General features: G+C 39.8%; 8 protein-coding genes across 12 annotated transcripts; 4 read left to right on the plus strand and 4 right to left on the minus strand.

Annotated features, from left to right (window-relative positions):
• Positions 1–2,219: 2,219 nt before the first annotated feature.
• Positions 2,220–71,167, minus strand: pde8a (phosphodiesterase 8A). Of its 4 annotated transcripts, XM_036564605.1 has the most exons (23): positions 69,352–71,167; positions 43,266–43,361; positions 33,663–33,719; positions 26,075–26,265; positions 21,444–21,500; positions 21,273–21,327; positions 20,786–20,874; positions 19,867–19,945; positions 18,196–18,336; positions 14,169–14,257; positions 14,034–14,085; positions 13,775–13,817; positions 13,515–13,592; positions 12,800–12,870; positions 12,501–12,665; positions 11,265–11,313; positions 10,192–10,327; positions 9,213–9,411; positions 8,775–8,992; positions 7,973–8,105; positions 6,519–6,683; positions 5,756–5,885; positions 2,220–5,192 (listed from the first exon to the last, which is right to left on the minus strand). In XM_036564605.1, the coding sequence occupies exons 1-23, from the start codon at positions 69,478–69,480 to the stop codon at positions 5,086–5,088; spliced, it is 2,529 nt and encodes an 842-aa protein (XP_036420498.1). In that variant the 5' UTR covers positions 69,481–71,167; the 3' UTR covers positions 2,220–5,085. The 4 variants fall into 4 exon arrangements, with proteins under 4 accessions (XP_036420498.1, XP_036420499.1, XP_036420500.1 ...); XM_036564606.1 differs by lacking the exon at positions 43,266–43,361 and having other exon boundaries at positions 33,663–33,737; XM_036564607.1 differs by lacking the exon at positions 43,266–43,361 and having other exon boundaries at positions 69,352–71,166.
• Positions 71,168–81,401: 10,234 nt separating this feature from the next.
• Positions 81,402–86,106, plus strand: LOC118803968. The gene is made up of 5 exons (XM_036564539.1): positions 81,402–81,409; positions 82,202–82,317; positions 82,435–82,605; positions 84,952–85,146; positions 85,283–86,106. Exons 1-5 carry the CDS (start codon positions 81,402–81,404, stop codon positions 85,756–85,758), a joined length of 966 nt encoding a protein of 321 aa, XP_036420432.1. The 3' UTR covers positions 85,759–86,106.
• A 588-nt stretch (positions 86,107–86,694) lies between these two features.
• On the minus strand, positions 86,695–93,626 carry gatm (glycine amidinotransferase (L-arginine:glycine amidinotransferase)). Its single transcript, XM_036564574.1, has 9 exons — positions 93,503–93,626; positions 92,313–92,507; positions 91,418–91,613; positions 90,622–90,812; positions 89,733–89,870; positions 89,164–89,328; positions 88,152–88,215; positions 87,928–88,044; positions 86,695–87,754 (listed from the first exon to the last, which is right to left on the minus strand). Exons 1-9 carry the CDS (start codon positions 93,569–93,571, stop codon positions 87,642–87,644), a joined length of 1,248 nt encoding a protein of 415 aa, XP_036420467.1. The 5' UTR covers positions 93,572–93,626; the 3' UTR covers positions 86,695–87,641.
• Positions 93,627–112,459: 18,833 nt separating this feature from the next.
• On the plus strand, positions 112,460–137,281 carry zgc:158482 (uncharacterized protein LOC100009650 homolog). Its single transcript, XM_036564552.1, has 10 exons — positions 112,460–113,075; positions 120,095–120,304; positions 121,111–121,269; positions 122,285–122,409; positions 127,994–128,188; positions 131,304–131,394; positions 133,438–133,636; positions 133,851–133,948; positions 134,092–134,222; positions 135,300–137,281. The coding sequence occupies exons 1-10, from the start codon at positions 112,598–112,600 to the stop codon at positions 135,474–135,476; spliced, it is 1,863 nt and encodes a 620-aa protein (XP_036420445.1). The 5' UTR covers positions 112,460–112,597; the 3' UTR covers positions 135,477–137,281.
• A 1,990-nt stretch (positions 137,282–139,271) lies between these two features.
• On the plus strand, positions 139,272–159,336 carry LOC118803979 (very long-chain acyl-CoA synthetase-like). Its single transcript, XM_036564555.1, has 10 exons — positions 139,272–139,854; positions 142,535–142,744; positions 142,905–143,063; positions 145,073–145,197; positions 145,977–146,171; positions 147,356–147,446; positions 147,944–148,142; positions 150,006–150,103; positions 157,442–157,572; positions 157,665–159,336. Exons 1-10 carry the CDS (start codon positions 139,398–139,400, stop codon positions 157,839–157,841), a joined length of 1,842 nt encoding a protein of 613 aa, XP_036420448.1. The 5' UTR covers positions 139,272–139,397; the 3' UTR covers positions 157,842–159,336.
• A 79-nt stretch (positions 159,337–159,415) lies between these two features.
• LOC118803978 (very long-chain acyl-CoA synthetase-like) lies at positions 159,416–183,345 on the plus strand. Of its 2 annotated transcripts, none has more exons than XM_036564553.1 (10): positions 159,416–160,892; positions 171,082–171,291; positions 172,470–172,628; positions 173,171–173,295; positions 173,436–173,630; positions 175,281–175,371; positions 177,411–177,609; positions 177,692–177,789; positions 179,570–179,700; positions 182,663–183,345. In XM_036564553.1, the coding sequence occupies exons 1-10, from the start codon at positions 160,418–160,420 to the stop codon at positions 182,837–182,839; spliced, it is 1,860 nt and encodes a 619-aa protein (XP_036420446.1). In that variant the 5' UTR covers positions 159,416–160,417; the 3' UTR covers positions 182,840–183,345. The 2 variants fall into 2 exon arrangements, with proteins under 2 accessions (XP_036420446.1, XP_036420447.1); XM_036564554.1 differs by lacking the exon at positions 182,663–183,345 and adding an exon at positions 179,953–180,153.
• A 6,122-nt stretch (positions 183,346–189,467) lies between these two features.
• Positions 189,468–202,898, minus strand: hdc (histidine decarboxylase). The gene is made up of 13 exons (XM_036564556.1): positions 202,828–202,898; positions 201,040–201,212; positions 200,467–200,580; positions 199,609–199,731; positions 198,409–198,570; positions 197,616–197,759; positions 196,824–196,890; positions 195,776–195,938; positions 195,386–195,473; positions 195,023–195,121; positions 194,107–194,208; positions 190,755–191,020; positions 189,468–190,706 (listed from the first exon to the last, which is right to left on the minus strand). Exons 1-13 carry the CDS (start codon positions 202,853–202,855, stop codon positions 190,382–190,384), a joined length of 1,854 nt encoding a protein of 617 aa, XP_036420449.1. The 5' UTR covers positions 202,856–202,898; the 3' UTR covers positions 189,468–190,381.
• A 6,606-nt stretch (positions 202,899–209,504) lies between these two features.
• gabpb1 (GA binding protein transcription factor subunit beta 1) lies at positions 209,505–231,306 on the minus strand. The gene is made up of 8 exons (XM_036564616.1): positions 231,195–231,306; positions 228,985–229,092; positions 227,640–227,807; positions 226,523–226,717; positions 224,997–225,144; positions 223,182–223,361; positions 221,768–221,901; positions 209,505–210,581 (listed from the first exon to the last, which is right to left on the minus strand). The coding sequence occupies exons 2-8, from the start codon at positions 229,090–229,092 to the stop codon at positions 210,432–210,434; spliced, it is 1,083 nt and encodes a 360-aa protein (XP_036420509.1). The 5' UTR covers positions 231,195–231,306; the 3' UTR covers positions 209,505–210,431.
• Between the last annotated feature and the right edge of the window lie 1,563 nt (positions 231,307–232,869).

Below are 232,869 nucleotides of genomic sequence, written 5' to 3' on the forward strand. Positions count from 1 at the left end.
CTGCAGGACTTTCTGGTGTTTTTAGTTCACATTTAAAAACGGGGACATTTCCGGGGACTGCTCCAGCCGGGGACAGGCTACGGTTAAAAACAGGGACGTCTGGTGACCCTATGTTAGACAGATCAGATTAGGGGTGCGGGAAGAAATCGATTCTTAGATGCATCGCGATGCGGACGTGAACGATTCTGAATCAATTCACAAATGTCAAAAATCGATTTTCTAAATATTTAATTTATAATGTGATGTTGACGGAACGCAAAAGGCGGAACTTGGAAGTGCGGAAGTGCAGCGCCCGGACAGTCTGTGGCGGCACATAACAAAAACACAACTGGATGAGCGAGAAATCCAACCGGCTCCCTCTGACATTTTGTCCTTTCAACAAAAATCAAAACACCTTGGGAGCCGCAACATTTAATGTCCAGTATGTCTCAGTATGTGATAATGTCCTAGTATAGGCTAAACAATATAAACGATATATAAATATCAACGTTCGACTGTTTTACGAGGCTGAAGTCGCTTCTTATTCTCCAGCTTCTTGTTCGAATTTACCGGTTCCACCTTAAATTCTGACTGAGGCGCCGAATGTAAATGCAGCACCATTTAAGGTGGAACGGGAGAATTCGAAAGAGAAACTGACTTTAGCTTCGCCACTTTTTAGTGTGTGACAGTCTCTCGTTGCAGATTTAACGTACCAATAAATGCGAATAACGCATCGTTGCTATGTGACCTGCAGTCCGCACGCCGGTTCTCAGTCGTTGCGAAACAGGGCTTTCGTGCTATGTTGCACACGTCCCGTCTCAAAGATACTTTACTGACAAAGCGATGAGCTCACACAGTGAGAAAATATCATACTAAGTTTAACTGTTAGACATGAATGGGTTAAATATGAAATAACCATAAGTAGACTGTATTAGTGAAACATAAAGTTATGAAGGAAAATAAAGCGTGAGATGGTAAATAGTGCTGATTCCACAAAGTCTTTGGCTCTGTGCAAATGAAGACTGTTAGCATCACCAATTAGCATGGTGCTAACTGCATACTTAAGCCATCACAGACTCTCCTCAAACTGTGTGGAGATGCTCAGTTTCATCATGTCTTGACAAAGTATGACTCACTGTTATCTATAAACAAGATGGCTTGTTTCAAGATGGCTGCTGATGCTTTTAGTTATGCTAACACATTTTTGTCAGTTTTTATAAATATCACTGGGTTAATCTGATTTGACTCTACTATTCCAGCGTAAACAACAACATATGACACAGATTCTGATTTCAGATCAGATCCTTGCACTGTTATACTACTTTTAAACAGTATTTTCACATTTAGAGCAGCGCTAACGGAGTAACGAAGTCTAAATAAATACAGTAATATTCTATATTGTTATAATATAGTAGGCACTCATTTTATCCAAAATAAAGATTTCATTTGTTTTTTTTTTAAATATAAAAATACAAAAATGTTGCTGAGTTGTTTCTACACTGTTAGAAATAAAGGTTCTGTGCAGGTACATTTTTCGTTCATCAAGGTACAAACAATGTAAGTGTTCCCTCAAAGGTATAACAGTGGTTTTAAGGTCCAATTATGAATCTTAAATAAGTTTTTCCAGGTGAAAGGTTCGTATTTGTACCTTTTCATAACAATGTTTTAAAACAGAACAGTAAAATAAAAAGCCTGGAGACGAGACGGGGTGTGTGGAGTCAGTACAGCTTAGAAAATATAATTTCAATGGATTATGGAACAGTTATGTTCCCTGACTAAAGGTACTGAGATGTACCCTTGAGGGTTCCACCCCAGTGACAGTGTATTGTTTATATTCCACTACTTTTTAAATAGTTCCTCCAACGATTTCGATCAATAAAAGATCCAAACTGAATTGAATTGTGGTAAAATGTGAGATTTTAGAATGCACTGAACTGTTTTCTAAAGAATCAGATTCAAATCAAATCAAAGTGAAATGAAAGATTTTGTCATACAGTAAATCGACTCCTGAAGAATCAGAATCAAAATGAAGTGAGCTGTGGTGGAATGTGACAATTCATGATACATTGAATTGATTCCTAAAGAATCAGAATCAAATTGAATCGTGGTGGAATGTAAGAATTCTTGATGTACCGAATTGATTCCTAAAGAATCAGAATCAGACTGAATCAATTACCCCCATATTGTCACAGTGATCAGATCCACAGACCATCAAAGTGCAGAACGCCACCACACACACATCGAAATACACATTGTCGTTATTTATTATCAATTTCAATATTATTCTCTCTAAGTATTTATTCTTTTCTCTGTGCTGTAGTATCGAATCAGAATAAAAAACGAACCCTGATTGAGAGAGTAAATCCTGGCGGGTGTTTAAGGACAGAATCGGCGGCGGGTTTGGGAAAGGTCTTCCTAACGTTCCAGAATGTCGCTCTGCAGCCAGGTGTGGACTCAGGAGTCCGCACAGGTGAGCGCAAACATGCACCGAACCCACACAGGTAACACGGGAGCGTCCCACCGGTTCAGAGCGCTGCTGTATACTCCGCAGAAAACACAGCGCTGCGCCCAACGCTTCAGTCCACAGACGGATCAGTTTCCTCTGCTCTCTGTGTTTGTTCCAGTGTAAAAGTCATCAGTCTATACAAAAATATGGAGATTTACTTTAAGGTGACTTTCTGACTGTGTTATTAAAAACTCCAGATGTCCTCTGCGGGTCGACAGTGGGTGAGCTGTATAAATATTGTAGAAAATAAGGCAGTCTGTCAGTAGGATAAACCAGATACAAAACACCTCCGGGAGGAAAAAATGTCCTTCAAGTCCAAAACTTAGTTTTTTTTCACAGATTTTTTCTCGTATTGAAAGCCATGCTGTGTAGAGTTCACACACACACACACACACACACACACACACGCGCACGCACACACACACACACACACAACCACTTAGCCCCGCCCACTTCCCATACATGCCACACTTCTCCTCTACAGTGCAACAGGAAGATTCTACAGAAGAACGTTCACACACGCAGAGCAGAAACACGAATGGCTTTATTATCCCTCAGCTGTTTCTGACTGCAGCATACCAAACATCTGATTAATATCACAAAATGATGACTTGCATTCTCAAAATTTTAACTTAAAATCTCAAAATAATGACTTATGTTCTCAAAATTTTGATTTAAAATTTCCAAATCACTCACATTCTCAAAAATGTGATTTAAAATCTCAAAATAATGACTTACAATCTCAAAATTTTGACCTAAATTCTCAAAATGATGACTTCTGTTCCAAAATTTTGTCAAAATAGTAATTTTTTTCAAGATACTAAGTCAACATTCTGAGATCCTTAGTCATTATTTTGAGTTTCTAAGTCAATAGTTTGAGAACATTAGTAATTTTTTAAAAACATTAAGTCAAATAAATTGAAATTCAATGAGTCCTTCTTTTAAGTTACTAAGGCTGCGTTTACACAGCAGGTAAAAGTGGCCCAAATCCGATCTTTTTCTTCATATGTGACGCAGATGTGTTATCTGTGTGGCAGTCTGAACAGCAAAAAAACGCACTGAATCTGACATTTTCAATTCCGATTTGAGACGCTTTCATATGTGGTACTGAAATCCGATACGTATCCGATCTGCGGCAATGCGACTCAGTCTGAACAGCCAGACCGGAAATCATGCGACTTTTACGTCAGTCCAAATCGACATTCGTCATAATTTCGTGCTGCTGAGACTCATAAACATTTAGGCTGATGTTTCTGTACTAAAAAAATTAGAAGAGACTTAGCGCAGCCGCTCCGTGCTCGAAGAGGTTTCGAACGAAACGGCCGAACGCGGCCGGAGGAGACCGAGGCTGCACCGTCAAAAAAATGTAAAGAATCGGAAGACACGAACCAAAGAACTGGCCGTGGCCGAATAACGTGCCTTTTTTACGGCGAACTCGAACACATTGTGGGTGATGAACCCAGCTGTCAACCACTGGAACTTTATAATCACTCCTGTGATGCTGGCGAAGACGAAACTGAAAGCTGCGGAAGCGACTGGTGTTCGCCAGCTGTCATGACTGTTTACCTCTGGTCGAGCCGCCACGTGAAGCACTGCTCTTTTGCGCATGCGGGCCGGTTTAGAAGCGTGATCTGTTCAGACTAATGTCGCATACAGGTCACATTTAAAAGATAATGTGAACAGCCAAACAAAAAAATCGGATTTGGTTATAAAATCAGATTTGGGCCACTTTTACCTGCTGTGTAAACATAGCCTAAGTCAACATTCTTAGAAGATTAGCCATTACTTCAAAATACTGAATCAAATTTAGAGAAATTAACTCAGTATTGTGAGATATTGAATCAATATTTTGAGAAAATAAGTAATTATTGTGAGTTCTTATTATTATATTCAGAAGTTTGACATACTGCTACCAGAATCAGAGAAAAAAGCAGCTGATCGTTTCTGCCTTTATCTGGCGTGACTGTGCTTCTGTACGATTCAGACTTCATTCAGTAAAAAATAAACATTTTACATTAATGCTTCTTCTTTTTTGTTTTAAACCTATGGATATTAAATACAGACAAGACTCAGGATTATAATTTATAAATGTTCATCAACTTTGGCTTTTCATTTTTCTCATCTTGCGTTCGTTTGTGTTCGTTAGCAAATCGTCCTCCTTTAGTTAAAAACACCTACAGTGAAATAAATAGCAGTGTGTGTAGAGTTTCGTGGATCTGCAGAACTTTAGAGTCCAGATCTGTCGCTCAGCCCTGCAGACAGCAAACCAACAAACAAATAAACAAATGAACGTGTGGATGGAGTGTGTTGTTGTTCTTAGTGTTTCTTTACGAGGAACCGGATCGAGGAACCGGACCACGGTGGATACTTTCTTCCTGTGGAAGTCTCTCTCTCTCCTCTCTCTCTCTGCCGGTCAGGCCAGACGCAGCCTGCCGTGCTCCCGGTGGATGGAGGCTTCCCTGAAGTTCTGCTCTTGGCCAGAAGGGGGAGCTGAAGCACAGCTGGGTTTCTGAGGCCTCTGTCAGTCACAGTGGTGCTGTGTGTGTGCATGTGTGTGTGTGTAGGCCATAGTGTTCACCAGCGCAGTGTGTGTGTGTGTGTTACTCCGGTGGAGGCCGTAGAGTGTGTAGTTTTCGCTCGTCGAGGCCTTTCCAATACTTAAAGTTGTTGTCCAGATGCTGCATAAGATTCGGCAGATCTGCAAACGCTGCAGAGAAAAATCAATCAATCAGTCAATCAATCAAGCAATCAATCATCCATGCCAGATGTTCACAAGTCACTTTATTTGAGTCTGCATCAATTTGTGAGTCAGTTAAGGATGAGTCTGTGATGTAAGTCAATTAAAGGCGAGTCATGAGTCAGTTAAAGGCAAGTCTGAGTCATAAGTCAGATAAGGGTGAGTCTGAGTCGAGTCGTGAGTCATTTAAGGGTGAGTCTGAATTGTGAGTCAGTTAAGGACAAGTCAGAGTTGTGAGTCAGTTAAGGATCAGTCTGAGATGTTAATCAGTTAAGTGCGAGTCTGAGACATAAGTCAGATAAGGGTGAGTCCGAGTCGAGTCTTGAGTCAGTTAGGGGCGAGTCTGAGTTGCGAGTCAGTTAAGGACAAGTCAGAGATGTGAGTCAGTTAAAGATGAGTCAGAGTTGCGAGTCAGTTTAGGAACAGTCTGAGATGTAAGTCAGTTAAGGGCAAGTCTGAGTCGTGGTTCAGTTCCGAGCGAGTCAGATTCACTAACTTGAGTCTGCCTCTGTGGTGTGTCTGTGTGTGTTTACCGTCCCAGGCGTCAAACATGTCTGTAATGAAGTAATCGATGAAGGAAATCTGGGATTTGGGAATGCTGCAGGTGTTCCGATCAAACACAGGCATCACCACAGGCAACCCCTGCCTCTTCTCCTCATCCGTCTAACACACACAGAATAAATAATATTCTTTAATTATCTATTTTTTGAAATTCTATCAATTTATCTGCCGTGAGATATGACCTACTAACTACTAACTTACTAACGTAACTACTAATTAAGTCTATTTTAACTTCATTAAACCTTCTACAGCTTTGTTCATCACTCTGGACATCTAACACTTAACATTTCTAACATCTAACAGTCCTTCATTTTTATTTACAGGCTTCTATTAATTATTTTAATCATAATATCAATATTTATAAGCATATAAACCTGTGAAGTTGGACAGGACAGGCATATCAGAATCATTTAATATATTTATCTGCCACCGTACTGCTTTAACATGTCTAAGGACACTGATTCCAAATTTCTGAGCAGTCATTCACGTCATATCATTAACTAATTCTAATAGAATTTACATAAGAACTTAAAAAAAAAAATCACATGGTAAACACAGTCTCCTTCACACATATAGCTGCTGCATATTTTGCACACAGTGTCAAAAAGAAAATAAATAAAATAAAATGAATAAATAAACACATTAATGAATAAATATGAATAACGGTCGTAATAGTAATAATAATGTTTGATTAAAGTAAGTCTGTCTTTTAGCTGCTCTATAAAGATACGTCACCTGTGCAAAGTACTCCTCCGAGATACGTCCAGCCCACTCGATGCAGAGCTCCAGTGGTCTGCAGGGGTTGGAGATATCCGCACACTTTATCAGCATCCGCTTCACCAGGATCCGATTCTCCGGCACCGTCAGAATCCCCTTCACCGCCTCGTCATCTCCGTTACCCTGCAGGGGGCACAACCGCATCACTCACTGCAGAAACACACTGGCTAACAAGCAGCCAACACTGCAGCTAAGACAGAAGATAACAAAGTGGTTCATACAGAACTTTTAGGGTAGGTTTGGTGGATGTTTGGGAATAGGTTTGGGTGGATGCTTGAGGGTAGGTTTGGTGGATGTTTGGGAGTAGGTTTGGCGGATTGCTGGGAGTATGTTTGGTCGATGCTTGGGAGTAGGTTTGGTGGATTGTTGGGAGTAGGTTTGGTGGATGTTTGAGAGTAGGTTTGGTGGATTGTTGGGAGTAGGTTTGGTGGATGTTTGGGAGTAGGTTTGGTGGATTGTTGGGAGTAGGTTTGGTGGATGTTTGGGAGTAGGTTTGGTGGATTGCTGGAAGTAGGTATGGGTGGATGTTTGGGAGTAGGTTTGAGTGGATTTTAGGGAATAGGTTTGGTGAATGCTTAAGGGGTAGGCTTGGTGGATGTAAGGGAGTAGGTTTGGTGGACGTTTAAAAGTAGGTTTGGTGGATGTTTGGGAGCAGGTTTGGTGGATTGTTGGGAATAGGTTTGGTGGATGTTTGGGAGCAGGTTTGGTGGATTGTTGGGAATAGGTTTGGTGGATGTCTGGGAGCAGGTTTGGTGGATTGTTGGGAATAGGTTTAGTGGATGTTTGGGAGCAGGTTTGGTTGATGTTTGGGAATAGGTATGGGTGGATGTTTGGGAGTAGGTTTGAGTGGATTTTTGGGAATAGGTTTGGTGGATGCTTAAGGGGTAGGCTTGGTGGATGTTAGGGAGTAGGTTTGGTGGACGTTTAAAAGTAGGTCTGGTAGATGTTTGAGAACAGATTTAGTGGATTGTTGGGAACAGGTTTGGTGGATGTTTGGGAGCAGGTTTGGTGGATGTTTGGGAGCAGGTTTGGTAGATTGTTGGGAATAGGTTTGGTGGATGTTTGGGAGCAGGTCTGGTGGATGTTTGGGAGCAGGTTTGGTGGATGTTTGGGTGGACATATGGGAATAAGGTTGGAGGTAAGGGTAAAGCAGTGCTGCATTCCATACCAGCATGAGAAACCTGATACCAGCATGCCACATTCCCTCACTGCACACACACATCCACACACACTTGATTCTGCTGGGCTTTTAATCAGAACAAAATAAGAATTTCAGAAATTTGACAGAACAAAATCAGCGTTTATCTATTTAACTGGCCACTTAACTCTATATATTCAGACACATCAATGAGTGTGTGTGTGTGTGTGTGTGTGTATGTGTGTGTGTGTAAGTGTGTGAGAGAGAGTCTCACCCCATTTTCCTCCAAGGCTGCGAGTGGTTTGTTGATGCTGTTCACAAATTTGTTGACATGTTCAAAGTGTTTGGTCATTTCAGTGGCCAGCACCATGTCTATGATAGCCTGCCGCAGCGAGCGGTACTCGTTCCTGTGGAGAGAAAGATACCATCATCATCATCGTCGTCACCATCATCATCATCACCATCATCACCACCATTACCATCACTCACATCACCACCATCATCGTACCACCACCATTATCATCATCATTACAATCATTACCATCACGTTCACATCACTCTCATCACCATCACACTACCACCATTAATATTATCATCATCATTGCTATGATCACTAGATTCATTTCCATCACCCTCTCATAATCATCCTCATCAGCACCTCCATCACCACATTAATCATTAACATCATTAAAAATCAATTTCATCTCCATCACCACTACCACTGTCATCATTATTATAATTAACATCATCACCATCATCACTCATCACCAGCATCATACCACCGCCATTATATCACTGTCATTAACATTTTAATTACAATCAGTTTCACCATCATACCACTACCATCATAGTCATCATTAACATCATCACCAAACTCAACATCACCACCACCATTACTATCAGCATTAGCAACATCATCAAGATCATCATCACATTCACCATCATATCACCATCACTACCATCATCACTACCATCATCATAGTCATCGTCATCATAATTACAATTATAGTCATTACCATCATCAATTATATATTCATCATCACCATTGTCAGGTGCGTGTGTGTGTGTGTGTGTACCTCTCCATGTTCTTGAAGATGTTACACTTCTCGTCTCGGGTGCTGAGCTGGAAGGCGAGGGCAGCGTGGTGGCTCTCCAAAACGGCCGTGTCGTTGTACAGGATGGCCAGCTCACTGCCAGCATTACACAGGAACGAGTTGGTCCGGCCCGGGTGATCAACGTCATGCACCGTTGCTGCAATCAGAGCCGCTACTTCATCTATGGGATCCAGACTTTGCTGAAATCATCATGAAAGAGATCTCCATCACTCTAGAGAACACAGCTCCTTGGCTTCACAGCCCAATGCTGGGGTGCTTTATACCCCTCTGGCCCACGCTGGGCATTGGACATGGAGACCTTAGGATCATTCTGATGTAAAAGCCTTTGCTTAAATGCCTTATTCATGTCTTTGGAAAGTTCAGACTGGTACTGGACATCATGTTCGTGTGTGTGTGTACCTTGACGCGCTCCTTGCAGAGGAAGTACGCAGTGGCATGCAGGACGTCTGCAGCATGTGTGGAGTTGTGGTAGGAGTTAGAGGAGTGGTAATTGGCCTCTATGACCTGCAGCCAGGAACGCAACGTTGCCTCCGGACAGCTCAGGAACTCGCAAACTCCAAACCGCGAGAAAATCTTTAGCCCCAAATACGTCAACGGCCTGTCAGAAATACAACAGGGCTGAGCTTCTTTATGTAAAACAGAGGCAGCAGAAACCTGCAGACTAACCAGAGCTTCTGCTCCATCAGCTAAACCTTCTGGACCTTTAAAATGACCCGAAGAACATTTATTAGGAAATGTGTTCTTTCATAACTACTGTTGTGAGGTTGGACAGGCTTTACCGAACACTGGAAAAAAATCAGTTTATAACACAATACCTACATTTAGAGTCAGTTATTCCTTCAACCTAATGAGAAACTGTAGAATAGACTCAGTTTATATCACAATACCTACATTTAGAGTCAGTTATTCCTTCAACCTAATGAGAAACTGTAGAACAGACTCAGTTTATATTACAATACCTATATTCAGAGTCGGTTACTCATTGGGTGTACTGTTGGACTGTAATAACACTGCTGGATTCTAATAACGCTGCTGGATTGTAATAATGCTGCTGAATTGTAATAATGCTGCAGGACCGTAATAATGCTGCTTGCTGGACTGTAATAATACTGCTGGACTAATAATGCTGCTGGACTGTAATAATGCTGCTTGCTGGACTGTAATAATACTGCTGGACTAATAATGCTGCTGGACTGTAATAACACTGCTGGATTATAATAATGCTTCTGGACTGTAATAACACTGCTGGATTATAATAACGCTGATGGACTGTAATAATGCTGTTGGATTTTAATAACACTGTTAGATTATAATAATGTTGCTGGACTGTAATAACACTGCTGGATTATAATAACGCTGCTGGACTGTAATGGCATACCTTTTCATGGTTGCTGCCTCCAGGCTGAAAATGTCAAAGTCCCACGAGTCCTCGTTCTCCATGGTCTGCGCCACACGGGGCGGGATGTCGTTCAGAGACAGAGGAGTGGTCAGGTGACTTGGCAGGTGATGCGGATCTACAGGAGAGTTCCATATGATATGCAGAGTAATTAATTATGTAGATACTGCAGTATGACAGCAAACAGCAGCTCTGCATGACATACATACACACTACGCTCCTCAGTCGTCTCAACTAAATACAGTTCTTATTTCTACTTTCTGCTCTAATATTGTGTCAGTGTTTATTTTGATACTGATATTGTATTGATTGACTTTTTTATTGAAGGTTACAGTTTGCCCCTCACCCTGCTACACTGCTCCATTTATGGCTAAACTGCTCATGAACAGTAAGTTTATGTGTTCGTTTGTAACAGAGATGTGTAAGTTGCTTAAATAAGAATGATGGTACAACCTTACAATAACAGCCCTATAAAGACTTTCTGATTGGTTTAAAATTATTATTATTAATACACCTTATTAATAAAGCTATAACACCTTAATAAAAATGGTGACAGTGAGCTGTTGTATGTGATGCAGCTGACAGGTTTAGTGGTGACTGATGGAGAAGACAAAGATCTGAGCAGATAACAGTGTAAAGGACTGTGGGCTCACTATTAGGCAAGCAACCGATCACTGTTTCCCTTTTTATTTGTGTTACAGTTGCTTATTAATTAATAACCATAATAAACTACACTGAACCATTTACAAAGCATTTATAAAAGTAGTCTTAATGAAAAGTGGTACCAAAATTATAAATCTTGCTCAAATTAGCATTTAACAAAATCCAAAATGCGTTGAGCACTCCTCTCTAGTAATGAGCTTTATACGTTAGGTCTGTTTGGCTGAAATAGTATTAAATTCCAGGCAGCAGTGCTAATGTTACAGAGATAAAGCTGCACCCACCTCTCAGGGGTGTTTCAGTTGTGTTAAAGCCAGGTGAGGTACAAGTGTGTGTATGGACTGTATGTGCTCAGTGGACTGAGGTCAGTACTGAGGTCAGAAGAGAACGCTTACGTTTAGTAGAGAAGATGTACTCATTCCCCGATAACCTGCGAAGCCCATCCTGAATAACACACACACACACACACACACACACACACACACACGAATCATTTGTGTTGATCATTCAGGCTGCTGGTGATTCTTATACAGAGCTCTAACCTGAACATTAAACACAGTTTTACTTTATCACTGATAGTTTTACATAGCTTTACTTCATCACTATTATCACTGAAAGTTGGAATGATGAATAGAATATGTGATACTGTGATCTGTGAGACAGTATTGATTATCAGTGTTTTTGTGACAACAATAATTCCAGTGCAGTATTTTTTTTATAATACAGGACAGTAAAACATTAGCACTTCTTTCCTCTTTGGCTAGCATTGTTTTTATTCGGTCCATGGTGAACAATTACCAGCATTACTGTACACATAGTCCAACTTTTTGTCTTGGGGGGCTAAAGTGTAATGTTTTTGGTGGGCCAAGAGTCAAAAAGACAAAACTGTACACAAATAAAGAAGGTAAGTGATCTTGCACACGTAAAATTACTCTGGATTAACAAGGCTAATTTTCCTTTGTTTTCTGAGCTTAGAAAATAATCCCATTACATATAAAGGGCTCAATAAATTCTGCAGTATTTGCGTACTATTTTTTCAATATGTTAAATAGATTAAGTTTTCACACACAATTAATGCACAAAAAATTTAACACACAATTTCGGTTTTAAAATGTTCTGGAAAAAAAAGAAAATCTAAACTGCAACAACTTTTGCACAAGCCATATTTTATGTTTTTCCTCAGTGTATTAAAATCAGTTGATAAACAGTAACTGTGTAATAAAGTGTACAGTAGTGTGCCTCTGTAGAGGATGTGTAACATTTACACTCACAAAATCAACAACGTGTGCAAACTTTTTCAAACAATTGTGTGTATATACTACATATATGTAGGTCTTTTACTTTTCTTATTTTATTATACATATTTATTAGTTTATTTTTTATTTATTTATTTATTTACTTACTTTTCCAGCTCCTCTGGTGTCTAAATTAACTCATTATAAATGAACCTCTAGTCACACAGTTAAATGTAAACGTAAAGAGTGTAAAACTCTTTTTATCTGTATTTTTAAGTGTGTGCGATGATGAAACTGCAGCTCTGCACACATTTAATGACATCACACACACAGCTCAGTGAGCTGTCAGGATGAATGTAGGGGAAACCCTGGTGTGTGTAAGTTTTTGTCCCCCACCGTCATGAGCCCCCCAACGAGGTCGTTGGTGTGGGGGTCCTCGTCCTTTGTGCCCAGCTGAGGAGAGTAAAGCTCCGTCGTCCTGAGAATTTCCAGCACTCGGTCCAGAGCCTCAGCCACCGGCATTGGACTGCTCTCCTGAGCGGCGTTAATGATGTTTATCACCTGCACACACACACACACACACAGATCAGTTCAGCTAAAAAAAAAAACACTTCTTCATGTAAGTATGACAGTCAATGGTCATATTAATCACACACACACCCACACAGATCAGCTGTAATGAGTGTGTTAGGTACCTTAGTAATGGGAGCCTCGATCGTCATGGAGTGGATTCTCGCCATGGATGAGTGTCTCCTCTGAGAGCTTCCTGTAAAAACCACACAGAACACACCAGTACAGTCACACCAAACACACCATTACAGTCACACCAGTACAGTCACCTCAAACACACCAGTACAGTCACACCAGTACAGTCACCTCAAACACACCAGTACAGTCACCCCAAACACACCAGTAGAGTCATACTAGTACAGCCACCCCAAACACACGTCACACCAGTACAGTTCTCCCAAATACACCAGTACAGTCACACCAGTACAGTCACACCAAACACACCAGTACAGTCACCCCAAACACACCAGTACAGTCACACCAAACACACCAGTACAGTCACCCCAGTACAGTCACACCAAACATACCAGTACAGTCGCCACAAACACACCAGTACAGTCATACCAGTACAGCCACCCCAAACACACGTCCCGCCAGTACAGTCTTCCCAAACATACCAGTACAGTCACACCAGTACAGTCACCCCAAACACACAAGTGCAGTCATACCAGTACAGTCATATCAAACACAGCAGTACAGTCACACCAGTACAGTCACACTAAACACACCAGTACAGTCACACCAAACATACCATTACAGTCACCCCAAACACACCAGTACAGTCACACCAGTAGAGTCACCCCAAACACACCAGCACAGCCCCCCTCCTCCCTCTCTTACCATCACTTCCGCGTGATGTTGTGGACCGAACGTCCAGAGATCCTTTCCTCCGGTCTTTATGCTTGCTGGACTGAATATCTGAAGAAGACACAGACACAGACACACACACACACACACACACACACACACACACACACAGCTGTCACATGAACACATTATGGTGGCTATAAGTCACTGTAAGCTGCAGTGACTCCACACTGCCACACAATTCAGTCACACAGAGACGATAGTGTGTAACTGAGTGATTCTGAGGTTCATACCTGTCTGTGATTCAGCCTGAACGCGCTCACTGGACCGCTCAGACTACAGAGAATACACACACACACACACACACACACACGCACCTGCTGTAACACACTGTGTACTGACTGAGGAGGACACACATAGATACAAATACACAATATTTCTTCATTAATTTAAACATTTTCACTATAACACATTCTCATCCACTACAGAGAAGATAACCCGCCTGGCCTGCATGTGTGTCTGTGTGTGCATCTGTGTGTTTGTGTTTCGTACCTTGTTATTGTCGTTTAAAGGCCTGTTTATGGACACATAGTGTCTGACTTTACTGCAGGAGAGAGGTCAGAGGTCAAACTGTTAGAATACAGAAGTGTACAGCAGATTTATGAAGGGAATCAGAAGGTCGCTCACCCTCCCTGTCCGATGACAGGCGTTATCTTCACATTCTGCTGGACGCTGTCTCCGTTCTTCTTTTTGGCGTAATAAAGACCCTGCCACTCCTGAAACACACCAACACACACATATGGCTTACACCAGCATGTAGAAAACTGTTCCACTATTTTCCCATCATCAACATTCCATATAAAACTCAGAAAACATGTCACTCTGTTTACATCTCACACACTGAATTACAAGGGAATTTTGCAACATTGGTGGAATTCCCCTTTACCAATCAGTGAAAAGCAAGTCATTAATTTTCAGTGAGATGAATGTAGCATATGAAACAGTCTCTGTACTGCACACTTTGTTTTCCAGCTCTTACACCTGCATTTTACCTGCCTGTTTGCCACTGCTGGTCCACCCTCAGACCACCTAAATTGTTGTCCTGCATACAAGGTCTAACTAGTTTTAAATCTCCCCAAACAGATTTAAAAATGCACAGAGACTTTTATTTTAGAAAACAAACTAAGATAAATATTACAAACAACTGAGAGAAATATAAATAATGACTAGGCCTGATATAAAAAGATTTCATAGAAAATGTGCTGGATTAAAATTATTTACTAAACTAATTTACAAAGTATAACTAAAGGAAGGAAGGAAAAATAAGTAAACTGAACTGAGAGTGGAAATGAGCAATGATAAGAGGAATTTTGTCTAATCCTAGAAAACACCAGTGGATCACCAGCTCTGCCATCAGCAGGCAGACAGTGGTCTACCATCCTCTTACTTTCAGTGTAGCTCTCCCACACTTCTCTCCTGTAACTACATTTTGAGCTTGCCTTTATATAGCACATTAAAGGTGTCTTTTTTTCAGCACATCATCTATATGACCTGACAGTTATTTTTTCACTCTGACATACTGTATCAACATACTGGACCCAAAAAACATAGGACACATAAAATCAGATTTGAAAAATATTCTATAATGACAAAAATGACAAAGATACTAAGGTAAATAATAAATCCAACTGTCTCATTCTGCATACTTTTACACACACATGTAAATATGACTTACTTGGTCTTTTCAGATTAAACAGAAACTAGCACAGCGTTTCAAGCCAGCACTGTCAGTGTAGGCTGGCGCCAATGCTCAACGGGACTTCAACCAGCCACACAATGCATAAAAAACTACTATTTATAATCATGTTTTAGTCATGTTTTTAATTTCTATTTTCCTACACTCTCAGAAATAAAGGTACTAAACTGTCACTGGGTCAGTACCCCTCTTGTCACCGGGGTGGAACCCTCAGGGAACATCTCAGTACCTTTAGCCAAGGAACATGACTGTACCATAATCCATTGAAATTATATGTTTTAAGTTGAATTAACCCCACCCCATCTCGTCTCCAGGCTTTTTATTGTTCTGTTTTAAAACATTAGCTTATGAAAAGGTACAAATACATACTTTTCACCTGGAAAAACTGGGTGAAAAGTATGTATTTGTAAAATTTAAGATTCACAATTGGACCTTAAAACCACTGTTGTACCTTTGAGAGGACATTTACATTGTTTGTACTGTGATGAACAAGAAATGTACCTGCACAGCACCTTTATCTCTAACAGTGTACATCTCTTTAAATTTGAATGTGAATTATCTTTGAATGACTGCAGTGTGTGAATCAATAAACTTTCCTTGCCCATAAACAGTGAAAATCAGAATGACATTATTTCTGGAAATGAAACATAAAGAGGTGTTCTGGTGTTGATGACGGTCAAATTGCTGATCCGTTCTGATCAATTACGGTGCTGACAGTGGCAGTGGTGGGGGGGGTGATGGTCATGCTGAAGCAAAGAGCCGCTGTGTCCACTCGGGGCTGTTTGATGTGCCCCCCCACCCTGCGGCTGCACAGACTGTTTAAAGTGCCTGTGTGACCTTTCTGCTGTGTGAAGTTCTCTCACACTGAGCCACTGATGTGGAACTCTCTTAGACCTCTGAACACAAGGGGGACGGGGGATTGTGGGGGGGGCGGCTGAGGGGGCTGCGGAACCTCCATGTTTCAGGGGTTTTCAACTGCTAAAAATAATTTTATAAAACGGATAGTTCCAGTCCTAAAATCTGATTGGCTGAGCTGTGTTTGAAGCCGTTGTAGAACAGTCAATATACACACATTGACAGCCTCACAGCAACTGAACTCTGTATCACTGCGCCACAAATAACCCTTGTGCTGTCAATGAATAATCTTTGACTCTAATGCCGCTCACATGGACTACCGAGTGTACTGATGAAGGAAGAACCCAGTTCCGTTTAAACTGAGGAGCTTTTCTTAACTAGAACTTGGCTGGTCAGCTAGCTAACAGGCTAAAGGATAGCTAACAGGCTAAACAGCTGCATCATTAATATCACAGGCTTGAATTAAAGAACTTACGATATGATTCACTCTAAAACTGCAAAATTAAGACTAAAGAATAACACTTTATTGTCTTATATGCTTCAAATGTCCATGTTTCAGTCAGAAGTCGCATCAAACACAGACTGAGTCTCAAATGGCTCTGTACTCCCTAAAGTGCGCTAGGGAAGTTTAGAAGTTCTAGCCTCTACAGCCAAGCAGTGACTACTTAGTGTGGATGTGTCCCAAATGACTATTTGTTAGCTATATTATGCTCTGTTGGGCTGCAGGATCCAGAATTTAAATTCCTACGTAGTGCAGCGTGAGAAGAGGGGCACCGCTGGATCGGTGCTTAACACAACTCGTGGTGGTAATTTGGTGAACAAAAAGTACGTAGAAAGCATAAGTTTTTGCATTAAACAGTGCTGTGTTATCATATGTTCATTTTTATACAACAAAAAGTTCATGAAACGATACTAAAACTCGAAAGATACTACATTTCTTGGTGAAATACTTGTTTATGACAATTTTTATTAATAATAACTTAAATTATTTTCTGGAAAAATGTGCATTTTATTATATTTTATGTTGTACACCATTTTATAATATAAAATAATATAATATAAAAAAAATATATGATATAATATAAGGGGCCACGCTTTACAGTGATTTTTGTCACTTGGCTAAGAACACATTTCCTAGTGATAAAATCACAGTAAAGCACGACTTACAAATTCTTTTCAAACAAACTCACAAAAGTCAGATTCATTTGTTTGTGGGGGTCCAAAGCACAGCCGATGTTACAAAATGCTCCACCGCACTGTGCTCGCAATTGCACATTTTCACCACAGAGGTCTCCAAATCCCCAAATCGAACATAGTGCTGCTGTAACTGCCAGATACAATTTCATTATGGTAACCAGCCGCTCATAGTGACCATAAACACTCAAAGAACTAAGAAGGGTTAGCTAGCACCAAAAAGGATTCTTCTCGTTACGATGTCAAGCGTGTTACAATAGAAGAACACATTTTGGTGCTATACATAACTATTTTAAAAATGTTCTATATAGAACTATCTAAAGCACATTCTCTATCAATCTGAAGAACCATTTCATGATGTAAAGAGCCATTTAAGCACGCAAAAGGTTCTTTGAGTGTTCATGGTTCTATACAGAACCATTTTCTTTACAGAAAGACCCTAGAAGAACCATCTCTTTTTTTACGTGTGTAGCACTAAAAAGTGTTCTGCTGTTGTTTTGATGTCATACTTGTAAAAACAGAAGAAACCTTTTGGTGCTATATAGAACCATTTTCTTTACTGAAGGACCCTTAAAGAACTATCTTTTTAAGTGTGTAGGCTCTGAGCATCATGTCTCATGTTCTGAATATCGCAGCTAAGTGGAGAGGAGAGAGAAAAAATGTCTTTACTTTTGATGTAAAAAAATTCCAGCAGTACTGGAGCGTTTCTATTCGTCGGTTCTTCATGAAGTTTTCACACAGTGTAAAGATCAGCTGTGGAGCTCAAATGACGTAGAAAAGAACAATCGAAAAGGAAGATGCATATTTTTCTTTGGACAGTGATGATTTGTCAGTTGTTTTCTGACCATCCGTGTCTCTGCTTGGCGTGCAGTCGAGTGTTGAACCTGAGTGTGCAGCTCCGCCCCTCACCTTTCCTTTGCGGATGCAGTTGTTGATGCTCTCCAGCAGGTCGGGTTTGTTTTTCTCACTTTTAGGCACTTCAACATTCTCCTTGGCCATCAGCTCCCCCTGCTGGTACCCCATCACACTCTCATACGCAGGGTTAACATACTGAGAGAGAGAGAGAGAGAGAGTGTATGTAATTGTTACTGTTATTATACCGCACTTTCCCCAGACGTACACTGACGTACAAAAGAACGTTCTTCAAGGGTTCTTTAGTTAAGACAATGGTTCTATATAGAACCACGAACACTCAAAGAACCAAGAAGGGTTAGCTAGCACCAAAAATGGATCTCTTATTGTTACAATGTCAAGTTTGTCCCAATAGGAGAACCCTTTTTGGTGCTTTATATAACCCTTTTCAAAAAGATTGTATATGGTTCTATATAGAAACTTTTTGAAAAGGGTTCTATACAGCACCAAAAAGGGTTCTTCTATTGTTACAAGCTTGACATCGTAACAATAGAAGAACCCTCTTTGAAAAGATTTCGGTGACTATTGACTTCTAGTGTTGATAGCAATGTTAGCTGAATTAAATAAGCAAAGTTTGGGCACCAAGAATGTGTTACCTAAAACGGTTCTTCATGGGTTCTTTAGTAAAGATAGCATTTCTATACAGAACAATGAACACTCAAAAACTATCTGCATGCTTAAATGGTTCTCTGCATGGTGATACGACACTAAAATTGCTAATAAACATTATTTCAATAGTCACTGTTATCTGATAACAGACAACAGATTTGGTGGCTGCAGTGACACTGACGTGGTGGTGGTGTGTTATTGTTTGTTACACTGGTGCGAGTGGATCAGACACAGCAGTGTCGCTGGAGTTTTTAAACACCTCAGTGTTGCTGCTGGACTGAGAACCAAAAACATCCAGCCAACAGCGGCCTGTGGGCAGCGTCCTATGAGCACTGATGAAGGACTAAATGATGACCAACACAAACTGTGCAGCAGCAGATGAGCTATCGTCTCTGACTTTACATCTACAAGGTGGACTGACAAGGTAGGTGTATCTAATAGTGGACAGTGAGTGGACACAGTGTTTAAAACTTCAGCAGCACTGCTGTGTCTGATTCATTCACACCAGCCCAACACACCCTAACACACCACCACCACGTCAGTGTCACTGCGGTGCTGAGAATGACCCACCACCCAAATAATACCTGCTCTGTGGGGGTTCTGACCATTGAAGAACAGGGTAACAAAGTATGCAGAGAAACAGATGGACTATAGTCTGTAAAGTTAAGAATGTTTTTACTTCTCCTGTAAAATTACTTATTTACACACGAGATTAGATTTTTTCAGATTCACTTTGATTCAATTTCAGTTCAGGGTGATAAACGATTCTCAAGTCTGTACTGCTGATTTCTGTAACCGGCACTGTGCTTTGTTTTCCTGTATCTGCCATTTCTCAGCACTGTTGACTGAATCAGAGTGTAGACGAAACTCTGCACAGTGTTTAGTTACAGGCCTGTTTCTCCCTCTGACAGCTTTAAGTCCTGTATCGTCCGCAGTGCAGCTGACAGTATTTGTTTATGATCAGCAGTGTTAATACTGGTGTGAAACTGGTGTGATTATAGAGCTTTAATCTGTGCTGTGCAAGAGTTACTAAGTTACTGCTCCGCCTCTGCAGCTCACCTGGATCAGCTGGTCTTCACTGCTGATCTCGATGGCATCCTGGCTCTGTTCCAGTGCCGTGAAGATAGCATTACAGGCTCTAACACACACGCACACACACACACACACACACACACACACACGCAGTTACTATGGTATTCCAGATGGTTGCTAGGATGTTGCTATGCTTCTGCTATCATATCCAATGATGGTTTCTAGGGTGTTGCTGTCCTTCTTTAAAAAAGATGAGCTATCTTTATTAAGAGTGTAGTTGCTAACGCAAGCCAGTAAACAAGCATGTGTTATTAATATTCAGAAATGTCTGATTATGGTAATGAGGGATGATTTTTATAAACTGGGTGTTGCTAGGTGGTTGCTATGGTATCCCAGGTGGTTGATAGGCTATTGGTAGGTGGGTGGTATGGAAAACCAGATGGTTGCTAGGGTGTTAACTAGTACTAACGAGTCTTAACAAATCTTAACAAGTGGGTAGAATTGGATATGGCTAAATTGGAGAGAAAACTGGAAAAATAAAAAAAAAAAAGATAATTTTGTGTTGCTGTCGATTTGCAGTCTTGAAATCACTGACATTATACTTTTCTCATCCTTAGGGAATAAACCCAGTGCTCTGATTGGTCAAACTCTTCTTCTTCTTTTGTTTTTCAGAAGGCAAGACGCTGCTGCCTCCTGCTGTTAGATGAGTGCTGCATGTGAACAACTGAATCACTGGTGTCACAGCTTTTTGCGTAAAGTGACAAACTGTATCAGCATACTTGGATGTCAAAATGTGTACCTGCTACACAAAACATGTAAAGGTTGGCAGGTCTGAGAATGCTTTCTAGGTGTGCCCCCCACCAACGTGTAACCAGCCCCACCTCAAAGGAAATTCTGCATACATCAGTACTGTGTGTGTGTGTGTGTGTGTGTGTGTGTGTGTTACCTGAGTTTGATCTGGGAGCGGATCTCTCCAAGGTGGAGCTGGATCAGCTCATTGTAGCAGGCCATCACATTAGAGTTTTCAACATAGCGCTACATACACACACACACACACACACACACACACACACACACACACAAAGTATTAAACTCACTCTCAGAACTCTACTTCACACAGACTGAGTCCACACTAACACACAGCATAAACACCTTCACACACTAATGTGATTCATTCAGATGTTCGGGTCTCTTGCAACAAAAAAACAGTATATTTTACATTTATTTCAAAAATCATATAATCATGGTGTGGCACTGTTTGATGTCCTGTATTTAAAATAAAGGGGGCACTAAAACATAACTAAGCATAAATTTAATGTAAAAGTTTGTTAGAAATAAAACAGAAAACACAGTTACTGATGATCCAGATCCAGAACTGAATGGGTAATATGTGGAGGGGCTCAGCTGCTCAGATGTGTCTCTGCGATACTCACCCTGTTAAATCCAGCTGACAGCAGAGGCATCACAGTGGCTTCTTCACGGTCTGGCCTGCAGCCACAACATCACACAGCACCTCTCAGATCAGGATGATTCAATAATCGATATAAAACAACAATAAAATCAATATAAACCCTCATTACTCTAATGTGTGTGTCAGTACTCACCTTTTCACAACAGCAACAATAACAGTGTTCTGAGAGGAGCTGAGCGCCCGGATAGAACTGAAAACAAACACACGGTTACACACTATTCACACACACAACACTAGATAATAAGACTGATCAGTTTATCACCTTATCCTCTATCTGTTAGAATTACAGTAGATCCCATTTACAGACATTCTGATTTGCCTGTTAAACAAGATTAAAGTGCCTGTAAACGGGATCTACAGTAATTCCAACAGATCAGAGTGTCTGTAAACAGGATATACTGTTATTCCTACAGATCACAGTGTCTGTTAATGGGATCTACTGTTATTCCAACAGATCAGAGTGTCCGTAAACAGGATCTACTGTTATTCCAACAAATCAGTGTCTGTTAGGGGTGGGAATCTCTAGGCACCTCACGATTCGATTCGATTACCATTCAGAGGGCTGCGATGCGATTATAAAACGATTATCAATGCATCTCGATGCATCTTTTTTTTCTATATAGCATTTATATTTTCTCACTGTGTGAGCTCAAGTTTTGAGTTCAAGTTTCAAGTTTATTGGTCATTTGCACAACATGTCAGGACATTTATGCATTGAAATGCTTGTGGTGAGGCTCAGCTAATCACTCTACAGAAAGTAAATAAGTAAAAATAAAAATACAAGAAAAACCAACTGAAATAATGTATACAGAATGTAGAGACAATATACATTTTAAAGTGACTAAGTAACTTGGTGTTATTGTTATTTAAAGTCACTTGGTACTTTTAAAGCAAAGTATTTGTAATGATCCATAATGAATTTACTTCCAATATCTTTTTTAATAAATCAAATGGGAGTGATGTGGCAAGTGAACTAGAAGGCTCTCATTCAGTGCTCTTGTTTGGAGCACGAGAAGCTGCTGCTACTCATCTGCGATAAAATGCGCAGTTACGGTGAAATAAGATCCAGTGACAGTGGATGTCCACAAATCACATTACAGCTATTCTGTAACGCTATCCCGTTTTCTTCAGTGATTTTATAACTCAGTCAGAATTTAAGGTGGAACAGGTAAATTCGAACAAGAAGCTGGGGAATAAGAAGCGACTTCAGCCTCGTAAAACAGTCGAACGTTGAGAGACATTTAACTGATCTACTTCTGAGGAAAAGTTTTCTGGCGGAGATGGGAGGAAAGCAGCTAAAGCTAAAGTTTAAAGCACAGCAAAGAAAATCTGCGTTTTCGTTTATATTGTTTAGCCTATACTAGGACATCAGCACATACTGAGACATACTGGACATTAAATGTTGCGGCTCGGTGGTTTGATTTTTGTTGAAAGGACAAAATGTTAACATTTGGGTTGTGACTGCTGACCTAACCTGGCTTTTAATGCAGAGGGAGCCGGTCGGATTTCTCGCTCATCCAGTTGCGTTTTTGTTATGTGCCGCCACAGACTGTCCGGGCGCTGCACTTCTGCACTTCCACACTTCCAAGTTCCGTCTTTTGCGTTCCGTCAACATCACGTTATAAATTCAATATTTAGAAAATCGATTTTTGACCTTTGTGAATCGATTCAGAATCGTTCACGTCTGCATCGCGATGCATCTAAGAATCGATTTTTTCCCGCACCCCTAGTGTCTGTAAACAGGATCTACTGTTATTCCAACAAATCAGAGCGTCTGTAAACGGGATATACTGTCATTCCAACAAACTAGAGCATCTGTAAATGGGATCTACTGTTATTCCAACAAATCAGAGTGTCTGTAAAGGGAATATACTGTTATACCCAAAAAATCAGAGCGTCTGTAAATGGGATCTGCTATTATTCCTACAAATTGGAGCACCTGAAAACAGGATCTACTGTTATTCCAACAATTAAGAGCGTATGTAAATGGGAACTACTGTTATTCCTACAAATCGGACCGCTTGTAAACATGAACCACTGTTATTCCAACACATAAAAGTATTTGTAGAAGGCTTCTACTGTTATTCCAAAGTGGAGAGAGAGAGAGAGAGAGAGAGAGAGAGAGAGAGAGATTTGGTTGAGTCTAAATCTAAAGATAGAACAGCAGACACAGTGCAGCTACTCACTAACACATGACCAAACTACATACCTCTCTCTCTCTCTCCTTGTATTCATCCTCCCTGATCTCTCTCTCTGTATCTATCTTTCTTTCTCTCTGTGTCCATCTCTCTCTCTCTCTCTAATCTTGTGAATGATTTCAGAGACTTCTTATTTTGCGTACGTTTTAGCGCTGCTAACTAGCTGAGCTTGCAAAGTCATTGCATATGTTTTATTATCATATGTATATCTGAGCTTGTATGTATGAGTGTTACAGTGACTCTTTCAGAAAAGAGTCCTGCATAGAGCTGCCACCACTGTTTTACATTCCTAACAACTAACAAGAACACTGCTTAGACTACGGCCCGTATGTACGGTCAGTGATGTATACAGAAGAACAATTCTACTAATGCCTCAGGGACACAGAGTAAAATATTAATGTGTGTGATACTAAACTTGAGTGTAAAATTAACATCCAGCAAAGCGTATATAAAAAATCTAAGATATAATTACTTGATAAAACACGGATTAAACCGCTGATTAGACCGATCTGTGAACTGTGTGGGCGTGGCCAGTGAGCAGCTTGATTGACAGTTCTTTGTCCAAAACTCCTAGCCTGCTCTGCCCCTCATATGTGGCTGGTATAGTGCAGTGGGTAACACCCTCTGCCTTTTAGGTAGGACAATGTTGATGTTGGCTAACGAGTGAACGGGTGACAGGCAGCTACAGACAGGAGGCCTAGCTCGCTAGCTTTTGATTATGCTGGATTAACTTTAGCTCGCTAAGTTTCTCTGACTCTGAAACTGTTCTGTGTGGGCAGGGTCAGAGAATACAAATGAACTAAATACTAATGATAGTCCTAAGGCCGAATCTCAAACAGCTCACTGCTCCCTATGTAGTGACTATGTGAATTATAAAATTTTGTGTTTTCTACCCAAATATTGGTCTTTATGTCCAGTATGAATTGTGCTCACATGGCTGAATCCAGAATGGCACCACGAAAAAAAAACCCTTGTGCTGTTAATGGAATAATCTTTGACTCTAATGCTGCTTGCACAGAGCACCGAGTGTACTGATTAAGTAAGATCCTGTTTTTGTTTAAACTGAGAAGCTGAAAACTTATTTTCTTTACTAGAACTAGGCTGGTCAGCTAGCTAACAGCCTAAAAAATAGCAAACATGCTAAACAACTCCAACATTAATATCACAGACTTGAATTAAAGTACTTACAATACGATTAACTGTAAAACGGCGGTATAAAAGTCTAAAGAATGTCACCTGAATGGCTTACAAACTTCAAATTTCTGTGTTTCAGCCAGAAGTCGCACCAAACCCAGGCTGAGTCTCAAATGGCTCCGTACTCCCTAAATAGTGCGCTGTGTAACATTAAGTTTAGATTCTTTAATTCTAGCTTCTGCTGTCAAATAGTGCACTGCTTGTCGACTTTGAATGTGGATGAAGCCCAAATGACTATTTCTAAGCTATATTATGCTCTGTTGGGCTGCAGAATCCAGTATTAAAATTCCTACGTAGATTCAGCCCCAACATGAGAAAAGTGGTGTTGTACTTACAAACTAAAAGTTTTTGCATTAACCCTTCTATGGTGTTCGGGTCTGTGGAACCCATTTTCAATGTTTACCAAAATAAAAAATGAAGCGATTTATTATTATTTCAACCTCAGATTCCTTGGCCTGTGCTCATTTTCTATAAAGAACATATAAAATAACACATTTTCAGTGACTTCACACTGTACACCCCCTACACATTTATATTACACATATGGTGTTGGGGTGAACCCGCAGGAATAAAAGTATGGAGGGGCTGTGTCTCTTCACTCTGTTCTCCTCCTACATGGCTTTCTGTTAGTTTGTCTGTGTCTGTATGTGTGTGTGTGTGTGTGTGTGTGTGGGGGGGGGTGTGTGTGGGTGTGTGTGGGTATGTGTGGGTATGTGTGTGGGTGTGTGTGTGAAGGTGGACAACATGGACAGGCTGCTGACTGGCTACAGCTGCTAAAGGAGAGCCCTACGCTAGCCACCTGTGATATTTTAAACATCTGGTATTTTTACATAAATTGTTATGATTATTATTTAAAAAACAATAATGCAGTGGGTCCACCAGACCACTGAGTAACAAAACATCAACACCACACAAGGGTTAAACTGTTAAAATGTTACATACATTCACTGTTATACGAAAAAGTTTTTAAAAAATCATGAAAATGTCTGCAGTATACAGTGATTGGCGACTGAACATTCTTTTCCTCATTCAGCGGTCAATGGTTGCTTAGCAACGATACCATACTTTAAAGGAACTACATTTCTTGGTGGAATACTTGCTTATATAGATTATTATTAATAATAACTTTCATAATTATTTAAAACATTGTGTATTTTAATATATTTATGTTGGCCATTGTTTTATTAAAGCAATAAGCCACTCAAGGCCGTGCATTACTGCGATTTTATCACAGGGAAGGGAGCTTTACTGCCAAAAAACACTCTTCCCCATGATAAAATTGTGGTAACCCACGGCCTTGAGTGGCTTATTGCTTTAATAAACTAAAGAAGTTTGTGTATGTGTAACGTAAGCAGGAGTTTGCGTGCATTACCGGCAGAGTGCTTCTGCGTCGAAGTTTCTGGAATGTCTGTGGTCGATGATGATGAGGTCATGGTGTTTCTCCAGAAAGCTGTGGAGCGCCGACTCGGGCGTGCGAGCCACGGTCACCCTGAAGTTCGCTCGCTCGCACGCCCAGCAGAACCCGCTGCTCTGGCTGTCCTCTTTGGCAAACACTAACAGTACCTGAAAGAAACCACACACAGAAGAGCCAATCACAGCTCAGCAACCGCAGCCAATCACAGCTCAGCGACTGCAGCCAATCACAGCTCAGCGACCGCACCCAATCACAGCTCAGTGACTGCAGCCAATCACAGCTCAGTGACTGCAGCCAATTAGCAGTAAATGGCACAGGAGGCCTTTCAGTAGGAGCACTACACTGTTTAGCGTAGCGCACTCCAACCTGATCAGCACTTAAGGCAAAAGTTCACCAAAGAACTCTCTCTCTCTCTTTATTTATTTTCTCTCTCTCTCACTCTCTCTCTTTATCCTCCCTACCTCTCTTTATCTGTCTCTCGCTCACTGCATTCCTTCTTTTTATTCCCTCTATCTCTCTTTATCTCTCTCTTTCACTTCTCTCTCTTCATGTGTAAGTGGGAACAGCTCAAAGCTATGAGTCACACACACACAGGCGTCATGTCGGAGCTGATCATGTGCTCATGCACAAACACACACACACAAAGTAGAGAACAGTAGAACAGACAGAACGTTCTATGTTCTGATGCTCTGAGTGAGCAGAACTCAGTCTGTGATTCTGCAGTGAATCACAGCAAAAGAATCACTGAATGCTGAAATCTAAGATTTCATGATTCACTGAACTGTTTTCTAAAGAATCACATCACAAACAAATCTAATCATGTTGAGATTTGCACTGCATTTCTGTAACATTGCTGTAATATTTCTTTAATATTTCTGCAATATCTCTAATGTTTCTGTAATATTTCTGTAATATCTCTGTAAGATCTCTTTAATATTTCAGCAATATTTCTGTATTATTTCTGTGATGTTTCTGTAACATTTCTTTAATATTTCTGTGATGTTTCTGTAACATTTCTTTAATATTTCTGTGATGCTTGTTATATTTATTTAATATTGCCATATTATTTCTTTGATGTTTCAGTAATATTAATTTAGTATTTCAGTAATGTCTCTGTGATATTTCAGTATTTTTTTATATTTCAGTCATATTTCTTTAATATTTCAGTGATCCTTCTGTGATGTTTCTGTAATATTTCTGTGATATCTCTAATATTTCTTGAATATTTCAGTGACATTTCTGTAACATTTTAGTAATATCTACAATACAATACTATACCACACAAATATAATATTTTATATACTATCCAAAACCACCAGTGAACCTACACGCATCATGGACAACAGTGGAAAATCTGAAATAATAAGTTTTCTTTGGGGACTATTTTTGCCTCACAGCGCCCTGCATGTATCCCTCCACCATGAATGGATTTTTAGTTCTCAAAACTATCATAAAACAGTGTCTCAGACATCAGGCAGTGTATTCATAACCTTTTCATGTAATAACTTTCTGTGAGGGAGCTTTTAGAGCTGTTCAATACTGTGAACAATTCTGACTCGGTAAGTTTCTCTAGAATGGAGCGTTTCACACCAAACCACTCTGAACAGGTCTGTTTACATCTTAACCGTCTAATTAAGCAGGAATTTGGGTGGAGTTCCCCTTTAAAGCATTAAAGCGCTTCTTCACTGTCTCTCTTAAACAACAGAGAGCTGATCAGAGCTAACGATCACTGTGATGATTAGTCTTTTGATATGTTTGTTCATCTGTTGTTCCTGGTGCAGACGGATCATTTTCATGCCGTTATTGATTAGCACGTGAGCGTGCAGGTCATTTCAGGGTGCAGGTTCATTTACAGCATCAGTTTTGAATGAATTTCTGCAGAAATTATTCAGATTCATATTCAGCTTCAAAACCAGATCAGTTCACACTCTGAACACTCCGTATGTGTGTGTGTGCGCGCGTAAGTGAGAGAGAGAGAGAGAGAGAGAGGGTGACAAAAACAGGAAAAGGAAATCACTCCGTTTCATTTTCCTACAGTAATTAAAGAACATCTCTGCACTCAGTAGAGTTTATAATAACTCCTAATAACCTCCACTCACACTGAACCAGCACTCAGCTCCACCTCACACCGCTTTAAACAGCCCGTACCCTGGAAAATGGGACCTTTCTTGATGTGTTAAAAAAAGTAAATGTAATGAAATGCTTTGATGTAGTTGGTAAACAATGCTAAAGTTTCAAAGTTCCAGTCTAAACTGCAAAAACAGCCTGTTTTGAAATCACTGTCTCTGTGATGTCACAAACATATTTACATATCTCTGCAGTCGGAATGGCTCAACCCACTTGGCCTAGACCAGTTTAGCTCTACCCATTCAGCTTACAGGGAGGCTCAATACAGCACAGCAAATCAGAACAGAGCTCATTAACATATACAGTAACAAAAACAACCTGCCTAACTGTAGGGGATTATTCTTTATAAGTGGGAAATAATACAAGAGGACGTTGGGATATGGGCTCTTTAACTCTGCTTAACCTTTGGCTTCTTTATCTTTACATCAAACTGAGCTCTGAACACTAAACTACAGTAACAAAATAATGAATGATCATATTGGCACAAGATTCTTGCTCTTTCTCATTTATTTATTTAAAATATTTGTTGTTTTAAGCTAATTTTCTGTAAATCACTTTCAGCTGCATTTGTATAAAAGAATTGAAAAAGGTTTATGTCTATACAAATTAAAAAAAAAAAATCATTATGTATTTAAAGGGGAACTCCACCACTTTTTTAAATTGTTTTTAAAAATTAAAATTGTTTTAAAAGTGTTTAAGATGTAAACAGAGTCATTCAGAGTGGTTTGGTGTGAAATGCTCCGTTCTAGAGAAACATACCGAGTCAGAATTGCTCAAAGTGGTGGTGATAGGAACCAGACGTCCACCTCTCAAAGCTCCCTCACAGAAAGTTACTACATGAAATGGTTATTAATACACTGTCTGATGTCTGAGACACTGTTTTATAATAGTTTTGAGAACTTAAACTCCACTCATGGTGGAGGGATGCATGCAGGATGCTGTGAGGCAAAACAGTCTGCAAAGAAAACCTTATTATTTCAGATTTTCCATTATTTTCTACTATTAGCATTCCATATAAAACTCAGAAGACATGTGTAGGTTCAGTGGAGGTTCTGAGTAGTAAATAAAATGTCTATATTTGTGATGTAGTCATGGCGACCCCTGGTTACTATCACCACCACTGTAAAGAAATCTGAACCATTTCACACCAAACCACTCTGAATCACTCTGTTTACATCTCACACACTCAGTTATGGGGGAATGAAAAAAATCACTTTTAAATATAATGCATTAAAGGTTCTGTATCAGTCAAGCTCTTTTAAGAAGCAGACAGATGTTCCTCGGCCAGCGCGGTGATGCTCAGGTGTGTAGTGTGATGTGAGCTGACGTTCAGACTCTGTCTGTTCAGTGAAGCTCTCCTTACTGCTGTGTCAGGGTCAGCAGGTATTTTAAGGTAGCTCTGGGTTTTTATAGCTGTGGCCTGATTTCTGAAGGTTAGTGACCTTTCATCTCCTTCCATCTGAACGTGCTCCAACTTTCTGCATGTTTACTGAACACTCAACGAGCTCAGCGTCCATGTGTGGTTGCTCATATTTACACAGCGAGCAGTTACAGACCAGCGCTTACATCACAGCTGATTATTAATAATTCAGTAATCCAGAGTTTCTCTACTGAACAGATCTGCCTCATTTAAAGCTTCACACAGTTTGAGTAGAACAGACTGTGAACTACGAACTACAGCAATCATGTTCACTGTCACTGATTTTGGATAACATTATTGTAATGATGTTAATGTTTTGGTTAATATTTAACACCAAGACAGCAAAATATGTAATAACTCTTTTGTATTTCCTTGTTTAAAGGGCCCATATCCTTCATTTTCTACACTTTATTACGCTTTATGTATGAAAACAAGACAGTTTTCTAACCTCTTTTTACTGCTTATAATCAAACAGGTTGTTTATGTTACTGTATCTTTAAGACCGATATATGTAAATAAGCTCTGTTCTGATTTGCTGCCCTGTATTGTGTCTCATTCAAAAAGCAATCCGGCTGAAACACTACTTAAAACTTCAGTGTTAATGGGTGGGGCTAAACTGCTGTAGGCTGAATGGGCGGGGCTAAACTGCTGTGGGTCAATGAGTGGGGCTAAACTGCTATAGGCTGAATGTGTGGGGCTAAACTGCTGTAGGCTGAATGGCTGGGGCTAAATTGCTGTAGGCTGAAAGGGTGGGGCTAAACTGCTGTAGGCTGAAAGGGCAGTTCTAAACTGCTGTGAGCTGAATGGGTGGGTACATGTTGCTTTTTGTGACATCACAAAAACAATGGATTCTTTTTTTGTGCAGTGAATAATTACAGTTCTGTAGTAACTGTGCTGGTCTTTTATTAAAGCTGCCTAATATCTTAAATAAAAAAAAGAACTGATTGGGTTCTTCTGTGCACTTGTACTGTAACTCTAGTACCACATTTATTTTTAATGGTACCACAATAATAAATCAGCGCTCAACAAAGCCTGCGGTTTATTACTCAGCAGCTGTAAACTCTCCACAGTCAACAGTGCAAACACACAACAGCACAACTGCAGCTGTGTTATGCAATCACACCCACGAGTCATTAATTATTAATTCTATTATCAACATTTCTACAAAACGTACACATCATAATCAGTACATTAGCAGCGGATCACTCGCCAACTGTCCCGAGTCCAAACCCAGAGGCAAGGTTTGGTCGGAGTTTATTCAGAACTGAAACATCTGGACCGAAAAAAGAGAATTAAGCCTGAGTGGCTACAAAGATAAACACATCTGATACACACATATATGATAACTAATCAAAGTTTATTAATAAGAAAGGACAGATATAATCACTCAGCCCCCTCACATAACAGGTATATACATAATTCTATAATCTGATACGGACACTGTGCAACAACTGATAGTACTCTGATGATGTCACAATCGCACTGTTGCCATTTTGGTAGCAACATCAAGTTCTCTCAGCAGCACTATGGCGGTTTGTAATGAGATAAAGCCATGACTGATCCAGCAAAGGCAGCAAAACATACTTTTAAACACTTTAAATATCATGTTTAAAGTGTAGTAACTGATATAATTGAGTTTACTGCCTTGACTTTGTGATTTGTTCCTGTACTGATAACAAATGAAAGCTGACATGTAAACGGCTCAAATTTCCCACTGCGTTACTAGCACCCCATTCCAAACCACATACTAGCTCACTAAATAGTGTGTAAAAATAGTGCATATACCATATAGAAGTGCACTCATTAGTGTAGTAGGTGAAGTACAGAAGTCTGTGGTTTGGGAAGTGTCGTTAGATCAGCCAGTGAGACGTGTTCAACAGCTGCTCTGTTGTGCTGCTCGTTAGCTGCTCATTAAACCCTCCAAGAGAAAGTTTGAGGGGTTTGTTAAGAACTTAAGAAGAAGAAATTAAGAAGCTTTTACAGAGGCAAATTAATTCAGTTATTGAGGTAAATTAATACATTTATTGAGGTAAATTAGTGCATTTATTGAGGTAAATCTATTTATTGAGGTAAATGAACACATTTATTGAGGTAAATTGATATATTTATTGAGGTAAATTAATACATTTACTGAGGTGAACGAAGGTATTTTTGAGATAAATTAATGTATTTATTAAGGTGAGCTGATGTTGCTTCATATTCTGCAACTTTCATAATTCGTCCTCCATTTAAGGCGCCTCAGTGTAACTGCAGTATTTAAGGTGGAACAGAAAATTCAAATGAGAAGCTGGTGAATAAGAAGACTTCAGTTTTATATCTGTGTATGAGTTTATTATTTAAGAGCTTTGGCAGTTTCGGTCACCACTTTTATTCGTTTTTATAAAATTCATCACACACTGGAATGTTCTGAACTCTAGAGATCAGCAGGTTATATCAATCCAAAATACATTCTTGGTAAGTGTAGATCTGACTGTACTGGACTTTTTTAGTTTCACATATTTAGTGTAGCAGCAGCACTCAGCACATTCTGCAGAGAATAAAGCTTCAGCAGGATATAATAAATACTCTGTGTGTATGTATGTATGTATGTGTGTGTGTGTGTGTGTGTGTGTGACAAAGAGTTATTCACTGTGCTGTACAGTGCAGACGTCACACAGCTCGTGACGACACTCACTCAGAGCCCAAAGCTCTGCGCTGTAAGACGTATTGTTCATTAAGGCACGTTCCCCGTTTCTGTTTGGATTGGTTGCTATAGCAACCGCAGGGAATTCAGCTGCTGCAGTTGACTGGGGGACTACAAACACACACACAAGCCAAGCTTTCCCACCCAGCACTAATACAGCAGACCAGCAATCCACAGCAGAGCTGTACCATCACACTGCTACACACAGCCTACACAAACACCAGCATTACCTTCACACAGCTACATACGGCCTACAACAAACACCAGCATTACCATCACACTGCTACACACAATCTACACAAACACCAGCATTACCATCACACCGCTACACACAATCTACACAAACACCAGCATTACCATCACACCGCAACACACAATCTACACAAACACCAGCATTACCATCACACCGCTACACACAACCTACACAAACACCAGCATTACCATCACACCGCTACACACGGCCTACACAGCATTACCATCACACCGCTGCACACGATCTACTCAAACACCAGCATTACCATCACACCGCTGCACACGGCCTACACAAACACCAGCATTAACATCACACCGCAACACACAATCTACACAAACACCAGCATTACCATCACACTGCTACACACGGCCTACACAAACACCAGAATAACCATTACACCACTACACACGGCCTACACAAACACCAGAATAACCATTACACTGCTACACATGGCCTACACTAACACCAGAATAACCATTACACCACTCCACACGGCCTACACAAACACCAGCATTACCATTACACTGCTACACACAACCTACACAAACACCAGCATTAGCATCACACCGCTACACACGGCCTACACAGCATTACCATCACACCGCTGCACACGGCCTACACAAACACCAGCATTAACATCACACCGCTACACACGGTCTACACAAACACCAGCATTAACATCACACCGCTACACACGGTCTACACAAACACCAGCATTACCATCACACCGCTACACACGGTCTACACAAACACCAGCATTACCATCACACTGCTGCACACGGCCTACTCAAACACCAGCATTACCATCACACCGCTACACACTGCCTACACAAACACCAGCAGAGAAAATAATGTCTCATTTGCAACAGGACACATCCACAATGTTGAAAACAATAAATGTAGCTCTGATCTTCATCATTAGAGCCCATATCATCAAACACAAGCATGTATAAATGATTTCAGCTCAGCAATGCTTGATAGTTTAGACGCATTTTTGCTTCAGATAACAGTAAATACTCTCTCTGAGTGTGAGTGTAAATGAGTGTGGAGGCAGGTGAGTTACCTGAAGCTGATCTTCACATAACTTCATTGGTCCAAACTGCACCTCGGTCAGAGAGCTCTGAGGAACAAGAGCAGACTAATCAAAGCATTCAAATTCACACAGGCAGGAAAGGAACAGCAACTACACAAAAATCAAAACTCAACACAGTATAATTATCAATACGGCAACAAATGAACAGTGCCTGAATATGTTGCTTGTGTTAAACTGTTAATATTAACATGTTTTTGTTTGCACCATGCAAACAGCACATACGCATGCACACTGGCAAGTTTAAGTTTCAATATGATTTTTTAAATTTCAGGCTTATTTAATTTTTTATATCAAAACTGCAAACTTTCAAATCACAAGAGCTGAAATTTCTACTACATCCTACATGATCTGTAATGATTTTAGTGTTACATGAGGAAATTTCACCTGATAACACAGAGCTTGTGAACCAGCTTTAGATTAATTAGACCAATCAGAAGCAAACAAACAGCCATATGCTGTGACATCACGACCACTGACTGGCTGTCTGGTTCACTGTGTTTAGAGTTCAGGCCTCAAACCAGAAAGTTGGCCAAAATTATGGACCTGGGCTTTAATTTATAGAAACTAAATCACATTTGAAATCACAGCTACAACATTGATCAGAAAAATCCCAATCACATATTTTCCCCACATGGTCCAGCGTGAGTTAAAGATGGCTGTGGTTCTACAGAGTTCTAACAGGTTGCTTTGTTTCAGATAATGATTTAATTTGGTTTCTTCACTGTTCCAGCTCCTACAGCGCCCAACCTCCCCCTACCCTCACCCCCTCCGTGCCTCGTTACTCTAAAGGCTGAACCAGATGCCTGGTTTTGACCACTGACAGCAGTTTCCCCAAAAGACCAGCGGAAAAGTGTGAGAAAAAGTTATGAAACACTGTGACGCTCAGGTTCATCCAGCCTTCCGCACAGGGGTCTGTTACCATGGAAACGGCCCCCCAGCGGGGCAGCATCCCAACAGGACCTCCACAGTAAACAGTACTCACACGAGAAACACACACACACACACATACACACACTCAGGTCGTGATGGCAATAAAGCCTAAACACACCACACTCTCATAACTACAGAACTAATACAGTACTTACAGTACATATTACATACTGAATAATTCATAATAGATACTGAATAATTCATTGTAGATATTGAATAATTCATAGTGGATACTGAATAATTTATAGTAGATGCTGAATAATTCATAGTGGGCAATGAATATTTCATAGTAGATACTGAATAATTCATAGTAGATGCTGAAAAATTCATAGTAGATGCTGAATAATTCATAGTGGATACTGAATAATTCAAAGTAGATGCTGAATAATTTCTAGTAGATACTAAATAATTCATAGTACATATAGAATAATTCATAGTGGATACTGAGTAATTTATAGTAGATACTGAATAATTCAAACTGGATACTGAATAATTCAAACTGGATACTGAATAATCCAAACTGGATACTGAATAATCCAAACTGGATACTGAATAATTCATAGTGGATACTGAATAATTCATAGTGGATACTGAATAATTCATAGTAAATACTGAACAATTCAATAAAAGTATGCACTATTTTTGGCCAAAATAAAACTCTCTGAATTATTTCAAATAAAAACACAAAACTAAATAAATAAACAAACAAACAGGCAAATATAAATCAACTATGTTGCTGTTTTCTGTTTTCCATCACTGTGTCAATCACTTATACAGTGTATTTAGTGTATTTTTAAAATGGATTTAAATTTAACCAAACTTGCTGAAACTATGCTGCACTGAACAGTTTCCTAAAGAATCAGAACTGAAGTGGATGGTTTTGAAATTGGATATTTACAAGCTGTCAGATCTGCAGCAGTGCAGCACTTATAAACACATCAGAATCCCCCAACTACACACAGAACACCTGAAATACACACAGAACACCTGAAATACACAAAGTACACTCAAACTACACACAGAACACCTGAAATACAGAGTACACTCAAACTACACACAGAACACCTGAAATACACAGAGCACACTCAAACTACACACAGAACACCTGAAATACACAGAGTACACTCAAACTACACACAGAACACCTAAAATACACAGAGTACACCCAAATTACACACAGAACAACTGAAATACACTCAGCACACCCAAACTACACACAGAACACCTGAAATACACTCAGCACACCCAAACTACACACAGAACACCGTTCAGATCAGATTCAGATCTCTATGGATGCAGTCAGACACGCCGCAACTATAACTACAGCAGAAAAACTCAACTGACCTTTAAGCTTTACATGGGCACAGTTATCACCAATTACAACAACATCACGATGTAGTTTTATTGAGACGAGTTGAGGAACTGTGAAAAGTGCATAACTTTAAATCTTTACCACATCAGTGTCAATAAATTTAGATTGTGTTTACAGAAATTACCCTTTACATTTTTGCTGTTTTTGTCATTTTTTGACAGAACAGCAAACAGAAGTAAGTGTAGCTCGAGCTGATCACACAGAAAGGAGATTAAAAGTCAAACTGTGATTGATTATGTGATTGACCTCATGTCTATATTTAGAGCTCAATCAGCCAGAGGTTCCAAATATTTGCTCTCTTCCTCAGACCATCAGGCTGCTGGACATCTGAACAACCCTCAGCAGCCTCATCTCTGTTTATATATTACCTACTTATGGTGACTTGCAGAATTAATACATTACTTATATACTTATATTACTTATAGACTGTTATATAGAGCTTCAGGAATCACACTTTAGTATTTAAATACTCAATTTAGGGGGCAATTCCACCAAAAATTCCCACATAATTGAGTATGTGAGAAGTAAACAGAGAGATTCAGAGCGGTTTGGTGTAAAATGGCTCAGATTTCTTTACAGTGGTGGTGATAGGAACCAGGGGTCACCATGACTACAACACAAATAAAGACATTTTATTTACTATCCAAAACCACCAATTAACCTACACATGTCTTCTGAGTTTTATATGGAATGTTGACGATGGAAAAAAGTGCAAAATCTGAAATAATTTTTAATTCGTTTTCTTTGGGGACTATTTTGCCTCACAGCGCCCTGCATGTATCCCTCCACCATGAATGGAGTTTAAGTTCTCAAACTATCATAAAACAATGTATCAGTCAACAGGCAGTGCATTCATAACCATTTCATGTAATAACTTTCTGTGAGGGAGCTTTTAGAGATAGACATCTGGTTTCTATCACCACCACTGTGAACAATTCTGACTCGGTAAGTTTCTCTAGAACAGAGCATTTCACAAACACAACTCTGAACAACTCTGTTTAACTACTAAATTGTGAACTTTAAGAAGTTTACTCATTTTTATACTGTTTATACTGGTGTAATCTGTGAAATGATGATAGATGTACAGTATATATAAATATATAAAAATCTTCCTAAAACAGTGACACCCACACTGACATACTGGGACTTTTATTTTGAAAAAAGGAAGAAAAAAATCATGGACATCATCACTGAACTCACAGCGAACAGATCCAAAAACTCAGCATGATAGTGGCTCTGTATTTCATGAATAATGGACACGTCAGAAATCACACAAACACGAATAACTGCATTCCAGGAAGAAGAGAAGCTGCTGAGGAGAGAGAGCAGCCAGACAGAGCATTACTGACACAAACCACCTGCACCTTCCATCAGCTTCTCAGACTTGCTCCTCAGACTCGCTCCTCAGACCAGCTTTTCAGACTCGCTCCCCAGACTAGCCCCTCAAACTATCTCCTCAACATGGCTCTTCAAACTAGCTCCTCAGACTCGCTCCTCAACCTCATTTCTGAAAACTTGCTCCTCAGACTCGCTCCTCAAATTAGCCCCTCAGACTCACTCCTCAAACTCACTCCTGAACATTGCTCCTCAGACTGGCTCCTCCAATTAGCCCCTAAAACTCACTCCTCAAACTCACTCCTCAGACTTGCTCCTGAACATCGCTCCTCAAACTCACTTCTAAAAACTTGCTCCTCAGACTCGCTCCTAAAATTAGCCCCTCAGACTCAGTCCTCAAACTCACTTCTGAACATCGTTCCTCAAACTAGCTTCGCAGACTCGCTCCTCAAACTCGCTCCTCCGATTCACTCCTCAACAATATTCCTCAGACTCACTCCTCAGACTCGCTCCTCTACATCATTCCTCAAACTCACTCCTCAAACTAGCTCCGCAGACTTGCTCCTCAGACTCATACTTCAGACTTGGTCTTCAGCCTCGCTCCTAAAAACTTGCTCCTCAGACTCGCTCCTCAAATTAGTCCCTCAGACTTGCTCCTGAACATCGCTCCTCAGACTGGCTCCTCCAATTAGCCCCTGAGACTCACTCCTCAAACTCACTCCTCAGACTTGCTCCTGAACATCGCTCCTCAGACATGCTTCTAAAATTAGCCCCTCAGACTCACTCCTCAAACTCACTCCTGAACATCGTTCCTCAAACTAGCTTCTCAGACTCGCTCCTCAAACTCACTCCTTAACATCATTTCTCAGGCTTGCTCCTCAGACTCGCTCCTTAACATCATTCCTCAGACTCGGTCTTCAGACTCAGTCCTAAAAACATGCTCCTCAGACTTGCTCCTCAAACTCACTTCTAAAAACATGCTCCTCAGACTAGCTCCACAAACTCACTTCTAAAAACTCGCTCCTCAGACTTGCTTCTAAAATTAGCCCCTCAGACTCACTCCTCAAACTCACTCCTGAACATCGTTCCTCAAACTAGCTTCGCAGACTCGCTCCTCAAACTCTCCCCTCAACATCATTTCTCAGGCTCACTCCTCAGACTCGCTCCTCAACATCATTCCTCAGACTCCTCAACATCACTTCTCAGGCTCGCTCCTCAGCATCATTCCTAAGACTCGCTCCTCAGACTCGCTCCTAAAAACATGCTCCTCAGACTCGGTCTTCAGACTCGGTCCTAAAAACATGCTCCTCAGACTTGGTCTTCAGACTCGGTCCTAAAAACATGCTCCTCAGACTCGCTCCACAAACTCACTCCTCAAACTCGCTCCGCAGACATGCTCCTCAAACTAGCTCCTTAGACTCATGCTTCAGACTTGGTCCTCAGACTCGCTCCTAAAAACTTGCTCCTCAGACTTGCTCCTCAAATTAGCCCCTCAGACTCACTCCTCAAACTCACTCCTGAACATCGCTCCTCAGACGTGCTCATGAACATTGCTCCTCAGACACGCTTCTAAAATTAGCCCCTCAGACTCACTCCTCAAACTCACTCCTGAACATCGTTCCTCAAACTAGCTTCTCAACATCATTCCTCAGGCTTGTTCCTCAGACTCACTCCTCAACATCATTCCTCATACTCACTCCTCAGACTCGGTCTTCAGACTCGGTCCTAAAAACATGCTCCTCAGACTCGCTCCACAAACTCACTTCTAAAAACTCGCTCCTCAGACTCGCTCCTAAAATTAGACCCTCAGACTCGCTCCTCAAATTCGCTCCTCCGATTCACTCAACATTATTCCTCAGACTTGCTCCTCAGACTCACTCCTCAGACTCACTCTTCAACATCATTCCTCAGACTCGCTCCTCAAACTCACTCCTCAAACTAGCTCCGCAGAACTGCTCCTGAAACTAGCTCCTCAGACTCATGCTTCAGACTTGGTCTTCAGACTCGCTCCTAAAAACTTGCTCCTCAGACTCGCTCCTCAAACTCACTCCTAAAAACTCGCTCCTCAGACTCGCTTCTTAGACTTGCGCCTCAAACTAGGTCCTCAGACTCGTGTACATTCTGCCTTTCTCCTTAAAAGAGAACACACTCAAACTAAACACCTCATAGCGCCAGTGCTAAAGCTAAAGAGGCAAAGAAGCAAATTTCACACACACGCCTCAGCCAAGTGAATAAGAGAGGGAGGGAGGGAAGGGCAATAAACTGGAGGCGTTTATTGGGATTTATTTTTTTACATAAATGTAGAATAATTGTAAAAGATGTATGTATTTGAATGGAATCATAGTGAAATTCCATTAATCATTTTCAAAAGAATCATAATCAAATTGATTCATCAGTCAGACTCAAACTCAGAATCAGACTCAGAATTGGGGTCAGAATAGAATTAGAATTTGTATCAGAATCAAAATCAGACTGAATAAAATTAAGAATCAGCCTCAAAATCAGAATCAGATTCAGAATCAGACACTGAAGTGAGCGGCTGCACTGCTCTACACCCTTACACTCTGCATCCTGTCTTTCTACTGCATCCGCTCCTATACATCCCTCACACTCTCTCACACACTCTCTCTCACACACACACACACACACACACACACACACACACACACACAGACACACAGAGTGTATGGTGGTATACGCTACAGCGGTGGCTTTCCACTGAAGTGAAAAACAGGAAATTGGATGACATTGTTGAGAGAGCAGACGTCAGTGGAGACAGATATAGAGGGTAAACAGCTTCCTAACAGCAGCACTGCTGGGACCACCACACACACACACACACACACACACACACACACACACACGTTCTCTCTCTCTCTGTCTCTGTCTCTCTGTCTCGCACCCAGTGAAACCAACTCTCAGCACAACTCAGCAGCTCAGCAGTTTGCAAAACATATTACTGTCCAGCCGAGTCACTGTTATTACATAATCACCTGATCACCATTTCAGCTCATCACAATTATTTCCACAGTTGTCAGCTTTCACAATCAGATCTTTACGGTGTAACACAACATGAACTGGGTGCATTTTTTCAGAAACGGAGAAAGCAGTCAGTACATTTACTGAAACATCATGGATTTCGCTAAACAACAAAAAGGTGCAATGATGCCTTTAGAGGGTGGCAGTGAGCGACGTTTGTTTATTTAACGTTTGTTAGTGACACCTTTAGAGGGCGGTGGTGAGTGATGTTTGTTCATTTGACGTTTATTAATTGCGCCTTTAGAGGGTGGCAATGAGCGACGTTTGTTTATTCGATGTTTGTTAATGATGGGGGCGGCGAGCAGCATTTGTTTATTTGACCTTTGTTAGTGACACCTTTAGAGGGCGGTGGTGAGCGACGTGTATTCCGTTGACCTTTGTTAGTGACACCTTTAGAGGGCAGTGGTGAGCAACGTTTGTTCATTTGACGTTTGTTAATTGCGCCTTTAGAGGGTGGCAATGAGCGACGTTTGTTTATTTGATGTTTGTTAATGACGGGGCGGCGAGTGGCGTTTGTTTATTCAATGTTTGTTAATGACGCCTTTAGAGGGTGGCGGCGAGCAACGTTTGTTTATTCGATGTTTGTTAATGACAGCTTTAGAGGGCAGCGGCGAGTGATGTTTGTTTATTCGATGTTCGTTAATGATGCCTTTAGAGGGCAGCGGCGAGTGACGTTTGTTTATTCGATGTTCCTTAATGATGCCTTTAGAGGGCGGCGGTGAGTGACGTTTGTTTATTCGATGTTTGTTAATGATGGGGCGGCGAGCGGCGTTTGTTTATTCAATGTTTGTTAATGATGCCTTTAGAGGGCGGCGAGCGACGTTTGTTTCTTCAATGTTTGTTAATGACGCCTTTAGAGGGCGGCAGCGAGCGGCGTTTGTTTATTCGATGTTTGTTAATGACACCTTTAGAGGGCGGCAGCGAGCGGCGTTTGTTTATTCGATGTTTGTTAATGACACCTTTAGAGGGCGGCGAGCGACGTTTGTTTATTCAATGTTTGTTAATGACGCCTTTAGAGGGCGGCAGTGAGTGGCGTTTGTTTATTCGATGTTTGTTAATGACACCTTTAGAGGGTAGCGGCGAGCGACGTTTGTTTATTTGATGTTCGTTAATGATGCCTTTAGAGGGCGGCGTGGGGAGATGTTTATTTGATGTTCGTTAATGATGTCTTTAGTGGGCAGTGGTGAGAGAAGTTTGTTTTCTGGTTATGGTTTTCTCGTGAAATGTTTAACTGTTTAATTGTTATGTGACTGACTTCAATGCTACTGCTTTATTAGTATGTTCGAACCCAATCAAACTATTATGTTGTGTTAATCTAGACTTTCAACTACAGAGTTTCCATTCAGATGAGGAAATAGTTATGTTATATGGCAGGCACTCTTACACCATTTATTACATCATTAAACAGTATTACCTACTATTTAAGATGTTTACAGTAATAAACACTTACAGTCCTCAAACAGACACACACAGCCTTTAATCTGCTTTACGTTTCTCATTATCACAGCCGTCACTCATCTCTAATGTGGAGACAGCCAGCAGAGCAGCCTCGTCACCAAGGCGATAAGGTGACGCCACAGGCTAACAGTGCTTAGACTACGACTGCTCTCTCCCCAAGCTGTAGAAAACGCAGTGTTTGAACTCCAGTTCAGTTCAGTTATGATTCTGTAGGATTCAGCATCACACATTTTCTAATTTCACCACCGTTCACTAATTACAGTGTTCACAACAGCAGCCCTGCGGTCAGAAACTGACCAGTGATTAATGTAGTAGAGCTGATAAACTGTACAGCAACAGACAGACTGCAGTTTGTAACTGAACACCCACACAAGGTGGGTGTTTCTAGTAAAGTGTCCAGTTAGTGGAAGCACAGGGTGCGTGTTTCTAATAAAGTGGTCAGTTAGTGGAAGCACAGGGTGGGTATTTCTAATAAAGTGGCCATTAAGCGAAAGCACAGGGTCAGTAATTCCCATAAAGTGGCCAGTTAGTGGAAGCACAAGGTGGGTGTTTCTAGTAAAGTGTCCAGTTAGTGGAAGCACAGGGTGGGTGTTTCTGATAAAGTGGTCAGTTAGTGGAAGCACAGGGTGGGTATTTCTAATAAAGTGGCCATTAAGCGAAAGCACAGGGTCAGTAATTCCCATAAAGTGGCCAGTTAGTGGAAGCACAAGGTGGGTGTTTCTAATAAAGTGGTCAACGAGTGGAAGCACAAGGTGGTTGTTTCTAATAAAATGGCCAGTGAGTGGAAGCACAAGGTGGTTGTTTATAATAAAGTGGCCAGTTAGTGGAAGCACAAGGTGGGTGTTTCTAATATATAACTAGCAATTTCAAATATTCATTTGTCAATTCACTCTTACAACATTGTACGAACTAGATCGTAAGCTGATTTACAGAGAAGTGTGTGTGTGTGTGTGTGTGTTAAAGAGGGCAGTAGGTCATGTGAGCTGTTAAACAATCTAAAGCACCAAAAGAAAGACTTTGTGAGAGATGTTGGCTAAATGAACAGCAAACACACATAATAAAACAACACAAATAAACAGACTGACTGAAATAAAACTGTACTTATCTGAATCTCTGCGCTGTAACACTGTTATATACAGCTATAATATACTGTAAATTAATATTGTGTAATAAACTGACAGACTTAACAAAGCAGTGTTGAATCCACACAAACTGTACAGCAGTGCGTCCTAAACTGCACAACACCAAACTGTGATAAATGCTGTAATGCACAGATCACCCAGCAAACATCTAAACACTAATCAAATGCAGGACCTAATAGAAAAAATGAAACAGCATTGATAACAGTAATAGTCTTGAAAAAATACAATTTAATAGAACTAATACGATGTGAAACACTATATGTGAGCAGCAGTAATAACTCTATTACAGCAGGTAACCTCACTGCAGTAGATGTGTCCTCCTCCTCCATTTCCTTCAGGTATTTTTGTCCTGATCCTGATTACGTCCCAATCCCAGATAAAGCCGATCCACACCTTCATTACACACACACACACACACACACACACACACACACACACACACACACACAGACTGAGCAGGCTTGATTCAGTCCTGCCTGCTCTGAAGCTTCCTGTACTTTAGTTTTAGTTTCAAACGTCAGAATTAAGATCATCAAAACAACAATTTGAACACTACTGAACTAAAACTAAACTGAACTAAAACTCACAAGAGGATGATTCTGAATACATGTCAATACTTTACGAAGTCGAATTTTGTTACAGTCGGGTTCAGACAGAATTTTGGGGGTACAGTCAGATTCAGACAAAATTTTGGGGGCTACAGTCGGATTCAGATAGAATTTTGTGGACTACAGTCGGGTTCAAACAGAATTTTGTGGGGCTACAGTTGGGTTTAGACCGAAATTTATGGGGCTACAGTCGGTTCAAACAGAATTTTGTTGGCTACAGTCAGTTGAGACAGAATTTTCTGGGCTACAGTCAGCTCAGACAGAATTTTGGGGGCTACAGTCGGTTTAGACAGAATTCTGTGGGGCTAGAGTAGGGTTAAGAAGGTATTTTGTGGGCTACTGTTGGGTTCAGACAGAATATTGAGGGCTACAGTCGGGTTCAGACAGAATTTTGTTGGCTACCATCGAGTTCAGACAGAATTTTGTGGGATACAGTTGGGTTCAGAAAGAATTTTGTTGGCTACCGTCGAGTTCAGACAGAATTTTGTCACCTACTGTCAAGTTCAAACAGAATTTTGTGGGCTACAGTCGGGTTTAGACAGAATTTTGCGGGGCTACACTCGAGCTTACACAGAATTTTGTGGGGCTACAGTCAGATTCAGACAGAATTTGCGGGGCTACAGTCGGGTTCAGATAGAATTTTGTGGGCTACAGTCAGTTCAGACAGAATTTTGTGGGCTACAGTCAGTTCAGACAGAATTTTGTGGGCAACAGTCAGTTCAGACAGAATTTTGTGGGCAACAGTCAGTTCAGACAGAATTTTGTGGGCTGCCGTCAGTTCAGACAGAATTTTGTGGGCTGCTGTCAGTTCAGACAGAATTTTGTGGGCTACAGTTGGGTTCAGGCAGGATTTTTCAGCTACAGTTCGGTTTAGAGAGAATGTTGTGGGGCTACAGTCGGGTTCTGACAGAACTTTGTGGGGCTACAGCCGGGTTCAGATGGAATTTTGTGGGTCTACAATTGGGTTCAGAAGGAATTTTGTGGGGCTGCCGTCAGATTCAACAAAATTTTGTGGGGCTACAGTTAGATTTAACAGAATTTTGTGGGGTTCCAGTCGGGTTTAGACAGACTTTTGTGAGCTTCAGTTGGGTGCAGAAAGAATTTTTTGGGCTACAGTTGGGTTGAGACAGAATCTTGTGGGCTACCATTGAGTTCAGGCAGAATTTTGTGGGCTACCATTGAGTTCAGGCAGAATTTTGTAGGGCTACAGTCGGGTTAAGAAGGTATTTTGTGGGCTACTGTCAGATTCAGACAGAATTTTGGGGGCTACAGTCAGGTTCAGATGGAATTTTTTGGGCTGGAGTCAGGTTCAGAAAGAATTTCGTGGGCTACAGTCGGGTTCAGGCAGAATTTTGTGGGCTACATTCGTGTTCAGACAGAATTTTGTGGGGCTACAATCGGGTTCAGACAGAATTTTGTGAGTTTCAGTTGGGTGCAGAAAGAATTTCATGGGCTACAGTCGGGTTGAGACAGAATCTTGTGGGCTACATTCGGGTTTAGACAGAATTTTGTGGGCTACCGTTGAGTTCAGGCAGAATTTTGTAGGGCTACAGTCGGGTTAAGAAGGTATTTTGTGGGCTACTGTCAGATTCAGACAGAATTTTGTTGGCTACAGTCAGGTTCAGATGGAATTTTTTGGGCTGGAGTCAGGTTCAGAAAGAATTTTGTGGGCTACAGTTGGGTTCAGGCAGAATTTTCTGGGCTACATTCGTGTTCAGACAGAATATTGTGGGGCTACAATCGGGTTCAGAAGGAATTTTGTGGGGCTGCAGTCAGATTCAACAAAATTTTGTGGGGCTACAGTCAGATTCAACAGAATTTTGTGGGGCTCCAGTTGGGTTTAGACAGAATTTTGTGAGCTACAGTCAGATTCAGACAGAGTTTTGTGGGCTACAGCCTGGTTCAGACAGAATTTTGGGGGCTACAGTCAGTTTCAGATGGAATTTTTTGGGCTACAGTCAGCTCAGACAGAATTTTGGGGGCTACAGTCGGTTTAGACAGAATTCTGTGGGGCTAGAGTAGGGTTAAGAAGGTATTTTGTGGGCTACTGTTGGGTTCAGACAGAATATTGAGGGCTACAGTCGGGTTCACAGAATTTTGTTGGCTACCATCGAGTTCAGACAGAATTTTGTGGGATACAGTTGGGTTCAGAAAGAATTTTGTTGGCTACCGTCGAGTTCAGACAGAATTTTGTCACCTACTGTCAAGTTCAAACAGAATTTTGTGGGCTACAGTCGGGTTTAGACAGAATTTTGCGGGGCTACACTCGAGCTTACACAGAATTTTGTGGGCTACAGTCAGATTCAGACAGAATTTGGTGGGCTACAGTCGGGTTCAGATAGAATTTTGTGGGCAACAGTCAGTTCAGACAGAATTTTGTGGGCAAAAGTCAGTTCAGACAGACTTTTCTGGGCTGCATTCGGGTTCAGACAGAATTTTGTGGGCTGCCGTCAGTTCAGACAGAATTTTGTGGGCTATAGTCAGGTTCAGACAGAATTTTGTGGGCTACAGTTGGGTTCAGGCAGGATTTTGTGGGCTACAGTTGGGTTCAGGCAGGATTTTTCAGCTACAGTTGGGTTTAGAGAGAATTTTGTGGGGCTACAGTCGGGTTTTGACAGAACTTTGTGGGCTACAGCCGGGTTCAGATGGAATTTTGTGGGGCTACAATTGGGTTCAGAAGGAATTTTGTGGGGCTGCCGTCAGATTCAACAAAATTTTGTGGGGCTACAGTTAGATTTAACAGAATTTTGTGGGGCTCCAGTCGGGTTTAGACAGAATTTTGTGAGCTTCAGTTGGGTGCAGAAAGAATTTCATGGGCTACAGTCGGGTTGAGACAGAATCTTGTGGGCTACATTCAGGTTTAGACAGAATTTTGTGGGCTACCATTGAGTTCAGGCAGAATTTTGTGGGCTACCGTTGAGTTCAGGCAGAATTTTGTAGGGCTACAGTCGGGTTAAGAAGGTATTTTGTGGGCTACTGTCAGTTCAGACAGAATTTTGGGGGCTACAGTCAGGTTCAGATGGAATTTTTTGGGCTGGAGTCAGGTTCAGAAAGAATTTCATGGGCTACAGTGGGGTTGAGACAGAATCTTGTGGGCTACATTCGGGTTCAGACAGAATTTTGTGGGCTACCGTTGAGTTCAGGCAGAATTTTGTAGGGCTACAGTCGGGTTAAGACAGAATTTTGTGGGCTACTGTCAGATTCAGACAGAATTTTGTGGGCTACATTCGTGTTCCGAAGGAATTTTGTGGGGCTGCAGTCAGATTCAATAAAATTTTGTGGGGCTACAGTCAGATTCAACAGAGTTTTGTGGGGCTCCAGTTGGGTTTAGACAGAATTTTGTGAGCTACAGTCAGATTCAGACAGAGTTTTGTGGGCTACAGCCTGGTTCAGACAGAATTTTGGGGGCTGCAGTCGGGTTCAGAAAGAATTTTGTGGGCTACAGTCAGATTCAGACAGAATTTTGTGGGCTACAGTTGAGTTCAGACAGAATTTTGTGGGCTACAGTCAGTTCAGACAGGATTTTTCAGCTACAGTTGGGTTTAGAGAGAATTTTGTGGGGCTACAGTCGGGTTTTGACAGAACTTTGTTGGCTACCGTCGAGTTCAGACAGAATTGTGTGGGCTACAGTCGGTTCAGACAGAATTTTGTTGGCTACAGTTAGATTCAGACAGAATTTTGTGAGCTACAGTCAGGTTCAGACAGAATTTTGGGGGCTACAGTTGGGTTTAGACAGAAATCTGTGGGGCTACAGTCTGGTGCAGACAGAATTGTGTGGGCTACATTTGGTTTCAGACAGAATTTTGGGGGCTACAGTCAGGTTCAGACAAAATTTTATGGGCTACAGTTGGGTTCAGACAAAATTTTGTGGGCTACAGTCTGGTTCAGACAGAATTTTGTGGGCTACCTTTGGTTTCTGACTGAATTTTGTGGGCTACAGTCGGATTCAGATAGAATTTTGGGGGCTACAGTCGGTTTCAGACGGAATTTTGTGGGCTACAGTTGGGTTCAGACAGAATTTTGTGGGCTACAGTTGGGTTCAGACAGAATTTTGTGGGGCTGCAGTCAGATTCAACAAAATTTTGTGGGGCTACAGTCAGATTCAACAGAATTTTGTGGGGCTCCAGTCAGGTTTAGACAGGATTTTGTGGGCTACTGTCGGGTTCAGACTGAATTTTGTGGGCTACAGTCTGGTTGAGACAGAATTTTGAGGGCTACATTCGGGTTCAGACAGAATTTTGTGGGGCTACAGTTAGGTTAAGACAAAATTTTGGGGGCTACTGCCAGGTTCAGACAGAATTTTGTGGGCTACAGTCGGGTTCAGAAAGAATTTTGTTGGCTACTGTCGAGTTCAGACAGAGTTTTGTGGGCTACAGTCGGGTTCAGAAAGAATTTTGTTGGCTACCGTCGAGTTCAAACAGAATTTTTTGGGCTACAGTCGGATTTAGACAGAATTTTGTGGGGCTACACTCAAGCTCACAGAATTTTGTGGGCTACAGTCAGATTCAAACAGAGTTTTGTGGGCTAGAGTCAGGTTCAGACAGAATTTTGTTGGCTACCATCGAGTTCACACAGAATTTTTTGGGCTACAGTCGGGTTCAGACAGAATTTTGTGGGGCTACAGTCGGTTCAGACAGAATTTCGTGGGCTACAGTCAGATTCAGACAGAATTTTGTGGGCTACAGTAAGTTCAGACAGAATTTTGTGGGCTACATTCAGGTTAGACAGAATTTTGTGGGCTACAGTTGGGTTCAGGCAGGATTTTTCAGCTACAGTTGGGTTTAGACAGAATTTGGTAGGCTACAATTGGGTTCAGAAGGAATTTGTGGGGCTGCAGTCAGATTCAACAAATTTTGTGGGGCTACAGTCAGATTCAACAGAATTTTGTGGGGCTCCAGTCAGGTTTAGACAGGATTTTGTGGGCTACTGTCGGGTTCAGACAGAATCTTGTAGGGCTACAGTTGGGTTAAGAAGATATTTTGTGGGCTGTTGTCGGGTTCAGACAGAATTTTGTGGGGTTACAGTCAGATTCAGAAAGAATTTTGTGGGGTCCAGTCGGGTTTAGACAGAATTTTGTGAGCTAAAGTCGAGTTCAGACAGAGTTTTGTTGGCTACCGTCGAGTTCAGGCAGAATTTTGTGGGGCTACAGTCAGTTCAGACAGAATTTTGTCACCTACTGTCAAGTTCAAACAGAATTTTTTGGGCTACAGTCGGATTTAGACAGAATTTTGTAGGGCTACACTCAAGCTCACAGAATCTTGTGGGCTACAGTCAGATTCAGATAGAATTTTGTGGGCTAGAGTCAGGTTCAGACAAAATTTTATGGGCTACAGTCGGGTTCAGACAGAATTTTGTGGGGCTACAGTCGGTTCAGACAGAATTTCGTGGGCTACAGTCAGATTCAGACAGAATTTTGTGGGGTCCAGTCGGGTTTAGACAGAATTTTGTGAGCTAAAGTCGAGTTCAGACAGAGTTTTGCGGGCTACAGTCGGGTTCAGACAGAATTTTGTGGGCTGCAGTCGGATTCAGAAAGAATTTCGTGGGGCTACAATCGGGTTCAGACAGAATTTTGTGGGGCTACAATTGGGTTAAGACAGAATTTTGTTGGCTACTGTCGAGTTCAGGCAGAATTTTGTGGGTCTACAGTCAGTTCAGACAGAATTTTTGTGGGCTACAGTTGGGTTCAGACAGAATGTTGTGGGCTACTGTCGGGTTCAGACGGAATTGTGTGGGCTACATTTGGTTTCTGACTGAACTTTGGGGGCTACAGTTGGGTTTAGAGAGAATTTTGATGGGTACCATCGAGTTCAGGCAGAATTTTGTGGGGCTACTGTCTGGTTCAGACAGAATTTTGTTGGCTACAGTCGGGTTCAGACAGAATTTTGATGGCTACCATCGAGTTCAGGCAGAATTTTGTGGGGCTACTGTCGGGTTCAGACAGAATTTTGTGGGCTACAGTCAGATTCAGACAGAGTTTTGTGGGCTACTGTCGGGTTCAGAAAGAATTTTGTGGGCTGCAGTTGGGTTTAGACAGAATTTTGTGGGCTGCAGTCGGGTTAAGAAGGTATTTTGTGGGCTACTGTCAGGTTCAGGCAGAATTTTGTTGGCTACTGTCGTGTTCAGACAGAATTTTTTGGACTACAGTCGGGTTTAGACACAATTTTGTGGGGCTACACTCGAGCTCACAGAATTTTGTGGGCTACAGTCAGCTCAGACAAAATTTTGCGGGCTACAGTTGGGTTCAGACAGAATTTTGTGGGCTACAGTTGGGTTCAGACAGAATTGTGTGGGCTACAGTCAGTTCAGACAGAATTTTGTGGGCTACCTTTGGTTTCTGACTGAATTTTGTGGGCTACAGTCAGATTTAGATAGAATTTTGTGGGCTACAGTCGGATTTAGATAGAATTTTGTTGGCTACAGTCAGGTTCAGACAGAATTTTGTGGGCTACAGTTGGGTTCAGGCAGGATTTTTCAGCTACAGTTGGGTTCAGAGAGAATTTTGTGGGCTACAGTCAGGTTTAGAGAGAATTTTGTGGGCTACAGTCAGATTCAGACAGAATTTTGTGGGCTACAGTAAGTTCAGACAGAATTTTGTGGGCTACAGTTGGGTTCAGAAAGAATTTTGCGGGCTACAGTTGGGTTCAGGCAGGATTTTTCAGCTACAGTTGGGTTTAGAGAGAATTTTATGGGGCCACAGTCGGGTTCAGACAAAATTTTGTGGGGCTACAGTCGGGTTAAGAAGGTATTTTGTGGGCTACTGTCGGGTTCAGACAGAATTTTGTTTGCTACCGTCAAGTTCAGGCAGAATTTTGTGGGGCTACAGTCAGGTCAAATAAAATTTTGTCACCTACTGTCAAGTTCCGACAGAATTTTGTGGGGCTACACTCAAGCTCACAGAATTTTTTGGGCTACAGTCAGATTCAGACAGAGTTTTGTGGGCTACAGTCGGGTTCAGATAGAATTTTGTGGCCTACAGGCGGATTCAGACTGAATTTTGTTTCAGGCCTGATTAAAGCTCTAAGGGTCCAACCTTATATGACCCTCATGATCATGCAGGTCCAACCAGCTCACCCCCTCTTACAGCTGCTCTAAACACTACTGTGCTTGACTCCAGATTTAGATCTCTCAGCTGATTGGTTATTATGCTTTAGAGGTCACAGGACCTGCAGGGAATTGTGGTCCAGCAATAGTAGAGCTCCAGAACGTTCTGTGTTTTTAAACTGATGGAGCTGAAACTCCAGAGGCTCCAGGGCCGAGCGTCACATGGAGTCGCATGATCATACGGGTGGACGCTGCAGGGAAGAACACACAGATACACAGTCTTCAACACACACACACACGCACACACACACACTCACACATACACACACCTTAGGCCAAATCCTTGACGATGAAAGCTGATAAGCACTGATGTGTGAAGTGGAGGCCATCTTCAATGATCAAACATGTGTCAAACAATCCTCATGATCTAGAACCCATAACACCTATTAACTATCCCACTTGCAGTGTTCCGGAGAGACGAATTGTATTAACATCACAGATGAAAACAAGTTCAATAGATTGCAGATCTAGTTGAACGTTAACAAAAAATGTCATAACTATTTTCTCAACATTAATTTATTCATTTTTGCTGTACAATAGTGGGTGTAACATGGTACACAGGAGTGTATTACAGTAATTACTTTTTCCTGTAATGTAGTTTGCTCTAACACATTACAGTTACTCACTTCATAAGAATTGTGTTACTTATACACCCCTAACAAACAATGTAGATTAAGCGCAATGCATTTCACTCATAAATATCCTCTATATAGATTGTGTAGCTGTGTAATTAGTGTGTGTGTCTGATTGTGAACGTCAGCAGTGCAGTAATGAGTAGTGAGTATCCTTATTGCAGTAAATAATCAGTAAAGTAATCCCATTACAACTTAAGAAAGTAATACGCTAATTTTCAAAGTAAATACCTTTCAAGTAAATTATTTTTAAGATAAAAATTAATTACTGCTCATCCAATGTGTTTTGTCATTGTATTGTTTTTATTGTATCCTTGTAATTGTAATTTGTATTGTGACACGTATCACAGTGTGATGGTTGTATTGTGACAATTGTAGTGTGATATGTATTGTATTGTGATTGTGTATTGTGATATGTATCACACTGTGACAGTGGTATTATGATACATTTCATTTTGTGACGGATTTATAGTGATATATACTGGACCGTGATGAATATTGTGATATCTGTTGTATTGTGATGGTTGTATACGATATATATCGTACTTTAAGTTTGCTGACGCTACTCAGCCCTATGGGGAGCCCTGCGTGAACGATGAGAATAAAAACATGTATGTGCGTGTATCTGTGTATAAGATGTAACGTGTGTGTTTTTTGCTGTTTGTGTTCGTTTATGTTCCTTAAACAGAAAGCCAGATCGCTGTGTTACAGTGCAGCGCTGAACTAACGGGCCAAGTGCTGGCAATGTGACAGCACAGAGCACAGACTGCCAGCCTGAAGGCTGAGTTATAAACATTGATGTCACTTCCTGTCAGGAAGAGCCTGCACTGCACATGCTCAGTTCAGCTTCTCCCTTCTGACGGCACTTCCTGTATCTGCTCCCTTTCTCTCTCTCTCTTTCGCACTATCATAAATCAGAGAACCAGAATCCTCACACACACACACACACGCATCTACAAATCACCGTTTTTTCCAAACACACAATGTGAGTGTGACGTGGTGATAATTCAGAGAGCGCTGCAGTTTATCGATCACTGAGAGTTCACAGGAAGAGGAAAACAGCAGCAGCACCGCTAACGCTAACGCTAACACACAGACACACAGCTTCTCTGAAACTGATCCAGACTGACGGCAACACATGAGTTCCCAACCTCATCTGCTCCGACGTTAAAGCCACAGTTCGGCCAAAAACTACATTAAAACAACAATACATGGATAACAGTTTGGGCTCTCAAATGATTAAAATAAAACTGAGCATGATTATTCACATTATTCTCTGGAGTTAATCATGATTAATCACATTATTATGTGCAGTTAATCGTAATTAATCGTATTCTACTAGGGGGCTGGAAACCATTTGCAATAATTAATTATGATTAATCAGTCAGTCAATTGTTTTGTGTAGTCAATCAAGATTAATCAGATTCTACTAGGGTTCTCAGCTGATTAAAACAATCACGATTAATCACATTTTTTGTGGCTAATCGCAAACATTCTACAAGGTGCTGTTTAACCAATTGGAATCATTAATTGTGATTCAACACGGTGTAGTTAATTGGGATTAATCTCATTCTTCTAGGACTGTCAACCGACTTAATCACATTATTTTGTTCATTTACTAGAGATTAATCACATTCCACCATGGCTGACGACTGATAGAATAACTATTCATGACTAATCACATTACATTATACAGTTAATCATGATTAATCATATTTGTCTATTAGTACAAACGTGACCATAAACAAAGATCTCTCCCATTTATAAAGCAGTGAGTGGTGTTATAGATTTTACTGCAAGAAATTTTAAAGGACTAATTGTCTATATTATATTATCACATACACAGTGAGCATATATGAGCATATATATCATACACAGTTAAAGAGTGTATATATCATGTACATCATATATATACAGTCAGTCAATGAGTGTATATGTCATATACAGTCAACAGTAGCTGAACCATTAGCAGAAATGTTAGCTGAAGTAACAGCTGAAGGATTAGCCAATATGTTAGCAGTAATGCTAGTGGAAATGTTGGCTAATACATTAGCAGAAATCTTAACAGAAATGTTAGCTAAAGCATTAGCAGAAACAGTAGCTGGAATGTTCGCAGAGATGCTAGCTAAAGGATTACCTTGAGTTTTAGCTGAAATGTTAGCTGTAATGTCTGCAGAATTTAGCTAAAGTATTAGCTGAAGTAGTAGCTGTAGGATTAGCCAAAATGTTATCCGAAATACTAGTGGAAATGTCAGCTAAAGTATTAGCAGAAATGTTAAGCAAAATGTTAGCTAAAGTATTCTAATCGAACATGCACTGTGGTGTTTAGATCTTTTTCGCCAATTAAGTTAACTAGGAGAGAAGAGCCGGCTAGCGTTAGATTAGCTAGGAGGCTCCAGCTTCAGATACTAGAGAAGAGGTTAATTTCAGCTTTCTGTCCCTCTAACATCAGCCACTTGGCTTTGCTTCCTCAGATATAAGTCATTATCATCTAAATTTGTGTCAATAAAGCTTTTGTTAGTCAGAATCAAATCTGTTCTGTGGTGAGCAGCGCTGGCAGCATGCTAGCTAAGCTAACACTAACCAGCTACTCAACAGCTACTTAGGCAGTGCTGTTTAACATTTAGAAATTGGTTTTAGATTGAAGCCTTGATGTTTATAGAATGATGGATTTAAAATCGTTTCATTTATTTGAGCAAACTGAATTTATTTGAATGCTTTAGGGTTTGAAACAGCACACACCAATATAAACATAAAAACCAATAAAACCAATCAGCAAACAGCTACATCGTTACATCATCCCACTGAACGGTTCTGTGGTCCCGAGTACGGTTAGATAACCATGCCAAAATGGGCTGAGCCCGGTATTTAAGCGTTTTGTGTCAAACCGTGTCCATGTGGAAGAGTCACTGTAACGATTACCCTCCATGCTCAAAAAGAGTGGAAAAGAGGCCAGAGTGTTACAGAGCAGTAGTTGCTGCTCCACTCTGTGTTGGTGACGGTGTGGCATGAACGCTGATCACACTCGGCCGGGCAGCAGGCCTGTGAGTTGTTCTTCAGCATTTTTTTCCTTCATGGATGATTTAGCGCCTTTCTGCTGGAGAGATTTTGGCAGGATGGCCGCTTTGGAGGAGGATTCACTACTGTCCCTAACTTCCTCCATTCGGAGGACAGAACTGAGGTTCAGTAAAACCTTTAACACTTTCCAGACCAGCAGGAAACAGTTTTTAAAGATGTCTACAGATATTTCTAGTTTAAAGCGATAGTCTGGCAGAAAAAAAACTGTAACACATATGTTACAATTTTTTTTTCTGCCAGACTAATACTAATTGGTGGGGTATAATTTTCTATTACTTGTTAGCTACATTAACCTAATAGCTCCAGTGCTAAAGCTAAGGAAGCAAACTTCAGACACCAAACATGTCTCAGCTGATCCATACTTGGGATTGGTGGGGGTTTGGATTCTTCACCAGTCTATTGCTTTAAGCTGATCTCTACATCAGAACTGATACAGTATCTTGACACTGTGTGGCCTGTAAAATGTGTACATGTTTCTTACACATACTGTATTTTATTTATTTCCCCCTGAGCTCCATTTATAACGTCTGTATGGTTTTATGTACCAAAAACAGTCAGAATTAATTTCCACATGATCGTTTTCCAGCTTCTCTTTATCCTTTACAGTTAAACAGGCTGTTTTTGTTACTGTGATTTTAAGACTGACATATGGAAATGAGCTCTGTTTTGATTGGCTTCCCTGTTTTCTGACTAATTCAAAGATCATTCCAGGCTGAAACACTTCTTATAACTACAAGAAAAATGTGCGGGGCTAAACTGGTAGGGTGAATGGGTGGGGCTAAACTGCTGTAGGCTTAATGGGTGGAGCTAAACTGCTGTGAAAACAGGCTGCAATTGCAGTTTAGTTTCCATATATGGACTGTCTGGTGTGGGATGTGAATGGTACGCTTTGATACCTTAACATGTTTATTGGGGGTGTAACGATTTACACAATTAATTATTCAACTTGATAAGCAGTGGTGTCTCATTTTAATACATTATTTGACACAGTAACAATAAGGAGAGGCTGAAAATGGGCCTTATGTTAACATGTTTATGTTGATATATTAAAGTTTCCTTTTTTAGTTTATTTGCACAACACCTGAAACAAAAGTTATGCTTTAACGTTGTGAACTAACGCTCTAGCCACAAGCTAATATAATAGCTCCAGGCTAACACACTAGTCACAAGCCAACACTCTAGCCAGAAGCTAGCCTATTAGCCACAAGCTAACACATTAGCCATAAGCTAACACAATAGCCACAAGCTATCATGTTGGTCATTATACAATGATGCGATACAGTTCCATACAGTATGTCGTATTATTATATTTGTTCAATACTGTAAATATTTCTGCCCTGACAAGACGCAGTGCATGTCGACATTTTGCTGGATGATAAACTCACACTTACATCTCTTATTAATAGTCTAGTCAGTTAGTGCAGACAGAGTCTCAGATTCCTGTATTGAAATGAACCCTGTTTGCCTGTGTGTGCCAGATGAAGAGTTGTGGAGTACTTTCAGTACTGGACTACAGTGATGTAGCCTATAGACACACATCCACCAGAACCCTCACACCACTGGACTCAGTCCATCACTCTGAGATTCATTACTGACCCTCACAGCGCTGACCACTGTAGACTGTCTGAAGAAGCTGATTGGTCACTAACAGCACGACGGGGAACACACTGGATTATTTTAATTTATAAATCTCTCTCTGGTCGTATGCCAGCTTATATCTCCTATATGATCTCTAAAGTAGCTCAGTGACTGGATCACCTGTAGAGTTTTTACTGAACTGGGAGAATCTGTGTTAATCTGGAGTCTCTGAACTTACTCAGTCGGTTTAGACTTTTACTCTCTCATCCTTCAGACAGACTGAAACTGTCTCATTTTAGTTTAACTTTTCCTTTCTCCTTTTTATATAATTTTGTTTTTCCTATTCAGTCATTTTATTTAATCTCAATTCTATTCATGTTTTTATTTATTATATTTTTATTACCTTTTATAATCATTTTACTTGACTGACATTTAGTTTAGCCTGTTTATCCTTCTATGTTGAAATCTTATGAATTTGTTGATTATGTTTTATTTTATTTTTCTTCTTCTTAATCTAATCATAATTGTTCTCTTAATTCATTTGCTGTTTTTTCTGCTAATCTGTTTATGTAGTTTCATTTTAGCTTAATTTGATTAAATTACATTTTAATTTCTTTTTCAATTCCTTTAATGTTGTAAATGCTCTGCTACATTGAGGTAATTGAGGCCCATTGATTGTATATATGACATATATGAAATATGACATACACAGTCATTGATTGTGTATATAATATATATGATATATACAGTCATTGACCTTATACATGATATAGACTCATTGACTAGAACATGCAGACACTGTTGCTCTTGCTGGACATTGCTGATGAAAAACTGATCACTGTTTTAGTGCTCACATCTACCTGGCTTTTGTCTACATCATTTGAGTGCAGCAGCTGCTCTTTACACTGTGTGAACATTTCATTATAAATGGACCAATAGAAATGCTCCAAATTTACTTTGAATTGTTTTTTATATTAACTTACATTAAAATAAAGTTTCCTTTAAAAGATTCAATTGTGTATTTTTTTTTGTACAGCAACACAATTCATTCTGATGGAGCTTATTGTTTAACGGAAACAAATCTTTATTTATGGGTCAAATTAGAACAAATAAGACAAACATGATTAATCATGACTAAATACACAAACGAATGCGATTAATCACAATTAGTTATTAGAATTGTTATATAGCCCAAATATTAATAATATTAACAGTCTCGCAGCTGGTCCATGTGGTTGGTAACGGGTGAACAAGTGAGAGAGAGTAAGAGAGAGAGAGAGAGTGAGAGAAAGAGATGTGTGGTGTCGGGGGGATGGAGCTGTGAACCAAGGCTAGATAAACCACGGCCTGTTCGGAAGAGGCCAAACATAGACATGTTTGTTTTTATACAATGTCAGGACCTACAGTTGTACATATGCAGCATATCATTATATAAATCATTACTGTCATAGGAAAATTCATATCACTGAAATTGAGGCTTTATAGAAAAAAAAAACATAAAAACTAATAAAAATAATTTAATGTAGGAATGTTTGACCATTATATGGACACTGCTGTACTGAAATGCGTGCACAGTAAACAGTGTTAGAAACAGGTTTAAAAAGATCAGTAAATAAAAAAAGGAAGAAAAATCGAGTTATATAGCAGAGAATGAACGATCTGCAGTAGGTTTCTCTGTGTACTGTGCTAGATGTGCATTTTGTTAGGTTATTTTTTTAAATGTATTCATTTTAATATAAGCTAAATTTCATCTGACCAGATGAAAATTAGCCCAACACTGAATCATTTATAAACAATTCAGTAAACAAAATTAATAACAACGTGTGGGTAAGTAGGTAGGTAATTTTCTAAGCCTAACCCTAAACCTGACCTTAACTCCAACCTCAGTGAAATAAACAAATTAACTTTTTTAAATCACATTCTTCACATATTTATTTGTTAAATAAGTAGCCAGAAGTATTTTGTTGGTATGGTATGTTACTCCTGGGGGGCGTTTCACAAAGCAGGATTTCTCAGTGTAGCCAGATAACTTAAGCTGAGGGGCCTATGATATGTGGTAGACTGAAAAATCCTGCTTGGTGAAACACCCCCTGTTTAACTTTCTTCAACAAAGTGAGGACATGGTTGTACTGGTCATGTACCAAAGCAAAAATGCGCACACACAGGCACACACACACACACACACACACAAAAAGGCAAAAGGGGGGAAATGTAATGCTAACAGTGACGCTCCATCTCTCACATTAACACTCTCCCGCTCTGGTTCTCTGCTCAGAGTCTCTCATAGAGCGAAATGTGAGATCGGAGAGAAAACCATCGTCAGACCTTGTACTTGAGCCTTATCACACACACGGCCGCCCAGATGGTGTCGCGCCCTTGACTCAACACTGTAAACACACACACACACACACACACACACACACACACACACACACACTTACACCCTCTACAGTCACAAAAAACACACCAACACTCACAAAAACTAAGTGATTTACACTCACACAGTTCTTACATAAACTATCACTCTATTAAGACCTGCTGAACCATGCAGTCACAATTTCGAGCACAAAATTAATTTCAGGAGAATTTGCCACAACGAGTGATTCTGCATTGCACACTTCCAGTGTGAATAAATTTCACAACAGTGTATAAAAATATTTGTGGGAAGATGGTCAGGTGGGGGAGTTTACTGCTGACCATTTAGCTGAGGTAAGTAGCTAATTCTCCCTTTGCACCAGCAACAGAGACTTGAGATTCCATTCACTCTAGAAACTCTGCCCATTTCACTACAACCAATTACTTTTCCTCTTTAACAAACTTGTTGTTGTAATCACGTCAGTGTCACTGCAGTGCTGAGAATGACCCACCACCCAAATACCTGCTCTGTGGGGGTCCTGAAGAACAGGGTAACAAAATATGCAGAGAAACAGATGGACTACAGTCTGTAACTATAGAGCTACAAAGTGAAACTATGTGGTCAGTGGAGCTGATGGAGTGGTCAGCGAGTGTAGACACAAGGAGGTGGACTTGATGAAGCAGCTAGTCGGTGTATACGCTCGACAGACTCTATAGCTAATTCACTGCAAACGCTGGCTGTATTTTATTTCAGACAAAGTCAAAAACAGTAAAAAACACCACCAGTGCAGACACATCTCCACCTGAAGGTGAACCAGGTCGGCTAACGTGAACTCCTCAGATTTCCTTTATAAGGTCAACTGTATCACTCTTCAGTTTTACCAGATGTGCTTTTTTACATCTTGGGTGTGGTCTATCAAAGTAAACTGGGTGGGACTTATGCTATAGACACACCCACACTAAAATGAATGTTAGTTTATAAATCAATTTTAAATTCTATGTTGTGATTTTTGGGGTTTATTTTGTTAGAAGGCAGCATGGCAGGAGCTAAATGGGTTCTGCTGGAGAACCTTTATTTTCCTGAGCCGAACCTCCTGCGCAAAACAGAATTAGAGCTCTACAGAACCGAGAACATTCTAACACAGAACATATCAGAAATGGAGGAAGGAGCTAGATTCATGACAGTAGAAATATGAATTTAAATGCAAAAATCTGAATTTGAATGTTCTGAATCTTTACTATACTGTCTGAAATTAAATTCTGAACATCGATTTTCTGTTGTATTTTGGTGTTCAACTGCTTTTGCCTGCAAGACACCCAAGAGTGAATCTGCACATGTGAATTTAAAGAAACAATGAATGCTTTTTAGAAATTTAATTTCAGGCTGTAAAATTCAGCTGCAGATTTTGTATCTTTTTCTAATAAACCTTAAGATTCAATTTCAGTTCAGAATTAAAGTTTAGACAGTGTGAAAGATTTACAATTGTAACCTTCAAACTTTAGGTATATATTTTTAATGGTGTGAATCTGAATCTATACATCACATTCCTGCTCACTGTTCCACTACAAAACTACAGCCAATCAGCAGCCAGATTACTCGGACGTTCCGTTGAACTGAAATTAGAGCAATCGGCTTTAAATACACACACAGAGTAACGGTAGGGTGTGTGAGAGTGTGTGACATTAATTTGGTTAGGTTAAGTGTGTGTGTGTGTGTGTGTGTGTGTGTGTGTGTGTGTGTGTGTGCGCTCACTCTGTGTCCTTCAGATAAAGGGTGTCCTTCTCTTCAAAATCGTTCAGTCTCATCTCACACAGTCTGAACGATGATAAAACTTCTCACATGCACTCACACCTCTCAATATACGCTCTCAAAAACCTCTGATATGGTTATATATCTGATATTAAACAACACTTAGCTCTGACGCCACAATCTGATTAGCTGAGAAGCAGTGAATTAGCTGTAGAGCTTGTAGCAGTGAGTTAGCTGTGGAGTTTGTAGCAGTGAGTTAGCTGTGGAGTTTGTAGCAGTGAGTTAGCTGTAATGTTTGTAGCAGTAAGTTAGCTGTAGAGTTTGTACCAGTGGGTTAGCTATAATGTTTGTAGCAGTGAGTTAGCTATAGAGTTTGTATTAGTGAATTAGCTGTAGAGTTTGTAGCAGTGAGTAAGCTCTGGAGTTTGTAGCAGTGAATTTGCTGTAGAGTTTGTAGCAGTGAGTTAGCTGTAGAGTTTGTAGCAGTAAGTTAGCTGTAATGTTTCTAGCAGAAAGTTAGCTGTGGAGTTTGTAGCAGTGAGTTAGCTGTAGAGTTTGTAGCAGTGAGTTAGCTGTGGAGTTTGTAGCAGTGAGTTAGCTGTAGAGTTTGTAGCAGTAAGTTAGCTGTAATGTTTCTAGCAGAAAGTTAGCTGTGGAGTTTGTAGCAGTGAGTTAGCTGTAGAGTTTGTAGCAGTGAGTTAGCTGTAATGTTTGTAGCAGTGATTTAGCTGTACATCACAGGCATGTTAGACGCTCAGTTAATATCTAAACAGCGCATAACATGAATGTTTGGGGTTTACTTCCCATATATTTAGCTAAAATAAGTCAAAATCACATCAGATCACTCATAGTAAAGAGAGCGACTTACTTTACCTAGGATTTGTAGTCAGCTTAAAGGAAGCCACTACAAGAGATTTGATGTGATTTTGCATTAGCTAAGCTAAATACATGGGAAATATGTTTTGCCCTGTTTAGAGGCTGCCTTACTGACTGACTGAAAGCTAGCTTTGATCATTTTATGGCTGTTTACTTAGTCAAACTAAAGTCAAATAAACTCGTAAATTGTCCAATATGAAGGCAGCTGCTGTTCGCAAAGCATTACTCCTTTTCTAGAACTGTTGTATTACATCACCATAACACATGGACCTCAGTGTTCTGCTGCTTAACTACACTTTATCAGTTAATACTTGTAATAACTGAATTCAGTTCTCTCTTTTGTCACTAACTTCACTTTTTTATTAGTGTATTATTGGCAACTTTTTATTTAAAAGATCATATATTGGGGCTTAGTTAAGGTCTCATTGATTGCTGAAAAAAGGCCAAATCAGACAAATTTAAATAGTTTGCTCTGCATCAAGCTTAATTTATTGATTTGTATTTGTACATAAGTGGAGGTCTGGTATATAAAATACCATACAATATCTAACAACTGTATTAATAGTTGTAAAAATTGAACTCTCAGCTAAGTTCACTTCTTATTAATGTATAATTGGCAACTTTTTATTCTGATACAGTATGTTCTAGGTACAAGAACACACAAGTTACTTCTGGAGTTTATTGCTTTAGAGTTAATAAGAGTTTAATAACCCATTAATACATCAAAATGTGCTCTGCCTTCTACAGTAGAGTTTTGGTCGTTACTGATTAGAGGCTAAAAAGCACTAAACAAGTTTTCAGTAAGTAGATCCGCATCCCATATTTTAAAGAAAAAAGTTCATTTCATGGCTTTTTGGTAGCCAAAATTATGCAAGCACAGAATATTTGTTAGTTTAAAACTATTTGAACAACTAAATGTGGAAAAACTGAACTCGTACAATCAAATTATCCTGAATAGGTTATGAATTTATGATGTAATCTGACTTATTCAAAACTTGTTTGGTTTTCATCATCCAATTAAAACAACTACCTGATACTACCTAGAATTTTGTGTATGCACTAGGTATGCACTAATAACATGTAGATATATAATAATAAATTATTTAGATAACTACTTCATGCAATTGTGTATTATTACACATGCAATTATTTGTATTTTTTATATAACGGACCTCCAGTTGCGTATTTATACAGGTTATAATGAATAAGGCTTAATGTACAGTGAATAAAGTTTTTAAAAGAGTCTCATTTGGGCTTCACTGAACAAACAGATCCCCAATATGTTTTCCTTTAAAATAAAGTGACTGTGCAAAAGAGACTGTGCAGAGTTTATTTAATTTCCAATCAAAACAATGATTTTTCAGGAGTTATGTCTGAAAAGACTAGATATAAAATGACTCACTTGGATAAGAAAGAGAAAGTCAAAGTGAAAAAAACTGATTAAAAGCTGCAGATAAAATGGGACTCCTAACAACCACCTTGAAGACCTGGTAGACACCAAAACGGTCCCTATCAGACAAACAGCACTTAAAGCTTTCAATATTGAGAGAGAGGAGAAAATCAAGCTGATAACATTTCTTTCAAGATATAAATTTAAACTTTACAATCGAAAATAATAAACCTCAACCACACTGCACATTTAAGTACGTGCTCCATTTACCACTATTTGTGTCCACATGATTGAGCTCCTAGCCAATGAGGATTAAGCTCATGTGTCATCAGGACAAAAAGACCAACCAGTACGCACAGTACCAAAGCCATGCGGCATTAGGGCTGTGCAGCGCTGCATCAAGTCGAACAAGCCTATTCATAGTATTGTATTGCATCATTAAGGAGAGCACGTCTCCATGTTGGCAGGTTAGCTGCAACTCTGACTGTGCTCTGATAGAGCTTGTCTCATCACCATTACTGCAGATACAGCCATGCAGGTGCATAAACACCAACAAAACAGACCAGAATGACCGCAGAAAACATGAAAAGATATGTGGACATTAGATGCGTCTCCAGAAAACACTACAAGGAGAAGATTAGCTAGATTGGAGCATCCATATAACCTGCACATCTCCAGAGTTCAGAAAAAATCTGTGAGAATTTACAAAAACTACTAAAATTGGCTACTAAAACTGTCAACGCTCTTAAATAATAAACTCATACACAGATAAAAAGCTGAAGCTTCTTATTCACCAGCTTCTCATCTGAATTTTCTGTTCCACTTTAAATGGAGCCGCAGTTGCACTGAGGCACCTTAAACATAGTACGAGTTTTGAAAGTTGATGAATATGAAGCAACATCAGCTCACTTCAATAAATTTATTAATTTACCTCAATAAATGTATTAATTTACTTCAATAAATGTATTAACTTACCTCAATAAACGCTCCTTAATCAACACCTCAAACTTTCTCTAGGAGGTGTTTAATGAGCAGCTAACGAACAGCACAACAGAGCAACTGTTGAACATGTCTCACTGGCTGATCTAACGACACTTCCCAAACCACACACTTCTATACCTTACCTACTGCACTAATGAGTGCACCTCTAATGGTATATGCACTATTTTTACACACTATATAGTGAGCTAGTATGCGGTTTGTGATGGGGCGCTAGTAACACAACGGGAAATCTCATTTCTTAACTCTACAGCAACAAATCAAATAAAATCAAGCCAACACACTCAAATATATCAGTTAACACGCTTTAAACATGATATTTAAAGTGTTTAAAAAACATGTTTTGCTGCCTTTGCTGGATCAGTTCATTATTTCATTACAAACAGCCACAGTACTCCTGAACGAACATGATGTCGCTACCAAAATGGTGGCAGCGCGATTATTACGTCATCAGAGTACTAACAGTTGTGTTTCAGTCTGAACTGCTTTTTGAAAGAGACACAATATGGAGCGGCCAATCAGAACAGAACTCATTGACATATATCAGTCTTAAAGGGACATTAACAAAGACAGTCTGCTTAATTGTGAGGGATAAAAAAAGCCTGAAAAATAAATTATGATCTACACCACAATTATGCTTTCGGTAATAAAACCTCATAAATGTTATAAGTGAAGCTGAGGGGGAAATAAACCATGAAAAATGTAGGATATGGGCTCTTTAAAACCTAATTAGGATTATCCAGAAGAAAACAATATCACACATGCATTATGGATGTTTCTGCTACTACGGACAGTTTCAGGTCCGGAACAGGGATTCATGGATATCAGTTCACATTTTTGCCATGAAGTAGGAAAAGGATATTATATTTAACATATGAAGTTGTTGTTAAATGAACAGAGCTGATGTTAATATTTATGAAGCACATTTTGGTATCTGACACCTTTAATTTCACTCTTTATACATAAAAAGAAGCTACTGAAATAAAAGTCACTTATGTCATTTTTTCCCCAATAAATTTGCCTTTACTGTTACTTAAAATACCCCCCAAAAAACAAAATAAAGTTTCTTAAAGCCAAACAAACCTCCACTCCATTAAAAATGTGTTAGTCAAACAGCAGCTCAACTAAAGAGTAAAAACTAATCTACGAGTCTGTGATTCACAGAAAAGATAAACATAATCTTTTCATGTTCAGCAATTTCTGCACATCCTTGTCACACAGATCATAACTGATGTATTCTGATTCATGTTATCATCATATTTGCGCTATTTTTCACATTTATTAGATGTTTCTGCTAATTTTCTACTATATTCAGTTTGTGAGGCTCATTATTTGTATTGCATACTCTAAAAATGATGGTTCTTCAGGGGTCCTTTAGTAAAGAAAATGGTTCTATGTAGAACCATGAACACTTACAGAACCCTTTGCATAATCAAAGGGTTCTTTGCATCAACAAATGGTTCCTCATATTGATGAAGAACGTGCTGTATATGGTTCTAAATAGAACCTTTCTGAAAAGGGCTCTATATAGCACCAAAAAGGGTTCTTCTATGGAATGTCAAGATTGTAACAATAGAAAAACCCTATAATCATGCAAATGGTTCTTTTAGCATTAATGGTTCTATATAGAACTATTTTCTTTACTAAAGAACCCCTGAAAAACCTTTTTAAAGAGTGCACTTTTGTTAAGGTCTACTATCTGAAGACCAAAGCTGCTCTTCAAATTGTTCACAGTGGTGGTGATTGGAACCAGACGTCCACCTCTAAAAGCTCCCTCACAGAAAGTTATTACATGAAATAGTCATTAATACACTGCCTGATGTCTGAGACACTGTTTTATGATAGTTTTGAGAATTTAAATTCCACTCATGGTGGAGGGATACATAATGTGCAGGGTGTTGTGAGACAAAATAGTCCCCAAATAAACCTTATAATTTCAGATTTTCCACGATTTTCCCATCATCAACATTCCATAGAAGACATGTGGCTTTGGATAGTAAATATAAATGTCTATATTTGTGTTGTAATCATGGCGACCCCTGGTTCCTATCAACACCACTGTAAAGAAATCTGAACCATTTCACACCAAAGGCCTCTGAATCACTCTGTTTACATCTCACACACTCAATTATGAATTTTAGAAAAATTGGTGGAATTCCCCTTTAAGAGTTGTGTTTATAGAGCTTTGTGTGTGGAAGCGTGCTGGACTAAAGCGGAATTACACATACATTTCCAGGCAGTGTGTGTTACTGCAACTCAGTGTATTTTTGGAACACACACACACATACACATACACACACACACACACACACACACACACACACACACACACACACACAAACACAAATATATAAACTATACACACCACAGAGCATCTACTGACCCTAAACTGACCCTAAACCCCCACCCCCAGTCAGTGTTTAGCTATACAGCTCAACTTGTGTGCTGATGAGCTAATAGTTCAGTTTAAAGAACCCATATTCTACATTTTTCTCTTACTATGATACCGTGACTTTAAGACTGATACATGTAAATGCATATGTAAATGAGCTCTCCTCTAGACCAAATGGGCAGAGCTAAACTGCTGTAGAATTAATGGGTGGAGCTAAAGTGTCGCAGGCTAAATAGGTAATATGTTCCACAAGAAATCTGTAAATGCGTTGGCTTGTGTGTAAAGGTGTTGGCTTGTGTGTGTGTGTGTGTTTTTTTTTACATATAACATCATAAAATCAAGGAAAAAGTGAGTTTTCTGTTGTATTGGCCCTTTAAGGCAGGCTGAGTGGAACAGAGTCACCGTTAGTTCAGCTCTGAACTTCCTTAAATTCAAATAAAGCACCTCAAAAACCAACACACCAAACGTCACACACACACACACACACACACACACACACACACACACACACACACACTTTGACCACTAGTACCTGCAGCTGATTATTTCTATAATCAATTAATCTGTCCATCTATGCAACGTATGGATCATATGAACATTACAGAGCACTCTTTAAATGAAACAATAGAAGCCATATCGCCCCCTACACTTCCTGTAGTGCATTACAGTCTGTCGAAATGACTGTGTGGATCATATGAACATTATAGAGCACTTTTTAAATGAAACAATAGAAGCCATATCGCCCCCTACACTTCCTATAGCGTATTACAGTCTGTCAGATTGAAGTATGGTGTGAACTGCATCGATCTGAAGGTGCTGACTGAAATGAATCAATTTTGGAATACATTATATTAGATAACAATAATATAAAACATGCACTTGTTTTTTTCTAATAATCTGCCTTTATTCCAACATATAAATTTAAAGCCTTGGTTTATTGATTTTACTTTCTATAATGCACTACTGTGTAAACAGTTCATAGGTATTGATTTCACTAAAGCTTCACTCTGGATATTAGTTATATTACAGCTGTAAATGCACAGCACTGCTAAGGACTGTACAATATATCATGAGACATCAGTATGGATATCTCAGTCAGCCACAATATGCAAATGAGCCCCCTAACCAATCACAGTGCTGTTTACTGTGTGCTGACCAATCACAGGTCTAGATGAGATTGACTCGCACTGTAATCACTGAACAGTAATACTGCACAGCAGGAACGTTAAAAATGATGGTTCTTCAAGGGTTCTTTGGTAAAGACAATGGTGCTATAGAGAACCATGAACACTCAAAGAACCAGCTGCATGCTTAAAATGGTTATTTGCATGATTAATCGCTTGAAAATGGTCCTATATAGCACCAAAGGGGTTCTGCTATGCCCTGCGATGGACTGGCGACCTGTCCAGGGTGTATCCTGCCTTCCGCCCAATGACAGCTGGGATAGGCTCCAGCGCCCCACCGCGACCCAGAAGGATAAGCGGTTTAGATGATGGATGGATGGATGGGTTCTGCTATTGTTACAAGCTTGACATCATAACAGCAGAACCCTTTTTGTTTCTATATAGGTTCATAAACAGCACATTCTCCATCAATCTGATTTAATCATGCAAAGAACCATATTAAGCACGCAGGAGGTTCTTTGAGTGTTCATGGTTCTATATAGTGCCACTGTCTTTACTAAAGAACCCCTTGAAGAACCATCTTTTTTTAAGAGTCTAGCCCCCCCACACACACACACCACACTCAGCAATAACATAATTTATACTATATAACTTCTTATGTTCTTATTTTAGTTTAAAATTGTATTTTTACAGTATTTTAGTAACACAGTACAGTGTAATATTATAAAATACATATTTATGATCTCAGTTTAGAGCCTGCCTTCTTTATTTGTGTATAGTTTTTTGTTTGTTGACACTCGCCCACCACAAACACTACACCTCAGCCCCCCGAGACTGAGCCCCCCTCCTGAAATACTGTCTGTATCACACAGCTCACCTACACACACCACACTTACACAGTCACTAGTACACACTAATCTGCAGATGAGCGTTAAATCACCGACAACTTCTGAATGCACATAAATATGATCATCATAAACGTAGTGCATCATTGTTTATTACAGAACCACAATGTGTGTGTGACGCTGACTCTGTGCCATCACTCTGTCTGAATTCATCCAGAGTAAAAACATTTACATACAGACTAACGTGAGCATGTTTCTGCCTGTGCAGTGTGTATGAAACACACACTAACGTACCTGCACTCAGGATTAATCACGTCTCTGTCGACCCAAGTGTACATTGTCTATACTGTGATATATTTAATAAAGTATTGATCAGATAAATCAGGTGTTAGATGGTAACAACAACTGGAGTTTGGAAAGAAAAGAAAACTTTGTATCTCCAAAACTGTAACTTTACATGAGACAGAAAACTTATAATGGAAGTTAATGCAAAAAGACTTTTTTAAAAAATAATTTTGATAATTTCTGTTGGTCCATGAAATGTTAACACAAAGGAAAGGGTAAGTGGAATTTCAAATTATGCAAAAAAGGTACAAAAAACAATCAAAATGGAGATACAACATCGCTAATTGCTATAATAATGTTATTTACGTCTATTCTAATATCAGTGTTTTGCATAGTATTGTGAATATATACACATATATATATATATATACACACACACATATGTTGGAAAAAAGTGACTTACAATAAAAGGAATGGTATGTTTTTTCTTTCTCCTGCAAAGTTACCATTTCGGAGATACAAGGTTTCGTTGTGTGTGTGTGTGTGTGTGTGTGTGTGTGTGTGTGTGTGTGTGTGTGTGTGTTAGCGATTGGTGATATAGCAAAAACCCAATATTACAATACTTTCACAACACACAATACATGGTATGAAGATCAGGAGAACACCATCAAGAACATGATCGCAGGGATTTGAGCATGTGAATCGAACAGGACACAGCTGACCGTGCTGATGATGATGTAGTTTACCTATTTATCTTATGTTAAAATCTTTTTAACTGGTTTATTATCTAGGTTTTATTTTATATTTATCCTTCTTAATCAAATCTTAACTGCTGACTTAATTATTTATTACTGTTGATTTGTTAATGTAGTTCTGTTCATTTTAGTTTAACCTGATTAAATTCCATTTTATTTCTTTTTCATTCCCTTTAATGCTGTAAATGCTCGGCTGTCAATGTATCTCTGAGTATTGATTGATTGATGACCACTATATCACCAGAGCAGTGACCTGATTCATCACGTTACCAATACTGATGGTATCGCCGACCCCTACACTATTACAAAAGATGGCTCTGTATAGAACCATGAACACTCAAAGAACCATTTGCATGATTAAATGTTTTTTTTGCATGGTTAAAGTGTTCTTCACATTGATGGAGAATGTGCTGTAGATGGTTTTTAAAAGCATTCTACTACTGTAATAAGCTTGATATCGTGACAACAGCAGAACCCTTTTTGGTGCTATATGGAACCATTTTCTTTGCTAAAGAACCCTTGAAGAACCATCTTTTTAAGTATGTACAGTGTGTTTATGCATATTCACATTCACAAGCCAGGGAGGTCTCGGACCCCCCGCTCTCTCTCTCTCACCTTGTTGGAGGGTTTGATGGGCAGCCCTGGGTGAGTGTTGCTCTGCGGCGGTGAGTGCGAGTCCTCAGCTTCTTTTCCGCTGTGATAGACCACCCTGTCCGAAATATGGATGCTTGAAGCACAGCCCATGCTTCAAACCCACTCCTTCAGACACCGTCCTTCTTCTTCTTCTTCTTCTTCTTCTCAGCGTCCGTCCGTCTGTGTGTGTCGGCCTCTAACTCTCAGCCTTCTGCGTCTCTTCACTGTAAACGTTCTGTCCCGTCCTTAATGTAGAGTAATCCCCCCCCCGGACCCCCAACGCCAGGAAACAGGCTTCCTTTCGGCCTCTTACATGAAGTAAAGTGGATGCATGAGTGTGTGCGATCCGTGTTTGAGCCCTCAGCCCCATCCACCACCTTCCTCTTCCTCTTCTTCTTCTTCTTCACCTCCTGAGCTCCCTCCTGTCCTCCACACCCCACATCACTATCCCCTCATTTTTCTTGACCTTCGACCCCTGTGTTTATGTCCAGATGTTTTTTTTGTTTTTTTTCAGGCGCTGCACTGATCCATGGCCTTACACACATACACACACACACACATACACATACACACACACTGCAGGACAGAATCCGGCTCTTCTTCTTCTTCGCTCCACTTTCATCAACAGGCTGAAATATCTGAAATATTCCTGAGGCATAGTGGCTTCTCGAGCCTGCAGGAGGGGGCTACACTCCCGAGCACGCGCTTAATCCCCATTTACACACCAAAAACACACACACCACTCACATCCAGCACATCCAGGATGGGAATGGGAGAATCCTCAAATCCTCAGTGAGGGAAAAAATATTATAATAACAAAAATGATAAGGATTGCAAACCAGCAGAGGGGTCTCAACCCCCCCCCCTCCTCTTTCAGAAGAAAAAAAAAATAATGAAAAGAAAAAAAAATCTCCCCAAAATGAGGAGCTGTGGAGCTGTCACAGATCTCTGGATACTGAAAATGGCAACCAAGAAAAAAGCCCACAAAAACAAACCGTATCTAACCTCACCGCCCCTTTAAGCCCTTTAAGTTTGTCGATCCGGGGAAGAAGAGCAGCGTCGCGTGCGTCGCTTCACGCGCCAAAGCGAGGCGTTTTCTCCGTGTACGTGTGCATATATAAAATAAAAGAAGCTCATAAATACAGTAAAGCTCTCTCTCTCTCACTCTCTCTCTCTCGCTCTCTCTCTCTGTCTGACAGCGGCGGATCCAATAAAAGCGGCGAGGATTTGACCTCCAGCCTCTGCTGACGTCAATGCAAATGAGCCGCGGGGGGGCGGGGCGAGCCAGGAGGAAACTGGGAAAGGTTCAGCACGACACACCCGTATTCCGACTTTGTAAAAACACACCCGTATTCTGTGTAAAAACCACCCATATAGCGTCAAAAGCGCACCCGATTTGTAGCTGAACGAAACTCACCCGTATTCAGTATTTTAAAACCACCTGTTTTTCGTCAAAACGCACTTGTATTGGTGCAAAAGAACAACACACCCGTATTCTGTCTTTTAAAACCACCCATATTGCGTCAAAACATACCCGTATTCTGTATCAAACCTCCCATATTGCATCAAAACGCACCTGAATAGTAGCTGAAAGAAAACACACCTGTATTCTTATTTTTTAAAACCACCCATATTGTGCAAAAGCACCTGTATTGAAGCAACAACATACACATATTCTGGATTAAACCAGCTGTATCTTAAAAAAAATTAACTGTGTGAGAACACCAACCATTTTCCAGGTAAGAAATTAAAAAAAGCAATAAAAAAACACCCGTATTCTGACACTCCCAGGCCCCACCGTCTAGCACTCCGATTGGCTACCACATACAGGTGCAGGCAGCCAGTGGCCAATGGATACACTGCACCAGCCAATCGCAGCACAGGAGGTAAATATGTAAACACGTGATTATGAACATTTTTTGGTTACAACACGTCTTTGTATTAAATGTTACAGAAGCTAAAATCACTTTAAGGATCAACCCTTAATTAGCAGACATGTTTAAATGTTCAATGTTTTTAATTATATAAAACCAACTTAATTGGTTTAAATTAAAGTTGAATTAAATTAAAGTCAAATTAAAGTTTTTTTTAAGATTGCTTATGCATGATTTTGAAAACAGGGCTCATTTTATCCAAACCCAATTTTGTCACTGTATAGCAAACACAAAGTTAACATGATCTGATTCTGTTTGAACCACTTACACACAGTTGTGTTCTGAAACACCTTAAACATTTCTGCTTTTCTAAACATGTAGTCTGAGTTTGATTTTATTCAGAGATCTTGTTAGAGTAAAATATATGAATCACCAAACACAACACACAAGACCAGTACTGCACAATGACAGTGTTCGGCAAAATACTTTAAAAAAGTAGTGATGGCTGAATGCTGAATACGCTGTCCTAAATGTATTCAGTAATGCAGTTCATTACAATATATAAAAAGATACTCAGAATACATTTAGAATACGTTTTCATAAAGCTCATGGGGAAAACTTCCTTTTACTCTTTTACTTAATTCACATTGTTCTTGCTTCCACTTGTTAGAAGTTTACTTTCTGTAATCTCCATGGAAAATTCACTTATCGTTTAAAAGAAAATTAGAAATTCTTAAATTTTTTCCTTTCTCACCGCCTGCTTTAGTCTACTGCTCCCACAATCCCCTGAGCAGGACTACAGAGGAGATTATTAGTTTGATCATCTCTCAAAAAAAATCTGTAACACTGGGATTAATAACTGATCACATTGATTTATCAGTCTGCTCAGGCTTCAGCAGAGCTCAGTAACACTGAGATTAATTACTGATCATATTGATTTATCAGTCTACTCAGGCTTTAGCAGAGCTCAGTAACACTGAGATTAATAACTGGTCACATTGATTTATCAGTCTGCTCAGGCTTTAGCAGAGCTCAGTGACACTGAGATTAATAACTGACTCTTCACATTGATTTATCAGTCTACTCAGGCTTTAGCAGAGCTCAGTAACACTGAGATTAATAACTGATCATACTGATTTATCAGTCTACTCAGGCTTTAGCAGAGCTCAGTAACACTGAGATTAATAACTGATCACATTGATTTATCAGTCTACTCAGGCTTTAGCAGAGCTCAGTAACAGTGAGATTAATAACTGACTCTTCACATTGATTTATCAGTCTACTCAGGCTTTAGCAGAGCTCAGTAACACTGAGATTAATAACTGATCACATTGATTTATCAGTCTGCTCAGGCTTTACCAGAGCTCAGTAACAGTGAGATTAATAACTGATCACATTGATTTATCAGTCTGCTCAGGCTTTAGCAGAGCTCAGTAACACTGAGATTAATAACTGATCACATTGATTTATCAGTCTGCTCAGGCTTTAGCAGAGCTCAGTAACACTGAGATTAATAACTGATCACATTGATTTATCAGTCTACTCAGGCTTTAGCAGAGCTCAGTAACACTGAGATTAATAACTGATCACAGTGATTTATCAGTCTGCTCAGGCTTTAGCAGAGCTCAGTAACACTGAGATTAATAACTGATCACATTGATTTATCAGTCTACTCAGGCTTTAGCAGAGCTCAGTAACACTGAGATTAATAACTGACTCTTCACATTGATTTATCAGTCTACTTAGGCTTTAGCAGAGCTCAGTAACAGTGAGAATAATAACTGATCACATTGCTTTATCAGTCTGCTCAGGCTTTAGCAGAGCTCAGTAACACTGAGATTAATAACTGATCACATTGATTTATCAGTCTACTTAGGCTTTAGCAGAGCTCAGTAACAGTGAGAATAATAACTGATCACATTGATTTATCAGTCTACTCAGGCTTTAGCAGAGCTCAGTAACACTGAGATTAATAACTGATCACATTGATTTATCAGTCTGCTCGGGCTTTAGCAGAGCTCAGTAACACTGAGATTAATAACTGATCACATTGATTTATCAGTCTGCTCAGGCTTTAGCAGAGCTCAGTAACAGTGAGATTAATAACTGATCACATTGATTTATCAGTCTACTCAGGCTTTAGCAGAGCTCAGTAACACTGAGATTAATAACTGATCACATTGATTTATCAGTCTACTCAGGCTTTAGCAGAGCTCAGTAACAGTTAGATTAATAACTGATCACATTGATTTATCAGTCTACTCAGGCTTTAGCAGAGCTCAGTGAAACTAAGATTAATAACTGACTCTTCACATTGATTTATCAGTCTACTCAGGCTTCAGCAGAGCTCAGTAACACTGAGATTAATAACTGATCACATTGATTTATCAGTCTACTCAGGCTTCAGCAGAGCTCAGTAACACTGAGATTAATAACTGACTCTTCACATTGATTTATCAGTCTACTTAGGCTTTAGCAGAGCTCAGTAACAGTGAGAATAATTACTGATCACATTGATTTATCAGTCTACTCAGGCTTTAGCAGAGCTCAGTAACACTGAGATTAATAACTGATCACATTGATTTATCAGTCTGCTCAGGCTTTAGCAGAGCTCAGTAACACTGAGATTAATAACTGATCACATTGATTTATCAGTCTGCTCAGGCTTTAGCAGAGCTCAGTAACACTGAGATTAATAACTGATCACATTGATTTATCAGTCTACTCAGGCTTTAGCAGAGCTCAGTAACACTGAGATTAATAACTGATCACATTGATTTATCAGTCTACTCAGGCTTTAGCAGAGCTCAGTAACACTGAGATTAATAACTGATCACATTGATTTATCAGTCTACTCAGGCTTTAGCAGAGCTCAGTGACACTGAGATTAATAACTGACTCTTCACATTGATTTATCAGTCTACTCAGGCTTTAGCAGAGCTCAGTGACACTAAGATTAATAACTGACTCTTCACATTGATTTATCAGTCTACTCAGGCTTTAGCAGAGCTCAGTAACACTGAGATTAATAACTGACTCTTCACATTGATTTATCAGTCTACTTAGGCTTTAGCAGAGCTCAGTGACACTGAGATTAATAACTGATCACATTGATTTATCAGTCTACTCAGGCTTTAGCAGAGCTCAGTGACACTAAGATTAATAACTGACTCTTCACATTGATTTATCAGTCTACTCAGGCTTTAGCAGAGCTCAGTAACACTGAGATTAATAACTGACTCTTCACATTGATTTATCAGTCTACTTAGGCTTTAGCAGAGCTCAGTAACAGTGAGAATAATAACTGATCACATTTATTTATCAGTCTACTCAGGCTTTAGCAGAGCTCAGTAACACTGAGATTAATTGCTAGGCGGTTGCTATGGTGTCCCAGGTGGTTGCCAAGGTGTTGCTAGGTGGTTGCTATGGCATTCCATGTGGTTGCTAAGGTGTTGTTAGAGGATTGCTAGGGTATTCCAGGTGGTTTCTCAGGGTGTGTGGAGGGTGCGTATGGAGTATGTGGTACGCAGAGTTTACATGTTGTGTAGAATGTGTTTGGAGTGTGTGTGGTGTGGATAGTGTGTAGTGTGTAGAGCTGGTGTGGTGTGTTGAGTGTGTGTAGTGTGTAGAGCGTGTGTGGTGTGTCGAGTATGTGTAGAGCAGGTGTGGTGTGTAGAGTGTGCATGTTAAGAGTGTGTAAAGTGTGTGGAGTGTGTGTGTGTGTTGTGTAGAGCGTATGTTGTATGTAGAGTGTATGTGTGGTGTGTAGCGTGAGTGAGTGTGTGTGTGGTGTGTAAAGTAATTGTGAGAGTCTGTGTGTACTGTGTATGAATGTCTTTGTGAGAGTTGTGCATTGTGGCATCACTTTGGTATGTGTGTGTTTGGTGTGTGGTGTGTTGTATAGTGTGTGTTATGTATGTGTTTGTGTGTGGTGAGTGTATGTATGTGTGTGGTGTGTTGAGTGTGTAGTATTGCTGTTGTCAGTGTTGATACTGTTTTATTTGTTATAACTGTTTTATTACTTTTTCTGTTATTACTGTTTTACTTTTGTTATTACTGTTTTGCTACTGTCTCAGAATTTTGTTACTGAGAGATGTGCATCACGTGTGGCAGTTAGACAGAATATTCTGAACATTCTGCCATTCATTTCCTCTGGGAAAAAATTAGTCTTTGAATGATCATTTTCTGATAACTGTAAAACAGATTTGTCCAAAAAGCACAAACGCACTATTCCCATATAAGACAAATGTTGTACAAAATATAGTGGTTGTACATAACAAAACTGTTGGTCAAGAAAAGTTTAGAAAATTTGACTGTAGACTAATAATAACAAGAAGATTACAAAAATGGTTAAAGCCAGTTAAAACGGTGGAGGCTGTTGGCAGTTGCTAAAGTGTTGCTTAGAATTTGCTAGGCAGTTGCTAAGTGGTTGTTTTGGTGTCTAAGGTGGTTCCAATGGTGGTGATACGCAGTTGCTATGGTACCCCAGATGATTGCTAAGTGTTGCTAGGTGCTTGCTATGCTATCTCAGGTAGTTTTAAAGGTTTAGCTAGGTGGTATTGTGTCTGAGGTGGTTGCTAAGGTGTTGCTAGGCAGTTGCTATGCTGTCTGAGCTGGACGCTAAGGTGTAGCTAGGTAGTTGCTGTGGTGTCTAGGGTGGTTGTGAAGGCGTTGCTAGGCAGTTGCCATGTTGTCCTTGTTGGTTGATAAGGTGTTGCTATGTGGTTGTTATGGTGTCTCAGCTTGTTGCTAAGGAGTTGCTAGGTGGTTGCTAAGATGTTGCTAGGTGGTTGCATTGGTATATCAGTGGTAGCTAAAGTGTTGATAGGTGGTTGCTATGGTGTCTGTGGTGATTGCTAAGATGTTGCTAGGCAGTTGTTATGCTGTCTAAGGTGGTTGCTAAGGTGTTGCTAAGTAGCTGCTATAGTATCTTGGGTGGTTGCTATGGTGTCTAAGGTGGTTGATATGGCATTCCATGTGGTTGCTAAGATGTTGCTAGGCAGTTGCTAGGGTATCCCAGGTGGTTGCTCAGGGTGTGTGTGTGTGGTGTGATGTGCAGTGTGTGTGGTGTGTAGAGTTTGTGTGGTGGGTAGAGTGCGTTTGGAGTGTGTGGTGTGTTGAGTGTGTATAGTGTGTAGTGTGTGGTGTGGTCTGTTTGTAGAGTGTATTTGTGTAGTATGTGGTGTGTTGAGTGTGTGTGGCATGTTGATCATGAGGTCACGGAGTGTTACTCTGTGTGTTGGATTAAAGTTAGAGGCATTAGTATCACATAAGCTGCATTCCAAAGTCTAGGCTACAGCCAAGGTAGGGTGGGTCCTCGGTAGGACTGTCCTATTAAGACTCCTCCTTAGTAGCCTATTGGTCACACAAATAGAACAGTCATAGCAAGGCTGCATGCCAGAGCGGCGTGAAACTCGTGAGGGAAGTCAGCTCTGGGGAAAGGGTGAGAGAAAGTTAAGCTCGTTGCATTGTGTTTGTTGCTTTTTCATCTCTTCACAAAAAATAGAGGAGATGTTCTTATGTAGTACAATAAACTACATATATACAAATACTTCTTAATATGAACGAATGCTTTAACTAATCAGTCATTTTACACTTTATAAGGTAACAAAGACAAATTCGAACAACACGAACAACTTACATTTTAAAACAAGCTCTGCTCCAACAGCTTTGTTTTCCACCATTTTTGGAAAATTTCACATTTGCAGCAAAATGAAAATTAAAACTAAATATATTAAAGTGCAGATAGAAAAAGTGAGTCAACTGAGTAATATTGGGCTCTTTTGCCTACATTTTATACTTTTCCTTCATTCAGATCAACTTGTACAAGTTTGCGTTTCAGTTTGCGACATGCACACTTTTGTCAAAATTGCTGCACAGCTATCAGAATCACAATTGTGTGCCCTGAAATCTATTCCTTAATTGTAAAGTCTGAATTGTAAATGTGTTACAGTTTGTGACCTTGAAAGTGAAAGGGCAGATTTAAGCTTTACTTATGATGTTTGTGATGCGTTCATTTAGATTAACTCACACAAGTTTGTGTCTCATTTCCTTACATGCAAACTTTTGACAGGGCTGAGCGCTCAGAATCGTAACGGTACAGCCCAGAAAAGTGTGTGATGGCGGCCGCGAGAGCCCACAGGCTCAGAGTGGGGACGAACCCCGACGAGAATGGCCCGGAGAGGAACACTGCGAGTGGGGGGGGGGTCCTGAGCCCCGCCTCCTGGGCGCCGCCTCCGGTCCCGCAGCGAGGCCACATTAATTGGCCTCATGTTCGATCCGGGCGGACGAGCTGCAGGCGGGGGCGGTGACGAGGAGGCGGAGCAACGAGCTCTCCTTCCCTCTAGGCTCAGGTGCTCACGCTGCCCCTTAATGAGAGCCAGCTGATGCTGATCTAGCTGGCAGCATGAGTGCCTTTTAAAAAAGAGCAGAGAGGGAACAGAGGGAGAGAGGGAGGTATGAGCAGCAGCAGAAGAGACTGAGTGAAGAGCTGAAAAGCTTGTGTGAAGAAAATGACTGAAAAGACACTGAAAAGCTTACAGCTTAGTGTAGGTTCTGTTTTTGTTTGCTTTGTTTATTAATGAATAAAAGTGAAATGACTGCTGCAAACGTTTTTCCTGCCTCCAGCATCCTCCTTGAGGCCCGGGTAGCGCATGCCATGCTACGGTTAGCATTACTGCTACTAAGTGCTGATTGGTTAGCATTGCTGCTACTGAGTGCTGATTAGTTAGTATTACTGCTAAGTGCTGATTGGTTAGCATTGCTGCTACTGAGTGCTGATTAGTTAGTATTACTGCTAAGTGCTGATTGGTTAGCATTACTGCTACTGAGTCCTGATTGGTTAGCATTACTGCTACTGAGGCCTACTGAGTGAATCTTCAGCATCTGAACACATAACATGCACAAACTAAATTAAATCATGAATGTACAGTAAAAAGAATATGGGTCCCAGAACACACCCCTGAGTACCCCACACCTTATAATTATGTAATCTTCTTTACATGATGCACCTGTGTAGGATTTGTTGGTTATGACCTAGTTTATGGTCAGCATACTGAAACACATGATCTTTAACTTGATCAACTGATAAAATTATTTGATCTACTGTGTCAAATGTTTGAAACATTGCCTCATTGCAAAATCTCCCTCCGTCCTCTTCTCTTCTAACAAGGTCTGACAACATGAGCTGAGCCAACAGAATGAAATTTACCCTAAAAAAAGAATTAATAACTGAATGTTAATGACTAAAACAGAACTGAAGAAAGAGTAGAACACTTTATTAATATATTAGAGCAGAATTTGAGTATCAGTGTTAGCATTTAAAAAGTACACTGAAAACCATACTTATGTACATCAGAACAAATTGCCTTTTTTATTGTCTGTCCGGAATTTTACATTTCAAGTTGCTCTTTACAATGTGTTATATTTTTATGATGAATGGACCAATAGAAATGCTCCAAAGTTACGCTGAAGTTGTGTGTCTTCTCTTATACACATTTAATAAAGATGTTTTTTTAGTAAAGGCAATGATTATTCTTAGAACCATGAGTTATATGTAGAACCATTCATACTTAAATGGTTCTTTGCATGGTGAAATGGTTCTTTACAATAATGGAGAATGTGTTGTATATGATTCTGTACAGAAACTTTTTTAAAATGGTCTGTATATCACCCATAAAGGGTTCTGCTATTGTTACAATGTGAATAGAATTACTATTTTGGTGCTACATAGAACCATTACTTAAAGAGCCCTTTGAAGAACCATCTATTTTAAATGTGTAAAGTTGCCATTTAGGAGACATCAGATATATGAAAACAAGCCAGCCTGAAAATAATCAATAACAGAAAAATGGAAATTACTCTCATTAAGCTGAATCACCTCTGACAGTCTGGAGTTGGAGTGTAATTAATTTCAGTTAATAAAGCTGGGTTCAGGCCTGTATTTCCACATTTGGCCACTAGGGGACAGCAGAGGCTGCTGTAAGTGTTGCCCCGTCCCCCCCCATCCCCCATTGAAGCCCACTTGAGAGTCTGAGTCTCCAGTGAATCCACTGCAGGCTGATTATTATGGTCATTAAACAGCTGTACTGTTTAATGTACTGTTTAACTCTCTAACGAGGCCGGAGTGCAGTGCCGCCCCTGAGACCGCAAAACAATCCAGCTGTAAACATGAGTGTAAATCCAGCTGTAATTTACGAGGCTGTAAATAAAGCTGCTGTCAGTGAGATCCTCAACACTGTGGGAGAAAACAGAACTGATCAGCGCTCGACAGTAAAGAGTACCTGCACACCTCGCACTCCCTTACATCATCATAATCATCATAATCATAATAATCAGAACATATGACAACCTTTTCTATTACACAGATATTTAATAGTATTTTATTTCCAGTTTTATTCAGTCTTTTCTGTCTGATTTCATGTTTGAGTCTATTTTCATCTTAAAAATCTGTCAAAAAATGAATTTCCTTTACAACCCCATTTCCAAAACAGTTGGGAGGCTGGGCAGAACGTAAGTAAAAATAGAATGCAATGATATGCAAATAATGTAAACCATATTTTTAAAGGAAAATACTACAAAGACAGCAAACTGAGAAATTTTTGAAACTGAGAAATTTTATTGTTTTTTTTTAAATGTATGCCCATTTTGAACGTGATGCCAGGACACTTCTCTGCTTTCCCTCAGTCCATTTTAAATGAGCTTGGGCCCAGAGAAGGTGGCAGCATTTCTGGATCCTGTTTATGTATGGTTTCTTCTTTGCGTTTTAGAGTTTTAACTTGCATTTGTGGATGCAGTCCCGAACTGTTTTCACAGACAGTGGTTTTCAGAAGTGATCCTGAGCCCATGCATTGGTTTCCACTACAGAATCATGTCTGTTTTTAATGCAGTGCCATCTGAGGGCCCAAAGATCATGGCCAGCAAATACTGTTTTTTTTGGCCTTGACCCTTGCATATAGAGATTTCTCCAGATTCTCTGAATCTTTTTTTCTGAATCTTTTAATATTATGTACGTACTGCAGATGATGAAAAGCAAAAGTTCTTTGCTATTTTATGTTTAGAAGCGTTGTTCTTGAATTGTTGCACTATTTGCTCATTCACAAAGTGGTGAACCCCTCCTCATCGTTACTTTTGAAAGATTCAGCCTCTCTAGGATATTTTTTTATACCCAGTCATGTTACTGATCTGTTGCCACTGAACCGCCTGGTGTTTTTTAGCATTACACAACTGTACCAGCCTTTTGTTGCCCCTGTCCCAACTTTTTTTGGAACGTGTTGTTGGCATCAAATTCAAAATGGGCATACATTTAAAAAAAAACAATAAAATTTCTAAGTTTCAACATTTGATATGTTGTCTTTGTATAATTTTCAATTAAATATAGGATTTAAACAATATGCACATCATTGCATTTTGTTTTTATTTACACTTCGCCCAGTATCCCAACTTTTTTGGAAATGAGGTGGTAAAAAACTGTGTTTTATTCCATTTTATCAAACATCCCTTTTGGAAAGTGTGCTTACATGCACTCAATAGATGCACTCAACTGATTTCTACAGTTATCTGATTATTCAAATGGTCATTTACACACCATACTCCGATCTAGAAATCTGATTAAGAAATCTGAAGACAGCTGAATTTTAGCTCAGTAATCAGATTTCTCAGTAATCTGATCTTAAATATTCTTCATCTTCTAGATCACCTATATACATGTTTTAGGTAAAGTGGCGTGATGTTTAAAAAAAAAGAATCGGCATGAAGTTTGAGACTTACGTTACGTTTATGTGTCACGCTTCCTGGTTCTCATTCGGACTCTCAGACCTCTAAGGACTCCACTTCCCAGAATCCTTCAGTCAGTCACGAGACTATTCCGGCCAATCACAAACCTCCCAACAGATCACAGTCACCTGAATACTAATCACCATCACCTGTTCTACTCTGTATATATACCGGTCTGTTTGAAACTCGTATTTGCGAAGTATTGCCCTTACTTAGTCTGTGCATACCAAGTCGTTTGTTTTTCTGATTGCTACTCCGCGTTTGACCTCGCTTGTTTTTTCGTTTTCGATTTCGATTCTCGTCTCTGTCTTGGCTTTGTTGTTTTGGTTTATGTGCTATTTCTGGTTACGACCCTCGCCTGTTTTTTCGACTTCGCTTTCGCCTATGCCCCTGTATTTTGTCTGCTTGTTCTGGTTATTGGCCTGGTCTGGTGTTAACCCTGTTTACTCCCGTCAGAATAAATCTTCCGGATTAACTTTTATCCGCGTGGTCTGATTTGCAAACCCTGCGTTACAGAATACTTCGCCAACATGCAGATATATAAGGAGCGGATATAAAGGAGATCATCTCGGCTGTGAGTAACCAGGGTGCTATTTTAAATCAGCGTAATCAGTTATTTGAGTCTCTTACTCACTCTGTCGGCTCCCACACATAACAGCAGAGTGAGCAACAACAGCAGTTAGCATCCATAGCGAATAGCCTAAAGGAGATCACCTCTCAGCTGCAGAGCATCAATGCTAGCGGATCTAGTGCAACTAATCCTAGCCCTGTTGTTTCTCTACCAACTCCAACTAGTGTTTTCCCTGTTAGTAAGCTCGAAAGGTTTGATGGTTCGCCAGACCAGTGTCGCGGATTTCTGCTACAGTGTTCGATAGTAACTCGGCTCCGAGTTCAGACACCTCTATTTCATTTTTGATTTCACGTCTTACTGGACGAGCCCTAGAATGGGTCACTGCAATCTGGCCACAGGCGCAATCAGACACATGATCAGTTCGTTAAGAAATTCAAATCCGTTCAAATCCCATCAGCTGAGATCCTAAAGAACTTCCTCACGTCCTTCAGCCGTGGCTCACCACCGAGGGAGTTCCGCTACCCATGCTTCACCTGCCAGTGTCTCCAGCGTTTCCAGCCAGGATCCAGTTCAGGCCGAACCCATGAGGTGTGATTCCACTCCTCTGTTACAGGAGGAGCGGCTTCGAAGATTACAGAGAGGCCTGTGCATGTATTGTGGCGTTGCTGGTCACGTTTTATGTGACTGTCGGGCGCGTCCGCATAGACCTCGGGCGCCGACCCCTGGAAAGCGCGTGGAGAATACTCCACGCGCTAATGTGGTGAGTGCTCCCACAAGGGGGTTGGTTACGAAGTCGTTTCAACTGCCTGTGACTTTGTGCTGCCTCAATTCTGTTTGTTTTTTCAGCCCTAATCGACTCTGGAGCAGAAGGAAACTTCATCCACCGATCCCTTGTAGAACAACTTCAGCTTCCTGTTGAGACCCTTCAAGCATCTCTACGATTATCAGCGGTGGATGGAGACCCAGTTGGAGAGGGTGTCATCGATACACTCACAAGACCTGTCACTATGTACACCAGTGCTCTCCACAGAGAGGAAATCAGCTTTTTTTTGTATTGAACACTTCAGCCTATTCAGTAATTTTAGGTTTGCCCTGGCTGCACAAACACAACCCAAACATTTCCTGGTCCGAACGAGAGATCCGTAGCTGGTCCCCCTTTTGTCACAAACAATGTCTAGAACTTCCCAGTCTGAATTTGAACTCCACATCCATTTAAAGTCCCATTTCTGACCAACCATTAATCATTCCCCCTGATTATGATGACCTGAAAGCAGTTTTTAGCAAGCACAAGTCCACTGAACTTCCTCCTCACCGTGCATATGACTGTGCTATCGAACTCATTGAGGGTGCTTTTCCCCTTAAATCTTGGGTCTACCCCCTAACTCAGGAGGAGGATAGAGCTATGGAGGAGTATATTTAGGAGGCCTTGTCTCAGGGGTTCATCCGTCCTTCCACTTCACCTGCAGCAGCGGGGTTTCTTTTTTTGTGAAGATGGACGGAGGACTAAGTCCTCGATAGTCTATGCACAATCTTAATCTTATTACCAAGTCTTACCCTTATCCGTTGCCACTTGTTCCTGTAGCCTTGGAACAGCTCGGAGGTGCCACTATTTTTTCCAAGCTAGATTTACGCAGTGCCTACAATCTTGTCAGAATCAAAGAGGGAGATGAATGGAAGACTGCATTTATCACCACCAGGGGGTACTACGAATACTTAGTTATGCCTTTTGGCCTTTCCAACACACCTTCCGTGTTCCAAGCCCTTATTAGTGATGTACTAAGAGACATGTTAAGCAAATTTGTCATCGCCTACATTGACAATATCTTCATTTACTCCCCAGATCTTTCCACACACATTGGTCATGTCCGTCAGGTCTTGGCCCGGTTACTAGCTAATCAATTGTTTGTAAAAGGGGAGAAATGTGAATTCCATTTGCAGTCCACATCCTTTCTAGGATACATAATCAGTTCCGAGGGAGTCACCATGGATGACTAAAGTAGACGCAGTACTGAACTGGCCTGTCCCCATTTCTATTAGGGGTTTACAGCGTTTTCTTGGCTTCGCCAACTTTTACCGCAGATTTATTTGAGGGTATAGTTCTATTGCAGCACCCTTAACAGCCCTTCTGAAGGGCAACGCCAAAAAGCTAGCCTGGAACCCCCAAGCTGAGAAAGCTTTTAACTTGTTAAAGTCTGCCTTCACGTCTGCTCCTGTTTTAAAACACCCTGATCCTACCCAGCCCTTTGTGGTTGAGGTTGATGCCTCTGATGTAGGGGTAGGAGCTGTTCTTTCTCAGCGTGTGGGCTCACCACCTAAGTTACACCCAGTGGCGTTGTACTCACATAAACTCACCCCAACTGAGCGCAACTATGGAATTGGTGATAGGGAACTTCTAGCTATGAAGCTTGCTTTTGAAGAATGGCGTCATTGGTTAGAGGGTGCTGAACATCCTTTTCTCGTGCTAACTGATCACAAAATTTAGAATACCTTCGGTCAGCTGAAAGACTCAACCCCCACCAGGCACGTTGGTCCCTCTTTTTCAATAGGTTCCAATTCTCTATCACATATAGACCCGGCACTCGTAATACCAAGGCAGATGCTTTGTCCAGGGCTTTTAATGAGGAGAATCAGATGAATGCTACCCTAGAAAATGTCTTGCCTCCTGAAATAATCATAGCCCCCCATCCATTGGGCGGTAGATGAGGAGATAGATCAGGCCTTAGCGACTGTTGATGTTCCTGAACAATGTCCTCCAAACAAGAAATATGTACCTGGCCAATTCCGAGCCCATTATTACCTGGGCTCATTCATCCCTTTCGTCAGGACACCCTGGGGTGACTCGCACTCAACAACTCATATCAAACCGGTATTGGTGGGAGAACATGTTAGCAATAGACTTTGTTACTGATTTATCCAGATCGGAGGAATACACTACTGTTCTTACTGTCGTAGACCGTTTTTCTAAAGGAGTCAGATTCATTCCATTCCCAGGTATTCCTAATGCTTTCCAAACAGCCGAGGCATTATGTCAATGTGTGTTTCATCTTTTTGGCATCCCTGAAGATATTGTGTCTGAGCGTGGTCCTCAGTTTACCTCCCATGTTTGGTCAGCTTTTTTTGAAAGACTGGGTGTATCTATCAGCTTAACATCAGGTTACCACCCACAATCGAATGGTCAATGCGAGAGAGTTAATCAGGAGTTGAGGAGAAGTTTCTGAGACTGTATAGTCACGACAACCAATCAGACTGGGCACGTTACTTACCTTGGGCAGAAATTGCGCAAAACTCTCATCAGTTCCTCTACAGGTCTCACCCCCTTTCAGTGCATCTACGGTTATCAGCCTCCTTTGTCACCCTGGTAAGCCCTTCCTTCTGATGTTCCCGCAGTCAACGATTGGATAGACCGTAGTGAACAAGTCTGGGAACAAACTCACCAGCATATTGAGAGAGCACTGCGCCATCAGAAACGTCAGGCCGATCGTCGCCGTGGGGAAACCCCAGTATATTCCCCGGGGGATCGAGTGTGGCTTTTGACCAGGGACTTCGGGTTCTCAGAGGGTAGTAAAAAAACTGTTTCTGAAATACATTGGTCCATTCAGAGTTATTAAACAAGTCAATGAGGTTACTTATCAGCTTGAGTTACCATGGCAATACCGAATATGTAATTCATTCCATGTTTCCCTTCTAAAGCCAGTGATCTCTGGTCCGCTGGATGAGGCTTCGCCCGACGTTCGGCCGCCCCCTCCAGTCGAGGTCGAGGGCTCTCCGGTCTACGCTGTGCGCAGGCTGCTGGATTCCCGGAGGAGAGGAGGTGTTCTCCAGTACCTGGTTGACTGGGAGGGCTACGGACCTGAGGAGAGGAGCTGGGTTCCTGCCAGGGATGTCTTGGACCCGGGGTTGGTGGAGGAGTTTCACCAGCGCCATCCGGACCGTCCGGCACCGCGTCCCAGAGGTCGCCCAGTCAGTTCCTCCTTGGGCCGTCAGACAGGACGTTCCGTGAGTGGAGCCTTGACCCAGCGCCGCGCCAGCTCCGGAGGTGTGGCCCGCTTCCTGGTTCTCATTCAGACTCTCAGACCTCTTAGGACTCCACTTCCCAGAATCCTTCAGTCAGTCACGAGACTATTCCGGCCAATCACAAACCAACCAGCAGATCAGTCACCTGAATACTAATCACCATCACCTGTTCTACTCTGTGTATATATATATTGGTCTGTTTGAAACTCGTATTTACGAAGTATTGCCCTTACTTAGTCTGTGCATACCAAGTCGTTTGTTTTTCTGATTACTACTCTGTGTTTCACCTCGCTTGTTTTTTTGTTTTCGTTTTCGATTCTCGTCTCTGTCTTGGCTTTGTTTTGGTTTGGTTTATGTGCTATTTCTGGTTATGACCCTCGCCTGTTTTTTCAACTTCGCTTTCGCCTATGCCCCTGTATTTTGTCTTCTTGTTCTGGTCATTGACCTGGTCTGGTGTTAACCCTGTTTACTCCCGTCAGAATAAATCTTCCGGATTAACTTTTATCCACGTGTCTCTGATTTGCAAACCCTGCGTTACATTATGTCACATCTTCTGTGAGTTTATTGGCTGGTTGTAAAGCAGAAATCTGATTACTGTCTGACTCATGTAGACCTGGAGTTTCCCTTATTATCTGATTATCCAGGAGCATGCAAACACACTGAACCAATTACTCACAATCTGATTTTCTGCAGTTATTGGACTGTTAAGTGCATGTAAACGCACTCATTTATAGATTTGACAAATGTAGAAATACAGCATAACACCTAATTTTTCAAAAAGAATATTGAAAACTAACTGAAAGATTTTTTAAATGAAAGATTTCACACTTGCATCTTCTGATAAACTGTCAATATTATTAACTATTAATATTAGTTAATATTTCAGTTTAGTCATTCTGTAAACAGTTAAACTCAGTATTTAAGATTTAAAACCTGATAGAGGAAATTAAAAAAAATACACAAACTATTTTTAGCATAAATTTGCATAAATACATGAGATTTTATTGCTTGATATATATATATATATTTTAAATAAAAAGGAAATAAGACTTGTCAGGCCAGGGGTGAGTAAACATCACTTTTTATTTTACAGTCAGTTTTTTTTTTTTTTTGTAATAGTTTCACATCATGCAAAGTTACATTTTGCTGTAATTGTGGTGTGTAATTCACTTGTTTTGACCCGGCATACGTTCACACACTTCTCTCGCTTCAGAAGTCAGTTTGACGCTCACCAGCAGGGCGGCGACACTGACGCAAGGCTCAAAGCAGCGGAAGTGTTCCCAGAATTGCGAATACGCCTCAAACGCGAAAGCAACGAAAGCGCTAAAAGCAGCGAAAGCAAAAGCAGCGACGGCAGCAGAGAGCCAGAATCCGCTATTGAGGATGACGACAGAGGCAAAGGTACAGAAACTCAAACCTCACCACAACTCTCCTTTACGCAGATACAGAAACAGCTTCGTCAGAGGGAAACAATGAAAAATATATGCCAATAAAAGGTATGAAAAAGTTCTTTACCACATATATATATATTTACATTTTGGTTCACATTTATAAAAATATCTTAGCTAAGAAATCGAATGTGTAATGACCTACAACGACTGATCGTTTAGAAAAAGGTACAAAATTCACGGCAGAATCACTCCCTATCACATAACAGAACTGTAAATCATCGTCGATCGTAAAAAGGAGGTAGCAACTCTTCGTCTCTTCCTGGTCGTGTTGGTTGTCTTGGTGACGTTGAGAGCAGAACCCTGCCTACTTCCCTGGGAACTCTGGGACGGCACAGCGGTCATTCCTACAATAGTTATAGACTCAGTAGCCAGCCAGAAATGCAGTCGTTATTGAGGAGACTGAGTCTCAGCTTTGTTTCTGTTGCTGTTTCTTTTCTCGTTCAAACACCTGCAGAAGCTCTGACATGCACAGCTCAGTAAAATCACAGAACATGCAGCAGTACTGATTAGGATGAACTGTATGTTGATTGTTAAATCCTCATTGCTGTGTGAAAGGAAGCTCAATAATAACTGCTCGTTTCTGGCAGGCTAATGAAAGTACGACTGCAGGGTCCCACGGCGGCGGACGTCCGTCGTCCAGCAGTGGAACCCACCTCCCAGGGAGTTGGCGTGACGAATGCTCACCTTAATCGTCTTAATACCTGTTAGAACAGCACACAGATGCATGATCAGCACAGAAGAACACAATAACAACAACAGCTTTTTTGTATTGTTTAAATTTACAGCTACTTTACAAAACATCAATAATAGAAAAAAAACAACTATTACAACACAAAAATATACTTCACCCTTAACTTGTTGACTCGCTACTCACCAAGATTCTCAAACATTTTCTGAATGGTAGTCTCGTTGGCGTCCACCATGACACGTTTCTCGTCCAGCATCAAGACGTTCATGGACAGCCACTTGGAGGACATCCAGAGGGGGTGGTCTATTCCAGAAACAGTGAACAGTTATATTACAAATCATGATAAAATTGTAAAACAAAAATAAATAAACCTGTAAATATGAGAATGTGATATATCAACTCAGACTCACCATCAGGAATTAATGGCACTGGTGGTTTCACCACTGTCCAGCCAGCTTTCTTAAACATCTCAATCTGTCAAAACAATTTGTCGTAACAGTAATTCAGCCAATGTTTGACAGCAGTTCAGTCATTCTGCAACAGTAGTTCAGTCTGTTATTAATAACTGATCATTTTCTGACAGTAAATTGATGATTCTATTCAGTTATTCAGTTAATAATTCAGTTATTCTATAACTTTTCATATTTCAATCATTTTGTAACATTTCATATTTCAGTCGTTCTATAACATTCTATATTTCTGTCATTCTGTAATATGCTGTAATTCATTCATTCTGTAACATTCCATAATTCAGTCATTCTGTAATATTCCATATTTCAGTCATTCTGTAACAGTCCATAATTCAGCCATTCTGTAACATTCCATAATTTAGTCATTCTCTAGCATTTCATATTTCAATCATTCTCTAACATTCCATAATTTAGTCATTCTCTAACATTGCATATTTGAATCATTCTGTAACATTTCATATTTCAGTGATTCTGTAACATTCTATAATTCAGTCACTCTGCAACATCCCCTATCTCAGTCACTTTGTAACTTTCCATTATACACACATATGAAGTCTGTGTGTCTGCAGCAGTGCAGCTGAGCTCCCATTCCAAATTTCAGTCATTCTGTAACATTCTATAATTCAGTCATTCTGTAACATTCCATATTTGTCATTCTGTAACATTCCATAATTCAGTCATTCTGTAACATTCTATAATTCATTTTGTAATATTCCATATTTCAATCATTCTGTAACATTCTGTTATTCATTCTATAATATTCAGTCATTCTGTAACATTCCATAATTCGTCATTCTGTAGCATTCCATAATTCGTCATTCTGTAGCATTTCATATTTCAGTCATTCTGTAACATTCCATATTTCAGTGATTCTGTAACATCCCCTATATCAATCACTTTGTAACTTTCCATTATACACACTCTGCAGCTGCAGCAGTGCAGCTGAGCTCACCTGTCGGCAGGGGCGGTCCGGGTTGGACAGCACCAGGCCTGGTCCGATGATGTTGAAGGTGGCGTCAATGTGCATGGGGTTCGGGTCTTTAAAGGAGATGATGTGCACCTTGTAGGTCGGAGCGAGATGACGACGCATCCATTCAATCCCCATGAAGTTAGTAACCTGAGAGCAAGGAAACATTTATATCACTTATACATACAGAATAAAACAGTTGTAAACACACACTGACCGCAGTAATCTCCTCTAAACACACTTTAGTTCACTGATCTAACTGCAGTGCTGTAAGTGTGTGTGTGTGTGTGTGTGTGTGTAAACAGATTGTGTGTGTATTCAGGGCCATCAGTGGAGGTTAAAGATGATGTACAAGCTTTTTTCTTATTTTATACACAGTTTTAATATAAATTAAATTCTGTCTGTTTGATATCATGTGGCTAATTATAGTGTACTGTTAGCATTAGCATATATTAGCATAAGCTCTGTGAGTGTATATTTCTGTACATGCATTCATGCAGCATTGGAAACTATGAATAAGTGTAAGCTTGTGTTTGTGTGTGTGTGTGTGTTACCTGGCTCCTCTGTACGAACAGGTCGGTTCCAGCTCTGATGAAATCAGCAGCATCGAAGCAGGGCTCATGCTCAGTGGTCACAAATTTCCCCTCCGCAGCCAGTTTGTGTCTGTCCTCCACCGTGCGGATGGGGTAGTCCTGCACACAAACACGCTCACTGTGAAAAGGCCACAGCAGTACCTACAGTCTGCCACCAGAGGGAGTGCACAAATGTTGGTCACCTGATTACTTAGTTTACTGACAGATAAACCCAATAAACACAAAATATCTGCTTGACTTGCAGGTAATTGCAAGTTAAAGCTGTGAGTTTATATAGAACAATGTGCATACTTAAATGGTTCTCTGCATTGTGAAATGGTTCTTCAGATTGATGTAAAATGTGTTGCATATGGGTCTGTCTAGTACCAAAAAGGGTTTTGCTATTATGATGTCAGGCTTGTATTCAATAGAAGAACCTGTTTTGGTGCTATAGAGAACCATTTTTAGAAGTTCTCTTATATTTTTAGCTTTGCTAAGGTAGGTAAATAGTACAGAATTATTTTTTTTTAAACCCAGTTTTTCCTTCTAGCTTTTCTGTCACACAATCCCATCAGGCATTTTTTCCTCTTGGGTAATCACTTACGGATGGCTAAGGCATCGTTGGAGTTGCATTGACCCCACCAAACGAGGACTGTGCTTTACAATTTTAAGTTAGGCTGACTTCTAATTTTTTTACAGTGAAATGAAATGTGGATTTTTCCCCATAATGAGTCCTCTAAAAAGCTTAAAGTCAAGCCCTGACTACTAAGAAGTATTCAATAGCCACTAGAGGGCTCTACACTCTCAGTCTCTACTAAAAATATAAAGTGTGTCTTTAAGAATGTGAGTGTGCGAGTGTGAGAAAGCCCACCTGATCGTACAGTTCGTCAGCCATGGTGGGTTTGGGGGCGGTGGTCCATTTGGCTCCTTTCCTGAAGTACTCTTTAATGAGGGGTCTGTAGGCGCGATACTCAAAGAAACGTGCTCTCCACGCCATCGGAGCCTCAATGATCTCATTCCCCACCACCAGCAGGATGTCCCGAGGCATCGCGGCGTACATACCTACACACACACACGCACAAACATAAACACACACACACAAACATAAACACACGCCTTAAACACAACCTTACATGGCTGCATTCATAATATAGTGTTACATACTGTTTTCATCACTGAACCCATAGACATTCAATACAGGCCTGTTTGATTCATCAGCACTCAGTTCACTCTGACCATTCATACTAACAGTAAAGACTCTTACATAAAAGAAAACACTTAATAAACACGCAAATTATATATATATATATATATATATATATATATATATATATAAAAATGATAAAAAAATCTGCAAATTGGTAAAAATGAGAAAGAAAAAATGTTCTTAATATTGAATGTAAGTTAATAGGATGCTTTTTTTCCATGTACTTTTGGAGCATTTTTATTGTTTCACTGATCATGAAACTTTAACACCATGTAAAGATTGTACTTTTAAATCAAAAAACAATTTAGATAATTAGCGTGCAGAAAATTGCAGATGCAAGGATTTTTCAGACAGTAAATACACACATTTTGGTACATAATGAAAATAATTGTTTATTACAGTTATAATGCTTTTACAGAACGTTATGGCGGTTTTATTTCTATCCTTGTCTCACTCTCACCTGTAGAAGTGAAGTCGGGTGTTTTGTACTCCACAGACCAGTCGATGGGCTCTGGTCTTCGGACGATGACGCCTTCGTGACGCAGAATATTGCACATCTCCTCGATCTCAGCGATGGCTTTCTTCAGGTGCTCCTCAGGGAATGTCTGGCCACCGTACTTCTGATAAAACGGCCAATACTTTTCATACGTGTTGGCCTGTAAAACAACACACACAGAACAAACAGCCTGGAGTTCAGAACAGTGTTTACCACCTACAGCACACACACTATATACGTGGTTCTATATAGAATGTTTTTGAAAATAGTTCTACATAGCAGTGAAAAGGGTTCTCCTATTGTTATGATGTCAAGCTTGTAACAGTAGCAGAACCCTTTTTTAAGCTATATGGAACCATAGCACATGCTCCATCAATCTGCAGATTTCACAGTGCAGAGTACCATTTTAGCATGCCAATGATTCTTTGAGTGTTCATGGTTCTGTACAGGGCCATTTTCTTTACTAAAAACCCTTGAAGAACCATCTTAAAGTGTGTGTAGGGCTGGGTGATCTGACAATATATATAATTATTGTGATAAATGATGTCACAATACAATACAATATGCTTTTCTGATCATAATGTCAGTGCTTGTAAACACTGACCAACTGCATGTTTCATTATAAAGAGAGCAAAATTAGTCCCTTTAACTGGATTTAGCGTCTTATTTTTCAGTTTCAGCTGATCAGATGTCTGAGAAATGAACATTGTGATGTATTGTGTATCTTGAAAATTTCTTGAAGCATAGCAATATTATATTTTTGCCATATCGTCCAGCTCTATCTACATTTGACCACCTGAGCACTCAGTGTGAAAGCGTAGTTGCGGTGAAACTCACACAGCGGTGCGAGTGACCTCACCTTGACCTCAACGGTAAACGGTGGGACGCGAGCATTTTCGGCCCGGCCCACGATCACCTCCTCCAGAGGGTCCCACTCGTTGTATGCGCACACAGGGCACTCCTCCGCCTCCTCCTGGGGGCGGGGCTGCACCGCCGCAGCAGAGCTGGAGCTCCGAAACACATTCTGAACCAAACGGCTCATAGAGCGGCCGACCTGCAGATACAACACAGAGAGAAAGAGAGAGAGAGAGATACTAAACAAGTGAAGTGAAGTGAATAGATGAAGGACTGTATCAGTGAGTGTATAAATACATGAAGGTCTGCATACATGAGTGCATTAATTAACTAATGAATAATATATAATATATTATATTTATATGAATCATTTGAAGAAGAAGTAATATATGAAGTAATGAATACATGAATGTATAAATTAATGCATGAATGCTTACATGTATGTTTCTGAATGAATGGATGAATGAATGAATGTGTAAGTGAGTAAATGAAGCATTTATCAATGAAGAAATGAAATTTTATATATATATATATATATATATATATATATAATATATATTTATACACACACACACACACACATATATATATATACATATATATATATATATATATATGCACCCATTGAAAACACTAATGAATCAGTGAATCATGAAATAATGCGTGCATGAATGAATGCATGATGAATTAATGCTGCTCAGTCTCATGCTCTAATCTAAAGCCCCTCCCCTCTGTTACATAACTGCACAGAAACCCCACATGCACGGCGCAGGCCTAAAGGTTAAAGATCAAAGATCAAAGATCAAAGGCACATGTTGATGAGAGATAAGGACAGACGGCCAGTCAAACTGCCAGAAAAGATCTCGGCCCAAATTGAATCAGATGGCAGCAACTGTAGATTTACAGGTTCTCAGAGCTCAGCTTTCACTTTCAGCAGAGGAGCCTCAACTTCAGGAAACATTGTTTAAAACCAACTAATCCTGTTATAGCAATGACACTCGGACTGCAGGAGAGCAAGCAAAAAGCAGCTCATTACTCAAAATTCCTGCAGGGCTGGGTTCTCTGGCAGAACCACAGGGGAACGTCCAGCACCTCTCATCGCAGGAGCAGGTCTGAGTCTGACTTCTCTTTTGGCCTAAAATCAAATGCTAAAGCTCATCATGCAGTGATGATGATGACGGTTAAGATACTGACCAGGCTCCCAATGAGGTGGGCGGCCTCAGCCCCCCGGCTCCCTCCTCTCAGGCAGCGAACGCGCAGCATGTTCTCTCAAGTTTGGGACTGTAGTGCGGCGCGCGGCTCGCCAGGGGACTTTATATACTTCAGTCACGTGTGCAAAAAAAACCCTGTGAAAGCTGAACCCTTAAAGCAGCACATTTTTATCACCCCCCCCCCACCCCACTGGCCTGCTATCTGCCCTGCTGGGTTTGACGACGTGACGCACGTACACATACAGACCTCGTGCACGCTGCATTACAGCTGCACTTCAGCTCAGGGGGGTCGAATTCAGCACTGAACTGCACCCACACACATCTGCTTAGTTCTGTAACTTTCACTGTAAATCTGTCACTATTACACTAAACCACATTCTCTGCTTATACAGCAGCACCCAAAAGGTATCTGGATGCTTTTCCTCATGACTAAACTTTAGGTTACTTCATAAAATGTTGAATAAAATAGTGCTTGTTTGAGGTGTTTGAGGGGAAAACTACTTTTCGCACTTTTATGGTGACTCTTTATGAGGAGGAATCCTGCAGAGCAGACTGAGCTTCTGTAAAAACAGTCTGGAGCTGTTTTTCACACTTGGCCTCATAAAGGCTACAACATAGGGCTATCAGAACCAACACGGTGCAGAACACCAGAGCTCACACAGGACAGAGTCACTATTTTTCTTTCTGTTTGATATTTTATACGTAGCATGTTCAATTACAGCAATAGTTTAGCAAACACCATAAATGTAATCCCATTTGGAAAAAATAGATAGATAAACAGTGACAGTGTTGGAACGGTCTTAAAACTTAAAAACTTAAAACTTAAAACTGACTCTTATTTTGACATCTTGGTTCTGTAACAAAAACTTTTAAGTATGACAAAAATGTCTGAATACTTTTAGGGATCAGGTAGTGTACTGATCTTTTATAGTGCATTATAACCATTCTAGTCATTTCTACTGCACATTCTGCCATTCAGTGCTCACTACACTCCTTAAAAAATGGTTCTTCAGGGGTTCTTTAGTGAAGAAAATGGTTCTATATAGAACCGTGAACACTCAAACTACCCTTTGCATGATTACATGGTTCTTTGCATGATAAAATGGTTCTCTGCATGGTGAAATTGTTCTTCAGATTGATGGAGAATGTGTTTATATGGTTATATACAGAACCTTTTTGAAAAGGGTTCTATATAGCACCAAAGAGGGTTCTTCTATTGTCACAGGCTTGACATCATAACAGTAGAACCTTTTTGGTGCTATATAGAACCATATACAACACATTCTGAAGAACCTTCTCATGATGCAAATGGTTCTTAGAGTGTTCATGGTTCTATGTACTTTTTTCTTTACTAAATCATACATCATTTTAAGAGTGTACGGCTCAGAGATTTTAGCTCAAGTGTGTTTTGAACCCTGCAGGTCTTATTTAATGTTCTGAATTGTTTGTGTTTTGAAACTGTATTGATTGAATGATTGTCTGATTGATTAAAGCTGTCAACAAGCACCTTTAGCTGGTGTGGTGTTAACTGTAAGCCTGAATCATCACATTCCTGCCTCAAAGCCTCACTGAGTTGATACATTGTCTTAATAAAAACATTTTAAACTTAAACTGACTTTATCCTCGCAGTTCCAGAGCTCAAACTCAAAAATCAAATTTCAGACACCAAACACGTCGAGTGTATGTGTGGTGGGGGAGGTTCACTGAACTTTAGCTTATACTTATACTTTAGCTTAGTACATCTTAAAGTATAAAATAGCAAACAGAAAGTATAAAGCAATGACTCTGCCCTGCACGGGTTCTGGTGTTCTGCATCATGCCGGTTCTGAAGCCCTGTATGAGTGTGTGTGTGAGAAGCTGTGCAGACTGCTGGGTAAGCAGCGGCTCACCAACCAGCTCCCGTGTCTCCTCTACCTGACCATCTTATCTGCTATCACTGTAACCTTGAGGGGCTAAAAAAGTGTGTGAAAAGCACGTCTTGCACAGAATAAACCTGCTGGGCTGGACCTGGCCCTCCACAGAACCAGGGAAACCCGATTCTGCACTGCTGTCCCTGAGTGCCCCCCAACGCTACACTGCAACTGTTTTATTTGACTTTAGTTCACTTTTAACATAATTTTGTGTCAATTATTCATTTTATTTATTGTTTGATTTATTTTTTCATGAACCTTTATTTCTTGGCTGCAAATTTGCAATCATTTTACATCTTCTTTTATTTGTTTCATTAACTATGTTTTATATATATTTTATCTCTGCTAATTATTAAGTTATTATATTGTTGCAATTTTAATAGTTTCTAATTTGGTTGATTTTTTTTTTTACAATTAAATTTACCATTATGATTTTTTTTGTTTGTTTGTTTTTTAGCATTGATGCGTTTTTTCAAATTCAATTTCAAATTTTTCTGTGTTGGTTTAGCTACAATGTACATGAGTGTACCCTAAGTTTAAATAAAGGTTGATTGATTGATTGATTAATTAATTGATTGACACGAGTCAGATTGAATATTAGCAGTGCTGAATTAGTGCTAAGCACTGTAAGCATATTGTCACAGGTAAAAAAAAAGTTGTTTTTTTTAACACACTTTGAAAATGCTAGCTTCCCTTTTTGCTGTGTTCAAACGTCATGATGAACAGACGAAAAAAAAATCCAAAATTGCTTGGAATAAAATCTCATGGCAATAACTTAGACTGATAGTTTTGAAGGTTTTTCCTTCCGTTGTAATGTTACTAGTTTTGTTCCGTCCAAGGCTGAGAGCCAGGTGTGCTAGGTCTTTAGTGTCTGGCTTCAGGTTCGCTCTGACGAAAATAGTGTTATTTATAAACCTGATGTTCACAATTTGTGCATCATTATGCAAGCAGAGAAAAGTGTTAAAATGAAAGTAGCGTCCAATAGTGTCTGTAAACGCCATTCAAACACAGTAACAGTATTTTACTCTCAGAGCTCCGCCTCTTCCCCAGGTGACCCCCTTTACGTTGACATTCCGTGCTGTTGGTTCCCTAATTCAGTGTTTTGAGCTAGACAATAATTCTGCTGTAAAAAGTTTTGGCAGAAAATAACTTCATTTATTAATGTCGCTATCTCTTCATCACTAAACTTTCGTTTTCTCTTCTGTCCCGATCTTCTCGGACTCCGCGCTTTTTTGCTGCGCCTAAACGCTCCGTGTGTCGCAGTCAGTGGGCGGAGATGCGTGCAGTTTGCGTGATTTTAGCACTAGCAGCACTGTAAGTGCATGTTGTGCGCGTTTTTGTGCTTTGCTTTCTCACGTAAATGATGTGGCCCTTGGGGGTCAGCGGGTTTGAGCAGTTTATCAGAGCGTTAAAGTTTCCGCTGCTTTAAAGCGTCGTTATCAGGAGCAGATACAGCAGGAGTGACCCAATAAAAGAAGAAAAGCATCGATAAGACAGCAGGACTCAGCCTCTGCGCTGGATATGACGCAACACCTGTGTTCAAAACCTGCCAACAATGCAGCGTCAATACTGCCCAGGGGTCAAAGGTCAGAGAAAAGTATGTCAGACAACAGCTGTTTATTCACAACAAACAAAATAATCCATTAAACACACAGAACAGACTTCTGAAAGGATGCCATGCGAGTAGATCTGCGCTGAGTGAGTTCAGCTGCTTTAAGTTGGACATGATGCTGACACAGCTTGTATAATCACCACAGAAAAGCACTGACCAGTAGAATGAGAGCGGCTGCACATGAGACTCAGGTCACCAGTCTTAAAGGAACGGGTTACAAATCAGCTTGTAACTGTAATTCCATTACTTTTGGCCGCAAAGTTTAATTACACACTACTATAATCTAGAATAGCTCAGCCAGTTTGCACTAAAGTCCCTGTAGTTACTGAATAATAAGCCTACAGGCCTCAGCATACTTCTTGTGTAGATGAAGTTTGCCTAGCTTCAGCGAACAATATGGCGTAATTGCAGAGAAAATGAACAACTGTAGACGTCGCTTTGAGGCTTTGCTCATAGTGTTTCGCGCAAACGGCAGCTGGGTGAACTCTGTGGACAGAAACACTATGCGACAAAGTCTGTGAAAAAGAGGCGTGCCATGAAACAAAAATGGACGACTTTGAGGAGCTTCATTTTACAAGAAGTACGCTGAGCGCTTTGGCAGACACACCAGTATTTCACTGTGAAACACACATGTATTAAATAATCAATGAATACCACCTAATGGTAAGATGTCCAGTCTGTTATTCAGTAGTACTAACTTGTAGTGAGCATCAAAACATTCAGGTTATCTTATATTTAAATTCACAAAAGGATCACAAGAGGCTGAAGTTGTCTTCCTTGCCAGCTTCTTTTTCGAATTTTCCCATTCCACCTTAAATGGTGGCAGTATTCTGGACTCGCACATCGCCATAGTTGGAACTGTGATAGAATCGTTTTCCAGTAGTCGTGGAACTTACCACAAAATGTCATAGCGCCACCTGCATTAGCGGAGCACCCGTGACAGGCAACATGAAACCGCAGAAAATATTATGAACTTGTAAGCTTGTGAAGGTGCTTCGGCTTCACGAAACCCTCAAGAATTTTGTTTCGCAAGAAGTTTGCTGAGGCCTTTAGTATGTAATAAGACTGAGATTATGAGGGGTTAAATAACACAGTTACAATTACTGAAATTTAAATCAAGTCAAGCCAAGTCAAAGTTTATTTATACAGCGCTTTTTACAACAGGCGTTGTCCCAAAGCTGCTTTACAGAAAAATCTGTGTCCAAGAGCCCATAAGCGTCGCCAAAGGCAACAGTGACAAGAAAAAACTCCCCAACGGAGGGTCTCTGATCACTTCAGAGTTCGATCGGGGGACTAAATATTCACATTCCTCCTCACACACTAAGAGATAATCTGTGCCATCAGTCACTTCCGATTGAGCTCCCAACTTGGAAAATCGATTCAGACTGTTAAAATTCGTTGCAAGGGGCAAATTGGGGTTAAAATCATGCAAACAATTGTGTAGTGCAGGAACAGCCTAGGAGCAAGAGGAAGAAACCTTTAGAGAAGCCAAGACTTAAAAAGAGAACTGTCACCCCTCACTTTGTCCAGAACTCCAACTCCCAGAATCCTCACATGACCATGAACTCTCAGCCATCCAGCTATCCGCGCTCCTGTTCACCTGATTATTGATTGCTGTCACCTGTTCATGTGCTCATATAACCTGTTTGTTTTCATGGTCTCCTTGTATCAGTCCCCTGTGCATTACCGAGCCTTTTGTTCCAGTGTTTGACTTCCTGGTTTGTTTTTTCTGTGTTACTCGTTTACAATTGTAGCCTGACCCCTTTTGACTTTTTTTCTATAGTGTTGTGACCTTTCGCTTGTGTCTTTCACTCTGACTTAGCTTAGCCTGTATTGCCCCGTTTGCGTGTGTATGACCCCTATCCTGTTTTCATACTCCATTTCTGGGTTATCCTTTATTAAACATTTTAACCACAGCCTGCTCTGCGAGAGTCTGACTCCTACAAAGCTGTCACAAGAACCCATCCTCCTCTGGTCAACACCGGATAGCAAAGCAATAACAGCAGAGAATGAGATTTAACCATCAGTATAAGATAGAGAAAAGGGGAAAAGCAGGAGAAGCAATGTCTATGATTTAAAAAATGCAGTATCATCAGGTGGGTCAGTTCATGCAGGTGAGGTTTGCACAGACTTGTACCGCAAGAAGCTCCATGGTGGTCAAAACGGACCAGAAGGCTGGCGAGTAGTGGAGAAGCAAGAGCATCAGACTGTACAGGATGGGCAGTTATTCAACAGAAAAAGAAAACACACAGAGGGTTAGTTCTGTAAAGAGTGACTGATTACACTTTACAGGGTTAACAGACAGCAGCAGACACCTTGGCAGGTCGAGCTATTACAGCCTAACTAAGAGGGAGAGCCAGAAAGTAACAGAGATATGAGGGCTCCCTGAGATGTCAGCACCCCTCTGCTCCACCGTCAGCACCAACACTCCCAGTTTACCATAATATTTTATGACCATGAACCCTGAAGAATCCAAACCCTCTTGATTCCAAACCAGGGGGCTCGATCTGTTGTCTGGACAAGTGAAGTTTATTCGTTGCGCGCGCAGGTTCCAGACACCCAGCCAGTAAGACACTGGGCTGATGCAGTTTTATAGCTGGATTGATGCCAAGATTAGACCCAGCTTATACAGGACAAGTAACAGGTGTGACAAACATGACCATATAAGGAGAAACACAAAATAGGCAGCCTAAAATACAACTTCAGCACATTCACACACAACTATAGCACATTTCACAACAATAAATTCCTTCATCCCCCCCTTAGAACATACTACAAAATGTATGTTCTCGCAAGCTTAATCAATCTATCCTTTCCTCTTCCAGAGAAATATGGCCAGTATTTCCCTCTTTCTTCACGTCCTAAAGACGGGTCTCTTTTCCCTTCAGTCCGCATACAGGCAAATTGGGGAAATGAAGTGGTTCCATGGTTATAAGGAACGCCTACACCGGTGGAGTTTAGTCATTAAGCACCAGAGTAATTTAAGGCAAAAGTAAATAACAATAGCAACTATTACTGGTGCTACAAAGGGAAGTACATAACGGAGCAGTTGCTGTAAGATCCGAGAAAATATACCTCCAAATATGTTGCCAACCCAGTTAAAGAACTTATCGAGCATTCCCTCCGGAGTAGGATTTTGAGTCTATGAAGATCTGCTACATACTTATCAATATTTTCATAGTTATCTGGGACATAGATACAGCATACCCCTCCTTTTTCTAAGGTCAGCAAGTCTAAAACCTTCCTATTCTCCAGCACTACTTCTCTTAACGCACGGAGTTCATCATTTACTAAGCGGAGAGCTTCACTAGTCTCATGAGCTAGTTTCTGTGTGGAATAAGCCAAATAATTTATCTTCTGTAAGGCATCTACAACACCTCCAAATGGAAATATTCTCCACCCTACTGTCTGCGCTATGCTAGACCAGGGGTCCTTCATAATGTGACCATTCCATGTATGTATACCTGCTAGGGTAATGCCAAGTTCTCTTTTCATACGATGTAAAGGTCCATGAGATTGTAATGTGGTCCATGGATCGGTATGGACTGTAATAGGAGGCATGACTACAGCCATGTAACAGGAACTGCACCATGAATCAGATGGGAGTGATGGATAAGTCTTGTTTCCACAAACACAATAGAAACCCAAAGGGAGTGGTTCCCTCATCCAAATACCGCATGGGTTGGTATTTGTGGTGGTAGAATGTTACACCAAAATGTGCCATACATAGAGAAGGCAGAGATTGAAACGGAACATGTACTGTTACCAAGATAAGCGTCCTCTGGATAACAAGGTTTGTCAATACATACCCAGCTTGAGGAAGCCCTCACAGGAATGGGATCTGCTAATCCATAATTCCAGCTAGATTTATCCTGATAATCACGTGCTATAGTCAAATTTTGATCAACAAAAGTTGTAATTAGTACTACCAACTCTAACAGTATACTGCCAGCCAACTGTCCGGGAGCTATCAGCACTTGAATTATAACAGGCAGCTCTATTTGACCTCAGACATCTAACCATAGGCAATGACCAGTTATCTTCACTTATACCATCTACCATCATTTGTGCTATTATTCTCATGGGTTCAGATGCAGAATGATCTGTACATAAAGCTTGCACAGAAATGTTAGACATTGGGATCACATAATAGCGGTGATGCAAGGCATGACAAACAAAACAACCATCACCTCCTAAGGTATGATTTTGTGCTCACAGGATGGCCTGAGCACAGACCATGTTGTGGTCACAAACATCCTCCATCATGCCTGCAAAAGCTATTGTTAGAATGTTTATGAAAACTACAGGTTTCATTCTTCTTTATTCCCTTTTTGTTATAAAAGTCTTTTGTTCATGCAGCTTGTCGTCGTCGTAGCCATCTTCTCTTCCAGAATATAGGGAGAAAGTGTTGATGTGTCCAAACAGCTCACAGGGCAGCGTCAGGGGACCTAGATAGGCTTTGATGTCAGTTCATCGACCACCCTTCAGGAACCCGTCTGATGTCCTGTTCCTTCGTCAAAGTGTCAGGTCTACTCTGGGCATATCCTAAAACAAAACACATAGACATAGCAGCAGTATCATATTCTTAGTACACAACCCGTGTCTTATGCCCTTGTATAAAGGTTTGGTTTAGCCCTTGTAATGGATACCTTCTTTCCCTACCTAACCTGGGTCCTGGCCTCTGCTGGGAGTAGGGGAGCGCTAGTCGCAAAGGGGAATTAGGAAGATCTTCACTCTTGAGGTTGACCCGCATGACCTAAACATCATAGTTCCTCCTCAGAGCATCTCCCAACCAGAGTCACCCATTTTATCCCTAAACTAGCCATCACCATCAAGTGGTGGCTCCCCCTTGGTATGGCTCACATGTATACATTTTGGGTTTCCTTGGCATTTTAGAGCAGAGGGTGTAGTAAGGAGGACCTGATATGGACCTTCCCACTTTGGCCCTAATGGCTGAGTGTTATGCACCTTAACCATTACCCACATACCTGAGACGATAGGATGACCATCCTTTGTGAGTTCTTTCCATGCATCCAGCACTTGTTTCTGAGCAGCGACAACAGGCTCAGATAATGTCTGGCAGTATTGCAGCAGACTATCAGACATAACATGTATGTCTGCTGCTCTTAAATCAATAGTTCCTGGAAGTGACATAGGACAACCAGTAATAATCTCATATGGTGACAGCTGGGTACTTCTGTTAGCTCTGATGCTGCAAAGTACAACCGGTAAAGCTTCTACCCATGAAACCCCTTCATGATGTAACTTGGTCAGTCTGGACTTTAAAGTTCTGTTCATCCTTTCAACATGACCTGATGCTTGAGGTCGATAGGGACAGTGGAGATGCCACTTTATCTCCAACAACCTTGCTACTTCTTGACAAACCTTCCCAGTTAAGTGAGTTCCTTGATTACTCTCAATGACCCTTGGGAGACCCCACCTTGGGATAAAATCTTTCACCAGACATTTAGCGGTATGCAGGGCGGTGCCTTTAGTAGTGGCATATCCCTCAATCCACCTTGAGAACTTGCAAATTATTATCAAACAATCCTGTTTTCCCTGGCATCTTGGCAAAGTGATGTAATCTACCTGCAATTCTTGAAATGGGCCACTCAGTGGTGTTACAGTTTGGTAGGGGAGGGAGACTGCAGGTCCTGGATTTGCCTTAAGACAGGTGGTGCAAGCTAGACAATGACTTTCCGCATACTTGCGGAATTTAGGATTCCACCATACTTAGTTGAAGCGATGTACCATCTGGGTTACTCCAGGGTGACCTAGACTATGTATGGTAGCCACCAAATAGGGAAGCAGGGCATCAGGAGCCACATATTTACCCCCGTTAACCCAGACACCATCGCGAAGAGATGCACCTCGCTCAACCCAAGTCCAAACTTCCAAACCTGGGGCCTGCTGGTATAAAGCAAGCAGATCAGCCAAATTTTTAACAACAGGTTGTTCACAGGTTGACAGGATATATTCGATAGGCAAAAGACAAGCCCTTTTTGCTGCATTATCAGCTAAACAGTTGCCTTGGTGTTCAGAAGACGAAGCAGAAGAATGGGATTTTATTTTAATAATAGCAACCTGTTTTGGAAGTGTGAATGCTTCCATGAGGTCTGCCACCTGCTGAGCCTTTTTCACTGGGGTTCCATTTGCTGTCAAGAAATGTCTCTGCTTCCATAACAAGCCAAAATCATGGCATATGCCGTGGACATACATTGAATCAACAAATACATTTGCTTTTAAATCTTTAGCAAGCACACAGGCACGAGTTAGTGCTACCAGTTCTGACTGTTGTGCGGAATAATGATCCGGCAATCTGCTGGTAACTATTTTTTCATACTGTGTTGTGACAGCCCACCCTGTGCGTTGTCCCATATCAAGGATGCGGGAAGAGCTGTCTGTGAATAACACAACATCAGCTTTTGGCAAAGGTGTTTCAGCATACATACTTTGCACCGTACTAGACACCAGAGTGTCACACTCACAATCATCTGAATCATACTCCAGTTCCACCAAATGATCTGAAATAGCATTCACAGGTGCCCTTTTGATCACTATATTAGGGGCAGTTAAAACTGCAAGCCAGTTACCCCACCTTTGTGCTGTCACTGAAACAATCCTGCCATTTAAGAGCAAAGAGGAAACTGAGTGTGGACATTTAACAGTAAGAATCTGATCCAAAACAATTGGAGCAACAACTAAAACAGACAGATAAGTTGCCTGGATTGCTCTCAGGCAAGGTGACATTCCTAGTGCTACTGTGTCTATTTTAGCAGAGTAATAAAACACAGGCCTCTCTTTGTCACCATGAGTTTGAGTTAAACAGCTAGACACAAACCCTAGTGATGCTGAAACATACAGTGTGAACAGTAGTTTCTATGTTCGCTAGACCTAGGGCACTGCATAATGCAGGTTTAAGAGAATGAAAACTCTTAACTGATCATCATTTAGCTGAAACTCAGTTTTCTGATTTTCTGGTTTAGTTAGAACGTATAGTCGTTGAGCAGGTTTTGCATAAACCTCAATTCAAGGTTGTGAATAATTGCACAACCCCACAAAAGACTGCATTATTAATTTTATACTGCATGGTATGCTGACAAGGAAAACCCAGTCAGCTTGACATGTTCAACCTTTAGTAAGCCACAATCTGCAAGAGATTTGGACCACTTCAGGCATAAAAAATAAAACTAATACCTTGCCCCATGAGCTGATTGATGACACCTAATGCCACCATGAAAACACAGGACAACCATAAAAACTTGCACAGACCCCAGTACAGGGCAGAGGTCAGCGCTACTTTGGCTTTTAAACACAGCTTAGGTTGTATCTGAAACTCAACCCTGAGCTTTCCAGGAAGTTAGTCCCAGTCACTGTATCAAACTTAATTTAAAACATCAAACTTTTCCTTACGTTTATACTTCCACAGGCCTATTTTGCCTTGGAGGTCGCGTGCATTAAGACATGTTCTGCGATTTTGCCAGAATGACATATTTAACTTCTCATCTAGGGACCATATTTTATCTGAATGAGCAGGCGCTTTCTTTTGATAGTATTTGTCCAAACTAGATGAGTCTATATGTTTATATAACGGTTCATCCGCTCTGACAATGAAAACATTATCAGACCTATCAGATGCCACCCTACCACCCCTCTGTGTGGTTGCCTTCTCTCCTGCCATGGGCTTATGGGAACACTACCGCGGTCTTCCCCTCTGTTCCGTCAACAAGAGGAGGATATCCTTCTGGTTTCAGGGTTTGCTTCGAAATGGGCACTCACCTACAGCATAGAGATGAGGTGGCCAATCCGGGTCACGGCACCACTTGAAGAATCCAAACCCTCTTGATTCCAAACCAGGGGAATCTGTTGTCTGGACAAGTGACGTTTATTTGTTGCGCGCGCAGGTTCCAGACACCCAGCCAGCCCATAAGACACTGGGCTGATGCAGTTTTATAGCTGGACTGATGCCAAGATTAGACCCAGCTTATACAGGACAAGTAACAGGTGTGACAAACATGACCATATAAGGAGAAACACAAAATAGGCAGCCTAAAATACAACTTCAGCACATTCACACACAACTACAGCACATTTCACAACAATAAATTCCTTCAACCCCTAGATCTGCACCTTTTATCTTACAGGGAAAACTAATTACCAAAGCCTTGAGTAGGTTTTTAGCCTAGACTTAAAGACTGAAGCTGAGTCTGAGTTCTGAGTAAATGGGCTCATTACTCGCTACTACGGATTCTGAGAGTGTGTAGTACTTAAAAACAAAAATAAATAAAAGGTATATAAATATATACACATTAGATTCTAAATATAAACATTGATATACATCTTCCCAATGTACAGTTTTTTGTAACAGTCATATAGGTTATGAAATAAAAGCTATGATACATTCTCAGAAATAAAGGTACTAAACTGAACTCTAGGGCTTGTCACTGGGGTGGAACCCTCAAGGGTACATCTCAGTACCTTCAAAAAGGAAACATAATTGTACCATATTCCATTGAAATGATATTGTCTAAGTTGTATTGACTCCACACACCCCATCTCGTCTCCAGGTTTTTATTTTATTGTTCTGTTTTAAAACATGTTATAAAATGGTACAAATATGTACTTTTCACCTAGAAAAACTTATTTAAGGTTAACAGCATGAAAATATGCTTAATTATGTTTAACCACTGTTGTACCTTTGAGGGAACATTTACATTGTTTGTACCTTGATGAATGAAAAATGTACCTGCACAGAGCCTTTATTTCTAACAGTGTGTGTACAGTTGTACACATTTCCATATATGGAATTAGAGAATCTGAGTTTGTTCATAGTTTGTTCCATCACTGTTAAGCTTTATCAGCTGTCGTATTCAAATGTGGTGCTCTTATACTGTGTGTAACTCTGAATCTTTCTAGTTATCAGCTCTGGCTCCTGTCTCTAGCAGTGTCTGAACTAGTGTCTGTAGTTTGGACTCTAACCTGTTTGCTCTAGTCTGGGTTCACTCTGAGGGGTTTACAACACAGCGCTTTTGTAGGTCAATAAAAGCTGTAAATGTAAATGTTTGTGAAGCGCCAACAGCATGAAAAGTGCTCTATAAATAAAGATTCTTTTTATTATTATTATTAATATGTTCAGGTGTGAGAACCTTACCCACATCAAAGAATGGTAATTCGAATTAGAATAGATTAGATTCATTTATTGCCATTGTGCAGAGTTCAGGTACAGAGCTAATGAAATGCAGTTAGCATCTAACCAGAAGTGCAAAATACAATATTATTGACCTATATTGTATGTATATATACAAATGCAGGAAAATAACCTTTAAGCAATGTTTATGCTTAATTATGCTTAATTATGTACAATTAAGGAGTGGTAAAAAATATAGATATTGCAAGTATAAATGTAATGTACATATATACAGTGTGAGTGTAGAGAATTCAAATGTAAATAGCATGTACAAAGTTGTACGCCCAGCGTGGGGCGTCTTCTGAAGCACCTGCTAAAACATGCTTCTACAAAGCTGTGAAAGGTCCCAGCATTAGTGCCGCTGACCAACAAGCCCCTCCATTCAACAGCCAAGGCTGGATTTTAAACACAGTTTGTAAGCAGGTAGATTGCTGATTGTTCTATTGAGGACATGCAGCCTGTGTTAGAACAGTTAGAAGTAACGCAAAAGTTACCTTCCCTAGTAAATGATTACTTTTATATGCAGTAAGTGGTACAGTAATTCAATTACTTTTGAAAGAAATAACAAGTAACTGTAAATAATTGCTAATTTACATTAACTTGCACAACACTGTGTTTACATGCAAAAATGTTCTCCTATCCAATTGAATTCAATTTGGATTATAGATTAAGACTGAGGTGCTTATGGGCTCACTCTGTTCAACACTATGATGTAAAATCACCGTTTACATGCATACTACAAGTAATCTGATCCAAAATTACGTGCATGCGTAGGGAACCACTTAGTGTAGACAACCAGCATCACGTGAGTCCAGTCAGAGTGAGACGAGCAGCAGTGAGCAGTGCTTGTGTTTTTAATTGCTTTTAAATTATGTCAGTGTCAGGAAAACGTACTTCACATGTACTTATTAAAAAAGGCGAGAGGAAGACGTTGTGTTCTGAGACACATAAGCTGGACGCCCGTCCCGCACCGTCTGTTAAAGATCAAAGCATCTTTAACAGATGCTTTCTGCTCCCGCCATGTTGAACGATATAAACTTTCACTATGACATGAACACTCATGCAAAGGACGTACTTAAACTTTTAGATTGGGAATGTAATTGGATACTGGAGTTTACACGGATATTATTCTTCTATTTAACGGATTATATACAGGATTACCCACCTTGTTCAATCAGATAGAAACTGTGTTTCGAATGCCCTCAATCAAACTAGTCTATTCCGACTGAGGTGTAAACATGGACGTATTCTATTCTGATTGAGCTATTAGTTAGACTGTTAACGGATTATCAGGCTGCATGTAAACATGGTAACAAGGTCTCCATGCCCAATGCTGAGTGTTGGCAAAGGGATATAACCCCACATTGTGATAGAAATGGGTGCAAATTTTCATTATAGCCTACATTATTATAATAATATCTTTATTTATGGAGCACAATACTGGTGGCAGCTCAAAGTGCTTTACAGACAGGAGATAATGTTTACAGTAATAGACAAGACAATAACAGATCCACCAAATCAATAACAGAAAAACACCAAAGAGCCGTAGAGTTTTAGTAAACAGCTGAGTTAAAGAGTTGCATTTTCAGATGTTTTTTACAAGTAAGCTCTGAACTTGACTGTCTAATACAAGGTGAACTGAGGTCCACAGTTTAGAAGCAGAATAACAAAAAGAGTCTCTCCATGTTTTCTCTGTTTTACAGAAGGTGTTTGCAGAAGGTCAGTTTCTGCAGATCTGAGATCATAAACAGACAGACATTCAGGAGCTTTAAGGTCATTTAGAGCTTTAAAAACCAGCAGCAGAGCTTTAAACTCTCTCCTTAAAGATCCAGGCAGTCTGGACTGTCCAAACTGCACTTCTTTCACTTCATCTTAAAAAGGTTTAACTGGAGAAATTTATTCTAATAACAGGGAACTCATGAGCTGCTGATAGATGAGTTAGACCAACCAAACACAGACATGCACCTGAGTGAACACGATAACACGTTAACACAACGTTCAGTGCTCAAGGCTCCAGCCAGAAAAGGTGAATGTGCACATCTTCAGGACCTCTATTAGAGAAAATAAACACAATTTAAATTTCAATCACAATATTGGACAGGAAAATTAGAATTAAATCACCATTTTCACACAGTGCTCGTCAATTTACGTTAATGTTATCTGTAGGTCATCAGAATTTGCCCCATACTAAATGTTACAATGGAAAATTATGTTGAAAAATACTTGGAAAAGAGCATGATGGTCTTTTCAATGAACTAGTTCCTATTAGAATGTATCCGTTTTTTGTGTCAATGTTTTTGCTTAAAAATGTCATTTTTAGGGAATTTTCAGCAAAGTGATATTTGAGGGCCTAGTCCTGCAGTATGTGATGTATATCAGTGAACATGAAATATCAGCAGAATATTGGTGTGAGTTTTTTCCAGAGGCAAAGGGCAAAACTGCCTTTGTGCACTGTTATTGTGTGGCTTGTATTAATGTTGTTATCTGGCAAACATTTTATATTTTTATTGATTTTCATTATATTTATTTTCTTTGATTTTCAAGACAAGTGCCATCACAGGCCCACAACAGACCATGGTCCCCAGTCAGTCCTCTCAAGACTCTCAACACTACACTCACCTACCTGTGTAAAAATTGATCAAAATGTAAGTCACTCTGGATAATAGCGTCTGCCATATGTTGTAAATATTTGTTTTTTTTTTATGTCCAATATTCTCTTAAAGTCTTCACCAACACCAGAGTTCAAAGGCATCTATATTTTTCCTGTCTTGCTTGTTTAATATCCAACTTTCACATCCATAAAGAACCACAGAGAAGACCACAGCCTGGACAGTTCTGATTTCTGTTTGTAGAGTTAGAGTCTAAGCTGATTTTGGAGATGCAGCTCCACATGAGACAAAGCACAAATCAAAAGAGCTAAATGTCTTAAAATGCATATAAGATCTTCTCACAGAGTGAGCAAACTGTGACACAGGGCTGCTGTCCATTCATGAAAAGTGAAAGTAGCATAAAGATCTTCATCACTTCATTCAGAAGCTGGAACTTTGAGAACTTCCACACAGGCTGTAACTCGAATGTTTGTAGCTCAGTTTGAGCTGCTTTTGGAGATTCTGATCCTTTTAGCATTTGTGAAAATGTTCTATTTGCTGGAACACAGCTGCTATGTCATCTTGATTGTCGTCATACCAACAGCAGAGGCGACCATGGTTGGTCAGTGAGTTCATGTCACCGGTGAAAGTTCGCAAAAATCAAACAGTGGGTGAATAAAATAACATCGCATTTTTGCTGTCCAAAAAATCGTGTTTGGTGTGCCAGATAGCATTGGTTATAAATGTACAAATAAACCATGCTCAGCATGCAAAGGTCTTGAAAACTGCAATTTCATTAGTTTTACAATAGATTGAATGGACCTCTGTATGGACATTTATGTATGTATACTCTTAAAAAAGACAGTTCTTCAAGGGTTCTTCTTTAGTAAAGAAAATGGTTCTGTATAGAACTATGAACACTCAAACAACCCTTTACATGATTAAATGGTTCTCTGCATGGTGAAATGGTTCTTCAGATTGATGGAGAATGTGCTGTAGACGTTAATATACAGAATCCTTTTGAAAAGGTTACTACATAGCACCAAAAAGGGTTCTTCTATTGTTACAAGCCAAAGAACCCTTTTTTGGTACTATATAGAATGCTTTTTGCTAAAAAACATAGAAGTATAAATAACATACATTTCTTACATTACATCCAGTTATACTGTAAATACTGTAAGATCTGTACTGTCAAACAGACGATGAGATGAGTTGTTTTTGCATTACTTTATGCACGTTTACATTAAACGTGTCAGTAGTGTGTGATGTTAAAGTGCACATGTGTAAGTGATCAGAGGAGAGTGCAGGACTGTGGGGCTCTAGACATGCTGCCCATTAACCCTTTATTGCCTCCAGCTCTTCTTACACACAGCACCAACAACAAACACTGACTGATCTACAAACCGCCATCAGAGAGGAGAACCATCCAGAACTCTTACTGACAATAACACTGATATGTGTTGTCATATTTTGATATTTAAATTGATTTCGGGGGTTAATGAGGTCAAAGGTCAGTTGCAGTCTGAGGTGTGTGTTTAAGAGTTGAGGGTATAATTCTGTGTTCTCTGGTTGGATAAGGTGGAGTAAGTTCCTGCTACTCTTTGCGACTGAACCCCACCCTGAGACCCCGAAATACCATCAGCACCCCCTCCCCCAGCTCCTCCAGCCTGTAACTCGATCTGGCTCCAGCAACAGTAGCGCGGGAATAACGCAGCACTGAACACTCCTTCCAGGGATACAGGAAGTGGGGAGGGCTGAGGGGCCTGCAGCACCCCCTGATTACAGGATTGCAGCTGTTAATGATAATAATAATATAATGTCCTGAACTTTACAGTAATTGGAGTGTAGTGTAGACTTGTGTATGCTTGTTTTAGAGCTGAGTTTGTACTTTTATAAAAATCTGCCGAGCCTAAAACTGTCGGCTACTTTGGGCCGCTTAAACACACACAGGCTGAGGAGCAAAGAAAGAAAGTCTGTGCAGAGACACAGAGCAGAGTCCCAATAGCAGCCTGATAATGTTTTATCGTAGACAGACAGATAGACAGACTGATAGACAGACAGATAAATAGATAGATAGATAGATATAGATAGATAGATAGATAGATAGATAGATAGATATGTACACTATATAGACAAAATTATTTGGACATCCCTCCTAATTATTGAGTTCAGGTGTTTCAGCCACACACATTGCTAAACAGATGTATACAATTAAGCACATAGCCTTGTAGTCTCCACAGACAAACACTGGCTGTAGAATGGGTCGTACTGATGAGCTCAGTGACTTTAAACATGGCGCTGTCATAGGATGCCATCTCTGCCAGAAGTCAGTTTGTGAAATTTCTGCCCTGCTAGATCTGCCCCTGTCAACTGTAAGTGCTATTATTGTGAAATGGAAGCATCTAGGAGCAACAATAGCTTAGCCATGAAGTGGTAGACCACATAAACTCACAGAGCAGGGCCGCTGAGTGCTGAAGCACACAGTGCCTATCCTCTGTTAAATCACTCACTAAAGAGTTCCAAACTGCCTCTGGAAGTAACATCAGCAAAAGAACTGTGCGTTATTAGCTTCACAAAATGGGTTTCCATGGTCGAGCAGCTACACACAAGCCTAGGATCAGAATGCACAATACCAAGTGTTGGATGAAGTGGTATAAAGCACACCGCCACTGGACTTGCAGTGCAAATGCATTCTGTGGAGTAACAAATCACGCGTCTCTATCTGCCAGTCTGTTGGAAGAGTCTGGGTTTGGCGAATGCCAGGAGAACGTTACCTGCCTGACTGCTATGTGCCAGCTGTAAAGTTTGGTGGAGGAGGGATGATGCTATGGGGTTGTTTTTCAGGGGTTGGCCTAGACCCCTTAGTTCCAGTGAAGAGAAATCTTAATGCTGCAGCAGACCAAGACATTTTGGACAATTTTCCCTTCCAATTTTGTGGGAACAGTTTGGGGAAGAACCTTTTCTGTTCCAGCATAACTGAGCCCCAGGGCACAAAGCAGCTCCATAAAGGTCTGGCTGGGTGAGTTTGATGTGGAAAAACTTGACTGACCCTCACAGAGCCCTGACCTCAACCCCATCAAACACCTTTGGGATGCTCTAGAACAGAGATTGTGAGCCAGGCCCTCTCGTCGAACATCAGTGTCTGACCTCACAAATGCTCTTCTGAATGAATGGGCAAACAAGACCACATACACACTTCAAAATCTTGTAGAAAACTTCCCAGAAGAGTGGAAGCAGTTACAGCTGCAAAGGGGGACCAACTCTATATTAATGCCTATGGATTTAAAATGGGATTCATAAAAGCTCCTGTAGATGTCCCAGTACTTTTGTCCATATAGTGTACATGCATAGACAAACAGACAGACAGATAGATAGACAGGTAGACTGATAGAGAGAGAAACACTTTATTAAAGGCAATTTCAGAGTTCCAGCAGCTACAATTATAACTTTACACGTCATTTATTAGCAGAAATCTTAAAATGTTGATGGAATAAAATAAGTTTTTGACTCCTGACTGTTAGAAGAGCAGAAGAGCTTCAGTGTCTGATGAGTTGAGTAAGAAGTGTTACGTGTGTGTGTGTTTGGGTCAGGGCGGATTTTGGGGAAACTGTGTTTATTGCGCAAACAGTTCAGAGCGGGTTGGAGACTTGAACGCGCAGCTCAGCTCCGCCTTTACTCACGAGCTTGTGTAATTGTGCGCGCTCGCGCGGAGGGAAAACTCTTTAGTTCAGCGCTGCTAACTCTCCGAGCTCGCGGGAATCTGCCCCGAGCTGCTGTAAACATGCTCGCGCAGGTGTGCGCGGTGCTGTCCGGGCTGGCGGCGCTCGCGCTGCTGCTCAGAGTCTGTTTTCCTCACTTCTGGACGGAGGTGTTTTATCTGAAGGACCTTCTGCTCGTGTTGGTCCGTTTTCTCTGGCGCAAAAGGCTCCGCCCACCATTCCTGGCCGTGGATCGGTTTGAGGAGCAGGTCGCGCGCCAGCCCGGTAGAACCTTCCTCATGTTTGAGGGAGAAACGTTCACCTACAGCGCCGCCGACAGGCGCAGTAACCGCATTGCGCATGCGCTACAAGCGCACTCGTCCCTGCGCGCGGGAGACGCGGCGGCGCTTTTCCTGCGGAACGAGCCGGACTTCCTGTTCGCGTGGCTCGCTCTGGCCAAGCTGGGGTGCGCGGCCGCGCTGCTCAATGACAACATCCGGTCCGGGTCTCTGCTGCATTGTTTCAGGTGCAGCGGCGCCAAGGTGCTGATCACGAGCGCAGGTGAGTCGCCACACCTGATCAGGGTGCAGTGCATAATTAATAAAGTAGTGGGCGGGGCTTAATTTAGCAATAGGCGGCGGTATGTCCATATAAGAAAATGCTGATTTTCTCTATGGGTAAAATGAACAAGGTTTATTGCCCTTGTTGCTCCCTGTGGTAAACCGAACTGCTCCAAACCTAAGAGGTTTTGGTTGTACTGGGAGGGTTTTGGTTGTACTGGGAGCAGTTTTGGTTGTACTGGAAGAAGTTTTGGTTGTACTGAGAGGAGTTTTGCTTCTACTGGGAGAAGTTTTTCGTTGTACTGGGAGGAGTTTTTCATTGTACTGGGAGGAGTTTTGGTTGTACTCTGCAATACACAAAAATGCTCCACACCTGATATATTTTATCTTGTTTACATTTGTCCTCCGAGTGTAACTGGGCAAAATGGTTTACGAGGTCATAAAAGAGGCAAAATTCAAATTATGCGTTAATTAATAAAGTAAGCTAAAACCATCTAAAATGACATCACATGAAAGTGAGTCTATTATTAAACTCCAACGCCAGCTGCTTAGCCTGCACCCAGTGAGCTCTTTCACACAATCCTATCAGCCTGGAAACTGGAAGAAAGGAAGAAATATTGCTGAGATCAGAACTGCACAGTTTCACCCACCCTGTTCACACCTGGAAATCTTGTTGTGTGAGATGGAATATGCAAATCAGCTCATTATGGAGCAACTAATTACAAACTGTTTATCCATTCAGGGGTAATCCGTTGTATTAGGGGGGGTATTGGTTGTACTGGGAGGAGTTTTGATTGTACTGGGACAGTTATTAGTTGTACCTGTGTGCAATATAATCAATACTCCATGTGCAATATTTTTAAAATATATTTTTAATATTTTTAAAATATTTTTAAAATATATCTATAATGTAAAGATTTTTTGCTTTTCTATTTATAATGTTTATACTGTTCACGATTGTGTAATATAAATCAGTACCTCATGTGCAATACTCTGTGTGAAATTCAGGTAAAATATCCTTACAGTGTAAATATTTTAGCTTTTATTTATTTATAATCCTTTATATCCTTAATTTTTTAAGGGTAGAGTTCATATTTTTATCTTATTTTTTACTTTTAGTATTATATTTATTGTCTATAAAGTAACAAGTAACACTGTAAAAACCTTGTTAAGTAAATAATAAGGTTAATTTCTTGCTTGTCAGTTTCTCTTCTTGTTACTTTTCATTTTCTTGAGTGCCTTGCTATTCATTTGCTGCTGTAACACCGAGAATTTCCCTGTTGTGGGACTAATAAAGGATTATCATATCTTATCTTATCTTATCTCATCTTATCTTACTGGGAGGAGTTTTGGTTGTACTGGGAGGAGTTTTGGTTGTATTGGGAGGAGATTCCCTGTTACTGGGAGAGGTTTTGGTTGTACTGGGAGGAGTTTTGGTTCTACTGGGAAGGATAGTGGTTGTACTGGGAGGGCTCTCCCTGTTTCTGGGAGAGGTTTTAGTTGTACTGGGAGGAATTTTGGGAGAAGTTTTGGTTATACTGGGAGGAGTTTGGGTTGTCCTTGGAGGAGTTTTGTTTGTACTGTGAAGGGTTCTGGTTGTGCTGGGTGGAGTTTTGGTTCTACGGGGAGGAGTTTTGGATGTTCTAGGATGAGTTTCCCTGTTACTGGGAGAGGTTTTAGTTTTACTGGAAGGAGTTTTGGTTCTACGGGGAGGAGTTGTGATTATACTGGGAGGAGTTTTAGTTGTACTGAGAGGGGTATTGGTTGTACTGGGAGGAGCTTCAATTGTAATGGGAGGAGTTTTGGTTGTACTGGGAAGGGTTGTACTGGGTGGACTCTCCCTGTTACTGGGAGAGGTTTTGGTTGTACTGTGAGGAATTTTTGGAGAACTTTTAGTTGTACTGGGAGGAGTTTTGGTTGTCCTCGGAGGAGTTCCGTTTGTACTGTGAAGAGTTTTGGTTTTGCTGGGAGGAGTTTCGTTTGTACTGGGTGAGGTTTTGGTTGTACTGGGAGGAGTTTTGGTTGTACTGGGAGGGGTTTCAGTTATACAGGGAGGAGTTGTGGTTATACTGGGAGGAGTTTTATTTGTATTAGGAGGAGTTTCCCTGTTACTTGGAAAGATTTTTGTTGTACTGGGAGGAGTTTTGATTGTACTGGGAGGAGTTTTGGTTGTCGAATGTGTTATAACATGTGCTATAACGTGGCTCAAATGCATCTCAGTCTGCCTCCTGAAGTGGTTTAAGTGATCAGATTTGTATCTGTTTTAAATGCGTCTTGGCTGTGTTTACAGTTGCATTTTATTGTGGTCTCATCCAGATATAATCCTGACACTGAAGATGCATGAAGTGACCAGCTGTAAATGGGGTCATGGTTCCTTGCCCCAAACCACCTGATTCAGGTCATTAAGGGCTTCTTAATCGCTCTCTGAGCTGGATCAGGTGTGTTGGATCAAGCAGCAGCACTCTGGGTCGCCAGGAGCAGGATTAAGAAACTGGTTTAGGCTGAAGCTAAGGTGGCCTGAAGAAGCCCCGCCAAGCCCACTGAAAGGGCAAAGGCTGCACTGACTCTGTCTGAACACATTATAGATATAGTCAGTAGTTGTAGACACTGACCAACTGTATGTTTCATTTTAAAGAGAGCAAAATTAGTACTTTTTAACTGGATTTAGTGCCAAATATTGAATAAAAATCAATGTGATTAGATTAGAACTATTAGAACTATCAGAAGTAAAACTTATTCTGCTGAAAAAAAATCATAGAAACCATTAAAAGTTTAGGTAGTGTAAAAGACTCAGAAAATTAGTGGTCTGTAATGGTAACCATTAAGCCAATTTCTGTTAGAAAGATTTTAATGCTAGTGGTTCCAAAGGCCTTTTTTTCCGAAGGATAATAATTTTGTTTTCTAATAGGAATTGGCTTAAGGGTTACCATAAGATACAGGTAGTTTCCTATAGAACACTTTTAGATCCCTTTAGACGTCCATCAGATGCATCTTAAATACATCAGTGGTCACCTGTTCTGTCATTAGGATCCTTTACAACCCATTAAAAACAGACAAAACACATTACAAGCTGCCAGGAACCAACAGAAACACTTAATGTTTTTTTTGGTTTTTCAGCAGGGATGGCCAGTAAAAATGAACCCAAAGTACAGATAAACTTTTACCCGTCCACTGTTCTGGGGAAGAGAGTGTCTCATTATAATGGAGGATGGGGGGCAGTCATGGGCTGAGGTTAGGGAACCAGCCCTGTGACCAGAAGGTCGCCAGTTCCATCCCCTGAGCCAACAGTACATGACTGGAGTGCCCTTGAGCAAGGCACCCAACCCCCAACTGCTCCCTGGGCGCTGTGGATAGGGCTGCCCACCGCTCCGGGCAAGTGTGCTCACTGCCCCCTAGTGTGTGTGTGCTCACTAGTGTGTATGTGGTGTATGTGGTAATCTTAATTTCAAGTTCAAGGGGCCTAAACTCTTTAACCAGCTCCTGTTTGGGTTATTTTAACTTCAGCTCCTCTTCATTTACCAATGCTACATTTTTCCACAACTTTAAAAATGCAGGTCAGAAATGCAGACTTTATAATAAAGGAAATGATGTTGCTGTTTAAATGTGAGTATTTAAAGCTAGGCTAGCACTGTAAGCTTACAGTCACAGAAAGCTAGCCTGTACACAGTCATTCATATAGCTAACATATCTGCTCCGAGACATTGTTAATATATACTTTATCTGAGCATTTACGAATGGTAACATATGTTGACAGTGATCTGACAGTCAGTATAGATGTTATCCATTGATGTAAAGCAGAGATGTGGACTGAAGTTCTCTCAGGTTTGCTGTAGGAGCCGCGACACTGAGCTGAAGAGGAGGAAGATTTTAGGGTAAAACTTAAGCTCATGTTATGAGGCTGCAGAACTTTAAATACGTTTGACTGATGGGTGATAACACAGTGTAGGTTTTGTGCAGTGCTCACACCAGTGACTGGAAGTTTAACTATGTGACCGGCTAGCTTAACTTTTCTAGCAGAAACTCTGGTTCCCATATGGAAAAAAAGAATATTCCAAATGTATTTATCAGATACATTTTTGCAGTGTATAAAAATGGCCAAAAATGTATTTGTTAAATATATTTTAAATGCATTTATTAGTATTTATTATTATATGTGTTCAGTTGTGTGTAGTTGTAATAAAGGTTACAGATGTAGCTCAACGGTACTGAGTTCTGTGATCTGCATTGTACTTTACATTAACCATGTACGTATGCAGTAAAACACTCACACGCAATGTATTTCAAATAAACAAGATATCAAATCATGACTGCGTTTTCACAGAGTATCAATACATACAACACTTGCTTTTGTCATGTTAAAGGTTTATTTGATCATATTTAAAATTAAGATACTGGAATACAAATTCATTACAAAAGATATCAAACATTAAAGTGCATTAGGCAGGAGTTTGGATATTTTCATACATTTTTAAATGGATTTGCTAAAATAAATTTACATACATTTATTTTTGTATGGTACATTTCTATGTGTAATATTTACCCATACATTTTAAAATAAATGTATTTTCAAATCTATTTGGTTATATATTCTGAAATACATTTCAGTGTTTGGCATGTACTTCAGCATGGACTGCAATGTGTTTGAAATGTGTATATATAAAAATACATGTCCATATATGTTTTTACATGTGGGTTTCCAGGCAGATTAGCATATAAGCTGAATCAAATACTGCACAGCGAATCAGACAGCCAATGCAGACAGCTTCACAGGAGAAAATACCAGCTAAGCGCTATCTATCTGGCCACTGGTACTGATCAGCATGTCACTAACCTTCAGTCAAAGGCAGCTGTAGCTCCACGTGGCATGGTTAGCATCTGAGCTAAGGCAAGGGAGCTTGGGAAGAACCAGCTGAAGCTAGTCAATGTTTTAGCTTCATTACTGCTGAGAAAGATAATGGAAAAAAAACATGCCATAACTTCACAAACTATGGAGCCAAAAAGTTAGTAGCAGCTTCTGTGCTACTCTGGCTATTGCTAACTTTAGCCACAAAGCACACAGCGTTGTTTCCCAATAAACAAGCAGATCCAATACAGACATGTAGTAACACGCTAATCTTCTGTCCATGCTGTCCATGCACTGCATTAGCCTGTTACACACAGTCCCCTTCGACCTGCTTCTTATCCGCAACAGCCCCAGTGTGGACAGGACTCAGCAGACCTGTGGTCACACGGCAAACAACAGCAGAACACTTAGACATGGATGACCTTAATAAAATAAGCCTTCACCAACAAAATGCATGTTTTAGCATTGTATGCTGGTCAGAGCCTGGTGCTGCTAGCCTCTTATGAAAAGCCACTAAAGAGTATGACTTTAGCTGAAATGCTAATTGTAGCATAATGATATGATAAACTGATCTGTCAATGTAAGTCACAGAGCTATTAATTTAGATTCACCTTTGATGACTGCTGATTGTTTTCATGTGTTTACTAGGTTGTTGTTTTGTTGTTGTTTATGTTGTGCTGCAGTGCACATTTTTGCTCCAGTAGCTGTCCAACAGGATGATTACTCACCGTTCCCCTGTTAGACAGTGATCTTAAGCTGTGTATGGGGTCCAAAGTGTAACATTAGTGGTGGGCCACAGGCAAAAAGACTGACCTGGTTAATTCGTTAGCCTTATGTTTGTGCATGTTGCCATTTAAATAATATTCTTTAACACCCCTGTGGTATTCTTATGTATGAGGCACACTGCCTTTTCTTTACTCAGTGAAAAGATATTTTTCACCCTGGTGGTTTCTGAGTTGGTTCCACCACCTGTTACACTCTATTAGCTTCATGTGTGCTGTTAGATCTGTGTTAATTGTGTGATTTCAAGGTTTGTTGATTTTTAAAAATTTGAATTTGTAAAATTACACTATGGGTTTTGTTACAGAAAGTGCTTCCAAAAAAAAGTTAAAAGAAAAAAAGTGGTGTTTTGGTTAGGTACCTTTCTGGTTGTTGTTGGAAAGCTAGTCCAGTCGCTTTCTAACAGCATGGTTCTTCACCATTTGATGTTGTTTTATGTTTGCTGTGGAAACTATTTATCTGTACAGTAAGAGTGTTTTCTGACAGTAAAAAACAAGGGTGCCTGAACCTTTTGTCCATGGGGTCCAAAGTGTAATGTTAGTGGTGGGCCGAGGGCCAAAAAGACAGAACAGGTCAGTTTGTTAGTCTCACGTTTTGGTAGACCAACTGAAAAGTCCTTGCAGACCAACTCCGGTCCGCGGGCCTAACTTTGGGCAGCCCTGCTATATAACATTAAAATAAATCGTCGCTGTCCAAAGGAAAACAGTTATCTCCAAAATAGTAACTTTAGAGGAGACTGTAAAAACCCACTTACCTTTCACTGTAAGTTAATGTACACACACATTTTCTAAAACACTTATACTTCTGGGTCACTGGAGCCTATCCTAGTGGTCATTGGGCAGGAGGCAGGAAACACCCTGGACAGGTCCCCAGTCCATCGCGGGGCAGACAGACCAACATACACATCCACATCTAGGGGCAATTTAGCCCCTAGGTGTAAGTAGGTGTGGATGTGTATGTGATGTGTACGCAGACACGGGGAGAACATGCAAACTCCACAAAGAAAGGACCCTGGTCACCTGGCCGGGGAATCAAATCCAAGCCCTTCTTGCTGTGAGGTGACAGTAGTCAGTAGTGAGAATGTGTTGTTTTCAGTAAATCTCCAGACATGACTTGAATTTGTTCAGTTCCATCATTTGACTCTAATGAAGTACTGATTTGATAAAGTAAGTACTGGAAGGTAACTGGACTTTGGAAATGGTTGAGCACTCACACACAGAACAATCACAGTGCATTGTTTATTTGTATTTTTGTATTTATTCTAATGTCAGTGTTTATTTGAAACTTTTATTGCCCCAAACAACAGCTTCACGGTTTATTTTCTCCAGTGTAGTTGATGTTTATGATTGTTGTTTGTTGATATTTGGGTTGTTGTTGTTGTTATGTATGCATTGCAGAGCTGCAGGGAGCAGTGCAGGAGATCATTGCACCTCTGGTTGAGGATGAAGTGTGTGTGTTTGTGTTGGCGGCGGAGTGTGTGTCTGCACACATGCAGAGTCTGACTGAGAAAATGGAGAACGTTCCAGACTCGCCCATCCCTCGCACACTACGAGCTAAAGTCACATTCAACGACCCCGCAGTCTACATTTATACATCCGGAACTACCGGTACATACATCACCATTACTCACAGTTCCATCTGTACAACAAACAGCCATATTGCCCCCTACACTTGCTCTAGTGTATTACAGTCTGTCAGAGTAACTCTGTGGATCATATGAACATTATAAAGCGCTTTTTAAATCTCTATTTTTTTTTAAGCTCTAAAATATCTCTATTTTTGTCATTTTTCAGTTTTTGACATAATTTGAAAATGCCCTTTACATTAAGTGTAAATTTCATGATGAATGAACCAAAAGAAACGACCCAAAATTACTTTGATTTACATTAAAAGTAAAGTATTTTTTTTTCTCATTTTAAAGATACAAGGTTTTGTTCCAACAGCAGCGAAATATACATATGAGACATATTATTATTATGTAAGGATACTTACATATATATATGTACATATTCACATATATGGTGTTAGCAATACACTCTTAAAAAGATGGTTCTTCAAGGGTTCTTTAGTTAAAAAATGGTTCTATATGGAACCATGAACACTTAAAAAACTATTTCCATGCTTAAATGGTTCTCTGCATGGTGAAGTCGTTCTTTAGATTGACGGAATATGTGATGTGTATGGTTCTATAAGGCACCAAAAAAGGGTTCTGCTATTGTTCCAATGTCAAGCTTGTTACAGTAGAAAAACCCTTTTAGGTGCTATATAGAACCTTTTTAAAAAATTCTATACCTTTGTCTTTACTATAGAACCCTTAAGGAAGGCCCATCTTTTTAAAGAATGTATATGAACCTGTGTCTTGACAAGATCTAAAAACAAACTTGTGTGTGTGTGTGTGTGTGTGTGTGTGTAGGTCTCCCTAAAGCAGCAGTGCTCAGTCAGATGCGTCTCTTGGCTGCTCTGGCTGTGTTGGCGTCTATAGGCGTGACAGGTAGTGATGTCATCTACGTGACCCTCCCACTTTACCACACAGCCGGCTTCCTTGTCGGCTTCATCGCCTCTGTGGAGACAGGTGAGTGTAAACTCCACAGCAAGGGTAAATGGGTTTTCAAAATGTTTTTAACAAAAATTCTAATGTTTTCTTTCACGAGACTCTGATTTGAACCTCAGAGACTCAAAACTTGACTCATGCTTGTATCTCAGAGACTCGACTTGGACCTCAGAGAACTGACTTGAACTCGAAACTCAGATTTCTAGACTTAACTCGGACTCACATCTTAGGCACTCAAGACTCAGCTTGGACTCACACCTTAGAGACTAGACTCGGACCTCTGTGACTCAAGACTTAATTCGGATTTGCACATCAGAGACTCGACTCGGACTCGAACCTCAGAGACTCAAATCTCAACTCAGACTCACATCTCTAACTTACAGTCTTACCTCAGAGACACAAAATCCAACTCAGACTCCCACCTCAGAGACCCGAGACTTGACTCAGACTCATATCTCAGATTTTTGACTCGACTCGGATTCACACCTCGGAGGCTTGAAACTTGACACTTCAGTGCACTACACTACACATTAGACTATATTACATTGCACACTAATTACTGTGCAGTGTAAAGTATAGGGTAATTTATGGCATTTGGCAGACACTCTGGATAAGAATTTTAAACATTTTACACAGGTAGGTGAAGGTAATTTTAGGAATCCTGCCCAAGGACTCTTATTGGTATAGTGTAGGGTACTTGCCTAAGCATGGGCTTGAACCCCAATCTACAGCATAGAAGGCAGAGGTTACCCATTACACTATACCAACCACCACAAACAGAGGCTTCATGCGCCAGCTGGCAGTCGGACCCAGGTCACAAGAATGGGAACCTTGCGTGATACCACTACACCACTGCTGCAAGGACACACAGCATCCTGCATGTGCCCATGTGATAAAACTAAACGTCATTCATGGACTGCTTTCACACATTTGTAATTGATTCACAGAGATTAGACTGCTATTTCCTCTGTATATATTCTATGATCATTCTTTAAAAATGACTAATTCTTTTTAATAATATTTTTCTGTGTTTGAGGTTCCAAAATAATCCTAAAGCGTAAGTTCTCAGTGTCTCAGTTTTGGAAGGACTGCAGGAAGCACAATGTGACGGTGATCCAGTACATCGGAGAGATCATGCGCTACCTCTGTAACACACCCAAGGTAACATACATCTACTCACACACACACACACACACTCCATGAAGACTGTCACATCTAGACTAACATATGAACCCCATCAGATACACCGAGGTCCTGAAATATCACTGCTCTCAGTGTCACTCCAAAATGTAACGTCCTCTGACCTACACCACAGTAAAGCACAGTAAAGAGTTCACTGGAGGACTCGTGTATCTCCACAGCCCAAGAGCGGCACTCACGCTCATTTTACACTCAGATCGCATGTTAAAGGAGGATCACTGAGAGGCATTCGTCTTATTCGCTTGAGATGTTGATTCTAAAGCGGCTTTTCAGAAATCCTGGCTCTGTCTCGGATTACTGGAAATAGTCTGAAAGTATTTGTGTGGAGAGGCACTCTGAGCACATACACGTCTCTACTGACTTTTTAACCAAACTGTCTAACCAAACCATTCAGCTAACTTAACAAGCTAATCAAACAATTCAGCTAACTAAAAAATCAAAACCATTCAGCTAACTAAACATGCTAACCAAACCATTCAGCTAACTAAACATGCTAGCCAAAGAATTCAGCTAACTAAAAATCAAAACCATTTAGCTAACTAAAACTGTCTAACCAAACCATTCAGCTAACTAAACATGCTTACCAAAACCATTCAGCTATAACTGTCTAACTAAACCATTCAATTAACTTAAACTGTCTAACCAAACCATTCAGCTAATTAAACATACTAACCAAAACCATTCAGCTTACTAAAACTGTGTAACTAAACCATCTAGCTAACTAAACATTAGTGGTTGGGGGAAAAATTGATTCTTAGATGCATCGCGATGCGGACGTGGACGATTCTGAATTGATTCACAAACGTCAAAAATCAATTTTCTAAATTTTAATTGATAGCGTAATGTTGATGGAATGCAAAAGGCAGAGCTTTGCAAAGTGCGGAAGTGTAGTGCAATCTTAATAAGAGTCATTTTGTCCTTTAAATAAAAATCAAACCACCTTGGGAGCCACAACATTTTGAGTCCATTTTAACATCTTGGCTGTACGTGTGTCAATACATGCTAATGTCTTAGTTTAGGCATAAAACAAACAAAAACGCAGCCTTACTTTGCTCTGCTTTAAGCCAGCTGGAAACTTTTCCACAACAGTTTCTTGTAAAATATCTCTCAGTGTTCTGCTTTTTATAAGGCTGAAGTCAGTTTCTCATTCTCCAGCTTCTCTTTCGAATTTTCCTGTTCTACCTTAAATGGTGCCCTAGACACCAGAATGTAACTGCTGCACCATTTAAGGTGGAATGGGAAAATTTAAACAAGAAACTGGAGAACGAGAAACGTATGGAAGCACTTTGGCTTCTGTGGAGTTGAGGGGGAAAACTCTATTGCGTTTCCACCCGTTTTCCACCCAGTTGTACTTGCTGCCAACCAGAGGACCATCGAGCAAGCAATGTCAAAGCTTCCACCCAACTCAGAAAGGACGAAATGAATTACAAACTCTATTGCAACTTTTATTGCCAAGGATTTGCGTCCATACTCAGTCTTTGAGAACCAGGGCTTTGTTGCCCACTTTAGAGCCGAGATACAGCACCCTACAGCAGTCTCGAAGATATTTTACTGACACAGCAACCCCCACTCTCTACAACGAGACCAAAACTGAAGTTATAGAATCATTGAAGGAAACAGGTAGAATAGCTGTAATCTGCTGCATGGACATGCATTGCCACAGGATCTTATTTTACCATAACTTTACATTTTATCGCAGATGAGTGGCAGCATGCGTCTCATGTGCTCCAAAGAAGATCAGTGAATGAGAGCCTTCCAGTTCACTTGCCACATCGCTTCTGTTTGATTTATTAGTAAAATATATTGGAAGTAAATTTATTATAGACTATTACAAATACTTTGCTTTAAAAGTTGTCACACAGTGACAAAGTGACAAAGAAGAAGTGACAAAAAAGAAAGATGCATCAATAATCATTTTATAATTGGATCGCAGCCCTCTCAATCGAAATCAAATCGAATCGTGAGGTGCCTAGAGATTCCCACCCCTACTAAACATGTTAACCGAACCATTCGGCTAATTAAACAAACTAACCAAACCATTCATCTAACTAAAACTGCCTCACCAAACCATTCAGCTAACTGAAACTGCCTAACCAAACCATTCAGCTAACTAAAACTGCCTCACCAAACCATTCAGCTAACTGAAACTGCCTAACCAAACCATTCAGCTAACTGAAACTGCCTAACCAAACCATTCAGCTAACTAAAACTGCCTAACCAAAACTATTCAGCTAAACAGAATAACTAAAACCATTCAGCTAACAAAAACTAAGCTGATCAGCTGACTAAAACTAATCTAAACATTGCTTACATAATTAGCTACCCAAACTTGTGTCTGTATAAACATAATTATTAAAGCATCACACAATGTCGCTACATACAGCTAATGAATAACACTGTCTCACTATTACTTTCTACTTTTCAACACCAGCTTTCACTTTCACTGTGAACGCTCAGTCTCTGTGTGTGTGTGTGTGTGTGTGTGTGTGTGTGTGTGTGTGTGTGTGTGTGTGCGTGCGTAGTGTTCTATTACTCTGTGGAATGAGAGCAGCTGTTACTCTTTCAGTGAAAGTTTGACCTCAGTGCACAGCTGGCTGGCAAAGGACATTAAAGCTACAGTTCCATGAAAAATTAATTTATCCCCCAGTGTAATCGATAGTACTGATCGAGGCTAATGTAGCTAATGGAAATAATCTCAATTAGACTTGTTTACAGTGGACAAAAGTGTGTTAGCATAGCAAGAACAGTAGTTTATTTTAACCAAAAATAATTGCACTGTAGTTCATGGTTATAGATAACAGTGTGTCATAGAGAGTCAGAAACCACATAATCAAGACCATTAGAGATACTGAACACCTCCACACAGTTTGAGGAGAGTCTGTGATGATTTATGGCGCATTTTTGCCACTTCTGAACTGAGAAGTTTCTGACGTTAAGGTGGAAAAAATCAATTACATCATTCCAGCTTCCAAATTTCTTCTGGGAAAGATTATCAAGAGTCTTCTCTGAATTGCATTTTTTTGTGTCACTTCAACATTAAGCGCCCATAGAACAAGAAGTGTTTCAGCATCTTTAAGCAGACTATGGAGTTTCTGCCTGTGAATGATTTACTATTAGTGTCTCTAAATACCAGGGGAAATCTGGCTAATTTAAAGATTTTTGTGTGCTATCATGTAATTTTCAGTCCTCTAGTCATGATGAATTGTCGAAAAATACACATTTATTTCAAATAAATGAAAAGTTAACGAGACTGCATGTTAATTCCAGTGTAAAAACTGTTTAAGAACCTTTTATATGCATGCAGCAGCCAAATAAACGCTAAGCATCCATTTTTTTTACTTAAAACATTAGCACTATGTTAATTGGTGAGCCTACATTAGCCTTGTAGCTCCAGCAGTAAAACTAACTTCAGACACTGAACATGTCTTTCCTGATCAACTACATTTTATTTAAGGGTGAGAAAATGGGGATCTTTTTGCTGAGCAGCTGTTTAAATGTTTGCTGCTCTTGCTAACAGCGCTAATAGAGTTTTAGCTGCCTCTGGACTGTAGCGGTGTTAGCAGCAGTGATTTCTGTCCTCTGTGCAGGTCAGAGGGGTTACAGTGGGGATGTACAGGACGGGTTTTGGCATGCGGGGTGCGGCCTGGACGTCTTTTGGGGCTGAAACTGAATCTCGGGACAGCATGTGGTCTCTGGTCTTAAGGCATCATGTGATCACGGTGTCAGGCAGGAGTGTATGAGTCGTGATCTGGGAATAGAGTCGCCTTTACTTAGAAACACCAAGTACACATACATACACCACGAAACTCGATCACCTCAATACATTCTGGAAGGACTTGACTAGTTCATGTTTCCTTCGAGGTTTTGGATTCAAGTTGTACTGTAAAGTTCTCCAACCTCATTAAGTGTGCTAAAATTACATCCCACCATGTAGTAATAATAATAACTGTATTTACATTATACAACACCTTTCAGATATAAAAATACAATTTCTTCAGAGTGTGTGCAAATAAAATATTAAAACAGTAAATAAATAAAACAGTGTATAACAAAAAGCAGTGGTGAACCACTATTAGAGCTGGGACTTTAGTTCAGGATGCAAATGCCAAAACACCTCTACAATGATGCTTATTTCTATTAGCGTCCGTGTAGAGTTCTGGCAGTATGTTAGCGCTAAGCTAACCACTGTTCTGGATTACGCACAGACATTTGAAGCTTGTAAAATATTTCCATGTTTTATTTGAAGCTTGTAACAGGTATCAACATATATGTGAAGTTGTATCTACACTCTTAAAAAAGATGGTTCTTCAAGGGTTCTTTACTAAAGACAATAGATCTATATAGAACCATGAACAATCAAAGAACCTTTTGCATGCGTACACTGTTCTTTGTATGGTGAAATGACTGTTCAGATTCATGGAATAAGTGTTGTATATGGATCCATATAGCACCAAAAAGGATTGTTCCACTGTTATGATGTTAAGCTTGTAACAATAGCAGAACACCTTCTAGTGCTATACAGAACCCTTTTCAAAAAGGTTCTATACAGAATCATATACAACACATTCTGTCAATCTGAAGAGCCAGTTTACCATACAAAGAACCATTTAAGCATGCAAATGGTTCTTTGAGGGTTCATGATTCTATATAGAACCATTCTCTTTACTAAAGAACCCTTGAAGAACCATCTTTTGAAGAGTGTAGCAGTTTTTTAGTGAATCTTTCAGTAAAGTGTTTTGACATAGAGCTACCACCGCTGTTTTCCATTCCTAACAACTACCTGGAACACTACTTAGACTACAGCTCATATTCACAATCAGTGATGTGTCTAGAACTTCCAGAAGGACTAGAGTGACGTCTCGGTTTCCACTCATTGTAAATCAAAGCATGACTGGTTCGTTCTTCTGTCACTTCCTAATTATGTTAGTACATAATCTAATGTGTAAGGCCTTCAGTCCAGCTCCTGAAGTCCTAACCAATGGGAGAGCAGCTTGGCTGTATCTACTCAGATAACACAGAGAGAACAATCCTGACTGGATCTTTTACTGTTGGGCGTTTCAAGAGTTTAACCCTTTTGTTTCCAACCAAAACTTTACAAAAATGAGTTGCTGAGTAATAAGGATAATAGTTCTGTTAAATCAAAATGAACAAAAATTACCAAAAAAAGTGTTCTTTTTTCATTTCACAGTAATCATTAGGCCTTCTCTGAAGACTCTGGGAGTTCCTCACTGACAAAAAGAACATAACATTAAAAAAAAAACATGATGTTTGTATAATCAGTGTAAAAATAAAGATAAATCATTAAAGCCTTAAAATAAAAAATGGAATCAAATTTAATATTGAAGAAATTAGTGAAGTCAGATTAGATATTAAAACAAATATTTAAAATAGTACGTACATTTTTTGTATTTTTAGTGTATAAAATAGCACGTTTATATATGAAAATACATATAAAAAATGAATAATGTTGTGCTGGCTAGGTCTTGCTTTCCTATAGGCTTCTCTTACAGCTTGTTTATTTGTCTGTTTATTTGTTTATCTGCAGACGGAGAATGATAAAGAGCACAGAGTGCGTCTGGCCATTGGGAACGGACTGAGAGCGGATGTGTGGAAAGAATTCCTTACCAGGTTTGGGAAGATTGAAGTGAGGGAGTTTTATGCGTCTACAGAGGGAAACGTGGGCTTCTTTAATTACACAGGAAAGATTGGAGCTGTCGGACGGGTCAGCTTCCTGCACAGAGTAAGACTTTTTGTTCATGTTTGGAAACAAACTGCTTTGTACTTAGATTTACCTGCATCCAGTGTATCACTGGATCTTCTTCAGAAGTATGTTTAATACATCAGAAGTAACAGTCCACATTACGTATTACACAGACCAACCTTTTCCAACAAACGGCCCACACGAATGAGCACAGAAGCCTCCACAGCCTGATCAGATTGTTTGTTCTGACTCTGAGTGAAGGTGTAACTTGTTGGTTTCAACGCTTTACGTAAAAAAACTCTTTGTTTTGGTTTATTCAGGGTTTTCTCCATCTGAGATCATTGACACTTTGTATGTGGATAGCCCAGCCTCAGGATCTTTCTTTTGGAAAGACCCCAGTTTTACTCATTTATCCATGATGGTTCTATACGACTAGTAAGTGAAATGTTCAATGTTGTAATGACAACATTATTTGTCATATTTAAAAGTCAATTTGGTTAAATATCTTTTGAAACCAATTTTTGCAGTTAAAAAACTGATAGCCAACACCCTCCAAGAAGTACCACTACGGCCCACTGGGGAGGCTTCAGGTTGAAAACCTCTGACGAAGACTATATCAGAACCACAAGAAATGCATATGCTAGGTCGGTGGCGTAAGCAGAAATACCTTTTTGAGCAGGCTGTGAGAAAGTGGGTAGGATACAGCCTGACAGCAGTGCAGTCATCCCGTCCCATATTTTTTCAGAGAATAATAATGATAATACAACAACTTTTCTTTTATTCATGGTTAGTGGTTGGGTCAAGCCATTTATTATCAAACAATTGTTTTTGCCCTTTTTGAAATCATAATGACAACAGAAACTACCCACATGACCCTGATCAAAAGTTTACATACCCTAGTCCTTAGTACCGTGTATTCTCTCCTTTAACATCAATGGCAGCTTAAAGTCTTTTGTGGTAGTTGTGGATGAGGCACTTTATTTTCTCAGATGGTAAAGCTGCCCATTTTTCTTGACAAAATGCCTCCAGTTCCTGTAAATTCTTGGGCTGTCTTGCATGAACTGCACGTTTGAAATCTCCCCAAAGTGGCTCAGTGATATTGAGGTCAGGAGACTGAGATGGCCACTCCAGAACCTTCACTTTTTTCTGCTGTAGCCAATGACAGGTCGACTTGGTCTTGTGTTTTGGATCATTGTCATGTTGGAACATCCAAGTGCATCCCATGCGCAGCTTCCGGGCTGATGAGTGCAAATTTTCCTCCAGTATTTTCTGATAAAATGCTGCATTCATCCTGCCATCAATTTTGACCAAGTACCCTGTGCCTGTGTAGCTCACACATCCCCAAAACATCAGCGATCCAAGGTGCGTGTTTTACAGTAGGGATGGTGTACTTTTCATCATAGGTCTTGTTGACTCCTCTCCAAATGTAGCGTTTATGGTTGTGGCCAAAAAGTTCAATTTTGGTCTCATCACTCCAAATAACTTTGTTCCAGAAATCTTGAGGCTTGTCTCTGTGCTGTTTGGCATATTGTAAGCGGGCTGCTTTGTGGCATTGGCGTAGTAAGGGCTTTCTTCTGGCGACTCGACCATGTAGCCCATTTTTCTTGAAGTGCCTCCTTATTGTGCATCTTGAAACAGCCACACCACTTTTTTTCAGAGAGTCCTGTATGTCAGCTGACGTTATTTGTGGGTTTTTCTTTGCATCCCGAACAATTTTCCTGGCAGTTGTAGCTAAAATTTTTTTGGTCTATCTGTCTTTGGCTTGGTTTCAACAGAATCCCTCATTTTCCTCTTCTTAATTAGAGTTTGAACACTGCTGATTGGCATTCTCAATTCCTTGGATATCTTTTTATGTCCTTTTCCTGTTTTATAAAGTTCAACTATCTTCTCCCGCAGATCCTTTGATAATTCTTTTGCTTTCCCCATGTCTCCTAATCCAACAACGTCAGTGGCAGCACCGGATGAAACATGCAAGGGTCTGTCAGGAGCCCAGTAACTTACTGACTCTTTATACACACACTGATTTACAAGCAAACAGATCACAGGTGAGGATGGTTACCTTTAGTAGCCATTTAGACCTGTGTGTGTCAACTTGTGTGTATGTTATCATGCCAAAACTTCCAGTGTATGTAAACTTTTGATCAGGGTCATGTGGGTAGTTTCTGTTGTCATTATGATTTCAAAAAGGGCAAAAACAATTGTTTGATAATAAATGGCTTGACCCAACCACTAACCATGAATAAAAGAAAAGTTGTTGTATTATCATTATTATTCTCTGAAAAAATATCAACAAATCACAAATTCTGCCAGGGTATGTAAACTTATGAGCACAACTGTATATTATTCACATAGACAAGAATGCTGGATTTACATAAACCTCAGCTAAACTGCTGTAGACTGAATGGGCAGGGCTAAACTGCTGTAGGCTGAATGGGTGGGTCTAAACTGCTGTATGTTGAGTGGGTGGTGCTAAACTGCTGTAGGCTGAATGGGTGGGTCTAAACTGCTATAGGCTGGGTTGGTGGTGCTAAACTGCTGTAGGCTGAATGGGTGGGACTAAACTGCTGTAGACTGAATGGGTGGACGCAAACTTAGTGAGTGGGCATATGGTTCACTTGATGTCACAGAAACTAGTCATTTAATACTGTTTTTGCAGTTTAGTTTTCATATATGGACTGTGTGGGGAGTGAACAATGCATTTTAAAACAATGTTTACATATAAGCAAGGGAAGTATTGCTTATACGTAAAAGTATATGGTAGTAAAAGAGCAACGTTTGTAACACAAGCTGGTGTTTCGTAAGTTTGTTTTTAGTTCTGAAAATGTGTAGAAAATAAGATACTTCTGACAACAGATGGAGCTTCAAATTCAGAATACATACTGCACTGCAAAAGCTTGTTAGCAATGGTTGCTAAGCAGCGGTTGCAGGGCTGAGAAAACAAGCAGCAAAATGAATTTATCTGTAGTTCAGAATGAGTGACCGTTAACTGACGAACTAATGCAGCTTCGGTAATGTAATGATAGTAATATGGAAATCAATCCCGTAAATGAAGTAAATAGTGTAATCATGGAAACGGGTGTTGATTGATTTGATGAGTGTGTGTAAACTGTACTCTGTGTATCTATCTGAGTGACGGTTTAAATGTGTTTTTCAGAAGCTGTTCCCATTCGCTTTGATTAAATATGACACAGTGACAGATGAACCTGTCAGAGACGCTAACGGCAGGTGCATCGAGGTCTCTACAGGTCAGAAGATTAATCAGTTATCACACCACACACACATACAGATATTGAAGACAGCTGGGCTTTCTACTTTACTTTCAGCCCTGCACAAAAGTCCATCACAAAAAAAGACTGTTCATTTATTTACTTTTCAGCCAAAACAGATTTTAAAATTGGACTCCTAAAAAGACCTGGTAGGCGCCAAAACTGCCCCATCAGATAAACAGCACTTAAAGCTTTCATCTTTGAGAGAGAGGAGAAAAATAAGTTTTACTCTTGCTTCAAATTAGTTAAAAGTTGGATAAACATCTCCCTCTTGAAAACATATGGCTCTTTTTCAGAACTGATATCCACCATCTTTCAGTCACCATCCTTCACATAATGTAAAGTTTCTTTACCTGTTTATGCCTGAACCCCACGACAGGAGTGACAGTGACAACAGGAGGAGGACAAGAGATGCAAGAGGTATGTGATGTCCAGACAGCCTGCTAGGCCACCTCCAGCTGCTAGGAGGAGCTAGGGGCCAGAACTGAGTAATTAGGGCTGAGCGGTAGCAGCTGTGGGCACCCTACTTAAGGGCTGCCCACATGCCACTCGATGCTAAGTCTTGAGTTCTCTCTGCCACATGCAGGATGCTCTGACTCAGCCGGTGATTTCTGTATCTCTTTTCCTCTAGTCGATTTCCAGCGTAAGTATGTGAATCTCTTGAATGTTCTCTCACCCTCTGCATTTAAGGAAGAAACAAGGGTGAGATTAAATAAGGGAGTGTTTTAAGTTCAATTTTAGGGAGTTACCAGTTACCAACCAGCATTGGTAATTCTGGCCATCGTCCCTTTGGTGGTGCGGTACGTAGCATGTCACTTTGGGATCACGGTGATTGAGGGTACGATCCCCAGTACCTGTGACCAGTTACTTTCTTTGTTTTCTTTGTTTCCCCTTTTTTCGATATTTACCCTGACCCCGCACTCAAGCCCGTCCCTTGTTGGCCGCCAGGTGGTCTGTCCCTCAGCGCTCTCAGTCACGAATATAAGGGTCATGAGTTCGATTCTCACTAAGGGGGAATCCCCCCAAGGTGCGTAACAAGGCGTGAGGACAGTGCCTGAGTCCCAAGCCCTGCCTGCAATATTAGGCCTGATATTCGATATTGGTGGCTGAGCTGCAGTGATGGGGAGGCGCAGCAGCAAGCTTTTTCTTTCCCTCTCAGTTTAGGTGCTCATGTTGTCCTCATACCTCTTATATCTGTAGTCTTTCTCCCACCCTCTCTTGTGGCTGTTTCCCTCTTTACATCCTCTCTTGCGGCTGTTGTCCTCCTCCTGTCATCACTCGTGGCTGTCGTCGAGGCGCAGGGTTCGGGCCCCACCTTCCCACTGCCTCTCGTGGCTGTCCTCATCCTCAGGCCCTGGGGGTTGGGCACCTGGCACACATTTTAATTCTTCTTCCAAAAACTTTTACATCATGTGGAGGTTCTTTAAACCTTAATAGTTCTTCACACTCAGACATCTTATTTACAGAAGTTGAAATTAAAAGATTCTTTAGGGAAGCAAAACTGATTCTTCTATTGCAACAGTCACCAACCCTCCTCTTGGAAATCAACCTGCCTCTTTACCTTATATGTGCTACCTCTTGATCTGATACAGCCAATCGGGGTTGTTGAAGTTAATGAGCTGAAGTATGTGTGGTGGGCTGGAGACTAGACCAGGGTTGGACACCACTGTTACAAGCCTACACGCAAATAATAATAATGATAATAAAAAAAAAAATAATAACAACAACAATGATGATTTCAGTTTATAATGCACCTTTTACATTCTCAAAGTTGCAGTACATGTAGTGGTTGGTACAGTGTAGTGGGTAACACCTCTGCCCTCTATGCTGTAGACTATGTTGTAAAAGTCCTTGGGCAAGACTCCTACCACTGCTTTGCCTACCTGTGTAAAATGACCACATTGTAAGGTGCTCTGGATAAGAGCGTCTACCAAATGCCATTAATGTACAGAACAAAAAAGTGTAACATCTGGAGTGGGTGGAGGGTGAAACCTGTGTTTTTCTCTGTGAATGTTTGTGCAGGTGAAACTGGTCTCCTGGTGGTAAAGATAACGAAGCTGGCTCCGTTTGCGGGCTATGCAGGGAATCCAGAGCAGACAGAGAAGAAAAGGCTGTGGGATGTTTTCCAGCCGGGAGATGTTTACTTCAACAGCGGAGACCTGCTGAAGATCGACCATGACAACTTCATCTACTTCCAGGATCGAGTCGGAGACACATTTAGGTAGAGTTCAGACACACGAAAGTCTCTCCACATTTCCCAACAAGTTATATTATATCTCATATTCCACAATGAGATACTCATTTAAAACACAATCCAGAGTTTACAGACCTAATTTGTGTTTCTGTGTTTTATATTAGGGCACACTGTCATTTATTTTACCAAACTAAATCAGTTTAATGATCTGCTGTGTTTATATGGTGTGTTTTGTGTTCAGGTGGAAAGGAGAAAACGTTGCCACGACTGAAGTCTCTGACATCATCACTCAGGTGGATTTCATTAAAGAGGGAAACATTTATGGAGTTCAGGTTCCAGGTACAAGAGCAAACATCTCACACAAACACCAATTTATGTGGTTGTATGAATTTCCATATGACCAGGCGTATGTGTATGTGTGTGTGCGCGCATGTGCGTGTGCATGTGCTTGTGCGTGTGTGTGCGTATGTGTGTGTGTGCAGGTCATGAGGGAAGAGTCGGGATGGCGGCAGTGACAATAAAAGAGGGGGCGGAGTTTGATGGCACAAAAATGTTCGACCACGTCACAAAACACCTACCAAGTTATGCACAACCACGCTTTCTACGAATACAGGTAAAATTACAAACAGGTAAACACACCCTACAGGTAAAATTACATACAGATAAACATGCTCTGCGGGTAAAATAAAAATCAGTTAAACACACTATACAGTTAAAATTACAAACAGATGAACACACACTACAGGTAAAATTACATATAGGTAAACACAATCTACAGGTAAAATTCTAAACAGGTAAATACACACTACAGGTAAACAGGATCTACAGGTAAACACACTGTACAGGTAAAATTACATACAGGTAAACACACTCTAGGGTAAAAATTACATACAGGTAAACACACTCTAGGGTAAAAATTACATACAGGTAAACACGCTCTACATGTAAAATTACATGCAGGTAAACACACTCTAGGGTAAAAATTACATACAGGTAAACACTCTACAGGTAAAATTACATACAGGTAAACACACTCTACATGTAAAATTACATACAGGTAAACACAGTCAGTGGTAAAAATTACAAACAGATAAACACACTCTACAGGTAAAATTTCATACATGTAAACATGCTCTACAGGTAAAATTTCATACATGTAAACACGCTCTACATGTAAAATTACATGCAGGTAAACACACTCTAGGGTAAAAATTACATACAAGTAAACACACTCTACAGGTAAAATTACATACAGGTAAACACACTCTACATGTAAAATTACATACAGGTAAACACAGTCAGTGGTAAAAATTACAAACAGATAAACACACTCTACAGGTAAAATTCCATACAGATAAACACACTGTACAGTTAAAATTACAAACAGGTGAACACACACTACAGGTAACATTACATACATACAGGTGAACATGCTGTACAGGTAAAATTACAAACACACACTACAGGTAACATTACATACAAGCAACCACGCTCTACAGGTAACATTACATACAAGCAACCACGCTCTACAGATAACATTACATACAGGTAAACATGCTGCACAGGTAAAATTACTTACAGGTAAGTATGCTGCACTGGTAAAAATACAAATGTGAGATGTGATGTATTCACGTTACTTTGTTTATCAGTAAGTAAATCAATGTGATGTGTGTTTATTTATCTTGTGTAGAGTGCGGTGGAGGTGACGGGGACATTTAAGCAGGTGAAGAAGAAGCTGGTGGAGGAAGGTTTTAATCCTGCAGCAATCTCTGAGTCGCTCCATTTCCTGAGTGAGAAAGAGCGGAGATACATTCCTCTAACAGAACTCCTCTTTAACAGCATCGTTACAGGCAGCGTCAGACTGTAACACAGAATTACCTCAGTTATGATCTGATTACAGATTAGATTCACTGTACAGACGATTTGATATTTTAACTTAATGCCCCAGGAAATCATTAATCTTTGTTCTTGCTAATTACGTTAATCTTGCTCTTGGTGGCCACCATATACACGTACAAGGTACATGCTGTGAATAACTTTCCACTGACAAATAAATGGCCGATGCATTTTACCAAAACTTTCAGTGTAAACTAGACGGACCTAATCTTCGGTAAAGCTTACATAAGCTGATGTGGTTTGCCCCGCCCACACAGCTTTAACCAAACTGGGTTCCTCTACAGTCTCTCTGTTTTCAAGTCAGAGAATCTTACAGGGAGAAAGTTTACCACCAAACGAAAGCAAACCACCAAGCGAAAGTTTACTGCCAAGTGAAAGCTGACTACCAAGCAAAAGCTAACCACAAAGCGAAAGTTTATCCACAAGCGAAAGTTTACCCCAAACGAAAGTTTACCACCAAGCAAAAGTTTACCGCCAAGCAAAAGTTTACCCCAAATGAAAATTTATCACCAAGCAAAATTTTAACCCTGAACAAAAGCCTACCCCAAGTGAAAATTTACCCCAAAGGAAAATTACGCCAGGTGAAAATTTACCGCCAGGTGAAAATTTACCACCAAACAAAAGTTTAACACCAAGTGAAAGTTTACTCCCAAACAAAAGTTAGTTTGAATATTAGACCACGGCCACACTGTTCTCAGATAGGTCTGATCAGCAGTTTTTAAACCGTGTTTTATTTTATTTGCTGGATATTTAATATAACACAAATATTTCTGTCATTTTAATAAAGTAAATAACCTGCTTTAAAATATTGATATTAATTGATGATAGTACGTTAACAGAACAATAATAATCTGTGTTCTATTCTACCCTAAATTTCAAGACAATCAGTATAACTTAGTTTTTAAGTGAAAACATCAAATCTGTTTTTACAGTAGGTGGAGCAGATCACAAACTAACACATTCAGATTTCTGCTAATCTGAACTCAGCAGCTGTGCTTTACAATGTGCAAAAAAATTTATGATGAACGGACCAACAGAAATGCTCCAGATTTGTTCAAATAAAATCTCTTTACATTAATTGACATTACATTAAATTAAAGTAAAGAATGTCTTTGTTCTCTGCTCTAATGTTACTATTTTGGAGATGCTTTTCTTTGGATAGTGATAATATATTCATCAAAGTAAATATGATTAGTAAAAAGCCGCTGGCAAATGTGTTTTTGAGGTTAAAGTAGAGGAACTGTAACATTAAAATCTGGGTCATTCCACACAAGCTCACCCAGCCCTCCCAGTTCCTCTCATGGATATTCTTGAAAAAAATCATTTGAAAACTTATTTTAAATTCATGTAACTTTGCAAAGTCCTACAGGTCTACTCCAGGTACTTTTTTGAGTTATGAATTTTTGAAGTGTGGCCTTTTCATCATTTCTATGATTCTATCTATGCACAGTCTCAACCTTAACCAGCTGCTTTTTTTTACTGAACATCTAAGAAACCCTGAGGATAATTTGCAACATGTATTCATGTAAATAGTTGTTGCTGAAAGTTTTACAGTAATCAAATTATAAAAATGAACATTTTTTACCTGAATGAAGAATCTTTCATTTTCAAAAATTAGTATCTCCAAGTTTTTACAAAAATTCATAACTAAAAAGTAATTTGCTCCCATGAATTTAATAGTTTTCACATGATTTTTTTTCAAGAAAATCCATCACATGAATTCACTTGGAATAAGCATTATATATTATTTACACAACATCTGTAGTTCATTTCTGATGAATCAGTGAAATAAATAATAATAATAATAAACTATTATCAGTAAAGTTCCTGTAGTGAATGTATATATATATATATATATATATATATATATATATATATATATATATCGCTGTTGTCTGAACAAAACCTCGTACCTCCATTTTTATCGTTTTTCAGTTTTTGACCTAATTTGAAAATACCTGTTGCTCTTTACATTGTGTGTAAATTTCATGATGAATGTTTTGCAAAAAAACGGCCCAAAATTACATGAATGTCTGTGATGTTTATGATTCACACAGTATATGAAATTTCATTATAAATGACAGAGATGGGGCGGCTACTCTAAACTAACCCCGCCCGTGTGGAGGCTGTACTTTAGCCTGTCTAGCTCTCACTGTGAGCTGTTTACACACACATTTTCTAAGCCGCTTATCCTTCTGGGTCAAGGGGGGACCTGGGGTCTATCCCAGTGGTCAATGGGCGGAAGGAAGTAAACACCCTGGATAAGTGGCCACTCCATTGCAGGGCGGACATACAGACATATACATTCACACACGCATTTTATGGTATAAAAACACTCATCTTAGTGAATGTGGAGAAATTCAGAGATGACGTTGCTATGGGAACATGAGAAGATGAGCAAAAGCACCTAAATATCAGTGTGTAAAGTGTTCGGACCCTTTCTGAATAAGCTCAAAGACACTTATGATAAAATGCTTAACTTGTTGTTTCTCAGATGAATATAAATAATGAAATTTACGTCTGTATATGAATTTATTTCCAAAAAAAAATGTCACAGGTTTGGTTCCCCATACTATTGTTCTAAAATGTGGAAAATAGTCGAAATAGAGATAAAGCCTTCATGAGTGGTCAGACTTCAGACAGCTACTGTTTTCAGGACCAGCAGGGGGCGCTGTGTTACAGAAACACATCAAAGGCTGGCAGTAGAGGAGCTGATCAGTGTGCTCATGTGTTCTGCGCTCTGATTGTTGTATATATGAAATGTTAATGTTTTCTACACATTTAAGATCAGCATCACATGTTGTACATCTATTTTACAGAAAACACTTGATGATATCAGTAACTCATTGATATGTGAGAATCATATCTTATAGAATGGTTGGTTTGGGCCAAAGCGGTTCATATACTGTCTGTGTGTGTGATACTCTGTATGTAAAACAGTGTTACCCTAAATGTATACAGTGTATAATTTACACAGAAAACATTTAGAATCTTTTTCCTGCATGTGTTAATAAACAGTATCAATAAATATATGTTGTGTTTACTCTGTGTGCCTTTCCTTTTGTCTTTTCCTGTCATTAATTATTTGTTATATTCTTTCTCTGCCTGTGCCACTCAGCATTGGACACTTTCCCTGTGCTCCACAGGCATTTTTATGTGTTTGTTTGTCACAGAAACTACGAAGATAACCCTTATGAATGATTGAGTATGCATTGAGTATGTACATTAATTATTCAGTAACTACTTGGAATTATTGAGCATCTACTATGACTTACTCAGTAACTCCTATGAATTATTCAGTATCCACTATGAATTATTGAGCATCTACTATGAATTATTCAGTATCTACTATAAACTATCCAGTGTCTACTATGAATTATTTAGTATCTACTATGAATTATTCAGTAACTACAGTGAATTATTCATTATCTACTATGAATCATTCAGTATCCACTATGAATTATTCAGTAACTAATATAAATTATTCAGTAACTTATGAATTACTTAGTAACTTATATGAATTATTCAGTACCTACTGTGTTTCACCATTTCAGTCTGTAAAGGGCATCGTGATGACCCAGTGAGCTGTTTTGTTCAGAAAAACATTAAAACTATGACATTGCTGTGAATAAGCCCTAACTAGCCTGCTGTCTAGACTATATTCCCCCTGCAGACCACAAGGAAGCGTCTACATTGTCAAACTAGATTGGATTGAACTTTGTTCTGAAACATGATTGGTGGATAAAAAGGAGGACACTGTGCTGCTGTCGCTGTGTGCACTGAAGACTCTACACACTGTAAACTGTATTTCTAAGTGGAAGTTAGTTGCTCGGCTCTACTGTCCAGTCTTCTTCCTTAGAAAATCAAACCGACATCGATTGATCTGCCAAAAATGGGAATATTTTACCCTGTTTTATTGGGAGCAGGTTTGACTGCAGTTTTTTTCTTCTTTAAATTTCCTTATTTCCTGCAGGACTGCAGGTACATGGTGAATATGTTGAGGGTTGGGTCTAAAAGGGAGAAGTTTCGGGAGAGAAACTACACACTTCTGGACTGTTTTTTGGACCTGGTGCAGAAACAGCCGCACAAGCCATTCATCGTGTTTGAGGATAAGGTGCACTCCTACCTGCAGGTGGACCAGGAGAGCAATAAGGTGGCCAGGGCACTGCAGGTGCACAGCGGGTCCACGATGGCGTTGATGCTGGGAAATGAGCCGGCGATGGTGTGGATCCTGATGGGTTTGTTTAAGATCAACTGCGCTGTGTCTCTGCTCAACACCAACATCAGAGCCAAATCCCTCCTACACTGCTTCAACTGCTGCACATCTTCAGTCTTCATTGCTGGAGCAGGTACCACCAACACGCCACCAACACCCCACTAACATGCCACCAAGACACCACCAACACGCCACTCACACGCAACTAACACACCACTAAGACACCACCAACACACCACTAACATGCCACCAACACACCACCAACACACCACTCAGACGCAAGTAACACACCACTAACATGCCACCAACACACCACTAACATGCCACCAACACACCACTAACACACCACTAACATGCCACCGACACGCCATCAACACCCCACCAAAACACCACTAACATGCCACCAACACACCATCTAAACACCACCAAAACACCACTAACATGCCACCAACACACCACTAACACGCCATCAACACACCACTAACAAGCAACTAACACGCCACTAAGACACCACCAACACACCACTAACATGCCACCAGCACACCATCAACAGGCCACCAAGACACCACTAAGACACCACCAACACACCATCGACACACCACCAACATACCGCTAACACCACCAACACACTACCAATACACCACCAACACACCACCAATACACCACCAACACACCACTAACACGCCATCAACACACCACTAACACGCCACCAACACACCACTAACACCACCAACACACCACTAACACGCCATCAACACACCACCAACACGCCACAAACACACCACCAACATACCGCTAACACCACCAACATGCCACCAATGCACCACCAACATTCCACCAACACGGCAACAAGACATCACCAACACGCCACTAACACACCACCAACACGCCACCAACACGGCAGCAAGACATCACCAACATGCCATTAACACCACCAACATGCCACTAACACACTATCAACACACCACCAACATGTTACCATGTTACTAACTTTGTTGTGTCTATGATGACTGTTACAGTGTTTTGCTTTGTCGGTGGTGACTGTTATGTTGTTTTGCTATGTTGGTGATGACTCTGTTATGGTGTTTTGCCAATGCACCAACACACCACTAACACACCACCAACATGCCACCAACGCACCACCAACATTCCACCAAAACGGCAACAATGAATTATTGAGCATCTACTATGAATTATTCAGTATCTACTATAAACTATCCAGTGTCTACTATGAATTATTTAGTATCTACTATGAATTATTCAGTAACTACAGTGAATTATTCATGATCTACTATAAATCATTCAGTATCCACTATAAATTATTCAGTAACTTATGAATTATTTAGTAACTTCTATGAATTATTCAGTACCTACTGTGTTTCACCATTTCAGTCTGTAAAGGGCATCGTGATGACCCAGTGAGCTGTTTTGTTCAGAAAAACATAAAAACTATGACATTGCTGTGAATAAGCCCTAACTAGCCTGCTGTCTAGACTGTAATTCCCCCTACAGACCATAAGGAGGCGTCTACATTGTCAAACTAGATTGGATTGAACTTTGTTCTGAAACATGATTGGTGAATAAAAAGGAGGACACTGTGCTGCATAAACCTGTTATTGGTGTGTTGGTAACATGGTGGTGTGTTAATAGTGTGTTAGTGGCATGTTGGTGGTGTGTTAGTGGAGTGTTAGTGTCATGTTGGTGATGTCTTGCTGCTGTGTTGGTGGCGTGTTGGTGGTGTGTTAGTGGCGTGTTGGTGATGTCTTGTTGCCGTGTTGGTGGAATGTTGGTGGTGCGCTGGTGGCATGTTGGTGGTGTGTTAACACTCCACTCCACTAACACACCACCAACATGCCTCTAACACACTATTAACACACCACCATGTTACCAACACACCAATAACATACCACAAACACACCACCAACATGCCACCAACATGCCATTAACACAGCAACGAGACCTCACCAACATACCACCAACGCACCACCAACACACTATTAACACACTACCAACACGCCACTACCACACCACCAACATGCCACTAACACACCACCAACACACCACCAATGCACCACCAACACACCACCAATGCACCACAAACACACTATTAACACACTACCAACACACCACCAGCACCCCACCAACACACCACCAAAACACCATTAACACACCACCAACATGCCACCAACATGCTATTAACACACCACCAACATGTTACCAACATACCACTAACACACCACCAACACACCACCAATACACCACCAACGCTCCACGAACACACCATTAACACACCACCAACTGTTACAGTGATGACTGTTACAGTGTTTTGTTGTGTCGCTGATGACTGTTATGTTGTTTTGCTGTGTTGGTGATGACTCTGTCAGTGTTTTGCTGTGTCTGTGATGACTGTTACAGTGTTTTGCTGTGTCAGAGATGACTCTGTTACGAGGGTTTTTTGTGTTGGTGATGACTTACAGTGTTTCACTGTGTCAGTGATGACTGTTATCATGTTTTACTGTGTCAGTCATCTCTGTTACAGTATTTTGCGGTGTCAGTGGTGACTCTATTACAGTGTTTCGCTGTGTCAATGATGACTCTATAACAGTGTTTCGCTGTGTCACTGATGACTCTGTCACAGTGTTTCGCTCTGTCAGTGATGACTCTTTTACAGTTTTTTGCTGTGTCGGTGATGAATCTGTCATGGTGTTGCGCTGTCGGTGATGACTATCAGTGTTTCACTGTGTCAGTGATGACTTTGTTATAGTGTTTTGCTGTGTCGGTGATGACTCTAACGCTGCAGTGTGTTGTCTCAGAGCATCGGGAGGTGGTGTGCGAGGTGCTGCCGGAGCTGAAGGCGCAGGGTGTGTATGTGTATGTGCTGGGTGATGATGGCGGGGTCGAGGGTCTGCACAACCTCGCCGAAAAAATACAGCAACAACCAAACACACCTGTACCCCCCTCACCCAGAGGGAACATCAGCATGAACAGCCCCGCACTGTACATCTACACTTCAGGAACCACAGGTACAATCACACACACACACACCTATACAAGTTCTCAAAGAAATCTGCAGACACACCTCCAAAGTTCAGTCTTAGAAGGTGGTTGATCAGTTTCTGAAGTAATCAAACACACTCAGTGATGTTGTGATTTTAATCTCCTTAACACCCCGTGGTTCTGCAGGTCTTCCTAAAGCTGGCCTGGTTCTACACAGCAGACTCGCCACCTCATCTCTGTTCCTGTCTATGGTGGGTGTGAAGTCGGATGATGTGCTTTATATCCCGCTGCCTCTTTATCACGCTGCAGGGCTGCTGATTGGTCTGGCTGGAGCGATAGAACGAGGTAAGATCACAGTTACTCCCTCACTCCACTTTGTCTCTTATTGTGTCCCCAGTGACCTCTCCAGGCTCCACCCACAGCCATGTTCTTTCATATCTACTGTTGTGAGGCTGGACACACCATTCAACCTGACCAGAAACTGTAGAACAGACTCAGTTTATATCACAATACCTACATTTAGAGTCAGTTATTCATTCAACCTAATGAGAAACTGTAGAACAGTCTCAGTTTATATCGCAATACCTACATTTAGAGTCAGTTATTCATTCAACCTAATGAGAAACTGTAGAACAGACTCAGTTTATATCACAATACCTACATTTAGAGTCAGTTATTCATTCAACCTAATGAGAAACTGTAGAACAGTCTCAGTTTATATCGCAAAACCTACATTTAGAGTCAGTTATTCATTCAACCTAATAAGAAACTGTAGAACAGACTAAGTTTATATCACAATACATACATTTAGAGTCAGTTATTCATTCAACCTAATAAGAAACTGTAGAAGTGAACATGTGTACTTAGTCTGCAGTTGAGACTCAGGAACTCTCTGATATTCACGTCTGAGCTCAAAGTTCACCTGTAGGAAGACAGTTTCTGGGCCTGTTCTAATAACGTACTTTACACCTCCACAGTTCAGCAGAGGAGTTTATTTATTAAGTTGCAGTGTAATTGACTGTGTTCAGTACTGAGTGAACTTGAGTCACGCTAGAACACACAGAGCGGTCGGGAGTGCTAGGGGTAACGCAAATCAAAGTACAGTTCATTTCTCCTGTAATAAAACAGTGCAGCTCAATTTTCTGCTGGGAATTTCATGAATTTAATCCTTTTGTTGCCATCCAAAACTAAGAAATGAGCAGACGTAGTGCTGTAACGGTACACATCCATTGTTGCCACAGTCCACTGCGCCAACTCTTTTATTATGTAAAAAATCTCCCAGAAATCACTAGACAGTCTTGATGGTTCCTCACTGGTAGTCCTGTTCTATTCAACCTCACACTAATGTATTCATAAAGCAGGCTAATAGATATCAGCACCTGTTTGTGGCGAGCAATGATGGAGCTCCTTTAGCCTCATAGCAGGACTGTAATCTATGTTTTTGGTGTTGGTCTAAATACGAGGAGGATGAAGTTAAACATCTGAAGGTTCCTCTAACAGGACAGACTGATCTCTGACCTGTTGGGCTGTTATTTACTTTACCAGCCTAACGCTGTTCTATCTGATATTTGCTAAATGTTTGTTTTTGTTGTTTGCCTAGATCTGCTTAATCCCAACATTTTGTTCAGGTTTATATGAGCCAATTTCTCAGACTTTTGATCTGTACAAATCAGCCAGTCATGTCCAGACAAGTTACAATAATGTACCTCCTCTAGCAAAACTAATCCAGAGCTATATTAACTATGAGTGATGCATTTAAATCATTACTGATGTGGAAAAAATATAATCCAAATGTATTTATCAAATATGCTTTTGAAATGTATGAAAATGGCCAAAAAATGTATGTGTTAAATATATTTTTAAAATGCACTTATTTGTATTCATTATTAGATGTGTTCTGTGTGTAGTTGTAATAAAGGTTACAGGTGTAACTAAACGGTACTGACTTCTCTGTTCTGCATTGTACACAATGTATTTCAAATAAACAAGATATCAAATCATAACTGCATTTTCACAGAGTATCAATACCTACAACACTTGCTTTTGTCATGTTAAAGGTCCATTTGATCATATTTAAAATTAAAATACATTTACATACATTTGATAAAATACATTTACATACATTTATTTTTGTATGATACATTTCTATGTGTAATATCTCCCTGTACATTTTAAAATAAATGTATTTTAAAATATATTTTGTTAATATGGCAATATATTCAGAAATACATTTTAGTGTTTGGAATGTTTTCCAAATATATTGCAATACATGTCCATATATTTTTTCCATATGGTAATGGATCAGTCTCTCAGAGGACCTGCTATGAGAGTGAGGCTTCTTTGTGTTTGTGTAGGTATCACAGTGGTGCTGAGGAGGAAGTTCTCAACATCTCAGTTCTGGAAGGACTGCAGGAAGCACAACGTGACAGTGATCCAGTATATTGGAGAGACCATGCGCTACCTCTGTAACACACCCAAGGTAACACACCAGCATCCTCAGACACACACCATTATAGCACTAATTCAACAAAATGTCAAATGTCCTATTAACCCAAAAGCAGTCAATCAGCCAAGACGTGCTTGGTGTGTGAAGTTTGTGTTTTTAGTTTCAACTGTGCAGATATGAGGCTAATGTAGCTTACAAGTAATGGAAGCTTATACTCCACCAATTAGCATGATCCTAACTGCATAATTCATCACACATTTACCTCAAGCGCTTCCTTTTCGCAACCTTCTAATTCTGATTCTTAATAGGTTCAAAAGTTATGTTCTGGTGTGTGGAGGTGTTCAATAATCTCTAATAAACCTAATTATGTGGTTTCTTTACACAGCTGGTATCTTGTCAAGTAAAATTATCTTAACTCCTGTCAATAAATCTATTATTTCTCCTGCTGAAATTTTTGTAATTTTAATTCAAGGTTATTTAACTTATTTCTAGACATTTTAACTTGTTTTAATTAAAGTTATCTCACTATTTTGGCAGATAGTTTTGCTTCTTTGAAGAAATGTGCTTTAAACAATCAAAATGATCTGCTAGAATAGTGAGATAATTTTACATGATAAAATTACCTAAACCAAGTAGATACAATTTTTTTGCAGTATGTAACAAACTGTTACCTTTAAACGTGGACAACAGTACACAGTATCATTTTAAAAAGGTTAAGATGGAGCAACACTGAGATAAACTGACAAACCTAATGGACACCAGACTCACACTGCCTCACTCAGTTTCTGACGATCTGACTGCTGTTCTCCTAGACAGATAATGATCGTCAGCATAAAGTCAGACTGGCCATTGGGAACGGGCTGCGTGCCGACGTGTGGCATGATTTCCAGCGCAGGTTTGGGCCTTTGGACATTAAAGAGTTCTACGCTGCCTCTGACGGAAACATGAGCTTTGTAAACTACACTGGGAAAGTGGGCGCTGTGGGCAGGGTCAACTTCTTCCACAGCGTGAGTGTGCTGGACAGATATTTGTCTGAAAATGACTGTTCACATCTAATCAATATTTGCCATTAATAATTCAAGTCTGGTTTAAAATTTATAATAGTGTTTCTCATAACCTCATTTGATGGCTACAGTCGGGTTCAGCCAGAATTTTGTGGGCTACAGTTGGGTTCAGACTGAATTTTGTGGCTTCAGTCGAGTTCAGACAGAACTTTGTGGGCTACATTCGGATTCAGACAGAACCTTGTTGGCTACATTTGGGTTCCGACAGACTTTTGTGGGCTGCAGTCGGGTTCAGACAGAATTTTGTGGGCTACAGTCGGTTCAGACAGAATTTTGTGAGCTACAGTCGGTTCAGACAGAATTTTGTGGGGCTACAGTTGGGTTTAGACAGAATTTTGTGGGGCTACAGTTGGCTTTAGACAGAATTTTGTGGGACTACAGTTGGGTTCAGACAGAATTTTGTGGGCTATAGTCGGTTCAGACAGAATTTTGTGGGCTACAGTTGGGTTCAGACAGAATTTTGTGGGCTACAGTTGGGTTCCGACAGAATTTTGTGGGGCTACAGTCGGGTTCAGACTGAATTTTGTCAGCTACAGTGGGGTTCAGACAGAATTTTGTGGCTATAGTCAAGTTTAGACAGAATTTTGTGGGCTACAGGCAGATTCAGACAGACGTTTGTGGGGCTACAGTCGGTTCAGGCAGAATTTTGTGGGGCTACAGTCAGGTTGAGACAAAATTCTGTCAGCTACAGTTGGGTTCAGACAGACGTTTGAAAGGGCTACAGTCGAGCTCATACAGAATTTTGTAGGGCTACAGTCGGGTCGGACAGATTTTTGTGGGCTTCAGTCGGGTTCAGACAGAATTTTGTGGGGCTACAGTCAGGTTCAGACTGAATTTTGTGGGGCTACAATTGGGTTCAGACTGAATTTTGTGGGCTACCATTGGGTTCAGACAGAATTTTGTGGCTATGGTCGAGTTCAGACAGAATTTTGTGGGCTACAGTCAGATTCAGATAGAAGCTTGTAGGGCTACAGTCGGTTCAGGCAGAATTTTGTGGGCTACAGTCGGGCTCAGACAGAATTTTGTGGGCTACAGTCGGGCTCAGACAGAATTTTGTGGGCTACAGTTGGGTTCAGACAGAATTTTGTGGGCTACAGTCGAGTTCAGCCAGTATTTTTTTCTTGCAGAAAGTGTTTCCATATGCACTGATTCAGTTTGATGCTGTGCGAGAGGAGCCAGTCAGAAACAACAAGGGGCGCTGTGTGCCTGTTCCAACAGGTCAGTACACTTTCTGTTCACCCTAAAATGATTATTTTGTTTAGGTCAGTCCAGCTCCAGCACTAGAGGACAGGTGTGTTATTTTCTGCCCTAACACAACTGCTAAACACAGTAATTTACTCAGTTACGCTACTCAGGTAAGGTTTTGATAGATGGATCATTTCAAATGCTAATGCTTTTAATTCTACTCAAGTTTATTAGTATGAAATGTCATTTTTTGGGTTTAATTTATTTATGTTGCTCGCTGCTCTCACTTTGGAGAATTAGCATTTTATTTTAGACCAGAAGGATGCAAAAAGAGAAGAATAGAGCCATATATACTTCAGAGCCTAGTTGGTGTCTTGGTGTAATAGAAAATCAAGTGAGAAGCCAAAGTCAGCCTCATAGTTGATATGCTGATAGATGCTAGATGTTCCAAGATGCTCCACAGTGGTTCAACAGGGGCCGTAATTCCAGACTTCAGAACAGTACAACAGTTGCTGCTTGTGTTTGTGCAGGTGAAACTGGTCTCCTGGTGGTAAAGATAACAAAGGTGGCTCCGTTTGTGGGCTATGCGGGGAATCCAGAGCAGACGGAGAAGAAAAGGCTGCGGGATGTTTTCCAGCCGGGAGATGTTTACTTAAACAGTGGAGACCTGCTGAAGATCGACCACGACAACTTCATCTACTTCCAGGATCGAGTCGGAGACACCTTCAGGTAGAGTTCAGACACACGAAAATCTCTCCACGTTTCCTGATATGTTAAATTAACGTTTATATTCCATAATGAGATACTTGTTTAAATAAATCTGTAGTTTAGAGGTTTGTAGGCTACCAATTAGCATATTAAAAATGTAGACGCTTTGGAATTGTGTTAGATTTAAGTCGCATGCCGTGTCATTGACATAAACTAAAAACTGATATTATATTGTCATTTGGTAACATTAGCTAACTAGCTAATGCTGGTTAGGCATTGGTTTTGTTGTTTGTTAATAATTCTAGCTAGTAATGATAATGTTAGTTCTACCATTATAACATTAATAATATACAGCTAACTAGCCGTTAGTTCTACCATGCTATTGATAACTTAGCTAATATTAGCCCTAGCTCGCTTAACGTTCTGGGTGTTTGACCATAAGTGTATTTTCAAGGTTTTTCAAGGTGCCAGTATTTGAGTATTGAAATCACTATTTGGTTATTTTTTACGGAGAAAATATACAAACCAACACTGATTCTAAGTTTTACCCTTTTTAAGCATTACTGCTCAGTTTCAAATGTTTTGCTCAGATCTGGTCGTTACTGAGTTGAAGTGGAACAAATCCGATTTTTTTTTGCCCTAATGTGACACAGAGCCGTGTGGACACTTCTTTAAAATTCAGATCTGAGCCACTTTCATATGTGTTAATGTTGTATCAGATATTTATTCATGATTGTGCAACCACAATAAAAATTGCTCAGATCAGAATTCATGATCAGAATTTTTTTCACTGAGCGTACACCATCATTCAGCATTTCCATGGCAACAGCATCAAACCTGAAATTAGTTCTCACTGATGGTCATTCTGCTTGTTTGCTGGTTGCTGTTCATGATGCATTTGATTGACTGACGTGGCGTTATTAATTAGGATCTGCGCTTGTGGGTCGCTTCAGGACGCAGGTTCACATTAATGACAGATTTGAGTTACTTACCTGAATGAATGTCAACTGTCAAAGTTAAAAGATCAAATCAGAGCAAAAAAAACAGATTTGTATGTTCACACTGCTCTGAAAAAGTCAGATCTGTTCACATTAAGGCAAAAAAGAACAGAAACAGATTTGTGCCGCTTCAGCCTGATAATCTGAACGTAACGTTTTACATATACATATTCAATTTGCTATGCACATATGCCATCGTTCATGTGACAGGACACAGGATCGCACACATAAATGACAGATTTGAATCATTTACCTACATGAATGTGAACCATTGAATTAGAAAGATCAGATATGAGCAAATAATCAGAACTGAGCTATGAAGGTTTTAATGTGAACATAGCCAAAGTGATTTAGATTTGAATTTAAAAAATCAGACAAATCGAGAGCTACATGGACACATCGTCCACTGAGGAGAGAAAACACCTGTAGACCAAAGTGGATAGTCCAGGTCCAGAAAGTAAAACTCCACCTCTCTGAACACCTCTGCTGTTGGTTGAGCAAACTAGAGAAGCCAGGAAGTCGGAACAAAATCCTGGACAGGGTTTTTACTCTCTGGACCCAGGTTAGCCCTACTCCCACACCTGTAGAAGGTGACAAGTGTGCATCAGCACCACTGTTAGCTGTTAGCTGCATTAGCTCATCAGAGACGCCATTATCCTACCGATTTTCCTTGGCTGTTCCTCTGCTTTTAAGCTTTTAGTGTTTTTTTTCTCCACCGTTAATCGGAGATCCGTTCTTGAACATAAACTCGAACATCAAAGTTAATTAGAAAGCACACACCCGCTCAGAACCCTCAAGGAGATCAGAGAAAAAAGAGGCGGGGCTAAAGCACAGGTGACCTGTCTCACCTGCGTCACTCCACCTGTGTCTTGTCTTTGCTGTGCAGGTGGAAGGGGGAAAATGTTGCCACCACTGAAGTTGCTGATGTCCTTGATATGCTGGATTTCATTGAAGGTGCCAACATTTATGGTGTGAAAGTTCCAGGTACAGCAAAAACTCTGACTGAATTAGGAATTACTCTTAGTCTTACATCGCACTGTGTTCTGGGCAGGCCAGTCTCTGCACTGGACAAAGGCAGGCAGACACCTAGAGCCCTAAATACATATCAGATATATGGTATTTATACTTCTACTAAACCTCAATGTAGACTTGCATAACACTGTAGGGGAAAAGAATTGCAAAGAAAACAAAATAAGACCAAAATGATTACCAAAACAGTACATTGGATACATAAAAATGTAAATAATAAGAGAGTGCAATGATATAAAATCATTTAAACTCTATATCTAATTGAAAATTGTACAAAGACAACATATGAAGTGTTGAAATCAAGTAATTTTATTGTTTTTGAAAAATATATTCCTATTCTGAATTTGCCAGTAACACATTGGCAGTAACATATTCCAAAAAAGTTGGGACAGGGGCAACAAATGACTTGTAAATTTGTGTGAAGCTAAAAACATACCTGTTGGAACATCCCACATCTTATTAGGTATTGAGTATAAAAGAGCATCTCAGAGAGGCTCAGTCTTTCATAAGTAAATACGAGGAGGAGTTCACCTCAGGGGCAAATAGTGCAACAAGTAAAGTAATAAAGAACTTCGGGATTTCATCTATGGTACATAATATCATTGAAAGATTCAGAGAATCCAGAGGAATCTGTGTATGTAAGGGACAAAACTAAAAACCATTATTGGCTAGCAAAGATCTTCAGGCCCTCAGACAACACTGCATTAAAAACAGACATAATTCTGCAGTGGAAATCACTGCATGGGCTCAGGAACACTTCCGAAAAAACACTGTCTGTGAACACAGTTTGCCGCTGCATCTACAAATGCAAGTTAAAACTCTAAAATACAAAGAAGAAACCAAATATAAACAGGATCCAGAAACACCACTACTTTCTCTGGGCCCGAGCTCATTTAAGGTGGACTGAGGGGAAGTGGAAAAGTATCCTGTAGTAGCCGACGAATCAAAATTTGAAATTCTTTTTGAAAATCATGGATACTGCATTTTCTGTACTAAAGAGGAGAGGGACCATCCGGCTTGTTTCCCGGCACAGTTCAAAAGCCAGTATTCATGGTATAGGGGTGCATTAGTGCAGATGGCATGGGTGACTTGCACATCTATGAAGGTGCCGTTAATGCTGAATGATATATACATGTTTTGGAGCAACATATGCTGCCATCCAGACAACGTCTTTTTTCAGGGAAGGCCTTGATTATTTCAGCAGGACAATGTCAAACCACATTCTGCACATTTCACAGCAGCATGGCTCTGCAATAAAAGGGTTCAGGTGCTAAACTGACCTGCCTGCAGTCCAGACCTGTCACCACTGAAAACATTTGGCATATTATGAAACAAAAAATACTACAAAGGAGAACCTGAACTATTGAGCAGATGAAATCCTCTATCAAGCAAGAATGAGTCAACATTTCACTTTCAACACTACAGCAGTTGGTCTCCTCAGTTCCCAAACACTTGCAGAGTGTTGTTACAAGAGGTGATGCACCACAATGGAAAACATAGCCCTGTCCCAACTTTTTTGAAATGGGCTGCTGGAATCAAATTCAAAATGGGCATATATTTTATAAAAAACAGTAATATTTTTCAGTTTCAACATTTGTTCTCTTTGTACTATTTTAATTAAACATAGGGTTTAAATTATTTGCAAATCATTGTATTCTGTTTTTATTCATATTTTGCACAAATATTTTTGTTAAAAGACTTTTTGTTAACAAACTTTGTTAACAGAGTTGTACTAAAATCACTTAAAACCAGTAAGAAATGTCTTGAAATAAGTTAAACAATCTTATGCTATACCAACAACAGTCTCAAAATGAAAATTATTAGATACTTAGACTAGATTAAAGATAATTTCATTTTTTTAGATAATTTTTGCAGTGCTGTCATGGTTCTAATGGACTACTCCATGTTGTTACATGTTGCATAAAGACAGAAGGGTATGAACAATGTAATAAAGCAATAATCTATGTTTTGGACAGGAATTCTTTTTGAGTATTGAGAGGGAAAATCAAATAAAGCTGTATAAAGAGCACTGCATAGACTCAGCAGTACATAAGGCTAACGCTAATGTTAGTGTAGATAGCGCCAGTGTTGGAGTAATTACTCAAAAGCAGTAACACATAACAATTACTGATTACTTCTCTTTGAATGTGATTAGATTACTGATTACTTGCTGGAAAAAGTCATTCATTTCTCACTACTTTACCTCTACACTACTCTGTACCTTATCATATCAGCAGATACAGTGTATTACTTAAGACAAGCAGAATGAGCCAACATGGTCAGATCATTTCACTTAATACAATTACTCAAGTAAAAATTATCTAGAAGTAGTTTATATTTTTACAACAATCTCAAAATAAGAAATACTAAGATTAATTAATTATTTTAAGTCATGTTTTGCAGCGTAGACGGTTGGGAGCCTAGAGCCTCAACTTAAATTTAAACATGTGCATCTAGGGGGCCCGTTCCTGTCTTTAGAACAGGACCCCTGAGTCACAAACTCCACCCCTGGTTCTGGCTGGTGGTTTAAGCTGATGGACTGAGCACATGGTGAAGGTGTGATTCCTGGATGGATGCAGGTGTGAGATGATGGTGACAGATTAGAGCCGATCATTAACTTTTACGGCTGATTCTGAGAAATGAGCAGCTTCTTTACAGCAGGCATGTCAAACATGTGGCCGCAGCACCATAAAGGCTCTAATTCAGTGTGGAGCCCAGTCTCACATCCTTGCCCTGATTTCACAAGCAGTTATCACGATTTCATTATCATGCCGGCCACTACAGTCACCTGTGAAACCTGCTGCTGATTTCATTTGTCTGTGTGTGCAAGCTTTGCTGCGTTTATTTACGAATCAATTTGTTTAAAAATGATAGGCACATACAAATCAGCCCACACTGTCAGAAAAAAGGTTCTGTTCAGGTATATTTTTCTTTCATCAAACAATGAAGCAGTACACATATTCTTACAACAATCTCATAGTGGTAAAAAGAGATATTAAGTACATTTACGCTGTTACACTTTCAACATAAATTTCTACATTCATTTTTAGTTTTAATTAGGTTTTTTAACTATCATAATTTAACTTCTAATTTGATTTTTAATTTAATTGCTTTCTCTTTTATATCTATTGTTTTAATACTGTTTTAAAATAAAAATTTTAATTCCTTTTCTCAGTAACTTTTTTTAAATAACCCTGTATTTTCTCTTTTGTAAAGCACTTTGAATGACAGCAGTGTATGAAAGGTGCTGTATAAATAAACTTGTCTTGCCTACATTAATAAAAAAGATGGTTCTTCAAGGGTTCTTTAGTAAAGACTGTGGTTCTATATCGAACCATAAACACTCAAAGAACCATTTGCATGATTAAAGGATTCTTTGCATGATGAAATTGTTCCTAAAATTGACGGAGAATTTGTTGTAAATGGTTCTATATAGAACCCTTTTGAAAATGCTTCTGTATAGCACTGAAAAGGGTTCTGATATTGTGGTGATGTCAAGCTTGTAACAATAGCAGAACCCTTTTTGGTGCTATATAGAACCATATACAATACATTCTCCATCAATCTGAAGAACCATACCATAAAAAAGCACCATTTAAGCATGCAAAAATTGTGTTTTGAGAAATAATGCAGATGAGAAATATTAGAGATTTTGAGCACATTTAAGCTGTTTCTAAGATAGGCATGTCAAACTGAGGACCTTCCGGGCCAAAGTGCTGTGAGATAAGACTTTACCGTACGCTCTGAATTCAGATCATGAAGGCCTAATTAGCTGATAAGCTGAATCAGGTGTGTTTAATGAGGCAGTGAGCTGAAGTCTATGGTGTTTTGGCCCACCAGGACTGGCGTCTGACACGTATCCTGGTGTGAAATGTCACTCCAATCAGATGCATCTCTGTCTGGACGCTCTGGACACTCAAATCAGATTTCAAAGTGTCTTTTGCGTCACTCACAACACGACAAACAACGAGGACGTCAAATCCAGAGTGACGAAGAGCTGGGACTCAAGAAGAGCTCCAAAGATTCATGATTATGAAGAGAATTCTGAAGAGTTTGGAGGGCGAGATGATGCTCCTCCATCTCTCCAGCATCCGCGTTTGAAATCCGCATCACCAGCTAGCCATGTAGTTGCTGACGACTACGTTATTACCACAGCAACCCATGCAGATAGGCTGGTGATGTCTGGACACACAAATCTGATTTAATAATCTGCAGATAACAGAGCGGACAGTTGACTCAAAAGAACCAATTTGAGAAACAAATCTGATTTACCTGCAGTCTGAACATAGCCATAGATATCATATTTTGCAGTGTAGTCTCTGTTATTCCACCAGGGGGCAGAATAAAGTTATGAATTCAGGGCTGGATTATAAACTACTGACAGAACATGCTAATGAAGTGTAATTCTTCATCAACACGCTAATAGTTTCATGCTGTAAGTCTCTTTTCAAAAGAAACACACAGTGTGGAATTTTCAAAAAGAAACTGGTGAGTGTGATGTTCCCTAAAGTGAGCTGGACACTCTGCTTTACAGCCAGATTAGCTGATGGACAGCTTTTTCATCTTTTTTAAACCTAAAATTCACACTGTGGGACCACATCCATGGGAAAACCATGTCACAAAGGTTGAAGGCCTAAAAAGATGCTTAAAATATTAGACACGGCTCCAAAAGTCGGTATGTACATTTACACAGTTGACCCAAGACTAAATAATACTTGTTCCTTATGATTTCTCTGATTTTTTTTATTCTGTTTCATAGTCGCTTTGCATATGTAAAGCTCGTCACAAATTTTTAAATCATTTTTAATATAAAACAATATTTTTAGGGGTTTAACTTTGAATAATTAGTCCACACGTATTCACTATATTTCATTTATTTATTAATAATTGTGTTTATCAGGCAGCACATAACTTCTATGTGTCACCGGTGTTATGTGCTTTAATGGCTGGGTAATTCAAATTTTGTCAAAATAAATATATATCATAAATATATCATTTTTGTTGCTTATTTTAAATAGTTGCACAATTCACCTGACCACCAATGAGTCAACCAATTTACACAATCCTCAGTTTTAACCAGAATGTCACTGGAGTCACTGTCACTGGTGTCACACCATATTCTTATAACACCAGTGACTGTAAAATACACTATATTGCCTAAAGTATTCACTCACCCATCCAAATCATTGAATTCAGGTGTTCCAGTCACTTCCATGGCCACAGGTGTATAAAACCAAGCACCTAGGCATGCAGACTGCTTCTACAAACATTTGTGAAAGAATGGGTCACTCTTAGGAGCTCAGTGAATTCCAGCGTGGTACTGTGACAGGATGCCACCTGTGTAACAAGTCCAGTCGTGAAATTTCCTCGCTACTAAAAATTCCACAGTCAACTGTCAGTGAAATTATAACAAAGTGGAAGTGACTGGGAACGACAGCAACTCAGCCACGAAGTGGTCGGCCACGTAAAATGACAGAGCGTAGTCAGCGGATGCTGAGGCGTATAACGCGCAGAGCAGTGGAGACATGTTCTCTGGAGTGACAAATCACGCTTCTCTGTCTGGCAATCTGATGGACGAGTCTGGGTTTAGCGGTTGCCAGAAGAACGGTACTTGTCTGACTGCATTGTTTTTCAGGAGTTGGGTTCGGCCCCTTAGTTCCAGTGAAAGGAACTCTTAATGCTTCAGCATAACAAGAGATTTTGGACAATTCCCTGCTCCCAACTTTGTGGGAACAGTTTGGGGATGGCCCCTTCCTGTTCCAACATGGCTGCGCACCAGTGCACAAAGCAAGGTCCATAAAGACATGGATGAGCGGGTTTGGTGTGGAAGAACTTAACTGGCCTGCAGTCCTGACCTCAACCCGACAGAACACCTTTGGGATGAATTAGAGCGGAGACTGCGAGCCAGGCCTTCTCGTCCAATATCAGTGTCTGATCTCACAAATGCACTTCTGGAAGAATGGTAAAAAATTCCCATAAACACACTCCTAAACCTTGTGGAAAGCCTTCCCAGAAGAGTTCAAGCTGTTATAGCTGCAAAGGGTGGGCCGACACCATATTAAACCCTATGGATTAAGAATGGGATGTCACTCTGGCAATATAGTGTATGTTTGGAATTTTTGCATATATAATAACAATAAGAGATGTAAATGGACAAATTAAGATTGTTTAGTTTTGGGATGAAAGAAATGTATCCACTTGAATTCCCACACCAAATGGAGAATGACCCTAATAACTTTATTTACTTGTTAATGAGCTGCAGCAGCGCGAGAGCTCTTACCTCCCTCAATTTATTTACCTCATTAAACTACAGCACAGATCAACATGAAAATCATAAACTGACTGATAGTATCTCATGTCTTTTATTATGAGCTTTAAAACGGATGGAGAGTTTTGGAAAAGTGGTATTTTTTACCCCACACTCAGAACAGGATACATTTCAATACTGTATATACACCGATCAGGCATAATATTATGACCACCTCCTTGTTTCTACGCTCATTGTCCATTTTATCAGCTCCACTTACTATATAGGTGCGCTTTGTAGTTCTACAGTTACAGACTGTAGTCCATCTGTTTCTCTGCATACTTTGTTAGCCCCCTTTTATGCTGTTGGCTGGATATTTTTGGTTGGTGGACTATTCTCAGTCCAGCAGTGACACTGAGGTGTTTAAAAACTCCAGCAGCACTGCTGTGTCTGATCCACTCAGACCAGCACAACACACACTAACACACCACCACCACGTCAGTGTCACTTGCAGTACTGAGAATGATCCACCACCCAAATAGTACCTGCTCTGTGAGGGTCCATGGGGGTCCTGACCACTGAAGAACAGGGTAAAAGGGGGCTAACAAAGTATGCAGAGAAACAGATGGACTACAGTCTGTAGGAGGACAAGGAGTCATAATGTTATGCCTGATCGGTGTATATTTATTTTTTATTCTATTATTAGTATTACAGAAAATGATATGTCTTAAATGAGGAAACATTTTATTAATGCATGTTTCATAATTGTGAATCATGTGTTTTACATACAATTCCAAAATATACACCTCGTATTTCTGTATGAATTAATTATATGTTAATTGATTCAGTATTTTGATTCAGGAAATTTTATTCATGCATTTTTTCTGTGTTTTTGCTTCATATTTAACACATTTTGGTAATTATAATGTCCCTTTATGTACATTGATTCTGTATTTGTTATTGAAAGATATTTTTAGCAGTTATAAATTGTGTAAATCTCAGTGCTGTATAAATGAATAATGATAATATGTGTTGTGTGTGTGAAGGTCATGAGGGTCGTGTTGGAATGGCAGCGGTCACTCTGAAGGAAAACCTCGAGTTCGACTGCAGAGAGACCTTTAACCACGTCACCAGTTTCCTGCCTGTTTACGCCAGACCGAGATTCATACGCATCCTGGTACAATATTTACAACAAACACACAAATAAAAAAACACGGGTCACACATTTGACACCTTTAAGTTAATGAATGCTGCTTCTGTCCGTTTCAGGAGTCTATGGAGCTGACAGGAACGTTTAAGCAGGTGAAGGTGAAGTTAGTGAAGGAGGGGTTTGATCCCGAAGTCGTTCCTCCGCCCCTCTACGTCCTGCATGAGAGCAGCAGCAGCTACATCCCCCTCACACAGTCCTACTACAGCTCCATCGTAGCGGGGGAGATACGCTTCTGAACGTACAGCGTCACCCTGAGGGACTGACTGGTTTAACAGGTTAAAACTGGAAAACATGCTAGCTGCTAATGCTAGCTGCCTCTCTGTAAGCTGTATAGATCCCTGCAATCACTGCTCTGCTGAGCAGCATGCCTCATACCTGCTGCTCTGTGAGCTTCATTGTTGCAGGACCAAAACGGTCAAGCTGGTCCACCAATTTGGTCAAGCTGCTCATGCTGGTCGCCCAGTTTGATCAAGCTTATCATGTTGGTCCCCCAGCTTGGTCAAACTGGTCATACTGGTCCAACAGCTTGGTCAAGCTGGTCATACTGGTCCACTAGTTTGGTCAAGCTTGGTCATACTGATTCACCCGCTTGGTCACACTTGTCATTCTGGTTCACCAGTTTGGTCAAGCTGGTCATGATGGTCACCCAACTTGGTCAAGCTGGTCATATTGGTCCACTAGCTTGGTCACATTTGTCATGCTGGTCACCCAACTTGGTCAAGCTGGTCATGACTGTCCCACAACTTGGTCAAACTGGTCATACTGATCCACCAGCTTGGTCAAGCTGGTCATGCTGGTCGCCCAACTTGGTCAAGCTGATCATACTGGTCCCCCAACTTGGTCAAGCCGATCATATTGGTCCCCCAACTTGGTCACGCTGATCATATTGGTCCCTTAACTTTGTCAAACTGGTCATGTTGGTCCACTAGCTTTGTCAAGCTGGTCATGTTGGTCCACCAGCTAAACCGCCAAAGTCAAAGAAAAACATATTACATACTGGTCTTAACCAGCTTGAGCAGACCAGGCTGATTTTTTAGCAAGATTTTGTTTTTTTTTTTCAAATGATTAATTACATTACTGATACTGAAAGTCATGTGTTTAGCACTGAACCTCATATGGAACATTTGTTTAGAGTGTAATTCTCCTGTCCTGTGATGAAACTGTGATAACTGTCCACACTGTTTTTGCTCTACGTGACTGTAAGAGCGTAAATGTGGTGCACTTCAATGGTTGTGATAATCGGCTGTAATTCCAATATTGGAAAAATGATCCTCCCATTTATCTGTGAATACTGTTGACCGCTGATGTATCCTGTACCTGTAGTGTGTTCAGTGATGACTGAATGTGTTTCTGAACTGTGGAGACAATGAGGTCCTGAATCAGAAGCATCACTGAGTTTACTGACTGGTGTTGTGCTGCCCTCTGTCTTTCAGACCAGGTACAGCAGGACCTGTTCAGTTGTCCTGATCAGCTCTCAGATGAGAATATATGAACTTTCTGAAGAAGAAACTGGAGATACAGCAACTTTAATAAGCCAGTCCTGGTGCTCTTCCACAAGAGCACAGTTTTATGTCTGACAGTGTGTGTGTGTTACAGCTTTATGGGATCAATAATCTGATCACAGAACAGTTAATCGAATAATTGTAATTATCGATTGTATTGTAAAAGCTTTGCATGTTTGTGTGATGATGTTTGCAGAATAATATCAGAATAAAGATATATTTAATATTACTTACATATTATTTTCATAGTAGTTACTGAAGTAATTCGCTGCTGTCAGAACAAAACCTTGTGTCTCCATTTTTGTCCATTTTTCAGTTTTTGACATATTGTGAAAATGCCTGTTGCTCTTTACATTGTGGGAAATTTCATGATAACTGGACCACAAGAAATGACCCAGAATTACTTGGAAAAAAGTCTGATTCCACTGACTTAAATGAAAGTAAAGTATGTTTTTTCCTTCTCCTGTAAAGTTACCATTTTGGAGAAACAAGGTCTTGTTCCGACAACAGCGAATTGTAGATGCCGAATAACTGCAAAATAAATAATATTGCACACTGAAAATAATGCAATTATCAGTTTACTGTAAAAAAAAAAACCAGTGCTAAATGTGTCACTTAATGAGGATACTTCAGCATTTATAGGTATATGACTATTGATAAATTACTTGATCTTTTATAGTACTACTACTACTACTACTACTAATAATAATAATAATAATAATAATAGTAATAATAATAATAATAAAAATAATAATAATATTAACTCATTTTATGCCCTAAAATGCATCTCAGTGTTTTATGCAGAAAGACCAAATAAAACAAGCATAACCTAGGAACAGAAAATAATAAAAGAAAATAAAAAGGTAATAATTAAATTAAAAGAAAATTAACAACACAATACCAAATGATAATGTACATAAAATCTCGAGAAAAGCTAAAAGAGAAAAATGTTTAAACTCTTTTTTAAAAGCATTCTAGTACATTTATAATGGCTCTGAGTGATTAATTTTGAGCATAAAACATAAAATGTACTTATTTGATTAAGATGTCAAAGTTATTTTGGTCATTTGTTCTAATTAAATATTTTAATTCTCTGAAATCTCAGTCTGTGTTTACATCTTTCAGTGTTGTTCTTGCCCTTAGTCTCTGCCTCGCCTTCTGATTGGCTGCTGAGCTCCCCACACTCCCCGCCTCGACTCCTGATTGGCTGCTGTGTCCCGCACGGCGTGTTTGCGCTATCTCGGTGAGGGTGGAGCTGAAATGGTCCTCAGGCGGCGGCGGAGTTAGGTGAAGGCGCGCTGCTGGTCAGAATGTCGGTGCTGTACTCGGTGATGGCGGGGCTGGCGGTTCTGCTGCTGCTGCTCCGCCGCTGGTTTCCGTACCTGCTGCACGACTTCATTTACTTGCTGAAGGGGGTTCGAGTGGCGTGTCGGCTCAGGCGGTTCGGGGGTTCGGTTCCCTGCTACACGGTGCTGGACTGTTTTCTGGACGCTGTTCAGAAGCAGCCCGAGAAGAAGTTCATCATCTTCGAGGGTCAGAGTTACTCCTACCGGGATGCGGACAAGATCAGTAATAAAGTGGCCCAGGCTCTGCTCCGGCAGGGGGGCCTCAGGGAGGGGGACACGGTGGCTCTCTTCCTCGGAAATGAGCCGCTCTTAGTTTGGATCTGGCTCGGAGTGTCCAAACTGGGCTGCACGGTGTCCTTCCTGAACCACAACATCAGATCTAAATCTCTGCTGCACTGCTTCTCCTGCTGCGGAGCCAAAGCCCTGATCGCTGGAGCAGGTACTCAACTCTACTGTACTCTATTATTCTGTACTGTACTAAACTATACTATAATGTACTCAGTTATACTCTATTCTACTCTACTGTACTCAGTTATACTCTACTGTACTCTGTTGTTCTCTACTATACTGAACTATACTCTACTCCATTCTATTGTACTGTACTCTCTTTTACTGTTTTACTCTACTGTTGTACTCTCTTCTACTCTCTTTTACTGTACTCTATTCAACTATACTATACTCTGTTCTATTGTACTCTATTTTACTCTGCTCTATTCTAATGTACTTTGTTGTATTGTACTGTACTGTATTATATTGTACTGTATTTTATTTTACTCTACCGCACACTATTGTATTCTACTCTACTCTTTTTTACTGAATTCTACTCTACTGTACTCTATTCTACTGTACTCTATTTCATTGTATTGTACTCTATTTTACACAGTTCTACTCTACTGTACTCTATTTTACTCTATTCTGCTCTAATGTACTGTTGTACATTGCTGTCTGCTGTACTCTATTCTTTTCTGCTCTGTACTCCAAATGGTACTTATTGTATTGTACTATATTTTACTTTATTCTATTCAACTCAACTTTACTCTGTTCTACTCTGTATCAAAGGTGGAAATTGTAAGGTTTCATTGGCGAAACTTTATTGGGTTTGTTTCATTAGTGGTGTAGTTTTTTGAAAAAAATGAAAAACATGGAGTTTTAACTTAGGGGATGTTTTCCACAACTGCTCACGTCTGATTGGTCAGAATATTCCAGCTCTTGGCTTTAAACACTTGCAGGTCAGTAATGAAAAGGTGAAGGAACTCTGAGTTTGGTCAGGGGTGAGGGCGGCGGGGGGTGGATAGGGGGGCTGTATCTGCCTCATGTATCAGCTCATATACAGATAGTGTTCTCAATGTGATATTATTATTATTATTTTTTTTTGTTTAGTTTATTTCAGTTTATCAAGGTGTTTACACCCATACAAATACAAGAAAAAAAATAATAATAGGTAACACAAAAATAAAAGGAAAAATTATAGTTATATAATTAATGGACATAATAATATAATACAAATATAATATAATACAAGAACAAGTACTGACCGAAAAGGTGTAGTCTGAAACTATAGCTTATTTTGACTACCCTTTATAAATCATATACAGTCCTGTGTTTTTTTTAATTGCAAAGTGAGCTACACATTCTTAGTTCCTTTTCACAATTATTCCACAAACATACCCCTTTCACAGTTATACATCTATTTTTTATATTTGTCGTTGCTATTGGTTTTTTGAACATATGTGTTCCCCTAAGTCCATATTTGTTCTCTTTAATTGCAAACAGCTTCTGAATACCGTTTGGTAGTAAATTGTTTTGTGCTTTGTACATTATCTGTGCTGTTTAAAGGTTGACTAGATCACTGAATTTTAAAGCATGTAATTTAATAAATAGTTTATTGGTTCGTTCAAAATAGCCTGATCAACTTATAATTCTTATATCTTTCTTCTGTAGCATGAAAATAGGTTTGGTGTTGGTTTTATATGTGTTCCCCCATACCTCCACACAGTAGGTCATGTATGGAACTATGAAGGAACAGTACAGTATATAGAGTAAATTTTGATTCAAGATATCTTTAGTTTTATATAATATTGCAATAGTTTTAGACATTTTGTTTTTACATTATTTATGTGCTGTTTACAACATAATTTATGAACATTTATCACACCCAGAAATTTGTTTTCATAGACCCTTTCTATTTCAACATCATCAATCATAATTTTAACTTTATTCTTGTTTTGTCGATTTCCAAATTTAAATTTAGGGATAACTTGTTAATATCAAACCATTTCTTTAAAACTTTCAATTCCTTTTCCACTGTATTCAGTAGCTGTTCCAAACTTTTCCCAGAGCAATATAAATTAGTATCATCAGCAAATAAAACTAATTTTAGCAATTTAGACACTTTACAGATATCATTTATATACAGTGTAAACAATATGGGTCCTAACACTGAACACTGTGGCACTCCACAAGTGACTTTCAATAGTTTAGACTTGATGTTATTTATTTGTACATACTGATATCTATTATCAAGGTAACTCTTCAGCCATGAGTATGCTGCTCCTCTAAAACCATATCTTTCCAATTAATTCATTAGTAAGTCATGATCAATAGTGTAAAATGATTTTTTTAAGTCTATAAACACCCCAACAGTATATTCCTTGTTGTCTATTGCAGTTGATATCTCTTCTAACAGTTGCATCACCATCGAGGTGGACCTATTTGCTCTAAAACCATACTGACGATCACTCAATAAGTTGTGTTTTTCTATGAAACTATTAAGCCTGCCTACAAATAGTTTTTCTAAAATCTTTGAGAACTGGGGGAGCAGAGAAACTGGTCTATAATTAAAGAACCGGTGCCTGTCTCCACTTTTATAAATTGGAATAATTTTTGCTGTTTTCATATTATTGGGAAATATACCTGTTTTGAAAGACTGATTGCAAATATGTGTAAAAGGTTTCACGATGCATTCTATAATAGTTTTAACTAAAGACATGTCAATTTCAGTCCAATCAGTGGACTTTTTATTTTAAAAATTTTTCACAATATCCAGAATTTCCTTTTCATCAGTTCTCCTAATGAAGATGGAGTAGGGTTTTATGAACAATATCTTCATCTACACCATACTTATTTTTTTGGCTCTGCAGTCTCTTTTGCTAAATTAAATCCAACATTTACAAAATAGTCATTAAATTCATTAGCAATTTCTTTGGTTTTACTTATAATTATATTGTCTTTTTTACAAAATAATCTGCAGTGTCTGCTCTTCCTGCACCCTTTTTAATGATGTTATTTAGCACACTCCGTGTTCGTTGAGTGTTATTCCTGTATCGCTCCAATAATTTCTGCTAATATTCCTTCTTGCTAAATCTCATAAGACATTGTGTTCATTTATTTTTATACATTTATATTTGTTTTCTGCTTCTTTTGTTCTATGTCTTAAAAATCTCTTATATAATACATTTTTCTTTTTACATGCATTTGCTATTCCTTTGGTAATCCATGGTTCACCGGCATATTTATGCCTTGTGAATTTTTCATATAACTGCGCTGCTGTGGGGCTGCATTCAGTGACTGGGCCGCTACGGAATCTGCGCTACTGTAATACAGTGAGGAGGTTTGACGGTACGTTTAAGTATAAAGTGTGAGTGTCCACTGTGGGTAATGATCTTCAGCCCCGGGGAAAAAGCTGTTAGCATGTTTGGCTGTGCTGGTTTTGATGGTCCTGAATCTTCTACCAGAGGGGCATGTCTGGAAGAGGTGATGTCCAGGATGAGAGGGGTCAGCTGTAATTTTGCCTGTGCCCTGCTGCTTTAGATGGCCTGAACTGTTGGCAGATACATCCCATGATCCTCTCCACTGTCCTGATTATACGCTGGAGTTCTTCAGCTGTCTCAGGAAGAACGTTCTCTGCTGAGCTCTTTTGGATATGGAGACCCTGTTCATCTCTCACTGCAGGTTCCTGGATATAGTGGTGCACCGGAACTAGAGATACTCCACAGTTTAAACCACAGAGCTGTTGATGATGAGAGGGGGTAGGGAGGCGGGTTGCACCACTGTCTCCACTTTCCTTTCCATGTTGAGCAGCAGGTGGTTGCTGCTACACCAGGAGACCAGCTGCTTGACTTCCTTTCTGTAGGGAGACTCATCCCCGTTGGCTTTGAGGCCCACCATGGTGGTGTCATCTGCAAACTTCAGGATCTATACAGCTGGTTCCTTAGAGACACAGTTGTTGGTGTAGAGACTGAAGGGAAAGTGTGAGAGCACACAACCTTGTGGCACTCCCATACTGAGGGTCCAGGTGTCTGACGTTTGCTTTCTCCTGTTCATCAAAAAATCCGTGATCCACCGGCAGAAGGGTTTCCATCACTGAGACTTTAAGCACTGCACTGGTCTTATGCTGCATTCACATGTTTGTGAATGCAACATAATTCCATTATTCCACACCTTAAAGCGGTACATGGCTGACAGCAGCATGAAGCTACACAAATGTTGCCATGGTAAACGTGGTGCTGGCAAAAATTTATGGTTATCAGAGGTGAGCTTTATCAGTGTATATTGTTTATTTAAGGTGGAGTATAATATTGAGTGCATCTGGAATTCAACAACAAGACATTTGGCATCCATGGCTTCAAAACATCAAAACATTCCACCGCTGCGTTCCAGGGCAAAAGTTGGGAAAATTGAACTGCAATGAAAAGAGTTTCCGTAAAACAAGAACTCCCACTTCAGAAACGCCCCCTCATCTTTCATTGGCCGATATATCTGCAAAATGGCTTCTCTCTAATGGTCTTTATTCAGCAGGGGTTACTGTGGTGCTGCTGGCTTGCACAATATAACTTTGACAATGTTATGTATTGTTGACTATCGGCCAACCATGTGTTTATTTTCCACAAGCCCACCTGCCCCTGACATCATGTGAGGTTCACACATGGTTCTGCAAATATACCCTCCTCCCCAGTGGAGCGTTCTGCTCAGTGCTGTGGTCTGCAGAACGTTGCCGCTTGCAATGCCAAAGTTTTGTGTTGCAGCTTAGAATTTTCTGTTCAAGGCAGGATTAGTTGCACCAAGGCGTAAATTTGGTTATGTAACTAATCATCTCAGCTACAACTAGGATTCAGATTTTTCAGTATGATAACCGTTGCTCTGAATGAATATCAAATCAGCCATTTTACTTTAAGTGCACCGCCACACAGATCCTGTCTGTAGCTTTAACTGACACACACTCACTGATGTCAGCCATCTGAGCTGGGAGAGTCTGCGTGTGTGTTTGTTTATGACATCAGATCGGGGTTAGTGTGTGTCTGTAAGTCAGAGTATACCGAATGGAGTGCAGATGTAGTCGGGAGTAGGATGTGGAGAATTAGCGCATTTTATGATCAACGTTTAAATGTTCACAGGTTTTGACGTTAGAGATTAAAGCTATAAACGGGACACTCTGATCTGCACGGGGAAATGGACGAACATGTTTGATGTCTTTTTTCCTTTGCGTCCACATTTTCCCAGGGGACAACCCCACGCTTGTTTTTGGGATGTCCAGAATAAACCCACACTGCTGACTGTATTTTCTGTTTCAGTTCTGTTATATTGCCATATTAATCAAATATATTTAGAAACACATTTGTTTTAAAATGTGTGAGGAAATATTACATATAGAAATGTACCATATAAAAATAAATGTGTTTATCAAATCCATTTCAAAATGTATGAAAACAAAATCCTGTCTAATGTACTTTACTGATTGATACCTTTTGAAATTATTTTGTATTCCAGTACCTTAATTTTAAATATGGTCAAATGAACCAAAGCTATTAGCAAAGCTTTCCAGAAGAGTGGAAGCTGTTATAGCTGCAAAGGAGGACCAACTCCATATTAATGCCTATGGATTTATAGTTGGATTCATAAAAGCTCCTGTAGGTGTGGTGTGAAGGTGCCCCACTGTGTTGGTGTGAAGGTGTGTACTGCATTGGTCAAAAAGCAGCAATAAGGGAATTCCAGTGTCCATGCTCACCCAGTCAGGAGGACCCTTTTGCACATGTAAGCAAGTTCAGGCCTGCTTTTCCTGTCTGGAGGTAGATGTTTAACACACCTCATGGTTGCTCAAGGACCCTGCTGGAATGTAAGAGGACTCTGCAGGGCCCCAGAAAGTGTAGTTTTTCCCTTATAACTTCTTCTAGGGACCCAAAAGGTACTTGAGGGCTCACCTAGAGGAGAAGGGCTCAACAACACGGAGCTGAGGTGTAGTTCCTCCAGTAAACCTGTTTTACATTAATGTGTTTTGTTAGTTCTTTGATTACCCTGCTGATACACCAGCCTCACTAATTTTTACAGCTAAAATATTGTTGATTACCTGTGTGAGAGCAGCATTCAGGGTTAAAGCTGAATGTAAGCAGAAACTTAGGGCTTCTTTTGTCAGTCATACCTTTGCTTCCAAAAATATAGAAAGCAGAAATGAGGCAAACACACTTTGTGATTGATTGCAGCAGCTGACTGAAGGTTGAATGTAATGCAAGTGGAAAATGGATATGTTGCATTGTTGAATTTATTATATTAAATGACATAATTAAATAATTAAATCATAATATGATGTAATACAAGCTAATTTGTCAATGCACCAAAGCGAAGTGATCTTTATAAATGTGTGTACATATATATATATATATATTTATTTATATATACAGATATATTGTGAAATTTCCACAATACCCGGATCAATAGAAATTATTTACTGCACAAACCGAGTGGAAATTACCTAATTAGTTCATTTAATTTCTCATTTTAATGTAATGTTAGTCCTTGAATAGTTGCGTTTGTAACAAACAACCCCACAGTGTTCGCTCTGAGCTGCTTAGTGAATACAGCAGGTGTATTAGAGCAGAACACACACCTGTTCAGGTGTTGAGTGTCACATCATTACGGTACCAGAGCGACACTCTACACCCCTGCAGCACAGAGAGGCCTTTGTCTGCATGAGGCCTAACAATGCAGATCTTTCAAAAGAACCATCTGTGATTAGCAGGAATGCGGCTGTGATTGGTCAGCATTGGCAGCAGAAATGCAGCTGTGATTGGTCAGCATGTGCAGCAGAAAAGTGGCTGTGATTGGTCAACATGTGGAGCAGAAAAGTGGCTGTGATTGGTCAAAATGTGGAGCAGAAATGCAACTCTGATTGGTCAGCATTGGCAGCAGAAATGCAGCTGTGATTGGTCAGCATGTGCCACAGAAAAGTGGCTGTGATTGGTTAGCATCTGGAGCAGAAATGCAGCTGTGATTGGTCAGCATGTGCAGCAGAAATGCAACTGTGATTGGTCAGCATGTGGAACAGAAATGCGGCTGTGATTGTTTAATGTACTCTTTTGATAGACAGCAATGATTCAACAGAAACATTAGCAAATAACAATAGATTATTTGTCATCATTCAGGGGCCAAATTGCAACTTTGAATGTGTAATTTATTTACAAAGGAGCTTCATTACAAAAAAGTGAAAGTGCTTTACAGTGCCATGTAAATAACTGAGATAAAGAGAAAAAACTGATATATTTAAAATCTAAAACTGTAAAACAGACAAATGAAACAATCACTAATCAAAATCACTCACGAAAAGAACACCTGAGAGCAGAAGTGATTTAATACAAACCTGTAAAAGTACAATAGAGGCAAAGTAAAAACATTATAGGCAAAAGCTAGCTAAAATCTAAAATGAAAAAATAAGCTTTATGTAGATTTATTATCCTGTATTTAGACTTTTACAACATGCTGAATTCACTGCAGGTCATTAGAGCGGAATCTCTGGCTGTGATCCACTTTTATCACTTTATAACAAGCAATAAAGCTGCATTTAATCTCACTGTGAGTGACTGTCGGCATGACTGAAGCTCCCATTCAAACACAGCTCTGTTCCTGAAGAGTGGTGGCAAAAGTCTGGGCACTTCTGGCAAAATAGCACAATTTTGCAAAAAATAAAATAAAAAATGTGCCCAAACTTTGGCCAAAAAATATTTCATGTTTATGTTTTATTTTTTTCACACATATATATATATATATATATATATATATATATATATATATATATATATATATAAACATATATATAAATATATGTTTATATATATATAAATATATATATAAACATATATATAAATTCAGCAAATCTATCATAACTGTAGATGCCATATTTAAGTTAAACATGGATTACCTGAGGGCCACAAGCTAAGTGGTCATGAGAAAAAAAAATGTTCCATAATGTCTAGTAGTGCATATGTGTATTTATCACTCCTCTACCAAACTTTACTGTTGGCACTATGCATTCCGGTAGGTAGCGTTCTCCTGTCGGCCACCAAACCCAGATTAATCATCAGACTGCCAGATACAGAAGCGTGATCTGTCTCTCCAGAGAACACGTTTCCGCTGCTCCAGAGTCCAGTGGCAGGGTGCTTGGTTCTTGGCATTGCAGTGATCTTAGGCTTGTGTACAGCTGCTCAACCATAAAGACCCATTTCATGAAGCTCCTGACGCACAGTTCTTGTGCAGAAGTTGCTTCCAGAAGCAGTTTGGAACTCTGTAGTGAGCGATGTAACATAGGATAGGAGATTTCTATGTGCTATGCACACTAAACGACTCCGTTTGTAAGTTTGTGTGGGCTAGCACTTTGTGGCTGAGCTGTTGTTGCTCATAGATCAGGCATGTCAAACTGGGCCAAAGATTTGCAGAGATCAGTGTTTACCCTCATCTAACACGCTGAATTCATGAAGGCCTTGCTAATTAGCTGACAAGCTGAATCACCTGGTGGCATCCTATGACAGTGTCACATTTAAAGTTACTGAGCTCTTCAGTACGACTCTTTCTACTGCCAGTGTTTGTCTATCGAGACTGCAAGCCTGTGTACTTGATTTTATACAACTGTTAGCAATGGGTGTGGCTAAAACAACTGAACTCAATAATTAGGATATACATTTGGCCGTGTAGTGTATTTTGTTTTGTTTTTTTTAATGAAAAGAAGTAAACACTATTTCTGTAGCAAACTGTTTGAAAAAATAATTTTTTTCTACAAATGTGTTTGTTCAGTGTCTTTATATTTAATTAACTTAAAAAGTAGAAAACAATAAAACAGTAATTGTGGCATGTGCAAAAGTTGGGGCATGTGGCATGTGCAAAAGTGGACACCAGCTAGGAGTCTATATGTTCTTGTTTTAGGGAAATTTTTAGTTAATCAATCACAGATCAAGCATTTTGTTCAGGTTGTTGAACTATTACACTATTACTGCAGATGCAGCAGGTAGAGATGAAGGTAAACACACTGGAGTTTTCCTTTAACAATCTAATATTAATATATTGTACTTTCTGCAGAGTCACTATCAGTGCGAAAAGGGTGTGAGGACAGATAATGCTGCCTGTGTTCACTACTATACTGTTATCTGCCTCAGAGTCATCTAAACGACCTGGCCTGGTGGAACATGAAGGGTCAGAGATGTTAATGTTTGTACTGCATATGTGGACCTGCATATTGGTCAGAGGTTACATTGTAAAAATATTTAACCTACTGAAAATCCCAGGCCATATTAACTATTGTGATGGTTTCCTTACAGATATTTCCATGCTTACCCTACAGCCATTTCCATTGTTACCCTACAGATATTTCCATGGTTACACTGCAGCCATTTCCATGGTTACACTACACCCATTTCCATGGTTACCCTACAGATATTTCCATGGTTACCCTACAACCATTTCCATGGTTACCCTACAGCCATTTCCTTGTTAGCCTACAGCCATTTCAAAGGTTACCCTACAGCCATTTCCCTGGTTACCCTACGGCCATTTCCATTGTTACCCTATACCCATTTCCATGGTTACCCTACAGCCATCTCCACGGTTACTCTACAGCCATTTCCACGGTTACACTACAGTCATTTCCATGGTAACCTTACAGATATTTCCATGGTTACCCTACAGATATTTCCATGGTTACACAACAGCCATTTCCACGGTTACCCTACAGCCATTTTTATGATTACCCTACAGCCATTTCAATTGTTACCCTACAGATATTTCCATGGTTACCCTACAGCCATTTCCATGGTTACACTACAGCCATTTCCATGGTTACCCTACACCCATTTTCATGGTTATCCTACAGATATTTCCATGGTTACCCTACAGCCATTTCCATAGTTACCCTACAGATATTTCCATGGTTACACAACAGCCATTTCCATGGTTACCCTACAGCCATTTCAATGGTTACTCTACAGAAATTTCAATGGTTACAGTACACCCATTTCCATGGTTACTTTACATCCATTTCCATGGTTACCCTACAGCCATTTCCATGGTTACACTACAGCCATTTCCATGGTTACCCTACACCCATTTTCATGGTTATCATTCAGATATTTCTATGGTTACCCTACAGCCATTGTGTTTTCAGTGATGATGCTAAGTCAAGTTTTCTGTGACGATGCTGAGTCGTGTTTTCTGTGATGATGCTGAGTCATGTTTTCTGTTATGATGCTGAGTTGTGTTTTCTGTGATGATGCTGAGTCGTGTTTTATGTGATGATGCTGAGTTGTGGTCTGTGATGACGCTGAGTCGTGTTTTCTGTGATGATGCTACATCGTGGTCTGTTTTCTCCTCAGATCTGCATGCGGCGGTGGAGGAGGTGTTGCCCATGCTGAAGGAGCAGCAGGTGATGGTGTTGTTGTTGGCAGAGCACTGTGATACGGATGGGATCGTGTGTTTTAGTGAGAAAATCAATGTTGCAAGTGACGAACAGCCACCGATCTCTCTGCGCTCCAAAGTGACCATGAAAAGCCCTGCACTGTACATCTACACATCAGGCACTACAGGTGAGATACACTCTTAAAGGTGGTTTTTCAAGGGCTTTAGTAAAGACAGTGGTTCTATATAGAACAATGAATACTCAAAGAATAATTTGCAAGCTTAAATAGTTGTTTGCATGGTGAAATTGTTCTTCAGATTAATGGAGAATTTGTCTTTGGTTGCCTTACAGCCGTTTCCATTGTTAACTTACAGCCATTTCCATGGTTAACCTAAAGATATTTCCATGGGTACCCTACAAATATTTTCCATGGTTACTCTACAGCCATTTCCATGGTTATCCTACAGATATTTCCATGGGTATCCTACAAATATTTTTCATGGTTACTCTACAGCCATTTCCATGGTTATCCTACAGATATTTCCAGGGTTAACGTACAAAAATTTCCATGGTTATCCTACAGATACTTCCATGGTTAACTTACAAATATTTCCATGGTTACCCTATGAATATTTCCATTGTTATCCTATAGACATTTCCATGGTGTCCTTACAGATATTTCCATGTTTACTCTACTGCCATTTCCATGGTGTCCCTACAGCCATTTCCATGGTTACCCTACAGATATTTCCATGGTTACCCTACAGACATTTCCATGGTTAACTTACAAATATTTCCATTGTTACCCTACAGATATTTCCAAGGCTGTCAAAAGAGTTTCAATGGTAATACTAAGCCCATTTCCACAGTTACACTACACTCATTTCCATGGTTAGACCACACTAGACAGAAGAACCCATTTTGGTGCTATATAAAATCCTTTTCAAAAGGGTTCTATATAGAACCATATACAGTACATTTTCCATCAACCAAAGAACCATTTCATCATGCAAAGAACCCTTTCAGTTCACTTTAAGACTGTGAAATTAATAAATAACTGCTTGCTTATGTCTGCAAACATGCAGAAGAGGGAGCTCTCGCTGGTTTTACTTATTAATAACTTGGCAAAGATGAAACACTACACGTATTTGTCACATCTTTTATTATTATTTATTGAACAATGTAATTAAAAAAACAACACAAACTAATATTTGAAAAAACTGTTACATCGTATATAGGCTGCATGGTTTATAAACACTACAAACGTATAAAGTACACATACTATAAGTATTTAAACTTCAGTACTCAGATTATGTTCTCAACTTTGATGAGAACACCCATTAACCTGCATGTTTGTGGTTTCAGGTTTTCCGAAGGCAGCTGTGATCAACCATGAGAGAGTTTGGATGGCGTCCCACCTCCAGTTCATGTCCGGGGTTTCCTCTAATGATATCATCTACATCTGCCTGCCGCTTTACCACAGCTCAGGATTCCTCATGGGCCTCACCGGGGCAATAGAGAGGGGTAAATAACTAATCACCCCCCCTCACCACTGGGGTAGTAGATCGGAGTAAATACACAAACACCCCCTACCGGAGCAATAAAACAGGATGACCCCTCAAAATTCTGTCTAAAGCCGACTGTAGCCCACAAAATTCTTTCTGAACCTGACTGTAGCCCACAAAAATTCTGTCTGAACTCAACTGTAGCCCCACAAAATTCTTTCTGAACCTGACTGTAGCCCACAAAAATTCTGTCTGAACTCAACTGTAGCCCCACAAAATTCTGTCTGGACCTGACTGTAGCCCACAAAATTCTGTCTGAACCTGACTGTAGCACCACAAAATTCTTTCTGAACCCAACTGTAGCCCACAAAATTCTGCCTGACCTTGACTGTAGTCCCACAAAATTCTATGTGAATCCAACAGTAGCCCCACAAAATTTTGTCTGAATCCAACAGTAGCCCCACAAAATTCTGTCTGAACCCAACAGCAGCCCCACAAAATTCTGTAGCCCACAAAACTGTAGATCAACTGGAACCAACAGAATTGTCTGTGTTTGTGTAGGTATCACGGTGATGCTAAAGAGAAAGTTCTCAGCATCTAAGTTCTGGGACGACTGCAGGAATCACAATGTGACGGTTATCCAGTATATCGGAGAGACCATGCGCTACCTCTGTAAAACACCCAAGGTAATTCATGCTATAGCCCCTCAGCTGTGAATTAAACTGTTCCTGCGTGTTTTGAACAGCTGCTTCAATTAGCAATTTTTCTGTGTTGTGCACTCCCGGCTTTAGCGACCTCTCTCTCCTGTTCTGTGTTTGTGTCCCAGACGGACCGTGATCGAGTTCACAGTGTACGGCTGGCATTTGGGAACGGTATCCGTGGCGACACGTGGATGGAGTTACTGCAGCGGTTCGGAAACATGCGTGTCAGCGAGTGTTACGGAGCCACGGAGGGAAACATCGGCTTCGTTAACTATGTCGGCAAAATCGGCGCCACAGGACGTGTGAACATGTTCCTAAAAGTTAGCTGCTAAATACAACTCCCACAATGCACCATGTGCCATTCACCTGCGATGTAATGAATAAAAGCGGTGGCCATTTTACTTATTACATCACACACAGTTTGTTAGCACAATCACTCAGCAGCTCCGGGAAAGTGGAGCTACCCTGCTGAAAAGGACCGTTAGAAAGGATGAGTCCTCATCAGCTGTACTGGTTAGCTGTGTTAGTGTTAGCTCATTAGCTCGTTTGGAGAAGCAGCCGTCGTTAATCATCTGAAACAAAAACCTACTCATTTCAAACAGCAATTTTTGAAAAATTAAACATTTTCAAATTTTAGCCTAACACTAGCACTAGCATCTAAAATAAGCCTACAACGCTTCGCTAATTTTGGACAAAGTCTGTATTTTTCCCTTTTGTTGTTGTTTTTCCTTCTCTGCATCCATCCACTACCTCTTATGGATTAGATGGTATGAGCATCCCTAGTATGAGCGTTTTTTACTTCCATGCTGAAAAAGGACCATTAGGATTAAAACCTGATGTGTCTGCTTTCTAATGGGAATTGAATACAGACACTAGTTTCCCGTAGAACACCTTTAGATCCAATTAGGAAAACATCAAATACATTTAGAATCAGCCACTGGTCACCTGTTAAACTGTTAGGATCCTTTACACTGTGATATCAACCCACTGAAATAGACAAAACACATTACAAAACCACCAGGAACAAACAGGAAGATTTAATGAATTCTGTGGGTTTTTTCAGCAGAGTAATTCAGCTGATAAACACAAACACTACCTAGATATATCGGCTAGCTAGCTAAGTTAGAATTCTCACACTTCACATACCCAGCTGTCGTATTACTAACGGCATATCACACTAATACCAGTTCATCACATTGACCCTGAAAGCTCAGCTTGGATTTCCAGTAACTTTAGTATCCAGTTTTTAATTTTAGCTGTCAGAAATCTTAGCGCTAGCAAAGCAAACCTGGCTAACGTAGTCTTATCAGTAGCGTTTTCAGTTTTGATGAACGTTAGGTGACTATAGCCCAGACAGCAGGGTGACATCGAGCCATTGTTGTCACCGTTTTTGATTATTCATCTGAATTAACTGATATATAATTGATTAATTAGCCTAAATGTGGCCTGTAACTGTGACTGTATTTACTGTTTTTTTTTTTAAACAAAACGCAGATCAACAACTTCATTAACATCTTGTTACTGTACTGACTCACTCTAAATTTTGGTGGAAAACTTTATAAGATAAATTTAAATATGTCTTGTAACATTCTGACAAACAGAGGTACTGTTCACAAAGAGCCAATTTACGAACGCATGCCCACAATTTGGAGCTGCTATAAGTAATAAGCAATAAAACTAAAAATGAGTGATATAATAACAAACATGTAGATAAACATTATAGCTCTTCAGGCTGCAGCGCCATTTACTCAGTTTAACATTTTAACGCGCAAGTCTGATGGTATTTTTATTTTGTGCTCTGTGTGAATCATTTGTATTTTAAAGCTAATTAGCCAGTTACATAGTTATAGCTAGCTTTTGACGTGCAGTGTATCTGATGTGTCCGACTGTATTTGTAGCACACAATGATTACCAATGCTGTGTATAGTTTTACTAATGTTTTTCTGCATTTTGTGTATGGATGTGTTCAGAGAGTCTTATCCTACGCTCTGATTAAATACGACACTGAGAAGGAGGAGCCAGTACGAAACTCCAGGGGATTCTGTGAAGAGGTTCCTACAGGTAAACAGAAGCAGCCCTTATAAACTACACTTATTAATAAACCAACATTTATACATTTATATGCTGAGTAATGCTGAAAGATTTCACTTTACACAATTTCCCTCTTACCCTTAATCAGTCTGACAAGACATGGCATCTCAAGTTTGCTTCTTTAGTTTTAAAGCTGGAGCTACGAGGCTAATGAAGATAACAACCTTGCTGAAAAAATAAAAGGAACCATTAAAAGTTTCTGTTGGTTCCTGGTGGTCTCCAATTCCCATTAAAAGCAAACCATTAGGTTTTAATCCTAATAGTTCTAATGGTCCTTTTTCAGCAGGAAAATAATGGAAGCTTTTACTAGGGATGTCTGTATGAGCTAATCCATAGGAGTTAGTGAATGGATGCGGAGAAGGAAAAACCAACAACAAAAAGGAAAAATACAGCATTTGTCCAAAATTAGTGTAGCGTCGTAGGCTTACTTTTAGATGGTTGTGCAAGTGTTAGGCTAATTTTTTTTTAAAAAAAGGTTTGATCTTTCAAAAACAGCAGTGGAAAATCAGTAGGCTTTTGTTTCAGATGAGTAACAGAGGCTGCCTCTTCAAATGAGCTAATGAGCTAAAACTAACACTACAGCTAACTGGAACAGCTAATGAGGACTCATCGTTGTCTTTTCTCCTCAGTGGATGATGTATTAACATGTTGGTTTGATAGAAAAATATATTTTCACTGCTTCTGGATCTAGCTAACATCAGCTAGAGTAGTTAGCCTAGTTAGCATTAAAGCCACACCGGAGCCAGAAGCGCTATCTCTGAGCTCTCAGTCTCTCCCTTATAAATGTGTCTAAAGCCATATTGGAGCAGAATTGGTTTCTCCAAAAGAGGTCAGTACGTAATTTGTGCGTAATTTGACTGGACGATCCAATAATGTTACTGTGTGGCTAGATGACAAAAACAAACAAAAAAAAAACGACATTGGAATAGGAAGCCCTGCTGAAAAAAAGACCATAAGAACCAATAGGATTAAAAGCTGATGGTAGTCTTGTCATGAACGTGAGGATTAAGGAATTGGGTCAAATCAAGCTAGCCGTTTTAGCTATTAGCCTCGTCTTTAGGTCATAAAAAAAAGCAAAGTACAGATGGTGTTTTCTGTTAGCCGGTTTTATTATTACATAACTGTAATGTTGAACTGCCTGTTATTACGGAGAAATCTCTGAGTTCAGGTGATTATAGAAGGCAATTCGCTCCAGAATTATTACTGAGCAGACTGTAAAAACTAAGGACAATGCAGATTCATACTGGATTAAAATCACAGATCTCATTGTTAATCACTCAAATTACGGCATCTTCCCAGATTAAACTAATCCAGCTCCAACATCCATCCTTACTCGCAAATACAAACAAAACATTTGTTGTCGCATTTTATAGCTCTGTACAAACATGACATACATTGACCAACTGACACTGTGAGTATTTATAAACTTTATGGCACTTTATTCGACCAAGTAAATTAGCATTCTGCTAACTACATGCCTTAATATCATCACATCTTAGAGTTGTTCAGTGATCAGTAATAAAATTCAGTATGTGGTTTCTGACATTGTATGACTCGCTGTTAATTATAAACATGGATAAAAGCACATTAGCATTGCTAAACACAGCAGCAGCCATCATCATGAAGTTTAAAATGACAGAAATGTTCAAACCAAGCAGTTAGCAAAGTATTGTAACTGCCACTGCTAAGAAAGTAAACATCTTAACATGCTGTTCCTTCTGAGCTAATGCATGTACAGAATGTGTTAGTGAGCACTAATAAGCTGTAACAGACCTATAAGGTAAAGATTTTTATTTAAAGAAATAGGCAGCGTGCACTAACAGAGCCGTTAGAGAGGCTAGCACTCCGATTTAACCCTGCAGTGGAGTGCAGTTTAACAGAGCCGTTAGCGTGACTAGCACTCTGATTTAACCCTGTAGTGGAGTGCAGTTTATCAGAGCCGTTAGCATGACTAGCACTCTGATTTAACCCTGCAGTGGAGTGCAGTTTAAATGTGTTTATGTGCACAGGGGAGACAGGCCTGCTCGTGGCTAAGATCACTAAAGTGGCTCCATTTAGTGGCTATGCTAACAATCAGCAGCAGACGGACAGAAAGAAGCTGAGGAATGTGTTTGTGGAGGGAGACCTGTACTTCAACAGCGGAGACCTGCTGAAGGCTGACGGACAGGGCTTCCTTTACTTTCAGGACCGCATCGGAGACACGTTCAGGTACACGTCCTCCGAACAAATCGCGGCTTTTTAAGAGCGTACTTTAGTTCAGTGTGTGTGAGCTGTTGTTGGTGTGTGGCAGGTGGAAAGGCGAGAATGTTGCTACCTCGGAAGTTACTGACGTTTTAATTTCAGTGGATTTCATCGAGGAGGCTAACGTCTACGGAGTCAAAGTGCCAGGTACTCGGAAGCATCTCTCACTGGGAGCGATTACACTGAATATTTACATACATACTAACGTTTATGGAATTTGGTAGCTAAACAGCAGTTTAGCCCCGCCCATTCAGCCTACAGCAATTTAGCCCCGCCAATTCAGCATACATCAGTTTAGCCCCGCCCATTCAGCCTGAAGCGTTTGAGTCTGGACTGGTTTTTGGAGACACAGAACAGCCAATCAAAACAGAGCTCATTTACATTTAGCAGTCTTGAAAACACAAAAAGAAAAACTGTTTATTTTAAGGGATAAAGTGAGGTTGGAAAATGGTCATGTAAAAATTAATTATGACTTTTTTGGCACATAAAACCTCACAAAATGATACAAGTGAATCACTATAGTTATGTTCTGCCTTAATAATGTTACTGTTTATTAGGGGTGGGAATCTTTAGGCACCTCACGATTCGATTCGATTACGATTCAGAGGGCTGCGATGCGATTATAAAACGATTATCGATGCATCTTTTTTTCTCTACACAGGATTTCCATCTTCATACTGTCTAAAAACTTGGTAGTTTTAAAGCAAAGTATTTGTAATGATCCATAATGGATCATTACAAATACTTTGCTTTAAATATCTAAAATATCTTTTATTAATAAATCAAATGGAAGTGATGTGGCAAGTGAACTAGAAGGCTCTCATTCAGAGCCGCTGCTGCCACTCATCTGCGATAAAATGCGCTGTTACCCTGAAATTAGATCCAGTGGTTATGGGCGTCCATGCATGCGTTACGGCCATCCTTCCCGTTTTCTTTAGTCATTTTATAACTTCGGTTTTGGTCTCGTTGTAGGGGGGGGGGTGGTATTTTTATGACTGGACGCTGAATCTCGGCTCCAAAGTGTGCAGCATAGCGCGAAAGCCCTGGTTCTCAACGACCGAGAACAGACAGCAGACAGCAGGTCACATAGCCCCGAAGTCTGGCCTCGCCAGTAGCGAACGAAGAAACAGAGATTCTTTCTCTAAAAAGTTGCGAAAATGAACTCGCTTCTCTTTCGAATTTTCCCGTTCTACCTTAAATGGTGCAGCAGTTACATTCGGCGCCTAAGGCAGAATTTAAGATGGAACGGGAAAATTAGAACGAGAAGCTGGCGAATGAGAAGCGACTTCAGCCTCGCAAAACAGCCGGACGCTGAGACATTTTACAAGAAACTCTTCTAGTTTTGAAGAAAAGTTTTCTGGCGGAAATGGGAGGAAAGCGGCTGTAGCTGAAGCTTAAAGCAGATCAGAGTAAATCTGCGCTCTCCTTTATATTTTTAGCCCATACTACGACATTAACACATACTGGACATTAAATGTTGTGGCTCCCAAGGTGGTTTGACTTCGTTGAAAGGACAAAATGGCTCTTCTTATCATTTGTGTTGTGACTCCTGATCTAACCTGGCTTTAATGCAGAGGGAGCCGGTCGGATTTCTCACTCATCCAGTTGTGTTTTTGTTTTGTGCCGCCACAGACTGTCCGGGCGCTGCACTTACCCACTTCCAGTTCCACCTTTTGCGTTCCGTCAACGTTTCGTTATAAATTAAATATTTAGAAAATCGATTTTTGACATTTATGAATCGATTCAGAATCGTTCACGTCCGCATCGCGATGCATCTAAGAATCGAGTTTTTCCCGCACCCCTACTGTTTATTAATACTCTGAGTTATATGCTGAATTAGTGCAGTATCTACTTCAACTGAAAGTGTGTGTCCTGGTTTACTGTACAGCGAGTGTTGGAAGTCCTCAGTGAGAGCTCTATGTTTCAGGTCACGAGGGCCGGATTGGAATGGCTGCAGTTAAGCTGAAGGAGGGGCGGATCTTTGACGGTTCTGCATTGTTTGAGCAAGTGCAGAGTCTCCTGCCCGCATACGCCCGGCCACGCTTTATCAGGATACAGGTAACACTGTCCAACATGCCCACCAAACTCACCGCAGTTACGCTTTAAAATATCCTGCATTGTTAACCCTATAGAGGTCAGAGTTCTGGAGCTGAAATTACACAAACTCTCAGTTTATTAACCCTTCAGTGTCTTTAACCCACTGGGCTCCACAAATTCTGCCACACATCAAATTCTCTGTCTCTATATCTGTTTCTGTATCTTTGTGATGATCCAGCATAGAAATTCAGTTCAAACATTTCCTGTCTGTAGAGTCGCCCTTTCCATTCCATCTTATGACGAGATTGTATGTGACTCACATCTGGAGTTATGAGGCTTGAAGAGGGGCTGTCATCTGCCTGTCACCATGTGAACCTGGTGGATTAGTGTGTCCGTCTACATTCTTTGTGAAACTGACCAATGGACACTCAGGAAATCACTAAGGACTGACCCATAATGCCAAAAACCCTTCATTCTTTATTCAGTCCATATAGGAGACACATGTGAAATGGCGTGCAGAGAGTTTACAGCTGCTGAAGTTGCTGCAGAGGTTTTGGAAAGTAGTGATGAAGATAACAAACATTTTGATATGAAACAAGAGTATCATGTTATATCACTGAAAAAGGAAAAAACATATATTAATTTTAATGTAAATCAAAGTAACCAGACTTTTTTTGGGGCCATTTATTTTGTTTTTTTCATCCTGAAATCTACATTTCTGGCCACCATTATTGGCACCCTTTAATTTTTTAAAAATAAAATTTACAGTATTTTCATAAATAAATGGAACTATACCAATTTTTAGTGATAGATTTTTTTTGGATGTCTGAAGTTAATAAACAACAATTTGTGGTAGCCATGTTCAAGCTTCTTGTCTGCTGGTAGTTTTTCCCATATCAGGACTCAATGCTGGCCAGTTTAAAACAGTCCTTACTTCCTTTGCAACTATTCTGTCATGCTTTTTAATTGTGTGCTTTGGGTCTTTATAATGCTGAAGGACCCATGATCTTCAACCCAAACCAGGCTTCCTTACACTAGGCAGCACATTTCGCTCTAAAATGTCTTGGTCATCTTCTGATTTCATTATTCCTTCAAGTCATTTGAGGCCTCCAGTACCTGAGGCAGCAAAGCAGCCCCACAACATTATGGATCCACCACCATATTTCACTGTAGGTAGGGTGTCCTTTTGCTTTAAGCTTTATTTCATCTACTATAAACAAAGCGCTTGTCTGTATTACCAGTTGCATCTGTTTTTGTTTCATCAGTTCACAAATCATTTGCCCAAAACAATTGCAGTATACATATATACATACATACATACATCATCTAAACCGCTTATCCTTCTGGGTCGCAGTGGGGTGCTGGAGCCTATCCCAGCTGTCATTGAGCGGAAGGCAGGATACACCCTGGACAGGTCGCCAGTCCATCGCAGTATGTTTTGTCAAAAATCAGTAGTGCCTTTTTATGTCTTCATTGACTTTCGCCCATGAAGTCCTTCTTGCTTTAGTGTGTGGCATGTGGTACAGGCTGAAATTGCTTCAGGTCTGTCTTTAGCTCTTTGGAAGTTACACAGTGTGTTTTTTCCACAGTTCATACCAGCCTTCAAAGTCATTTCTCACTGATTTTCCTCTTTGACCCACATCCTAGGAGGTTCTTGATAGTTCCATGAGCAAGAAACTTTGCACTGTTGAAACAGGGGATGGGAGGACTTTGACCTTGTACCCTTTACCGTTCTTCTGTTTGGAGATATTAATACTTCTGATGCTCTCAGACAGCTCTCGTCTTTGGCATTGTAAAAAGGATTCGGGGAAAGTAAAGTGGCCTTTTTAAGCATTAAAGCCATCATTCATTGCTTAATTCAAGTCATGTGAGCACTTATTTATCACAGGTGATTCTAATCTAGTCTAATCTGAATGGGATTCATCAAAAGGGTGCCAATAAGTGTGTCACATCTATATTTCTGGTTTTATGCTTTTTCAACCTATTGCTTTTTTAACTTTTTTTTTACCCTAAGCTGTTGGCTATTGAACATGATTGTTTAATGACCAAAGATGTTTCACAATACTTTTTTATTTTTGTAGATTTTGTACTTACAATTCAGGGGTGCCAATAATGGTAGCCAGAACTGACACACAATGTAAAAGACAGCAGGCTCTTTCAGATTCATGATGTGTTCTTAAGGTGCAGAACTGTTCTCACCTTTGTGTGTAGATTCTGTTTTTACCTCAGAACAAATCCCAAATAAGAAAACGTTGGTGAATGTTAGAATCTTCGTCAAAACTGCGCAAGTGGGTTTTAAGAAAAGATTTGTTCTTAAGAACAGTTGGTGAATGAGGCCCAATGTTCTTAAATGCAATTCTTGAAAAAACTGAAGAAGTTCTCAGATATTCTCTTAAGAAAATCTTCATTGTTTAACGACACAAGATGCATTTTGAATTTGTATTAACTGTTATTTCAGTTATTTAGTTGAATCCACTCAAGGGTTCAAAAAGTTTAGCAAATAAGATCTAGAGGTGATGGAGGAAGAGACAGCCAACGGGAAAAAATCCTCCTTAAAAAATATGATAATTGTGGAATGACGGCGGAAAGAGAGAGAGGAGGATGAGGAGCAGCAGAAGCAGTCTCACAGCCTGAGACGAGTGTGAGTCTGTCGTAAGATTAAGAAACATTTAAGAACATAATGTTTTCAAGAATAACACTTTTTTTAGAATTGTTATTAAGAAAATACAAAAAAATTAAGAGATATCTTAAGAAGTTATTTGAAGAATAACAATTTTTAGTAACTTTTTTCTTAACAATGATGTTAAGAAAACACACATTGAAGAAGATTTTCTTTCTTAAGACATTTTGGTGAATCCAGCTGCAGATCTTTTGTTGTTGTTATTTTTAGCGATTGCGGTAAACCAACGCTGCATCGTGCTTGGGAGCGTTCCTTTATGGCTTTATACTCAGTGTCTGAAAGTGTTCTCCTGTTCTCCTTTAGGCAGCGCTTGATGTCACCGGCACTTTTAAACAGATCAAGGTGAGGCTGGCCGAGGAGGGATTCAACCCAAACACCATCCGGGACCCGCTGTACTTCATGGAGGACAGGAAGAGAACATACGTCCCCTTGACTGAGGAAATCATCAACTCCATCACTGCTGGACGATTGAGATTATAGCGCACACACTTTCGGACTCAGCGACGCTCCAGGAACGACAGCCTCAATTTTTGTTCTTTTAGGGAGAAATGATTATAACAGCCTAACACTGTCAGGGTTATTAAAGTTTTCACATTTTCATTATTTTTCATTTTTATTTAGTTTTTCATTTTGGTTTTTGATTGCAGTTTAGTTTCTGTTAGTTTTGAGGGTGCATTAGTTTTCAGTTTTAGTTTTTAGTATTTTGATGACTACGATGAGGTGTTTCGCTGCTGTCAGAACAAAACTTCAAAATGGTAACTTTACAGGAGAAGAAAGAAACATAGTTTATTTTTAATGCAAGTCAGTGGAACCAGAATTTTTTCCAAGTCAGTTTGGGTCATTTCTTTTGGTCCATTCATCATAAAATCTACACACAATATAAAGAACTACAGGCATTTTCAAATTATGTCAAAAACATAGGGATGGTTGGAAGCGTAGCCCCTGGCGATTATGGAGTGGTGTTGGTGTCGTGGGTGTGGTACTTTGGTCCCTTTTTTTTTACCCCTTTTCCCGATTCTCTTCCTCTCCTCTTCTTTATTCTTACCTACCTCTACTTAGGCAGCCCAATCAACAATATCTTTTGAAGGGGCTCCCGAGTGGCACAACCGTTTAAGCGTTGGCCCTATCATCAGGAGATCGCGAGTTCGATCCCTGGTGATGCTACAGCCATCCGTAGCCGGGAGGCCTCGCTCTCTCTGGGTGGGGGGGATGGCTGCCTTTCTCCCCCCATCACTCACTCAGCGCGATGCTAGTCGGCGCAGGCGTCTGTTAGCTGACGTAATACATCTGGCGGTTGGTGCTTTCCTCCAAATGCGTTCAGCTGTACAATGACGTTGCGTGAGCGGCAGCTCGAAAGAAGCGGTGGCTGGTTTCACAGGACTCGGAGGAAGCCTTCACCCTCCTAGCGTTGATAGTATCGTGTGTGATTGGGGGAATCATAACTAGCGGGTGGAATTGGAGACGACTATATTGGAAAGAAAATCGGGTAAAAAAAAAAAAAACAATATCTTTTGAAAGGCCAGCAGTGACATGACTTGCAATGGTAGGAAGTGTGTTTGATTTCCTAGAATACCAAAGAGATGAAGAATCCCATCAAAATCAGTAAGGTACTAACTCAGTTACAACATGTTCAAGGTAATATCATATTTTTGCAAGAAACACACCTTCGAACCACAGAAATCTCTCGTATTTAGAGGACTTGGATGGGACATTTATTCCATTCGAAATTTTCTGTCAGGGCAAGGGGGGCTGCTATCGCCATTCATAAAAACGTCATGTTTGAACCAACAAATTCCATTCTAGACTCTAACGGGCGTTACGTCATAGTTTCAGGCTTACTTTATAACGTGCCAGTGATCCTGGCCTGTCTGTTTGCCCCCCTGGGATGACGAGGAATTTTTTAATACGTTTTTCTCTAATCTTCCAAATGTGGATAGTTACTACATAATCATAGATGGTGACTTTTACCTCATCCAGGATGCGAGTCTTGATAGGTCGTTGCTTAAACAGGCCACCTTGTCCAAATCGGCCAGTGCTGTGTTAAATGATCAATCTCAATTAGGTCTGTCAGATCCTTAAAAATCCGCAGGACAAAGTGTTCTCTTTTTTCTCTCATGTACACCACTCTTTCTCAAGGATCGATTTTTTTCTGCTAGATAACAGACTACTCCATCATGTTAACTCGTGATTATCACACCATTGTCATTTCGGACCACGCCCCTACAACAGTCGATTAATTTTTCTTCTGCCCCAACCTTTGCCAAACAATGGAGATTCAGTTTGCATATGTTGTCCAATAATGAATTCAAGAACTTTACTGACACACAGATTAGCTTCTATTTTGCAGTTAACGATACCCCCAAGGTTGGTAGTGACAGTTTATTTTTATCCATGGGCAGGTTCCTATTCCTGTTAGGTGAGAAAGGTGGAGAGAGCTAGGTCCTTAGTGATAACAGATGAACTTTTCAAACTTGACATGGTGTATGCCTCAGGACCTTCCCCCACTCTTTACAATAAACGCCTTCAATTGCACTCAAAACATGACCTCTTGACGACGCACAAAATAGTGAGACAACTGCGACAATCTAAACAACTGTTCTTCAAACACGGAGATAAAGCAGGGAAGTTGCTTGCCCACCAGGCCCGTGAGGCTTATGCCTCCAGGTTGATTTCTTAGATGAAGTTACCCTCGTAACTCAGTCTTTTTTGATTATTATTCCAACCTCTACAAGTCAGAACGGCTCCTCAACCCCTCAGAGTTACACCACTGTCTTGACACATTAAATTATCCCAAAGTTAATGAGACTCTGGCCGTGGACATGGGTAGGCCCATTTCCACCCTAGAGATACAAAAGGCAATAGGGTCACTCCAAAATGGAAAATCCCCTTTGCCTGATGGTTTCACAGTGGAATTCTACAAAGCTTTTTCTACACAGCTTCTCCCAATTTTGACAAGGTTATACAATGTCTCTTTTGATAAAGGCAGACTTCCACTAACCTTATCAGCGGCGACTATTTTTTTTGTTACTCAAAAAGGATAAAGACCCTACCCTTTGCAGTAGTTATAGACAAATATCCCTTTTACATGTAGATTTCAAAATTCGTTGTCTTCAGCGGATAATGCCAGACCTTATTGTTCCCAACCAAACAGGTTTTATACAGGGCAGACATTCATTCTTTAACACCAGGAGATTACTTAATATTCTTTATTCCTCTTCTTCCAACTCTCCTGAAATTGTAGTGTCCCTTGATGCCGAAAAAGCCTCTGATAGGGTGGAATGGGGTTATCTGTACTTCATTTTAGACAAATTTGGTTTTGACTCTAACTTCATTCGTTGGATCCGTCTCTTATACACCGCCCCAACTGCTTCCATCTATACTAACAGTATGCAGTCACCACCTTTTCCTTTGTACCGAGGGAGACGCCTGGGATGCCCGCTATCTCCCTTGCTTTTCAATTTGGCGATAGAGCCTTTAGCGATTTGGCTTTGTAGCCAGGAAAGATTTGAGGGCATTACACGTTACAGTGTAGTCCATAAACTTTCTTCCCTCTACGCAGATGATCTTCTTCTTTACATTTCTAACCCCACCTCATCCCTTCCACCAATATTGGAAATTTTGGACCAGTTTAGCCAACTCTCTGGTTATAATTTGGAAAAGCGAGCTATTTTTTATTTGTAAGTCCCTTCCGCAGTCAATCTTTTACCCTTTAAAATAGCATTAGGGGGATTTAAGTACTTGGGAGTATTCTTCGCCAACTTATTTAATGACCTTTTCTCCAGTAATTTTCAGCCTCTGCTGGACATATTTAAATCAGACATAACCAGGTGGGCCTCCCTTCCATTGTCCCTTACGGGCCGTGTCAGCTTGATTAAAATGATCACACTCCCTAGGTTCTTATATACTTTTCAACATATCCCAGTGGTCATTAGTAAATCTTTTTTTGTCAACCTTGATCACCTGCTGAATATATTTTTATGAGACAACAAACCTGCGCATCTCAAGAGGTCCGTTCTTCAGCTCTCAAAGTCTGAAGGAGGCTTGGCGCTCCCTAACTTTCGTCACTACTATTGGGCTTGTAACATCAATAAATTACTCTACTAGGCCTAATGCAGAGCACTAAATGGTCTTCCACCTTGGGCTCATATTGAGGTCTCGTCCTCCTGTAACTCTCTATATGCTGTATTTTGCTCCCAGCTCCCCATATCTGTTAATAAAGCTTCTACTAATCCGGTTGTTACCAGTACTATTAAAATTTGGCTCCAATTTACACATTTTGGTTTTCATAGTGCCTCCATTTACACATTTTGGTTTTCATAGTGCCTCCATCCATATGCCCATCCTGAAAAACCACTTGTTTCCTCTGTCCTGTTCTGACCTGGTTTTCCGCATCTGGTCAAGTAATGGGCTTACCACAGTCTTTGAGTTTATCAACTAAATTCAACTTACCCAATAGTCACCTCTTTCGATTTTTTCAGGCCCAACATTTTGTTCAAAAGCTATTCCCCCACTTCCCCAAATGCCCCCCTGAAACCTATATCGATCAATTTTTTTTACTCTTGATCACTCCCAGAAGTGACTCATATCTGTTATTTATAATTAAATTAAAACTGTACAGGTAGCACCTACTGAAACCCTTTAAAATTCCTGGGAGGAGAACTATTCAGAACTGTACTATTTCAGACGACCATTGCACTCGCATCCTGGACCGGGTACATTCCTCATCTATATGTGCCAGACATGGCCTACTGCAGTGTAAGGTGCGCCACAAAGCTCACTTTACTAATGCTAGGCTGGCAAAAATATTTCCGAATTGAAGTGACCCCTGATTTGTGCCTGCCTGCAGCCTCACAATGTGTTATTGCCTTCACAACCTTACTGGCCAGACGTGCCATTCAAGCTTGAAAAGCTGAGATTTTCCCTGAAGGGTTCCTTGAGATCCTTTCACAGGACCTGAGATCCTATGCTTGATTTTATCAACAAAATAGCGATGCCTAAATATGTGAATCAAGAGGCTCTTTTTTTTCTTTTTTTTTGTAATTTATTTATTTTTATTTATTTACCCCCCCCCCTAATTTTATGTATACATTTGTACATATTGTAATTTATCATTTACATGTATTATTATTTACATATTGATTTAGACCACTCTTGTGTGATAGATATTCTGTTTATCTCTGTCAGATTCCCAGGGGCAGCTTTAGCTGGAAGTATGCGTTCTAAGGGGGTGGGTGGGTTAAGGTCGAAGGGTAAGGGGTTGATGCAGAAGCACACCTTTTGTTGTTTCACTTGAACAATGTAATATGTTTGTGATTCTACGAAATGCAATAAAAAGATTTGGAAAAAAAAGAAAACTGAAAAACAACAAAAATAGAGATACAAGGTTTTTTTCTGACAGCAACGATTTGATAAGAGTAGAATAAAATTAATAACGTTGATTAATACAGTAGACTGAGATCAGCTCGACTCCAGCTTTCCTTAAAGCGCAAACACAGAAACACACTCCTAACATTTCATTCACACACTTAAAAAACTAAAACTAAAGATTTATTCTCAGGAAATACATTGTGTTTTAGTCAGTTTTGCAGTCAACCTGTTTTTGTGTTTTTAAAAACTATCAATTTTATTTTCAAAAGTTAACAAGCACATTTTTTCACGGTTAGCTGTACTTTTAGTAATAATTTTAGAATCTGGTCAGATAAAATACTTGGTCTGAAAAAATGGTATTGATGCATCTCTATGTATTTTACATACTGTCTGAGCTTCTTTGGAGGGGAAGTTTGTACTGAACCTGTTTTTAAGCTGTTTTTACAGGGGACCTATTATGCTCATTTTCATAATTTTATTTTTAGGTCTACTAGAATAGATGTACACTTCAGTGTTCCACAAACACATTATTTTCCTCATGCTGTTCATCCATATTTACCCTTTGTCTGAAACGCTCTGTTAGAGCTCCTGTGTCTTTAAGCCTCACCTTCCGTTGAGCCCAGTGTGCTCTGATTGGTCAGCCTGCCCACTCTGTTCTGATTGGTCGGCCTCCAGAGCGGTTCCGCCCCTCCACGTTCCGCCCCTGTCCTGCAGTCTGCAGACAGACCCTTCTCTCCTGAGCAGCTGTAAACTCCGCTGTGGCTGTTTCTCCATCAGCGTCAGTTCTGCCGTATCAGTTTGATCCAGAATTGCTCCTGAAAGTCCGGTCAGCATCTTCTCCACATGGCTACAACACTGAACACACTATTCCTCCAGTAGCCACTGTGTGCTGAGCTTGCCAGTAGGCAGGCAGTGAGGGCTGTGTTACGAGATGATGTCATCTTGAACAGCTGGAAAAGCCTAATAGGTCCTCTTTAAAAACAGTATGAATAAACACATTTTTAAAGCTTATCTGTGAATATAGCTACAGATATTAATAACATGTTAATTGGGAGCACTTTAGAGGTGGACACAGTGCATGGTGATCATCCAGGGTGGGCTCGGCCCTCCCGAATGACCGCCCACACATACACACACGCACCACACACACACACACTGAGCCTGTCACTCAACCATCAACCAGGCACATTAAACTGGAGAAAGATTTATTATTCAAACATAACAGAGACATAATTACAGATATGATTAGTGCTGGAGATTATTTACAACAGAACGTTAATTAGAAGTAAGGAGCCAACAGCACAGACATCTGTATAAAACACAGCAAAAACACAGGAATCTTAGTTTTATATGAATTGTTTACATAATCACTGAGATGCTGGTTGTTTTGCCTATGAAGCTGGAATTAAAGAGCTGATAGGAAAACCTAAACCTGCTGTTTGTTTGTTTTGTTGGGTGTTTTTTCTGTGTTAGTGTGCAGTAGCTGGAACTCCTGTGCACTGTGTTTGACAAAAGAAAACAGCGCCTTTCTTGGGAATTCCTGCATGGAAACACACAGAAAGTTCAGCATAAGAGGTCGTAATAAGCTGCTGTTCAAATGATTTTTCATCTTCATTAAGGTGGCACTGATTTTTTTAACACAGATTCCCCGGATGTAGTTGATCAAACCAAATTTACTTTGTTTAGTTTTAGTGCTGGAGCTACGAAATTAATCTTGCTAACACTAGAATAGTCACTCATATCTTTTCTGTAAATACACCCACAAACATCTCTCAAACTGCATCCAGGTCTTGTTAAGGTCGTGCAGAGATGTGCTTTATAAACATAGACTAAACTTCACCGTGTAACTGAACTCTGCTAAATCCGGACGCTGGATTACATTTGCAATTTGTTGTTTTTTTTTTTCAAAGCATTAATTGTCAGCTCAGAAATTCAATAAGAGAAGTTATAAACGTAATCTGTATTTCTTGATGGGGAGGCCTGTGAAATTTTTTTAATTTTGTGTTTTTAATTTTTTTTTTAAATTGTAATGTAAATTTGTTTGACGATTCAAAGCAATGCAACGTATCGTGTACCCCCCACTCCAAAAGGAACAGCAGTTACACACAAAAACAAAAGATGCCAGATGTCTAGTTCAAGCAAATAGACAGGTTTAAGAAACGTGGGAACTTTTAAAAAGGTTTAATTACTTGATGTACACACTTGAAAAATCATTCTTCAGATTGATAGAGAATGTGTTTTACATGATTCTATATAGGACCTTTTTGAAAAGGGTTCTATATAGGACCAAAAATGGATCTGCTATAGTTACAGGCTTAACATCGCTTGGAATATATTCAAATATTGTTTATCAACTGCTCATTCTAGAGGAATAGGACTGTAGTGGGAGCACCAGACTGTCAGGTGTGACTGTGTGGTGGTTGAAAATGGTTTAGGTGGCTCAGGGGTCAGGTAGGAGGACCCCTTTTAGCCCCCCAGAGAAGTTAGGACTAGCTTCGATGAGAATGAATGGAAATGTGTAACCGCGTATGAACATCAAAGCCTCATAGCTCCAGCGCTAAACTAAAGACGCAAAATTTGGGTTCCAAACGTGTCTCAGCCAGTCAATAAGATCTGGGCTAAAAGGGAACATTGCGTGAATCAGATGTTTCGCCGTTATTTCTGCGTCAGCGTGCAGCAGGTGAAGTAGCTGGCTCTGCTGGAGCTCCAGTGTAGCGGCCTATAGATCTGCTGCATGGCACATTGCCACAAGCTGGGCACGCTATGGAACTTCAGCAGCCGTTTCTGCCCTCTGCGGCCCTCGGCGGGCACCGGGCTCTCTGGGATCTGTGCCAGGGTGCCAGGGGGCAGGGCTTCCCTCAGGTTGTGGGCGGAGTCTGGCCTGGAAGGTGGAAGTTCTGCACTGCAGCTCATGGAGCGCGTGGCTCGTCTCTGGCCCTGACGCACCAAGTGCTTATCGATCATGGGCTCCAGCCTCATCCTGCCCTCGGCCAGGCGGTTGCCGAGCTTCTCTGCCTCCTGCTCCTGCCACAGGGTCTCCTGTTCGTCCTCGGAGGCCTCAGTGTCGGTGCTAAGGCTGAGGGAGAGCGGGCGGGCGCCAAACCCGGGCTTGATCAGCTCGGCGGCCGTACGCTGGATGATGCTCCAGTCCCTGTGGATGTCCTCGGGCTGGGTGAACTGGGACGTCACGGTGAAGCGGATGATGAGTTTGGTGCCCACGGCGGCTGGGATCAGGAACATGGTGCCTGACTGAGTTAACCTCCTCAGGAGCTCTTGGGTCAGTGCGTTTCCACCCTGATTGACACAAACAATAAACGTGTTAATGGTCCGGCCTTTTTCCACATTGTGGCATTAGCTAGCTAACCCTGCGTTCACATTAGGATATACTATACACATTCCTACACATTCCCATGATGCACTGCACAAAAAGCCAGAGTTCAGCCAAAAGAAGCTGCCATTTAGTGAAGCAGCTATTTTACCATCTGACAAATGTTCAGCAAAAACTCTTTCTACATGTTACTGTATCTATGTTTTAGTTGTATTTATACTGTTACATAGTGTCTGTACATACAAAAACATTACCGTGTATAAATGATTTTATATTTCATTCAGAAATGGGCTCTGTGCTCTTTATTCTGTTGGTGATTAAAAATGCATCCAACATTTATCTTGTTTGAGACGTTTATTCTCTTAAAAACTACCCACTGAGGTATTAAATCCATATTATTGACCAGATTTTGTAAATAAAATGAATATTCACTGGAACAATGTTAATGCCAATTAATACATATATATTCAGCAGGGAAATCTACCAGCTCGCTAAAACATATGAACAGTCCACTCAGCTGACCACAGCTTCATTCAGCACTTCAGCTCAACTCGGCTCTGACCACGCAATGCACCATGGATATGCAGACCCAATGGGCACACTTAGCATCTCCTGTTCACATCCTGTTCACGGTCATTTTCTGGGGAAGCAGCGATTTGGAAAAACAAGTAGGGATGGATTGCTGACCGGCCAGTCAGCGATCAAATACCAGGAATGATCCACTCAAAGTAAACACAAAATTAACTAATAGCCATTGAATATGTACAAACGACTGTACAAGTTAAATAAGTTATCTGTTCTCAGCTGCCGTTAGCTGTATATAATTACTGACTGCTGTCTTGTTGCTGCTATTAAAATGAGATGATTTAGACGGTGATTCTGTCTTGAAAGAAACTTGAAAGAAAACATAACTGTACACTAAAACCGAAACCTTCTAATTTTCCAGATGTAACTGAAACCTTCTAATTCTCCAAATATTCCGGTCTTCCAAATCTTTCAATTTTACACAAAATGTTTTTAATCTTCTAATTTTATACAAAACTTCCAATTTTCCAAATATTCCAATTCTACACAGAAACTGTCAAATTCTACACAAAAAGCTTCCAATTTTATGCAAAACCTTTCAACTATACACAAAAATGTTCTATTCTTACATGTAAATATGTTGAAATCTGATAATATGACATCAGACTGTAAGTATTGTTATGAAAAAAATCAAATCTTAAAAAAAAAAGAAGCTATGTAAAGATGTCTGTTTTCTCAGGGGGGTGGGGGGAATGGGGATGGGAGGGTCAGGGTAACTCTCCGGTCCAAATAAAAGTCTTGAGGGCTGCACTTTGGACTGTCCTGCTCTGCACTAGGAGTTTATCTTATCTGCCATGCGTTTGTGAAACGTCCTGATGGTTTAGCTGTGTTTTTCTTAGATTTCTCTGATAGGTCGCTCTGTTCTCCTCTGTAAACTCTCTGGAAGCCTCAGGTTCTTCTCTCCTTTGGACTCTAGGGTTAAAGGCTAACAATCATTAGCCAGTGAGCCTGATTGCACAAGTCCATTCAGTGGTGAACTGGACACTCGTCTCTGCTTTATCTGCCCACAGCAAGCAGAGCAAAGGCTCCATTTACAAGCTTCAGTCCACTAAGATTACACAAACACTGAGAGGAGGCTTCACAGCACAACTTAAATATTACCAAAATCACCATCCGGTCAAACATCACATACCTGCAACAAAAGTGTGGAAAACAATAAAAATACATTTTAATATGTTTTAATATTGCATCACATTAAGGTGTGCTGTAATATGCTGTGTGAAATGATATTACCAGTTTTATTTTCTCCTTCAAATGGGAAAATTGTGTATATGTAATTACTATTTTATTATATAGTAATGCTATATATATATTTGAGATGATAATCCAAAGTCAATTTATGAAAGACACAAATTTAGGCTTGTCAACCCGACGATGGGACACCTTACAACCAATCAGGGACAGCCTTCTGATCAACCAGGCCAATCAGGGACGTCTTTCTGTTTGGCTTTGTTTGTACTCTTTAGTGTTTTTTGTTATTTATTATTGTGTTATTGTTTGTGTTTAGTGTTGTGTTATTGTTTGTGTTTAGTGTTGTGTTATTGTTTGTGTTATTGAAGTGTTGTTTTATGTTTGTGTTGTTTGTGTTGTTGATGTGTTGTATTCTGTTTGTGTTGTTTAGTGTTAATGTTGTGTTGTGTTTTTACTGTAGTGTAATTGTTTGTGATATTTAGTGTTGTGTTATTTGTGTTGTTTAGTGTTTAATGTTGTGTTGTGTTTTCGTGTTGTGTTATTTCTGTTGTTTAGTGTTGTGTTACGTGTGTTTGTGTTGTTGAGTTGTTGTGTTATGTTTTTGTTGTTGATCTGTTGTGTTATGTTTGTGTTGTTTAGTGTTGTGCTATATTACTGTTGTTTAGTGTTGTGTTATGTGTGTGTTGTTTGTGTTGTTCAGTGTTGTATTATGTCTCTGTTGTTTGTGTTGTTGTTGTGTTATTGTTTGTGTTGTTTAGTGTTGTGCTAATGTTTGTGTTGTTATTGTGTTGTTGATGTGTTGTTTAGTGCGTTTTGTTCAGTGCTGTGTTGTTTAGTGTTATGTTATTGTTTGTGTTGTTTGGTGTTGTGTTATTGCTTGTGTTGTTTTGTGTTGTGCTAATGCTTGTTATCCTGTGTTGTATTATGTTTTTGTTGTTTGTGTAATTATTGTGTTGTTGATGTTTAGTGCGTGTTGTTGTTCCATGCGGTGTTGTTTAGTGTGGTATTATTTTTGTGTTGTCCAGTGTTGTGTTATTGTTTATTGTTATGTTGTGTTATTGTATGTGTTGTTGTCTTATGTTTTCTGTTGTTTAGTGGTGTGTTATTGTTTGTTGTGATGTTGTTGTGTTATTGTCTGTGTTGTTGTTGTGTTATGTTTTGTGTTGTTTGGTGTGGTATTCTTGTTTGTGTTATTTAGTATTGTGTTCTTGTTTGTATTGTTTATGTTTGTATAGTTGTTTGTGTTGTTCTTGTATTATTGTTTCTGTCGGCTCACCACGAGGCAGAAGACCACCAGTCCCAGGTGTCTCTCTGCTGGAATCTGAAAGTTGGAGTCACTTCTGACCAGAGACTCAAACAGTTTGGCCATCTCCACCCCCTGCAGAGAGACAGCAGAGCTGAGCCAAGCTCTTCTTAAAGAGACAGTGCACCCAAAATTTCTAACTGCCTCAGTTTTACCCCCCAAATATACCCCTCCAACCAACTCTATTAGAGATACTGAACTCCACCACACGCTGTGAGGAGAGATTCTAATGGTTTAGGCCTGCAGTTAGCATCATGCTAATTGGTGGGGTATAAGCTTCCATTACTCAGTAGCCTTGTTGATAAAGCTAAAGAAGCAAAACCCAGACACCAAATATAAACTGTCCAAATTTAATTGCCTCAGATTCAGAAGCCATGTGTTGGCAGCTGTATTTGGGTTAGGCGGGGCAGGGGGTTGGTTCTGGGTAAATCTGGGTATTTTTTTCCCAAAATATCACTTTAAAGACAGTTCAGCTGAGAAGTGTGTAGTTTTTTGGGTGTAGTATCACTGACAGCAATATGTGTAGTTCATTCATGAGTAAATGCCCCTCTAACCGCACGTGTTTTTATCAGAGTCAATATGTCAGAGCTACAGCGCCCTCTGCTGGACACCAGCTGCTTCAGAAACTCGAGCCACTGAGTCACCTTCCTGTCAGTCTCATTATCATCAGCTGCTCCCTCAGTGTAACAGGCCACAATTCATTTCAGTAAAAACTGTTCTCATGACAGGGATGATGATGATTATGATGATGAAGTGCTGACAGAGTGAATTAAATCACTCAGTGTGTGTTAGAGCAGAGATGGGTTTAGAGTACTGCGTGTGGGTCTGTAATGTAAGCTGAGCAGCAGCGGCAGCAACAGCGCCCCCTGCTGTGTACAGAAACACTCACGTGTCTAATGTGAGCCTGAAGGTTCTTCAGACCAAACGAGCGCATCACAAACCACAGCTTTAATGAGCGAAAACGACGACTCAGAGGAATCTGCCAGTGCTGCAGAGAGAGAGAGAGAGACAGAGAGTGAGATTCAGAGAGAGAGCGTGAGAGAGAGGGAAAGAGAGAGAGAGCGAGATAGAGAGAGAGGGAGAAATATGAGATAAGAAAGATGAACATAATTTGGTAGATTTTAAAATCATAATTGTTAACAGTGCTACAGTGTGTGTGTGTGTGTGTATGAGTAGGTGTGTGTTTGTATGAGTGTGTGTATGAGTGTGTGTGTGTGTGTGTGTGTGTGTGTGTGTGTGTGTGTGTGTGTACCATAAAGTCTGTAGCCCCTGAGTTGTCGTGTCTGAGATACAGAGGATCCACACTGAACGTCTGCTGCAGTTTAAACTTATCCTTCACCCTGCACCAACAAAACACTCTATTAACCTGTTATTTATCTTTATAAGCACACTATTAACCTATTATTAACTCTTATAAACACATTTTTAACCTATTATTAACTCTTATAAACACACAACTATTAACCCATTGTTACATCTCATAAACACCCATCTTTAACCTTTATAAACACATGGTTAACACATTATAACTAACTCTTTTACTTTCTTTCTCTCTGTTCTCTTTCTCTGTTCTCTCTCTCTCTCTGTCACTCTCTCTCTCTCTCTCTCTCTCTCTCTCTCTCTCTCTCTCTCTCTCTCTCACCAGAATGCAGTACAGTCGAAGTGAACCATCATCCACTTTGATGGATTAAAGACGAACGAATCAGCAAATTCCACTCCGGACAGAAAGTACCTCAGCTCGGGGCAGAGGAGGGCAGAGCCAGCATATGCTGCGTCCACATGCAGCCAGAGACCCTCACGAGCACCTGCACGCACACACACACACACACACACACACACACACACATCACTCTACTGCACACAGTCGATGCTTTGAATCATTTTCAGTTATGTGCAGAAGTCAGTCAAGTAGCATGTTGCTGTTGAATTTTAAAAAAACAATCGGAAAAAAAACATAACTTTTCATTACAGGCAACAATTTATGTTCTAATTTGTCCCAGTATGTTACAGGGGAACTCTACCAATTTATAACTCTCCATTATTAAACGGTTAAGATGTAAACAGAGTCATTCAGAGTGGTTTGGTGTGAAATGCTCCATTCTAAAGAAACTTACCAAGTCAAAATTGTACACAGTGGTGGTGACAGGAACCAGACGTCCACCTCTTAAAGCTCCCTCACAGAAAGTCATTGCATGAAATGGTTATGAGTACACTGCCTAATGTCTGTTTTATGATAGTTTTGAGAACTTATAATAGATTCATGGTGAAGGGATACATGCAGGGCGCTGTGAGGCAAAATAGTCCCCAAAGAAAACTTATTGTTACAGATTTTCCACTATTTTCCCATCATCAACTTTCCATATAAAACTCAGAAGACTCATGTAGGTTCACTGGTGGTTTTGGATAGTAAATAATATGGCTATATTTGTGTTGTAGTCATGGTGACCCCTGGTTCTTATCAGCACCACTGTAAAGAAATCTGAACCATTTTACACCAAACCGCTCTGAATCACTATGTGTACATCTCACACTGAAGTATGGGGGAATTTTGAAAAAAGGTTGAAATTCCCCTTTAAATTCAGTAGATAAACAGTAACTGTGTATTAAAATGTGTAGAAGTGTGTCTCTGTAGAGGATGTGTTAATATATTTACACTTAGATTCAGAGAGAGTGGAGACAGAGAGACTTACAGATGGGTCCCAGCTCAGCCAGACAGTCGAATGAACACACACCTGTAGAGCCCAGTGTAGCACACAGCTACACACACACACACACACACACACAGTGAGATTAGATTAAGTTTAATCTGCTCAATAAAGTGTACAGTCGTATCATGTCTAGTTCACTTCTTCTAAAGTTGAATACTTTGTTTTCGAGGCAGCGGATGTAAAGGAATGACTGCTCTTTTAGGGCTAGCATTAGCCTAGCACTGACACCAGAGCACTTGTGTTTCCCCAAGTAGTGCCTGAGGAGCTGCCTAACTCGCTCAGCTGCATTAGACACTGTCGTCATCTCCAACTAATATTATAATATTAATAATATTTTCTAAATTCCAGCAACATCTGACAGAGGTGGTGGTGGGGGTGATGGGGAGGAGGGTACAGGATGCACACATCAGACAAACAACTGGGGAAAGTTGGCTTCTTATTCTAATTTCCCGTTCCACCTTAAATGGTGCAGGAGTTACATTCAGCTGACTGTACAGGCCAGTATATAGCTGCTGCTCTATTTAAGGTGGAATGGAAAATTCCAACCGAGCACTGGTGACTAAGAAATCATCAGAAATTTTAATTACACCCTGATGTACATTTTTGGCCACACCTCCCACGACCAGTCTGACCGCTCAAACACTCACAGACTGCACAGCATACTGTTTACTGCTTAAACCGAGATACTGTATGATGCCAATCAGAGCTACACATACTGATCTGTTCACTTACTGAGAAGCAAACAGACAGACAGACAGACAGAGTGTTAGTCACCATGACAGGCAGTAGTCCTCTCCTCCGGTCCTCCTGAATGGCTCTCTGCAGCGTTTCTCCTCTCAGAGAGAACTTCTCATCCGTCTCCAGAAAACGGATCTTCACCAGAGAGATCAGACCAGCCTTCTCCACAGATGAGTGAGCCTTCACACACACACACACACACACACACACACATACAGCACACCCAAACACAACACACAAACACAACACACACAAACACAACATACCCACATACAGCACACACCAACACAACATACACACACACACATACAGCACACCCAAACACAACACACAAACACACAAACACGACACACACAAACACAACACACACAAACAGCAAACACAAATGCAACTCACAAACACAGCAGACACAAACATGATGCACACACAAACACAACGCAAACACAACAAATACAACCAATACACAACAAACACAAATAATGAGCATACAAGTACATGTATAATTAACGTTTAAATAATAATAGATAAAATAATAGATTAAATAATAATAGAGTGAACACTTCTTTGTTCTTAACACTTATCATTCAAATAACTATAAATTATTCTGTATCTATGAATTATTCATGATCCACTATGAATTATTCAGGATCTGCTATCAATTATTCAAGAACTATGAGTTATTAAGTATTTACTATGAATTATTCAGTAACTATTCCGCATCTATTAGGAATATTTCAGTGTCCACTATGAATTATTCACTATCCATTATGAATTATTCAGGATCTACTGTAAATGTGCTGTAGGTGCAGTACTGTGCGGTCTGTATTACCTGGTCAGATGCGTAGGCAATGAGTCTGGAGTTCAGAATGGACTCATCTGTGTCTGTGAGTGAGTCGTTGAATGTCTCTGTAGAGTCTCGGCTTTTCATCTGCAGGATTTTATCTTTGCGGGCAGCCAGCAGGGCAACTAGCGTACACTCACTGACCGTACTCTGAACACACACACACAGTAAAACACTCACTGACCATACTCTAAACACACACACAGTAAAACACTCACTGACCGTACTCTAAATACAACACACACAGTAAAATGCTCAATGACCGTACTCTGAACACGCACACACACACACACACTTACACAGTAAAACACTCACTGACTGTACTCTAAACACACACACACACACACACACACAGTAAAACACTCACTGACCGTACTCTAAATACAACACACACAGTAAAATGCTCAATGACCGTACTCTGAACACGCACACACACACACACACTTACACAGTAAACACTCACTGACTGTACTCTAAACACAACACACACACACACACACACACACACACACACACACACACACACACACAGTAAAACACTCACTGACCGTATTCTAAGCACAACACACACGCAATAAAACACTCACTGACTGTACTCTAAACACAACACACACACACACAGTAAAACACGTACTGACCGTACTCTACAACGCAATACACACAGAGAGCAAAACACTCACTGACCGTACTCTAAACACAACACACACACACACACACACAGTAAAGCACTCACTGACCATACTCTAAACACAACACACACAGTAAAACACTCACTGACCATACTCTAAACACAATACACACACTGGTGGTACTGTATTTAGCCCTGCTAGTACTGTATTTAGCCCGTTATTACTATATTTTGCCCTAGTGATACTGTTTTTAGCACTGGTGGTGCTGTATTTAGCACTGGTATTACTGTGTTTAGTGCTGGTGTTACTGTGTTTAGCACTGGTGCTACTGTTTTTAGCACTGGTGGTACTGTATTTAGTGCTGCTGTTGCTGTATTTAGTGCTGCTGTTGCTGTATTTAGTGCTGCTGTTGCTGTATTTAGCACTGATGTTACTGTATTTGGCACTACTGTTACTGTATTTAGTGCTGGTGTTACTGTATTAGTGCTGGTTTTGCTGTATTTAGTGCTGGTGTTACTGTATTTAGCGCCAGTAGTACTGTATTGCTACTCAGGCTCACCTGCAGGATTCCTCCTCCACGGCTGTCTGGGTGGTGGTGCAGAAAGTGATCTGGCAACCCAAGAGCTTTACACAGCCAGTCCATAACACACATCTCCAACTCTGTACAGGCAGGACTCGAAGCCTTCAATACACACACAAACACACACACACACACACAAGTGAGTCTCACATGAGTGATGAGTCTCAAGCGTGTACAGGTGAGTGATGGGTCTCGAGCATGTACAAGTGAGTGATGAGTCTCAGGCATATACAGGTGAGTGATGAGTCTCAGGCATGTACAGGTGAGTGATGAGTCTCAGGCATGTACAGGTGAGTGATGAGTCTCAGGTATGTACAAGATAGTGATGAGTTTCAGGTGTGTACAGGTGTGTGATGAGTCAGGTGTCTACAGGTGAGTAATGAGTCTCAGGTGTGTTATTAGAGTCAGGTGTGTACAAGTGAGTGATGAGTCTCAGGTGTGTACAGGTGCATGATGAGTCTCAGGTGTGTACAGGTGAGTGATGAGTCTCAGGTGTGTTATTAGAGTCAGGTGTGTACAGGTGAGTGATGAGTCTCAGGTTTGTACAGGTGAGTGGTAAGTCTCAGGTGTGTACAGGTGAGTGATGAGTCTCAAGCGTGTACAGGTGAGTGATGGGTCTCGAGCATGTACAGGTGAGTGATGGGTCTCAGGCATATACAGGTGAGTGATGAGTCTCAGGCATGTCCAGGTGTGTTATTAGAGTCAGGTGTGTACAGGTGAGTGATGAGTCTTAGGTGTTAGAGTCAGGTGTGTACAGGTAAGTGATGAGTCTCAGGTGTGTTATTAGAGTCAGGTATGCACAGGTGAGTGATGGGTCTCAGGTGTGCGCTGTGTTACCCAGGTGAAGCCAAGGCAGTTGATGGCATCAGCCAGCATGTCGCCCAGCAGAGACGGCCATGAGTTCAGTGCAGGAAAATATGCGTGCATGTGGGGACTCTGCCAGTGCACCACCTACAGGACACACACACAGGATTATGGGTTCTAGACTGCTGAGCTAACTGTCACTGCTGTAGTTTTTTTGAGTGGTGGTCAATATTATGTCCTAATGTAAATGCGTGGTTTCTAAATGTAGTGCTTTACTAAGATACAGACTGCAGAACCACACACAGACTGTCCAACACAGCAGAAAAAAATGAAAAAAAGAAGAAATAAAGCACAAAGCAAAAAAAGAGAGAAAGAAAGAATGAAGGAAAGAATGAATGAAGGAAGGAAAGTAAGAAAAAAATAAAGACAGAATGAATGAATGAAGGACAGAAAGGAGGAAAAACAGAAAGACAGAAAGAAAGAAAGAAAGAAAGCAAGAAAGAAAGAACAAACAAAGGAAGAAAGAAGGAAGGAAGGAAAGAGAAATGAAATAAGGAAATGAAGTTCCAGGGTGTGGGTTAAGCAGTAAGAGTTCTGAGTTCTGACCCCGGGCATGATGATGTTCTCCACGTCCTGCAGGATGTTCTCCCAGGGTTCCGGCTCGCAGGGAGCAGAGGGGGGCAGCAGGGGGCGCAAAAATCCTGGCTGGACATCAGGGAGCACACGCCTGGAGCGGATCTCTGTCAGGTACTGACCAATATAATCCACCAACTCCTTACCTACAAACACACACACACACACACACACACACACACAAACACACACACACACAAATATACACATATAGATATATTTAAATATATATACATACATGCATACATACATATTTACATGCATGTGTACATGTACATACATAGTCAATAAAGATATAAAACCTCTCTTTTGAAAATATACTGTACTATATTATGTAAGATATGAAAATTAAAACATAAAACTGACATTTTATGTATTAAAATAAAAATCATTAAAATTAAATAAATTCTGTTTTATTATTTTTTACTATTTGAGTTTCATCATAAGACATTATTATCATTTTTATAAAAGCTACAAAATTTGTTCTAATTACTTAAGAGGAAAATATGAAGTCAGTTTTACAAAAACTAGTTAAAAAACATGAAGCATGCATAAAATTATATATATATATATATATATATATATATATATATATATATATATACACATATATATATATATACACACACACACATATATATATATATATATATATATATACATATATATATATATATATATTATAATACATTTGAAGAAAATATAAAACATTTACATTTACAGACTGACCGAACAGAGCTGAAATATTAACAGAGCATAAATATGTCCATATGCCCATAACCATTTACTAGAGGGTGTGTGAAATTTCATCTTTCAATCAGTTTTCAAATTTATGTTTTTACCAAATTGAGGTTTTATGCAGGCTTCCACCAGTTCTATCAAATCTATAAATTATTCATTTATGTCTGTAATATTTGAAGAAAGTTTTGAAAAGTGAGAAATGGCTGCTAAACGTTTATTTTACAGTGCTTTCTGATCATGTGTTTTCTCAAACATTAATAATTCTATTTCATCAAACATTTTCCTGGATAAGAACGCTTGATTCTCATTAACATATTAAAATGAATGATGTGCTCTGACGCCTTCAAGGTTTAATGCGTTTTTCAACATCACATTTAAATTACATTAGATAGAAACAGTAAAAAGCAGATGTAAAAATTTCCAAATGAAGCGGAAAGCCTGAGCTTCCAGAGATGAACATTTTCTTTCAATTCTTTTTGTTGAAGCTGTTTTACTATAGAATGTAAACAATTCTGAAAAACCGACTGAAATATTCAAATTTAAAGGATGAAAAAACCCTTTAAAAATATGGTTCTTCATAGGGTTCTTTAGTAAAGATGATGTTCTATATACAACCATGAACACCCAAACACCTGCTTAACTGGTTCTCTGCATGGTGAAATGGTTTTTCAGACTGATGGAGAATGTGCTGTAGATGGCTCTGCTGTTGTTACGACGCCAAGCTTAAAACAATAGCAGAACCCTTTTTGGTGCTATATAGAAGCAACACATTCTCCATTAATCTGAAGAATCATTTCACCATGCAAAGAACCATTTAAGCAGGTGAAGAGTTCCTTGAGTGTTCATGGTTCCATATAGAACCACTGTCTTTACTAAGGAACCCTTGAAGAAGTTTTAAAGAGTGTATAAAATCACTTTATGATCATTATTTTTTTTTAATTGTTATTTCTCTCCTCAGCATCGTGCCGGTCAGTCGGTCGTGTCCCCTGCGGTGGTCAGCACTGTGCTGGTCATTCTTACCTCTGCGTGTGTACTCCTCTGCCTGCATGTTCTATGTTCTCTGTGAGCTGAGTGAGGGCCCAGTGAGGATGGATGGAGAGATGATGTGGTCTCCAGAAGCGTGGTGTTTTATAGCACTACCCCCACCCCCCTCTGCCATGTGTGCTCTGTGCTCGGCCGCTGTGGTTAGATAAGAGAGCGTCCGTCGGCTGTTTGAGGAGACTGATGAGCTCTTAGTCCATCAAACACAGAAGAAAAGCTCTGATCTCACATGCGCCGCAACTGGGCACCACTGCAAACACAGCGTGAGAACCTCATCAGCTGATCACATCAACTCTATCATCACCCAGCACACACACGCAGGGCACACGCAGTGCACACGCACACACAGCACACACTGCCCATTCACCCACAGTACACACACACACACACGCCCCCAATACTCACTGCCCATTCACCCACAGTACACAAGTACACACACACACGCAGTACACACGCATAACAGACACACACGCCCCCACAACACACAATGCCCATTCATCTACAGTACACACACACACACAGTTCACACACATAAGCCCCCACAACACACACTGCACATTCACTCACAGTTTACACACACTGCACATTAACACACAGTTCACACACACACACACCTGGCACACACACGCAGTACAGACACATACACACACATAGTTCACATACACATGCCCCCACAACACACACTGCACTTTCACTCACAGTTCACACACACATTCATAGTACAGATGTAGTGGACACGCACTCATGCCCCCACAACACACCTTGCTTACTTACCCACAGTTTACACACTCACACACCCAGCACTGTGCTCCTCACAGGGCAACTCCACACAGATTACCAAACTCCAGCAGAATTAAAGGGTTAACAAGCCTAACTGTTCACAGTGGAGCTCAGAGAAACCAGCATATTTACATAAGAGTAGTAGGAAAGAAAATCTGCTAAAATGTGTTTTTACTTCACTCTTTAGAAAAAGTGAAAAAAATTGTTATCCTTCAAAACTTTTTTCAAACTTTTTTCTTAAGAACAATTCTAACACAGCAAAAAATAAAAAATAAAAAAAAATATCTTTTCAAGTAACATTATCCTAAATATACTCAATAAATTAGTCATTATTTCTATTGTTGTTTTAAGCCCAATTTTAGATTATTTAAGTTGTTTCTAGACATTTTTACTTGTTCTAAGTAACTTTATTAAGTAAAATTAGAAAATTTGGTAATTTTGCTTGTTGTAAGAAATGTGCTTGAAACCGCCAAAATTATCTGCTAATATAGTGAGATAATTTTAATTGATGAAATGCCTTAAGCCAAGTAAACTCTAGAAAGAATCTAGATAATGTTATAAGTGAACAACCATCTCAAAATGGGAAATATTACATATAGAGTAGATTTAAGATCATTTGACTTGAGAAGATACAACAAGAACTTATTTTAGACCTTTTTCTGAAGTGACTCTGCACTCTTACAACGGATGGTTCTTTTTCAGTGAAGGGAATGGTTATAAAGCATAAGTTCCTTCTAGAACCATTTCATGCTTAAAGGGTTCTGTGCATGGTAAAATGGTTCTTCAGATTGATGGAGAATGTGTGGGCTCTATATAGCACCAAAAAGGGTTCTTCTATTGTTATGATGTCAAGCTTTTGACAATATCAGAACCCTTTTTGATGCTATATACAACCATTTTCAAGAAGGTACTATGTAGAACCATATACAGAGTGTTTATGGTTCTATAAAGAACAAATTTCTTTACTAAAGAACCCTTGAGGAAGCATCATTTTTAAGTATGTACCTTTGATTAAAACAATTATATCAAAAATGATTCATGATTATAGTCGTAGTTTTTATTTTTCAACTTTCTAAAAATATTTATAACAGAAATTATTTCATACTTTTCTTGAAAATAAATAAAACAGAACTTATTTTAGACCTTTTTCTGAAGTGACTCTACACTCTACGCAAAAAATAATAAGTAAAGGGAATAGTTCTGAACCATGAGTTCTATCTCAAACCATTTTGTACATAAAGGTGTTCTGTGTATGTTGAAATGGTTCTATATAAAACCATTTTCAAGAAGGTTCAATATAAAGAACCATATACAGTGTTCATAGTTCTATATAGAACCATCTTTTTTAATGTAAAGTGAGTGTTGAGGATGAGGAGCAGCAGAGGCAGCACTGAGTTTGATAAATTTAGATGCTCAACTTCTTGACTCTCACAGCCTGAGACAAGTGAGAATCTGTAGGATTAAGAACACATTTAAGAACCTCAAAGGTGAGAACAGTCATGCACTTTAAGAACATGTCCTGAATCTGACATAGACCTTTTCTTAGGACCTTTCTCAAGAATACATTTAAGAACAAACTTAGGAAGACATTGAAGAATGAGACCCTATGTTCTCATAAAAATGTAGTTCTCAAATAGTTGTTTTTGAATGTAGGCTGTGGATTATTTGTCATATAGACTATGAATTTAATGCACATCTTATTTCCATTAATGTGTTATTCATTTTAATCATATCAGGGCAGTGAAATGAAGGGGAACAAAATTGTAAATCAAACCAAATTTAGCAAGAAAGAACTATGATGGTGGAGGAGACAGCAAACAGGAGAATCTTCTTGAGTCTATTTTAACTATTCTACTTCAGAAAACTCATTAGTTGCAAGTTGCAGTTTAAGAGGTTTACCTGGTCCATTATCACAGTCTATGACTGTATAAGTGAGACTGCTGGGAGGTTAGGAAAATATTTAACAAAGTTTTTTTTAAGAATATTGAATATTAAGAAACGAAGAAAATTCCTAAGATTTTTTTTAAAAAAAGAAAGTATGTTGTGAAGAAAAAAGTACATTTTGAGAAGATTGTCTTTCTTAAGATACTTTTGTGAGTCCAGTCCACCTCTAAAGGCTCCCTCACAGAAAGTTATTGCATGAAATGGTTATGAATTCACTGCCTGATTTATGAGACATTATTTAATGATAGTTTTGAGAGCTTAAAATCGATTCATTGTGGAGGGATATATGCAGGGCAAAATAGTCCCCAAAGAAAACTTATTATTACAGATTTTCCACTATTTTCCCATCATCAACATTCCATATAAAACTCAGAAGACGTGTAAGTTCACTAGTGGTTTTGGATAGTAAATAAAATGGCTATATTTGTGATGTAGTCATGGCAACGCCTGGTTCCTATCACCACCACTGTAAAGAAATATGAACTGTTTCACACCAAACCACTCTGAATCACTCTGATTACATCCTAAACACTGAATTATGGGGGAATTATGAAAAACAGGTGGAATTCCCCTTTAAATTACATCACCAGTCAAAGGTTTGGACTAGCCTACTCATAGAACAAGTTTTGTTTTTCTTCTCTAAATTATTTTTACTACTTTACACATTTTAGAAGATACTTAAATATGAAATACTTCACATGGATGTCAGAAATACTGGACTTCTGCCAAACAGAGCTATTTAGACTCCGCCTCCCTCATCACAGCATACCTGAGGTGCGTTAACGAGGATGCTCTACTAATTAACCTTCAATGGGAAGTGTTAAGTGTTAATGTAGAAGGGTTGATAGTAATTAAGATTAGCATTAAATGGTCACAGTTACCACCTCTACATTTTCCACTTCTAAATTACACTGAATAAAAACTACTTGTTTTTTAAAAATATTATTAAATTATTTTTTTGTTTTGGACTTAAATTTGTGCACATGTATCAATTCAAATGTTGATAGGTACTTATATTTCTCTTTGAAACAAATTTTAAGCATGAGCTTTTATTTCAAAAACATCATGTGTGTTAACCTTTGGCACGTTAAAAAAAAAAAGGCATTAATAACACGTTTTAAAAAGAAAATTCATTCATTAAACCTTTTTACATCAATCAGTACACAGAGCAGATCACTCGCTTCCAATAAACAGCTACAATAATGAACACACAGCGCAGTGACATGTAGAACAGTAACCTCTCTCTCTCAGCTGGGTCTCATTAACAAGGTTTTAAAGTGACAGTCCACCAGAGACTAATCTAACACTCCTGATTAAGTACCTTAATACCTTTACTCTCCAAAAGTCCAGATTCATTCACGTGAAAAGAAGCAAGTGAACGAATTGGTGCAAAACTAAAAGCAGACCATAATGGTGAATTGATGTGTTTGAGAAGTGAAAAAAATCAACTGAATGATGGAACAATAATGTTTTACTGTATTTACACTGCGTTATTGTCCAGAGGCTCACACTGTCTGAGTTACAGCTACGCAGACTTGAGGCTGTTACACACCAAACACAATGAGGAGAAATGATACCAGTGCAAAAGTGCAAAATATTCCTGCACGATTTTTTTGCATCAAAGCTGTAGACGTCAGAGCCGACGCAGTTTGTTTGTGCTACAAAAAAGCGAAAGGAGAAGAGTTTCACCACCTTAAGTGTGTTCTTGAGAAAAGTCCTAAGAAAAAAGTCTACTTCAGATAAATGTGTTCTTAAAGTGGAGAACTGTTCTCACTATTGTGCTCTTTAGTATAGATTCTGTTCTTACCTGAGAAAAAACCCAAATAAGACAACAGTGGTGAATGTCAGAATCTCCATTAAAACTGCATAAGTGGGGTTGAGAAGAAATTTCCTCTTAAGATCAGTTGGTTAAAGTAGGCCCAATATGTATGGATTATGGTCAGATCACTCAAACCAGGAGTGTCAGAGACAGATCTGAATGCACTTAACGTGAGTGTAAATGGAATGTGTTTCTATTCAGAAATTTCTTCTTTAAACCCACGTACGCAGTTTTGACGAAGATTCTGACATTGACCAATGGGATTTGTTCTTAGGTAAGAACAGAATCTACACACACTCGAGAGCACAAAGGTGAGAACAGTTCTGCGCTTTAAGAACATGTCATGAAACTGACGTAGACTTTTTCTTAGGACCTTTCTCTAGAACACATTCAAGAACAAATTTAGGACGACATTGGAGAATGAGGACCAAGGAAATGAAAGACGAAGGATAAGCGAGGCTGGAGTTTCCTAAACCAGCAGCCTTCTCTCACTGTGGGTCGAAAGCGTCCAAATCAAACTGGACTCCTATAGTAACAGGGAAAAGAGTAAACGGAAGTAAAAGAGAAGCGATGTAGGTGTTGATGTCCTTTTTATGTGGTAAAAGTACAATTGGATTTCCTCTGGTCACACTGAGGATGTGGTTTAGTAAAAAGTGTAAATGGAATCCAGCCAGAGTTTATCAAGATACAATCCGGAACCCTACAACAAATTAAGGCTTTAACTCAAGGCTAGAGGTGGAGCTGCAGCTCCACACAAGAACAAGCACAAAACAAACAGGCCGAAGGTCTTCAAGTACAACAAGATCTCATTTGCTCCTCATTAAACGGGGACACTGGGACCCTCTCTGTTCTTGAAAAGCGAAAGAAGCTGAAACTCTGAGTGCTAAAAAAGGTCAGAGTTTTTGGTCTGATCTCTCGCAGTGAAGCTTGTGTTCAGACTCTCAGAATTCGATCTGCTGATCAGAGACTTTTACCCAAATTTGTGGAGTGCAGCTCGAGTGTCATTACAGCAAAAGGAGGACAAACACAAAACTGAAATTTATAATAATATAATTTGTGATGAGAATCTTTGTATTAGAAAATATTGCAAAACAGAAACATTTTCATTCAAGGTCTCAGACTTTAGAACCCCACTGTGGCTCAGATGTTTGCCGGCTTTTGAGATTCTGATCTTTTTGATGTTTGTGAAAAGGTTCCAGTTGCAGGAATAAATCGCGCTCAGTGTGTAACAGCTTTCAGAGTCTGATGTAGGGCTGCACAATATGACTCTGTAAAGTAATACGCTAATCTAAAACCCACCGACTCAATATACACTAATAACAGAAGCCAGTTGGCAGATATGTTTAGCTTTTAGCTATTATAGCTTCCATTATATCACTGCTGCTGGAACAAAACCTCTTATCTCCAAAATGATAATTTTACAGGAGAAGGAAAAAAAACATACTTTACTTATAATGTAAGTCAATGGAACCAGACTTTTTTCCAAGTCATTTTCCAAGTCTAAAAGATGGGCCATATCTTTTAGTTCATTTATCATGATATTTACAGACAATATAAAGAACAACAGACATTTTCACATTATGTCAAAAACTGAAAAAAGACAAACATGGAGATACAAGGTTTTGTTCAGCAGCAGCGATAAGTGAGTTTAGTGTTTGTTCTGTTGTTTGCTAAACTTGCAGTACTCGACTGTATGCTAGAGATACAGCTGATAGAAAGTAGGATGAAAAATGTTGAATTTCTCCTTTAATTATTCTCTTTTGCAATACTGATATTGCAGAAGGCTGGAATATGCAAATGGGAGCTTTACTAAACCAAAACATAAACAAATTTTACATTGTGTGCTGTGAGCATCCTAACCGATCACAATTTCAGGTGCTTCTGTTGGTGTTTTGCTAAATTAAAGCCCCAAAAAAGTGGACAAGAGTGGACAATACGACAATATAATATCACCACGATTCAGTACGTCACAATAAGGTTCTTCTCTTATCATCAACACTGAGGACTCTTTTGTTTCACTAAAAATTTGATTTATAATGGGTCTTGTTCATCTGGATGTGCAGTATGTGAAATATTTAACAAGAATATATAAATAAATTAATATCATACTCAGTTCTTGATAGAATTTTACTGGTGCAGCTCCTGTTTCAATTCATCAAAAATCTAAATGTTGTTTTTGTGAAAAAGTACTGCAATATTACATTATAGCCATATTGTCTACCCAAATACATAGATACAATAAACAAATTATAAAATAAAAGTCTCAAAGAGAATCCAAAACAGGAAAAATTATAGACATGGATGTCAGACATAGAGCTATAGCATTATGCTAGTTACACTAGTGCTGTCCACAAACAAAATAATGCTTTTGTTTTTTTTCACCATTCACATTATTTAAGGGGTACTGCAATTACGATTATTATTTCTAAATAACTGTGACTGCATTACGATATTTTGTCCATATTGCGCAGCCCTACACTGATGTTCTCATCATCATCATCCTCATCATCATCCTCATCATCATCATCATCATCTCCAAACTCCTCTCACAACACAATGTAACACTTTAAATGAGCACGTCTCCATTTTTCACCCTGTTGCATCAGTACTGTGTGTTTGAAAAGAACTGCTTTCAGCATGTGCCCATTGACTTCTATTCTAAGTCCATTCTGAGTCAAGGGTTTTTCTAGCATCATCTGAATTCAGGGAAACGTGTTCAAAGTATTCTCTGTGGTAATCAACTCTACACTATAGATACAACAGACACAGGTAAGGTTGAAAAGTTGTGGCGAACACCTTTAACACTGTGGAGTATCTGTATTATTATAATCAGGTTAAAAGCAGATCATGTTCCGCTGCTGGATTTCTGCGGCTGTTTCATCCAGTCCGGCTGATTTTTGAGTTTTTCATTGCAGTTCGAACCATTTTTGGAGTGTTTCTGATCACAGCGGTGGTCTACAGGTGGTCTTTTTAAAAAGTACATTAACATCCGTTTGGAAGAGTCTCGTTTGTCCACGTCTCTGACGTATGGTAGTGCTCATCACGCTGTTTTCTTCCCTCCTTGGCGCGTGATAGCCTCCAGTTTCTGTCGGTAAGCCTCGGCCTCCTGCTCCTTCTTCAGGAACTGCTGCCGATATTTCTGCGCTTCTCTATTCGCTTCCTCCAACTGCTTCAAGAGCGCCACCTTCTCCTAACACACACACACACATACACACACACAGAGAAACACTTTAATCTGATTCTTCAAAAAAATAAAAAAAACACACACACACACACACACACACACACACACATTTATCCACCTCCCCCTCTAGAATGTAGCTGAGATGTGTTTGGTGTATTAAGTTTTGCTATTAAGCTTCTTTAGTTTTAGCAATGGAGCTATGAGGCTAATGTAGCTAACATTTATAGACAACAGTGTGTCAGAAACCAGAAGCATGATGCTAACTGGTGGTATAAACTTCCATTACTTTACATTACATTTGCCTCGTAGCTCCAGTGCTAAAGCTAAAGAAGCAAACTTTGCACACCAAACACGTAATGGAAGCCTATACCCCAATTAGAATGGTGCTAACTGCATTTCTAAATCATCACACGCTAGCCTGAAACTGTGCAGAGCTGTTCAGTGTCTCTAATACACTTTATTATGTGGTTTTTGACACAAGCTAGCCCCCAGGCTAACTGCTAGCTTCTTTTACCAGCTGGCTAAGTAAGCTGCACTCTGATGCACAAATAGTATGCCAGCAATTTATGCAATATTTATGTATTAAATAGAAATAAGGAAAATATTTTAGCTGTTTGGTAGCTAACACTAGGTTCGCTGGCTACATATCCTAAACTGTTAATTTTGTAGCTGAACTGTTTCTTCTCAGCACTGTCAGCTTCGTCCCTTACACAAAGTAGTATGAATTTCTAATGTAAATAAACATGGGTTTTGTTATCATGTTATCATGTGAAAAAATGCCATCACAAGGGCTGAATGATTTGGGGAAAACATCTAGTTGTGATTTTTCTAACCAATACCATGACTGCAATTCAAAAAAAAAATTTCTGGGTTGAGGCCTGAACACAGAACAATATACACTAGACTGCCAATTAGTTTGTCACGACAACAAAACTGATAAAGATAATGATAAAATATTGTCATATTGTTCACCTCTACAGGGGTGTTTGGTTGTTTTTGTTTGGCCTGACTCATGTACAGGCCGATCACAAGCTTCACATTTTTAAAGCTTAAGACAAAGCTCAAGGCACTCTTAAACTGTGACTTCGATATATAGAAAATTAATCTTTCAGTCCTAGTGATCTTGTGGTTTTGCACACTTCAAATGTGAAATATATGTAACTTTTCTGTCCAGCATAAGAGCGAGTTAACCGGTTTGTATGAAATATTTCATCAAATAGCATAAATCCACCTTTCACTGCTGTCAGAAATGAATGAGAGCTAAGCTGCTAGCTTGTACTGAACAATGTGGTGTTCTGTGACATTTTGCTTTCACGTAACATGCTAGCTAACATTAGCTATTCGCACTAAGAAATCAATCTGCAGCTATATTTTAGCACCTGTAGTAAACATACCCAGCTACTAGCTGGCTAAATATAAACAAACTTTATTCACACACTATATAATTTCTGCTTTCTTTTAAATACATTCATTAATAATGTTTTATAAAGTGTTCTGCCCCTGTAATGAGAAATATTCAATAAAAATCATCACGGCTCACTCTTAGCAACCGCCAGCTAACATTTTCTCCCTTATAATGATCACTAATTGTGTTTTACAAAGCATTCTGCTCCTGTAATGAGAAATATATTCCATTCCTGATGAGTTTAGTGGCAAAATTTTAACATTTCTGAGAAACTGAGAAACACTATTACTAGGGGTGGGAATCTCTAGGCACCTCACGATTCGTTTCGATTACGATTCAGAGGGCTGCGAGGCTATAATAAAATGATTATCGATGCATCTTGATGCACCTTTTTTTCTAGACAGGGTTTCTTTTTTTCTCACTGTGTGAGGACTTGGTACTTTTAAAGCAAAGTATTTGTAATGATCCATAATGAATTTACTTCCAATATCTTTTATTAATAAAACAAATGGAAGTGATGTGGCAAGTGAACTGGAAGGCTCTCATTCACTACTCTTGTTTGGAGCACGAGACGCTGATCTGCGATAAAATGCAGTTACGGTGACATAAGACACTGTGGCAATGGATGTCCACGCAGCACATGTTCGGTTTTGGTTTTGTTGTAGAGAGTTGGGGGGGGTCACTGTGTCAGTAAAACATCTTTGAGACGGGATGCTGTATCTCGGCTCCAAAGTGTCCAACATAGCGCGAAAGCCCTGGTTTTCAACGACTCAGAATGGATGCAAATCCTTGGCAATAAAAGTTGCAATAGAGTTTGTAATTCACTTCCGAGTTGGGTGAAAGCTTTGACATCGCTTGCTCGATTGTCCTCTGGTTGGCAGCAAGTACAACCAGTAGGAAAACGGGTGGAAATATGTAATATGGCTTCTCATGTTTGACGTTTCCAAAATATTTTAGTTTAGTGTGACACAACTTGCATATAGTATGGCTCTTATCCAGGTCCCTTTTCCCCCGGCATGCAGACTTCAGGTCACCTAGCAACGCAGTCTTGCCTAGCTAGCAGCTAACGAAAAGGCAAAGAGAGAGATTTAAGATGAACATTTGGAGACAAATGGACTTATTTGCATTTATAAGCAACACAGTTGGTTTCCTGATACATTAAATTTGCAACGCGAGACTGTCAAATACTAAAAAGTTGCGAAGATGAAGTCAGCTTCTCTTTCTAATTTTCCCGGTCCACCTTAAATGTGGAACCATTTACATTCTGGTGCCTCAGGCAGAATTTAAGGTGGAACGGGAAAATTTGAACAAAAAGCTGGCGAATGAGAAGCCTCGTAAAACAGCCGAACGTTGAGAGACATTTTACAAGAAACTGTTTTACTTTTGAATAAAAGTTTTCTGGCGGAGATGGGAGGAAAGCGGCTATAGCTAAAGCTTAAGCAAAGTAAGCTGTTTATATTTTTTTACGTATACTATGACATTATCAGATACTGAGACATATTGGACATAAAATGTTGTGGCTCCCAAGGTGGTTTGATTTTTGTTCAAAGGACAAAACGGCTCTTAACATTTGGGTTGTCAACTCCTGACCTAACCTAGTTTTTAATGCAGAGGGTGCCGGTCGGATTTCTTACTCATCCAGTAGTGTTTTTGTTGTGTGCCGTCACAGAGTGTCCAGGCGCTGCACTTCCGCACTTCCAAGTTCCGCCTTTTGTGTTCCATCAACATTATGTTATAAATAAATATTTATAAAATCGGTTTTTGACATTTGTGAATCGATTTAGAATCGTCCACGTCTACATCACGATGCATCTAAGAATCGATTCCCCCCCCCACCCCTAACTATAACAGAGTGAAAAGAATCTCAGTACATTAGCATTTTCGCTAATAATGATCTGCTCTAACTCTGCTAACTTTAGCTAATGTTTCAGGTCTATCAATGCTGCAGTCTGAATGATACTGCACCTAACATTATCTTACACTGACCACGTTATTAATAACACAGATTTTTGTTTAGAACTTGTTTAGGTCTTTCTCTCTCACAGTGACAGTGACTACCCAGCATGCAACACAGAGGAACAAAGACAATGTACAGCATTCAGATAATGTATGAAACTAATTCCAGAGCACTGTATCACACAGTCCACTTTGCATAAATAAAACTGTCAGCTCTGAGGTCACTCAATAAAACATGCCTTCATTCAGCACCACTGAGTCATGTGACTGGACCTCAGAAACATCTGATAGCGTTTCTTAGTCACTCTCTGTACAGTATGTCATCGCTTTTTGCAATATTCATATATTAAAACAGAAATCGAGAAAATATTTTTAGCTGTCTGGTAGCTAAATGTTAGGTTCGCTGGCTGCATGTGCTAAAAGGCCAATTTTGCTGTTAGCAGTTTCTCAACAATCAGTTATTAAACATGCAGTGCTCATGTGAAAAAAATGTGATCACTAGGGATGAATGGTTTGAGGAAAACATCTAATTGCAATTTAACCAACACTGCTACTGCATTTTAAAATGCAATTATTTTCTATAAATTAAGGGCCTGGTACTTTGGTCATGAAGATTTTCTTTGAGATTGAAGCTTAAATGCAAAATGCAGTACAGCAGACTGCCAGTTAGTTTATCACAATAACGAAATGTATCATGATAACGATAAAATTTCGTGATATTGTTCACCTTTACAGGGGTGTTTGGTTGTTTTTGTTTGACCTGACTCATGTACAGGCAGATCACAAGCTTCATGTTTTAAAATCATAAAAAAATGGTGTTAATAATACAGGCTTTTATTAAAATTACAGTGTTTGTGATTTGAAAATTGCTCTGACTTAAACTGTGGCTTCAATATTAAAACGATCAATCTTTCAGCTGTAATGATCATGTGGTTTTGCGCACTTCACATGTGAAATATACACTATATTGCCAAAAGTATTCACTCACCCATCCAAATCATTGAATTCAGGTTTTCCAATCACTTGCATGGCCATAGGTGTATAAAACCAAGCACCTAGGCATGCAGACTGCTTCTACAAACATTTGTGAAAGAATGGGTCGCGCTCAGGAGCTCAGTGAATTCCAGCGTGGTACCGTGATAGGATGCCACCTGTGCAACCAGTCCAGTCGTGAAATTTCCTCGCTAATAAATATTCCACAGTCAACTGTCAGTGATATTATAACAAAGTGGAAGTGATTGGGAACAACATCAACGTAAAATGACAGAGCGGGGTCAGCGGATGCTGAGGAGCATAGTGCGCAGAGGTCACCAACTTTCTGCAGAGTCAATCGCTACAGACCTCCAAACTTCATGTGGCTTTCAGATTAGCTGAAGAACAGTGTAGAGAGCTTCATGGAATGGGTTTCCATGGCCGAGCAGCTGCATCCAAGCCTTACATCACCAAGTGCAATGCAAAGCGTTGAATGCAGTGGTGTAAAGCTCGCCGTCACTGGACTCTAGAGCAGTGGAGACGTGTTCTCTGGAGTGACGAATCACGCTTCTCCATGTGGCAATCCAGTGGACGAGTCTGGGTTTATGGTGTGGGGTTGTTTTTCAGGAGTTGGGCTCAGCCCCTTAGTTCCAGTGAAAGGAACTCTTAATGCTTCAGCATACCAAAAGATTTTGGACAATTTCATGCTCCCAACTTTGTGGCAACAGTTAGGGGATGGCCCCTTCCTGTTCCAACATGACTGCGCACCAGTGCACAAAGCAAGATCCATAAAGACATGGATGAGCGAGTTTGGTGTGGAAGAACTTGACTGGCCTGCACAGAGCCCTGACCTCAACCCGATAGAACACCTTTGGGATGAATTAGAACGGAGAATGTGAGCCAAGCCTTCTCGTCCAACATCAGTGTCTGACCTCACAAATGCGCTTCTGTAAGAACGGTCAAAAATTCCCATAAACACACTCCTAAACCTTGTGGAAAGCCTTCGCAGAAGAGTTGAAGCTGTTACAGCTGCAAAGGGTGGGCCGACATCATGTTAAACCCTATGGATTAAGAAAGGGATGTCACTAAAGTTCATACGCGTGTGAAGGCAGACGAGCAAATACTTTTGGCAATATACTGTATGTGTCTTTTCTGTACATGGTATGAAGACTGAGTGTTAGCTGGTTTTTATGAAAAATTGCATTGAATAGCACAAATCCACGTTTCACTGCTGTCAGAAATGAATGCAAGCTAAGCTGCTACCTTGTCTTGAGCACTATGGTGCTCTGTGACATTTGCTTTCACATAACATGCTAGCTAACATTAGCTATTTGCACTAAGAAATCTGCGGCTACGGCTTAGCACCTGTAGCAAACCTACCCAGCTACTAGCTAGCTAAATATAAAAAAGTATCAAATTCAAACTAAATAAAAAACAAATATTACAAAAATTGTTGTCATGTGACACAGAGAGCTGTCACAACCGGCTGGCTCATTTATTCTTTGTCATATGTTGTAACATTTGACTGTATATGGTGTTGCGTCTCTCCCTGTGTACCGTCTATTTCTCATTACAGTTTAAAGGGATTTTCTTTATTTTCTCATATATATTTATTGTGTTTTCTAAAGCATTTTGTACCTGTAATGAGAAATATTCAATAATAATCAACACAGCTCACTAACCACTGTTAGCTACCGCTAGCTAACATTACCTTTCTGAGAAACGGCAGCACAGATTCAGTCTGTTATCATCAATTTAACACCAAAACATCACTATAACACACTGAAAAGAAAAAAAGATGGTTCTTCAAGGGCTTTTTAGTAAAGGCATCAGTTCTATTTAGAACCATGGGTACTAAATGGAACGTTTTGAATGTTTATGTAGCACCAATGCTATACGTCAAGCTTTAACAATAGAAGAACCTTTTTGGTGCTATTGAGTCAGTCTGAAGAACCAGGATTTTTAAGGGTGTACATTAGCATTTTTGCTAATGATGATCTGCTCTAACTCTGCTAACTTTGGCTAACATTTCAGGTCTATCAATGCTGCAGTCTGAATGATACTGCACCTAACATTATCCTACACTGACCACGTTATTAATAACACAGATTTTTGTTTAGAACTTGTTTAGGTTTTTCTCTCTCACAGTGACAGTGACTACCCAGCATGCAACACAGAGGAACAGAGATAATGTACAGCATTCAGATAATGTATGAAGCTGTAATTCCAGAGCACTGTATCACACAGTCCAGTTTGCATAAATAAAACTGTGAGCTCTGAGGTCACTCTATTAATCATGCCTTCATTCAGCACCACTGAGTCACGTGACCGGACCTCAAATACGTCTCATAGCATGATGAAGACAAATGCAGTTAAACTAAGACAAAAACTGAGAAAAAACTGAGAAAAACACAGACCCGGATGGGGCTGAACAATTCGAGGAACATATCTAATTGTGATATTTCTGACAAACATTGTGACTATATTGTCACTGCAATTTTTAAATTGCAATTTTTGTCTACATACTGTGGTCCAGGCCTGGTTTTTGGCCAATAATATCAGTTTTTCTGGGTTTAAGGCTTGAATACTGATCATAGTGCACCAGACTGCCAGCTGTGGTTGTGATGTGACAGAAAATGCTTGTTTAGCTGCTTCTGATTGGTCTAACTCATCTACAGGCAGTTCCAGGCTCTGTGTTACTGGGTTAAATTTCCTCACTTAAAACTTAAGACAATGTTGTTGATAATGCACGGCATAATAAAAAAAAATAGCAGCTGCTGCGATTTGAAAATTACACTTTTTAAAATTACAACTTCAATTTTAAAACGATTCATCTTTCAGCCTTAGACATGAACAATCTGGATGGAAAAATAGAACCATAGCACCTGTAAAAGAGGAACTTACCCAAGAACCATTCGTTCATTTAATCCTCTCTAGACGTGGGTGATAAAGTAAAAATATAATATCATAATACTTTAAGAAATTTTTACAACACATGATCAACCACAATATTTTTTTTTTCTGACGTGAAGTTTTTAGCAGACGAAAAGGAACCACTAGCACTGCAATAAATATGTAATGTAAATGGCGTACTTGGTTTCTCAGCAAATCCTGCAATTAAGGAGAAGCAGTATTGTTAGCCACAAAGCTGATTTCAGACCTGCAGTGACGTATAAAGAATTCTTAAACAGCTGCTGGAGATGAATGTGAGTAATGTGTAAAAACCAGAGCATCCAATATCAAGTAAAAATGTTAAAGCCTTTCAGTAGCCTTAGTTTACTGTATCTCGAGCAGTTTAGTCAAATAAAGATGTTAAAGTATCGATAAACATATGGACAGAACGATTCAGGCATACAGTTAGCCCCAAACTAACTGGTGTAATTGTTAGTGTAACCGGTGTAATTATTAGCTATATTAGCCTCAGTGCTAATGAACTGATGTGTGCTTCGTAGCTGCTGCACTAAAACTAAAGAAGCAAACTTCAGACACCAAACACGCCTCAGCTGACTGACTACATCTGGAGTAAATGGGGGATTATTAGGGGTCCAAGCACCTTTAGGTTTGTGGAGAAGACACCGTAAGTCATCCAAAGACCAAACTTAGAGGGTAGGTGTAGATTCCCCCCCACTACTCAGGCAACTGAAATCACCCCAGTTGGCCTGATGGTGGCGCTACAGAGCAACATTTTACGTTTTTGCCCATATCTCCTGAACCATGGGGGCTACCCTCAAAATTCTTGCTTCTGCATAATCCTTGCTTTATTCTACATCAACGCTCCACTGCAAGTTTTTAGCTTTTAGCTCTGCCCCCAAATTTATCATCATAATTGGCAAAATATGTGACATCTCCATTTTTCTACTAGTCTGAGGTTTTTCAAGATATCAACACAATATTGGTCTCAAAATGTTCAGGGGAGTCTGGAGGTCAAAAATTATCAAAAGAATTTGAATATTTGTATGGCTGGCATGTGCCAATTAAGCCCCTCTGGGTTTGGTTTAATTCACATAAATGGCTACAGATCGAGATTGCTTTGGCCAATTCACATCAAACTGATCAGTCCTGTACCCCACATGATTCTGTGGAAGCCCACCAAGGTTGATACCGATTCCTCAATAGGGGGCGCTATAACAGCCAAAAATCTGTTTCTCATCAACCACTTGGCCAATTGAGCTGAGACTTTGCATGCTGTATCCATGGCCTAATATTTACAAGATCTATTAAGGACAACTGAATCATTTGACAGATATGGCCACCATTGGCCAATAAGCTTTCAACAGGCATTTGGAGGGCTTAGCATTGGCCAATCATCACAAAAATTATATCATGTGTCCACATAGGCAATCTCTAATAGCCTATAAAGTTTGACCTCAATTGGCCGTGAGGTGGCGCTATAGTATAACAAGAATAAGTCCTATAAATATAAACAAGAATAAGTCCTATAAATTTTATCATATATCAAAATAAATCAATACATATCGTTGGTTACACTGAGAATGACATTTTATCAAATACAGGTCTTTTAAAATTCTGTAAAGTTTTTCTTTGATTGATCAATGTTTGAAAATTGAGCTTTTCGAACTAGTCTGTGGATTTTAAGACAACTGTTTCAATTTTGGTCTTAAAACAATCTGCGGAGTCCGTAGGTAAATAATTATCAAAAAAACCTTGACTTTATTGCAAAGAACAGCCATGAGACACCAATGAATCTGTTCGGCCTGGCCTTTTCTGACTTAGAGGGCTATAGATTCTTTAGTTTTTAGGTGATTGTGATAAATCTTGGTAAACTTGTACACTACTGTTTTCTGATGAAACATGCAAAGTTTCATTTAAATTGATTATCATAAGCCCCTACAATACTTAATCTAGTGCGTAATTATTAAAATGTCATTATATTCTTCTATGAATGAAATAAAGAAAAGATAATGGTTTTAAATTACACATCTTATTAACGTCTAAAACATTGCAATTATATGTCTGTTGCACAATTGCACAGGAAATGTGGAAATTTGAGTTAAAGCCAGGATGGCCACATAATTAATAAGGGTAATATCTTTTCTGCCCAGCAGAGGGAGCATCAGCATTAAATGCAAATTATGACTTCAAACATACTTATGGTCATAGTCTTTGCAACATCAATCTTGCAGCAAAGGAACTTTCTGAATTTTATGTATTCCACTGAGCCAAGCAATTTTGCTTATACAAGTCTTTTAAAAAACTCTATTGTTTTTCTGTAAATCATCAGAGTTTGAAAACTGATGTTTTCATACTGCTTGCTGAAATGTTTTTGCATCGTCTCAAACTTGGTCTCAAAACAACCGTCGAAGTCTAAAGAACAATAATTATTTAAAAAACCTTGGCTTTTAAGCACAATGTTATTGCAAGTTATGGATCAATCAGTGCGGTCCAGCCTATTCGGAAACAAGGGACCACAAATCTGTCACTTATGCTCCGATTGTGACTAAAATTGATATATACATTGAAAATTATCAGTTGAGAAAACCTATGACATTTGGTTTGAATTGGCTTAAGTTGGCTCTTACAATGCTCAATGTACTGCCAACAATCTAAAATGTAATTATTCCTGTCTAAGATTAAAATAAAGACATGATTATTGTTTCAAATTATGCATCTTAATGACACATTAACACTTTGCATAATGTGTAGGTTGTACTGTACAGGAAATTCTATAATTTGATTTCAGCAAATTTTGGTCCGATTTTTCTCTGGCCACCAGAGGGAGCCAAATCAGTAACTGCACGTCATTGCTGACATATACATAGAAAGCTTTACTGTATGTCTTTAAGCGAAGAGCATTTCTGAATGTAATTTTTTCCACTAAGCCTAACAATTTTGCAAATACAAGTCTTAAAAAACTTTCAGTAATATCACGGTTGAAAAAAGATGGAGAATAGACATTTCTTACTAATTCTTGAGTTTAAATCAAATTACATTTTTCTTAAAACAATCATATTAAAAATATCATGACTTAAGCACAGTGTGGCTGAAGATTTGAATAATTTGGTGTGAATTGGCTTATTCTGCCATAAAAGGCTAAAATTACACCAATAATTGTCTGAATATAACCAAATTTGACACAAATATACAAAATGACAAACTGACAGTGTATTATGATTTTGTTTGAAATTATACTACAATAGTCACAGTAATTGCAAGGTGGAAACTAATTCCCAATGGGGTGGTGCTAGGTTCCTTATTGCTCTAGACCGATAAATTCTCTCAAAACAATAGGTCTGCTGTGGGCCTCTTGTAGCTCACCATGAAAACGCCCGCCTTTGAAGATTAGGGTCGTGGGTTTGATTCCCTGTACTGGTGTTGGATGGTGCTGTAGCAGTTGTTGTGAACACACGCTTAATTATCTTAATCTTAATGAAGGGTCTTTCTTAAAAATCCAAAGATTTGCTGCCTTTTATGTCCACAGACATGAAATTTGTTTATGCTGCTACTTTGTCCTAAAATGGTGCGTGGTTCCTTGTTGCGTCCTTTCAATGAATTGTTTCAAAAACTGCAGTTTTGCCACAGACGTCTTGTGGCTCAGCGTTAGAGCCTCTGCCTTTGAACTCGTGGGTTTGAGTCCCCGTCATGGATGTTAAAATGAGTTGCGTAGATTGTAGCAGATGTATCAGCTAGTGGCCTTAATCATAGGAAAAGGTGAACTTTCTTAAAAATCTGAAGATCTGCTGCAGTCTACGACCAGGGGCCACTACTTTACTCCTCGAGGTCTTCCAGGTGCTTGGACCCCGCAGATTGCCGCTTGCGGCTATATTATACATTTGTTTTTTCACCAAAGTGTCGCGTTAAGTCAGTTACGTAAAGTGTTAGTTTTCGGCTCTTTGCTCACCTTTATCTCCTGCGTCTGAGTGACATTACTCTCCTCCTCTTCATCCTCTTCCAGCTCAACTCGCGGCCGCTTCAGCGACGGCTCCTCACTCACCACCGTCTCCTCCGCAATGTCTGTGGCTGGAACCGTCAGCACTGAGGGAACACAATCACACCTCTATTATCACTGATATTAACCATAACACCTCTATTAACACTGATATTAACCATAACACTGATGTTAACACTGACACTAACATTGATATTAAACATAACACTGCTATTAACACTGATATTAACACTGACACTAACACTGATATTAACCATAACAATGTAAACATTTAAAAATGAAACAATATAAGCCATATCGCCCCTACACGTCCTGTAATGTATTAAAGTCTGTCAGAATGACTGTGTGGATCATATGAACATTATAGTGCACTTTTTAAATGAAACAATAGAAGCCATATCGCCCCCTACACTTCCTGTAGTGTATTACAGTCTGTCAGAATGACTGTGTGGATCATATAAACGTTATAACAATAAAAATCTGTTGAGAACTGGTGTTTTTTTTTTTGTTTTTTTTTTAAATATTCCCGGGCCAATATTCCTTGGCCACACCACCACCGCCCCCTTTTTCAGGGGACATACATTTTTATTTTTTTTTTTCTTTTTCATTTCGCTATTAATGTCACAACTCATTGTTTATTAATGATCATATAGATATAAGGTGATGTGGTACCACAACCACCCAACCCCCCCATCCCCTGCTTTGAGTGGAAAAAAAAACAGAAATAACTGAGAGACAAAACAGAAGAAGTTAAGAGAAAAGATGAAATAACAATAATAATAATGATAATAATAATAATGATAACAATAACACTCAACAATGGACAAACTGGACATACAGGGCAGACAAACAGAACAGTAAACAAGGTAGTAATGCCCCCTTCCTTTTTTTTTAATGTAATTATAACGTGGGTAGTTATCAAACCCTATGTACGGGTTTTAACCTTTTCCTGAGTTTGGAGAGTGAAATCAGCTCTGAATATATTGTAAAAATTGTGATCAGGTTTCCTTGAATGATTTTGTGTTATTTTTAAAATTTGAGTCTTTCCAAGTTTCAGTGATCCATGAGGAGGTTAAGCCAATGCTTTATTGAAATTTTGGTTCTGTCCTTCCAGTTCAGCAGTATAACTTTTTTGGCAATGGTAAGTGATATGAATATAAAGGATTTGAGGTGCTGAAAGTGAGGAATGGTCATTAATTAGTGCTAGAATGGGACATAAAGGGATGACAATGACAAAACTGGTGTTGTTGACATCGTTGAGTAAGTGCTGTGGCTCTGACACTCAATGATGTTGCATGTTCAACCTCATGTTTATGCTAACTACATAGTGCTCATCAGTCTGGAGGTAAGTGAAGGCAGAGCCTACCTTGCTGTCCGTCAGGCATGGTGACGATGATTGGCTGGCTGATGGCTCCGCCCGTCTGCAGGTTGCCCAGTTGAATGCCATCAGTCACTATAGTGATGACTTGCTGACCTCCAGAGCTGACGACCTGCTGGATGGCTCCATCGACGGAGTCTGCCGCTACGACTTCCTCTGCAGCCATCACTGCAACACCAAACACACACTACAGTCACAAATTACTGACAAAAATACTTAAGCTGCTTAATCCATCAACAATTAGAAAAGGAACAAACATGAACAATACAGCAAATTTAGCAAAGAAAACAGTGAAAAAATGAGAATACAGTCTGGTTTTGGCTAAGTAAGTTTCAACAAGATTAATATTTTTTGGCACAGACAACCTGCACATCTCTGCTACGCATGAATATATATACTTACAGTTTGTAAAACAATTCAGCTGAAAGTGATGCGATACAAATGTTACAACTTACCCCACAGGAGAGAATTGAGAAATAAGAGCATTACTACAATACTTACAGAGCCTAAATACAACAAGCATAATCATTTCATCAGATATAAATGAACAAGGCGCATGTCTGATACAGGATCTGAACACTGTGTCTCTGTGATCCTGTGCGTTATTGTTGTTTTAGCTTGGGTGGTTTTATTCCCTCTGAAATCAATATTGGTGTAAAGTGCATCTGAAATGGTGGACCATTAGAGACAGTGAAGCTTTGAAGAGACAAAGAGCTTCTTCACAGGGCCGTGGTGGTGGGGGGGGGGCGGTGGGGTGGGTGGAGGTCAGTAAGAACAACCAAAATCATCTCAGCCAAAAAATTCACACATCAAAAGCAAACAGCACATACCAGAACAAAGGCCATCGTCAATAAAGGGAATTTATGCCAAATTACTTTTACATTACTTTTCCATAGTGATATGCAGAATGCTGCACTCCAAAGTAAAAAGCAAAAGCTCGATGACATTGTTTGCACGTCACTTGACCTCTTTACTATAAACAGTACATGGAGATTTGCTTTTAAAAAATGAAATGCTGAATTTGTGTCAGAAATGCATACAGTCCACCCTGAAATGTAATCAATGCGCAGCTATACTGCTGTCCACCACACTGTACTTCAAATGCATACGCCTCATTGAAATGCCATCAGAACAGTGAAAAATCTGATAAAAGAGATGGATTTTAGCTCAGTAATCAGATTTCTCAGTGCATGTACACTCATACTCCGATTTCTATCGGATTTCTCAGTCTGTGCATACACGAGAATAGCCGGTAGATGTTGTGAGGTGGCAGCAAAACAATTTTGGAGAGACGCTGAAACCAAACACGAAATAAAGGATTTAAATATTCTTCATCTTCTAAATGATGTATATTCATATTTTCAGGTAACGTGGTGCGATCTTAACACTCCGTTTGGAGTGTGCCTCTGAAGAACCTCCGTTTGGAGGGTCATGTAGCCCTAACACTTCACCCTACCCCTCTATCTTAACACAAATTGGCACACCCTAACCCTAAATGTGAACGCGCAAAACAGAGGGTTAAGGGCTAAGTGGTAGAGGCAAGGGGTGAAATGGGATCGGGCCACACTTTCACACTCATCAGAGAAAACAATCTATTTTTGTTTCAACATGTAAATCTGTGTAAATGTAGATATTTCTGTGTGAGTGCAGGACACTTTCATGCCAGGACGGTTTCATGCCAGCTAAAAAGTCAGCTAAATAGCAAGCAAGGTGGCTAATTAGCCGAATATTTTCAACTAGTTTCTGTTAAGAATGAGAATGACCACTCAGTGTTATGTTGCGTATTACCAGGCTCAGTCGTACCTGCGGATTTGGCGGGATTCCCGGGGGAGATGAGTCCGGCCAAGTTGACAACCCCTCCAGGTCCGATGATGAACTGTGGTGAAGCTGTGTGGATGGTCAGCATGTCTGGACTCTCCGGGTTAGTGTTTATCTGATTCTGCATGGCCACCTGCCAGGAAACCAAAAAATACTACTACTGTTATACTCAAGTCCAAAGAGCAGTCCAGCAGTCCAGAGAAAAATACTGTACAGTGTGATCGACAGTATCATCCCATTCTATGGTGACATTATGACGATGTTATTATAAGGCTATAATGAGGATGTCATTATGTTGATGTTCATGTTATGAAGACTATGATGAGGCAAATTAACATAAGTAAAAGTTATTTATGTTAATTTGCCTCATCATAACCTTTATTTATATTAATTTGCCTCATCATAAAAGTTATGATGATGTTTATAATAATAACGTTGATGAGCAATGAGGTTATGATAACATTAGGATAATGATATGATAATATGACAAGGCCAATTATGAGGTCATGATAAAGTTATGATGAGGCGAATTATGCAGTCACAATGAGATTATGATGAGGCCAATTATGAGGTCATGATGAGGTTACAACGAGGCCAGTGAGATCATGATGAGGCCAATTATGAGGTCACGATGAGGCAAATTATGAGGTCATGATAAAGTTATGACGAGGACAATTATGAGGTCTCTATGAGATAACGATGAGGCCAATTATGAGGCCACGATGAGATTACAATGAGGCCAGTGAGATCATGATGAGATTATCATAAGGTTAATTATGAGGTCATGATGAGGTTAAGATGAGGCCAATTACGAGGTCATGATGAGGCTACAACACGGCCAATTACAAAGTCATGATGAGGCTATGACAAGACCAATTACAAAATCACAACGAGGTTATGACAAGGCCAATTTTGAGGTTATGATGAGGCCAAATACGAGGTCACAATGAGGTTATGATGAGGCCTATTATGAGGTCACGATGAGGTTATGACGAGGCCAATTATGAGGTCACAATGAGTTTACAACAAGGACAGTGAGATCATGATGAGATTATGATGAGGCTAATTATGAGGTCATGATGAGGTTAAGACGAGGCCAATTACGAGGTCATGATGAGGCTACAACAAGGCAAATAATGAGGTCATGATGAGGCTATGAGGAGGCCAATTACGAGGTCATGATGAGATTGCAACGAGGCCAATTCGGAGGTTATGATGAGGTTACAACAAGGCAAATTATGAGGTCAATTATGAGGTCACGATGAGGTTACAACAAGACAAATTATGAGGTCAATTATGAGGTCACGATGAGGTTACAACGAGGCCAATTATGAGGTCACGATGAGGTTATAACGAGGCCAACTATGAGGTCATGATGAGGTTATGAACAGGTTACGATGACGATGTGATCACATTATAAGGAGACTATGATTGGGCTATGATGGTGTTAATGTGAAGTTATGTCTGTGTGATTGGTCGTTATAGATCATCATCTCCATTGTACAGCCCACCTGCAGCATTTCGGACAGTTCCTCGTTGTTGTTGTCCAGCGCAATGTCCAGCGCAGTCTTGCAGAATTTGCTCTGAGCGTGGACATCTGCCCCAAAACGCAGCAGCAGCTCCACCACATCGCGGTGACCGTGCTCCGCTGCCCAGTGAAGAGCCGTCATCTTCAGCATGTCTTTAGCATTAACATCAGCACCGTGCTGTACACACACACACACGCCGACACACAATGCAGTCATTGTTAGTGTGTGAGAGGATGAAAGCTCAGGAACTGGTTTATTCTGTAATTACTAAATTATATCTCCAATACAGCACAAATGCACAATGCAGTAACATCAAAGCAGATTCCACATCATATGATGCACTTTCCCTTCATAAGCACATCAAATACAAACTGACCTCATATCCTGTCTGTGAAGATGGCAAACCTATAGGGCATTTTATTAATGACAATTTTAGTTTAGAAGAACTCTAAAAAAATATTCATTAACCAAGCCAATGTATTCTGTGATTCGATTTCATTAACAATTCTTTCAGAAATGATTCAGCGCAACAGGAAATATTAAATTTTACCCCCATTTGATTTGATATTTTCATATAAATCGGAATTATTATTAAAAATGCCCTGAATACACAAATGTAAAAGGAGGAGCTATTTACACGGTAAATATACAGTTTAACTGTTGAGCAAAATGTTTACATTTGAAAATAATCATATAATTGCATTTTGGATTATTTTCCAAAATTGGTGTAGTTGAATAATGTGCAATTAAATCAATTACATAAACACTGATCAACCAGTAGAATAATAAAGCTGATCTGAATGTGGTGATTCACTTGATTCTGGAATATTAGAGTCAGTTATGGCTGATTACAATAATACTCAATGTTAATATGTTGTTGTATTGCACTCCTGTGTGAACTCAGTGTTCTTTTGTAAATAACTCTGAATCAAATCAGAAGAATCTGGCAAAATTTCATGATTCATCAAATCAATTATTATAGAATCATAGTCAAATCATTTCACACCCCCAAACAACACTTGAATTGGAAAACTGTTCTTCACATTTTGTGCTGATTTTGATTTGTTTATTGAATTCTAAGTCAGAAAGCTCCGCCCACCTGCAGCAGCACCTCCACGATGCGAGCGTGGCCCTCTGAAGCTGCCATGTGCAGAGGAGTCCGGTCCACTTTGGTCCGAGCGTCGCGGCTGACGCCGGCGCGCAGAAGCACTTCAGTGGTGGAGTAATGACCGTACTGAGCGGACAGGTGCAGCGGGGATGTCCCCAACTTCATGCACGCACACACACACAGAGAGACACACACACACAGACACACACAGTCACAGAGTTCAGTCGAGCACTCAGTTCACTGTTCCTGGCATCAGTACTGAAACACTGCAAACACTGTTCAGCTATTGTTACGTTTAATCACAGCAGGTCAGTTAGAAAATAAACAGACCAACAATTCAGTAAAACACAACTCTGCTCATGTTTAAAGTTAAGTATATTACATTATATACGGATGTTATGCTGTATTATATTGAACTGTTTCACAATGTATTGTACTGTACCAAACTGTATTGTAGCATAATGTATCAAACTGTAATGCTACATATTGTATTACATCAAAGAGTAACACTACGTCATATTGTACCAAACTGTAACACTACATATCATGTTGTATTAAAGTGTCACACTACATATCGTATTGTATCAAACTGCAACACTATGTAACGAATTGTATTAAACCATAAAGGTACGTCATGCTGTAACAAAGCATAATGTTATGTATCATATTGTATCAAATTGTAATGCTACGTATCACGTATTGTATTTAAGCATAACTCTACTTATCGTATTGTATCAAAGCATATCACTACTTATTACATTGTATAAAATTGTAACACTACCTATAATATTGTATCAGCGTAATGTCTCGTATTGTATCAAAGTCTAATACCACATATTGTGTTGTATCACATTATAACATTACTAACTAGATTGCATCGTAACACTATCACAACGTATCCTATTATATGGAAGCATAAAGCTACGTATCGTACTGAATCAAACTGTAGTACTGTGCACTATATCACAGCAGACTGCATTGTATCGCAAAGTATGATTCAATAAAGAATGGTATCACGTTTTATTAGAGAATATCACACGAATGCATGTCCTGAATCACTCACCTACTCACAAAGAGTTTATTTTAACTATTTTTTACATTTTAGAATAACAGAAAAACTAAATAATATACATGAAATAACACAGTGACCAAGAAAAGAAGACCAAAAGTGTTTAACTAATCAAACTATCTTCCATTTTAGATTCGGTCACAATCCAGCACCCCCTGCCCTTTACAGTCCTGATGTGAGGAACCACCTGAGATGCTGTTCCAGGTCTAACTAAAGAACACAGGCTGATAGAAGTGAGAGACGTTATGCTCTGATCACGTGACTCACCCAGTCTGTGGTGAATGGAGCACCGTTAGCCATGAGGATCCGAACCTCGTCGTCCTGCCCGGAGCGTGCCGCCTCAAGCAGCTTCTTCCCCAGATCCACCAGAGACATCTACAACCACAAACACACACAGTTACAGTCAGCACCACAAACACCGTCTGTCCAAATGTATCCCGATGCTCCTCCTAATGAGAGAACTTATAAGCACCCATCGCTGACACAGCTAGCATCATCTCCATAGAAAACCTCGGACAAATAGAACAACTGCACATGAGCCTAAGGTCTCCATGTACACTGATCAGGCATAACATTATGACCACCACCTTGTTTCTACGCTCATTGTCCATTTTATCAGCTCCACTTACTATATAGGTGCACTTTGTAGTTCTACAGTTACAGACTGTAGTCCATCTGTTTCTCTGATACTCTGTTAGCCCCCTTTTACCCTGTTCTTCAGTGGTCAGGACCCCCATGGACCCTCACAGAGCAGGTACTATTTGGGTGGTGGATCATTCTCAGCACTGCAGTAACACTGATGTGGTGGTGGTGTGTTAGTGTGTGTTGTGCTAGTACAAGTGGACCTTTATTAATGCTTATTAGTGCTTCATTAAAATGGAGCCACATGGATGGTTAGCCAGCGTACAAATGAGGGGAAAATTCATGAAAACGAAATAAACTGTGCTTTTCCTGTCTGCAAATGCTCCTTCTGTTTGGTTTACGTGTACAGCACTGCATCAGATTTCATTTTATTTTTATTTGAGGAGAAAAGAAGAAGCTCTGTCATATTTGTTTTCAGTACAGAGCAGCAGCACGCAGGACACACAGGCATCAACTTTATTAAAGGGGAATTACACCTATTTTCTGTATAATTGAGTGAGTGATATGTAAATAGAGTGATTCAGAGTGGTTTGGTGTGAAATGTGAAATTTGGTTCAGATGTCTTTAAAGTGGTGGTGATAGGAACAAGGGGTCGCCATGACTACAACACAAATATAGACATTTTATTTATTATCCAAAACCACCAGTAAACCTGCACGTGTCATCTGAGTTTTATATGGAATACTGATGATGGGAAAATATTGGAAAATCTGAAACAAAAAGTTTTCTTTGGGGACTATTTTGCCTCACAGCGCCCTGCATGTATCCCTCCACCATGAATGGAATTTAAGTTCTCAAAACTATCGTAAAACATTGTCTCTGACATCTGGCAGTGTATTCATAACCATTTTATGTAATAACTTTATGTGAGGGAGCTTTAAGAAATGGACGTCTGGTTCCTATCACCACCACTGTGAGCAATTCTGAATTGGTAGGTTTCTCTAGAAAGGAGCGTTTCACACAAAACCACTCTGTTTACATCTTAATTGCTTAATTATGGGGAATTATAGATAAAATCCATTTCGTTTCCCTTTACACTGCAATATGAACAGTGGGTCAAAGGTTTGTGCATTTATTTGTTTGTTTCCTAGCTAACCATTTAGGCTCAACATCATGATATTTTCCCAAACATATCACAGTAGCAGGTTATATATAAGCTAAGTTAGCATTAAAGGGGAATTCCACAGATTATTAAAAATATATATTTTTTTAATAATATTTTAATAATTAAAATGTAAACAGAATCGTTCAGAGTGGTTTGGCCACTCTGCGGTTTGAATCACTGTTTACATCCTCAAACACTGAAGCAAATTTGAAAAATCTGTGGAATTGCACTTTGACGCCAACCCACATTTACAGCAGCAGGGTCGCTTTAAAGGCCCTTAGATGACGACTAAAGTGGGACGGCAGCATTTAGGTCGTGTAATAGTGATCACATAAACCATATAAATGTTAAAACCGCGTTTAAATGCTGAATTAATCCGCTGTGTTTGTGTTGTAGCTAACTTAGTTGTCCTGTCTGCGTTTACGGAGCAGCGGCCTTCCCTTTATTAGTGACACGGCAGCCAAAGCAGGCCACAAAGACGAGCTTTTAGGTAAACAAGGGGACGAAACAGAAAGAAATAAATGCCAAAAATGAATAAAATAAGTGCCGAAACGCAGTTCGGCTCAAAGTAATGGACAGGAAATCACAGAGATGGCGGTTCCGGGGGAAGTGGAAATATTTTTTACCACCAAAAAGCGACTCGACTTCCACATCCGGTGGAGCGGCAACAAAAAGCTAGCAGAAAGTTTTAAACGTTTCGCTCCGATTTTGGAGCTCCACAAGGCCTTACCTTCAGATTTGAGGGCTTTTGGCAGGCTGTAGAGCTTTACAACGAGAGAGAAAAGATCCCGTTCATGTGTTGTCTTCGATCGGAGCACAAAAAATGTTTTTGTAGCCCAGAGAAACGAGCGCGGAGGGATACAGCGCTATTCGCCAGCTTCTCGCTCGAATTTTCCCGTTCCACCTTAAATAGTGAAGTAGTTATAAGGTAACTGCTGCACTATTTAAGGTGGACCGGAAAACTCGAAAGGGAAGCTGTCGAGTAAGAAGCTAACTTCACTATGAGCGCGATTTTCTTACACTTTTAGACCAAATAGTTCAGGTTTAAGTTCTTAAAACAAAATTTCGTATGATTTAACGCCCCCTCTCACACGCAGCAAATAAACAAAACAACAGTAAAGTTAGACCAAGCGGAGTGATACACCGTCTGGTGGGGGAGATGCGTCGCTGGCCAAGCATTATTAGCTCATCCGAAAAGAATAAACACACTAATTAAATTATTCATTTTAAAACCTTTATAAGCGTTAACAATGAGTCGATTCGTGTCTACATGTATCTGAGCCCTTTCCACATCTCAGAATCAGGTCACAATACAGTTTTACTACGTGTAAAATGGAAAAAATAGAGGTCTTATATTTATTTTCATTTATTAATTGTATTGATGATTCAGCGAATCTTCTTTAAATATTTAAAGCAGTAGAAGGCAAACCATGTCTTCCATGTTTTCAATAAAGCTTCCCTATTTTGAACCAACTCTGTGAGGTTCAGGATGAGGACGTTCGTTTTCATCACACCCATATTCAGACAAGCTACTCCCTTCCTGCGCTCCGATTGGCTGGCAGGGTGCCGCCCCTACAACGTTCATGTAATACAGATAAAAGCAACATATACACATAATGATAATAATAATAATTATTACTATTGTTGTTGTTGTTTTGTTGTTGTTGTTATTGTCATTGCTAGTAGTAGTAAATAAAATACATACATTTACATATATTTATACATCTGTTTGTAATGAATACATAATTAGGAAAAAAACTTACAAAGCTGATGAAACAGTTATACCAAGAGTGTTGCAAACATACACAAATATATTATCATATCAAAAATCCCCTCTAGTAACAGGGATGAAATGACACGCCAAACAATTTTCATAATGTAATAACCAATTATTATTTTCATATAATAACATTGAATTATTGCTCATATAATGTTTTGACAAGTCGAAACATTCGTTAAATAAATTGTGTTATTTTTGTTCAGAATTTACGAGGATGCTCCACTAATTAACCCTTAATGAGAAGTGTTAGAGTTACTGTGAAAGGATTAATAATAGATATCATATATATTATATATAGATATTGTATAATATAATATTCACAGTTACCAACTCTACATTTTCCTCTAAATGACACAAAATAAAAACTATGTATTCATTTATTATACTTACCAGTACACAACATACTGTACATAACTAATGGACACTGTATATGTAACACGGTATATATTTACATTTCTGTATATTTGTAAAATATTTCTCACTGTATTTTTTTTACATTTTTGCTGTTGCACTGTTTGTTTTTTTTTTCCACACAGTGTTACTATTTGCATTTCTGGGAGATGTTAACTGCATTTCAATAAAGTTGAATTGGTCTCTGTCTGTCTATTCAGTTTATTCAGAGCCA

Source organism: Colossoma macropomum, unplaced genomic scaffold, assembly GCF_904425465.1.
Source record: "Colossoma macropomum unplaced genomic scaffold, Colossoma_macropomum, whole genome shotgun sequence".
Taxonomy (NCBI): Eukaryota; Metazoa; Chordata; class Actinopteri; order Characiformes; family Serrasalmidae; genus Colossoma; species Colossoma macropomum.

Excerpts from the sequence above, each read along its gene's own strand:
- pde8a (XM_036564605.1), bottom strand. The coding sequence starts at position 69,480 with ATGGGCTGTGCTTCAAGCATCCATATTTCGGACAGGGTGGTCTATCAC. Across the intron at positions 8,993-9,212 it reads TCTGCAAGGAGCGCGTCAAG|CAAAGTCTGGATCCCATAGA; the intron begins GTACACACACAC and ends TGATGATTTCAG. Across the intron at positions 5,886-6,518 it reads CGGAGGAGTACTTTGCACAG|ACGGATGAGGAGAAGAGGCA; the intron begins GTGACGTATCTT and ends TGTGTGTGTTAG.
- LOC118803968 (XM_036564539.1), top strand. Across the intron at positions 82,318-82,434 it reads CGGGCGCCGACCCCTGGAAA|CCCTAATCGACTCTGGAGCA; the intron begins GCGCGTGGAGAA and ends TTGTTTTTTCAG. Across the intron at positions 82,606-84,951 it reads ACCTGTCACTATGTACACCA|CCCTTCCTTCTGATGTTCCC; the intron begins GTGCTCTCCACA and ends CACCCTGGTAAG.
- gatm (XM_036564574.1), bottom strand. The coding sequence starts at position 93,571 with ATGCTGCGCGTTCGCTGCCTGAGAGGAGGGAGCCGGGGGGCTGAGGCC. Across the intron at positions 91,614-92,312 it reads CGTTTACCGTTGAGGTCAAG|GCCAACACGTATGAAAAGTA; the intron begins GTGAGGTCACTC and ends GTTGTTTTACAG. Across the intron at positions 88,216-89,163 it reads CGGACCGCCCCTGCCGACAG|ATTGAGATGTTTAAGAAAGC; the intron begins GTGAGCTCAGCT and ends TTGTTTTGACAG.
- zgc:158482 (XM_036564552.1), top strand. The coding sequence starts at position 112,598 with ATGCTCGCGCAGGTGTGCGCGGTGCTGTCCGGGCTGGCGGCGCTCGCG. Across the intron at positions 121,270-122,284 it reads CATCGCCTCTGTGGAGACAG|GTTCCAAAATAATCCTAAAG; the intron begins GTGAGTGTAAAC and ends TCTGTGTTTGAG. Across the intron at positions 134,223-135,299 it reads CACGCTTTCTACGAATACAG|AGTGCGGTGGAGGTGACGGG; the intron begins GTAAAATTACAA and ends TATCTTGTGTAG.
- LOC118803979 (XM_036564555.1), top strand. The coding sequence starts at position 139,398 with ATGGGAATATTTTACCCTGTTTTATTGGGAGCAGGTTTGACTGCAGTT. Across the intron at positions 145,198-145,976 it reads ACCTCTGTAACACACCCAAG|ACAGATAATGATCGTCAGCA; the intron begins GTAACACACCAG and ends CTGTTCTCCTAG. Across the intron at positions 148,143-150,005 it reads CGAGTCGGAGACACCTTCAG|GTGGAAGGGGGAAAATGTTG; the intron begins GTAGAGTTCAGA and ends TTTGCTGTGCAG.
- LOC118803978 (XM_036564553.1), top strand. The coding sequence starts at position 160,418 with ATGTCGGTGCTGTACTCGGTGATGGCGGGGCTGGCGGTTCTGCTGCTG. Across the intron at positions 172,629-173,170 it reads CACCGGGGCAATAGAGAGGG|GTATCACGGTGATGCTAAAG; the intron begins GTAAATAACTAA and ends GTGTTTGTGTAG. Across the intron at positions 177,610-177,691 it reads CGCATCGGAGACACGTTCAG|GTGGAAAGGCGAGAATGTTG; the intron begins GTACACGTCCTC and ends GGTGTGTGGCAG.
- hdc (XM_036564556.1), bottom strand. The coding sequence starts at position 202,855 with ATGCAGGCAGAGGAGTACACACGCAGAG. Across the intron at positions 200,581-201,039 it reads AGAACATCATCATGCCCGGG|GTGGTGCACTGGCAGAGTCC; the intron begins GTCAGAACTCAG and ends TGTGTCCTGTAG. Across the intron at positions 199,732-200,466 it reads ACTGCCTTGGCTTCACCTGG|GCTTCGAGTCCTGCCTGTAC; the intron begins GTAACACAGCGC and ends TGTGTATTGAAG.
- gabpb1 (XM_036564616.1), bottom strand. The coding sequence starts at position 229,092 with ATGTCTCTGGTGGATCTGGGGAAGAAGCTGCTTGAGGCGGCACGCTCC. Across the intron at positions 223,362-224,996 it reads GAATCCCGCCAAATCCGCAG|TGATGGCTGCAGAGGAAGTC; the intron begins GTACGACTGAGC and ends TTGGTGTTGCAG. Across the intron at positions 210,582-221,767 it reads CTCAGACGCAGGAGATAAAG|GAGAAGGTGGCGCTCTTGAA; the intron begins GTGAGCAAAGAG and ends TGTGTGTGTTAG.